Raw genomic sequence first — 248,800 nt, forward strand, 5'->3', positions numbered from 1 at the left:
GTGTGTGTGTTTGTGTTTGTGCAATTATACTGGTTTGTTGTGCATAGCCGACAATCAAACGTTGCTCCGTGTCTTTGCATGCACGCCGTCTGTGTGTGTGTGTGTGTGAGTGTGTGTGTGTGTGAGTGCAACGATATTGCCTGGCTGCTTCTTCTGTTCACGGCTATGTCATCACCTATTCGCCCTCCACCCCCTCCCCACGCAGCTGACAATCAACTTCGCTCTCCCGCTCTTACATGCATGTACATATATTTTGCACGCTCGCTCACTCATTCGCTTTGGTTATCTTCTGAGGCGCTCCGTTGCTATTGGCTTTGGTATTGAGTTACTTTTCTGGGCTAATCCCGAGACGAACGAAGACTTGCCTGTTTTTTGCCTGTCGCTGTGCACCTTTGTGTCAGGTGAGGGCCAGAAAACTTTCTAAGGTTTCGCCGGAGCCGTTTCAACTAATCATTGCACATTTTTCTTTAATAATTCTTAATCGAAGCTTCTGTATCTATCAAGATGTGCACACACACACACACACGCACACACAAAACAACTGTATGTGTGTGTGTGTGTGTCGCCAAGGGGCGGTTGCGGTAATTAAGCATGGATTATGTTGGCAACAGATTTGCCTGACGCTCAGCGCTGCCAGATCTATAAAGAAATTAATTCGTGACAAGAACAAAAACAAGTAACGGTTTGTTATTTAGCGTGTGCCGACTATTTAATACTCTTGTGTGTGCATATATACATATGTATGTGTGTTAATTGCAAATTGAAAAAAATTTAAATTAGATGTACAAGTAAAATGATTATATTTAATCTATCTATAGTATATTTAATTTAATTCATTTGAAATTTCTTTTATTGCGTTACAGATTTCATCACAAAGCTGTAGAGCTCTGTGCTAGGGTATAACAAGACGCCGGGACTCTTACATGTGCAGCTGTTCACAGGTAGGCACACACAAATACACACACACACACACACACACACACACACACACACACACGCACACGTACAAGCCCGATCCCCCACAGTGTGTTGTCAGCTGTTTTGCTGCTTATCAGCAACGCCGTGAGATGCGACGTGACAATAGAATTTACAACAACAACATTTGTATTAATGCTTCGATCAGACTTAAACAGATAAACACGATCCCCCAACTCGGAAGTTGATAGTTGCCCCCTGTTCGCCACTGCAAGAAAAAATTCATGAAAAAAAAAAAGAAACACAAGAAGCAAACAAAACTAAAGACGGACGCAGACAGGCAAAAACAACAACAACAACAGCAGCCAGCCGCAGCCGCAGTCGCAGCCACAGTCGCAGTCGCAGCCGCAGTCGCAGCAGCATCGACAGCGCTGTCAAAATTATTTAGCCAAAGAGCGTCAAAGAGCGCAGCAGAGTGTGAGAGAGCGAGAGAAATTAAGTGCAAGAGCGGCATAGTGCTTAGGCCGTGTCTTCGATGTGCTTAAGAGTCGGCGGCGTTGTCATAAATTTCAAATGCTATCAGCTGTTAAAAATGCATGTCTACATCTGCGGCTGCTGATGCTGCTGCTGGCTCTGTCGCCTCTGCCGGCTCTGCTGCTGCTGCGTCTAGCGCCAGCGTCTGCTGCAGCCTCATGTGCATGCGGGAAAGCCGCACACACGCACGCACACATTGACACACCACAGTTTTACTTGTGCGTGTGCTTATGCTAAGAGCACAAAGTGGGGGGTTGCTCTTGCGTTTGCTTTAGCCAGCGACGAAACCAATTAAAGTACAAGCGCATTTTTATTTTCCTTTGCTTGCTGCGTCGACAGCAACAGCGACGTCGGCGTCGGCGTCGACGCCAACGCAATCGTCACTTCTTATCGCACACTGAAATCATTAGAGTTTCTGTTGTTGTTGTTCTTGTTCTTGTTGTTGTTGTTGTTTTTTTTTTTTTGTCAGCGGTAGCCCAAACTTTAATTGGAAATCGTTTAAAGGTAAAGAGAGTTGCTTTGTACCTTAAAGTTTGGCATAGATATGCAACGGGGTTTCTCATGGACACATAGACATGTGTGTGTGTGTGTGTGTGTGTCCAATGCGAGAGACGCAAGTGCTCAACTACAGTTATCGAAGGCGTTACCAGCTCTATATCAAATACTTTAGCGATGCGTTCGCTTTGTAGAGGGGGTAGGGGGGCACACACACACACACACACACACACATAGACTGTGGCGTCGGGGGAAAAACCTAAAATGCCTGGGCACAAAAACAAATTGTCTGTTTCCATTCATTGGGGCAACTATAATTAGAAAACCATTTTCTCTGGCATTTCCCCCGAAGCGTGTGTGTGTGTGTGTGTGTGTGTGTGTGTGTTATCTGTTATGGACATTTAAAGAGCATTTCTTCAAATATTAAAAGTTAAATAAAGTAGATTGAGCTCAATTGTTAAAACGATTTGGTTCACATATAGATAGATAGACAATTCTATAGATCTATAATATATATCACGCACTACCTGCCCGATAATTGGTATTATATTTGTATTTGTATATGTATTTGTATATAGCAAATCGACGCTGTCAGCTGTGGGAAAGGGTATCTAAGCTTCGGTGTGCTCAGCTTTAAGTAGCTATCGATAACATAACCTAATAATTCGTAATTTCGCATTACAATAAAGTCACAACAAATATATATATAATTAAGTTTTACACGTTAGGTTACTATAAAAAAATATATTTCAATTTATTATTTTCACTTAACGGCTACTTTTGTTGAGTACATTCAGATTTGCTTCCCGAATATCAACTGATTTATCTAACTGTTGCGGTCGCTTAGCAAACTTCGCTTTGAGAGAGTTTGAGTCAAAATTGAGTGAAGTTTGAGCTGCGTCAGCAATTATGCGTGGGATAGTACTCTGATGGGAACATTGACAGTGGCGTGATATTTAGGGTGAATTGTTTATGTCTACCAAAGGGGGACAGTTTGATCTTGACCAATGTCGATGTTATCACCAGGCTCTTTGTTTACAATATTAGAAATGTTTATAATTGTGCTTATGCTTATGTGCTAAGTTATGTTAAAGGGTGGGTGCGACTATGGATATGTCACTCCCCCAACCATTAGAAAAGTGCCTGTCCTCAGGTGTTTAAGTTTGGATATAGTGTAACATTTTCTTCTTTTACAATTGGTATATCTCCTATTATTGTAGGTGTTTCTTCTACTTTGGGTTTTTTATATTTTATAATTAATTTCTTAGGTATGCTTTTGAACTTATATGTCAAATACAGTGTTAAACTTATTAATATGATTACAAATATGGTTATTGTAATTATCTGGAATACATTGTTAAATTTTGTATGTGCATTTATAATTTGTTTCGTTTGTACAAACGAAAGTGGTTCTAATTTTATAACATCATTGCTTACGTAAATGCTTTGAGTATAATCTAACATATTGTTTGAAATTGAAATTTCATTAATTTGCAATGAACAATTAAAGATTTTTATTATATTGTTTCCTTCTATTGTTATTTCGTTATTTATACAATTATGGTTTAATATAGTTTTTGGTAAATTCCAAGTTAAAATTATATTTGGTTCTATGTAGTTGATTTGAAAATTTTGCAAAATTTTAGTATAACTACATTCTGATGTTATTTGGTTTAAAATTCCTGTTAAACATTCATTATTAATTAATTTTTTTGTTTCTCTGCTATAAACTTTTTTATCTTGGGTAAAATATTTTTCATGAGCTATTTCTGTCAAAATATTATTATTTTCATCCGGGTATGGAATTATTTCGAATACCGGGCTTTTTATTATTTCTCGAGGAATATGGGATATTATCAGTATTTCGTTTGTATCTGATTTAAACCAAGTGGAAGTTTTTGTATTCAACAATTTCTCAGAATTAACATGCAACAAATAGTCATGTTTTAGTAATTTTGGGTTAAAAATTCCTAATCTTGTGAGCTGCATTCCCATCTCAATGTCTTCTATATATTCTGTAAAGTGTTGTAAGTTAAATATAAGGATATCTAATTTCTTTCCTTTTTGTTTCTCTTGATCTAGTTCGTTCATGATTTCTATTCCTTTGTTTATAGCTTCTATTATGTAATTTAATTCGTTAACCTGAACGCTGTTTTCTGCTAAGTTGCTTATTTTTTGTTCAATTTCTGCTTTGTCTTCTTGATCTAATGTTCCAAATAAGTATTTATATGCTGTTCCTACTATGTTAACTAAACCTCTTTTGCTGCGTTTGGCTATTTTTAAGCCGTTTATTTCTCTGTTTAATTTTTCTACTAGGTATTCGATTTGTATAAGGTTATTGAATTCTTTACTTTGTTCAATTAAATTGTTAAAAGTTTCTTCGGTTTTTGTTATATTAACCGTTAAACAGTGGAATTCGTAATCTGTCGGAATGTCTATGGTTCCTGTTTTAAATATGAGATATCCGTTATGGGCTTTGATAGGATTAATTTCAATACTCTGTGCATTTATATAGTTTACAGTTATTGATAGTAATATTATAATAATTAATTTAAGCTGGTGCTTGTATGTTTTGATCGCTGTCTGTTGTTGACCTGTAATTGTTATATTTGCTTTGATTAGTCTTCTTTTTCTTTTTGAATTTGGTTTTGTAATGTGTTATTTTCCTGCCTCTGTTAGTTTCCTCAAAATGTTTGTCGTCGATTTGTCTTAGTTCTCCTGTTTTCTTGAACGGGGTTGTCGTCTTTGATTTAACTAACGGTGAGTGTTTGTATCTAGTGTCAATTTCATAATTTGTTCGTTTTTTGTTGAGATTATTTATTAGTTTTTCTTTATTAGCTTGAGTGTCATACTCTGGTGTACCTGCATATATGAATATGTCCGCTGGTGTTCTGTTAGTCGTTTTGTGCTTTGTTTTATGATTGTACGTGTAGAGTATAGTTTCAAATTTTGTAAGTTTATTTTCGACGTCTGAGTCGCTGTTAATGATTCTTAGTTTTTCGTTAACTGTCTTATGAAATCGTTCTACGTCGGATATACCATTTTTACTAGTGGTTATATTAATATTTACTGCTTCTGATTTTAGCCATAATTGTAAAGCTGTGCACATAAAAGCTGAGTCTTTGTCTGCCTTTATTTCGATGGGTTTACCCATTTGGTTGAACACTTGTAATATAGCTCGTTTGGTTTCTAGCCAGTCTCTACTTTTTATTTCTATTAATGATGCAAATTTTGAATAGATATCAATGCAAGATAAAAATTGTTTATCTCCTACTATGTAAAAATCCATTACATATTTTTCTCGGATATTAGCGATTTCCGGAGTTATTTCGAAAGTTAATTTTGTATCTCTGTGTTCTGTTTTTGCGATGTTGCAAATCTCACATTCATTTATTAGATTTTGAATTAAATTTTGATAATCTGGGAAATAGTGGGTTTCTTTGAACCAATTGATAGTTTTTTCAATTCCTGGATGTAATAATTCTTTGTGCTTTTTTAATATTAATTCTTTGAATTCTGCATATGTTTGAAGGTCTATTAATTTTGTACTAGTTTTCATTGCCTTTGTTGAATTATTCGGACTTATTATTTCTAAGTAGGCTTCTTGAAAAATTGGAAAATCTGCTTCGTTGTGGAAGTATAGCACACTTTTCTTTGTGCATAAGTATTCTTTTATTAATTCTTTGGCATGCGTATTAGTCATGTCTTTGTACGTAATTTTTATGTTGGTTTTGTGAAAGTAATTCGTAACTTTTGTTTCGTTCTCGGTTCCTTTTTCAAATTCTATTTGTCGATTATAATAATTAAGTGGTCTTTCTGTGATTTGTAAATGGTTACTGTTGTCTTCTTGAGCACTATGTATTGTTGCTCTTGTGCTAATTGTATCTTCGCCTAAGAAGTTTTCGTTTAATTGAATTCTGGACAGAGCATCTGCCACATAATTTTCTTTTCCTGGGACGTATTTAATTTGGAAATCAAACTCATTTAGCTTGATCTTCCACCTTTGTAATTTCATGTTAGGTTCTTTCATATTATTTAACCAGACGAGTGGTCTGTGATCACTAAGGATTTGAAATTGTCGACCAAAGAGATAGGACCTAAAGTATTTAGTGGCCCAAACGATTGCTAATAATTCTTTTTCAATCGTTGAATAATTTAACTCATGCTCGTTGAGAGTTCTACTTGCATAGCATATAGGCTTATGCTCTTGCGAAAGGACGGCCCCTATTGCCATATTACTCGCGTCTGTAGTTAATGAAAATGGTTTTTCGAAGTTAGGGTATATTAAAATTGGGTCGGATGTTATGAGTACTTTTAGCTTTTCAAACGCTAGTTCGTAGTCTCTGTCTTTTATATTGATTTTTGCTCCTTTTTTTAATTTAAGTGTTAATGGTTTTACTATATTAGCGAAATTTGGTATAAATTTCCTATAGAAACCACATAATCCTAGAAATGATTTAATTTCTTTTGGGGTTTTTGGAATTGGGAATTTGACAATTGCTTGTATCTTGTTGGGATTTGGTTTTATACCCTCAGTTGTGATTATGTGACCGAGAAATTCAGTTTCTTTTCTCATAAACTCGCATTTATCCAACTGTAGTTTTAAGTTAGCTTCTCTAAGCTTCTTAAATACCTTTTGTAGCGACAAAATGTGTTCCTCCAATGAAGTGGAAAAAATAATAATGTCGTCTAAGTAGACCAGACAATCCTTAAAAATTAAATCTTCTAAGAGATTGTTCATACAACGTTGGAACGTTGCAGGTGCATTCTTAAGACCAAATGGCATGCGAGTGTACTCGTAATGGCCATGTTTAGTCGAAAATGCGGTCTTGGGTATTGAACCAGGATCCATTTGGATTTGGTGGAAGCCTTTGGCTAGATCAATGGTTGTGAAATATTGACATTTTCCAAGTTTGTCTAATATTTCATCCATGATCGGGATAGGGTATTTATCATTAATAGTTAGTTCATTGAGATTGCGGTAATCTATGACTAACCGGAACTTTTGCTTTCCAGATGCATCGTTTTTCTTTGGAACGATTATTACTGGTGAGCAGTAAGGGGATTTGGATTTACGTATGATATTTTGTTTTATCATATCGCTTATTTGTTTATTTACTTCCTCATCGTATATTTGAGGATATTTGTATGGACGCTTGTAAATTGGGTCCTCATGTTTTGTTAGAATTTTGTGTTTAATTGTACTAGTGAAAGTCAAATTGTCACCTTCATGGTACTGGATATCACGAAATTCATGTAAAACTTTTTTTATTTTTTCTTTTTCTTCTGAGTTTAGGTGCTCTAGCCTAAACTCATTGTTTTCTATTAATTCATTATTAATAGCGAAGTTAAATGGTCTGTCCTCTGTTGAGGGTGGATCAAGGCACTCTTGTGCGGTCATGTCCTCTTCGACCTCTTCGTCGTTATATCTAAAACAAAAGTTAAATTCTCCTAAGGTTACGGATCCTTGTGCATAGTCTATTTTTGCTTGACATGCCTCAAGGTATTCTCTCCCAATCAGAACATCATAATGCTCTGAGAAGTCGTGAATATAGAATTTTTGTTTGCTCGGACAAATTTTGCTTGCTCCTAATCGTATACTTTGTTTTAATTCAATAACACCATTTATGGTGTGAACCTTTAATGTTTCGTTGTAAACTGGAAAATTTAAGCGGTTTGTTTTCATTAGATTTATGGTTGAACCTGTGTCGATGACACATTTTAGAACTTCGTCATTCATAATCAATTTTATGAATGGATTTCTTCTGTTTGTTCCGAGGCTTGCTGATGAAAATTTTCGGATGTATCCATTTTCATCTGCCCACTGTTACTATCTCTTTGACGTTTAGTCGGAGGGTTTGGTGCATTCAAGCGTGAATGGGACTGATTTTGGTAGTTTAAGGGATTTTGGTATCTACCTTGACTTAATTTCTGTTGGAACTCGTGGTGAGCTTTCTGATTGTCTTCGGACTTATTATGCTGTTTATTTTGTGCGTGATAACTCTGATTCGTGTTGGAATAGCCACTTGAAATGGTGGTTGGGTTAGCATTTTGCTGATAATTTCCCATGTTCCTACGATTGTTATTTGGATTTCCCTGAACATTATTATTTTTAGGTTTTTCAGTAACACTATTTTCATATAATCCCTCTCTTTGAGCTACTTGCTTTAGTTTTTGTGTCGACGTAATGTCGTGTCTGGCTAACATCATGAAAAGCCTATCTGGTAATTTTTTTGTAATAACATCTTTGATTGTGTTATTCATAGCATTTGTATAAAGGGTTGTATTGCTAGGTATATTTTCTAGTGCTAACTTATTTAATATAACAAAAGATTTATTCTCGAGCTCCTCGATGAACTTACGGACGTTTCCTTGGTAATTCGTGTTGTATAAGCGTCGAAGGAGTTCTTCAAATGGTGTCTGCACTTTGTATTCTTCAATTAATGCGTTTCTCAGCTCCTGCCAAGTGTTGGCTGCTGTCCTTTGTGATATTCTCTGAGCATCTCCTGTGACTTGCAATTCGATGGCTCCGTATAAGATGCTATGTTGTCTAACATCTCGGGTTGGATACAGGTGTAGGATGTAATCTATCCTTTTAATGAAGGCGTTTAGTTGATCCGTTGATCCGTCAAAGCTTGGCACCTGTCTAAGTTGTGAAAGGGCCTGGTTGAGGTGTTGTTCTGATAATTCCATTGTCATCTTGGTGTAATACACTTTTTTTTGAATAGTTTTGAGTTTGTAGGTTTGAACTTTATTGTTCTTTGATTTTGCACTTTTATTTTAGGTTAAAGTTTGTGATGGATTATTGGTTAAATGTTTTTTTTTTTTTGTGTGTGTGTCTTAAAAAGACTCAGTAATAACGTATTGCAGGGATCAAACGATATGCAAAGCCAGTCGTTATTAACTGTAGTAGCTTTATTGCCCAAAGGGTCAATATTATTAAGCTACTAGTGACCCGAAGGTTCTTGTGCGGATACGTATTCGAGAAAATTTTTATTACACTCCGACAACACTTTCGGTCGCGATTGTGCGTTAGATCTGGGAATTAATTATCCTTTAGCGATCTTTAATTTTTCCCGACGTATCCTACCGGCTGCGCCAATTAAGTTTTACACGTTAGGTTACTATAAAAAAATATATTTCAATTTATTATTTTCACTTAACGGCTACTTTTGTTGAGTACATTCAGATTTGCTTCCCGAATATCAACTGATTTATCTAACTGTTGCGGTCGCTTAGCAAACTTCGCTTTGAGAGAGTTTGAGTCAAAATTGAGTGAAGTTTGAGCTGCGTCAGCAATTATGCGTGGGATAGTACTCTGATGGGAACATTGACAGTGGCGTGATATTTAGGGTGAATTGTTTATGTCTACCAAAGGGGGACAGTTTGATCTTGACCAATGTCGATGTTATCACCAGGCTCTTTGTTTACAATATTAGAAATGTTTATAATTGTGCTTATGCTTATGTGCTAAGTTATGTTAAAGGGTGGGTGCGACTATGGATATGTCACTATATATATATTCATGCACACACACACACACACACAGATGTGTGTATATGTTTATTCAAGGGTTTGTTATGCATGAATATCGCAAGCACTTAAACTAATTAAAGCCCTGATTGCCAAGGTAACGGTAACGGTAACGGTAACGGTAACGGTAACATTAACTGTATGTATGTAGGACTGTGGAACTGTAGTGGGCGAGCGGGCGAGCGGGCGGGCGGTGTGGAGTGGGGCAAGTGCTAGCAAAATGGGCGTAAATGGTTGTGAAAAGCCCTGTCAATGATTTTGCGGGCTGTCGGGCATTAAGAGCATCCACATCAATCCGTGTATCGACAACGGCGACAACAATGGCAAACACGCTAGAGAAACCAACCTTTGCTCGCTAGTCAGCCCCCCCCCCCTCTCTCTCTCTCTCTCTCTCTCTCTCTCTCTCTCTCTCTCGCTCTGCCAGGCATTGCCTTAGCAGCTTCCGGTTCGTTCACATTTCACATCTTTATTGCGCGCCACCCGTTGACAGGGGGTTAGGGGAAGGAGCATGAGTTGCGTAGCGTGTGGTTGGGTGGAGAGAAGGGAGGTAGGTCGCTGCTAAACGCGGGGTCGAGGGTTGTTTTTTGCGGCTAGTCTTTTCGACCAGACGCAGGACCTAAAGCCTGGCCGCTGCGTGCGTCTGTGTGTTTCTCTCTCTCTCTGTGTGTGTGTGTGTGTGTGTGTGTGTGTGTGTGTGTGTGCGTTGGAGTGTGAAGAATCAACACATACTTATTTAAAGTCGCCTTAATTACTCCCAATCCACTCAACATTCGCTCTCCCACTCTCCCTTTCTCCCTCCCCCTCTCGCTCTCTTTGTGACCGTCTTGAGCCTCTTTGTCATATCTTGGCTTAGGCCAGATCAATCTCTTTTGTTGGAACTGGTTCCGGTTCAGTGGTTCGCTCTCTCGCTCCTTGCAGCCTCATTGCAGGTGTGCGTGTGTAAGCAGGTAAAAAAGTACACAATAAAAATCGCAGCCACAATTGCATTCGGTTTTGATCTGGCCCGGGTTGAGCCTAGCAGCACATTGAGGTTAGGTTGTCCACAGTTGATTACCTAACCTCAAAATAGACCAGTTTAAAGGAGAGAAAAAAAAAAAACCAGCATGTTTTAATAATAATATTGCTAAAGCTGGGCTTTAATAAATGTGCAGAAAGATCTTGGTAAAATGACGTTTGAATTCCAATTTCCGCTAAGATTCTTCCATATAAGCTAAAGCCACAAAATTTACTAAGGATTTTTCAATATGATATGATATGTTATCAAATCTCTGACCCTCAAGCAAGTGCTATGTAAAGATTGGACCATAAGCACCGATGTAAATCAGGAGAGTATGTTAAGTAAGTTGAAGCTGAAGCTAGCATGTTTAGGGTATCTGCCAGTCGGGCATTAAACGAGCATGTTCTCTCCAGCAAAACAAAGAGCTGTAGAAGTAAGCTAGCATGTTTAGGGTGTCTGCTAGTCGGGCAATAGTCAAGAATATTTTTCCCAGGCAAAGGAAGAAAGTTTGAAGTAATCTAGCATGTTTAGGGTATCTGCCAGTCGGGCATTCGGCAAGTGAAATGCCATAAGCTAGCAGTTAATGGGCAACTTCTAGTCGGGCATTAATCAGGAATATTCACCCCAAGCAAAGCACAAGAAGTGTTGAAGATGTATAGGGTATCTGCTAGTCGGGCATTAGTCAAGAATATTCTCTCCAGGCAAAGGAGGAAAGTGTTGAAGTAAGCTAGCATGCTTAGGGTATCTGCCAGTCGGGCATGCTTACCACTTGTTTCTACCTGCTGCCTGGCATACCCCTTAACGGCTGTTCGCTGTCTACAGGGTATGTGCTGAGCAAATAGTTTTGTTGGCTCGCTTCGGTTTCTGGTTGCCTGCCACAGAGCAGCGCAGCGCAGTCGGGACTCCTTTTGTTGCTGCTGCTGCAGTTGTTGTTGTTGTTGTTGTTGTTGTTGTTGTTGTTGTTGTTGTTGTCGTAGCTTGTTGCCTTTTGTGTGCTGCCTGAGATATTGCCGCGCCCCGCCGCACGTCTGCTGCATTCGCAGAGCATTTTCGACGCCTTATTGTTTTGTACCTTCGCCCCGCAGCCCCGCCCAACCCAACATCTGGGCTATTCGGGGCGACATGGTGTTGGTGATGATGACGCTTCTCGCTCTTGTTGTTGTTGTTGTTGTTGTTGTGTGTTGTAGTTGTTGTTGTTGTGTGTTGTTTGCGCTTAGTTCATGATGATTTGTTCATTGTTGTGCTTCGGCTTTGGCTATGCCGCTGACTGACTGACTGACTGACTGGCAGACCCACTCACTGACTGACTCACTGACTGACTGACTAACTGACTGACTGACTGACTGACTGACTGACTGACGGCTGCCACCGTTGTCCTGTCTTTGTCAGCTTTGCATTCGAGCAGCATATCATATAAACTACGTCAATTCCCATTCCGCCGCCCACCAACTGCTCTCTGTGAAATTGTATTGTCTTCGGTTGCTGCTGCTGCATTGGTTCAATCAAATTCGGTCAATCAGTTCAAATATTGATTGAATTAACTCTTGGCATTTGCTTTTGTAATCGAGACAGGCCACCCAGTTAATAAACTGACCATGGAGCATGTGTGGGGCTGGCTGAAGTTGTTTAAGTTCCTCTGGCTGAACACTAAATACCCTTTTTTTGTCTGATTGACTGACTGATTGACTGATAAATTGATTGACTGACTGACAGTCAGTAGCTTGCTTAACTGTCAGACTGAATGATTGAATGCCGGCTGACTGACTAATTGATTGACTGTCAGGCTGATTGATTGCTCACTGGCTGATGATTGATTGGTTGAATTAGTTCAACAACCGTCCGTTTGATTGATTGGCTAAGTATCTGACCGATAAATTGATGGATTGAATGACTGACTGATTGACAGCCATATTGCTGATTGATTGCTTGGCTGACTGTTGAAATGACTGACTGCATATTTGATAGACTGTCAGTCTGAATGATTGAATGGCTGATTGAACGGCTATCTGACTAATTGATTATTTGATTGACTGACTGGTTGGCTGATTAACTAATTGATGTTTGATTGGTTGAATAATTTGAACGACTGACTGATTGATTGAATGGCCAAGTAACTGACGGACCGTTTGACTGAATAATTGGCAGACTGATTGAATGACTGATAGACTGCCATATTCACTGATTGATTGATTCGCTCACTTCTTGCATGACTTTTTTACTTGGATGATTGACTGATTGACTGACTGACTGATTGACTGACCAACTAATTGAAATTACTCAACAGAAAATTTCTTAGACATTTAATATCAAAAATGCAAACTATTATCGTCAAAGTATTATAAATAGAGCTCACCCTGAACTCCGTGCCCAACTGATGAGCTCGTCCATTTCATGGCAGCTGTGATATCATCAGCAGAAGAATCTAGGCGTTAATCATGTGACAAATCGACTAAGAGCTGCAGCATTTGATTTGTTTTTACTTCATTCCACGGTCATTCTTAAGCGTTTCTTCGCACACGCACACACGCACACCTATGCAAACGATACGGCTCGTTTGAATGGCAAACAGATTGATGTAATTATGAGCAGCCCTTAATGCTAGGTAAAACCCATATTTTTAATCACAAAAAAATAAAAACCGAAAAAAAATGAAAAAAATAAAAGAAAACGTCGCTGGGGTCCAACGGAAACATTACATATGTGTATGTGTGTAGCATATATATATATATATATGTGTGTGTGTGTGTGATGTGCTGTGCTGCGTTTTGCTTTGCCCCCTTCCCCCAACAACGAGCACAGCACAAAAAATATATTTAAGAAAAAAAAAGCGAGTTCGAGTTTTGAGTTGTTTTCCATTCGACTCGCTCGCTCTCGCTCTCGCACGCACGCACGCTGTCTCTGTCTCTGTCTCTCTGCGTGTCTCGCCCTCCCTCGTTCGCTCTTAATGCGCCCTGCTGCCCCTGTTGCCCTGGCCCCTTGTTGCTTGTCGCTGGCTCGTTTTTATCTTTTTGGTGAAACGAGTTCTTTAAACCTTAAACAGAATTCAAGACACGTCAAATTGATTTTCATCTATTTTATTTACACGAAAAAAACACACACACACACACACACACACAACAAAGCAGAGCAGAGCAGAGCAGAGCGGAGCAGAAAAGAAGCAAACTAAAGCGAATTACATGGAAGCAGCGGGTACAAAAATTCAGGCGACATTTCGTATAGCTACGGCTGTGTGTGTGTGTCGAGTGTGTGTGTGTGTGTGTGAGAGTTTCAGCTACATCCCTCGCAGAGCCAGGCATAAACGTGCTTACATTTATAGATACGACACACACACACACACACACACACACACACACACACACACACACAGCTAGTTTGCATATGTAATAACTGCAATTTGTGCCTGTGCTGGGATTTGATGCAGCGTTTGCTCACTTCTCGAATTCGAACGCCAACCCCTACCACCACCCCCCCCCCCCTCCGCTGTCTCCACCCCCGCCGAACGCTGCTCAAATCAATCAGCAGCACAATCAGTACTTTGTTTTTTTTTTTTTGTTGTTTCACTCTCTTTTTCTTTGTTTGAATGTGGTATTATTTTTTTTCCAAACCAAACAGATTACGAATGTTTTTATGGTCTTAACATATGTCACGAATGCGTCGAGCGATTATCATCAACTCCCTTGGGATATCCATTTTTATTAAAATATATGTTCGCGTTGCAGATAAATATACTCAATCAGATATCTACATACGGTTTGTTCTGTTTGATTGACTGATTGCATAACTGATTGATTGATTGAGTGATTGGCTGACTGATTAAGTGACTCACTATCTAATTGACTGATTGATTGATTATATAACTAATTGATTGACTGATTGAATGACTGACTCACTAACTGACTGACTGATTGATTCGGTTGATTGAATAACTGACTGATCAATTAACTAATTGATTGACTAACTGACATTCCAAATCGAAAGGGCTGCTTTTTTACTTAAGACAGGATTGACCGATTGATTGATTAAACGACTGATTGGCTAATTAACTGATTGAATGACTGACCACTAACTGACTGACTGATTGATTGACTGGTAATTAATTAGTCAATCTATTCATACGATAGTCTGTAAGTCAATCAATTAGTCCGTCCGCCAATCAATCAGTCCGTCAGTCAATCAAGCAGTCAGTCCGTTGATCAGTCAATCGACCATTTGATCAGTAAATCAGTAGTCAGCCAATCATATTGATATTCTGTTGGTCAATCAATAGAGCAGGTCGCCAAATACTCAGTCTGTCAGTCAGTCAATCAGTTAGTATGCCATCAATCAGTCAGTATACTCATTAATCAATCAGTGAGTAAGTCAATTAGTCGGTCAGACAATAAATAACTTAGTTCGTTTGTTAATCAATCAAGCGGCCAGTGAGCTATTTAGTCAGCTAATGCATCCGCCAGTCAAGTAGATGATTTGTAATTCAATCAGTCAATCAATCAGCCATTATGTCAGTCAATAAACCATCGAATCAGTGAGTCAGCCAATAAAACATTCAGTCAGCTAATCAGTCATTCAATCAATCAGAAAGTCTATCAATCAATCAGTCAACAAACCAATTAATCAGTTAATCAGTCCGCCAAACAATTAGATAGTCTGTAAGTCAATCAATCAAGCAGTCTGTCAGTCAATAAACTAGTCCATCATGTAATCAGTCCGCCAGTCAATCAGTCAGTCAATCAGATACTCTGTTGGTCAGTCAGTCAGTCAGTCTCATAGTCTCAATCTAAAGACTAAAGTCTTTTCTGCAGTTAATCAATCAGTCAGTGAGTAAGTCAGTCCGGCAGTCAATCAATCCGCAAGGATAAACAGTTATCATGATATTTACTTAATGCTGTGCAATTATTCCTGCCGGCTCCAAGCTCCAGGTTCCAGTTCCGGTTCCAGATCCAATTCCAAGCATGGTTCAGCACGGTGCATTGGCCTGTGTGTGCTTGTGTGTGTGTGTGTGTGTGTGTGTGTGTGTGTGCGAGGAACAACAGCAAAGGGCGGCAGGTGTGTGACGCTGTGTTTGCAGCTAAGTAAACGGCTTTGGTATTATGTGTGCGCTGCTTCTTCTGCCAGGCCAAGCTAGTGTGCGTGTGTGTGTGCGTGTGCCAGTGTGTGTGTGTGTGTTTTTTTTGTTTGCATTTCAACTGCAGCAGAAATGAAATGATGCCTTTATGCACCACGAGCTGCATATTCCATGCAGCATGCAGCATGCAGCATGCAGCATGGGGCATGCAGCATGTGGCATGCGGCATGCGGCAAGCAGCAAGCAGCAGCAAGCGGCAGCAACTCGACAAACAGCTCGCATCCAACATATTTGATAACGAACCTTTAATAACCGCCAAGAAGCTGGCGAGGACGCGTTACGTACCGAAACGGTGGCTGGCTGCGACGGGGGTAAGCCGCACAAGGCGCCCCTATATGAACAAGAGACACAGCCACGCACACACACACACACACACACATACAGGCACACACACGCGCACAGACGCGCAGGTTCAAAATTCGCAGAAGCCAGGCAGAGACGAAGCCCTAAACGTGGCCCTTGCCGGCCGATGGTGTCACAGATACTCTCTTCACTTGTGTGTGTGTGTGTGTATCTTGTGTACACACACACACACACAGACACACACACACGCAGACCAGTGCACACACAAGCAAGCAGACATTTTAGCTCTTGCTTTCATTGCGCCCGCTTAGCCAACAGCCCGTACATCAATTGGGCCCCTTTTTTTGCCACGCCCTGCCCAGACGCAATGAGCCAGCTGAAGAAGACGACGTTTGTATACCCTAACGTAGCACAGCAGCTGCACAGTTGCATGTGGCATAGAATCAGGGCTGCAACTGAACTGGTTCGTTCCGGAACTGAAACCCAATAAAAAGCCAAACCGCAACGAAACCAAGCAATATTTTTGGCAAAATGTGTTCAAACTAGTTTTGAACTTGTAAAACAAAAAAAAAAACTAGTTCACGAAGCGAAGTTAGAAGAAGAAAATATGATTATAATGCAGATATAGAAAAAATGGGAAAAAATCGTTTTGAAAATGAAACAAAATCGATGACAAAATGTCTATACCCCGGGCAAATGCAAAAATTTTCATACGCCGCAGGAAAGTAAATGAAGCCCCAAGAAGGAAAAGAAAAAATAAAAAAATAAAAATAAATAAAAGCAAACAGAAGGTAATACCTTGATGGGCAAGAGTCTCGCATCAGCATGAAGTAGCCAAAAATTTGAATGCCTCCAACAGCAGCTGTTCAGCTGTTGACCCCTGGCGAGGGAGCACGGAGCACTGGGCACGGGGCACGGAGCGTGGGATTGTGGCGCAACCGAATGTGAACTTTGCGGCTAGTTGACCCAATCTGCGGAGCCAATGCGCTCTCTCAAGGCTAACACGAACCGATAGACTGGAGGATAGAAGGCATATGCATATTAACAGGAATGTGGCTCAATGCAAGGCAGATACCTCAGATACACAAGCACGAAGCAAGATTTCAAGAGAGATGTGCTCAAAGATTGATTTTGCAAAAAAGTGGGGTGCGAAGATTTAAAAAAACTGAAAGACACAACCTTTTGGATACATTCAACTTTCTTAATATCGGATTGTTCCCATAGATGCCATATGATATGGTATATGGTCTGGGCAAAAGCAAAAGAAAGGATTTGTTATAGAACTAAAAAAGATACATTTTGCTGAATCGCTCGATTCGGATATATGTAAAGTTCACAAAAGTTCCACAACTGATTCCGGCTATATGTGCATATACTTAGAAATCCGTATAGAGAAACTTTTCGATGCAGTAACAAAAAGTTGTTAACGCTAGAAACTCTTTTTTTGCCCCATTATTCCAGCTATATAGCAGAGTAGTACGAATAGTTCAGTTACGATATATGTAAGACACGCAGGCGCTAGAAAGATTGTACAATTATGGATTTAGGACTTGAAGACAGACGGACACAGCTGCCTCTATATATATATATATAGGTACATGCCTTTACAGATCGTTAAATATATATAATAATTTAATTGGATTTATTGGTTTTTATATAGTTCTGCTTTGTGAACAAATCAAGTTGGAAACTACTTATTTCGATTTAAACTACAAATGTCTTTATGTATTATGTATATAATTGGCATGCTTTACATAGTTGGATATATATATATATGTGTGTGTGTGTGTGTGTGTGTGTGTGTATGGAGTGCTTATGCATACGAATCGGGCAACTTGGAGGCATCGGCATTATCGTAACAGCCCATATCGGCCTTGTACAATATGCAATTGATATGGTATTGGACCGTGTATTTGGTGTTCGAGCTGTATTTGCCAAACTTATCGCTCAGGTATTGCAGGAAGCTGGCATCGTTGGATGAGTGGTGCATGGAACAGCTGGGCGTTGCATTGTTCGAATTGTTGCCCGTTTGAGCGGCGGGCGTTGAATTAGTGCTCGGGCTGCCCATTGTGTTCGCCTGGGCAAAGTTGGTCATTATGAATGGATCCTCATCGTTGGGATTGTCCGGATAGATGAACGATTCGCTGGAATCGTTTAATGCCTCCGGCGAGTGTACCACCTCGCACAGCTCCTCCTTGCCAATGTCCACGCTCTCGAATTGGCCGTTGCCATTCAAACTGGACGTATCCTCCTCATAATCATTGCCGCATCCGGCCCCGATGGGCATCTGAAATGCCCAAAAGAAACAAGCATCAGCATGGAGCATAACATACAAAATAAACGAATGCAATTCGCTTGAAGAGCATCAGACCTCGGCTCCACAAAGGAAACGATAATTAGCATGAGCTAATATTCATTAGGTAAAGCTCTTGATTTTGGCTAATGCATTGCCCAATTGCCCAAAATATGACGAAAACAGAATCAAGTCTGCGGTTTGGTTAGGTTAAACATATAAACGAAATCTTAACCATATCGGACTACTATAACTTATACGCTTGCGACTAGCCTATCTGCAAGGGTATCTAATATTCGGTAGAGATTTTAGCGGCAATTAACTGTATATAGGATATATAAAGAGAGCAAACTGGAGTGTTAGAAAGCGGGCCGAGGACATGAAAGGTCAGATTGTTTCAGACGTTAATAGCTACAGAAAGAGTGAGTGAGAGCGAGAGAGAGCGAGAGAGAGAGAGAGAGCGAAAGAGAGGCAGCTTAGTTAACTGATCTGTGTGTATATTATTACCTGCTGTTGGCCAGGTTCGTCAAGTCTGAATGCCAATTTTTCCTTTTGGTTTTGTGAAACACAAACATATACATTATATAGTAATTAGATATGTATATATACATATACATATATATATATATATGGAAGATAAAGCATAGTGGGATATTAATAACACAGCTGCGGGCAGAGAGATACGTATGTGTGTGTGTGTGTGTGTATATCGTTAATTATACGATATAGAGTGATATAGATATCTTACCGATTTGATAAATAACTTATGCGGCTGCGTCTCGAATTTGAACATGGACGACAAGGGCCCAGTATCTGAACCGGATGATCGATTCGTATTGGCCGATCGACGGCGCTGCTTCTCTAGCATCACCTCGGCGTACGTGGCCGGGTGTTTGCGCTTGAGATGGCGCATCAGGTTCTCCGAGTGCCTGCCGGCCATATCGAATAAGCACACTTTGCATGTGCTTTTGCGGATTTCATCGTTGTATATGAAATGATTGTTGACTGGATTTTTATAACGCTTTAGCGACATATTCAACAGCTGCAACAATAATAACAACAACAACAACAACAATAACGTTGACGACGGGTACGGATACGGATTATATTTAATAATAACAACAGCGACAATTCCAAAATAATATTACATATATTGTTGAGATGGAAGAATGAACAACTAAAAAACCAAAAAAAAAAACAACAGCAAAGCGTGCGTCGTACTTGAGTATCGTTCGTTTACTGAACGAGAAACGTCGCACAGCTGAGAGCCAAACCAGAGCAGGAACCAATTTATGAACCGGTGCCAGGCCAGCGTAGTTAGTTGCCTCTCGCTTCCACTTGCACGGCCGTCGCAGCGCGCAATTCTGCAAAGAGCGCACTGAGTGCGGTTCAGAGCGAATGGTTCGTAGTGGAACACAAACACAAAACACACGTATACACACACACACACACACACACACATACATGCGCGCGCGCGCGCTAACACATACACACAGCAGAAACAGGCGCATTAGGTAAGCTCGCGCACACAGCAACTCAGAGACACACACACACACACACAAACACGCGCACAGCACGACGAGAGCATGCGACGCGCTGAACCGGTTTGAAACGGTTTGTGTTTTAATGTTGTACTTGCATTTGCTGTTATTGCTGCTGCCCGTGTTGTTGTTGTTGTTGCTGTTGTTGTTGTGCGCCTAAACACGTTGTGGAATCTGAGGGTCACTTATGTATGTTTCTTTCACAACGCTGTGGTTGTTGTTGTTCAGCCAGTCGCACTTATTAAAAAAAAAAAAAAGAAGAAGAAAACAACAACAACAAAAGCAAAATCAAAACAGCTGAAACTGTTGAAATCTAAGCAGCTTTTTGTGCGCCCATGAAACACTAAACAGCTGATGAAAAAGTATCGATATCCTGTTCCGTACGCAAACAAAAAAACAGATATTAACACAAATAGTTCACCAACCGATTGAACAATTAAACAAAATCACTGGAATAAGCTCAATTGTTTAATTCATTAAGCCGTTCAATTGAGTTATGCTAAATGGAACGACACAAATTCTATTGCGGTTCCCAGCCTGCTTGTGTGAGTAGTGTATATGTGTGAGTGTGTGCCTCTCTCTCTCTCTCATTCTCTCTCTGTCTGTCTCTCTGCGCTGTGTTCGTGTGTGTGTGTGTGTGTGTGTACGTACCATTGGATTGCATTGACTTTGACTCGTGCTGCTTGGCGCGGTGGCTGCAGTCGACGCATTGCTGCTTGCTGCGTCTTGATTAACGGGCATATTCGGATGGTAGCTCTCGTAATGCTCTCTTATGTTATCATATTGATATGCCATCATAGCGCCGCACATTAAGCAGCGGCAGTGTATGTTGTTTGGCAGCAATTCCACCAAGGTCTCAACGCTTCTGAGTGTCGGACATCCAATACGGGGTAGTTCTGGAACGAGTACGTAAAATTATAATATGTTAGGAAGTTTTTATTATCAAATAATGTGGCCTTGCAGGCACACATACATATATGTACATAGATAGTTATGTCAGGAGTTTGTACTAAGCACGCTCTTCGTATACCCTAAGTTAATTGGCTTAGAGTGAATGCGGGTATACCATACTATATTATATTTTATAGCTTTGTAGGGCAAAATATATACATATATTATTTATAAGCTTTGCTAAGGTCACAATTCTTCAAAGTCATAAGGCAAAGGTCAGCAAGGGTATCAAATCTTCGTTGTTGTTTTTACGATAGTCCAATACCGATACCGATATATATCGATTTGCTGACTTTGCTTGGATTAGGATAAGGAACTTAATATGATATGAATTAGGGATGAATTGTGGGTAGAGGGGATGGTGGTGGGGGGTTTAGGGGGAACGACTCACGATACGATTCGAACAGCCTGGGAGTATTATGCGCGATATTGCTGCTCATGCTCAATTGGCCCAGTTGGCCTTGGATGAGAACGCTGCTAATCAATTTGCCGGCAATTAACGCCTGGATGGGCTCCATTTTCCTCAGGCTGCCATCCCAGATATTATCGCTAGCTCGCAGCTGAAAGGGTTTCCGGCTTGTCTCATATGTTGCGGCCTGTTTATTTGCTGGATGCTGTTCAGGAATATACTTTATATATATTTGATCTATATAGCTTATAAGAATACTTACCGTACTCAGTTGGGGTGTCGTGGGCGGAAATTTCATGACAGAATCGAGAAAGGACATTGCTGAATATAATGGATTTGGTTTCTTGTCCTTGACAATCTGTCCGGTTCTGAATTCCTGCAGGTTTTTCAAATGCGTCTGCAGTAGAGCGCAAAAATCAAAGGATATATGAAAAGTTGTTGATTTTATATGATATATAGATATAGAAGATGATCAAAATGCATCCAAGTCTTTTTGGAATAAGAATTAACCTTTTGGACCCGATTATAGTAGGGCATAAAAAGAATGATCCATAATATTATATGGTATTTATTTATAAAGTCTTCCATTCAAATCTATTTTGGCTTTCAGATAGATTGCAAAAAATTGTTATAGCTGCCATACGATACGAATATATATATAGTGAAGATCCTAATTAGAAACTAGGAAAGCTGTCGATCACAAAACTCAGTTCTCGATTGTTCCAATAGCAGCTATATACAAGAAATTCTGGCATTTATAAATTCTCGGCCGATGATATAGTCTAGTATTTCGATCCGAACAATGCCAATTAAATCCACGAATACACGTATGCCGAATGGGATCAAAGACGTCTTTAGTTTATCCTACTCTAGGAATTGGCAATCGATATTTTGGGGCATTTATATATTGCTGGATAGTTGCAATGGATGCTTTGTACTCACTCTGTAGCTGGAACGTATGGAATGCCATTTTAGGATTGCCTCGCTTTTCGGTACATCGATGGCAGCCGAAACATTCTCCCAAGCATTTCGCGTTATGATGCGATCTTTGTAGAAACAATGATGCGGATTCCACAGGTTCTCGTTCTTTCGCACATTCTCGACGAGAGCCTGCACCACACGACTGTTCCAATCCACGATGCATTTGCGTACGCGATTTCTATTCAATTTCGTTACTTTTCCGTTCTGTTCCATTTTCACGTGCTCGACTGTTGTTGCGGAAACAATAGTATTTATTGTAGTTCAGAGTCCATTAACTATTCTTTACAGTTCTGTCGAATCTGTCGAAGGATTTCTTGTCCGTCAAAATGGCGGCTTGTTGGGGCGAACAAAGGAAATATGAAAATCTCGCAGCAAAGCCTTAAAGCTGACCTTATCCCTTGCACTCTAGATCAATGGGTATTATTTGTCAGACTTATCCGAACTCTATGGACTCACGAAAATCTTTCGCTGGCCGCAAAAAGTTTGGCCAAAAAGTTTTCTTTCTAAGTTCCAGTCACGGTCAGATATGTCACTTGCGAGTTTCAACGATATCGATAACCGATATCGATATGTGTCAAAATGTTTGACATTTTGGTATTTTATAGCGGTATTTTATTTGGTTTGACCCGTTGAATGCAATACTTGGCAATACTTGGATAACAGGGCGTATTTGGACACATTGCGAGGCAAAAGGCAACTACTTATACTCTGTTCACAGAGTTAAAAGGGCCATATGGGCGGGGAACGGAACATTTTTGCCGCTTACCGGTTTTTATATGTATAGATACATATCTATGACTACATATCTATATAATACAACCCCCTGATTCGTCTCATAACCACAATGCCTTTAGTTACAGTTGGAGAGACATTGCTTGTTGGCCTACAGCTTGAAGAGTCCACAGTTTTCGAGTCGACCAAGCTATCATCAAAAGGAACACTAATGTATATTCCTAAAATATGAATGGTTTGAAAGTCACTGCGTTACAGTTTAGAGTCAGGCAAGGAAATAGCAAAACAGCTTGAAATGTGCAGTTTTAAAGTAGCTCAATTACAGTTTTAGAGCTACCAAAGCTATCAGAGTAAATTTTAGGCAATCGAATTATTGTCGTATAGTTTTAGAGTCAGTGTAGGTAATAGGAAAACAGAGGCCATTTTGGACTCTCTCGAAATAGATCCAATATATACAGTTTTAAAGTAACTTTTTTTACAGTTTTAGAGTCAATCCAGATAAAAGCTAAAGATGCCTTAACTAAGCATAGTTTCATTGTAACTGGTTTGCATTTTAAGAGCTAGAAGTGCTTTTTATATCCTCTAATAAAATATAGTTTGAACGTGACTTTATTACAGTTTGAAAGTCATTTAAACAAATGTTCAAAGAGATCATGTAAGACCCGCTAAAAGTAACCCTCCAATAAACACAGTTTGAAAGCTATTGCGTTACAGTTTTCGACTCAGCCAGGCTGTCAACTAGACACAGTTTGAAAGCGACTGCAATACAGTTTTGGAGTCAGTCGGCTCAAGCCGATTGCAACTTTGCGACTTATTATTCATTCAATCTCAGTATTATTTATGGAATATGTGCCCCTTCTTTCCCCAGATATATGTCGAATGTGGACTTGCCCTTGTTGCTGGAAGCTTTCAAGTGCGTTAAATGCTTCCTCTTCTTGGCCTTGGGCAGGACAACTTCCGGATGGAGTCGCTCGTAATGCCGCTTAATATTGCTGCGGACCGCGCCGCTCAGCGTCTTGTCGCACAGAATGCAGCGACAATATTGTTTATTCGGAAGCATCTCCACCAATTTGTGGATCTCGATGCTGCATGGCCGGCCCATGTTAGACACAGTATCGAAACGCAACAATAGAATGCACTTAAATTAAATTAAAAATCAACAAAGAAACTCTGTCGAAAGGCAAATGCGTGTCAACGCGTCCAGCTTGACAATTAATTGGCGAATCTGTGTTGGAAAATGCTTCAAAGTGAAAGTGAATATTTTTTTATGTTTTTTTTTCAGTGTTGTGTAAAAGTGTTTTTTTTTTAATAAACATCGATTGAACGCCTCGATGAGGACGACTCAGTCATGTATCGAGAGTTAAATCGCGTTTTTAAAAACTGTCGAAAGGGCAAATGCGTGTCAACGCGTCCAGTTTGACAATTAATTGGCGAATCTGTGTTGGAAAATGCTTGAAAGTGAAAGTGAATATTTTTTTATGTTTTTTTTTTCAGTGTTGTGTAAAAGTGTTTTTTTTTTTTTAATAAACATCGATTGAACGCCTCGATGAAGGCGACTCAATCATGTATCGAAAGTTAAATCGCGTTTTTCTTAGCCAATTGAAATAATAAATTTCTATTTTAAACTATTTTGAAACGTGGAAAACATCGCTAAGAATATCAAGTAAGTACTAAAAATATTTATTTATTCGTATAGTTATATAAAACATTGACTGATTGATTGATCGACTGAAGATAGGATATTTATAGCGTCTCAATCAAGCTCAATAGAGCTTGATTCGCTAGATTGGAAAAATTGATATAGAAGCCATATGATATGAATCTATAGCGAAGCCTTTCGATTCATAAAGTCGCGGCTATATATATAAGAAATTCAGATACTTAGAAGTTTATTGCAGACAAAAGAGAGAGAGAGAGAGGGGGAGAGAGAGAGTTGGGGGGAGAGTGAGACAGAGAGAATATGTGTGCATAGTACATGCTTTATGTCCTTGGAGTTGTCTCTGACAATGGACACGTCCTGACAAAATTGCGAGAGCTGTTGCGAGGACGTGTCCCCCTTTCTCTCGGTATGAAAATAATGAATACCAGGAAATTGGAAATTCGCCTCAGCGCTCTAGCCCATATGTATATGTATGTCTGCATGTGTGTGTATATGTTGTGCACGACCACGCCCACAGCTTGCTTTAAAGTCAGACTCGAAGGCGTTTGTCAAGGGTTTTCTCACTCCTTTTCCAATGGGCGCGAGTTCGAGTTCGGTTGTGCGATTTTGTGTTTGTGCGACTTCTGTTGCTTCAGCTCCAGCGCCCACACATCTATACATACATATATACATATATATGTATGTGTGTGTATGTGTGTATGTAACCACCCCTGTGTGGCACACACAAACACACACACACACGCACACAAGCTAACATGGTCTAGTGCAAAATTTCTGCAGTATTTGGCTAATGTTCATCGGCCCGTTTCATCAATGTCACTTGCTTTGCTTGCCCCCTGCCACCTGCCCCGCCCACCGGCTGCTTGTGTCCCATTTGCCGCATGCCACATGCCGCTTGCCGCTTGCCGCTTGCCGCATGGCAAAAATGTAAACGCAAACTTCTCAACAGGCAGGGCAAACAACTTGGTGTTGTTTCGCACTCAACCGCCCTCAGCTCGGCCGCGATTTCCGTCTAAGCACAAAGACAGGCAGTCAGAGACACACACACACACACACACACACACACACACACACACGCACAGAGTCCTTTGCAGCAAGGAGGTCGCTTCAGTCGCCCCCTTTTTTCTTTGGTATATCGAAACGTTTCGGGGTGCGCTCTCTTATTACAGCCTGTAAATGCCCTGCCCAATGTGCGAGCATAGCTGCTCGATCATCTGGTTGGTGCGTCGGCAGTCTTTCATTGAATTTGCGCTTAAACCAGTTGGGAATTACAAGCACATAGCTTGAACCGTAGCTCTCTTTCTATAACGAAAGACAATTCTATATCGAAAACTTTACTCAAAACTAGTTGTTGAATTTATGCAAATACATATGTAGACCCCTTATTTTACATATCTGATAACTCGTTTGACTTTCCGTGAGTATTGCTTTTTTTCCGAGATTTTTTTTTAATTGAGAATTTTGAGATTATTTGAAATTATTGCAAGTTATTATTTATTATTTATTATTATTATTATCATTATCATTATCATTATCATTATTAACATTATCATTATCATTATCATTATCAAAATCATTATCATTATCATTATCATTATCTTTATCATTATCATTATCATTTTCATTATCGTTATCATTATTATCATTAGCATTATCATTATCATTATCATTATCATTATCATTATCATTATCATTATCATTATCATTATCATTATTATTATTATTATCATTATCATTATCATTATCATTATCATTATCATTATCATTATCATTATCATTATCATTATCATTATCATTATCATTATCATTATCATTATCATTATCATTATCATTATCATTATCATTATCATTATCATTATCATTATCATTATCATTATCATTATCATTATCATTATCATTATCATTATCATTATCATTATCATTATCATTATCATTATCATTATCATTATCATTATCATTATCATTATCATTATCATTATCATTATCATTATCATTATCATTATCATTATCATTATTATCATTATCATTATCTTTATCATTATCATTATCATTATCATTTTCATTATCGTTATCATTATTATCATTAGCATTATCATTATCATTATCATTATCATTACATTATCATTATCATTATCATTATCATCATCATTATCATTATTATCATTATCATTATCATTATTATTATTATTATTTACTAATTTACTAATTTACTTGATGTTCCGTTATATTTTTATATTTTCTATTTATTTTGATATTTTTCTCAGGGTTTTCCTTAATCCTATAAATATTTTATTATAGACAAATTATTCCTTTGTTTTTCCTTCCATATATAGAAAATAATTGTGTTTCATTTTAAAAGCTAAAAAAAAAGGCACAGCCTGAGCGCAGGAAAAACTCTAACCCTGTTGTATGGTGTAAATTCGAGCCTATTTGTGCACATTTTCGTGTACATTTAGAATGGCATATGCACTTCAAATAATAGTGTATTTAAGGCTTCGTTGTGCGGCTAACAATTTGCTTTGGCGTTCAACTTGATTTTATGGCTCTGTTGAGTGTCCGTCGCGACGCTTGAGTACAAAATCATTTGACTAAATTTGAATGGGATTGTCTAGAGAGAGAGCGAGTGAAAGAGAGAGAGAGAGTGGGGGGGAAGGGGTGAGACTGAGAGACGAAGCCTCAGCAGTAGGCCCTGCAAAGTTGATGTCAAAGCTGAATTTGGTTGATTCTCTTTTTGTTTTTTGGGTTCATTTCCATTTCTGAAAATTCTCAATGCCATTTGGAACTTCTTTTCTTTTCTTTTTTAATTAATAAAAACGCACATAAGTCTTAACTTAGTATACGATACAAATTGAATAAAATGCACTTAAATTCTTTGGTCTAAGCAAAAAAAAAAAAAAACAAAAGCCAACAAAAAAAAATAAAAAACTTGGGCGACACGCATCTCGAAGAGCTAAATTAACGGTACACGAAAATGGGTGTACGACAGTGGGTGCATCTGCTGATGAATGTGGGACGAGTCGGCATCACAACACACCTGATAACATATCGCCTGAAGAGCGCGCTGATCCGCACGATGCCCTGGCTGCAGGTAAGCGGCGACCCGTTCGCAGCCTCATGTTAAATCCTAACATGCACTGTAAACGAGCTAGCTTGTCACAGATCCAAAGGCCGCTGCAACAGCTGCCGCACAGCCGGCAAATCGGCGGACGACTGGGCAAACGGGCGCCCAACGCGGATCTCTGGCGCACACAGAAGCTGCGACGTTACGAGAAGCCGCTAACGAACCGGCACCGCACGGAGCAGCCCGACTGTTACATGAGCCCAGCCCAGACCACCCAACCGAATCAATCGACCCAGCCTCTCCAGCTGCTGCAGCAGCTGCAGCAAAGGCAGCATCAGCATCAGCAGCAGCAATCGCATGCCACAATCGCGATCAGAAATTCCTTGGCAATGAGAGCGCGCAAATCGGATCTGAAGCAGCCGTTGCAAGTGCGGGACGCGCTGGTCAGTCGCTGGGTTAACTACAGGCATCTCTCCTCCTCGAAGCGCTGAACGGGGCCGCCCTCTCTGTCTATATATATTGGTCTTTCATTGTATGTGCGTGCGTGTGTGTGTGTATGCGTGTGTGTGTGTATGCGTGTGTGTGTGTATGCGTGTGTGTGTGTGTGTATGTGTGCGTGCGTGTATGCGTGTGTGTGTGTGTGTGCAAATGGTGTCAATGGTCAATTCCCATGTGTAGCTGATTTTCAACATCATTAAAAATCATCCGAATTGTCGCTCGTGACATAATTTGCAGTCATCTGACCCCCATTCACTAATCCCACCCTCCCCGCTCCTCCCTCTCTCACTCTCACCCACACATCTTACAAAAAAGGTCAACGAAGCGAATTTAAGGAAGAAGAGAAACCCACCCATTGGCATTAATGTCAAATGCCCTTCTCTGCGCAAACTTATTTGTGGGCTCAAAAGGCCAAAGGACTCTAATGAGCCAGAGAGAGACAGCGACACACACAGAGCAAGAGCCAGAGAGAGAAAGGAAGAGATAGAGCAGGAGAGATAACATTTTAAATGTGTTTTTCACGGAAGCTATTAAATTTAATTTTCAATAGATCCCAAAGCCCAATACAAAAGGACATTAAGGCTAGGCATATGTGAGCTTATGCACTATACATATATACACACATACATACATACGTACATGAATACATACACACACATACATGAATACATACACACATACATATATCTATGTAGCACATAATACAATCAACAGTTCGTATACCCAACAAGCGCAAAGGCAGCATCTCCGACTCTATAGGATATATATTTATATATATATAATATATATTCCTGAGCAGGACCGAGTCGAGCTAGACGACTGGAAACTAGAAATGTTCACTCTGCCAGCTTACAATCTAAATATATGCCCTTCTAGAGGGTATCATAATTTGGTCATGAAATGAGACATCTTCGAGCCCATAATGTATATATATTCTAGATCCGCATCAGCAGCTGGGTTGACAAGGCCATCTGTCCGATATAGTCCGATATATTTCCATGCAAACTAATCACTCAGTTTTAAGGCTGTCCTCTGGCAAATATCGGAACAGCTCGGATCGAGCCACTATATCATATAGCTGGCATAGGAACGAAAAATATCTTAAGAAAACGCAACATTTATAAGTCTTGCTATGCTCCATAAAAGTGTGTTAATTCTTATCAAAATCGGCCCACTATATCATATAGTTTCCTAACTTTCCTAACTTATGTTTAAAATGATAAATCGATAAATATCGATATCTGAAAATGCAACTATTTTTTGCGTATCTCTTATCCAGTTATCGTTATCGACTCTGAGTCTCAACCTTATTTCGGAGTTATACGAGTTAGCTATACTTATATATAATTCTAGCTTTAGATTTTTGGACTGACAACAAATCAGATAAAAAAAAAAACTGATTGAGATTAATTGAGAAATGAGTTCGGGATAGAGATTTCATTGCAGCGCGGCTATAAATTGGATTTGTATTGCTCTCATAGTTGTATAGATTTTTATTAGTGCATAGCTTAAGTTAATACAATATACTTAGTATGTATGGGTGTGTGTGTGTGTGTGTGTGTGTGTGCGTGTGGTTGGTTGGGTGGGTGGGTGTTGGTTGGGCAACATCAGCTGGCATTGCCTAATGCATCTAAATATGATTATGTATATAATATATATATATATATATATATGGATGTAGTCCCTAATCGGGCGCACAATATTGACGTATCTCGGGATAGCCGCAGGCGCGCAGGCAGCATTCGTGTATGGGACCATTCTGCAGTGGCCTGTAGAAGGTGTCGTCGGCTGCAAAACGCTTGCTGCGCTTGCCAAAGCTTTGGGCTGAAACAATGAACAATAATATCAAATTAGTATGCAATTGTAGCTGGGCTAAGAACATTTCGTGCACTCACGATATAGCTGGCCCAGCGAAACGGTGCGACCCTGACAGATAAAGTTGATGGTCTCGGCCAGATCCTTGCTGCAGCGATGCTTGATCTCCAGATCCTCGGGCGTGAACGCGATCGGTGTGCCGGCCACCAGAGACAGACCGAATGCCAAACACACTACTGCGACCAGCAGTGGCAGGAAGGTTGAGCTTGGCAGCGAGCAAATCATCTGCAATGCACAAAACCAGAATCATTATTATAATACTTATAAAAATATTACATCTTTATTGAAATCGACAAAGAAATTGTTAATAAGTAACTAATATGAACATATTTAAATGCTAAAAGAAGAATTTAAGGAAGCCATTAGATTTGTCCCCAGGGCATCCCAATGTCTAATGTCTAATGTTATAATAACTATTAGGCTCATTATTTTCATTATAAATATTAAACGTATTGCATAATATACATTATTATTGCTATTAGCATTATTTTATTACTCATCATCATTATTATTATTTTTAAGTTTTTGCTATTATTATTATTATTATTGTTATTGTTATTAATATCGTTTTATTGATATAGTTGTTATGTTCATAATGATTATTGTTATTATTAATTAATTATAATTATAAAAATACTTATTATTTTTATTGGCTAATTTTCTTTCATTATCATTATCATATTTTATATATTATTCTTGTTATTTTGTTATTATTGTTATCATTATTTATTACTATCGTTCTTTTTTTATTATTATTATCGCATTACTATTACTCGTTTATTTGTGATTATTATTCATATTATTACAAATATAAATATTATTATATGTATTCTCATTTTTGCTTAAATTTAAAGTATATATTTCTCCTAAGCCCTGCGCAGAATGGATTTCTTTGCATTGTTTTGCATTTATTCGCCCATTTCATTAAATCAAGCCGAATACAGAGCTACGTAAACTTAACTTGGTGAATAGCATAAAAATATTCAACTATTTGAATGACTCCATTTTCTCAACATTTTAACAGGCCACACTTATAAAGCTAGAGCCGTGCACTGTATTTTGTATGTGCTTATAAAATCACTTAAAAATTCAAAAAAGATCGGACTCCAAGCGCCGAAGTTAGGTAAGAATGCATAGCCCTTGTTTTTGCGGAAATAAGGGCTAAAAAAGCAAAGCCTTGTGTTCGATTAAAGAAAGACATCTGAGATCCTTGTTACAGCAAGGATCCCTAGCTAGCCGGAGTAGAGTATGTGCCAGTCGGACTTTTTACAGGATAGGGCAATAAACTATAAACCGAACTGTTTGAAAAAGGACTCACAATGGGAAAAGCTCACTAAGTCGTAGCTGATTGAATGAAACAAATCGATTATAGCCGTGCTGTATTTTTTTTTTTTTTATATACCTTGAGCCAAATAATATCCTTGCTGCTTAGTCTAGGTTTTAGAGCCTAGAATATCCATTTGAAAGTGCCAAATAGGCTTGCTTCACTTGCTGTCTATATCTTATCTTAAATCGCAGTGTCTGATTGATTTCCATTTAAAGGCTTGTTGAATTGTAGCCCAAGTCCGAACATGAATACGAATACGAATACGACTAGTCATTGTGCCCTGCGTATCTCGACGAGACTGCGGCAACTCTGGGCCCGCAGCTCTTATCAATATCAAATATTATTGTGTTTTCCATATTCCATTCCTTTCACAGATTCTGTTTTTGTTTGCGTCGCGCGGCCCAGGAAATATTTACATAAACTTCAATGTTTAAAAATAAACCCGAGCTTGTTGTGCTTATCATTTGGAACATATGAATTTATTTAAATCGAAAAGAAAACAGAAATAATATAATAATAAAAAAATAAATAAATAAAAATACGTAAAAAACTCGAAAGAATATTGAAAAAAAAAAATTGTTATTGTTTTTACTTTTTTATTTATTGTTCTTTAAAACAATGCCCCATTCGAAGTGTCAGCACCCAAAAAAAAAAAAGCACTCGAGCATAATCTCTATTATAAAAACAAGATCTTGCGACTATAGTATATATATATATATATACATAATAAATGAGCATGTGCCTTATGTACACGCTATGTGCCTCAATGTTGTTTTGCTCTATGCATATATACATATAGTATATATATATATTGTTCGGTCACGAGTGGCATCTGATGGGAACCAAAGTTTCGATTCGTAGTACCATGAGGGCAAGGTTGTGTTGAAAGTCAAAACTAGTTTAACAGATAAAGCCATACGAAAACTGTTGAGTTTGCGGCTTTATCAATTTTCGAGTGGTTAATTGATCGGCTAATCAGGCCCATTTTTCACTTTTCGCCTTTAACTGTATCCTTAACTCCTCTACTGTACAATATGGACCAATCTTCTTATTGGAATGCAATTGGCATTCAACTTGTTACGATTTTCCAATTGGCGTTGCATTTATTTCTCGCTCAGACTTCGTGTGCAATTCATGTAGCATACTTTTTGAAACAATTAACTAACAATTAAATATTTATAATTCGTATTAGATTGAATTGTGAGAAGCGAATTTCAAGTGTTGAAGGGTTCGGTTCGTAAGCCTAGGTTTTTCACATCCTTCACGGCTTTTGTAGCAATCAAAAGTGTTGGAAAATATCTCAAAATAGTCTCTCTTTCATTCTTTTAAAACAATTTAGTGTTGGAAAATATCTCTAAATCAATTCATTCTTCACTAACAGTAATTAAAAGTGTTGAAAAATATTGCAAATGTATTCTTTCTTGCAATCTTTAAAAAACTGTTGGAAAATATATCAAATGTATTCTTCCTTGGAGTCTTTATAACAATTGAAAGTGTTGAAAAACGTATTCTTCCTTTGCTTGCCTTAAAGCTAAAACAAGTGTTGGAAAATATCTGAAACGTATTCTTCCCTTATGGCAATCAACAGTGTAAGAAAGTATTTCAAATGTATATAACAATTTAAGCCAAGGAAGTGTTGCAAAATATCTGAAATGTATACTTTTGCTTGCCGTATACCAATAAAAGTGTTGGAAAATAGCTCAATTGAAGTCTTTTTAGCATTTTACATAAGAATAAGAAACGAATGTCCAAATTAGTTACTGCCTGTACTTATTCTATTTCTAGTTGTTTAATAATTATACTTCATTATACTTAATTATACTTACTTTGGCATGCTAAGCTTTGTTGATTGTTGTTTGAATCTCACTTCCGTTTGGGCTTTTCGGGCTGGGGGCGGGGTGTTGGGGGACGAGACGCAACTGCTCCAAATTCAGCGGGGTTATCGTGTCCTTTTGTTAAAGCACGATTCTTGATTTGCGCGATTTTGTTATTGGGTTTTATTTTGTTTTTGTTGCTTTTGTTATATGTTTTGCTTGTTTGTTTTTTTTTTCTGTTTTTCTGTTTTTAACTTATCACTTGCTTAAGGAACTTTCTTTTTGTTGTCGTTCTTTTGCAATCACACAGTTTCGAAAATCACAATCAATTGCCACGAAAAAAAAAATATATTAAATAACATGTGTGTATAGATACGCAAAAAAAAAAATAAATGTTACAATAATAATAATAACAGGATTGTGCAGGATAAGTTTACGTGCACAAAAAAAAAAAATCAAAAAAAAAATATAATAATAATTAAAAAAAAATGTATATAAAGTTTATAATAAAAAGTCGACAGTAATAATAATAATATAATGTTAAATGCAATTATATGTGCTTAGCTAATTGGCATCGATGCTGAATTATCGATATTAAGAGAGTCTGGGCTAATTTGCGGGCGGTGTCTTTGGAGTATGTTTTTTGAACAGTTTGATGGTAACGCGCGCTGTTTTGCGATTTTGTTGCATTTCGTGGTTCGTTTCGTTGCTGTTATTGTTGCTGTTATTGTTGCTGTTATTGTTGCTGTTGCTGTTATTGTTGCTGTTGTCGCTGGTTCTGGTTCTGGTTGCGGTTCTTGTTGTTGGGGTCCTGAAAACCACCAATCGAGAACTGTTAAAAGCGGTCGAGCGCACGACCCAACGATGCGTTTGGCTTGGATTTGGAACGCGCTTTGATGAGCAGGCTCAGCGCGTTGATCAAACGACTCTTTGCCCAGACGTGCGCGACTCTCTCGACTTCTCGCTCTCTCCCTCTCTCTCTCTCTCTCTCTATATATATATATATATAAAACTTGCTTGTTTCGCTCTCTGGCTTCACACACACGAACGCAGCTGCAATTGCGCTCCTGCGCTGGCTGCTGCTGCTGTTGTTGTTGTTGTTGTTGTTGTTGTTGTTGTTGGGGGCTTTCGCTGACTAAGCTTAACTTCGTGCTGTTGCCCTTGCAGCCTTTTTTCTGCTGCTTCTTCTTGTTTTTATTTTGCTTTTGTTGTTGTTGTTGTAAGCCTGCTCGCCTGGCGTCTCAGCTCGATTCGATCCCCCGTCCACCCACGCCTGCGCGTCTGTGTATTGTGCTGTGTGTCTCGCTATCGGCAAATATCAAATAAACAATCAGCTGCTTCGTCAAGCTGCACAGTTATTACGAAATTGTAACCTCTCGTCACACACACACACACACACACACACACGCACGCACTTGCTCTCGCACTTGCGGCGCGCTCGCTTGCTCTCTCGTTCTCTCTCTCCCTCTCTCCTGTTGTTTGACCGCTCTCTGGCGCACTGGGTGTGCGATGAGCTTAGTTAGTCAGTTGCTGGCTGCGTTTGCCTGTTGATTTGTTTGCCAGTGTTTGTGGCTGACGCAGAGAATTGAATGTGAATTGTATTTTTAGCGACCAGTGTTCTATAATTAGACGCAGACTCCCGACTCAGACTGTGGCTGTGACTGCGGCCTGCGGCCTGCTGTGGCTGTGGCTGTTTGCGTCTGATGTGCGTCTTGTTGTTATCTCATTTTATACGAAACACAACAATACACACGCACGCATACGCACACGCACAGGCACACACACACGCATACACATGCACTTACACTCAAGGCACTTGTAAGAATTGTTTGTTTGTTTGTTTGTTTGTTTTGTTGCTTTATTGAGTTGGTTTGTCGCTTGTAGCCTGATTGTTTCCTCCCTCGCTGTGGCTTCTCTTTCTATTCTTCTGTTTCTGTTTGTTTATTTGACAACCCTGTCGCTTCCTGCGTGCCTTCGTCTAGTGATTCACACAAAATTCGATTGGTTTTTGATTGCGAATCGATTTCGGTTCCCTTTTTATAGTGTTGATCAATTCGTGTATTTTTTTTTTTTTTTTTAAATTGCACAGTTGCATTTACACTTAAAGCTATTAGCAGCGGCAGTTCAGCGTTTGTTGCTTTTATTTCTATTATTATTATTATTATTGATATTATTATATGTACATATATAATTTGTTTTTAAGGCATTCGTTGCTTATTGTTTCACAGCCAAATTGAAAAAGAATTCTTTGTGTGCTGCAAGCGCCTCACGAAGCCTCGCCTTGCCTCGCCACAGCAGCCGAGTAACCGTTGCTGAAATGATATTCATCAATTATACTTACATACATACATGCATGCATGCATGCATACATACATGCGCATGCATGCAAACGCACATGCATACATATATATGCATGTACTTATACATAATTCGCCTTACTCTGCCCCAACTGTGCTTTGCACTCTTTCCGCACACTGGTTTCAAGCCTGCGAAAGCTGTCTTTAAAGAAACACCAAGTACAGTTATTTATTTCAAGATAAAAACGTTTTCAAACAAATACAAAATTATGTTATACACTCTATTTGCCATAGATATGTGCAGGTATTAATCGTTTATCTTTTATTGAATAAGTTTGATTTTGTGCTCGAGTTAGGCTCGGATTAATGTTGGGTTCAATTTCCAGGTTTCATAGTATGAGTAAATAGGTTATGATGTAGTTTAATATCAAGAAGATAGGAAATAGCACACATAATTATAATATATGTACATATGTATAAAACTTTTCCTATTGTTCAATTACAACATATATACATACATATGTACATAAGGATATGTATGTATCTGCCCTTATACGTTTATTTATTTTCTTTTCTAATACTATCCTGTTTAAAGAACTATACACGTGTCTGCACCCTCCCCCTCCTACCATTCAGACAGCTTTTGGCCACCCTCGAAAAGTATTGTCCATGACACATAGAAATCAACAGCGAGGGGTCACTGTTGCCACATACAACACGAGTGTATGTGTGCGTGTGTGTGTGTGTGTGTGTGTGTGTGTGCTGTATTCAGCATTAATAACAATAACAATGACAATATTAATATTATTTGCTGTTGAACAAAGTACACACACACATGCACGCACGCACATGCACACACACACACACACACACGCACGCACACTTGGACATTGCAAGTGCATTTTGTGTGCGTTATCGGTTTGAGTAAACGACGAACAACAATGCAAACAAAAAGAACAACTAGAGTGAATCCATCAGCGAGTGACAGTAGCATAAACAGCATCCACCTATCTCCCTCTCCCTCTCTCACGCTTGAGCCGCGACAGCGGCCTGTTTGGGGTCGGCTGGCAGCCAACATTTGTTAACCTGTGCACTCTCATTGATATTGTTATTGTTGCTGTTGCTGTTGCTGTTGCTGTTACTGTTGCCGTTCTGGGAATTCTAGTTGGCAAACCAGTTGAGCAAATGCCTTGCCGATGATCAGCTGATAAGTGCGGCAGCCAGAGCAGGAGGCAAGATGCCAGCCAGGCTGTGTTCGTACAGATGATGCTCAATCGGCACTGTTATCGAGCCATCGACTGCTTATGTATGTGCACACACACTTATAGACATGTATGCATGTTATTTATGCCAAGCAATTGTGAAGAATTGCAAGTTTTCGTTTTTATGTACATACATACATGCATACATATATTTTTTTTTTGTGGTTTAAATTGGCATGGGACAGGCAGATAAGGCTTATGAGCGAACTTTGCTATTGTTTATGACGATGGATTTTTGTTTTTGTTTTATTTTTTTTGTTGTATAATTAAAGCGGGTTTTCCCCGCAATGTGGCAACACTGCAGCACTAACAGAAAGAGAGAGAGTAGTTAAAGCTGGCTAATAACAGCGTTAAGGCGTTTTTTTTTTGGCTGCGTATTACTTGGGTCCTTGGCTTGTTGCGAAGCATCTATTACGCACATGAGCAATACATGTGCATGTGTGTGTGCGTGCGCGCGTGTTAGTATGTGTGTGTGTGTGTGTGTGTGTCATATGTGAGTGCTGCTTTGATAACGGTAACGCGCTCTCTGATAAGGCATGTTGTTGATGTTTTGGTTGCTTCGCCTGCTGCTGCTGCTGCTGCGGCTGTTGTTGTTGTTGTTTGTTGCAGCCAGCCGTGAACGAAGAACGGAAACCCGCGACAACGACAACGACAACGGCAACGACGACTGCAGCCTGTGGGCGTAACGCCAGTGAAAACGTAAACAACGCCAACGTGAATTCAACGTGATCTAGTTTCCATTAAAAATAACAGCGCGCGCCCAATCGTAGACCCCCCCTATTTTTAGCACAATCTAACGGAGACACAAAGCTAGCGCCGCTGAGCAGCAGCGGAGAGGGAGCGAGAGAGCGAGAGAGCGAGAGAGCAATAACGGGCCAGCTAATGAGCAATGTGCATGTGCTCTCCGTTCTGAGGCAGATTTTCAAGTCAGCTTTGTTTTTTTTTTTTTTTTATTATTTTTTAATATAAATATGTATATATAGATTTTTTTTTTTTTTTTTGGTTTTTGTTTTTGTTTTGATAAGCGGAGGGTTGGGTCCCGGGTCTGGAGCAGGGCGGGCGGGCGGTTGGGGTTGTGTGTTTTACTGGCGACAGCGTTTTGTACGCAACACGGTTCAAAGTCTAGACGATGAGCAAGACTCAGCACATTTCACAAGAGAGATTCGCATGGATACCGTTACACTCAATGGGAATTCGATAATCGAACGAATCAGGCTAAGAAATCAATATGGGGAAATTGTTGAATGTCAGAATAGCCATGCTGAAGCATAAAATACTGGGAATTTGTGTGTCAATAACTTTCAAAAACGTTTATGGTACTGCAAGCCAAGGATTGGGCTAAAAATAGTGGGTACATTTTTAGTACACTAAAAATTGTGCGTTTACAGGGTTGTAAACTTAAAAATTATTCAATTTAAGCTTTAGCCTCATAGAATGTTAAATATTGTAAAATACTGGGAATTGCGATCTAAAAATTGGAGTAGCCATTTAATATGCTCTAAATACTGATCTAAAAATGAGAGATTTGACTGCATGTACCAAATACTCGCATAAGCAAAGTGTCGAGTTTCTAAAATGCTTACATGGAAATTTATGTGATCTAAAATGCTGATCTAAAAGCACAAATATTTAAGTATATATGAAACTTGTCTAGCTATGAAAATTTCAGAAAATGCATTAATTTTAACATAATTTGTATGTGTGCTAAAATGTTGATCTAAACTTGGGCATGTTTGAGTTTAGTTGGGAACTTAACTTGTGGAATTTATAAAGGTTCACGTATCTAAAATTCTGATTTAAATTTGTGAGTGTAAATGTGACGCATTAGCTCACATCTCAAGGGAATTACTTAGGTGATCTAAAATGTACTAAATGTTGAGCTAAACAATATCAAAGTAGGCCAAGAAAAATTGAAAAAAATAACCTAAGAAAGAGACCGATGCGTAGAATGTCTTGTGGAACTCCTGGGACAAACTTGTTTTCCTTTCACCAGTGCCCGGCGCATGTAGGCGCACATGGGAGTTATCGAATCTCTGGGACAGGGACAGAGACAGAGACAGGGAGAGTACGGGAGAGAGAGAGAGAGAGAGAGAGAGATGCGATAAGGCTTGTGGGCGGCTACCCCAGCTAGGGAGATAGACGGAATTGGAATCTATGCGTGCTGATGATGATGATGATGATGAAGATGATGACGGATCGGCCAGAGGCGGCCCAGCGTGCAAATATTGTTTACTTGTGCTAAAATTGGATCTTCATTGATTGACATGCGCGACAAGTGGGCGCCAGTGCAACACTGCGACTCAGACGCAGATTATTGACCCAGAAGCGAGAAGCGGCGGACGGGGCTGGCGGGCGGTGCGATACCAGGCCTAGACGAGAGTCCATTCCAGACGCTCGCAGTGCCAACAACAACAACTAAAACAACTAAAACAACTACAACAAATGTAAACAAATAACAAACAGCGCGGCAAAATTCACATCAAATATGTGAACTTTGCATTTTCCGCTTAAAATCGATTTATTTATAATATTTCCAAATATTCTCAGCCGAATCAGCTGCAGGAAACCTGAGCACCACTCGTACCACCCCCCCCAAAAAGCCCAGGCCCAAGGTTAAATACATGCGCGCGCACACACACACACACACACACCCACCCACATAAACATACAAACATATAGTATATGCCATTTGCAATCCTTTGCCCAGTTCCCAGGCGAAACACTTCCCGGAATTGTTTTCAACATGGCTGCATTATACTCGGAACTCAGCTAAAGTTCAAATTTGTTGTTTTTTTGAGAAACCCCCTCAAAAATTTGGTTATGCAACTTGAAGAGACGAATCGATAAATGAAGCAAGTAAAAGGCCCAAGTCGGGAGCTCCTGACCAGGGAATACCCTGAATAGAAGTAAAATAAAAACGGGATCCCTTAAGAGGAATCAAATCCGCAACAGACCTTACAAATGTTGGCCTAAGAGATTTGCTTAAGAAGTCGAATTTCGATAACGATTCTTATCGATTGATTGGCAATGGGGGAAGTTATCGATTATCGAAAACAAATTATATTTTACTGTCTTTAGCAGTAAAAAATAAAATAAATAAAAAAACCAAGACCCATTAAAGGGAATCAAACCCGAAACAGACCTCACAAATGTTGGCCTAAGAGATTTGCCCAAGAAGTCGAATTTCGATAACGATTCTTATCGATTAATTGGCAACAGAGAAAACTATCGATTATCGAAAACAAATTATTATATTGTGTAAAAAAATACAAAAAACTTATTGGAAAAAAAAAAATTATTGAAAGAAAAAACCAATTGTAAACACGAAAATAATTGTAAATTTTGACTCGAACATCAAAATCGTTCGAAAGTTTTGGAGTTTTCAGTTGCATAAACTGCCTTGCACTTGGGGTTATCTTGAAAAGTGGCCTGCTCCGAATTGGTTTTGGTTTTGTTTTGGCCCAGTTTCAAATACATTCCCAACCAGGAGACTGTAGCTTCAGTAGGCAAAGCCTAAGCTATCTTTGGCATGAGGCATTAGGTTTTCATACAGCACAGCCAGTCTGGAAGGGACTTTGGTGAATTTGTTAAATCAATTTCTGAGAGAAAGATAAACATTATATCTCCAATTCCCAACCAACTAAATAGCTTAAAGTGCGCCCCGCAAGTTAGAAGAGAATTTTTCGTGCAACAGGTGAGCCAATCGGATGGCAGCTTCCAGCTGTGGCAGACTACACAAATATGCTGCACAGTTCCCCCCTCCCCCCCACCTCTAGGACATAGGTATGCCGATGCCAGAGCTGCCGCCCCTGTTTATCGATCTCGACGACGACGGCGAGGAGGAGCTGGGGCCAATGTATGACATCGATGCCGACTTTCTCAACGATGCCCTGGTGGTCACCCTGACCGAAGAGGAGATACCATTCGATCTCTATGATGAGCTGCTGCCCGACAATGAGCATCTCATCGAGAACGATCTAACCTATATATATGTTACCATATACTATCTGATATAACTAGTTCGAATGGCTCAAGTAAATATGATATGATCATATCATATGCATACATATTCGATGCGTTCGTTCAGTTTTTGTTGCATATGTTCCATTCTCGACTCGGACCAGGGCTGCAAACAGTTATTGCAACGAACCAGTTCGCATGCGGCATTCCAATCAATCACGAACCGAACCTTAAGGTAAACCAGTTGACGAACCAAGCCGTGAACTGTTCTTATTGAAATGTTTTCAGCGCTGATTTTGTTTGCGTGTCTGCAGCCCTGGTTCGAGCCAGTGGTTCGTCTCTGGACTTTCTGAACTGCGCCTTGCGGTTTATCCCTTATTTCGTTGTAATTCAAAACAATTAAGCTCTGCCTTTTACATATTTACATTATTAGCGATAATCAGGGCTGCAGAAATAGGCTCAAATGCTTCCTGGATAACCATTTCTCGTTGGAGTTAGCTCGCCGGAATTTCTCAAGCGCGTATTCTGATCCCCTCGCCGCACTTTCTCTCTCGCTCTTTCTCTCACTAACAGACACGGCCGATATCAGAGAGTATGTGGTATATATGGCATACAGGGTATAAGTGGTATATAGGGTACATAGGGTATATATGGTATATAGGGTATATAGAGTATATAGGGTATAAATGGTATATAGAGTATATAGAGTACATAGGGTATAAATGGAGTATAGGGTAAATATGGCATATCGGATATATAGGGTATATAGAGTAAATAGTGTATATATGGTATATAGGGTATGTAGGATATACAGGGTATATGTTCTTGTCTGCCTCGTCTCTCTGTGCATTCGTCCAATTGATCTATCTCAAGAACTGGAGACTTAACATTGGGAATGCAGCTCAGGTTATCGATAACTCCTGCTCTGTTTCCCGACTATCGATTAAAATCGATTGAATAGATAATGCAAATGTGTAGGATATCTCACAGTCGGACCCTGCCGTGCGTACGTGTTATTATTTAAATTTAAATCAGAGCAAAATTACAGCAAAAAATAAAAAAAAGCAGCAAAGAAAAAGACAATGCGAAATAATCGCGGGTGTCAATAAACTGGCGACGACCGTTTGACCTGTGCCAACGACAACAACAACAACAACAACAACAACAACAAGGACAACGTTGTTCGACCTTAAACCAAAAATGCCGCCAAAGGCCATAGACATACATTCGGCTGCTTTTAGGGGGGGGGGGGGTGTTTTGCTTGCTTTGGAGCAGGGGAGTGGGGGGGGGGGGGGGGGGGGGGTCGTTGGCGACGGCTAACAGAGGTCACGGTCAGGATGCGAAAGCCCCTTCGGGCAGCTGCCAATGAACTGCAGGCGCACAGTGGGAAGGCCTCAACAGCAACATTTTTGTCTAGATTTTGCATACACTCAGCGAAAAACCAAGCAACTTTGGCCGAGTTTGCGACATGCCAGGCTTAAAAGTTGTGCATCAAATAAATTTTAGAATGCACTTATTTAGGAACTTATCATTTCTCGAATAGATCTCGCCTATTCAAGCTCAAAAGTCTATAAATTTCGGCACTTTTAAACGAGCACATTGAACGGTTTTTTGCTCTGAGTGTATTCAAGAATTATCTATCTCATGTGCAAAATCTTAGCAATGTATCGGATCACTAATCACTGTAAGACTCAGTCTCAAGTTTCAAGCTTAACGGGGCCGAGCAACGCCTGGTAATAGCTGCCAAGCACACAAATGTACATTGATCGCTGCTCGATGAAAACTGAGCGAAATTGGGTTTGTCATGAGCCGAAAATAGGCATTTTTGTCGCATGAATCGCCCTTTCTGATAACATATATATATTTTTTTTTCGTTTGTTTTTCGAACTTTTGCGAATATATATATGTATATATGGAGAATATTGAGATCAGTAGACATTTTTCATAGTTTGTTTATTTATATTGATTTTGCATGGCTTCAAGTTACTCAAATTATTATTCGCACCTTTGGAACCGAAACGAATCAATTTGCGAGCTGTTTCTAGAATTTCCACAGTTTGTACAAATTCAAAGAAGAAAACCCTAAGGTTAACTTGATTTGCTTGAAATGTACGCAAAGCAAGCTCACAAATTATTATATATGCCCAGATAAATATCTATATATATATATATAGCATCATCACGTAGCATCAATTTATGATAATAACAAAATAAATATTTATTTGAGCCAGCGACCTCTAGCCAACTGGTTCAAGCCGCAGACACCTAAGCCAGGCAGGCCGCACTCAGATTGCAGACAAGTTTTTTTTTTGTGTGGTATCCGCCCCCTCCGAGCCCCCTCTCGTGCTCACTTGCCAATCAAAAGCTAGCTGCAGCGAATTTCTAACTGCAGTGTCTAGCCTCGCTCTTCAATCAGTCAATCAATCAGTCAATCAGTCGCATATGTAGACGTGGCTTTTGGCGCCCGAAATGTTCGCATCGTACCACTGTGCGCGCCTCAAGGTCAACGTTTGGCCAATCAAAAACAGAAGAAGAAGAACTGCATGGAACGGAACAGCGCTTAAGTTAGGTTAGGTTCGTGTCGCAAATGCAGCGCAAGCAGAAATAAAAAATAAAAAAAAACGGGATTTTGGGTGCACATAACTGTGAATTAGGCGCTTGAACTGTGGAGGCCGTCGCACTCGCCGGGCGGCCGCGACCTTGGCCGGCAGTTTGCCACGCAACGGGACATTGCACCCCCAAAAGAAATTATAAGAAAAATTCAATTAAATATAATAATAATAATACTAAGAATTATGAGAAAGGAAAAAAGCGAGAGAGAGAGGGAGAGGGAGCGGGAGAGGGAGAGGGAGAGGGAGAGAGCTTGAGCTTAGAGACGCGGCTCGTGCGTGTCTCTGTTGGTCTGGCTGGCAGGCTGGCGGGCTGTGTCAGGCTGTGACCTTTGAACCTAATCTAGAGATTCAGTTGTGCATTGCTCATGAATTGGCTGTGGCAATCAACATCTGTAATCGGCACACGGCAATCACTTGGGCGGCGCGTGGAGCCAGCTGTAAACAAACAACAACTTCTTCCATACATATACACCCCTATATATACATATATACATACATATATATATATATATATGTGTGTGTGTGTGTGTGTGTGTGTGTGTGTGTGTGTGTGTGTGCTCACACATACTATATAGGCTATAGTATTTAGATTAGGAATACAATTAACCGCATTTCTATCATAAGTTGTAATCAATTAATCATTGACAAAAATATATACAAATAAATACTATATATGTAAACAGATGCAGCATATGCAGCTGACCTTTAGTATATTAGTATATTAGCTGCAATTATTACAAATAGTTGCAATAACAATATCAATTAATTTTAATTAATTCGCTTATTTCATTTCGTAATAAACATAAACAAACTTGTTGCTCACTTCAAAGCGAATGTAGAACGCGCTTATATATTCCATTTAATCAGCATATATGTGCCACCTTATCTGGCATACAAGACTTTAGTAATTTTTGCTATTACATATATCTTCGAAATATATATCACTGCAGTCAGCCTGATATCGGTAAAAGGCAACAATTTGAATTTGGCGCTATAGCTTGTGGCACGACACCTGTCGGCTAGTTTGCGTACTAACTGAACGCTGTTAGCTGTGTGCAGTGTCTGTTAACATAACAGCTGTTACACAAAACTATCGATGCTATTGCGATTAATTGAACATCGATATGTGTGGCTAACAGCAACAGCAAAAAGGCACCATCTATACATACATCCATACATGCATACATATGTACATATATATAACTAAAGCCGGCATGTATACGCAGAGCTGATTGTAATAAGAAACATGTAAGTTAGCTGCAGCAACTAAATGCGACATAAAAAATTAAATAAATAAAGCAATGCACATGTAATTCATTTATATACAGACAGATAAGTACATTTCAAATGCCACTTTGACTTGCGAATATGCCAAAAAGCCGCCTTATCAACGACGTGCTAATGAGTGCACTAACCAAAATAAAACAAGAAAACAATAAGAATAGGCGAAACGAAATTAAACACATAACAGCACTTAGTCAATGTTAATTAAAAATGGCAGCCAGATCGACGAGCAGCTTTAGATAAACCTACATACATGCATGCATACATACACATGTATGCACGCATGTGTGCATGTATGTAAATAGTTTGCTTCCTCTGTTAATGTTCCAGTTAATGTGGCGCTGCGATTGTACAGTAATTGTATCAAGATAATACAGTGAAAGCACTCTTAAGCGAATATCCAATTTTGCCCTGTTCCTGTTAACTTGATCACGTGTCGCTTATTGATGCGCTTTGTGGCAAGGTTTGAGCACAGGTACAGGTAACTAAGGCAGTTGTTGTTTTTACTGTAACAGCTTTTCAAAATTCACTTTTTATTATGTTCATGTTCAGACATTTCGCTTAGCGCGTTGGCCTTAGCTCAAATCTGTATGGCTTCAAATTTGGCTGCTACAGTGAACTCTGGTTAATGGCGACATGCACTTCGCGGCCAAAGCACTTGACGGCCATACACCTGGGCAATTGTTGTGCTCGGTTGATTGTTGCCAATTGCTGTGCTCCAAACCGGTAATGCCAAAGGAGTGTATACAGGTGGAGGGGGGGGGGGGGGGTGTTTGCATGGAGACCGGCGACAAGGTCAAACCGTTTCGTTGCTCAAACATAACTTGGCCATTTTGACCATGCCCAAACGCCCCTCACATATGCATGCGTGCGTGCGTGCGTGCGTTCGTGTGTGTGTGTGTGTGTGTGTGTGTGTGGCAGCGCAGTCCATACACATGCAAACGGTTGACGGCGACGCGTCGCTTACTATCGAAGTTGTTATTCATATTTGTATTATTTTTTTTGTTTGTGCCGCATACTCGATTCGCAGCTCACGGACGACGGACGTGTTCTCTAAACCGTGAAGAATCGTCTGTGCCGAGAGACGTTATTCAGCGCAAGCCAGCCGCAGCGTCAACGTTTTTATACCTGTTGCATTTTTGTCTGTTGCGCCGGGTTTGTTGTTGTTGTTGTTTTTTATTTTGTTTTTGTTTTGGTTTCTCCATTGTGAATCACAGACAAGAACTCGCAGTGAGCGAGCACAAGTGTTGAACAGCGCGAGAGAGAGAGAGAGAGAGAGAGAGTGCGCGCGAGTGCGATAGAGTAAAAGCTTATGGCGTAATCCAACACACAGACACAATGCTGGGGAATGCACATAACTGAACTATCAGACACTTAAGAAAAGCAACGACTTGTGCATGCCCTGCACTAAAAAACTAAACAAATATAATTAAATTAAATATAATTCATAATTGATCATTGATTAATTACGTGTTTGAAAAGTGATAATATATTTGATTTCAAGAAAATAATGTTTACATTTGCTACATCAATATCGTCATTTACCTAAAACACATTCAATAGTTGGTGTTTTTTTTTTAATTGTAGGTTGAAATTAAATTGTCGTTTAGCTTGCACTCTGTGCAAACAAATTCCACACGCTAGGTAAGTTAGCATATTTTAATAAAACACATTCTATAAATTCTAATTGAAAAATAAAACGATTTTATTTTATTTTTTTTACAGACTAGCTAAATCGCATAATATCAGGCAACTGCCGGACGTAATATTTAGACGGAAATACTCAAATTATCAACAAATACACACAATGGGTTCTACGCTCTGCAAGGAATACAAAACAACTGGCAAGGTAACGCCCAATCCGGACCAGAACTCAGGTAATAGCCGATCAACTTATTTGAAAGAAACCTCAGCTTAAGCTTTATCTATGCTTAGGTCTTATCATTTTCAATTCCATATCTAATCATGTTCATTTTGCCAACAAAAAAAAAAAGCTTTCTTTAAGATTCTTGTAATGTTGTCAAGATTATTTTTGATAGAAAGCTTATAGAGGATTCGATGTACAGCGAAATTTTGAAAACGGGAATGGAATGGAATGGAATTCCAGATATTATTCTTATTATCTGATTGTATTTTTGGCGTCTTGTTCAAAAATATCGATTCGTACTGCGATTTCGATCATTGTGGAAAGCTTTTCATCAGCATAAGAAAGTTGCGAAAAAGTGAACATGGATATCTCTCACCATGTTTCTATCTCAATTAGGTTCGTTTACCTTTCTAATTGCCTTTGCCAGCACAAGACACGCAATAAATTTCTATTTTCGTATTGGTTTTTCAATCGCAAATCAATAATTATGTATTTATTTATTTATGCATGTGTCCGATACAAGTTCGATAATTGCGCGCATTTAACAGTTAAATTGTGTTTAAGAGCCAGCGAAAGAGTGCCAGCCATGGAGAAAGAGAGTGGGCGAGCGTGTCAGTGTCAGTGTGTGTGTGTGTGTGTGTGTGTGTGTGTGTGAGAGCGAGTGAGAGGGAGGGCGAGCAGTCGCCTTTCTTCGGCGTTCGCCTTGCGACTTTTCGCACGCGTTTTTGCTCGTTTTCAGTTTACACTCTGAACTTAACTGGAACGGCGGCGTTTTTGTTTAACCTTTTTTTTTTTTATTTGCAATTTGAAAGACAACACAGTTATTCAACGTACATTCAAATATTTTACATTTCAAACGGATTAGTTCTTTTGGGTAAACGAGGCTAAGCCAAAAAGAAAAAAAATACACGTTTCTTGCTTTGGTTGGGTTTTTCTTCTTCTTTCATTTATTACAATTATTCACGTGTGTGTGTGTGTGTGTGTGTGTGTGTGACAAGGCTAACCGGTTCGTTTTTGTGCGTGTGTGTGTGTGTGTGTGTGTTTGCGTGCATTTTAAATAGTCGCAATTCATGCCGAATTCACAAATTTACACTAATTAGACAGCACACCGGTTTTTGTCTTCTTCTTTTACTGCATCTAATTGTATGTTTTTTTTTTTGTTTTGAGAGATTGTTCAGACCTTTTGAGTCATCAACTTGTATTTTACATTTAACGCAACAAGCTGAAACTTGTGACGTCACGCTATGCTGGCTGTGTCGCATATTCTTATTAGACCAACATTATCTCATGACAAAGCACAACACTGTATCACACATTCTTATTAGACCATTATTTTATCAGCAAAGGCGTATAAGAGTTTTGTATTGAAACTTGTGAAATCATTCTATGCTGAATCAGCAGCTCTTTTATTAAATCCTTATGATCCCACTGAAAAGGGTATACGACTTGAAGCTTGTGACGTCACGCTAAGCGGAGTTTGTCGGCCATTCCTATTAGACCAATATTATCTCACGGCAAAGGGCGTAAACTGCGTATAAGAGTTTTGTATTGAAACCCTGATATATATATATATATATGTTCTTGATCGAAGCGAGGAGCTGAGTTGATTTAGTCGTGCCCATCTTTGCGAATGCTTCGATATCGAAGATATCCAGATACGACAAATGTATGTTAGTTCTCTCGTATAGTCTCGCAAATAATATTGGATCGAAAAGTAAATCAACTATGAAATGTTCTATGAATACTCCATATGGAAAGGGAGGGGCGTCAGTTTGAGATCAGGGTATCTAACCGTTGGGCATTGCCTGTCTGATGGAATATTTTGTATGTTCGTTTAACGTCTCATTCACAGTCATTTATTTAAACATTGATAGATGTAATCTTTTTTGATAGACCCTGCTCTACTTATTATTTTATTATAAGCCCAATCGCGCAGTCCGAATGACGCAGCGAATTTGTCGCTTGGTTTCCGTCAAGACGTATCGATTTTCTTGTGACCAAAACATTTGGTTCGAAACTCATCAAAAATGCACAAAGATACCCAAACAGTCTGATTAATAAAAGCCAAAGAGTAACTAAATATATATATGTGTATATATAGCTTCGATCAGCCTTGAAAACAATCTGGACATGACGTTGCCATTTCCAACAGCATGTCCAACTTGTATCTAACAATGATAATTGCGTTTGTTGCCTTTTTTTATACCCTGAACCCATTAAAAATGGGTATAAGGGTATATTGTATTTGTGCGAAATCCAAATGTATGTAACGTAAGGCAGAAGGAAGCATCTCCGACCCCATAAAGTATATATATTCTTGATCAGCATCAATAGCCGAGTCGATCTAGCCATGTACGTCTGTCCGTCCGTCCGTATGTATGAACTCAAGGATCTCAGAACCTATAAGAGCTAGAGAAATGTAGGTGCTCCTAGTTACCGCGCAGATCGAGTTTATTTCCGATAATCGATAACTTACTCCGTTTCCAAGCAATCGATAAAAATCGATATCGATATTCTGTTTTTTTTGAGCAATTTTGGTAAATAATAAGAGCTAGAGTCACCAAACTTGACATATAGCTTCTAAAATAGAATATATATATATGCATTTGATGTTGAAGGAAGAGGGTTCAGGGTATCCCCTAGTCGGGAGCTCCCGACTACAAACTCTTACTTGTTTTTGTTATCATCTTATCAGTAGTGAATGTTGTTTGAGGCACTTGAAAAATTTGCAAATCATGTTGTTAATCATCGGGTTTATTAAAAAATCAATTAAAATCATAAACGTTTGTTTGTTGATTTAATCAAAATTTACGTCTGGATTGCTCGAGCTCATATCTGGTAATAAACAACGTTGTAGCTCGAATACTCTGAAAGGTATTTTCCAAAAGATTAACACATGATTCTCGGACCAGACGATATTCCAGATTCCAAATAGGTTTTGTTTCAGCTTTGAATCGCGCCTAGCTTAAGTTTCGTTAGCATCGGTTCATTTAATCTATTTAGTAGATAAGAAACTGGCTCGGAACTAGTTCAATTTTTGTAGGAACTAGTAAAGTGAGTTATACTTACACGTTCTTCGATCGAATGTCAATTGTCCTGTTCATCGGATCTGAAACGGATTCATATTTCTGGGCGATCAGTTCTCGGCTAACAAGTTCTTTCTCTGTGCTCCGCAGCGGGAATCAGAATAGCCTTGAGGCTTTCTTAGTGCATTTTGCCAGCTCGAATAGAAGCTGGTTCAAACCCGTTTTTCACTCAGCTAACCAATTAACTGGTTCCGAACTAGTTCGCCGCTGGTTCAACTGAGTCGAACTCAACAAAAGCTCACAGAGCAAAGATCTTTCTTTTTCGACTTTCTGAACACAACAACTAGTTCCGAATTGTCTAAAAAACGGTTCAAAAGTAGTTCCAAATAGTTTTATTAACAAAAAAAAAACGAAAGTTAAAAAAAAAGCTGTATTAATTAGGTTTCTAATTTGAGTTAAATAACTAGAACTTGTCGTTCGGCTTGGCGGCGAGCCGCTCCAGGCGCTTGATGGCATCGTCCAGGAATTGGCGCTGCAGCTGAAGCTGGGGCAGCAGCTCCTCGGCGCTCAGCAGCTGGATATTCTTGCCGGCGCCTTGGTCCGGCCAGTGCCCGCCACGCCGGAAGCTGGACGAGACCAGGCTTGTAGTTGGCGTTGTGCTGCTGCCGCCGGGTCGCAGCATGGCCAGCAGACGTTTAATGAGCGAGGGTGAGCTATGATCCGGCGGCTGGGCAATGCCGGCGCCGGGCAGCTCGGGCATGGCCAGCAAGGGTGTCAGGAAATAGGAGCCGGCGCTAACCGGAGTCTTGGGCGTGCTATTGATCACATCGCGTTGCAACTCCAGCGGCTGTTTGGCAGTTCCGGTGCTGCTTCCGTTGCTGTTCGGCTGCAGTGCATCCAGCTGCTGCTTCAGCTCGTCCAGTTTGTGCTGCAGAAACTGAAAGTCAGCGGCCAAATTGAGCGCCAATTGCTGTGCATCCTGCTGCACCTTGTTGCCCGACCTCAGCGCCTCCAGCGTCTCGATCTGCTGCTCTATCTCCTGCTGGCGCCGCTGCAGCTCCTCCAGCAGCAGCGGTGTCTCCGGCGTGAATGCTTCCATATAGATCCGACCCAGTTCCGCCTGCAGCAGCTGCTTATGCACACGCAGCGCGCTCAGCTTCAGCTCCAGCTGCTGCGAACTGCCAGATCCAGCTCCAGCTGCAGCTGATATTTCGGATGCCACCTGGACGCCCAACAGGGCGACACCTGAGCAGAGCAGCAGCGCAACTTGTTCTGGACGCCAGCACAACATCTTGTCAACTGACAGCTGGAGATGAACTGATGAACTGGGCCTCAACTGGGGGGCAACAGTGCTGCCAATTTGGCTATTTACAAGCCAGATTTGGCTTGCTTACGGCTCTAATTTGCAGCTGCCGGGATTCAAAGCAAAAGCGTTGGAATACTCTACTCCATGTGGAATATATCGTAAACTCGGTTAATCTGGTCATGTTCCTCGCGACTTGCGAAGCCCTGAAAATTGTATACAGTTCGGACTCTGGAACCAGTTGAACCAGTCGACTCAGCAAGCTAGTTCAGCTGTTTTTTAACACTGGATTTAGCTAGGTTTTCCGTTAAAGTTGACAGCCGGCAACACTGTTGGGCTGCTTTCTCGGCCAGCGCAGCAGGCGGGGCACACACACTTTCTATTCTGGACTTGAATTTTAAGATCGTCATTTAACGGGAAAACTCAATTCAAATTTTATGTGCTTGACTAGCGACAAACAACATCAACTTGTTAACCAACACACATACACACTCTCCCTCTCCCTCTCTCTCTCAGTGTCTGTCTGTCTTCGTCTCATTGCATCTCTTGCTCTCTTTCTCTCTGTCTGTCGCCATCAACCGGCTCAAACGTTGATCTGTTGCAGGTGCCGTCGGTTCCTATCAGTCGAAGTGCGATAACAAAACAATGTCGACCAACGTGACAGATCCAGATGCGGAGTACACGGAGCCCGTGGCCGTGTGCAAGGCGAACGAAATCCAGGAGAACGAAATGAAGCAGCTGGAGTTCAATGAGGACACCAAAGTGCTGCTGGTGAAGCAGAACGGGCGGCTCCATGCACTGGGCAACAGGTGCACCCATTACGGTGCACCGATGCATACGGGCGGATTGGGCGTCGGACGTGTACGTTGTCCGTGGCATGGTGCCTGCTTCAACATAGAGACGGGCGATATTGAGGACTTTCCGGGCCTGGACTCGCTGCCCTGCTACAAGGTGGACGTTAGCGCCGAGGGCGAGGTTATGGTGCGCATGAAGCGCAGCGATCTGGAGAAGTCGTCACGACTGAAGGATATGGTCAAGCGGCAGCCGCAGGACGAGCGCTGTTTTATTGTTGTCGGCGGCGGGCCGTCGGGCGCCGTCTGTGCGGAGACACTGCGCCAGGAGGGCTATACGGGTCGCCTGATCCTGGTGTGCCGTGAGCCCTATTTGCCGTACGACCGCGTCAAGGTCTCCAAAGCGCTGAGCATCGGCATCGAGAGCCTGCTATTCCGTGACGAGCAATTCTACAAGGAACACGACATTGAAGTCTGGCTGGGCGTCAGCGCCGAGAAGCTGGTGACCGCCCAAAAGGAGCTGCACTGCTCCAACGGCTACGTGGTCAAGTACGACAAGATCTATATAGCCACCGGCTGCTCGGCCTACAAGCCGCCCATTCCGGGCGCCGATTTGGCGAATGTGAAAACCATACGCGAATACGATGATGCGCGGGCCATACTCGATCTGGTCACGCCCCAGTCGAATGTCGTCTGTCTGGGCTCCAGTTTTATAGCACTGGAGGCGGCGGCATTTCTGGTCACGAAAGTGGCCAGCGTTACGGTTGTGGGCCGCGAGAATGTGCCGCTGAAGGCCGCCTTTGGCGAGGAGATCGGCGGACGCATTCTGAAGCTGTACGAGGACAACAATGTCAACATGTTAATGGGTAGCGGCATTACGCAGATCATTGCCGATGACGATGGCAAGCTGGTCGAGGTGATGCTGCTCGATGAGACGACAATACCCTGTGATTTGCTCATCATGGGCACCGGCTCCAAGCTGAACACCGATTTTCTGGCCAATTCGGGCGTGCGACTCAACAAGAACGGTTCGGTCGATGTTACCGACTTTCTGGAGACCAATGTGCCCGATGTCTATGTGGGCGGCGATATAGCCAATGCCCATATCTACGGACTGGCCCAGTCGCGCGTCAACATCGGACACTATCAGCTGGCGCAGTACCATGGACGGATTGCGGCGATCAATATGTGCGGCAGCATCAAAAGGTCAGAGGCGGTGCCGTTCTTCTTTACCCAAATCTTTGGCAAGGGCTTTCGCTATGCGGGCCATGGCAGCTACAAGGAGATCATCATCGATGGCAGTCTCGAGGATCTGCAGTTTATTGCATATTTTGTTAATCATGCCGATACCGTTACGGCTGTCGCATCATGCGGCCGGGATCCGATTGTTGCCCAATTCGCGGAGCTAATCTCGCAGGGCAAGTGCCTGGGACGCAATCAAATAGAGAACGAGGCCGATCGCCAGGCGTGGACCGCAATGCTCAAACAGCCGCTGCCCAAAATACGCTAATTCGACAATTTGATCACAAAAAGTCGGCACATATGGTCCGATCGGCCGATTCCATGCCAGTTATTATTTAGCAACACGAGATTCATTCTTATATATATATCTATGTATAGTATTATGTGCGTGAACCGCTCGAAAAAAAAAAACTAATTGTTAAATTTGTTAAATCGTGCAAGTTTTATATGGATTATGCGCAGCTATATCTAACTATATCTATTTCTATATATGCCTGCAATTTGCTCGGTTTCAAAATTATTTCATGATCGTCTGTTCCCCGTATTCTTGCACCTAGGCAAAAACAGTTTTGTACAATAAATAAATATGTTATCTACGATATACGATTGTCATTTTGCTTAGATTGAGCTCAGGTTTTTCCATTTGCACGTCAACGATTGAGTATCCTTCTAGAAAGAGTGTGCATATCATTAGTTTTCGATCGACTCCAGACGAGGCAGGGACAGAGTTCGATCTGGAACATTTTTTAAGATTTGGTTGGCTGGCGTAGACAGATATTTTAAATCAATGAAATATTCGTAGACACTTTGGAGCGCTCTCAAAATTCCAAATTCCGAGCACACATTCGTTTCCATCAGGCAGATGCACGTTGCACAGATCTAGAGGAGCAACGGCATGGAGAACAATGGGCAGTCGATGTCGAGTGCCGTGGAATGCATGATGCATAGCTGGCTCGACGCCTGGCGTTCCCTCAACGGGGACTGTCTTCTGATAACGACAACCGCGTGGAGATTCAAGAATTTGGTGTGTAAATCGCACCGAGATTGAGATGCGAACGGCTTTTGAGTTAATCCAGTGTCAGATCTTTTTAGCTGCCAAGCAAATCTATTGCTATGAAATGATATTGCAGGAGCGAAAGATTGTGAATGATAGTTTCATCAAGTGCATCACAACTGCCGAGGAGATCTCCAGCAAGCGGCGCACAAGGCAGTCCAGGCTGAGCAATGAGAACCAGCGAATGCTCCGGCAATTGCTTTGCCTAAAGGGCGAGCTCTCCGAACGGCAGAAGGCCCTGGTCAAGACCAAGCTGGAGTTGCACTGTCTCCGTCAAAGGCTACGCCAGCAGGCGTTCAGGACAAGTCGCATGGCCTCGCGGCTGGAGGAAAATAAATTGTTGACCGAAAAGCTGTTGGAACGCAACGTCAAGTTGAACGAGCGGGTAATTATTGAGCTGTATTCTTACCTTACTGATTGACTGACTGACTGATTGACTAACTGACTGCTGAGCAGTGCAGAGCACAGTCCGTGTTTGCTGCAATTCACGCGTTTCAGTGATTTCATCAAATCCACATCAAATTACATTTAATGAATTCCCATTTTGAATGGAACTTGCTGTCAGCGAAAGTTTGGTCCGTTCGGCTTCAAGCTTTAAATATATATAAATATATTAATCATTTCCGGCGAAGCTTGGCCCGGATAGACCCGGGCAATACTACTCTAGTATACCTTATAGGAAAGCTAATCGTGTATTTGAATAGACCAGGGAATTGTTGGAACTGTACAGAACGCGTGCGCTTATGTTTGTCTATAAGCTAATTGGCATGACGCAGGAGCTGCTTGCCACCAAAACCAGGTCCAAGGCATTCGCAGATGCCAGCGCGCATCTGAAGAGGTAAAGCATGAGACCAAGCCCAAGCAAAGGCAAACATAATAATTTAACAGCCATTGTTATGCTAAACAGTAAAAACAAAAAGCTGCAATTGCGCCAAAGAATGCTTATCAACAAATACACTACGCTTGTCGCTCAAGCCACAGCCCCGAAGGATGCACAGGATGCCAATTATGGACTGGTTCACATGGCGCTCCATTATATGGCCTGCCTGTGGGAGTGCGTCTCGAGCCTGGGTCAGTGTCCAAAGCTGGAGGGACCAAATCGCCGTTTTCAGTGGGCTCTTTCCTTAATATAAACAACGAGTACTTTTACAATTCAACCTTATTGTCAATTGAATGCATTAAAAGCAATTTTAACAGCCTGCGATTAATTGATTAATTGAATTTGGCAGGGCTGCACAGCTAGCTAAAGGCCAGGGCTGTACAGCAGCTAGTTGCCGGCATTGCAACAGGGTTGCAGCTATCGATATGTGTATCGATGTCGCGAACGCGATGTTTCGATTTGCATTTATTATTATTATTGTTGTTTGTTTTTGTTGTTGTTGTTTTTTTTTTTTTTGGTGGTGCTGCCGATGAATCGTCGATAGTTTTGCGGAAAATTTTTTTACACACCAGCAGCAGCCAGCGCACACACACACACACACACACACACACACAGAGACACACACACAAAAACGCCCAATAAATTACAGTTGCAGGCAGCGCACACATAAAAAGTTTTATAACAAAAAGCAAAGAAAACGCATACAAAATAGATATAAACCGGGTCAGCAGACAACGGCCAACGTTAAAAGAGTACAAGCTAACGAAAACATTCCAATAAAAGAAGAACAAATTAAATCAAATACCAGAGTTACAGCCAGAGCTGCCTGCCTGCGCCAAGTGTAACCAAAGTGTAAAAAAAAAAAAAAAACACCCGATACCGAAAACATTTTTATCAATTATGAATTTCTTGGGCTTTGGCCAATCAGCCGAAATAGATATTGTATTCGATGGTGCCGAGAATAAAAAGACCGCCGAGGTCAAGGGCGAGGATGGCAAAGTGGAGAAGATGCTGCTCTTCTACGATGGCGAAACAGTATCCGGCAAGGTAAACCCTAGCTCTAGCTTTAGCTGAACGCGTTTTGCGGTGCATGGAGCAAGGAGACGCGCAGCGGCGGCAGCACTTCCGCTCTGCTGCCGCCCACCGAGCAGCAGTTATCAGCAGCAGCAGCAGCAGCAGCGGCAGCGGCAGCAGCAGCGGCCCGTATAAACAAGCGCATAAATATTGCACAAAGTTGTTGATTATTTGAGTTTTGTGGTGACAAACTATGTTTTATCTTGTAGGTAAATGTGACGCTTAAGAAGCCCGGCAGCAAACTGGAGCATCAGGGCATTAAGATTGAGTTCATTGGACAAATTGAATTGTTCTATGATCGGGGCAATCATCATGAATTCAAGTGCCTGGCCAAGGCGTTGGCCCGTCCCGGCGATCTCATACAGAACAATAGCTATCCCTTCGATTTTCCAAATGTGGAGAAACAGTTTGAGGTATATGCCGGTTCCAATGTACGTTTGCGTTACTTTCTCCGCGCGACAATTGTGCGACGGATAAGCGATATCACGCGCGAGGTGGACATTGCTGTGCATACGCTCTGCAGTTATCCGGAAATGAATAATCCAATCAAAATGGAGGTGGGCATCGAGGATTGCCTGCACATCGAGTTCGAGTACAACAAAAGCAAATATCATCTCAAGGATACAATAATTGGCAAAATATATTTTCTGCTTGTACGCATTAAGATTAAGCATATGGAGATTGCGATAATTAAGCGCGAATCCACCGGCACCGGACCGAACATTTTCAATGAGAACGAAACGATTGCCAAATACGAGATAATGGACGGTGCGCCCGTCAAGGGCGAAAGCATACCCATACGCGTATTCCTTGCCGGCTACAATCTGACGCCGACAATGCGGGACATTAATAAGAAGTTCTCGGTCAAGTATTTTCTCAATCTGGTGCTGATGGACACCGAGGATCGCCGCTATTTTAAACAGCAGGAGATAACGCTGTGGCGCAAAGCGGATATACCACGCTACCATGTTGCCCAGCAGCAGCATCAGCAGCAGCAGCAGCAGCAGCAGCAACAACAGCATCAGCAGCAGTCGCATCATCAGCATCACCAGCACGTGCCGCTGCACGCACCGCCGCATTTGGTGAGCGGTCCGGCAGCCCCGACCGTTGCCCATTCGCTGATTAGCAGCAGCACGGACAGCGAAGGCGCTGCCATTGGCGTCGGCGCCCAAGCCGAATCCAAAATGGGCCTGTTCACGCGCGAGAGCCCCAATCAGGAGTTTAGCCAACAGCAGCTGGACTCGCCGCTGCCCAATTCACCGATGACGCCTGGCAACGAAAGCAATGCAATTGTGGCCGCCGCCGCCGCCGCCGCCGCGGCCGCCGTAGCTGCCGGCAGTGAACGTGAGCGTGGCATGGGCGATGGCGCTGCCGCGGCAACGACAAGCGCCTCACCAGTGGCCATGCTGTCGAACACGCCGCCGCCGCTGCTGCAGCTGCCGCCGACCAGCGAGGAGCAGCCGGAGATGTTGCAATCACCGGCGCATGCCGCCGGCGATGGCAACATGGAATTCGATTTAAACGATGATGACGATGAGCGGGCACAGCTTGTGCCCGACGATGAGCTAACGGACGTGGCGTTGCCAACGCCACCAGCACCCGCAGCCGTGCCCGTGCCCGCACCCACGCCCGTCTCCACAGCCGCCAAAAAGGTGAACGCTGCGCCACTGAGCGCGGATTGAGTGGCAGCCACGATTCTGTTAACGATTGCGAATATGTTTATGTTTATGATTTCCACAACAACTCAATGGCTGGCGATAGCTGGGTCAACTATTAACGTATATCCAAAACGTATACACGAAAAATATGCATATATATATACACACACACACACACATACACACGCATATATATATATATATATGTGTGTATATCTATTTTTTTAGAAATTAATTTGAAATTGTTAAAGAAAAATGTTTTATTGAAGTTATGCGCGCAACTTGATCCACTTGCACACACACACACACACACGCACACCCTTTCGGCAAAAATAATATTCAATATGTACACAGACGCTATTAATACCCTCTCTCTCTCTCTCTCTCTGCCTCTCTCTGTCTCTATCCATGCTCTTAGCTCTAGTAACTTGTATTCAAAAACAAAAATCATTGCATAAGGCAAACGAATGTTATAAATTTTTGTAAGCCAGACCACGCCCACTTTGCAAAGGAAACGCCCAACTAAAAGCAATATAAGAACTCATTCCCATTTGGAAAATTTGATTTTTCAATTAGCAACAAACAACAAACAGAGAATACAAAACAAATGCTTTTTAAAAGTAAATTCAAATTGAACAATTCAAATCAATACAAAAAACCGATGCGTAAGCATAACTAAGTTAAATATAAAGTTTAGAGAATATATATACATATATGTATAAATATATAAATCGAAGCACGCCTAGAAAACATGTTACATGCATCCGCATATATATAAATCTATATATATATATATGTATGGGCACGATATATGCTTGCATATGTACATAACATATTTCATATTAATATATGCATATATATATATATATATATCTTTATATATATATATATATACATGTATATTATAAATTACAATTTATGAAATTAATAAAAACGAGACAGAAAACCGAATCTTGTATGAACCGAAGCAATCAAAACACGCATAGAGCAATAATATTCCGAGCAGTTTACAATTCTAAATGCTTTAATTTAATTAATGAAAGGCATGAAAACGAGCGAGAGGCCTTGTCAAGCTAGCTTTAAGAGAGACACGACTAATCCGTATCCGTCTAGAGAGAGGGAGATATGGAGCAGATGCCACATGGAGCCGCTTTCAAGTAGAGTTGGCCAATACAAGCTTCTTCGGAGCACCGAATAGTTAACACCCTTACTGGCTTAAAGCATATGTTAGGCTCATAGAGATCATGTAGAGTTTGATTAAAATAATTGACAAAAACAAAAAACCAACCAACTAGTTTTTCATATAAAAACTTTCAATTTTAGCTTCGCCTTTTGATGATGTTAGCCTATTATTGTTGACAAGTTTTTGTCCACACTCTAATCGATCGATTGCTTCAATTTTAACCAGACGTTATAGTGTGATCCGATGCAGGGGATTGTTCCTATCTGGCCGCCTTTGAGAATCTGCAAATGCCTTCGATTACAGAGAGTTTAAGATTTATTCAATAGCTTGCAGAACATGTGTGTTTTGAAATGAATTAAACTTAGTTACTTATTAGTTAGTCCCAGGCCTCCTTCACTCGCAAATGCTGCAGTCGCTCTTCGATGGTCACGTGGGGCTTCATCTTGCTGCGGGTCTGCTCATCCGTCCATTTGGCCACCAGCTTGTCGCGTTTCTGCAGCTCCTTGGCGTGTCCCGACGATTGCTCCTGTTACAGGGGAAGGCTTTATGTTTTTATGAATGACCAACAACAGCTAAATGTCTATGTATACCAGCGTGAGATATGGATGCCTCAGCAGAAACATGATGTGCTCCTGGCGCTCGTATTCGCGGGTCAGCGTGTCCATGGCACGTTTGCTCACCGGCTTGACGAGACGCCGCTTGCCGCGGAATATGTGGCCGGGCACGGTTTTCTTGAACAAATTGATTAAAGTCAGCTGCATTTTGTGCCTGCCTAACTATTTTTTTTTTTTTTGTTAATGCACGTTCAATGTTATTGCACAAGTCGTTGCGGCAGCTGAGGGGTGTTATCGTTATCGCTGCGGCCATTTGTAGGCATATACATGTATCGATATATCGGAGCGCCCTGCTCTAGCAAATGAATCGATAGTTTTGCACTCAATTCCCAGGCATATTTTGAAAAAAAAAAAGTTAACATACTAAAAAGATGATTTGTATTTTGTTGGGCACAAATTTACAGACTGCAAATCATATAAAACAAATGCGCAGCTTAGGCACTATTTTCGGACAGGGGAAAGGGACTGGCATGCATCACATTGCCCTGATGCAATGCACCCTCAACAAAATGCAAAATCTCGAATCCCACCTCGACCATAATCAAAATAATTATCATCCATTCGAGCCGTATGTGATGGGCATCGTTCAAATTGTGGGACACCAGTTCGGCCAGCTCGACGCAATGGTTGATCTTCTCGTTCATCACCTTGGTGCGACGCGATATGCTAAAATAGGAGCACACCTGCAGATAGAGACCCTCCAGCTCCTCGCGATCCCAGTAAAAGTCCGGTGCATCCAGCAGATCCGAGGACAGATTAATGGAATGCCGCAGGGCAAACAGTTCGCCTGTTTTGCGCAGCATGGAGGCGCGCGAGATGCGCAATCGCCGACCCCGCTTCAGATCCTCCGTCAAGTACTCCATGGAGTCAATATAGCGATCCAGTGTCGCCTCCCAGATGCCCAGCTTGATCGACTGCGCAATCGCATTGGAGAATGTGTATTTGTACAGGAAATTATCGCTATCCGGCGTCAGATAGAACTTGCCGTTCTGAAAGAAGGCGCGCGATGACACATTCAAATCACTTGACTCCGCCACCAGATCGCCCTCGACATCGACGGCCGTCGATGCGATATACGTGTAGGGCATCACCTCGCTCTCGCCATGGACCAGGGTGCTCACGTACGATTCACGCTCAAAGCTGCGCAAGAAGTTGAGCACATTGTTCGTCTCGATGTCGTTGCAATTCCAAAAGACAACGGAGCCCTCGCGAAAGAAGAATATCTCGCGCGGCCGGGAACCGGTCTGATATTTGGCGGTGACAAAGAGCACATTCTGCTCCACGCCCAGATTGTCCGTGGAGAAGAAACGTTTCGTTTCGTATAGATTCTGTTGCTTGAGCGCCGCATGCAGCTCCTCCAGATTGTACTCATCGGCCGTTGTGTAGCCACGTGTATTGAGAAAACCCAAGGCGGACAGCTCATCGATAGCCAGACGCTTCTTGCGCAATGCACGCGTTCGTCCGGGCGAGAGTCCCGTCTCGAGCGGCTCGTCCACCTGCGGCAGGGTCTTGACACCGCCGGCCTTGATTGTTGTTCCCGTCGCCGTTCCAGCTGCTTCGGTTTTGTCCTTTGGCGCCGTTATGCTTCCGGCCAGGGATCTGCTGAACTTTGGCAGCCATCTCGTTTGCTTATGCCACCAGGCACGCTGCAGCTGTGTGTGCAGTTTGCATGTGTGTGTTCGGGGCAGGAGGCTTAGGTTGCGTACGAGTGCCGTTTGCACGGCAAAATGTGCCCTGTTCATAACGCTGGCAATTGCTCTTGTTTTCTTTTCTCGTAATTTTCAAAAAGAACACTTCCAATTGCCATAACACTTGGCACGATATTTGTCCAACTATCGGATATCGACAGTGGAGCCGGCAGTTCAGCGAGCTGGTTCGCGAATGAACTTTGGCTTTGGCTCATCGAGCCGCAATGATGTTAACAATTGAATGCGTTTTCGTGTGTATTTGTGTGCGCTTATTCTATTTGAATATATCGAGAATTTTGCATTGTTTCTAAAATGACTTTCACTTTAACTACTGCTCGGTATTAATAATCATTTTTAGGCATATTTTAAATCAGCTGTCAAATTCAACGTCACGTTCCGTTCAAACGGTTCAATGCGGTATTTAAAAAATATCAATAATTTAACGATATCAAAAAATCGAAAGGCAAAACAAAATAACAAAAATACCGATTACACAAAATTGATCTATCGATAAGTGCAGCAACAACAAACCAATACGTATGGCTGTTGTTGTCTGTGGCGGCAACGCATCAAATCAAGATGGAGAACGCTTTATTTTCCAACATCAAAAAGCTATACGACCACGGCCTATACGAATGCGTTATACCATCGGTAAGTTGAAGCGTGCTCAGCTCTGGCCAGCACAAATTTCACACACTCTGCTGGCAAGTCGCAGCAATAGGAAAAACTTCGCGCCGAGCTGGGGGCATGCAAATCCTTAATTGAAACACACACACACGCACGCATACACCCACGCACTCACACACTTGCAATTTGCAGGCCAGCCTGTTGTGCACACTGCTGCAAAATGATCGAAATGTGGCCACACTCGAAATGGAATACCAGGCAATGCTCTATCTAAGCAATGCCAATTATAAACAGCACAATTATCGCACCGCCTGCAATCAACTGGAGGCAGTTGTCCTGCAGCGCAAATCGATGCTGCGCTTTAAGAGCAGCTATCTGACGGCCATCGAGAGCTCCTATCCGCAGTTTCAGGATGCCGAGCTGCGCTACAAGATCGCCATCTGTTACCAGGAGCTGGGCGAATACAACATGGCCATGAGCACACTGCAGGCGGTTAAGACGCGAACACCGCGCCTGAACATGTTGCTGGCCCGGCTAATGCATCATCATGGTCGCGGCGTTAGCAAGAAGGAGATTGCGCTCGCCTTCAAGGATGTGCTGCGCGAGTGTCCCATGTCGCTGACATCCATCGAGGCGCTCATCGAGCTGGGCATCGATGGCAGCGAGGTGCATTCCATGGTCGTAAATGGTGCGTATTTCCCGAAAGATCTCTTACAACTGAACCAGCTCCGAGTGGGTGGGGGGGGGGGGGGGGGGGAATACTGAAAGGATATTTCCTCATTTTGGAGGGGGAAAAAAAACACTTTTTTTCAAATTCACCCAAAAGCTCCAGGATTTTATTGAATTCTAAACAGAATTTTTCTTTTTGTTTAAAAAACCATTCGTGAATCCGTTTCGTGGTTCCAATAATGGTTCCTTATTAAACCCGAACCTTATTCTAATCTGAACCAGTTCCGGCAGTCGTAAGCGGAAGAGGGAGGGGGGGGGGGGGAATCCCCTAAAAAAAAAAAGATTGGTTTGGTTTAAGATTTGGTTCAAATTGAATTACTTGGTACTCAGGGCTCGAACCGCCAAAGCTGCAAACCTGCTTGCAGTCTCCATGAAAATTTATAACCCTCTAGAACATGCTCGGAACGATATTGAACTATATTTACAAACAACGACAATTGTTGTTGGGTTCAGAGCGTGAACCGAACTATCGATACTTCTTTTGGGGTTCACGATTAACGATCCGAACCTAGGTCGAGGCAGAGAATCGGTTCAAAGCGTGAACCGAACTATCGATACTTTTGGGTTCCCGAACCGCAGCTTAAGGCAAAGAGTTGTTTCAAGGCGTGGACCGAACTATCGATACTTCTTTTGGGGTTCACGATTAACGATCCGAACCTAGGTCGAGGCAGAGAATTGGTTCAAAGCGTGAACCGAACTATCGATACTTGTTTTGGGGTTCACGGATTGCAGATTAAGAAACAGAATCGGTTCAAAGCGTGATCCGAACTATCGATACTTTTGGGTTCCCGAACCGCAGCTTAAGGCAAAGAGTTGTTTCAAAGCGTGAACCCAACTATCGATACTTCCTTTGGGGTTCACGATTAACGATCCGAGCTATCGATACTTTTTGTGGATAGATCAGTATCACGAAACGAACCAAGAGGCAAGGCGCTGGCTCGAACCTTGAATCGAACCAGCGACTGGGGAAACAGCTGGTTCGAACTGTTAATTTCTGGTTAAAGTGAAATTTGAGTGCTTTGCCCTGAACTGGATACAAAACTCCATCCACAGCCGCCGCGCTGCCGAAGAACATCGAATGGCTGAGCAGCTGGATCAAGGGGCATGCCCAGATGTACGGCTGCAAGCATCGGGAGGCGGCGCAGACATTTCAACAGCTAAACGATACAACATCGTTCCGCCAGAACGAGCATCTGCTGACAAAGATTGGCCAGTGCATGTACTATTACGGCAATTTTGTGCGGGCGGAACAGTATCTGGCCATGGCCACAATGCTCAATCCGCACAATCTGGACGCCCTCTGCCCGCTGGCCGTGGTCTACGAGTTCAACAAGAAGAAGCTCGAGCAGGGCAAACTGATTGCGCCGCTCGAGATACGCACCACCGGGGAGTTCAGCTCATCGCATTGGTTCCTGCACGCCCAGCTCTCCTATATGAATTCCAAATACGATCGCTCCCTGATCTTTACGGAGCGTGCTCTGGCCATGGATGCGCGCAACATTGAGGCGCTGCTGCTGCGCGGCCGTCTGTTCGGCGGCTTGGGTCGCCACAAGGATGCGATCGATGTGTTCCGCAGCGCCCGCTGCCTGGCCCCATACAGATTCGAGGTGTACAAGGGTCTGGTCGCGTGCTTTATACGCCTAAAATGGCTTAAGGAGGCGCAGACCATGTGCGCATTGGCCGTTCGATATTTCCGGACATCGCCGCGCAGCTATACCATGTTCGGCGGCACATTGTTCCATCTGGCCAATCCGACGGCCAAGAAGAGCGCACGCAAATTTGTCGAAAAGGCGCTGCAAATCGATGAGCACTATGCGCCCGGCATTGCACTGATGGCCAGCATCTATCAGGATGAGGGTGACACCCAGGAGGCAATTGTTTTACTGCGCAAACAGGTCGCCAGTCATCCGCATCCCAAGCTGTTTGCCATGCTGGCCGAGTTGCTCAGCGTCGACAAGGATCTGGATGCGGCACTTCATTATTACACGTTGGCGCTCAGGTGATTTCTCTCTCCCTCTCTCTCTCTCTCTCTCGCTCTCGCTCTCGCTCTCGCTCTAACTGGATGCATATGGGCTACTTTTGCAGATTGGATCCAACATTTCAGCGCGCCTTGGATGGCATCAATTCGCTGACCAAGGCGGCCCGCACTGGCAAGCCCAGCGACAAGGCCAGCGAGTCGGCGAGCAGCTCCAGCGTCGCCGCCGGCGATGCCAGCAATGCGGCCAGCATGTCCAGGCCCTGTACGACGCCCAATCATGAATGGCTGCTGGACTGCGATGAGGCATCCACCGAGGCGCTGGAGCTGTCCTCGCCGGCTGGGCCGCCGGAGGATGTTGAATCGGATACGTTCTCGGAGCCCTTCTGGCAGGATGTTGACGGCGAGCTGACCAACTAATTTGGCCAAGTGAAGCTTCCGCTAGCCGCCAAGCCAACCCAGACCCCACCCCCCCCTCCCGCCACCCTTCACAACCAATTTATTATGTTGAATCTCTTGCGTTGCATTCCCAATTAGCCATATCTCATGTAAATTCCAAACACATGTTTTTTGTTTTTATTTTATTTTTTTTCTTTGTTTTTGTATTTAAGCGCCAAACCAAATTCTCATTATCATGAAATGTATTTATTGTTTTTGTTTTTAATTTATTTTCACTCAGCATAGATCTGAGCGGTCCATCCACCTAAATATCTCAAGACATACACGAAAGTCTGCCAGATTTCATAATTTAAGCTAAATATATTGTATGTATGTTTTAACTATGAAGTTCCAAGTGTTAAATTAAATGCAAAACTATTCTAAAACTTATTTTATTTTTTTTTTTTACTGTGCGTATTTTTTGTCTTATTTTTTATGTGTTTTCCCATTTGTTTGAACAACTGGGTGGGTTTTTCTTTGCGTGTATTTGTGTTTGTTGTTTTTGAGCACGGGCCGTTAGCTTATAGCTGTGTTTTGTCAGCTCTGTTATTAAGCCCCAGTGGCCTAATGGATAAGGCATCGGCCTCCTAAGCCGGGGATTGTGGGTTCGAGTCCCATCTGGGGTAAAGTGAATTCAATATTTTGTTAATTTTTTACTATTTCATATTATTATCATTATTTGATCCAAAAACTAGTTACATTTGCTTAACTAGTTAATTGAACCAACTCTTTAAGAATTTATAATTTGTTTTTGTCTTTATCAAGGCTTATTTACAGTCTGTTAAGTGTGGAGCCGTTCTGTTAACTCGTCTGCTGTACGGCACGGCACATATGACTATTGTGTGCAGATCAGCTGTTCGCTGCATTAGTGTGACCAGTTTGTTGCAGTTTTTTTTTTCTTTTTGGTATTTCTGTATTATGTGCCGCCTGGTCGCATATGGCACGCGCTCGCGCGCCAAAACATCAGTTGTTTATCAATCGCGCGCATTGTTGCATGTGCGTGTCCGTTAAGCGCAAAGTTGCCGACGAGCTCTTCTGTTAGTTTTTTCTTATTTTTTTTTTTTCTGTTCTTGTTGATTATTTTTTGTTGTTGTTGTTGTGCTGGTGCGCGATAATAAATAGTTGAAACATTCAAAACAAACAATAACAGTCTAACTCAAAACCAACAAATTAAACGAACTGTGTCAAATTCCTTGTGCTTTATGCAAATTGAAATACAACAATTTGCACGCTGCGAATTCTAAAAAAAAAAAAACAAAAAAAAAATCGCCACTCAAGACATTGGCACACAACCGTTTTGCATAAAGTCCTAATACAAGTTACGCGTGTGATTTATTTGCTTTTCAATTTTTTTTTTGTTTATTCAAATATTTGCAAAACATTTGCATTCGAATCAATTGACATTAAGAGCTGCGAACCAGCGATATAAAAAAGGTACGTTTAACTGTAAATTCTATGCGTTTCTTTCATTTGCGAAGATGGCAGCGGACACTTTCAAAATGGCAAGGCGTTACCGTTATATGCTTTTTGCTCGCTTTATCTGCCCACAATGGCAAAGAGAGCGTCCAATGTGCCGTTACACATGTTTCGTGTTTGATTTGATTGCAGCGAAACTGAAGAAGACGAATTTTTTGCTTGCCCTTTGTTCTTGTTGTTCTTGCTGTTGTTGTTGTAGCCCACTCGATAAGCAACATCTGCGCAAAAGTCGAACTGAAAACGAAAGCCAAATACACGATGCTGCCAAACAAAAAACTAAAACAAAACAGTTATTTTTTTGAAAAAAAAAAAAATAAAAAAAAATAATTTCTTCTACTTGGTTGACATGTTGATAAAAAGCGAGCATATTAGTTCGCTGCGTCCACTTGTTACCCGAATCGGTCTCGTGTAGAGCTTTTGCTGCGACTTCTCACAGCTAGACCCTATCGAATTTTCAGCTCAAGTTTAATAATCGTGTGTGCAGAGTATTGGGCCAGTCGGTTACAGCCGTCTGTCATGTTCTTCGGCTTCTTGTTGCGGCCCCAAAAGATACAACGGCCTTTGTTTGCCTATCTGTAGGTCACTTGCCGAACCATATCTGAAGTGCCCGAGCCCGGATTTATCGGTTAGTTGGGTTATCTATTGGGTTATCTATTTAGCTCGGCAACAGAGCTCCGGCTTTTACACGCACTTCTTGATTGGAAGAGATTTCGCTTGACGTAACCAAAAAAAAAAAAAAAAATAATAATAATAAAAAAAAGAAGAAGAAGCTGATAATGTTCGCATAAAAAGCTATTAGAATAATCAATTTTCAATCAATTTCAGATTTATTTCAAGCAATTTATTTGTGCAATTTTTTATAGCTCATTGTTAAAGTTAAATTTGCGACTTTTGCAACACTGTAAAGCTTAACCTTAGCTGTCCGCTTAAGCGAGTGTGCACTGTAATTTCCTCAACTCTTGCAGCTGGAAATCTTTGTTTTTCTTTTTGTTCAACAGTTTTGCTTAACCCCGTCCGATAATTCCCAGAACGTCAAAACCCGGTTGACACAGTTTTGTAAATTTGCTTAAACGCAAATAATTGGAAATTCAGTTTTTTTGTTAATCTCAACGAAAAATTTGGCAGGAAATGCAGCAGAGCCCATTATTATAGAGTTGAACATATTTACATGCATATGCATGTAATATATATATACAAAAATGCATCTCGGACAGCTGTGCCTGATTAAAAAATGTTCTAACGGTACACGCAGCTAATTAAAAAACGGCAATCAGCAAATGACACAAGCAGCAACAAAAACAACAAAACCAATCAAAGCAAAACAAAAAGCAAACGATGACAGGATGCATTTGCATAAGCGCAAGCGAGATAGCAAAACGATTGGCGAACAGCAAGAGGAATAATAACAAAAAATAAACGGTTTAATTTGCCCGGCACCGCGGGTGGGTGTGCTTGTGTGCGTGTGCGTGTGTGCGTGTGTGCGTGTGTGTGTGTCAACAAACATTTGACAGCTGTTTACGCCTGTTGGACGCCGCCGTCGCAATCCGTGAGAGAGCCAAGGACTGTTGCGAGAGCCCAAAGATTGCGGCTGAGCGAGCGCGCGAGAGAATTTACCAATGTCTTTGTCGTAACTGTAACTGTGGTAATTCTGCTAAAATTTCCTTTTCGAACGGAACGAATGCAACTGATAAGCCAAGGGCCGCACACACACACACACACACTATTACAGTCATCAAAGGCTGATAAATACACACAAATAAAAACACAGACACTTGGCTGAATCGCAGCTTGAGCTCGGTTACTTTCAGCTCTCTGGCTGCCATATGTTTTGCTCTGTTTGGAACGCATGCGCCCTGTTCCCATCCCTGCCACTTCCCCCTTTCCACAACCCATGTTCCATTACCATTCCCCCTTTCCGCTATTTTCCAAACAACAACACACAGATAGCATTTTATGGATTACATTAATATTTGACAAGAGGCACAAAGTCCAAGGCACAGTGGTTGCTAGACGTTAAAAAAATGAAGCTCAGCTAAACAAAGCTTAAAGTTGTTGAATATGTGCATATGTAGGTCACAATATTTCCCAGAGTAGCCACATGATACAGTTAGTCGATATTTAGAAGGAGAAGGAGAAGATAAGTTGATATGACTGGCTTATATACGCTTTATATTATTATTATATCAAAAGTTTGTACGAAGACGCATTTTATCGGCCAACCATTTTTGAGCTGCATTCAGGCAACACTCGACCCACTGTGCTTGGTCAAACTATTCGGGCATAGTGCTTGTTCTTGTCGTTGGCTGCTTGAAATTGGTGGTTTCAAGTGCGGCAGGACTTGCGTAGAAGCTGAAGCTCTCACGAGTCGCCAGTCGCGAGCAGCGAGCAGCACTGCCGGCACGAAGCGCCGCCCGAAGTCGGGCACGATCCAACCCTTGCGGCTGTGCCAAAGTCATCTGGAGTTGGCGTCGCAGTCGCTGTCGCTGTCGCTGTCGCAGTTACTATTTGTCCTGGGCCGCCTTTTGACGTCGTCGCTGGCAATTGCCGCAGTTTTCGCGATTTGTCTGCGGCCTTGCACGGACGTCGCTTGCGTTAACGTCAGCGTCAGCGTCAGCGTCGCGTCGTGGCCGACGTTGCCGTTTCTTTTGCTCTTTCTGCTTGTTGTTATTACGGTTTTTTCTTCTTCTTCTTCTGTGTGTGATTTTTGTTATTTTTTTTTTTTTTATTGTACGTTATATATACATATATATATATATATTTTTTATTAGTTAAGCGAAACGAACAAAATGTAGCACATTTACCGTTATAATAACGTGCTTCCTTGTCGTTGAACGTCTGTTTTCGTTTGTTTGTGTGCGTTTTCATCTGTTTGCGCGATTTTTCGGCGTTTGCGTCGCGTGCAGCAAAAGTAAGCGCAGAATTTAACGTAATTTTCGTCGATAGTTTTTGCAGCTGTTGTTGTTGTCGCTGCTGCTGCTGCTGCTGTTGTTGTTGTTGTTGTTGTTGTTGTTGTTGTTGTAGGGTGGCAACCATCGATTTGCGTGTCGTGCAGTCAAACAAATCAAATGGAAAACGCGATTGTGCATTAAACAATTCGATTGTCTATGGTTTTTGGGTGCAAAAATTATTATTATTATATTGGCCCATTATCCATTTGCCTGGCCACCCAATAACTGTCAGACCCCCCCCCCCCCCCCCCCCCTCTCTCTCTCTCTCTCTCTCTGTGTGTGTGTGTGTGTGCTTGCTGCGGAATGCACCGCATTTAGCTGCATGGGCAATGGGCTGCTAAACCCACTTACTTATGCATCTATTACAGATGTAGTTGCATACACACACACACACACACACACACACACACACACACACACAGTTTGCTGCAAAAGTCTGGACCTCTGTTAAATAAACAAGAATTAAATATAATGCAAAAAAATAGAAATTATAAAAAAATTAAAATTAAGTATATGTAATCTTGGTTTATTTTATTATAATTTTTATTATAACATTATATATAATTTTGTTTATATTTTTCAATATATATGGCTTTGCATTCCGGTTGTCATCTGTCCAATATATGGATATATATGAAATATATTCCCATGGGAAAACTTAAGACAAAGTTTTATTAAACTTGCAAAAAATAATTCATATTTCTGGTAGTCAACTTTAAAGATGGAATTCGTATTGTGAATATTTCCTTGCATTCCTTTACATGATAGAATTATATATAGCATATTATTCTAATAATATTATTCTTTTTTCTCTGTATATCGATGCATAATTACTTTCATGAAGGCGAGTGAATTCACCGGAAAGCGTGAAATCGATTTTCAATGAATTTGCTGCAGAGTTTTCACAACTTGACATTTTGTTAGAATCGCGTCTAGTGTTCAACAACGTGAAAATGTAGATTCCAAGCCTTACAGATATGGGTTCAATCAGTCAATCAGTCAGTCAATCACTTATATACCAAATTAATTCATCTAGATAAACAGCTGACATATATAAAATAATGTATAGATAAATTAAACTGGTTTAACTAAAATGCAGCTCTTAGCCTCAATCAAATGCTTGGCTTAAGTCATGGCATATGCCATCTTTGGGTGTACGCATACTTTCCAACACAACTGTGTGTCCATAAAAATATATATTAAATATGCATATATGTCACAAATAATCAGTATGACTGTGTACATATGTAAATGAATTGTTCTTTTCCATAGCACACATTACATATACATATGTATATACAAACACAATATGCAGTTGGCTCTGATAAGGCCCGAACATCAACTATATGGAGCAAATAAACTATATGGAAAAACGACGACGCTTGTTAAGTATCTGAAGAGTATGCATGTTTATTTATCTGAACGTTTTGTCGAGTTCTTTCCATGACAAATGTTTTCCTCAAAGACTTTCAGCTCTTTGCTGTGACAAGGTAACATGTCTGGGATGGATGTTGGGTGTAAACTTCTATGAGTCATATTCGTGGCAACAAATAGTGGGTGGTCGGTCGGGCGATTGAGTCATGTCAGCTATTCGGGCGGCGACCTTGATGACCGCATGCGCAGGCATTTCAAGTCAACACTCACACCTTGGACGGGCGGCGGGCAAATCGAGGACCAAGCCAAAGGTCATGTATGTATTAAGCCTGTGTCAGCCTTCGAGGCTGACCTTGCCCCTGGCCATGCCTGTTACCTGCTGTTGAGCTCGTCTTGTCATCAATAGACACATTTAACACACCTTTTTCCTAGAAAGCGAACTGCCAGTTGAGGTTAGGTTCACTCTTGGGATTGTTCAGTGAATGAATCTTGGAACAATGCCCAAGGTCCAAACACTCTGCTAAACACAAGAAAACAGAAGGTGTCACGATTTGGTCAGTTATGTGTAATTAAGGCTGGGTTTGGCCCAAGGATCGTTCGGTTTAAGGTAGCTGAATGAATTCTGAAAGCAATTGCAGGTGTTGGAAAATGTTTTAAATTTTGCAGAATTCTAGCTTTTAATTCCAGTAAGTAACAGTTTTGAGGTTATGTGCGAAACAATTGGAATTGAGGTTAGGTTTAGCACGTGCATCTCCATGAAGTAATTGATCCATTGAACAAATGAGGTTATGTTACAGAAGGCAAAAGGTCTTCAAGTTGTTAGACTTTTATTCCAGAGAGTTGTCATTCTTGGGCAAGCTTCCGAATTGGGATTAGGTTCAGTTATGGCCATGGAAAAAGGAAATTGTGCAATTGAGGTTAGATTTTTATTGAAAATTCTCTTTCCACTTGGAACAAAGATAGATCGTTCATCATCAAAAGATGCATTAGTTTGAGTATAATAAAAATCAAAGTTCAGCTCTAGGGACAAACATGCTTAATTCCTGGCAGTGTAGGACCTAACTTAAAGTGTGACCAGCGCAACTTTGTGTTCTGTTAAGTTGATTCCCCTTTTTTTTTTTGAATGGGTTTGCCAGTTGTTGTTGTGATTTTCTGCGCGTGTTTGCTGTGCTTTTTGCCATTTCCGCTTGTCAAACATTTGTCGGCTTTTAGCTTATTACCAACTTTGTGTGTGTGTGTGTGTGTGTGTGTGCGTGTGTGTGTGTTGTGATTGCGAGACAAGCCTACACGGCGCTAGCTAGTTGTATTGGTTGGACTCGCACTCGCATCTGTTCGCCTGTCCGTCTGTCCGTCTCTATGAGTATTCGCACGTTATGTCTACCAATCTGCCGTCTCTCTCTCTCTCTCTCTCTCTCTCTCACTCTGACAGTCTGTCTCTTTCTGTCCACACGGCGTTTTCATAATGACTCGCACTCGTAGTTTTTCGCGCATTTCATCGCATATTTACGTAGGCCATTCGAACCAAGTGTTAACGCCTTTATTTATTGACTTATTTGTTTAGAGTATATCGTGTGTGTGTGTGTGCGTGTGTGTGCGTGTGTAACGCTCAATGACATTAAGCAAATAAAACTCCATTTACCGTTTTCCATTTACATTTCTGATGATGTCACACAATACCTTTGCATACTTCAACATTTCAATAGTACAAAAACTATCTATATTCAAATATTCCATATTTACTTATTTTCATCTTTTGTTTACCTTCAGACGGGCTCTTCTACAAAAACAATAACGTTCTTCAGACGCACAACATCAGTTCGGTAAGTCCAAAGCTATTCGAAGTTAAGATCAAAGAGGCTGCTCGGTTTGAGGTTAGGTTCATTCCAGGCAACTATTTCCATGAGATGAAACGCAGAAAGAACATAATAACATAAAAGCAAGTATATAGAATAGAAAAGGAGTTTGATTAGATTGATGAAATTACCCGGCATTGCCCGGCTCAAATATATATTTCTTACAATTTCTATGAAAACAAAAAACTATTTCTTTAAGAACAAAGTTTTCAATAGAATAAACATAAAAAAATATGATATTACACGACAAAATAGCCTCTACCAGGTTAGAAGGAGTTCGTATTTATTTCAGATATATGCATTTATTTGCAACATCTTTATATTAAGTCATGTTTCTGGCCATATTACATTAAGATTTCTTTATATTATTCACAAGGGAGCTTTACAACTTTGATGTACATAGGTTTTGCGACACTGTGATCAATTAAATTCTTCTTATTATCGTCTACTATTCATTTATATCTACATACATTTGGCGTTAGAATGTTTTCACTTTCCGGTTTAGCCGGTTATGTGACGTAATTTCGAGTACAAAGTAAAATGTTATGCGTAATGCTTGCAATTACCCATTGACAATACTTTTGCCCCAAATGAACCATTCACAACTAGCTTATCGAGCTATACGTGACGCCCTCTCGCTGCCCCAAAGAACCCCGAATGCACACACACACACACACACGCACACACACGCACACACACACACATGCCTTAAGCATATTTATATAGCAGACGCCTCCGAGCTAATCATGCTTTCCGCAAAAGTCGATCTGAATCATAAGGCGTCCGATATCCGTGCGTTGGTTAAAAGAAATGCGAATATCAAAATTGAAATACAAAATGTTTCGTCATTTTTCGCATCGAGCAGATGTGCGACACTCACAATTAGCTATATATATATATATGCATATATGTATATATATATTTATATAGGCATATCGTGTCGTAGGTCAAGAATTCGAAACGCTTTATGGGCTGCTTGCCAAATACAAAAAAAAAATAAAATAAAAATACAAATTAATGAAATACAAAAAATATGACGCACAGTTTGTCGCTTAATTTTGATTGCATTTTCGTTGATTGGGTTTTCGGTTACACTTTTTCTTTTTATCGTAATGCTCTGCCAGAGGGTATGCCAGCTTATCAATGTTATATGTAACACATATGTGCTCTTTTTAAGCATAACTCGCAGATTATAAGAGCCAGTTACAACTAAGTGGGTGTGCAGAAAGATTCCAGAATATTTCCCCCCTAGATAGCCCTGGAACTGGAAGAGACTCATCTTAAAGAAGCAGCCCTGCGCTTTGGTATTCACACATATTTTTATGTCATATTTAGGCCCTGAAATTTTCATTGAGATCGGACTAGCAATAACGAAGTTCATCAAGGAACTAAAAGTTCGTTTAGTTATAGGCTGTGCCTGGGCTCAGAGCATCGCGTAGTCGTGCACTACCAGCTCGAGCACTTTTACTTCTTTCACTTAATTTTATTTGATTTTTGGTTTTCGGTTTCGTTTTTCAATCGGTTTGGATTACGTTTTTGTTTTCCATGCACATTCCCAGCCGCTTATCATATCGCCCCGATAGTCATTCAAACGAGCTAGCACCAAAAACGAAAAATATATATATATAAAAAATAAAAAAAAACTAAAGACAAATTGGTCAAACGTGGTACAAATTAATTCATAGATAGAAACTGACGCTAAAGGTGAGCAGCGAACAATGAACGACGTTCCCAAACGATCCCAAGCTGGATCCAATCGATCGATCCAATCGAGCCGCGCGATTGCCCAATCGGCCGGGAAACGATTTGTTGTCGTTTGTCATTAATCGTCCGGCGATGTATTTCTGGCCATATTTCAATATTTATTAATATCTATTGCACGATTCGACAGCCCGACGTCAGCTTCGACATGTTGTCCATTTATTCGATTGTCGATCCAAAAGTGCCCGTGTGTGTGTGCCCGTGTGTGTGCCTGTGTGTGTGCCTGTGTGTGGGTCAAGTGTTTGCCCAAGGGTAGAAACAGGGTTTGAATGATCCATGACTTACAGATTTTCCAATTTGACAAAATAAAAAACCGTTTCTACTATTTCCATTGAAGTTGAGTTCTTGGTTCTATGTATTTGCTTAGAGCAGCTCCCAGGATAATAAAGGAAAGAGAGAGAGAAGGGTAGAGCGAGAGAAGATCTTGATTTATTCCATAAGAAGAACTGAAAGAAACTGATCTTCGTTAACAGCTAGTTATAGAAAACATCAATTGACTTAGTGGACGAAGAGTTTTAGAAATAGTTAGACAATATCGTTGAGGATCGGTTGATCACACGAAGCCTCATGATATTGATTGCTTAATCTTGATCACTTAAGAGAATAATACAGAAGTAAACGAAAAGAGAGTGGATCTTTAGCAGATCTTTTTCTGTTCCTTATTCAATATTTCTGTGTCTGTTATGAGAATGGACTCTAAGAGTTGTGCATTATTTACATCGATCACTTCTTTTCTCTTCTATAACTACAAATATCTGTCTATAGAAAGATCAGTTGACCCATTGGGGAAAGAAATTCAGCTAAAGTTATACAAAGAAAGAGGATTCCTTGAACCTTGAACAGTAATTGAAAAATAAGCTGATCTTTAACAGATCTGTTCATATTTCTGCTTGTTAGTACGATCGCTTCATCTGCTGCAGAAGGACTGTGTCTCTTATGAGAATGGACTCTTAAAGCTGTGCATTATTTACAGATCACTGTATTCGTCTTCTCATATAACGCTTTGTTGTATCGATCACTTGATCTGCTGTGGCAGGCGTTACTTGGAGCCTGAGGTTGGAGTCAGCGATCGTTGAGGGTGGATGAGGAGTTTAGGCGGTTCCTTTTTATTGGTTCAGTTGCTCATTATCAGGGCTGGCAGCTGGCACTTAATGTGTTGGCACGTATCTTTTCTTTTATTTCTTTGTTGGTTGGTGCGATCGGGGGCAATGTCAGTCGCCGTCTGTCTCCAACTTCGGCGGCGATGCGATCATTCGCCGGATTCCCAGCACATTGTAAATTTAGTTGCCCATCGCTGGGTCGTGTGTGTGGAGGGGGAGGGGCGTGTGTTGTGGTCATAAACCCGCATTGTTGTTGCCATTTTATTTGTTTATTAATTGCTCAGCCGCGATCACAACGTTGATCTCACAGATCGGAGATCGCATGCTGCCCGTGCAGCTTGATGGATGCTCATAATATGTGGGCTGTGGGTGAAATAAAATCATTTGAAGCCGCTGCCATTCCACAGACAATGGCCATATGACAATGTAATGCCAAAAGTTTCACTTCAGAGTGAAACGGCAGCTGTCTTTTTTTTTTTTTTATACATTTTTTTATTTTGTTTGTTTTTTTTTTTGAGATCGAATCCATGTTCGAGTTGATCTTGTTGCAAGTGTTGCTTTGAGTCTGGCACAAATGCGATTCGGACTTTGCTTTAACTAAATTTGTATAATCTTTTAATTGTATGATCTGGCCTAGGCCTTAACGTTTAATTGACTGCGCTTGCCAGAGATCGTAGCGATCGCAAATCTCAGATCTGTCTTTAACTCTTCTGCTGATCTACTGACTAATCTTGTCTCTTCAGTAATCTACATACTGATCTTGCAAGAGATCTAGGTCTGACCTAGGCTCAAACTTCTTTAGTGATCTACTGACGAATCTTAGAAGGGATCTCAAAGCTGGCTCAGGTTCTGATTTTTTCAGCGATCTTGTCGGAGATCCTGGCCATCTCATAGCTGACTTCAGCGATCTGCTTACTGATTTTGCTAGAGATCTTCCACGTCTCAGATCTAGCTCTTAATTCTATGGTGTCTACTGACTGATCTTGCTGAAGCTCTTTATTGTCTCAAATATGTGATCCACTGAGTGATCTCTGATGACATCTGGCGATCTGCTAGCTGATCTGACCAACTCTCTTGCTGTTCCCATTAGGCTAATCTCTCGAAAATTGAGCCACTTGCTCAACGTTCGAGTACCTGCGGCTGCCGCAATTATCGAATTAACACTGTGCGGCTCATTTAAGCCGCTCGATGGGTGGGCGGGGCGGCGGTTAGGCGATTAAATGCCGTGCCACGATTGTCGCCTATTAACAAAATCAACTCAGATGCGGGCGGCTGGCGGCTCTAATCAAAAGCATATTTATGAGATATGAGAAACACACTCACACTCACACACACTCAGAGATTAGTTTATGTGTGTGTGAGTGTGTTCCTATTACAAACTCGTTACTGGGTCAGGGGTACGAAACGACGGCGGCGTTCACTTAAATTTCATTACATTTAATAACGTTTAGTCATCAACGGATTGTTTTATACCCTGTTCCCCATTGTATATGTATGAAAGCGGGTATGATGAATTTAAATATTAGAGGCAGCCAACTCCTATTCCAAATAAGTAATATATGTGTAAATTCTTGTGCTTGACAGATATCCGTTGGACTATATAATATTGTAACTAGTATTACGTATGCGATTTTGAGTGTTTTAAGGGCTAGAGATGCCAGAATTGGTAGATCAGATTTTTTGTCAAAGTTATCGTCAAATAAACTAAATCGTTAAATATCGATATTTACTCAATCGTTAAATGTTGATATTTACGCAATCGATAAATGTCGGAAGTCCACTTAATCGATAAATATTGAAATTCCCTCAATCGATAAATATTGAAATTCAGTAAACCTTTTTTGGCATAAATGCATGATAGCACTTTTGTGTTGATCACATTTGTGTTGAATTGTTGCTTAGCTAAATCGATATGTATCGACTTTCAGCTTAATAAGGGTAAAGCAATAACTTCTTAATTCGATAAATATCGATTTTTTGCAACTGCCTTTTGAGCATATCTTCTGGCTAAAGTTCTTAAATTTTATATGACCCTCTTTTATGTACAGACTGAATACCAATGCGACAAAAGGGAGAAAGGTTATTTATGAAAACATTTCCTTAATGGAAGCTTGCTTTTGTATTAACAATATACTGAATGCAGGGTCTTCTCAGGTCGAGCACCCTAGTTGTTCTCTTTGGCTGGGTGGTTGCACTCTGTGAATTGTTGTAAACCCTATTGAACGTTAAGAAACCCACAAACCAAATGTCACATATTTGAGCTGACGAATGACTGATGCATAAACGACTGTGTGGAATGACTTAAGACTTGAGAGAAGAAACAAAAATACTGAATGCCAAATCGCTGCGCAAAAATTGTGCAAAAGATAATGAATTATGATGTGGACCGGACAGACAACACGACCCAAGCCGTACTGAATCGAACCGAACCGAACCGGACGAACCTGATGTACAAAAGGTGAAGACAAATTAGGTAGCTTACATCATGCATTTGGCCAAGAGCTAGTATGAGCTTTGAATCCGACCAAAAAAAAAAAAAAAAAAAAAACATAACAAAAACGAAAACAAACAACAGCAGGCCCAGAGGCCTGCAATTAAGAATTTTGGAAGTGTTTTTTTGCGGGTGGGCGATCGGTTTGGGGTTTCACTTAAGCAAAAACAAAAAACAGAAAACAAAAACCAACTATTTAGCCTCAAGTCAGTTGCTCATTAAGCTCTTCGGATCTACAGCGAAGAAAAACTGAACTGAACAGAAGTGGAGTCAATAGAGAACAAACAAGACTGCTCAGGTCGGGTATGTCCGACCTGAAGTTACCCTGACAAGCATGACAGCTTCTCTCGCTCACGGTCTCTCTTCTAACTCTCAGGACCTCTCTCTGTGATTCTCATAAATAGAAAGATGGAAAGAAACATTTGTCAGCCGTGTTTAATTTGGTGTATTTGGGCCATATAATTGTCGATCCGTGCTACAGGTCTCAAAAGCGATATTTATCGATAGACTATGAAAAATGTTTAAATATCAAATCTTCCGAGATTTGCAGACAGACAACTAGAAATGGCTAACAACGACTCGTTCGTTGAGACTGTTCAAGACTATACTATGTACATGTACATATATATACTTATATATAAACACACACATATATATATATATTTATATATATATATACATATATATGTACGTGTACCAAATGGCGTCAAATTTGTGTCTTGGCCGCGTTATGATACCCTACATACCCTTGTTCATGGTAAGAAAACAAAACTTGTCAAAAGTCTCGCAAGCGACGCACGCCGGAACCCAGTCACATTGAAAGACAGCAGCAACAACAACAACAACAACAACAACAACAACAATAGAAACTTTGAAATCGTAAACGTTAACTAAGAATCATTATGTCAATGTCATCTCGTGCTGTTGCTGTTGTTGTTGTTGTTGTTGTTAGTTTGCCAAGTTTGTGATGCGGGTCTTTTGGTTGTCTCTCGCTCTAACTCTAAGCCCCCCTCTCACTGCCTCCCTCTCACTCCCTCCCTCTCTACCTCTCTCTCTCTCTCTCTCTCTCACTGACTCGCCTGGGTGTATTTATCTAATTTGTTGTGTGTTGTCTGAATTACCTCATATTTTTTTAATGGCCAACACACAAACGCCTCAAACGCCGCGCTGCACTTCACACTTGGCACAACACATTGTGTGTGTGTGTGTGTGAGTGTCTGTGAGTGTGTTTGTTGTGCTTGCTTCACTTCAAAGCCAACTTCCATTCTATTCTTGGAGATTTTGCAATCTAAAGTTTCATTCAGCTTATTGTTGTGCCTCGGCACGACATGTGTGTATGTGCCTGTGTGTGTGCGTGTGTGTATTGTCTGTGTGTGCTCATTTTTCATAGTTTTGCCAATTTTCCGGCATCTTGTGAATGTCAAGTGCAGCCCTGACTGACAACAACAACAACAACAACCACGCTGACCAACAACATGAGATCTTGTTCGCAAGTCAAGAGCACTTGAGTTTTCTATAGGCTCATTTCTTAGGGTTTTTTTTTTTTTTTTTGCTTTTGTTGTTCTTCGTCTTCGTCTTCTTCTTCTTGTTCTTCTTCTGTGGGCTCACAAGACCCCAGAGATAGATGTCTATGGCATTCCGGCCAATCCATCAAAAGCCATTTGAATCGATGCCGCCCAACACCTTTGCTGGATAAGTGTTTAACATAAGCTAAATGGGTTTCAATGCTCTCAAGGATTTTTGTTTAAGTCTCAATTGATGATCCTTTGGATGTATATATACCCTGTGACCATTGAGCGTTAAGGGTATATTGTTTTTATATATATGTATGTATGTATGCGAAGGAGGATGTGCGATTGAGTGTGACGACAGTTCAGCGTTGAGCTTAGGGTATCTGCTAGTCGTACACACCCGGCTGTCGGCTTGTTCCATCATATTCGATTTTAAGATGTGGCTTGTTTTGTGTGTGGTTTTTATGCTTCCAAAGCGACAGCCTGGCGGACTGACATCCGAACTTGGGTGCGTGTTCGTCGTCGCCTTCGTGTATTTCATTTTATTATTTTATTTTTGATTTTGTTGCTGTTTTCATGTTGGGGCCATAAAAGTGAAGCGTGCGGCTGCCAACTAACTGGCTAACGTGTGCCACGCCCACTTAGCCCAGTTTTATGGGCAGTTTAATGTGCTTTTGGGCGTCTTTAACACGGAAGCTACATTTAAATGCCATGTACTATGGGCATGAAACCTGAATCTTTGCGTCATAATTTAAGTAGAAACAATTCAGTTTTGAATACATTAAATAAAATGTTTTTTTTTTTTCAACTTGGTGGTAACACTGCCTAAATGGCAGCACTTGAAACTCTGCTGATTGGGCAAAGAAATTTCCGAATGTGCTGAAAATTCTCCTGAAATATCTGTTGAATTCGAATTCGAATTCGAATTTTGCCCACAGTTCCGTGGCACTCGGTTAATTGAGCCAAAGCTGTCGTTCATTTGCATATGCACGATTTGTAGATAGAGCATTTCATTTATGCATTTATGGGTCTCTTTTTTTATTGGAATGGGAAGGGCTTCAAATTGGATTTGCATATGGGGCATATCGATACAGCTAACTGATTTTTTTGCCGCACTTTCCAATTTACAAATCGTTGCCGAATATCGGACATCAAATATCAACAGAAAAAAGTCTTAACGATCTTTTTTATTAACATTTATTTTATTTGCTTTTAATGGTTGTCGCCCAGCCAAAAAATAAGGCTTCTTGTATTATAATTAATGAACACCTTAAAGCTTAGCCTCTTTTGAAAGACTTTTATTTTGAACACAACAGTTTTTGGGTTTGGTTTCTCTTTAGGCAATTGGGTTTGATCAGGATTCATTTACAGTAAAACATCAATTGGAACTCTTGCTTAGCCCGCCTTAACCTGTAACCTAACCGAACTGAGCCAGGCTCGATATGAAAACTAATGCGAAACATAATGAACCAAGGTTCAAGACTACGCGGGTTCATGAATCGAATCTAAATGAACCAGTGCGAAAAGGATTATGCGAATGATTTAATATGAGTTCTAAAAAGTTTCGATTAATAAGCTCATCAATTTCTCAATTGTCTCCCATAAATAGCTACAGCTGTTTAAGCTGTTTAACATATGTTAACTAGAGCCGCGCTTCTGTTAAGGATTTGCTGTTAAAATGCATGCAGATAACAGAGGTGTTTAGAGATAATAGATTAACTAACTAAATGAAGACAATTATATTTGGGCATAACATAAATCATATTTTAGTGGAGCATATGTTAGAGTTAGAGCTGGTTGCGGGTAATCTTGTTTCGGCCTTATGTCGCAGTACGTGGTAAGTAGAATAGATAGATGGGTGCTTATATCCAATACCTAATCTTATCAATCAGGCCACAAGGCAAACAACAATTGGTATTTGAACCAAATGTAAACAGTAAAACGAGGCAAATGTTCATGGCCTTTCCTTATCTTATATTATGTACTTGGTAAGCCAGACCATGCTTCGCCCTCTCTCTTCCTGCCTCTCTCTCTCTCAGTATGTGTCTACGTGCATTTGCCCATATGGTTACATCCAAGTGCGACGTGTGGTAGATCACAACCGCACAAAAGAAAAGCATTGTGAAAATGTTGGGGAATACGCTTAAGCCATTTGTCTGTGGCCTGTTTATTGAGTCCCTCCCCAACTGTCCACTTTTCCGGCGCACTCCATAAACGTCTGCGCCGTGAAGACAATAAATATCAGAGAAACAAGTATCTATATTGGCTCTGTCTAGGTATTTTAGCTTACCCAATCTATTTGTTCTGTTTACCGTCCCACTTGGCCTATGTCTAAAATCTAAAAAGTTGTCTGATCTCTAACTAAATTGTCAGGTCGTTTTTATAATCTTGTCAAGGGTAGCATGATTTTCTAATCAATTATGTAACGCATAGAGGAAGACAACACCTATCCCATAAAGTATATATTTATATTCTTGATTATAATCAAACGGAACTATCCAGATCGAAGCACTATATCTTATGACTGTCATGTGCATGGATCGAAAATTGTGTTTTCTTTTTCCAAATATCTTGACCAGAATTTACACTGACAAGTTCTTCAATATCTACCTACTATATTATATAGTTCAAGTGGAAGAGTCTCGCTTGAAAATAAAGCTTCCTCTCATCTTTCATATTATTTCTTCATCAATCTCCCAACCACTTATATCAAGAAGCTACTAAGCTATTTGTCTTAAGGGGTATTTTGTGCTCGGCATGTCTTAGACAGTCGCTCTTGCTGGTTTTTTATTATGTTTACACTAATCGTGATATGGGGGAATTGGTTGGGGGAGGTTTGGATGCTGCTTAAACCGTTGAAAGCAGTTTTTTTTCTCTCTTTTTTTTTTATTTTAGCAATTAGCACGCTTTCAGCACATACCACAAGTACACGATTTGGGCCAAGGTTAGTGGCCCAGCCCAAAGCGAATCCACACCCAGACCCAGCAGCATCTGCATCTATCGATTGTGTTGGGTGTGCGAGTGTGCCAGAGTCTGTGTGTGTGTGTGTATTTAAGGGCGTGATTCTTGGACTATTTGTAAACAGACTCCACTTGAGGCATCTGTCGATTCTTCGCCTCGCGATCATCAATCGTCAATCGTCACACGACTTCGTTCGAGGCACTTCCATTATGGGCTAGGCCAATGCATATGCAGTAATTGAGTGCTGCGATCAGCGTGATCAGCTGGAGAGCAGTCGCTAAAAAAGAGCTGTAAAAATAAACTAGGCTAAGAAGCCCCTCTGCTAGCACAGTGGTAGGGGGGGCATATGGTGTGGAATGGATGCAAGTTGGATCGTTAAATGTGATCGGTCTGAACTAGGACAACGATCGTGGCTAGACCATGCAATATTAAAGCTAATAAGGTAGATCAGGATCGATCACTGATCACTCACAATGCTAATGCGCGAGCTCATGCAACGATCAGCTGTGATTTTGCATTTCGTTAGAGCTCAACTGATCGCTGTGACTAGACACTTTTCTTTATAACACCAGACATAGCTAATGGATATACACAGTGTCATAAGCTGATTGAAAGATCCGTTAATATGATCACTAAGTAGTTGATTGGCTGAGATCACGATCAGTTATTATGATCAAATAGTATGTAAGAAAGCCAAGTCTGAAAGGTCTTTGAACTGATTTAACGTGCACTTGCTGATCGATAACTAACGAACTATTTATCGATCAATGAACTAGGTAATATTTACCTTAAGACAACAATTCCATTTGCAATTCTGTTTCAATTGTTGAGCATTTGACTCAATCGTTGACCATCAGTTTAATTGTCGGTCCTTCTAGCCTCTCGAGCTTATTCAAAGTCGAAAATCGATAAAAATCGAATGCATTGCCCCTATGTATCGTAGGGCTAAGGATGGAAGGGATTAGGCCTAGATAATCTTGCTTCACAGCTTTAAGGCGCATTTACTGAAGATTTACCTAAGCTAAAGTCGAATGCAAGCACAATCTCTTCTTGGCTCCCCTTGGAGCTCCCCTCCTTTGTGCAGCTTCCTCCGTGGAGAAGGAGGAGGCGTGTTTATTGTGGCTCAATGGGAAATTGCATTTGTTTTGGCTCGCAACGAACCCCTAATTGAGGAAGTTATGTGGCTAGAGGGATGTCAATTGCAGAATGGGACCTCACGACTGCCTTTCACCTTGCCTCTTCCCCCTCTCTCCCTCTCTCCCTCTTAATCTCTCCCTGTCCGTTCCTTTGGAATTTATAGCTACCCCTAAATTCTGCCCTTCCCCCAAAGAATCCTATGTGAATTGCAATTCAAAGCACGCATTTACTTTGCGTGTGCATACCTTATATATAGAGTTGAAGTATCTGCAGCTGTAGCTGCCCCCCTCACCCTCTCTCACCATCGTGCCCCACCCTTGTTGCTTTCATCTTTTGTATGCTGCGATTCCGCTGCTTCTTTCACTTTCCTTCAGCTCAGTTCGTTGCGACGCAATATGGAATGGAATGGTAGGGCTAGATTATGGTATGCTATGCCATGGATACGGCATGGTATAGTCTGGTATGGTATGCTCGGGTCGGGTCTGGTCTGGTCTGGTCTGGTCTGGTCTGCCTGGCCTGCCTGGCCTGGTATGATATGGTTCCGTTCTTTTCTGTTCTCGGTTATTCTCTGTTTTGCTGTGACGTTAATTAGAACGATGCAACATGCGTGGCTGCTGCTGTGGATCGCTTGCGGGGGCATTCACCAATGGGTTGGACAGCACGGAGTGCCGGGAGGGAGACGCTGACTGCATACTGGGGAGTGCGCCATGCCCGACTGTTGGATTAACAGCACACGTGTCCGCATCGCAGCGCTTATTTATTACCTTTCAGCACCGCCAAAAAATAGAAGAAGAACAAGCACAAAATTCCTTGCTTTAATTTTTATGATTTTTCACAAAACGAAAAGGGAAAACAAGAGTGCTCCAGTTGGAGGGTAAACGGCTGTGAGATACCCTCTATACCAAATACACAAGACTTTGGCTAGCGCCAAGCATAGGTGGGAAATAGATAAATATAATCTACTTGAGTTTTAAGGTAACCCTAATGCTTCCGTAGCTTCTATCAACTCTGAGATATGCTTAAAAAGTCGAGGCAACAAATCCATATTTATCGAAAAATAAGTAAGTATTTATTTATAAATACTAGTCTCTACCTTCTAACTTCTCTGACATCGATATATATCGACCTAAGAAAAAAGTGGACATTTATCGATATGTTATCAATTTGCACGAGCTTTAGCACAATGTTCATGGATAAGATGGGGCTACTTGATGTAAGATATACGATATATATATATCGATTTGATCAAATGTATTAGATATTGCAAGAGAAACCTTTGAGCAATTATTAAGAATTCCAAACAGAGATATGTATTCCACATATTCGGTTTTGTTCAGTTCCAATGGGAACAGGGATATACGGAAAAATATGTTTCTAGTGAAGCGGCGACGTCTACTTTGGCCATTCCATGGGAATTCTTCAGAGCTTTGCTGGCAAAACTTTGTTAAAAGGTGACATTTTTATGGCCAACCCCAGCGGCAGGGCGGAAAATGTGAAATCACTTTGCTGGAAAATTTATTTCCCATTCGATATTGCGCCGGCTATGCAGTTTATTGGTTCTCACTGCTCTGCGCTCCGCACGTGCCCCCACACCACAGATAACACAACCCAAGGCGACCCAAGCCAAGCCGACAGCCCGACCAAATCCAACCCGGACCCATTGAAGTGCTCGGCCATCTGTGTAGTCTAGTGTCCCATTGCAATCGCTGTCGCCGTCGTAATTCCAATTTCAATTCCAATTGCGATTGCATTTATTTCATTTATGCCACTTGCCACACAGTTGCCAATGCCTCGGATTGGGGTAGCTCACTTTAATATACTGGCATGAATTCCCTCTCGTCGTAATACCCATATATTACACATTATTCCATTTGCCGGATATTGCCATTTAGGCTACACTAGCTCTGAGCTTGCTCTCAATTCTTGAAGAGTTACAACTTGGGGCTAAGCTCAGGCTTACATTTCTTGTCTTCAGCTTGTTTTACCTATTATCAACAGCACAATCATCATCATTAGCATTAACATTAACATTAACATCGACATTAACATTAACATTATCATTATTATTTCGCTTTGACATTGATTGATTGTGTCTCTCGGTCCATGATCTACTTATTAGCTTATAGGTTGTTCAAAATTTCCATAATCTTCGAATTGTTGAATTGTTTTTATGTAAGTGGAAGTGCATGCTGCTTTTTAGAAAATATTAAGTATATAGAGGATCGTGTAATATATGCCAATTACTATTTAGATATATCCCTTCAATTCCTTTAGCCTAAGAAGTCATTCGTTATGGCATAGGCTTGCGCTATGGTAGGCATAAGCTTTGGTATAATCCCAGACTATTTCGTCAAGATCAGACCATAAGCACCGAAGTTATTCAGGAGCGCATTTCTTATAGTGTGGAGCTAAAAACAGAGGTTTTCTCTGCCAGAAGAGACCTCGTACGGCAGCTCATGCTGGGCTCGGGCACTTCCGATTTGATCCCCCCTGACGGGTTGGGTACGGGTTCTGGGCTGCCCCCCTTCCTCTAACTCTCGCTGAGGTCTTCTGGTTGATTGAATGCGAGGTTCTAGGCTCAAGCAGTCATTGGACGTCATTTCGATTTCAAGCTGATGTCCAAATGATTATTTAAGCATCTGCAACTGAATAAGGCATTCAGCTTCCCCCTCCATGCACTCCACACACTCAGTCTCTGTCAACAGCTTGTTACCGTTAGACAGAAAACTAAAATTGACTTGTCAAGGCATCAGGCAACAGTCCAGACGCCGATACAGATACAGATACAGATACAGATGCCCAGACGCCCATTTCCATGTCTGTCGTATCTGCAACTCAGCATCTACACATGTGTGAGTGCCTGTGTGTGTGTGTGTGTGTGTATATGCGTGTGTGGCCGAGTCGATGGCCCTGAATGCAAAGTGGCATTTGGCTTAAATCATTTGAAAAGTTTAATTTAGTGACTAAAACTTGTCGTGGTGCGTTTTTTATTTGTTATTTATTTTTCTTGTTGCTTTGCATTAATTAACGACAATAACAGCAAGAGTTCACAAAGGGAATGTCTAGCAGATACCCTGTACACGTTCTCGACTGCACTGCGTAAGAGGACTTAGTATAGGAAAATTATTCGAATGAAATATACCTGATCTGCTGACAGTATACCAATATTAATATCTCTAGCTCTTATAATCTTTGAGCTCGGAAATCGATAAGTATCGATAAGTATCGATTTGGTCAAAACAAAAACTCATAGAGAATCTGTTAGAAATACTAATAGACGGAAAGTAGATACAAGATGTTGACTCTCAGGCATATATAACACGTGTCTGCAACTCGATATTTATTGATTTAAGTTGCGATAGATCGAATCGATATTGATCGATTTTAGTAAAATGCTGGCATTGATCGATATTTAAATTGAACTTGATCTCTGTTGATTTGTAAGTTATGAGAAATTGTCAAAGCAAAAGAAGCTGTGAATCGATATTTATCGATTGTGGTAAAATTTGAGTGATAATTTGATCGTAAAAATTGTATAAAGAAGGCACAAATTTTTCAAATTTCAAATTTTATATCTTTAATTCTCGGGTAAACCAGTCTGTAAATCGATACTTATCGATTTTGGTAATATGCTAGGATCGATCGATAATTTTATCGTAAAAAATCGTTATAGAACGCAAATACCACCGCTTGATATCTGGTCAAGCTGTGAGATATTGTCTCTGATTTCTTCGCATTGCAACAAATACATTTGCATGACTTCATTATACCCTGTTAACCACAATCAATATGGATGCAGGGTATAGCTACACGAGCGAGTGGACAATCTGGTCGATCGGTAATGGCTGTTGCTGGTTTATACCTAATGTGGGATATATATATATGTATATATATATCTATATATGTGTGCAATGCTCATGTGTGTAGATTTGTTTAATTATGGTGACATATGTTGAGTGCGCCCGCCCTCGCTCCCGCCCCCGGCCGACCCCAGGCGGCACGCCTGCTGCTGTTGTATCTGTGAGTTTCGTTTAGTATCTGCTCGCATGTGGCATGTGGCATGTTGCATGTGTGCCAGTGGCAGCCTCATTAGTTGCAGCAACTAGCCAACTATGCGTCTGGCCATAAGATACACAATTTAGATACACGCAAAACAAACGTGCGGCGGTGGCGGCTTGGCTTTTGCGCATGCGCAGCTCAAGAACAACAACAACGACAACAACCAAAACAACAACAACAACAACAACAATTGCCGCCAATGTCGCAGTTGCAACTAAAACAAATCGGTAGCCAAATGCCTTTGACAAATGCCGACGACAACGCCCCCGTTCGCTGTCACGCCCCCAGACTCGGATTCGTTTCAAGTTGCAAAAGCAAAACTTAAAGTGCATTAAGCACATACACACACAGACACACACACACACACACACGCACACACGCTGCACACACTCATTTATGTTGTTATCAATATAATATGCAAGTATTTTATTTACTTTTTGCGTTCGCGCATAAAATTTGCATAAATAATTTCACACAGCGCAAATAACAACAAAGTGTCTGCTGAATAGTTGATGGGCGTGGTGGATGGAGGAAGGAGGGGGTGGGGGGGGGGGGGGGTAGTGGTGTGCTTTAATAGAGAGGGGGAAGCTTCATAGATCATGAGGATCCGGCTATGGAAAGTGCATTAAATGTCTTCATTTCTTGCTGTTCAAAATATATGGAAAATGGGAAAAAGAAATGCGAGAGAGAGGGCGGAAAAAATAGGAGGAGGGAGTAAGAGAAAGAGAGATAGAAGGAAAGAGAGAAAAAAGGGGGAGAAAAAGAGAGTGAGAAAGAGAGAGAGAGAAAGCTGAAGTATGGGGGAGATGGGTAGAGAGGAAGATTGAGTGACAGAAGAGAGAGAGAGCGAGAGAAAGAAAAGATAGAAAGACATAGAGAAACTGGCACTTCTAAGCCTTAAGCCGGTAAGGACATAAAGCCTTCGGCATGTAACCATTGAACGATATAATTTAAGGCGTAAACTATATTTCATCGTATGCCACAATCGTTATCGATCGATAGGTTTATCGCTTAGTTTGGCATTTCCGCAACGTCTTTTCAAACCAATTCGCATGCACAACGCGCCGCTCCAGAGTTGTTTGCCATATTTGCCAACGCCCCAAGTCCAGCGTCCACTGCATTATATATCACACACACACACACATATATATATATATATATATATATATATATATATATATATATTATCATATTGTTCCGTCATATTTTACCGACAATTGCCGCGGCGATCGGCCTAATGACAGGCGAGGTGACAGGCAGACGCTGCCAGGCGCCAATTGCATTAAATTGTTCGCATTGCAGCAGCTGCTTGAAAGGGTGAAGGGCGGCGGGTGGTAGGAAGGGAAAGGATGGACAGAAGGTTGTGATCGGGGGGGATCGGAGGGGTTGCTGGTGTTAATACGAGCAGCCGGGTGCCCCCAGCGAGGCGATTAATTGCCGGGAACTGCGCATAGATAAATATTAATGGAAACGACGATGACTATTCCACCCCACCGAGTGGCACACACACACACATACACACACACACACATACACACACACAATGTAACGAATTGGCCAAACGAATTGCGCATGCGATAAATTACAAAGGAATTTGCCATGCCCAACGTGCCGAAAATGAGGCGTAACGAGGCGCTAAGTCAAGTTGATTTTTTAGGAATATATATGTATATATATAGTTATAGCTGGTGTATACTCTGCCAGAGGGCATTCCAATTTCGTCTTCAAACGTGTGACGCACAGGAGAAGACAAAGCCATAAATTATATATGTATATATATATTCTCGATCAGCATCGAGCGTCGAGTCAAGCCATGCCGTGTCCCTTTATCCAAACTCTCAGCTTTAAAGTTCTATTCGTTCATAAAAGAAAATATATATCAATTGTTTTATCGATCGTAATCGGAATTCGATAGGAATTTTCCCTGTTTTATGTTCTTTTAACAGTTTCCTGAGTGCAAAGCATTTTATAATTCTAGAGAACTTCCGTTTTGTAAACTACCTTTTTATATCCTGAACCCATTGAAAACGGGTAAAAAGAGTAGAATATATTTGTGCAAGGGTATGTAAGAGGTAAATGGAAGAGGTAATGGAATAAAGAGGTAAATGGAATAAAGTCTATATATTCTTGATCAGCATCGCACTCGGAACCATCAAGCGATAGCGACTGGTCACTTTGAATGTATGTTCTTCTAGTGCCCGCGAGTTACGAGTTTATTTCCGATAATCGATAATTTGGCCCGTTCGAAAGTTATCGATAAAACTCGATAGAGAAATCGGGTTCGCTTAGGTTTAAAGAGTCAATTTTGGCATTTATCTCGAATGGTTAAAACAGATCAATTATCTTTTTTTTATGACTAGGGATAAGCCGCTTTAGTAGAAGAAGAGGGTTCAGGGTATGCCCCTTAGCTTGTTAATTAATTGCCAAGTGATTTTATTATGCCAAATGCTATTTGGTTTCATATAGACATTTCCTTGAACATATATACCGAACTTATTTTTTTAGATTCTCTTCAATACACAAGCATATCTATATCATATTGATGGCAACTCATTTATGACATCCAAACGTGGATGTTCGAGCCCGATTGCCCAAAGTCAAACCAAATGAACTTTCTATGCGTGCAACATTATCGGAAAGCCTTCAACATGATTTGATTGCCAGTTCCATGTCGGCCAAACTATCCAATATTTTTCTTTGGTTAAATGGCGTTGACCAACACTTGATGGCCTGCTGGCTTTTCATGTTTCTTGCGTTTTGCGTTTACGAATTTGATTTCAAATTCGAATTCGAATTGAATGTGGATGTGCATGTGAATTTGGGTTTTTGTTTTCGTTTTCCACACAAGTTCATTATAATGCTGTTGGCATGTTTATTATGTTGATTATGTTTTATGTGGTGCTCTCGTGGGACTAGCTCGCTTTTGACATTATTTTTTCCCATACCCTGCACCCATTGAAAATGGTTTAAGGAAGGGCATGATAGCTGACGGCTCTGTCGACTTCTTTAGAAATTGGGGACTTGAAATTTGGAGCATAGATTCCGGCATATCATATGCAGCTTTAACGGGTTTTATAGTATCGCAGTTATCAATTTCTATAGATACTAACTCGAAGACTTTAATGTCTAGATACATGAAACTTGGTATGAAGGCTCCTGCATAACATATTCATAACAGAATTCAATCACTTCTGGGAATATCTCACCTTGTTCTTCCCAGAATTGAAAAATTTGAGCATAGAATAAGTAGCGCAAGCCTAGGCACAGGGTATCTACCGGTCGGACCAGCTCACTTTTACGCGCATTTTATTGACCACCCCAGAAACCCAAATCAAATGAAGTGCGTGCGCATGGACTTAAGTTTCGGCCTGACTTTGGCTCTGACTTTGGCGCTGACTTTGGGTCTGGGTCTGGGTAATCGTCAACCGAAGCGTCAACTAGGCGCTGTCTAGGCTATTTGCGCGCTTGGCCTGGTCATTGGTCATTTGACATGCCATTGGCTTGGCATTCACACTGTTTGATTGCCCGATCATTATCCCAAATGATGTTATGTGGACTGGGCTAATGATTGAAGATGATGTCGCTGGCCGTTTTGCTCGACTCGTTGCTGTCCTCCAATTCTTGGCACGATCTTGAAACTCGATCGGTTGGCCCTTTTTTCTATTTTTTTTTTCTATTATTTTTTTTGTTCGTATAATTGCCCACAAGAGCCATAAATTAATTACTAAAACGGTTTTCCCTTCTCCCCCTCCGCAGCGGGCCTCTTTAAACAACTGCCCAGAAAATCGAAAGTTAATTTTTATTTAATTTACGATCAGTTGAGTGCACACCACTTGCCCCACTGCGTGTGTGTCCCCTAAGGTCGATCGGTTCGAGATACGAGATCTCAGTGCAAGCCCTGGCTCCCTCTCTCTCTCTGTCTCTGTCTGTCTGTCTCTGTCTATATTTGTGCCTCGAACGCTTTGTTTATTTTGCTTGCCAAATTGAAAGGCTACTAACAAGAAAATACGAGCACACAAATTAATTGTTCTAAAGCGACACAAACATATCAAACGTCTCCAGACATTGAAGACCTTCAACGTTCGCTGTTTTCCAAGGTTTATTGTCTGTGGGAACATGTTGCCACAAATTATAGAAATTAAGCTTAATCAGCGAAGAGCCGCAACTATTTCCTGTCAAGTGCGGATCGCATTTGAGGGCTGATGCTGTCTTCCTTGAAAAGCCGATCGTAGCTTGATCCAACTAAAAAACTAACTTATGCGCATAATTAACATCTTTCTCGTTGTTAGAGTTGACTTTACTCACAGTCCGATCATCAGATTTTGTCTTAGAATTCTTTGTGAAATAACAGAATGCATTTCACCCCAAGTTTCTGATTAGCGATCAATTTGAACTGTTTAAGACATTCGGTCTATGTTGTCTCTGCCGTCTCTTACAAGCATCGATCGGTTCCATCTGCAGCAGACTTTCGCTCGAAACCTTAACTCGTTGCGAATTTTAAAGCGTCAAGCGACAAACATTAACGAACTGAACAGAATCGTTTAACCCACTTTCGACAGGCAACTTTTTATAGCCTGAAACCATGGGAAACAATGCAAATATAACATGCATAAGTAGATGAATAATACTCTCTCCCAAAATTGGTGGGCTCATTTTGGAAGCAAGGCCTCGCTCTTTGGTTTGTGCACAAATTTGGATGTCAGACTCAAGTCCTGATAAGGATCATAAGAATTGGACAATAAGCACCGAAGTTTTTCAAGAACCCATTTCAAAATCCAGCTGAAGCATAAATCGTGATACAGTTGAATATTTATGAAATGGAATTATGTGTGGATGTTGCTTCTTATAATTATACAGTATTATGCAAGCGATCTATAAAGGATCTATAAAGTGCGATCGTTAGATTTCGTTTGCTGATGAGCTTCATCTATTACCTCAATACCTAATTACCCAATTTATCATCTTTCCGCAAGTGTTGAGCTGTCTCTCATCCATTAGCTGTTCCTCGGCTGTTTCTGCATGTGTCGATCATTGTCTGGAAATTTGTGTGTGTGTGAAAGATCAAATCGTTTTCAATTAGGCCAAGAGGTCGAACTGTGGTTTCTCATAGGGTAATCAGAGGCTAATCAGCCGAACCATATATTTACTATATAGCTGCTATATATATGTTTGTGTTTCTCAAGATATCTTAGCCAATTAAACATCGAACTTCTAAATAGTATAATGCAAAACTTATCTCTTTCCCAATATATTCGCACTTCTCTTCAGCTAGTTCTCTTTAAGGGTATTCAATTGTCGGCGTGTGTATTCGTTCTCCTTCTATTTTACCTGCCAGGGGAGTGGGGCACGGGCTGGGGAGTAGAGCATCTAAAAGCGGCAGCAGCCAAACAAACAATCACATCAACAACAACAACAACAACAACAACAACGACAACAACAATATTAGTGCGCGTAATGATGATGATCAATGAAACTAATAAACAACAACAACAACAATCGACAACCGACAGCAGCAACAACAGCAACAACAACAACAACGCCAACACTCATGCCGGAAATTGTAGAACGTGTTTATGCCACATTTTCAAGTTGTTGAGCCACGCACAGACAATGCGTCAGAGCGTCGGCCCGAGACATGCGTGCCAAACAGATACAGATACAAATGTATCTATAAATGCAGATATATATATATGAATATATATACATATATGCCTGTATATATATATATAGATGCACAGCTACAGATGCATCTATAAAATCCCACTGCGGATGCAGTTTGCACAGTAGCCAACAACAACAACAGCAACAGCAACAACAGCAACAACAACAGCGACGATAAGAACAACAACAACAACATGCAACCTTTTGAGTAACAATATGCATGCCACAAAGAGGCATGCAACGCGTTGGGCGTTAAGGAAATTTCTGATAGTCGCCGTTGCGTTGGCATTTCGAATGCCCTACACGAGGCGAGAGAGTGAGAGAGACCGTGCGAGGGAGAGAGAAAGGAAGAGTGTGTGTAATCGCAAATTGTGTACTACGATAAACGATAAACGTTTGCAAATGCGCCTTTTTCAGCACGTGCCCATCTGCATTGGCATGCTAAAAGATACAAAGATACAAATTGTATCTTTGTATCTGCGATTGCGCTTCGCACAGCTAACTTGTTAAGCCCGAACCCATTAAAATTCACCAAAGAGAGGGTATCACCACGAGCCGTCGATCAAGAGACGAGAAATTCCAAAGCTAGGGAAGAAGAAGATAATATCGACCAATATATCCTGCTATTTACATAATATCGATAAATATCGATTTTGAGACTTGTTGCAAGATTCAGATATATCAAAACTGTTCTCCTTCAGCATAGAATGCTTAAGATAACATCACTTTTCGTATGCCTTCATAGTTAGAGCATTAGTTAGAGCAAACATCCAAGCATAACTAATATCTAGAAGGAAGAGGAAGCACAGCTGCTAAACAAATGTTTTTTTTTTTTAAGTTTTTGTTGTATAGAAGTAGACTTAAAAAGGGTATCTTTTAGTCAGAGCACACTTACTTGTTGTTGACGCTGTTATTTGGATCCTCCAACGTGCGAAACGCACACACACACACACGCACACACACACACTCGTTTCGCTCACGCATTGACGCGCACGCTGAGCTCCATTCATAAATTCTTCATTCAGATTTGGTTGGTTCGCTCGTTCAGTCTGCAGATCACGTGCGTGCTATCAACTTGGCCAAGCAGTGGGCAGCTGGGGGAAGCCAACTAACCGGGTGCGATGGGGCTTATGTTGGCTAAGCGAGGAGGGCGGGGGGCAGCGACTGGCCAGGGGGTATACCTAACGAAACGTGTGCGCCCAACCACGTTGGGCAGTTGACTGACCCGTTTCGCTGCCAACTGTTAATGCACTTATTCAGATATTTACGACTCTAAAAGCGCACACAAATATACCTCTTCATGTATATATATATATTTATGTGCATATATATATCACGAGTTGTCAAACACAGGGCATGGTCGCCCCCATCTGCAGAGACAAGTCGTGCCGCACTTTGAGCTGCATTCGAATTAGTTTTCCGGTTGATATCCATGCATCAATTGGATTGATCGTCTTACGCGTGCGTGCTGCATATTAAATATCCAGTATAATCCTACATATATATCTAAATATATATATATATATTACAGTTAAAAATAATTGAATTTCTTTTTTATTTGCAGGTGTGTTTTTTATGCGTCGCGCGGCAGGCGAAGCAGAAGAGGCGACATGCGCAACAAGTGCAACTGCCAATGCAACCAGTTACAATGTAAGCAACAATTCGATAATCAATTACAATTAGTTTCTCTATTTATCGATTTTGTATCAACAAGCTATCGATTTCTTATCGATAACTACAAGAATTTTTAATTAGTTCGCATTACCTCCGAACGCGTCGTTGGCAAACGAACAATTTCAATTATTCTGCTACGATTTAAAAGTATTCTATCAAAATTTTCATCATTCAATTACTTTGCAGCTGTTTGCTATAATTTATCGATAACTATTTCGATTACTAGCAAAGCACATTGATTTTAACAATAGTTTTTGCCTGGGGTGTAAATTTAGGTCATCGACAACTACGCATATCTTAACTAATTTTCTATAAACGCCATCGAGGGAAGCTTGAATTCTCAATTTTAGCTTATTCAATAATTCAAGACAAATTTTCACTAAACCTATCAATTAGCGGCACATTTATCGACTTGTCAACATTATTGTTTTTTCGACGTGTTGAAATTGTTCTTCATTTTCACATTTTCTGGTGTTTGTTATTTAAATGTGGCGTTAGGTAGGGCATATATTGAGAAAGTTTTATAAAAATAGCGTCCAATATGTAAAGCCAAGAAAGGCTATAAAACAACGTTTGCACAACCAAATTTTAAAATCGATACAAAAATTAATAGATATCGATTATTAGTGCATGTATCGATATCCCACATGGATTATTTTACATGTGGGCTATTTATTCTACATGTGGGCTGTGCTATCGATTAATAGACATTTTTCGACTAAAATTTCGATTATAGATACGTTACCTAGAGTATAGCTTTGGGAATGTCGCTTGCAAGCCTGGACGAACTTTAAAATCTGATATTAAACCCAGAGCCATACTTGATAAGTTCATATAAACTATTGCTAACTTATCGACATACTGCACATAAATTATCGATAACTTATCAATATAATTACTGCGAAAATTTCATGTTTGCTAATTAATTAGTAGAGCAGAAATAGTTTAAATTCTTTTGCTGAGCTATGAGTTTGACTTTGAACCTTTGAGGCGCCACCATGGCCTGTCTCTGACGCAGCTTAGACTTAGCTTGGATAGCAAGTTGAGAGCTGACCTCGTTATACTTCTCTCTAGCGTCCGTTCGTCTGTCTGTTTGCCTCATTGTCTGTCGCTGCAATCAGGCCGTAAATGGTTAATTAACAACAACGCATAACTCTCACCTGACGCAGCGCTCAGCCGAGCGGTTGCACCATGTCTAATGCAACCAAATGCCAATTATGTCCATGTCCAAGTCCAGACCCGCATCTCGGATCTCAAGCTCGAACTCACTCTGTTGCCATCTCTGTCTGTCCTTCCACTTCTACTTCTACTTCTCTTTCCGTCTCTATTTGCTACTATTGTTACACTTCTTGCTCTCTCAGTTAGTTCTTGACTAAAGTGTTATTGTTCTTGTTATTTGATATCAGGCAATTGTGTCACAGCTCTGGATCTGGTTCCAATGGCCACTGTCAGCATGTCCAATGCCATTTCTCATTGATGTATCTGTATCTGTATTTGTATCTGTATCTGTATCTGTATCTGTATCTGTATCTGTATCTGTATCTGTATCTGTATCTGTATCTGTATCTGTATCTGTATCTGTATCTGTATCTGTATCTGTATCTGTATCTGTATCTGTATCTGTATCTGTATCTGTATCTGTATCTGTATCTGTATCTGTATCTGTATCTGTATCTGTATCTGTATCTGTATCTGTATCTGTATCTGTATCTGTATCTGTATCTGTATCTGTATCTGTATCTGTATCTGTATCTGTATCTGTATCTGTATCTGTATCTGTATCTGTATCTGTATCTGTATCTGTATCTGTATCTGTATCTGTATCTGTATCTGTATCTGTATCTGTATCTGTATCTGTATCTGTATCTGTATCTGTATCTGTATCTGTATCTGTATCTGTATCTGTATCTGTATCTGTATCTGTATCTGTATCTGTATCTGTATCTGTATCTGTATCTGTATCTGTATCTGTATCTGTATCTGTATTTGTATCTGCATCTGTGTATTTTAATGAATCTGCATTTATCTTTATGTGCACTTACATCTTCTACTACAGCTGTAACTCTGCGCAGCTAATCTTATCAAGCTTTTGGTTAGATCTGAACAGAGACTGTCTTACAGCTGATTTTTCAACTTGTGCATCTTTAGATTGTCAGGCACTTGACTCTGCATGTGGCAAATTTGCTCATGAAGAAACTGTTACGCTTCGTGTGCATCCCATATGGCCATACGTATGGAATAGAGATTTTTTATGCTATGCCATTCCCAGTGCTGTAATACTAGCCCATATATCATGTTCTGCTGCGCTCTAAAAATCCATTTTATTTTTTACTAGAACTACACGAAGGTAACCAAAAGGGTCGTGGAAAAAATAGTAAATGAAGGAGTTATGTGAGAACTATTTAAAAATTTCTAAACTCTTTGTTAAGCTGCAAAGTATTTTTTATATAAAAAGCAAACAATAATCGGGTAGAAGAATCTTGAATGCCCAGATACCAAAAATGCCTTAGGTGTGTGTGTGTGTGTTTGGCATTTCATAAAGCGCATAAATCTTTGCATATAAATTAAAGGTCGTATCAAATTGGGTTCTGCATAAGTTGAAAGCTGTAAAAGGATTCCTGGAAACGTGTCTCGGTCGTTCGTTCCTCGTTGTTGGGGTGTCGCTCATAATCCTGGCCCGATAAAGTGCCACAAGCCGAGGCGACGCAACGGCATTAAGCCTGATTAGGTTCGCGCGGACACCAAAAGGCCAAAAGGCAACAGCAGCAAGCAAGCACATCGAAGATTAAATACCCTCTTGAGACGAACTTGCTGATATGTGAGGAGAATAGTAAAGCTCGCGATTGCTCAGTCTGTTTCATATCGATCGATTCTTTCCGTAATCCGATCGTTTCCAGGCAGCAAAGTTGCATTAAGACTCATGACACAATGAAAATGCCCGCGGCTAGGGTATTATAGTACAAAAGTCTTAAGCTGAAAGAAAGGCAACAACACAAGAGTTGAAGAGCATCGGCAACGGCAAAAGCCAAACGAGGCAACGGCCAAAGAAAACAAAAGTAAACCTGTACAAGTTCAAGGTCAAGTGCGGGTCTGCCGCACACAGCTGCAGATACACCGAAGAGGCACAGGCACAGATACAGATACAATGTTTGAGATGCGCAGCTGCGTTGCCGGACAGCGTTCAAGCTAACAACTTGAGCTCAGAACGGCAACAGCAACAACACAAAAGGCCACTCTTGAGTTTGCCGCCTTGAAGCGGCGTCTTGAGCCCAGTCGAGCCGAGCAGAGCCGAGACGCTGCGCTCGTTTATCTTTGGCCAAGTCCCGCACTTACACGTTTCGCTTATGCTTAATGAAAGCCACTCCAAGAAGTTAGAAACAGCTACAACAACAAGAACAGCATTTACAATAACATTAACAACTCCTACAAAAAGCTACATTTGTTTTTAATACCCTGCCCCAATTTAGAGTAGTGTATTTTGGTTCTATGGAAATGTATGCAACAGGGAGAAAAACGCATCTTCGACCGCATAAAGACACCTTCATTTTGCTAGCTAAAAAATCGATATAAAGTACTATCTCTTACGCAGAACGAGCTTACGCGTAACTCGAAGTCTATTTAAGCTTATTTTAGATTAGAAATATTTCAATTTGCTAGTCGCCAACTAGAGGGTATCTTCTAGTCCGGCACTGCCGCCTTAAGCAGTCTTACTTGGCCGCAGCAAGTCTTGCCAGGCAGCTGGCTACCACCCAAGCAGCCAGTCGATTATTTATCGCGCGGATAACGCGAACGACAGTTACAGATACTCGAAACAGACGCAGCTACAGATACAGCTACAGCTACAGCTAAGGCAAGAGATACAGCTACACTCGAAAATAAACGTGTGCCCCAAAAACAAAATCAAAAACAAAAACAAAACCTCTGCACCCTGCTTTATCCATTTGCTTGTTATTCTCACAACTCATTACGCAAAGAAGAAATATTTTAAACTAAATATTAATAAATAAGAGAAGGAACTTGGAAATTGAACCACACGCCAACAGGCTACACTGCGCAAAATTCCAGATTTGTTTCCCAAAACAAATTTCACTCTCTCCCTCTGTTACTATCTTTTAACTATCCTCTCTCTCATGTTGCTGTCAATGTGCCTGTCAGGTTGTCAGCTTGTCAGCTCGTCGGGAATATTTGTAAGCTATGTGGCAACGCCGCTTTGTTATGCTGCTTCCTTTATGCCAGGTGGCAGCTCCCTCGACATTGTAGCTGTTTCTGAACTGTCTGCTTAATTTTGATGGGAAGCAATTCGAGTTTGACAGCATGTTAAATTATTGGATTGATACAAAGTAAATAAATATAAAATTAAAGCTTTCAAATACCAGAAACACAAGCAAAAAAATTCAAAAAAATGTCACGTTTAAATGAAAATCACACTTAAACATCTCAAATTAGGCTTAAAGCCTATAATTTTTCTCCATAATTTAAGATCTTTGAGTTTTCTGTTTCAGCTCACAGTCAGATTGAGGTAAGGGCATACAAAAGTGGGCTTAAACATTGTGAAAATAAAAAGCAAATATAAACAAGTAAGGAGCTACCGAACATCAAAAGTCAGTCGCATTAACATTGTGGCTTTAATTCGCAGGCAATACAAATTGGTTTATTTACTTGATTTATAGCGGGGAGCTGACGATAGCTACAAAATGAAAGATACTTAATATACATATATATTCTATTCTAGAAGCTTCATGTCAAGTTTGGCGACTATAGCTTTTGTAACTCACGAGATTTGCTCTAAGAACACGTATTCGATATCGATTATTATCGTTTACTTGGAAACGGGACAAGTTATCGATTACCGATCGACTAGATCGACTTGGCTGATCAAGAATATGCATATGCTAACTTTATGGGGCTGGAAATGGTTCCTTCCGCACAAATACATAATGCCCGCTTTACCCATTTTTGCTGGATACAGGGTATTAAAACAAGCCAGCAAAAAAAAAAAAAAAAAAAACGGCGGCAGTTTTTATGTCTCAGCGCAGCGCAATTCTCAGATCTGTTGTCTCAGTTCGCAGTTGGCAGTTCTCAGAGATCTTTTTTTGAGGCAACCCACACTCAACGGGCAGCGGCTGCGACTGCGCAAATGAGTTGACTTCGAGTTCGAGTTCGAATGCGACTGCGAGTGCGAGTTCGGCTTTGGTTTTTGGGTTCGACTTTGAGTTTGGACTTCGACTCCGACATCGAGTTGCCATTTGGCATTCACAGCCTTTGTAGCTTGTGTCTGTCAGTCTGTCTTGCTGTCTCTGTGTGTGTGTCTTTGTTGTTGTTGTTGTTGTTGTTGTCATTTAAAGTCTAATCAAAACATTTGAAGTTACTTAAGAAACCTACGCAGCTTAAGTTGCGTTTCTTGTTTCGAATTCTTAACTTGTCGCTGTCTGCTGTTGTTGTTGTGCACACACACACACACATACACACACACATGTGTGTACGTGTGCTGCTTTGTGCGACATTTCTCAAACATTTGCTGTTGTTCTTCTCAAGTTTCGTGTTGCCCAACCAAGTCTTTATTTATAAAATAAAAACAACAACAGCAAATCGAGCGAACAAACGTCGAAGGTTAAAATCAGTTTTGGGCACAGTTCGAGGCATAATTTACGGTGTGAAGCATGCAACACGCTGTGACTCAATCTGCCTCGTCTCCCCGTCTCCCCGTCGCCCCCCTCCCCCTCTCCTTTACTCTATGTCTGTGCCCAATGGCTGTCTTAGCCAAGGTCGTCGTCCTTTTAGTCAGTTGGCACCAGACAAAAGCGGCGCCAACTAATTTGGACAATGGCCAATGTCTGCCCGGAAAGTAGTTTGTTCCAGGGCTGGCAAGTTCAATAAATTTTGTCACTGGTTCCATTCAACGTTGGCACCGGTTCACTGGCTTTAGCTGCGGTTCCTGGTTTTCGGCATTGCTGTTTAATTTCTTGTTCACCTAAAAGAAATGGTTGGTGCTGGGAGACACTCAACATATTTGAAGAGCAATTCGTTTCAGTTCGAATATGCATTCAATTGTTCTTTTGCAACTGATTCGTTCAATTTCATAATTTTATGGAAATTCCGGCCGCGAACCGATTCGATTCGAATCGGGTTTTGCAGCCTCGGTGCGTACTGATCCTTTGTCTGAGGCGGCGCCGTCGCGTGGGCGACGACCCTATTGATTTTCCCTGCTGGTCGCGGCACAGTGCATTTACTCTAAAAATCAAGTGACGACATTTATGGCAACACTGAAAGCTCATTATGAACACCATGATGATGATGATGGCAAAGATGATGATGACGTTGGCGATGACAATGTCATTGCTGCGCATATGGAAATGCAGCACGGACAAAGGCGCGCAGAGAAACTAAGCCGACAAAAAGAAAACATGTAAAAGCGTACAGGACGCAGACAAACATTACTGCTAAATACCCTGTAAATGGTTGGAACCAACATGTAAATGTTGATGAGCTTTTTATTTGAAAAAAATGTGAGCTGAATCCATAATTCACTATAGATCTACTTCTATAAAATGCTATATATCAAATATATAAATATATATGTATATAGTCATGTGATATGCCTGTGACATAGCTGTGCCATAATTGAGCATGACTCTTGCTTAAGCTTACCATTACAGGGTATTTAAAATGAGCAACAGCCGCAGCGCAGTGCGAACGCATCCATCACGGGGCTTTACACATGCCAGACTGTGTGTGTTCATGTTGTGGCTAGGGTACGGGAAGTGTGTGCCAAGGGGGGGGGTGGAGGGGGTAGTAGGTGCGGGCTATTAGGGGCGACATAGGGTGTTGAGCTGTTGCATTGAAGTGCCTGTTGGGCTGTTGGCTCAATGGATAAATGGATAGATAATAACTTGTGAAAATAACTCTTGCACTTGAGGACGGCGCTTGTTGTTGTTGTTGTTGCATTGATTCCCGCACTCGAAATGCCACTCATGCTGCACACAGAGAGAGAGAGAGAGAGAGAGAGAGAGAGTGAGACAGTGAGAGAGAGGGAGAGGCCCAGGCACAGTTGCTGTCAAAATTATGTACCCTGTGTGTGTCATCTGCAACACGTCTCCACATCTCTGCTCCTTCAGTCGAACGTTCAAACGTTGCATGCAGCAAAGAAAATAAAAGACAAAACATCTCGACACTGAAATCTGAAAACTGACAGATGCGAAGTGCAACAAACGTTTCAAATTCGTGCCACATGCGCCGCATGGCAAATGTCTTTGTTTGCATTCAAGATTTGATGTCAATGCCCAAATTGAATTCGTTGCGATTAAATCGCCAGCAAGTGCCATGCAAATTGCTAGCTGCCAATTGATACCGACATATCGATAACGATAGCAGCAATCGGCAATCGGCAATCGGTGCGAAACTGGAACTGGAATTGGAGCGCTGCGGAGCTCTTTTGGCTAGATCAAGTTCACACGAGCTAACACCCGCAATGCGCGCACACACACACATGCATATTAATTGCTATTGTGCAATAACAAGAGCGTATGTCTGTGTGTGTGTGTATGACCCAATAACAACAACAACAAGTCGGAATTACGCTTGCAACAAGCTGTCTCATCTATCAAACGGCAATTGTTAATTGAAAGCGTCAACAATTATTTTGAGCCTTGTTGTTGTTGTCGTCGTCTTGTCGCTTTGTTGTGATACGACGTTACAATTTTTCAACCAAAAACCAGTGTTCGAAAGTGCCTTTTGTTGTTGTTGTTGTTGTAGTCGTTGTCGCACTTTTGGCTGTCATTTGGCAATTCACACTTAGCGGCATGTTGAAGCACCTATCCAGAGATGCAGAGACAGCCACTCGAACATGCACACCACCAATTTCGTAAAGCTATCAGCGAGTCGAGTGATAATGAAAAATTGTTCAATAAAGCATTACAAACAACACTGAAAACACAACAAACTAAGAGAAACTATCATAAATTGAAACGCAAAAAATGCTGAGAAATTGAATTGGAATCCTAACAAATCCATTAACGCAATTGTTTTGATAGCGTTTATTCGATTCGTTTGCAATCAAATAAAATGCTTTTCAATTAAATAATATTCTACAACAATTTTTTACTAAATTGTTACGCATTTAACAAACCAAATATGAAGAAAGTCTTTAAGAAGATTTGAATAATCTTCAGTTAAAGTAACTAAATGCCGGATTTCGGGGTATACAGAGGAATAAAAATCATATAGTTCTATCTGCAAGAGATCGTTAACATATAAGCATATCCAGCCGATCAGTCTGCAATGAAAATTTGAAATTAAGGGCTAACGGCCTTATCTCCTCAACTCCAATCAAGAATATTTCCTATATATATAAAAGAAACAATCTGCTATTCGTATAATGCTGAGAACGCTTCCAAGTTAGAACGTATTTTGTAAAACTCTTTGCAACTAAACTTAAAGAAAAGAAGGTTGTTACGATATACAGCCGAAATCGGTGAGAAAATAAAATGGTGTCTTCTTAAGGATTGTTTTTATAGCGAAATAAAGAAATAACAAACTCTGATAAACATAAGGCACAGCAATTACATGAGGACAAGATCGACAACCAATTGAATAAACATGTTGTATATCGATAAGATGATAAGCTTCACAGCGCAATGTTATCGAAGTATCGATAACCTTAACGATGATATCCCATGCTATCGATATCACTCCCGATGATATTTCATGCTATCGGAAAGGATATCGATAACTGAAACAAAAAGGAATTAAGTTAAATGCTTTATATTTTATAGATCTGACAAACATGTTTCTGTTCTATCTGGCATATCAGAAGCTAATGCCAAACTATATGACAACTAAACTAACTAAGAAGGGGAAAAACAAAGCCCAAAAGAAAGTTGTTTTTTATTGGGTAACACGCGTTTCGGTTCTTATGTGGACAATCCACATGAAGAGCTGCGAGCTGGCGCGACAAATATACGAATTGCGAAAGCCAAAAGACAAATTCAAATTGCAATTCGCCAAATTTGCGAAAAATTCAATTACCAGTCGAGTTTTGTTTTTGTTTTTTTGTTTACGGATAACTGGCGATTGGCCTTATAAGCATGCGATTGCGATTGGCGATTGGGGATTGGGGTCTGGTGCATCCTATGCACAATTTGGATTTTTAATTAAATTCACTTTCAAAAATACCGCTAATCATTTAAAGAGTCGAAAATTTGAATTTGCGGGGCCGGAGAAAGAGTCGAACAAAGCGAAATACATGCAAATCAATAATAATATGCGCAAATTTGCATATTTTTAGTTTGAATCTCTCAATGGGGGGGCGTGGCACACGCAACCATTGATCGCCGCGATCAATCAATGTTTATATACTTACATACTATTCACCCATTCATTCACTCATTCAGCTGATCGATCTGGCCAAATTTACGCAACCCCAGCGAAAATATCAAAATATCAAAAGACGAATAGTTACCACCCAATTCCAAGACCCCGGGGCGCATTGCTTTGCTACAATTTCCAATCAAAAGTTGCACAAATACCCAAAAGAAGAAATAACCAAGCTATCAAACTGTTATTAGTCGCCCCATCAATACCACTAATTAGCCAAAATTTCAGACGGGCAAATGTCTGTGTGTGTGTGTGTGTGTGTGTTAATATCACGTAGCGTATTGAAACAAATCTGCGAATTATGCAAGAGCTAAGACAAGTCCAACAAAATCGACTTCTGAATCAATCAATCTTGTTATTTATGCAGAACATTTCCGGTTTTACGGGAAACAATTGAAAATGGATAAAAAAACATATTTACATATATATATTCCAGATCAGCATCGTCCACAGTGCTTATCATATTTGCCTCGATTTTATTTTCAAAAGATCGATAAATATCGTTTTTAAATCCTTATTTTTTCCAAGCATGAACATTAAGACATAAATTTGTAAATGTTTATGTACGTGAAACGTGTTCTTCTTCTTCTTTTTCGATTTTAGTTTCAACATATCGATAAATATCGATATATGCCATATGCAGAACGTGTTTAACATGTTCTGTTCGATGCCATTTTTAATAATCGAAAAATATCGATTTTAAGACTTTGGTTTATTATATCCTACGACGAGCGTGCTTCGTGTTTCGATTTCATTTTGAAAATATCGATAAATATCGATTTTGAGTGATTGCTTTTTGAGTTTAACTCTAAAATTATAGGAGCTGCAGCAGATGAAGATGAGATAATTTCAATTTTTTGATACCTCCCCCCAATTGCCTTTAAAATGGGAAAACTCATTATTCTCAAAGGTAGAGCTTTTGACATTAAAACCCTAAACAATTTTATAAAGATTGGATAAAGGCAGCTAGAATGCTCTTAAAGACAGCTGAACGCTAGGTCAGGGTATCTCCGGGTCGAGCACGCCCAACTGAATTCATTTTTGCCTAACCGAACCGAAAGGCGAGTCTGTATTTTGCTGTTAGGGCATTTAGAATTCGTTGCGTTCACAATTAAGCATATATAGCTTTCCTTTGCCGTCCGTATTAAGTTTTGCTTGTTTTTAATGCGCCAAAGTGGCGAGCTGTGAGTTAAGTAAAGTGGGTAAAGCTAAAGCTTAATTAAGACCACGTCGTCGTCGTCGTCGTCGCCGTTGTCGAATCGTTGAATTGCCCGAGAGGTTACATAAATGGCAAATAGCGAAAAATAAAACCAGAAAAGAGTATAAAAACCGAAACCGAAACGCGATTGCATATGCGATTGTTTTTCTTTTATTTTCTTTAATTTAATTTTGTTTCTCTTGGCTAAGTCGCACAAAAAAAAAAGGTTTTCAATAAAATTGTACGAATTGTGTATTTGGCGAGAAAGTTGCGCTTAAGATTCAGAAGTCTTAATCGCTTAAAGAAACCCTGGGACTTCTGTGGCATAAGAAAGAGGTATAAAATATAAGAACCAAGTCACAAGACATCATATTGAAATAAAATATACTACAGGCGTATTAGAGACAGATGTATTAACGTATGCGTTCGAAGGGAGAAGGCAAGAAAATATAATGAGGCATGTTTAATATTTGGGATAAGCTAAAAAGGCATAAAATATAGAGAATGGGACATAAAGTCAAGCAAAGTCCTTTAAGCTAAAAGGCACGATGGCAAACGGCAAAAAGGTATAAAGTATAATATAGATAAGCTTTAAAAAAATTGCAAAATAGATTATCTATACGTTAGGTATAAAATCTTAGGCATAAAAGTCGAGATAGATAATGTATGAATTAGGCATACGACGGCAGAGATTATCAAATTAATAGAGCTTAATCTAATCTAATATGATCAAGTAATAATTAAACTTGATTATAAGGTACGGTTAGCCGAAGAGGCGCCATCATGGTGTTCACTGTGGTCGTCATGCCCAATGCCCACGAATTGGATTCTGCGACAACAGCAAGGTCAGCGGCATGATTGAATTCGCATGCTTCGTGCCGCTTGCAACAGCTTATGCAACGGCAATGGCTACGGCAATGGCAACGGCAATTTGATAAATAGATAAGCGATAAGTTTTATGGTTGGAATAGCCTTCGGTTAATTCGGGATTTGCCATTGCCCGGCCAGACAACATTTGGCCGCAGCCAGACCAGACCAGACCAGACCAGTTGCGGTTGCATTAATCTTCGCCTGCCACAAAGCTGTTGCAGCTCATGAAGTTCACAGTTCAATTGAGCTTACCGCTAATTAGCTGCGGTAAGTGTTTGCCGGCCGAGGGGGGGCGGGGAGCACGCTGAGATGAGCTTAGGTGCTGGCAGGTATATCCCAGGTGTGACCATTGGCCATTGTTGTTGCCGCTGGCAATGCGATTAAGATGGGCGCCCAGCAGCAATGCATATATATATATATACGTTTTTATACCCTGCAGTCAGAAGGGCATGCTAATTGGCTGCACTTACTCCCTCATATTGTATATATAGTTGTTGCCTGTGCTTCTTCTCATAACTTCATGCCTTCGATAAATATCGCTTTATGAAACTTGTTTCTTCAAGTATAGTGTCTAAGTGTCTAGGGCATCTTCAAGTCGTGCACACCCGACTCGCGCTGTCTTGTATTATAGTTGTTGCTTTTGCAGAGGCTTTTAAGTAACCGACCGCCGCGAGTCACTTTTATGTTTTATTTATTGATTTTATTTGTATAATTTGTTGTTGTTGTTGCTGCTGCCCCTGCTGCTGCTGCTTCTGCTGCCCCTGCCCCTGCTGCTTCTGCTGCTGCTGCTGCTGCTGCTGCTATTGTGGTTTTGTGTCCCATAATTATGTCAGCTGCAGTTCCATAGTCATAAATTTGCGCAGCTCGTTTCAGTGTACATTCATTCATTTCCACCGGCAAAGCGAGGGCAGCGGGGGCTGCGGCTGCAACATCATGCTGCTTGTTGCATGTGGCAAGCAGCAGCAGCAGCAGCAGCGGGGAGCAGCGGGAAGCAGCAGCGACTTGTGACAATCCATTAAGAGCAAATATGCATTTGGAATGCAGATTTAATGGGAAATGCACATATTGAAATTTATGATACCAGTTGTGTACGCTGTGTGTGTGTGTGTGTGTGTGTGTGTGTGTGTGTGTATGTTGTTTTTTTCTTATATCTTAATCAGATTCCTGAACGTGCACTTCATTTGTAACGTTCGGTTTTAATGCCGGCATGTTCCGGTTTTCACTTTCAGCAAGAATTCTATTCGCCTTGTTTCGCTCGTTCGCTCAATTCATTCATTTATTCACGTTTTCGCTGCCGTCTGCTAAATATGCTTTCAATTATCGTCATTTGTTATTTATTTTAATATCGTTTTTCTTATCAATTTCGGTCGTTAATATAAGTTATAAGCGAATAATGGATTGGAACACTCGCTAACCAGCGATTATTATTTTGTTCTAAGAGGTCTTCCATACATTTCTGCTTTATCCGAATACAATTTCGATTTTTACCTATTTCCTGCAAATATATAACGGGAATGCTGGAATAGAATGCTCATGACTTGTCACTTTGGTCTTTTTGTCCTGGCTTCCAATACTGCTTATACTTCTGTATGATATTCGATATGTACTGATTCCTTAGTTGCTCGCAATTGGAATGTTGGAATGAAACACATGTTCATATTTTTGGCTGAAAAATAAGAAGTTTTTCTTTAATGAAAAGTTTGTTTCAATTCAACTGTTTTCCCAGAAAAAAAACCCAAACAATGGCACGCTGAAAAGAAACCATTCGCTACATTCTTAAATCATAATTATTTTAAATTAAATCTTAAATAAAGTAAGACTTCTTTGAGTTCTTTATATATGCGTTAACGCTTTGCACTATAACCTACAAAAAGATTTGCTGAGGCAACGCGGAAATGAAACACTAACTAGCTAGAATATATATTGCTTAGAATTGTAAAAAAAAATTTTAACAACATTTTATCTTAACTATCTTTGCAGAAATTACACAGATATAACGAGTGAAAGCTATAATAAAGAGCAGGGAGAAAGGGAGAGAGAGGAGGGTAGAAAAAGAGAGAGAGAGAGAGCTAGTAACTGTACTCTCTCCACTAAACGAACGATACAATGCAAGGCTCTCTGGTGTTAGCCGAACCCTAAGCGAAGAGCGTGTGAAATCCATGCACGATAACTAGTTAAATTTAATAGCTTCCCCCTCCTCAAGCCATTACGATTAACGCCACAGAGCAGCGATAAATTTCGAATAGAACGAGTTTACAATCAAGCGATAAACTTAAACGACAGATCTTTGGGCGCCATGGCAATGCTCGAGGCGCGGCCTTATAGGCCATTCAAGTCCAGTGAAGAGTATCTGGAGGCCATGAAGGAGGATCTCGCTGAATGGCTAAGCACACTCTATCCGGAGCTGAGCATCAATGCAGAGAACTTTATGGATCGTCTGGATACGGGCGTTGCGCTCTGCAAGGTAAGTTTTAAATTTAACAAGCGCTTTAACATGCACTTTAACTTTTATATGAGCCTCGAATGCTCTTAGTTTCAATTCACAATTGCAATTGTTGGGCAACAAGAATATTAACTAAATTAATAGAGTTGCCATCATTCTGAATAATTTTGACATTTACCTGAGATTTTGACTGAACAAAAGCCAAAAAGCCATTGCATATTGAATTGCTTGCCAGCTAACATGAAATTTAACAGACAGATGAGAAAACTAGCATGCGAGCATTTGATTAGCCCCCCTCTCCATAGGGTGTACGCGAGTGGTAAGCAATCTTTTTATGGGCGGCAGCTGTTTTGACTGTTCGACTGACGCATAAATAAAGCCAAATGTGAAAAAAGCTCTGGCACACATTTCAGGCAGATGATGCAGAGTTTGGTTTTGGACTGCAGCTCCCAGGTCCCAGTCTGGGCTCGTAAAACTAAATTCACACATGCCTCTGATTAGTGGGCGCAGCAGCTGCAACTGCATTTGCATCTGCATCTGCGACTATTGATGTTTGTTTGGTTAGGTGCTAAAGGCACTGACGCTGCACGGATGCATTTTGGCTGCTGCTTTTATGACCAGCCAGTCAGTCAGTCAGTCAATCAGCTAGGTGTTAAAAACGCTTGTGAGTCACAGACTTACAGGTGAATTTGGGCAGTAGCTTTTCTGAGCAGGCGGTAACTCAATCAGTCACTTAGCCAGTTAGTCGGGAAGTACGTCAGTCAATCAATCAGTCAATCAGTAAGGTGTTTAAGGCGCTACTGTTTCACGGACTCTCGGATGTATTTAAGCTACTTCCTTTCTGTCCAGACAGTCTGTCATTTAGTAAATCAGTCAGTCAATCAATCGGTCAGTCAATAAGTCAGGCAATAAGTCAGCCAGTATGGCAATCAATCAATCAGTCAATCTATTAGGTGTTAAAGGCGCTGATGAAGTACGGACGTTTCGGACGTTTGCCTTCTGTTAATCAGTCAATCAGTCAGTGAGTCAGCCAGTCAATCAGTTAAAGGCGCTGGTTATTCATGCATTTGTGCTGCTCCTTTTCTGGCCAGGCATTCGGCCAGGCAGCAAGTCAGTCAATCAGTCAATCAGTCAGTCAGTGGGCCGCTTTTAAAGGCTGTATTTATGGCATGATGCATGCATGCACCAGTGCACTACCGCGGCACGCTATCTACAGCCCATCCGGCTTTCAGCTCATTGTGGAGCATGTCTTGGTAGTGAGAGGAGAAGGAGCTCGGGTGGGATTAGTTGGCCCAGTGTTACATCCTGACAACCCCGACCAAAACACTTTCGTCATGCATTTGTCTTAGCCTCTGGTGGGCAGGTCAAAGCTCCTTACTAGCCCACACACCATTAGCTCCCAGCTGCAACTGGAACTTGAATGGGGTTACCTCCGTTCGTTGTGCCTGAATGTGGCACGGCCAAAGGCCCATCCACCTGGATATGCTTGCCGCTTGCCACAAATGCAAATGTGTTTTGTAAGCGCTTAAAATGTTGCACTCTCCGTTTCCAGCCTGTGAAGTGGCCATAGCCAAGTTTCTGTTACAGTTGCTCCACTTCGGCTTGTTTTAGAGGCTGGCCATTCAACCTCATCCTTAGCAGAAGCAACTGTATTTGCTTTTCCATTACCAAACCATTAACGAGCATCCACTACTTGAAATAATAAAAGCCGTCCTTTGAAGTCTTAAACTTTGACAGAGCTGAATGAACTAAACAGTTACCCTCAAATTTATCCTCAGGATAACTTCTACAGTGAGTCATCATTTATTTAGGCCAACAATACGTTCACTTAGTTGACTTGAAAATTAAAAATAAAGACGACATAAAGATGCCTTTAAGAATTATAAGATAGTTTGTCAAATTATATGACATGGATTAAGATAAATCTCGATTATAATGCTTAAAACTTTGTTTGTTTTCTCTCAAATATAAAATGATAACAGTTGCTGCTTAAGTTCATGTTAAATGTCTACTTGTAAATATACGATATTGATGGGTTTCAATTTTAATATTTGATCTATTAAATGCCTAAGATCCAATGTCCAAATCAAAAAAAAAAAAATGCCTAGAAAATGATAAAAAAAAAATTCTGCTGGTAAAGTTCATGTTAAATAACTGCCAGCACATTTAGCTCTGTTAGGCTTTGTCTAAGCTGCAGAGTGTCAAACAAAAAATGTATATTTTTTGTATAACTTTTTCTTACAAATATAAGTATATATGGCTTTGCATTTGATTCTCTGTAATGTCGGCCTGAGAATTATCTAACTATGCCAGATTTTAGAGATTGGTTTAATTTGTAGAAATTGCTGTATATTTTAAACAATTGTTGTGCAATTCCTTGGTAATGGGGGGAAGCACTTCAGATCTGGCTTGGCCTGCCCTCTCCCACTCTCTCTCTCTCTCTCTCCTCCCATTTTCTGTCTGCCTCTCTTGCCTATATCTTCTTGACTGCAGCAAATTCCATTATGCCACTTTTAATTACCGATGCGTTGCCGTTGCCTGTTTTGGTTTTGGTTTCGGTTTCGGTTACGTGGCGCATGCCATAAACCTCTGCCCATTGCGACTGTGTGTGTGTGTGCCTGTGTGTGTGTGTGTGCGGTTTGTGCCATTGCCATGCTTGTTGTGATTATGGGCGCTGAGTGGCGCTGCCCGCGGCTACTGGCGCCAGCGTCTGTGCAGCACCGACAACGTCACGCTGGAGGCCAATAGCCAAGACCTCAACGCGTAGACAATTTGTCTTGACTGGGTTGTCGTCGTTGTTGCTGTTGTTGTTGTTGTTGCTGTTGTTGCTGTTGTTCTTGTTATTGTTGCTGTTGCCTGTCGGACCAACTGAATGCAGCACAAAGCTGCGCTAAGGCTAAATATTCCTGCGGCAGAGCGACTCGTATCGGGAACGTTGCATCTTGTGGGCTCTCCCGCTGTGTGCGACTGTTGCGGCTGTTGCATTGTTGCCGGCTATTCCTGTAGGTAACAAGTGAGTGTGCTCTAGTCATGTGTGATCGACCGGCAGATACCCTGTAAGCAGCACGCACATCTGAGTATCCTCTGCTTGTCCGGCCCCACCATAAGAACGATTCTTCTAGTTCGAAATTCAACACATGTTTATCGTGTGTTGGATTTGTCGATTCTTATCGATTAAACGCTATTTATCGATAAAGGCACCATTTTGGGATATAACGGTAATTTGATAGCAAAGCTGTTTAATAGAAGCTTTATAGTAAAATTTCGTTGTGTTGTATTCACTATCCGATAATATTACATCGATATCTATCGGATAGCTATTAATCGATTTGTTTGGCGCGTTGCATTTAACTTGTGAAAAGAAAACAAATAGAATATTAATATCTATCGATTTAGGTGTAATTTTAAAGTTTTTATCAATTGTTGAGTATAAAAAAAATTGTTTAATGGTACAAAATATGGCGTCTGAAGCAATAATAAGCTTTGGGATACGCCCCAATAACCTTGTTTTAAACCCGATATTTATCGATAGATCAAAATATAACTTGTTTGTTCAGCGTATGATACATATATGTATATCCATTTTTAGGCACAGGGTATCAACACACACACACACAGAAGCACACACAGCTAGAACTCTACAAATATTTTCACCTAGAGCCTGGTCAGAAATGTGCTTGTTTTTTTTTTTTTGGTTCTGCTCCCCTTTTTGTTGCTTTTTGGGATTATATCAGCTGCATATGGTGATGGATATGCGCGAAGCATATAATCATAAAGTCGCTTTGATCTTCGGACGGGTCTGTCTTTAAATACACAAAATGAACTAAACTGAACTGAACTGAACTGAACTGAACTGCATGGCATAACTATATATTTATTTATCCAGTCAGAGGCGTAGCATTTCGATTTTGCATCCCGGGCGGGGTTGGCCGGAGTGTGGGACTGCTGCCGGAAATGTCATAAGCATAAATTTAATTTTTGATAATTGTGTGTGTCGCGAAGCGTTAATGGAACTTTAATTGAAACTCACGAAGCGGCGTGGCAGTTGCAGCAGCAGCAGCAGCAGCAGCAGCAACAGACGCAGATACATTTGTATCTTTGTATCTTATGGATGCGCGCTTTAGTTGAATGAAAAAAAAAATAAGGCAACGGGCATGTCTTCATCGCAAACAACCAAGGCGTGCGCGTGTGTATTAATTATGCTCCTATATATGTATATATAAACATATATTTATGCATTATATATATATATATTTATTTATCTGTATCTGCCACTCTTCGGGTGTTCTGTACATTGCCAATTAGCGTACTCAGGTCGTTAGCGGCAATCATTAGCGAATTGTCTAACGATCCACGTGCAAAAGATACATAGATACATTTGTATCTGGCTAATTAATGACCAGATATTATTATGTGCCACAGCTGTGCTGCAATTAACGCACTAACTAACTACACAAACTCGCAGATACAAATCTATCTAGCCACAAAGATCACAGCGATTATCATCCACGGTGCTGAGAAATTCCTCAAAATGCGGAAGATTAAATACGCTCGCAGACCTTTTTCAACTATAATTATTATGTCATACAGCAAGCAAAACTTCATAAGTTTTGTTCTTAAGATATACATCTAATAATATACTGCTAAATATACTAATAATAATATGCTCAGCTTAGCCCGGGTCAAGTTTTTTCCTACAAATTTTAAACATTACTTTTGCGCTCAATTTCCGTTACCATCGAATATTTGCATAGAAATTTCAGAATTAGATATTTTTACCCAATAGGACTGGATTTTGCGAAACGAAATGACAAAGTCTTTGAAAATAGTTTTAAATCCGATCGCATGGTAAATAAAACGGTTTCTTTAAAGCGTTTTCCGCTTATATTTCACACTTGCTGGTGGAACCTTCAAAATCAAATTCCATGTTATTTTGAATATATATTTAAAAACCTACGGGTAAATTCGGCAACTGCCACCCGCTCCGTGCTCGCACAGAAAGGATGGATTCGGCTTTAAATGAGTTTTTACAAAGATGAGTTTAAAGTCAATCGGAGTAGGAAAAACTAGCACACGAGCAATCCATCAATTTTCCACACTTGCAGGTGAAATTTCCAGAAATCCTGTGTTAACCGGCACCTAGTTAACAAAAGGTGAACCTACTGCAAGAGCTTGAGCCTTTCACTCAACAATTAGTCAAATCGAACTGCAAGTGTATCTTAAGTTCGTTTTGGCAGAATATGTATTTATTTTTTCTTTAGTGTTTTTTTTTTTTTTTTAAGTGCCATAGTTTATCTTCCATTTAATTGTTTATTTTTGTTTTGGGGCCTGCTGTCAACGATTTCTCGAGTCAACTAATTGAATTTGATAAAGCCGACGAGTGCTTTTAATTGGCCAAACACTCGCACTGCCAATTATCGCCGATAGGAGCCTATGCACCCGCCCCTGCCCCAGCCCCAGCCCCATACCTGTCCCAACCTCTTTTCGATCGGTACGTACTGAATGCATTGCTTACCCAGCTCCAATTTGCCTAAAAAAGCTACTGCCCGGGGCTCAATTAAATGGTCGTTGTGATTATGGCAAGTGCCCCGCCAGAAACGAATACGCACACAAATCTATAGTATGGGGAAGCAGGGAAAATGTATTCAAGAAAAATCAAGAAATTGTCTTCCAATTATGCTTAAGTGTGTCCAAATCTTTTAATGAATTGCCATTGAAGAAAAAAAAAAACAACGGTATTTTCCACGAATTGCCGTTGTGCGTGAGCGATAGTCGCCGCTTATCGATAACGTTCAATCAGCCTTATGGCTGACGTTTTACAACACTGCACAATATATTTAGTTCATGTTTGGCCAAGACACAGTGCAAGATTTGTATAATAAACCAAAAAATTGCCGCTGTAACATAAATAAAAATAAAAACAAATAGCATTTCGACATTGATATTAACTGAGAATTCTTCTTTATCAGTCGCAGCTGGTTCGTGACTCGCTGGGCCCCAAAACACTTCGTGAGCCCATTCAATTTTATAGTCAAACTTGGGTCGTTGCCTCCTCAATTGAGGCCCGCTGCCGCCTGCTCATTTATTGGCTACCTCCATGCATACCAAGTGGCAAAAAGTTATTGGGAAATTTTGCAGATACATACATAAATGCCGCTGAGCGTCGACACGGACGTGGCACAATGCAATTCCAGTTGATCGTTGATCCTAACCATACGTATGCATACGTATGGATATGATCCCACCTTAGCTTACAACATGCAAATAATAGATTTACAACATGGTTAAAGTTGCCTTTTTATCAGTTTTCGAAGATACTCAGATCACAAATCAAATCCATAAAGGGGTTTTGGCAAGTTCCACTCGCATGTGAGAATACTTTCACGCTTTTCGCAATATCCACGTGGAAAACCGACATCCAAAACTTGGATGTTCGAATTCTTGGGTTCTAATTCTTGGGTCAGGAATGATTTTATAATGAAGTATGCATGAAGTCGACGCTTATTTGTATTTCTCAGTACCATAGCTTAAATAATTTACTAAAACAACTTTTAAAATGACATATAATAATATGTAGCCCATAAATTATGTCATATTTATATTATGCTATTTGCTTGCCAAGCTAGGAATTTGAAGGACATGTTTAGCTGAATGTTTGTTGACTTGTACATTCCGAATGTTGATTTATTCAATTTGATATATCTTGCGATCAGCTTGTAACTACAATTCGCAGTTTTGTTAAATCTATCAAGATATGCGCTTAGTTATGTTCATAATTTTTTCACTGCTGGCACTCCTTTTCCTACCGTCGGACACATATGGGTCAGTCTTGCCTTATGACAACTGTCAGCCCGCAATGTTGATTTAGTTATTGCCAAAAGCAAATCGAAATGAATCAAATTCATTAGTGCCAATTTATTGTTTGGCATTTTCGGCCAAGAGATCAAATATCTATCTGCATCTGTGGGCTCCAATCTGCAAGTGTGTGTCCAGTTGACCAACTGTTGGCCACTTGGCCACGGGCCTGCAGCTGAGCTCCATTTGGGTCCGTTGGTCAGCTAGGGGCAACGGGCAGGGAAGCAGGCGTCGGCCGAGGCGTGCCTAATCCGATTTTGACTTTATTAACGGTGCAATTTGTACGACACTGTGCCGCAGCAGCAACAGCAACAACAACAATAACAACAGACGCCAGTTATTTTTTATGGCTATGCCACCCTATAAATATGCTTGCCCAGGCGAGTACACAAGCTTTTGAATACACTGAAAATAGGGTAAAAGCATCCTTGTGTATGTGTTATTAAATTAATTAATGCTCGACAATTTCTTAGTCACCTTAGTTTCCCCACCATGAATACAGTTAGCAGTTTGTTTAGTTTTGCGTTTTATCCGCCTGGCAAAGTGCTTTGCAAACACATCTCTGCTTCGTTTTGTAGCGCACTATGTAATACCCGGAATACATAAGAAACCGATTAGCTTAATATATTATTCCAATCAAGCTGATTGTAGACACACTTTATACATTCCTTCTGTTAACTATTGCTGCAGTTTATTTAGCTTTGCGATTTATTCGACTGACAAAGTGCATTGCATTGCCATTGCTTATGAACCTAGAGGAAAGTAACTGATTAGTTTGATATATTGATTTAATCTAGCTGATACCTGATACTTGATACTTAGTTTATGCATTCCTTTTGTTAGCTCACCCATCCTTTGGTGCAGTTTGTTCAGCTCAGCGATTAATCCGCCTGGCAAAGTGCATTGCAATGCAATTTTATTATTTATTGCTGTCAATGCAACAATAACAACAACAGCAACAAAAACAACTTGCCTCGCAAATTGTATGCTAATCGCTCGACCCAGAGCAGCGGGCGGCCCAACTCGATTGGCCAGTTGGCAGTTGTTGCGGCGCAGCTGGCCGTGTGTCCAGAGAGCGCCAGATCTGTGCATGGCAAGGCACTGAGCTCGGTGGCCTGGTGGCCCGGTGCCAGGTCGGTTACTTTATGATTGTTTTCCGTTGTCTGATTTATGGAGTGTTGCTGACTAATTTGAACTCTGGCGTGTTAAAGTTCTTGTAAGTGGCCGCCACTGTGCGCGCCACAATTGAAAATTCGCCTTTGTTCAGCGCTGGCCATTGTTATTGAACTGGCCGCGTTTTGCGGCATGTGCCACAGCTAAGATCAAGATCGTTTCAGGCAAGTTGTCAATATCTATGCATATGCACATGCATGTTTATAAATACTTTTAACCCCCCAACCCCTAGACGCACACAAATGTCTCCATTAACGGTCATTCGTCTTAGGGATTGCGCTCTCTATATTTGTCGCAAGTCCAAAATAGAAACCACATGGGCTGCGCAGGCCGAGGGCCGGGTGCTAGGGTGGGCAAAGGTTAAAGAGCATTTGCTGCTGCTACCAATTGCTTCTTTTAAAAGGGGTCCAATGCGTTTTTGCATGTGCATGTTATGAGCAGAGGGCGGCGTCTCCGACTCCTTTAAGTATGTTTATCAAGTCCGCCTATTTCTGCTTCTCTCTCGGTTGCTACAAGAGATAAAGACTTGAAATTGGCATTATGTATAACGCATATTGGTAAGCCCTCACATTTCTTATTATGATGATAATTGGTATGCCTCGAAAACTTCATAAAGATCGGACCATAAGCACCGAGGTAGTGTGAGGCTAAGCGAGGCAGAAGCTCGGCAATGGTTGCTGGGTATCTGCCAGTCGGGCACTCCCAACAGCTTACTTGTTATTGCTGCCACTGCTCATGCGTCACGTTGCAGTTGCAGTTGCAGTTGTCGTGCCGTCTCAATGGCGACAATCATGTGGCGGCCGCCCCACAAAAAAGGAAGTCCAAATCGTTGCGAGTCGCCTACGAAACGCGCCAATTGTTGTTGCCGATGATTCATTTTTTTTATATTTATTTTGTGTTTTTGTTTTGTTTTTTTTTTTTTTTTTTTAGGCCAATTAACGTGCAAGTGCAAGCCAAGTTTTGCGTCTATTATGTGACAATTATGCTTCTTTAGCCTTATTTGCAAATTTAATCACACAATGCGCAGCGCAGCGCGCTTTGTTTTGGTTTTCATGATTGCGCTCAGCAGGGGGTCACATTGTTGCCAGTGTGTGCACGCTTTGCGACAGTTACATGCCAATTTGAGTCGGCTCTTTGTGTGCGTGCGTGCGTGTGCGTGTAATTCCGGCAAATTACGCTAGACAGGGTCACAGTAGTTGTAATGCCGGCCAGTGTGTGCACACATTAAGCAGCTTTCACTAGCAAAAAAATGCATGCAATTTATGTACAAGGCGGGTGTTTGTATTGTTGCTATGTGTGCGTAGCTGTAAGTGTGTGTGTGTGTGTGTGTGTGAGCGATGAGTATGCACAGTTTTTGCCTTTGAAATTCCGCAAATAGCCTTTCCAACCGACTCCGCAACAGGCCCGACTTCAAAGCAAGGCCGGCGCACATTTCCCACGCATTTGGATGCGTCTCGTTGATGGACTGCCGCCGTTTTGGACTGCGATTGCGACGCCTGCACGTAGCCGGGCGATGTCACCAACTTAAAGCGAAAAAAACAAAAAAAAAAAAAAAAAAAACAACATTGAAAACGCGTCCAAGTCCAAAGCGGCGACCTTTTGTGTGTAGCTGGGGCCAATATCAGTCACAATAAACAACAGTTTTGCATGGCATAAATATTGTGAATTGAAAAGCCAAATATGAAAAGCGCGCACTGTTTAATCTAAGCCAGCGCGAATTTGTATATGTGTGTGTGTGTGTGTGTGTGTGTGGGTTGCAATTGTCGTGTCAACGTTTACAAAAGAGTTCGCGTCACGTTTGTTTAATAAAATTAATATTTACATATGCTCGTATTTACCTGGCATTCATTGAAATGCTTTTGCGCTCTGTGCCCAAAACTGGACAAATAGCCAAATAGACATGGCCTGGCAATTGGCACGACTCTCTGCCCTCAACCCACCCCACGCCATCCCTCCCCCGCACAGAGATTGCCAGATCGCACAAAGATTATATGCCAGACGCACATTTAGCTGTCGCCAGTGTTTACCTATTTGGGAGCGTTTTGTCATATTTCTGCTAAAGTTGCCAATTATTTTAACATACTGTTTAAGTTAATTGCATTTGCTCAAATTGTTGCTTATTAGTCAGTCGGGCTGTCATAATTTACCAGGAAGTATATCATCCAACTGGTAAATGCATGTTTAGTGTGTATATGCCCACAAATATAGCAGTACACAGATGATTAAAAAAATATATTTAGCACAAATCTAACAGCAGGCCAGCTAACATGCACTTTACCAGGCACATGCTAAAACCTGCTGCTAATATGTTAATTTGTAACAGGAAGCATGCAGCAAATCAAGTTAATTGTCAACGGAATTGGAGCTACCGTTCATGGTTTATAGACCAGACCGTTTGTTAGCGTTTATGGTCTCATCCGTTTCATGCCATTTCGTTTCGTTCCCAAGGCGCGCATTCTTGTTTCGTTTTCGTTTTCGGTTTATTTGCTGTTTGTTAGTTTTGGGCATTTGCGGCCACATTTGTAACTGTCTCGAGGGGGGAGGCGAGTCGTTCGGTGCGCGCTCTCACTGCCGCGGCCCATAGTCTGTCCATCTAATTTTGGGCCGAGTCTAAATTCAAGTTTATAACTAAATATGCGCCAGGCAGGTCCATTGGACGGCATTGATGGAGGGCGGGGTAGGGTGTCGCTCTGGAAGCCAACCGACACGGGCCGATTGGCCTCGATTGCGTTTACGTTTGCGTTTGCCACATTTTTTAACAACTTCACCCACATTCAAAATTCGTTTTGGCTTTTCAGAAAGAAGAGGAAAAAAAAAAACGAAAAACAAAAAACCAGTTCAGTTTGGTTTAGTTTAGTTTTGTTTTGGCAGCGGCTTTGTCTTGTTAACCATGTGTATAGCAAAGTATAGCATAGTATATATAGTATATATAATATAGATAGATCTATTTGGCCAAGTTGCCAGCGAGCTGCTTAAAGTTACGTCTATCCAGAAGCTACAAGCTATTAAGTTATATGTTATATGTTCTGCACAAGCCAATTATTCAAATTTGAACGACATTGGCAAGAATGTCTAGCTATGGATTAAATACCTGGACACATGGCTTAAGGCTTAACAAATATTTCACGATAATTTCAGAAGAAAATGGAAAACTTGCCCATACAATAACTCACTTTTCCAACGATTCTTTCAGTGGCGTTCAGCGAAATATTGATCGGACAGCGAAATATTGATCAAGAATATATGTAGTTTATATTTATTGACAAATTCATGCTTAATCTAAGAAAACACACACAAAATTTCATAGATTTAATGCTCTATTTGAGTACTTTCCATTCTTCCGGAGTTCCGGCTGTTCTTTTTTCTTCTGCCTCAGTTCCTTGAAATATGACTTTCACTTTACGAACTCACAAACATTTCTACTGCATAATAAATTCTTAACGATCTGCTCCTACTTCCCCCTTCGAATGCTGCAGACATTCGTTGAATCGTTGTAATTCCTGATCTGTGACAAATTGTGTCTTAGATCTTTGATCTGGCTGTGGCTCTGGCTGCAGTCAGTTCCCACAAGCTGCCACCTCGTATCAATTACCAATTGCATATCTGCAGTTATATTAGCTATGCCCACACACACACACACATACATATATATATATATATATATGTGTGTGTAGACTATCGATCAGTGATCTCATCTCATCGATCTTTTGGCCATGGTCGTTTCCCACACCTGAGCGAGCCGAGCGGACGGACGACAGACGGACAGACGGACGGGGCCAACAAACTTTTGGCAAACAAAACGCCTTCTATGGCATTATGGAAATACCGTTAACGTTTGGCCGAATAAAAAAAAAAAAAAAAAAACAAAAAGAGGAGATGAAAGGAACGAGAGAAGAAAAAGAAAAAAAAACAGCCCAATCAAATTCATAAGTTTCTATGGCCAAGATCAAAAGCGGGGCCCCCGAGCAGGTGACCGACGTAACCAATACACAGATCTTTAGCAGCAACTGTTGCTGCTGCTGTTGTTGTTGCTGCTGCTGCTGCTGTTGTTGTTGTTGTTGCAACAATCATTTGGCAGCGATCTATCATTGCCAACTGGCCAAAAGAGAGACACAGCTAGTTAGCTACGAGGAAGTTGTTGTCCATGAGAACCTTGAACTCCCAAGAAAGAAATCGTAAAAGAGCGCTCGCCAATGTCCGAACAGAAGATACCCTAAGCCAAGCTGCCAGCATTAAATAATTTTACTTTTAAATATAAGTTTGTTTCCATTTAATGCCGAATCGGGAGAAGGTATCCAAAAAGTGAAATATTCTTAAGCTGTACGCGAGAATCTACAAGACAAATTTGGTCCATCTTCGATATTTATCGATAACATTGACTTTGAGGAAGATATCGATAACAAGCTCTCTCTCTCTCTCTCTCTCTCTCTTTGCATAAGGCAATTTTTTTTAGCTTTGTTTTCAAGACATGATCAAGAATATATATGCTTTATGTGCTTGAATTGGCTTGGCTGACATCCGCCTCTCCCCCTCCCCACAAACAGTTTCAATGAATTACAGGGTATCTTAAACAGACAATAACAAATAAACACAGTTGTTGTTGTTGTTGCTGTTGCTGTCGACACGGCCTTTGAAATATGATTTTGAATGGAACAGCGTGGACAGTTTTTTTCTTTTCTTAATTTTGTGATTTTGATTGAGTTGAAAACAGCAAAAAGAAAAAAAAACAAAAGCCAAAAAAAAAAAAAACGAGACAAACCTCGTGCCTTGCTGGCCGTGCTGGGTGTTAGAGCTGCGGCCAATGGCGGCTATCTGAATAAAATCGGTGGCAAGTCCACTTCACTCCATTAGACTCAGCTCTTTGAGCCGCCGCCCTCCCCCCTCTCCCGCTGCGCCGCCCATTCCACAGCCGCCCTGCCTGCCGACCAGCTCAAAGACAGCCAACACAATGCGAAAAAAGTTTTTTTTTTTTTTTTGACAGCAAATCCGCTTAGGCGTCGGCCAAGTCAGCGGCCCACACGCACACACACACACACATGTGATTAGTATGTGTGTGGGTGTGTGTAGTCGCTTATGCCTTGCAGCCGCATGTGGCATGTGCAGGGTATGCTGATACCCTACACAAGGGCTATACTTTGATCTTGTCAACAAACATGTAACGCTCTTTAACAAGAAGCCAAGTTTATTCATCTGGCTGAAAGCTCTTGCTATATGTATATATATCTGAATAAATATGTGTATATCAGTCAGCTAGATCGGGACAGCATGGTATATAGCTGTCAATCGGAAGAATTGCCTTCAAGTTGGGTGTTTGCTTAAGCACAATTCTATGTTGTTCCTCAACATTTGCACTAAGTATTCTCTAGATTGTGACAGTATATATTATAGTCACCACAATATATTGAAAAAAGTTGGATTCTTTAATCTATATAATCTCAATTACGAGTTTGGGTATATTTTAAAGCATTCACAGTGTTAACTTTTTGGAACAATTGGTCCAATTAGTAAGGCCTGTTTGTAGAAATACAAAACACATGTGCCTATTTTATATTGTTTACTCTCGTAAGATCTTGTGTACCATATATACACACACTATACTATATATACATGCTGTACTGTATATATATATATCTATATCTATGTGTTGTTGCATAGTTAAAGTCCTTCGTGCTTGGAGCCTAGGGTATCTCTGCTGCGTTTTTTTATATATTTAATATAAATCTCATTGTTTGTATATCTTTTTTTTTTGTTTTGCTGCTGCTGTTTGTGTTTTTTTTTTTTGCAGTTTGCAATGTCATTTTGTATTTCTTTTTTTGCAGTTCGCTTTAATTTTGTTTGATTTAATTTTGGGTTTTTTTCGCGGAAGCAAAAAGCTGTTACGGGCATTACGGCTACAAATACCTATTCATATATACAATTTATATATATTATATATATACATTTTCGCTTATGCGCCAGACTTTGCTTTGCAATCGCCTTTTACCTAATGTTATTAACGTCATATTGACACACATTCGGCTCGGGCAGAAGCAGAGAAATAAAGTGCAAAAATCTAAGCTAATTACGTGACAGATACCCACGCCCCCTCCCACCGGCCCGCAGTGTATGTGGCATATGCCACAAGCTGCTCGGCGCGTGTTGCAACATCTTTTGAGCTTCCATAACGGCTTTCGCTCTCTTTCATTTAGTTTTCTTTTTCTTTTATTTTTTTTTACCTGCGCACACACATCGGCCGCATGTCACGTACTTGCGCTTTGTTGCATGCAACTTGCAGCTGCAGCATCGACTTGGCCCACATTGCGTCCACTTGCGGCAGCTCAGCCAGTGTTGGCAAAGTCACGTTAATATGCACATCGACACCTGACACCCGCGCCCAACCCCGCCAACCCCCCACCAGCACACCCAGCCCACGGGGCCTCTGACCCATGCCAAGTGCCACGACTTTACTTCAACTTTAAACCAAGGCAAAAATAAAAATATTGCCAAGAAAAGCCAAAGCTGCATTTCGAGAACAAATTTTTCCCTATTGGAGACAAGAGACGAGATAAAAGAGTTCAATTTGATGCGGTTCGCATGATATGCGGGGAGGGGATTAGTGCAACTCGAAAATGTCGAGTCAGGCAAGAAAACATTTCACTTTTCAAACTATATATCTTACAGAGCTAGATGGTATAGTAATATAGCATCTAGTAGTATCTTGGTATTTAGTTTTCTATTTAGGATTTAGTATCTAGCATCTGGTATTTAGTATATAGTATCTAGTATCTTGTGTCTAGTATTTAGTATCTAGCGATGATTCGAACTGGTATCTAGTATATTGTTTACTATAGCATATACTTATACCATATACTATATACTATATACTATATACTATATACTATATACTATATACTATATACTATATACTATATACTATATACTATAAACTATAAACTATATACTATATACTATATACTATATACTATATACTATATACTTTGAGACTTTGGGTGTCTTTCGTTTCGAGTGGGGCCTGTAAGCTAAAAATGTATTAGCTAGTCTTAACAATTTTATGGAAATACATTTTAATTAAAGCTTACGGATCTGTGAGAGTTCTTAAGGTGATATATACAATGAATAAGATAAATCTACAGCAAAGCGGTTGTATGAAGCATCAGGATTCGGTTGAATTAAATAATATATTATTTATATATTTATATATGTAAAAATCTATAATGCTTTGAAAATTAATTATATATTTGAATTAAAAGTTATATACAAAGTGATACATACAATAAATAAATAATAATAAAATAATGCATAAATAAATACATAAATATATAACATTATTATAAAGCTAAATTAAATTATAAATATTTAAACAATTATTTAACAGGCGAGTGTTGAAAATGTATTTAAAAAAAAATATATTTTAACTAAACTGGCAAAAAGTTGGATAATCGCCAAACAAAAAGGGAGATTGTCTGGATGAAATATAAAAAACATAATAATATATAATTAATTTAATATTAATATATATATATATATGTATATATATATGCATGCCGATAAATGCATAAAAGAGGTTTACTTTGAGCTCATTTTTGGCAGCGTTACGTCTTAACTTATTTACATGAGTCCGAGAATTTGGCCTTGGATTCGGATTTTAGTCCGGAGGGGCCAGTACTTAATGGCTAATTTCCGAGTCGGACTGATCTTCCATAACATCGCAGACCTCATTCAGTTCGGGCTGATTGTGAAGCCTCGTGGAATGACGCACCGAAGCTTGGTCTTTATCTTCTTCTTCGTAGTCGCCGACGTCATCATTTTCCGCTGTCTCTTCCTTAAGCGACTTGGCCTGCAGCTCTGCCTGTTGCTCCATCCCATGCAGCTCCTTCTCGATTATGTCCATGCTCATATGTCCGCTTTGTTGGAGCGTTGATGGAGTCTGTGGGCAAAGAAGCGTCAGCCAAAACTGGCCAATATGCTTCAGCTGCTATACATACTCACCACTTGGTCGCTCACATTGGCTGAGACAATGCCCGAGTCGGCAGGTAATGGCTGCTCCGACCTATTGCTGGAGTCCGCCGCTGCTGGACGCTGCGGCCGCTCGTCCAGGCGAGTGCTCTCCAGGAAACTGAGTCCAGTCGGCGACCTTGGCAGCGTCTGATCCAAGCGCGAGCTATCTAAAAAACCAGATTCATTAAAATCAATGTCCTGCGTTTGGTTCGTGGCGGCAAGCTGCAGAGCCTCCGGCTCATCTGGCTGCACATTCTTATCATCGCAGTCCGTGGTCGAGACCTCCAAGTCCATGTCCGAGGAGCCGTCCGGCACAGTTGCATCAAGTGCCTCAGCAATCGTCGACAGCTTTTCGCGTATACCAGCTAACTCCTCGTGCAATCTATGCGCCTCCCTGCTGGTGCACGGCTCCTCCAGACGCCCGTGTATCGTCAACATGCGTATCCGTAGCTGATGCTGGGCCACGCGCAGGTCGGCCTTGACCTTAGTCATGCTAGTGAGGGTGCTGGCCAAGGTCATATTATTGGGCACATCATCATGGGGTGTGTGGGGACTTGGGTGAGTCGGTGGCTCCTCGCAGCGACGCTTCTCGGGCATAGCGGAGTTGTGATCGATGGGCTTGAAGTCGAATGGCGAATCTGTTGCTGCCGCGATGTTCGACGACAGGCGACGCTTGATGACCTTGCGACCGAGCTCGTCCGACACTGCTACGGATACCGATGGGGACCGCTGATCCGGACGTGTGCTGCCAAAGAAGCCAGCCCCGTTTCTGGTCAGTCTGCGCTCCATGGCAGTTGCCTTATCACGGCTTATGTTGCGTAACATGTTGTCCAGTGCGTCGTTTAGTAGCGATCTAGAGCGGCTGGACGTCAAGGCTGCGGGCTCCACATCCATGTCGGAAGACGACTCCTCTGAATCTGGCTGAATATTGATAAGTTCCCGCCGAATCTGGATCATCTCGAGGCGCAGCCTGTTCGCTGCCTCGCTGCTGCACGGCTCCTCGAGGTTCCGCTGTAGTTTCAGCAAGCGCGCCTCCAGGTAGCTTTGCATGTCCATTAGCGACGTGCTCCCATGGATCTGCGCTGCCTGGGCATTGGCCTCGGCTTGAACCTGAAACTTGGTGCGTGGCAAAACCGGCAGCAACTGCTGCACCCGGGCATCGTTGGTGTTGTAGGAGAACAGCTTCGGATCCCTGACGCCGGCGTGGGGAATAATGCTGAACGCTGCTCCTTGAGGTTCGCTCTTCACATTGGGATTGAACGGCGAGTCCGGATCTTCGTCTGCGCCATCCTCTTTGGTCGGCAAGGCATTGCCGCTTAGCTCCTCGGCAATCGATTCGTCTGCGGATGAGTCGGAGGACGTCGGCGTTGCCCTAATCGGTTTACTTCTTGGAATATCAAGAAACCGAGCTGAACTGTCCGATGATTCAGCCTTCTTATCACAATCGTCCGTTGGTTCAGACTTCACTTTAACCGGTTCGACCGCTGACTTAGCCTTGAGGATGCGGCTCACGAAGGCGTGTTGCCAGGCCTCCAACTTGCTGACAGAGCTCTCGTCGGCGATATTCCATTGCTCCACCTTAATGGCCCTGCTGGTCCGCCCGCCCAGCTCGTCCGACTCGGAAGACATATCCGAGATGTTCATGTTATTAATGGGCCGTTCGAACATTATCGACTCTGCCATGTCCGAGTCCTCGTCCAGCTCGTTGTTCCTGGCCGACTGCAGATGGCGGAACGCTACGGCGCTGCTCTCGACGTCGTCTATGATCGCGAGCATGTTGCGCCGACTGGAGAACTGCCTGGACCGAAAGGGAATGTCCGGCATCAGTGTGTTCGACGTGGAATCCATATGGTAGGTGAACAGCTTATAGTTGCCCTTGAAGTCAACAGCATTCGGATCTGAAGCATCCACCAGCTGTATGCCCCGCCACAAGGGATGCATTGCATAATCCGTATTATTTACGGGCGGTTCACAGACTGGCTTATATTGCATATGCTTGCGGCTGAAGCGCTCCTCGTCGCACATTACCGTAAATGGTTTTGGTTTCATCACATAATTGAATGGAGAATTCGCTGGATGACTGTCCCTTTTCTCGTGTCCACGACGTCCTCGCGCCGATGGCCGACTTTCGGCCAGATCTTCCTTTTCTGGAAGCAAACGCCCGGCTAGGTCACGTTTGCTGCAGACCCTGGCGCAATGTGTTAGGAAAACGGTCGCATTCACATGCACCGTGCGGGAGAGCACATGGGCGGCCGGCAGCTGGATGCAATGGCGCATAAAGAAGTCCATATATTGGCCAATCGAAAGCTGCGGCTGACGCACGATGCCCTCCCCGTCCTGTGAGGCCGCAACGATGGCAGCTAGCAAAGCGGCCATGGTCGGATTTGTGTAGAAGGCGCGAATCGCTCGGGCTGCACGGGACAGCGTCTGAGCCTCGACCAACTGATTGTTATTCTCCTCATTGGCACTAGCCTTGAATGGATTCATATTGAGGCAGCGGCTACCTTTGACAAATTATTAACATACAAATTGCAATGAATTTCCAATGGAAGGTTCAAAAAGCTAAGAACATTCTCGCACTTACTTTTGAGAACGATTCGAGCTTGTGAATGGTATTAATTCAAATTGGAAGGATTCTTTTTGCCGGTTACGATGTGAGCTTGCGAAGGGTTTTAATTCAAAAGGAAGGATATGGCTGCCGGCTATGACGTTGTCAAAAAGTTCCAGGGCACATCCGGTGCGCATCAAATTGTGCGTTGCCCAACACTGTTTTCATCTGGCTTTCGAGAGCCTGCCATAACAGCAATTGGCACTTGCATATGCCTTGGCTCGGCTTAATACTGATCGGCATCTTGTAATCGACATATCTTTTGCCGTTCGCTCTATGAAATTACTGATCTAAAATGTTGCAGTGGAGATTCTATGAAATTACTGATCTAAAATGTTGCAGTGGAGATTCTGGTCAACACACTCGGCGGAAGCTGTCCGCCCACATTGTGGCGCACAGCCCGGAAATCCTCGCTAGCATTCGAGTATTGTTCCATTTTGAGTGCAGATGATGAACTCATCTCTAGCAAGAGCAAAACTGTATATCAAATGTCAACGTTGTTCAACACTTAACTGTCGAAAACTTTGCCTCATTTGCTAGCCAGTCTGCTTGTGAACTTTACACAACTATGCGGCACTTGCGACGATAACACAATCCGGAATCTGGATTCTGAACGGTTTGTTGCATGCGCCTTCAAGAGTTTCTCAACACTTATATCGATAGGTGCAATAATCAGGCTCGGCTCATTTCTACTAAGCGCATAGGTCCATAATAAATACCGCCATTGCTTAACACTATTCAGTCGATGGAAAGCCTTGGCAAGTGCATACTTTATATCTATCCTTTATACTTTATTAAATTAACGCAACAAAAGTAGTCATACTGTTGGTTAGCTGTCTGGATTGTTGCCCAGCACTAATATCGATTGGTACTCATATCTCGTGAGCATGGCTCTGCAGGTGCATCGCACCTTAGAAATTTGCCCAACACTAAAATCTAGCCTCGAAAGGTCAAGGCTTCCTCCGCTTGAGGCCTGAACAGGAGTGGAACCGAGCAGCGCAGCTTCATTGAATGCATAGCTGCATATCGAGTGCCATCGTTGTTCAACACTGGCTTAATCAAAACAAATCACAGAAACTTTGGCACGTGCCGCGCAGCATGAGAGATTGTGTGATGTCATAATAACAATTTCGAAAGTGAAAATCTGATGCAGCTTAGTGGAGGCAACTGCAACAGCAACAACAAGTGAAGCCGCAACGAGGCGCGTTTAACGTCAAGGCACATGCACCACACACAGCTTCGAATTCGATTTGAATTTGAATTATGGTCTCGGTTCTAGCCGAAGCTGCGATGCGCTACCAAACAGCCAAAGACTGACTCAACTCAATATTGTATTATTGTCTAGAGGCAATAAAATGTTAAATGTGATTTGGCGTGCACAAGGCCGAATGCCCAACCGTGGGTAGCGCAGCGCGAAGATGCAGACCTATTTAACGCCTCGGGCCAAAAATGCATCGTGGGCGTCTTCTGTCTGTGTCTGGCTCGAGTTTTGCCTGTGATAACAGCTGCTGTCTGCTGGAGCCGACACGACTTCTTAATGCCCTACAATCATATCAGTGATACCACCTGGTCGAAATATTGAATGTTAAGTGCTGCCCATTTATTTCGTTTATTTTCCAGAAGTGCCAACTTTTGCCGGCAACAAACGATATGTATTCACATTTATAAGTATATACATATATAATTGCTCATGCGCGATGCATTCCATTTAATGACAATAGGCAAATTGCTATAATGCCACGCCCACCTGCAGTATTTATCATCAGACGTCAGCAGCCAGCGATGATGCCCTTGTTTGGGTTTAGGGTATACGTACGAAACGGTGAAACAATAAACACCAAATAAAGCACTTTGAATGCAGTTTGTGGAGATAGCCATAAAAAATAATAAAGAAGAAAACAAAAATAAATAATAAATAATAAGCGACACGAGAGAGGGAAATATTGAAATTGTTTAAATATTAAATTATTACAAAAATGTGCATAAATGAATATGGAATGATCTATGCAAATGCAAATGGAAATGGAAATGGAAATGCATGACACGTCGTTCCCATTTGTTGCATGTTGTTGCCTTTCGTCGTGCCAAGCAGCGCCTTCAAATCGAACGGCTCGGATCGGATCGGATCGGATCGCATAACATTAAATAAGCGACGCGCGCCAATCTTGATGACATAACCTCAAAAAGCGACGTCAGCTTTTTTTGCTAACGGACCGCATGCGGGGGCGTACAACGACAAGTGTGACAGTGTTGAAAAACAGCTTGATCTTCAGGCCTGTAACTGGATTAAAAGTGTTTACAAATGGATAAATATCACGATTGAGAGAAGCTTATAGGTCGTTGAAATTATCGATCGCAATTCAAGGTTTGATTTCAAAGTTTCACTACTTAACTAGACCAAGAACTTGTGTTCTACCAATAAATTATTGAATAACAAAGATATATAATTATACATTGGAAGAAAACAAGTTCTTGAAATGGAAATCAGAATTAAAAATTTGTACATTTATAGTCAAATGTAATCATAAAACCGACCGACCTCTCGATCTATATATATACACACTCTTGATCTGTAATATAAAGAGTTCAAATGTTTGTCTCCTCCTTGCTGTACTTGACAGATAAGAAATAAGCAGTTACGATATTTAGTCTGCCTTAGCCATATATAACATATAGAAACAACTGAAGTTTTCTGTTTTCCTTGGATAGAGTTTTCCATTTCACAGATTATATGTACTTTTATAGAAATTTCTATATACATATATTCGTAGTCACGGCTTCGCAACAAGTTTTTGCTCTCTGATTCTGTGACATCTCAAATGTTACACAGATAGTCACCCATTATTTGCTTATAATTCACAACTAGTTATAGCGCAGAGTTGCTGTCATAAGCTTACATTGATCCACACTTATAATGTGCAACTATGTGAGGAAACAATTGATGTTCTTAGTTCATATACCGGCAGATTGTGCATGTAGAAGATCGAGTAACTTTCAATCAAGCACACCCTTTTAATTCTCAACTAGTTATAGGCCATTCCCAACTAGTTGCAGTCTGCCACATACTGGCAGATTGCATATTTGAAAGATGGGATTACTTTCAATCGGGCACACCTATTATTCCCTTATAATTCCCAACTAGTTGTGGCTCGATGATCCTGTCAAGCAGAATCGCAGTGATCTACATTGTAGCTGAGTGGCAAATATGTAAAGTATGTGTGCCACATATTCAGCTAGGCCCGCCCATTCACAAATTATGTGCTGGCCAAATGACTGATGAGTGACGAGTGTTTGCAATTTGAAAAGTGAGCTGTGCCCCAAAGTGAGTCTTTCTGAGATCTTTCTTCTCTTTGGCGGGCAGTTGTAGGGGGTTGGGGATAGGGGTTGGGCTGCGTGTTAATTAATTATGCATAACATTGCTGCGGCGCCATCATTCGGCTGATGCCAGCTCCTGTGCCCTGGCCTGGTTGCAGTTTGTGGCCCAACGCTCAGCTCGCTGCAATCAGTCCAACTGACGCGTAGACCCTGCTCTGGCCGTGGGGAGGAGGGGCGTGGCTGTTGGTGGAAGGGGATGGAGAGGAGGGGGGGGGGGGGAAGAGCTGGTGCAGCTGCCCCGTTGGCGATCTGTTCAGTTGCCGTCAGCCTAAAAATGCCGCGCTAAATTCTTGTGACTCTTTAAAAATAAACTTTTTCTAGATATTTGTCGCGCTTTAAAATAAGCCAAAATATTTTTGACTTTCACTTGCGATGCGTCTCGGCGCGATTGTTGTTGTTGTTGTCGCCTTTGTGTCTAATTTATTGTTGTTGCGCTCTTTAATTTGTTTTCAGCACGCAAATTATGTGCGGCAAGCGGCAGAGGACTATTTGGCCCGGCGACAGGCGCGCAACAAATCAATGACACGCTCAATGACTTCCGGATTGGCCGGACCGATACTCGCCCTGGGCAATGTGCATTATCTGCCCGCGGCCAAGAGCGGCACCTTCTTTGCCCGCGACAATGTCTCCAATTTTATAACCTGGTGCAGGTGAGTCTTAACCCAACTAGAACATACAAATCACAGCTGGTTCTACATAGCTGCACATCTTTCGCATAGCTAGCTATAATCCCCAAATAAGCACATTTCAGATTAAAATTCTCTTAAATACTCTCATTTGTCATTTTGCAGAAAGAGCCTTAAAATCATCGAGTGCCTATTGTTCGAAACGGACGATCTGATCATGCGCAAGAATGAGAAGCATGTGATCCTCTGCCTGCTGGAGGTAGCCAGGCGTGGCGCCAAGTTTGGTAAGTGCAACAGCACGATGTTATCGATCAGCCTAACTGATCGATATGTTTGCAAATTTATTGATAGGCATGCTGGCCCCGATGCTGGTACAAATGGAGCGACAAATTGATCGCGAAATCGCGGCCGATAACAAGGCGAACGGCGTCGGCTGCGGCACACAGACAAACAACGGCTGCTCGGAGAGCGGCACCCAAACGGAGACGCCGCCGATCGGCTCAGAGTGTGCCGCCATCGAGACGGATCTCTATGACAGCGACACCGAGAACGAGGACGAGCACGACAAGGATCCGATGCTTATGTACGGACCACAGCCCCAGATCATAACGAACGATCTGAAGAGTCTCGACGAAATGGTAAGTAAGTGGGGCATGCCCCAAGCCACGGCTCAAGCCATGGCTCAGGCCAAAGCCTGCCCAGCTCTCGGCCCTAATTGCGATTGCTGTTGATGTCATTTTCCAGCTGATTTTTCCTGCTGCTGCTGCCTTTCTTTAGGTTTTCTTGACGTGGCGCTGTGTTTTCTCTTTTATTTATTTTTGTTTCGTTTTTTTTTTTTCTTTGTGGCAGCGGACCTCACGACTTTTTGTTATTGTTGTCGTTGTTGGTTGTTGTAGCTACTTTTCTCATGTCCATTTTTAGCCACGGCTAAGTTTTCCAGTTTCAAACTTGGGCAAAACAAATCAAAAGCAAACAACAACAACAACAAGTCGAGTCGAGTCGAAAAACAAATGCAATGGATAATTGCTTAGACGATTTTGTGTCGACTTTTGCCTAAAAACGGATATGTATTATCTATCCAAAAATAATCTACTTGCATTAAGTCGTGATCTTTGTTCGCCAAAAGCCATGCATGAGCTTCAACTGTTCAATTTGTTTCTTAATATTATTGGTGAGTGAGATCTCGAGCATGTTTATCGAATTGAAATGTTTAAACAATTATTGCGCCAATCAACAAAGCTATCGATTACTTTGGAGATATATAAATTATATTTACTTTATGTGTCCAAAGAAACCTGTTCTAATAGTCGAAATTAATCGATTGTGAGGAAAGTTAAGAGTTATCGGAAAATATTGATTGCTCACGGGTTGAGCCATAGAAAAATATATCGTTAGATAGATCAATTCATGTTTCCAAAGAATCCAGTTCTAATAATCGTAATTTATTAATTGAAGGGAAAGCTAAACAAACGAATGACAAAAAGCCCTTATAATAATAATCGAAATTGATCGATAATTGGGTAAACAGTCTATCGAATACTTTCAAACATTTCAAATTTGTCTTAGATCAGTTAAGTATGTTTCCTATGCGCCAATCACTAAAATCTTCTATTAACGAAGCCATTTTAGTGCACTTATCGATATTGGCGCGCCTATCGATTAATCGATGTATCGTTAGCGCTGGCAAACATGTCAAGTATTTGGCAAACAATGATGCTGATTGGCAATTGGCAACGCTTATGTCACGGGCCCTCAACATATTGTTAATTAATTTGACAAGATGTTCGAGGCGTTCCATTCCCGCCCGTTCCGTTCCGTTCGGACTCGCATCGTTTTCCGCTGGCGCCAGATGTGCCAACAACAATTACAGCAATCGCAATTGTCAATGGTAATTGCAAGTGTGACTGCGAGCAACATGCGGCGACAGCAATATGCAGCAGCAGCAACATACAACATAGAGCGGACAGTGGACAGCGAGCGCCCAAGGATTGAGGAGCAGTTAGCCAGGCAAATCGGAAAACTAATGAAAAGCCATGCAAGCATTTCCTCACGCCGCCAGCAACATTGACTACGAAGCGCGGCTTACGATAGACAGCTGCTCGATGGATGGATGGATGGATGGATAAATCGTTGCGCATTTATTGGACGCAACATGGACATGAACGTGCCATGGCGCTTTGCTTGCTAACACGCAGCGCCACATGCTGCCCAAAACATTGTCAGGCAACAGCAGAAAAAACCACAACGCCAACAAAGCGGCCCGGCGGGCGGACCAAGTCGCCGAGTCGCCGAGTCGCCTGGTCGGATAACTCAGTCAGCCAATCAATTTGTTTGCAGCAGCAGCAGCGGCAGCCAAATCAGCAAATAGCCTCAACAACTTGTCGAAAATCAAATGATGTGCCACCACGGCAGCAGTCACAGCTACAGCTACAGCTACAGCAGCAGCTACAGCAGCAGCAACTGTTGCAAACCACGCCACGAATCATTTGTCGCTGCCGTTTGGCACGTCCGCGTCGTCAACATTGTTGTTGTTGCTGTTGCGATTGCTGTTGCTGTTGTTGCAGTGCTTGTGCCTCCTCTTGTTGTTGCCATTGATGCCGAGGTGGCTGTTGTTGTTGCTGTTGCGATTGATCCTGCTGTGGCAATTGTTGTTACTGTTGCTGTGGTGGTTTTTGCTGTTGTTGTTGCTGTTGCTGCTGTTGTCGTTGCTGTTGCTGTTGCGATTGATGCTGCTCAGGCAATTGTTGTTGCTGTTGTTTTTACTATTGCTGTTGCTGCTGCTGTTGCTGTGCTTGTGCCTCCTCTTGTTGTTGCTGTTGCGATTGATGCTGCTCAGCCAATTGTTGTTGCTGTTGTTGTTACTATAGCTGTTGCTGTTGCTGTTGTTGTTGTTGCTGTGACTATTGTTGTAGCTGTTGTTGCTACTGTTGTTGTTGCTGTTGCTGCTGCTTGTGCTTGCAATTTATGGCCCAGACCAGGATCACAGCGCCGTCTAATCTTGCATGCGTCACAGTCACGCCGTTTCCCCTTCCACTCACCCCTCTTCCCAGGTTGCCCGTTCGTTGTCGTTTGCAAATCTGCGCACCACTGCCAGATCATTTTGCTGGCTTATCGCCATGTTAGATTTATTGTGATGTCGTCTTGCCACAAGCTACGCCCACCCCTCGCCATTCCCCCCTGTCCAGACCCCTGTCCAGCGAGGACGGATTGCAGCTGTGGCACAGTTCCCACTTGGCCACGAATGCAACTCGACAAACTGCGCCAGCTTCAGGCTGGCTAACTAACTAGCGAAGTTCAAAGGTGCAAATGCGTTTTGGCTGTTGCGCCTTCCCCCTCTCATCTATCTCTCCCCCCCACCTACCTCTCGCTGTTGCCTGGAAGCGAGCAGCCCAGCAAAAAGGCCCGTCAAAGGCAGCGACACAGTAGCCAAGCAACGCCGTCCGACTCCCTACAGACACGATTCAAAGCGAGCCAGTTGCTCTGCTCTGGGGCCTGACTGCAGCTCTGGGCTTTGTCTCTCTCTGTGTTTGGGCCTGGGTCTGGTCTGGGCCGCGGAGTTGTTGTCTTTGGCTCGTTTTGGTTGTTCCGCTCATTTGTTTGATCATTTGTTCGGACAATGGCAGCGCGTGAATTTATGCAGTGGAAAGCGAATTGCGATGCCGCCGCGCGGATTCCGATTCCAAAATAGTCGTTGGCTTCTTGACTTGAACTTATGCAATGGCCTGCGGGGTCAGCCTTTGGCTGCCCGCCCTCTGAACACACACACACACACAACCATAAAAAAATATACATGCATGCAACATTTGACACAAATTTTGGTATATTTGCAGGTCAGAGATTTGGTGGAGAAATGTACATGCCCCTCGCAGTTTCCCATGGTGCGCGTCTCCGAGGGCAAATATCGCATTGGCGACACCAAAGTGCTCATCTTTGTGCGGGTAAGTCAAATCTGCTGGGTAAACGGTTAACTTAACTTCCGGCCAAGCGGCTGGCAAAGCCTTAGTTTGAGAATACGGCTAAAATAGTAGCCAAACGTATCGGTTAACATTTCAGACTCAAATCTTGGCTAAACTTTCGGACAACTTTTGAATTTTCCAATCTAATATTTCGTCAAAACCTACGGCTTAACTTCCAGTTAAACTTGCTGATAACTTGCAGCTAAATTTACGAAACTAAATGTTAATCAACTAAACACCAAAATAATGCATCATATAGTGTCTTCTTCGGACATCTTGTTCCCATATCCGCGTTCAAGTAACCAATCGAATCATATATTCCATTCCTCTGCAGATACTACGATCGCATGTGATGGTGCGCGTGGGCGGCGGCTGGGACACGCTCTCCCATTACCTGGACAAGCATGATCCTTGCCGGTGCCGTGCCCAGCATCGCAGCTCGATCCAGGCACGTCTGATGACCCGCAACACAGGCAATTCCGGCAACGGCATTGAGCTGCACAAGGCGCATGTGATATACGAACGGTAAGTGAATCGAACTGTTTCATCTTCCGTCTCCGATGGACGGGGGAGCAGGTTAAACGCCAGCTAAACAGCACTTTGCTCCACTTCCACTACGCCTGCCGCGCCACTCCGCCTGCAATTGAAAACGCAGCCCATTATGTGCCATGCATTAAGTTGTTATCGCCCCGCTAATTGCATGCATAAAGCCGGATAATGATGGTGTCTCCAATCGCCAGCGCTTTACACGCACCAACAAAATAGACAGACAGTCCGTCTCATGGACAGCGGCACAGAATCAAGCCAGCTGAGACGGAGGCGGAGTGCGCCATTAAGGAACTCCATTAGGCAAGCTCGCACGAATAGCTGTAGAGGCGGAGTGGTAGGGGCTAGGTGTTGGCATGGTCTAGTTGTTGATACTTGTAAAATGCATTCATTTCATATTCATGAGTCTCCACAAGGCAAACTTGTGCTTATCAGCCTCTACTCGACTCAAAATTCCTTATTCGCGCTCTTAGCTCGCATCTCAGAGTCCTTGAGATACATCTAAAACACTTGTTTAGATACAGTCTTGCCTTCGTAGTTTAATTTTCTTTTTTTCCCAGCAATATAATATCTTTCAATAGCTGTTTGCATGGGCGCGTGCATTCAACTTTGTGTTTTATGAATTTTAGTTTAACTCATGCAATGCTCTGGCACAGCCAACTTAACAAGGCTATTGATAAGCTTAACAGCTGTTAATTCTGAGCGCGGCCAACTTAACATGCTTACAGGGACAAATATCGAACAAGAAAAGCATTTAGAAATATGTTTAAGTATGTTTATTTTCCTTCAATTAACTACATTCGTACTCGACTTAATCTCTTAGCTCACTCGTAAAATGTTTTAATACAACTTTAATGGTCAAAGACTACAATACACTCTCAAGAGATAAGAGGTTTTTTTTCGATCGAGGTTGTTTCCGATAATCGATAACTTACTCCGTTTCCAAGCAATCGATAAAAATCGATATCGATATGCTGTTTTTTGGGCAATTTTGGTAAATAATAAGAGCTGGAGTCCCCAAACTTGACATATAGCTTCTAAAATAGAATATATATATGCATTTGATGTTGAAAGAAGAGGGTTCAGGGTATCCCCTAGTCGAGAGCTCCCAACTAGAAGCTCCTACTGGTTTTAAGTGACCTCCTGCATTTGGATTCAGTTCGAAATCCGCTTGCTTTCCATATGCTGATGCCCAAATCGAATTCTTGCAGCTCACCACCCGCAGCACGGCGTGTTCTGTCAGCAGCCGGAGCGGGTTCCGGTTCCGGTTCCAGTTCCGGAGCAGTGTCGCCAGCCGCTGGAACAGTCGTCAGCAGCACACACAACGCCAGCTTGTCGCCCAGCGCAGCCGCTGCTGCAGCCGCTGTCAAGCATCGCAGTCGCAGTCCAACGCCGCAGCGCAAATTCTTGAACCAGATCAATGGCAGCGCGGAGCCCCTGCCCGGCTCGCCGCGCCCGGCCAGGCGCTCGATGTCGCCCAGCCAGCGACGGCTGAACGATGTGCGCAAGCAACAGAGCTCGCTGGACTCCTATAAGACGCTGCCCGTCCTGGCCAGCGCTGAGAGCAATCTGGAGGAGATGAACGGCAGCAGCGGCAGCGGCGTTGCCACATCGGCAGCCGCATCGACAGGCACGGTTGCCGGACAGCCGGAGCAGAGCAGCAAATTTGAGAATATCAGCGACAATGGTAGCGAGATCAGCGACGAGGGCTACCGCAGCCTGGGCGTCATCCAATCGAATGCACAGAAGCGCGAGTCCCTGCACAGTCAGGCCTCCATGGAGGACGCTGAAACGAATGGTAGGCGGGGATGCCGTCCGTCTTGGGCTCAGCTCCAGGCTCACAGATTCTTATTTTGTACTTTGTTTTTGCAGCGCGTCTCGATCAAACGTCCAGCGACTCGCAGATCTCACCCACAGATGAGCCCGAGGCGGAGCCGGAGACGGAGGCGGAGATCAAGTGCAATGCCGTGGCCGAGGAGGAGCCGGAGTATACGCTCTGCGAGCTAGATGGGCCACAGTCGCTGCCCGCTGTGCTGGCCCTGCCCAAGCAGCCCAAGGCCGTCTACGAGGGGCATGGCCACAAGTTCGAGCAGTCCGGCGTTTACATAACGGACGATGAGATTACGGTGACCAGCTCGCCGCTACCAGAGCCGGACAACAAGACGGCGTGTCAGTTGGTGGCTCCGTCGCCCATTTTGGGCAGCAAGATACCGCGTTCCCCGCTGGCGCAACGACGCCGCCGGCGCAGCATCGACAATAGCACCTGCGGCAGCAATGCCGGCGGCAGTCTTCAGGATCTAAGCACGCGTTCCACGGCGCTTGGCTTCAATCGTAAGCAGCCCGTCTATCGTTCGGTGCGCCGCCCGCCACAGGCTCAGACGCAGGCGGCACGGCCGAAGGCCTCGCAGCTGCCACTGGTGCGTGATGTGACCAACACCTGGAGCGGACGCAGCGCTGCCACGCCCAACGGCGCCAACGGCAAGAAGCGGCCCACGATCAGTGCGGAGACATTTGCGCCACCGGCGCCAGCAGCAGGCACAGGCCCATCCGTATCGGCATCAGCATCAGCATCGACATCGCCATCGCCTTCGCCGTTCGAGCGCGGCATCAAGACGCGCTCCTCACAGATACTTTACGATAGCAATGGGCGGCGGGTGCGCGGCGGCTGCAGCAGCTCGCTGACCACGTCGCCGGTAAAGAATCACGCCTCCTCGCCGCTAGCTCAGCAGCTGCTCGAGGCGGCCAGCAGCGCCAAGAACGATGCACAGATTCTCGAGAAGATGAAGACCCTGCTCTCACGCTACGCAGCCGGCAATCAGCAGCAGCAGCAGCGGCCGGGCAAGAAGACGCCCGTCTACGAGGACTTCACCACGGCGTGGGTGCACAGCAATGGCAATCTGGAGCGGTCCGAGAGCTGCTCGCCGCCGGCAAAGGCGCGATCCAAGCGCAGCTCGGCCGCCTCCTCCTGTGGCAGCAACAATTCGCGTGATATGACGGCAGCTGGTGCGGCGGCAGGTGGAGCGGTTGTGTCGCCACGACGGGAGCGCGGCATGTCCAAGATTCCAGCGCCAGTGCGTCATCATACGGAGCTCTATTAACGGCACGCGCGGACGCCTAGCGTCCGGCCCAGGGGCATGCCCAAGACAAGACCACAGTCGACGGCCAATATATAGCTACATCCATATGGGATGTGTGGCTGAATCGGTTTGATGGGCTCCATACAAATGGGCGCTTGGACCTTAGGTAAATGTTAGGCAAAAGCTCGAATTGTCCGTCTGTCTGGTTTGGGGGCGTGTCCGGCCAAATTGAAGCGAACGGAACCGTTCCAAAAGACCTCAATACACACATATATGCAATTGAAACATACTCGTCTATACGAAACGTTAATCAATAATAATGATAATAATAATAAGATGAAGAAGAAGTAAAAACTGTAACTGCCTCATTAGATACCCAGTTTCAGCTGATCCGTGCACCAGACGCCAATCGCCAATCGCCAATCATGGCACATTTCATTTCGCAAGAGCAGCAGAATATTCCAAGTCTAGGCACTTTTTAACCCAATTTCTACTCGTCACTGTCACTCGTTGCTTCACATGGGCCCGCATTCGTTACTCGTTAGTTGTCAACGAAAGATTGTTCTTGCATTTCGAAACTGTTTCAAGAACAACTAACTCCCAACTCGTTAACACTCGCCCGTTTATCGAGTATCCCTCTCGTTACATTTGATCGGTTTGCGGAAATATGATCCACGCGGAAATATGTCGTTTGTAGAATGACGAAGATATGTCGTGCGAACTTATGTCGTTGCTCCGCTATCTTATGCGCTGCTGCCATTCGTTACTCGTTACTTTTTATCAAGCGTTTATTTTTGCGTTTAGCAACAAAACTAATCCCCAACTCAATACTTTCACTCGCTAGCTTAGCGAATATCTTACTCGCTACTGGTTACTTTTTATCGATCGAGTGCTTGACATTTGCTCCGAGTACAGCTAATAAGTTGCATCTTACTCGCTGCTATTCACTCGTTACTTTCATCGAGCAATTGGTCTGGACTGCGCGCCATGTGATTGGCAGAGAGAACCAACCATTTACAATCCAAATTGAGACTTTCAACTACAATTTTAACGTTTCTTCGACTTACTACTCTACTACTTTTTTTTTTGTTTTTTGAATAGGATATTGAAATAAGTGAACGATTTTTGGCATATAACATTTGAATGGATACTTATGCATTGCTCTCGTGATAGATCTTAGAAGAAAACCACATAGAAAGCGCATAATTTTCTAGAAGTTTTACGATTAGTGTACACACACACACACACACATACACACACACACACACACACACACATAGAGGGAGACACAGGAATATTTTGTATATAGGCTAAAAAGGAATAAAAGTGAAAATACGCCTAATTAGTTGGGTTTTTCAAAAAATATAAATAGTATATGACATGACATGTGTGTGCGCGAGTGTGTGTGTGCTTGTGTGTGTGTGCTTAATTTTTTTTCCAGCATAGTCTTAAAAAGAAAAAGGAAGATTTATTTTTATATGCAAGCAAACGCCATCAATGTGAAAACATAAAATAAAGGTAAGAGGGAAAGCTTTTAACAAAAACTCAATTTTACACATAACACGAGATGCGATACGATGATGATGATAATGAGATGGAAATACAAATAGATAAAAAATATATGCAACTATATATATTCATATAAAGAAATGTAGTTAGGATTGTTTGAGCAAGCCAAACAGAGCGAAAGAATAAGAAATCAACTAAACGAATTTTGGTGCTTTACCAAAGCCAATTTCAATATACTACCCCCAACCCCCTACTGAACCCCTCTTACACAAGGATCCAACTATATCTATAAAGTTAAGAGCCATAATCTGAACAGCGGTCACAAATGTTCGAATGTTAAGTAATTCGTCTAATTGATTAATTAATACTCCATATATAACCCATAAATACACATATTGAAGCCCCAAAACTTATTAACTATATATATATATATATATATATATATATATATATATGTATATACATATATATATATATATATATATATATATTAGATACTAGCTGAAGTGTTTACCCAGACATCATTTAATACAATATATTAGCCTAATTTTCTGCACCCGCTGCATAACGAAATATATATATTAACTATATATACATATATTCGACTTAATTAAAGTGTGTTTTTTTTTTTGCTTATTTGTTTTTTGCTTATAATAATAGCAAAGTTAACATACTTAGTACGCCGTACCTTTAAAAAGCAGTATGCATATAAGTACTATACATATAAATAGATCCCTTGTTTATGGATACGTTCAAATCGGCCTTAATATCCAAACTATGTTTATTGTAATATATGATTTCAAGTTGGGTTTCTGTTCAGTTTCGTAACGTTAACCAAATGTATATCGAACGCAGGGCAACAGCATATTTAAATGCCCCATGTAAAACATATGTGTATTCTCTGCTATATCTGTGGGCCTTAGCTCCTAACTAAGTATATAAACAAAAAACAAAAAAGAAGAACAGAAGAAAAGAAGCAATTTGTAGATCAAATCGAAACAATAACACTTGAACATCATTTCAGCAAAATGACAATTTAATTGTTTGCAACACACGCACATAAGAATTAAATAAAACAATAATAAGTATATGTTAAAATATACGAAAAACAAAAAGTATCTGACAGATACAGCTCGTTTGATGCGTATCTGTTGCTGTGTTGACTAACTGGCAATTTATTCTTAATTCTCAATCTGTATTTCGTCGTTTTTTTTTTCTTTTTTTTTCGTATGGAAAACTGATATAATGCAAACATATAAAATGTATTTTAAATACAATTAATTATTATTAAATCATTTAAAGCAAACTAACTATTACAAATGGAATAGATTACAAGAATTATGCAAACCACAACAACAATATATTGATTTTAATCACAAGAATTTAATAAATAAATAAATATTATAAACTTTAAAACCCAAAAAAAAAAACACACACATTTCGGCTTATTCTATTTGCAGCTCATAATCAATAGGAATATACAGAATGTCGCGAATATCAAAAGAAAGATATTCGCATCTCATTACGAAAACTGCTACAGCAAAGCCAACTGGGCTTCAACATCATAGATATAATCTCTTCACATCAGATCTCACTCGTTACCTGTTACGAGATACTTGATGAATAGCCAAGTGTAAATATCAGGTATCTTTCATTTTATAGATTAGTATTATCGATTGGCATTAAGAAAATGAAAATCCATCACGTTTTTTTCCAAAATCGGGGTCAGTTCGAAAATTAAAACTTTTTTCATGATTTTTTTTTTAAATATCTCGATTAAATATCGTCTGATTTCAAAATGTTATACCTTTTTTAATTTGTACGGATCCCTACTATCAATTGGCAATCAAACAAATTAAAATTCAGTGGGTTAAAAAAGTTGTGGACAAAAAATCGATTCATTTTTAACGACAACCCTTTTTTATGATTTTTTGGAATATCTCATCCAAATAATGTCTGATTTTGAAATTTTATACCATTTTGGACTCGTAAGGATCAGTACTATCGATTGGCATTAAGAAAATGAAAATCCAAATTTTGACCCAAATCGACCAAAAAGCAAGGGGTTACATCACGTTTTTTTCCAAAATCGGGGTCAGTTCGAAAATTAAAACTTTTTTCATGATTTTTTTTAATATCTCGAGTAAATATCGTCTGATTTCAAAATGTTATACCTTTTTTAATTCGTACGGATCCCTACTATCAATTGGCAATCAAACAAATTAAAATACAGTGGGTAAAAAAAGTTGTGGACAAAAAATCAACTCGTTTTTAACGACAACCGTTTTTTATGATTTTTTGGAATATCTTCTCCAAATAATGTCAGATTTTGAAATTTTATACCATTTTGGACTCGTAAGGATCAGTACTATCGAGTGGCATTAAGAAAATGAAAATCCAAATTTTGACCCAAATCGACCAAATAGCAAGGGGTTACATCACGTTTTTTTCCAAAATCGGGGTCAGTTCGAAAATCAAAACTTTTTTCATGATTTTTTTTGAATATCTCGAGTAAATATCGTTTGATTTCAAAATGTTATACCTTTTTTAATTTGTACGGATCCCTACTATCAATTGGCAATCAAACAAATTAAAATTCAGTGGGTTAAAAAAAGTTGTGGACAAAAAACCGATTCAAATCGATTTCAAAATCTGACATTATTTGGAGAAGATATTCCAAAAAATCATAAAAAAGAGTTGTCGTTAAAAACGAGTTGATTTTTTGTCCACAACTTTTTTTAACCCACTGAATTTTAATTTGTTTGATTGCCAATTGATAGTAGGGATCCGTACGAATTAAAAAAGGTATAACATTTTGAAATTAGACGATATTTACTCGAGATATTCAAAAAAAATCATGAAGAAAGTTTTGATTTTCGAACTGACCCCGATTTTGGAAAAAAACGTGATGTAACCCCTTGCTTTTTGGTCGATTTGGGTCAAAATTTGGATTTTCATTTTCTTAATGCCAATCGATAGTACTGATCCTTACGAGTCCCAAATGGTATAAAATTTCAAAATCTGACATTATTTGGAGAAGATATTCCAAAAAATCATAAAAAACGGTTGTCGTTAAAAACGAGTTGATTTTTTGTCCACAACTTTTTTTAACCCACTGAATTTTAATTTGTTTAATTGCCAATTGATAGTATGTATCCGTACAAATTAAAAAAGGTATAACATTTTGAAATCAGATGATATTTACTCGAGATATTCAAAAAAAATCATGAAAAAAGTTTTGATTTTCGAACTGACCCCGATTTTGGAAAAAAACGTGATGTAACCCCTTGCTTTTTGGTCGATTTGGGTCAAAATTTGGATTTTCATTTTCTTAATGCCACTCGATAGTACTGATCCTTACGAGTCCAAAATGGTATTAAATTTCAAAATCTGACATTATTTGGAGAAGATATTCCAAAAAATCATAAAAAACGGTTGTCGTAAAAACGAATCCATTTTTTGTCCACAACTTTTTTTAACCCACTGAATTTTACTTTGTTTGATTGCCAATTGATAGTAGGGATCCGTACAAATTAAAAAAGGTATAACATTTTGAAATCAAACGATATTTACTCGAGATATTCAAAAAAAATCATGAAAAAAGTTTTGATTTTCGAACTGACCCCGATTTTGGAAAAAAACGTGATGTAACCCCTTGCTATTTGGTCGATTTGGGTCAAAATTTGGATTTTCATTTTCTTAATGCCAATCGATAGTACTGATCCTTACGAGTCCAAAATGGTATAAAATTTCAAAATCTGACATTATTTGGAGAAGATATTCCAAAAAATCATTAAAGAGGGTTGACGTTAAAAACGAATCGGTTTTTTGTCCACAACTTTTTTTAACCCACTGAATTTTAATTTGTTTGATTGCCAATTGATAGTAGGGATCCGTACAAATTAAAAAAGGTATAACATTTTGAAATCAAACGATATTTACTCGAGATATTCAAAAAAAATCATGAAAAAAGTTTTGATTTTCGAACTGACCCCGATTTTGGAAAAAAACGTGATGTAACCCCTTGCTATTTGGTCGATTTGGGTCAAAATTTGGATTTTCATTTTCTTAATGCCAATCGATAGTACTGATCCTTACGAGTCCAAAATGGTATAAAATTTCAAAATCTGACATTATTTGGAGAAGATATTCCAAAAAATCATAAAAAACGGTTGTCGTTAAAAACGAGTTGATTTTTTGTCCACAACTTTTTTTACCCACTGTATTTTAATTTGTTTGATTGCCAATTGATAGTAGGGATCCGCACAAATTAAAAAGGGTATAATATTTTGAAATCAGACGATATTTACTCGAGATATTCAAAAAAAATCATGAAAAAAGTTTTGATTTTCAAACTGACCCCGATTTTGGAAAAAAACGTGATGTAACCCCTTGCTTTTTGGTCGATTTGGGTCAAAATTTGGATTTTCATTTTCTTAATGCCAATCGATAGTACTGATCCTGACGTTCCAAAACGACATAACTCCGCGCGGAGTTATGACGTTCCAAAACGACTTAACTCCGCGCGGAGATATGACGTTCCAAAACGACATAACTCCGCGCGGAGATATGACGTTCCAAAACGACATAACTCCGCGCGGACATATGACGTTCCTAAACGACATAACTCCGCGCGGAGATATGACGTTCCAAAACGACATAACTCCGCGCGGAGATATGACGTTCCAAAACGACATAACTCCGCGCGGACATATGACGTTCCTAAACGACATAACTCCGCGCGGAGAACCCCTTGCCATTTTGTCGGTTTGGGTCAAAGTTTTGGATTTCCTTTTTTTGATGCCAATCGATAGAACTGATCCTTACGAGTCTAAAATGGTATTAAATTGCAATATCGGACTTTATTAGACGGAAATATTCAAAAAAATCATCTATAAGATTGCATTTGCGAACGAGTCAGTTTTTTCTCAACAAAATTTTTCAACCCATCGATGATTAATTTGTTTGAATGCCAATTGATGGTAGGGATCCGAACGCATTCAAAAAGGTATAACATTTTTGTACGGATACATACTATCAATTGGCAATTAAACAAATTAAAATTCAGTGGGTTAAAAAAAGTTGTGGACAAAAAATCAACTCGTTTTTAACGACAACCGTTTTTTATGATTTTTTGGAATATCTTCTCCAAATAATGTCAGATTTTGAAATTTTATACCATTTTGGACTCGTAAGGATCAGTACTATCGATTGGCATTAAGAAAATGAAAATCCAAATTTTGACCCAAATCGACCAAAAAGCAAGGGGTTACATCACGTTTTTTTCCAAAATCGGGGTCAGTTCGAAAATCAAAACTTTCTTCATGATTTTTTTTGAATATCTCGAGTAAATATCGTCTGATTTCAAAATGTTATACCTTTTTTAATTCGTACGGATCCCTACTATCAATTGGCAATTAAACAAATTAAAATTCAGTGGGTTAAAAAAAGTTGTGGACAAAAAATCAACTCGTTTTTAACGACAACCGTTTTTTATGATTTTTTGGAATATCTTCTCCAAATAATGTCAGATTTTGAAATTTTATACCATTTGGGACTCGTAAGGATCAGTACTATCGATTGGCATTAAGAAAATGAAAATCCAAATTTTGACCCAAATCGACCAAAAAGCAAGGGGTTACATCACGTTTTTTTCCAAAATCGGGGTCAGTTCGAAAATCAAAACTTTCTTCATGATTTTTTTTGAATATCTCGAGTAAATATCGTCTAATTTCAAAATGTTATACCTTTTTTAATTCGTACGGATCCCTACTATCAATTGGCAATCAAACAAATTAAAATTCAGTGGGTTAAAAAAAGTTGTGGACAAAAAATCAACTCGTTTTTAACGACAACTCTTTTTTATGATTTTTTGGAATATCTTCTCCAAATAATGTCAGATTTTGAAATTTTATACCATTTTGGACTCGTAAGGATCAGTTCTATCGATTGGCATGAAGAAAATGATATGACGTTCCAAAACGACATAACTCCGCGCGGAGTTATGACGTTCCAAAACGACTTAACTCCGCGCGGAGATATGACGTTCCAAAACGACATAACTCCGCGCGGAGATATGACGTTCCAAAACGACATAACTCCGCGCGGACATATGACGTTCCTAAACGACATAACTCCGCGCGGAGATATGACGTTCCAAAACGACATAACTCCGCGCGGAGATATGACGTTCCAAAACGACATAACTCCGCGCGGACATATGACGTTCCTAAACGACATAACTCCGCGCGGAGAACCCCTTGCCATTTTGTCGGTTTGGGTCAAAGTTTTGGATTTCCTTTTTTTGATGCCAATCGATTGAACTGATCCTTACGAGTCTAAAATGGTATTAAATTGCAATATCGGACTTTATTAGACGGAAATATTCAAAAAAATCATCTATAAGATTGCATTTGCGAACGAGTCAGTTTTTCTCAACAAAATTTTTCAACCCATCGATGATTAATTTGTTTGAATGCCAATTGATGGTAGGGATCCGAACGCATTCAAAAAGGTATAACATTTTTGTACGGATACATACTATCAATTGGCAATTAAACAAATTAAAATTCAGTGGGTTAAAAAAAGTTGTGGACAAAAAATCAACTCGTTTTTAACGACAACCGTTTTTTATGATTTTTTGGAATATCTTCTCCAAATAATGTCAGATTTTGAAATTTTATACCATTTTGGACTCGTAAGGATCAGTACTGTCGATTGGCATTAAGAAAATGAAAATCCAAATTTTGACCCAAATCGACCAAAAAGCAAGGGGTTACATCACGTTTTTTTCCAAAATCGGGGTCAGTTCGAAAATCAAAACTTTCTTCATGATTTTTTTTGAATATCTCGAGTAAATATCGTCTGATTTCAAAATGTTATACCTTTTTTAATTCGTACGGATCCCTACTATCAATTGGCAATCAAACAAATTAAAATTCAGTGGGTTAAAAAAAGTTGTGGACAAAAAATCAACTCGTTTTTAACGACAACCGTTTTTTATGATTTTTTGGAATATCTTCTCCAAATAATGTCAGATTTTGAAATTTTATACCATTTTCGACTCGTAAGGATCAGTACTATCGATTGGCATTAAGAAAATGAAAATCCAAATTTTGACCCAAATCGACCAAAAAGCAAGGGGTTACATCACGTTTTTTTCCAAAATCGGGGTCAGTTCGAAAATCAAAACTTTCTTCATGATTTTTTTTTAATATCTCGAGTAAATATAGTCTAATTTCAAAATGTTATACCTTTTTTAATTCGTACGGATCCCTACTATCAATTGGCAATCAAACAAATTAAAATTCAGTGGGTTAAAAAAAGTTGTGGACAAAAAATCAACTCGTTTTTAACGACAACTCTTTTTTATGATTTTTTGGAATATCTTCTCCAAATAATGTCAGATTTTGAAATTTTATACCATTTTGGACTCGTAAGGATCAGTTCTATCGATTGGCATGAAGAAAATGATATGACGTTCCAAAACGACATAACTCCGCGCGGAGTTATGACGTTCCAAAACGACTTAACTCCGCGCGGAGATATGACGTTCCAAAACGACATAACTCCGCGCGGAGATATGACGTTCCAAAACGACATAACTCCGCGCGGACATATGACGTTCCTAAACGACATAACTCCGCGCGGAGATATGACGTTCCAAAACGACATAACTCCGCGCGGAGATATGACGTTCCAAAACGACATAACTCCGCGCGGACATATGACGTTCCTAAACGACATAACTCCGCGCGGAGAACCCCTTGCCATTTTGTCGGTTTGGGTCAAAGTTTTGGATTTCCTTTTTTTGATGCCAATCGATTGAACTGATCCTTACGAGTCTAAAATGGTATTAAATTGCAATATCGGACTTTATTAGACGGAAATATTCAAAAAAATCATCTATAAGATTGCATTTGCGAACGAGTCAGTTTTTCTCAACAAAATTTTTCAACCCATCGATGATTAATTTGTTTGAATGCCAATTGATGGTAGGGATCCGAACGCATTCAAAAAGGTATAACATTTTTGTACGGATACATACTATCAATTGGCAATTAAACAAATTAAAATTCAGTGGGTTAAAAAAAGTTGTGGACAAAAAATCAACTCGTTTTTAACGACAACCGTTTTTTATGATTTTTTGGAATATCTTCTCCAAATAATGTCAGATTTTGAAATTTTATACCATTTTGGACTCGTAAGGATCAGTACTATCGATTGGCATTAAGAAAATGAAAATCCAAATTTTGACCCAAATCGACCAAAAAGCAAGGGGTTACATCACGTTTTTTTCCAAAATCGGGGTCAGTTCGAAAATCAACACTTTTTTCATGATCTTTTTTGAATATCTCGAGTAAATATCGTCTGATTTCAAAATGTTATACATTTTTTAATTCGTACGGATCCCTACTATCAATTGGCAATCAAACAAATTAAAATTCAGTGGGTCAAAAAAAGTTGTGGACAAAAAATCGATTCGTTTTTAACGTCAACCCTCTTTAATGATTTTTTTGGAATATCTTCTCCAAATAATGTCAGATTTTGAAATTTTATACCATTTTGGTCTCGTAAGGATCAGTACTATCGATTGGCATTAAGAAAATGAAAATCCAAATTTTGACCCAAATCGACCAAAAAGCAAGGGGTTACATCACGTTTTTTTCCAAAATCGGGGTCAGTTCGAAAATCAAAACTTTTTTCATGATTTTTTTTTGAATATCTCGAGTAAATATCATCTGATTTCAAAATGTTCTACCTTTTTTAATTTGTACGGATACATACTATCAATTGGCAATTAAACAAATTAAAATTCAGTGGGTTAAAAAAAGTTGTGGACAAAAAATCAACTCGTTTTTAACGACAACCGTTTTTTATGATTTTTTGGAATATCTTCTCCAAATAATGTCAGATTTTGAAATTTTATACCATTTTGGACTCGTAAGGATCAGTTCTATCGATTGGCATGAAGAAAACGATATGACGTTCCAAAACGACATAACTCCACGCGGAGTTATGACGTTCCAAAACGACTTAACTCCGCGCGGAGATATGACGTTCCAAAACGACATAACTCCGCGCGGAGATATGACGTTCCAAAACGACATAACTCCGCGCGGAGATATGACGTTCCAAAACGACATAACTCCGCGCGGACATATGACGTTCCTAAACGACATAACTCCGCGCGGAGAACCCCTTGCCATTTTGTCGGTTTGGGTCAAAGTTTTGGATTTCCTTTTTTTGATGCCAATCGATAGAACTGATCCTTACGAGTCTAAAATGGTATTAAATTGCATAATCGGACATTATTTGACGGATATATTCCAAAATAATCATCAAAAAGATTGCATTTGCGAGCGAGTCAGTTTTTTGTCAACAAAATTTTTCAACCCATCGTTCGCATTCAAAAAGGCATAACATTTTAAAATCAGACATTATTTACCCAAAATATTCAGCAAAAATCATCGAAAAAGTTTCGGTTTTCGCACCGACCCCGATTTTGAAAAAAAACGTGAAGATTTGTAAGGTCATATCATATCCGCGGGGAGTTATGTCGTTTTGGAACGTCATATCTCCCGCGCGGAAAAGTCATCGAAAAAGTTTCGATTTTCGCATCGACCTCGATTAAAAAAAAAAAAACATTTTGTCGATTTGGGTCAAAATTTTGGATTTCCTTTTTTTGATGCCAATCGATAGAACTGATCCTTACGAGTCTAAAATGGTATTAAATTGCAATATCGGACTTTATTAGACGGAAATATTCAAAAAAATCATCTATAAGATTGCATTTGCGAACGAGTCAGTTTTTTGTCAACAAAATTTTTCAACCCATCGATGATTAATTTGTTTGAATGCCAATTGATGGTAGGGATCCGAACGCATTCAAAAAGGTATAACATTTTTGTACGGATACATACTATCAATTGGCAATTAAACAAATTAAAATTCAGTGGGTTAAAAAAAGTTGTGGACAAAAAATCAACTCGTTTTTAACGACAACCGTTTTTTATGATTTTTTGGAATATCTTCTCCAAATAATGTCAGATTTTGAAATTTTATACCATTTTCGACTCGTAAGGATCAGTACTATCGATTGGCATTAAGAAAATGAAAATCCAAATTTTGACCCAAATCGACCAAATAGCAAGGGGTTACATCACGTTTTTTTCCAAAATCGGGGTCAGTTCGAAAATCAAAACTTTTTCGATGATTTTTCCGCGCGGGAGATATGACGTTCCAAAACGACAAACTCCGCGCGGGAGATATGACGTTCCAAAACGACTTAACTCCGCGCGGGAGATATGACGTTCCAAAACGACATAACTCCGCGCGGAGTTATGACGTTCCAAAACGACTTAACTCCGCGCGGACATATGACGTTCCTAAACGACATAACTCCGCGCGGAGAACCCCTTGCCATTTTGTCGGTTTGGGTCAAAGTTTTGGATTTCCTTTTTTTGATGCCAATCGATAGAACTGATCCTTACGAGTCTAAAATGGTATTAAATTGCATAATCGGACATTATTTGACGGATATATTCCAAAATAATCATCAAAAAGATTGCATTTGCGAGCGAGTCAGTTTTTTGTCAACAAAATTTTTCAACCCATCGTTCGCATTCAAAAAGGCATAACATTTTAAAATCAGACATTATTTACCCGAGATATTAAGCAAAAATCATCGAAAAAGTTTCGGTTTTAGCACCGACCCCGATTTTGAAAAAATTCGTGAAGATTTGGAAGGTCATATCATATCCGCGGGGAGTTATGTCGTTTTGGAACGTCATATCTCCCGCGCGGAAAAGTCATCGAAAAAGTTTCGATTTTCGCACCGACCTCGATTTTGAAAAAAAAAAAACGTGATGTAACCCCTTGCCATTTTGTCGGTTTGGATCAAAATTTTGGATTTCCTTTTTTTGATGCCAATCGATAGCGTCGGTGTGAAAATCGAAACTTTTTCGATGATTTTTCCGCGCGGGAGATATGACGTTCCAAAACGACATAGCTCCGCGCGGGAGATATGACGTTCCAAAACGACATAACTCCGCGCGGGAGATATGACGTTCCAAAACGACATAACTCCGCGCGTAGTTATGACGTTCCAAAACGACTTAACTCCGCGCGGAGATATGACGTTCCAAAACCACATAACTCCGCGCGGGAGATATGACGTACCAAAACGACATAACTCCGCGCGGGAGATATGACGTTCCAAAACGACATAACTCCGCGCGGAGTTATGACGTTCCAAAACGACTTAACTCCGCGCGGAGATATGACGTTCCAAAACGACATAACTCCGCGCGGAGATATGACGTTCCAAAACGACATAACTCCGCGCGGAGATATGACGTTCCAAAACGACATAACTCCGCGCGGGAGATATGACGTTCCTAAACGACATAACTCCGCGCGGAGAACCCCTTGCCATTTTGTCGGTTTGGGTCAAAGTTTTGGATTTCCTTTTTTTGATGCCAATCGATAGAACTGATCCTTACGAGTCTAAAATGGTATTAAATTGCATAATCGGACATTATTTGACGGATATATTCCAAAAAATCATCAAAAAGATTGCATTTGCGAACGAGTCAGTTTTTTGTCAACAAAATTTTTCAACCCATCGTTCGCATTCAAAAAGGCATAACATTTTAAAATCAGACATTATTTACCCGAGATATTAAGCAAAAATCATCGAAAAAGTTTCGATTTTCGCACCGACCTCGATTTTGAAAAAAAAAAAACGTGATGTAACCCCTTGCCATTTTGTCGGTTTGGATCAAAATTTTGGATTTCCTTTTTTTGATGCCAATCGATAGCGTCGGTGTGAAAATCGAAACTTTTTCGATGATTTTTCCGCGCGGGAGATATGACGTTCCAAAACGACATAACTCCCCGCGGATATGATATGACCTTCCAAATCTTCACGATTTTTTTCAAAATCGGGGTCGGTGCGAAAATCGAAACTTTTTCGATGATTTTTCCGCGCGGGAGATATGACGTTCAAAAACGACATAACTCCGCGCGGAGTTATGACGTTCCAAAACGACTTAACTCCGCGCGGAGATATGACGTTCCAAAACCACATAACTCCGCGCGGGAGATATGACGTTCCAAAACGACATAGCTCCGCGCGGGAGATATGACGTTCCAAAACGACATAGCTCCGCGCGGAGATATGACGTTCCAAAACGACATAACTCCGCGCGGAGATATGACCTTTCAAATCATCACGATTTTTCTCAAAATCGTTGTCGGTGCGAAAATCGAAACTTTTTCGATGATTTTTGCTTAATATCTCGGGTAAATAATGTCTGATTTTAAAATGTTATGCCTTTTTTGAATGCGTACGGATTCCTACCATCAATTGGCATTCAAACAAATTAATCATCGATGGGTTGAAAAATTTTGTTGACAAAAAACCGATTCGTTCGTAAATTTAACCTTTTTGATGATTTTTTGGAATATTTCCGTCAAATAATGTCCGATTTTGCAATTTTATACCATTTTTGACTCGTAAGGATCAATTCTATCGATTGGCATCAAAAAAAGGAAATCCAAAACTTTGACCCAAACCGACAAAATGGCAAGGGGTTCTCCGCGCGGAGTTATGTCGTTTAGGAACGTCATATCTCCCGCGCGGAGTTAAGTCGTTTTGGAACGTCATAACTCCGCGCGGAGCTATGTCGTTTTGGAACGTCATATCTCCCGCGCGGAGTTATGTCGTTTTGGAACGTCATATCTCCGCGCGGAGTTATGTCGTTTTGGAACGTCATATCTCCGCGCGGAGTTATGTCGTTTTGGAACGTCATATCTCCGCGCGGAGTTAAGTCGTTTTGGAACGTCATAACTCCGCGCGGAGCTATGTCGTTTTGGAACGTCATATCTCCCGCGCGGAGCTATGTCGTTTTGGAACGTCATATCTCCCGCGCGGAGTTATGTGGTTTTGGAACGTCATATCTCCGCGCGGAGTTAAGTCGTTTTGGAACGTCATAACTCCGCGCGGAGTTATGTCGTTTTTGAACGTCATATCTCCCGCGCGGAGTTATGTCGTTTTGGAACGTCATATCTCCGCGCGGAGTTAAGTCGTTTTGGAACGTCATAACTCCGCGCGGAGTTATGTCGTTTTGGAACGTCATATCTCCCGCGCGGAGTTAGGTCGTTTTGGAACGTCATATCTCCCGCGCGGAGATATGTCGTTTTGGAACGTCATATCTCCCGCGCGGAAAAATCATCGAAAAAGTTTCGATTTTCGCAACGACCTCGATTTTGAAAAAAAAAAAAAACGTGATGTAACCCCTTGCCATTTTTTCGGTTTGGGTCAAAATTTTGGATTTCCTTTTTTTGATGCCAATCGATAGCGTCGGTGTGAAAATCGAAACTTTTTCGATGATTTTTCCGCGCGGCAGATATGACGTTCCAAAACGACATAACTCCGCGCGGGAGATATGACGTTCCAAAACAACATAACTCCGCGCGGAGATATGACGTTCCAAAACGACATAACTCCTCGCGGAGATATGACGTTCCAAAACGACATAACTCCGCGCGGAGATATGACCTTCCAAATCATCACGATATTTTTCAAAATCGTGGTCGGTGCGAAAGTCGAAACTTTTTCGATGATTTTTCCGCGCGGGAGATATGACGTTCCAAAACGACAAACTCCGCGCGGAGATATGACGTTCCAAAACGACATAACTCCGCGCGGAGATATGACGTTCCAAAACGACATAACTCCGCGCGGAGATATGACGTTCCAAAACGACATAACTCCGCGCGGAGATATGACCTTTCAAATCATCACGATTTTTCTCAAAATCGTTGTCGGTGCGAAAATCGAAACTTTTTCGATGATTTTTGCTTAATATCTCGGGTAAATAATGTCTGATTTTAAAATGTTATGCCTTTTTTGAATGCGTACGGATTCCTACCATCAATTGGCATTCAAACAAATTAATCATCGATGGGTTGAAAAATTTTGTTGACAAAAAACCGATTCGTTCGTAAATTTAACCTTTTTGATGATTTTTTGGAATATTTCCGTCAAATAATGTCCGATTTTGCAATTTTATACCATTTTTGACTCGTAAGGATCAATTCTATCGATTGGCATCAAAAAAAGGAAATCCAAAACTTTGACCCAAACCGACAAAATGGCAAGGGGTTCGCCGCGCGGAGTTATGTCGTTTAGGAACGTCATATCTCCCGCGCGGAGTTATGTCGTTTTGGAACGTCATAACTCCGCGCGGAGTTATGTCGTTTTGGAACGTCATATCTCCCGCGCGGAGTTATGTCGTTTTGGAACGTCATATCTCCCGCGCGGAGCTATGTGGTTTTGGAACGTCATATCTGCCGCGCGGAAAAATCATCGAAAAAGTTTCGATTTAAAAAAAAAAAACATTTTGTCGATTTGGGTAGAAATTTTGGATATCGTTTTTTTGATGCCGATCGATAGAACTGATCCTTACGAGTCAAAAATGGTATAAAATTGCAAAATCGGACATTATTTGACGGAAATATTCCAAAAAATCATCAAAAAGGTTAAATTTACGAACGAATCGGTTTTTTGTCAACAAAATTTTTCAACCCATCGATGATTAATTTGTTTGAATGCCAATTGATGGTAGGAATCCGTACGCATTCAAAAAAGGCATAACATTTTAAAATCAGACATTATTTACCCGAGATATTAAGCAAAAATCATCGAAAAAGTTTCGATTTTCGCACCGACAACGATTTTGAGAAAAATCGTGATGATTTGAAAGGTCATATCTCCGCGCGGAGTTATGTCGTTTTGGAACGTCATATCTCCGCGCGGAGTTATGTCGTTTAGGAACGTCATATGTCCGCGCGGAGTTATGTCGTTTTGGAACGTCATATCTCCGCTCGGAGTTATGTCGTTTTGGAACGTCATATCTCCGCGCGGAGTTAAGTCGTTTTGGAACGTCATATCTCCCGCGCGGAAAAGTCATCGAAAAAGTTTCGATTTTCGCATCGACCTCGATTAAAAAAAAAAAAACATTTTGTCGATTTGGGTCAAAATTTTGGATTTCCTTTTTTTGATGCCAATCGATAGAACTGATCCTTACGAGTCTAAAATGGTATTAAATTGCAATATCGGACTTTATTAGACGGAAATATTCAAAAAAATCATCTATAAGATTGCATTTGCGAACGAGTCAGTTTTTTGTCAACAAAATTTTTCAACCCATCGATGATTAATTTGTTTGAATGCCAATTGATGGTAGGGATCCGAACGCATTCAAAAAGGTATAACATTTTTGTACGGATACATACTATCAATTGGCAATTAAACAAATTAAAATTCAGTGGGTTAAAAAAAGTTGTGGACAAAAAATCAACTCGTTTTTAACGACAACCGTTTTTTATGATTTTTTGGAATATCTTCTCCAAATAATGTCAGATTTTGAAATTTTATACCATTTTGGACTCGTAAGGATCAGTACTATCGATTGGCATTAAGAAAATGAAAATCCAAATTTTGACCCAAATCGACCAAAAAGCAAGAGGTTACATCACGTTTTTTTCCAAAATCGGGGTCAGTTCGAAAATCAAAACTTTGTTAATGATTTTTTTTTAATATCTCAAGTAAATATCGTCTGATTTCAAAATGTTATATCTTTTTTAATTTGTACGGATCCCTACTATCAATTGGCAATCAAACAAATTAAAATTCAGTGGGTTAAAAAAAGTTGTGGACAAAAAATCAACTCGTTTTTAACGACAACCGTTTTTTATGATTTTTTGGAATATCTTCTCCAAATAATGTCAGATTTTGAAATTTTATACCATTTTGGACTCGTAAGGATCAGTACTATCGATTGGCATTAAGAAAATGAAAATCCAAATTTTGACCCAAATCGACCAAAAAGCAAGTGGTTACATCACGTTTTTTTCCAAAATCGGGGTCAGTTCGAAAATCAACACTTTTTTCATGATCTTTTTTGAATATCTCGAGTAAATATCGTCTGATTTCAAAATGTTATACATTTTTTAATTCGTACGGATCCCTACTATCAATTGGCAATCAAACAAATTAAAATTCAGTGGGTTAAAAACAGTTGTGGACAAAAAATCAACTCGTTTTTAACGACAACCGTTTTTTATGATTTTTTGGAATATCTTCTCCAAATAATGTCAGATTTTGAAATTTTATACCATTTTCGACTCGTAAGGATCAGTACTATCGATTGGCATTAAGAAAATGAAAATCCAAATTTTGACCCAAATCGACCAAATAGCAAGGGGTTACATCACTTTTTTTTTCCAAAATCGGGGTCAGTTCGAAAATCAAAACTTTGTTAATGATTTTTTTTTAATATCTCAAGTAAATATCGTCTGATTTCAAAATGTTATACATTTTTTAATTCGTACGGATCCCTACTATCAATTGGCAATCAAACAAATTAAAATTCAGTGGGTCAAAAAAAGTTGTGGACAAAAAATCGATTCGTTTTTAACGTCAACCCTCTTTAATGATTTTTTGGAATATCTTCTCCAAATAATGTCAGATTTTGAAAATTTATACTATTTTGGTCTCGTAAGGATCAGTACTATCGATTGGCATTAAGAAAATGAAAATCCAAATTTTGACCCAAATCGACCAAAAAGCAAGGGGTTACATCACGTTTTTTTCCAAAATCGGGGTCAGTTCGAAAATCAACACTTTTTTCATGATCTTTTTTGAATATCTCGAGTAAATATCGTCTGATTTCAAAATGTTATACATTTTTTAATTCGTACGGATCCCTACTATCAATTGGCAATCAAACAAATTAAAATTCAGTGGGTCAAAAAAAGTTGTGGACAAAAAATCGATTCGTTTTTAACGTCAACCCTCTTTAATGATTTTTTGGAATATCTTCTCCAAATAATGTCAGATTTTGAAAATTTATACTATTTTGGTCTCGTAAGGATCAGTACTATCGATTGGCATTAAGAAAATGAAAATCCAAATTTTGACCCAAATCGACCAAAAAGCAAGGGGTTACATCACGTTTTTTTCCAAAATCGGGGTCAGTTCGAAAATCAAAACTTTTTTCATGATTTTTTTTGAATATCTCGAGTAAATATCGTCTGATTTCAAAATGTTATATCTTTTTTAATTTGTACGGATCCCTACTATCAATTGGCAATCAAACAAATTAAAATTCAATGGGTTAAAAAAAGTTGTGGACAAAAAATCAACTCGTTTTTAACGACAACCGTTTTTTATGATTTTTTGGAATATCTTCTCCAAATAATGTCAGATTTTGAAATTTTTTACCATTTTGGACTCGTAAGGATCAGTACTATCGATTGGCATTAAGAAAATGAAAATCCAAATTTTGACCCAAATCGACCAAATAGCAAGGGGTTACATCACTTTTTTTTTCCAAAATCGGGGTCAGTTCGAAAATCAAAACTTTGTTAATGATTTTTTTTTAATATCTCAAGTAAATATCGTCTGATTTCAAAATGTTATATCTTTTTTAATTTGTACGGATCCCTACTATCAATTGGCAATCAAACAAATTAAAATTCAGTGGGTCAAAAAAAGTTGTGGAGAAAAAATCGATTCGTTTTTAACGTCAACCCTCTTTAATGATTTTTTGGAATATCTTCTCCAAATAATGTCAGATTTTGAAATTTTTTACCATTTTGGACTCGTAAGGATCAGTACTATCGATTGGCATTAAGAAAATGAAAATCCAAATTTTGACCCAAATCGACCAAAAAGCAAGGGGTTACATCACGTTTTTTTCCAAAATCGGGGTCAGTTCGAAAATCAAAACTTTTTTCATGATCTTTTTTGAATATCTCGAGCAAATACCGTCTGATGTCAAAATGTTATACCTTTTTTAATTCGTTCGGATCCCTACTATCAATTGGCAATCAAACAAATTAAAATTCAGTGGGTTAAAAAAAGTTGTGGACAAAAAATCAACTCGTTTTTAACGACAACCGTTTTTTATGATTTTTTGGAATATCTTCTCCAAATAATGTCAGATTTTGAAATTTTATACCATTTTGGACTCGTAAGGATCAGTACTATCGATTGGCATTAAGAAAATGAAAATCCAAATTTTGACCCAAATCGACCAAAAAGCAAGGGGTTACATCACGTTTTTTTCCAAAATCGGGGTCAGTTCGAAAATCAAAACTTTTTTCATGATCTTTTTTGAATATCTCGAGTAAATATCGTCTGATTTCAAAATTTTATACCTTTTTTAATTCGTACGGATACCTACTATCAATTGACAATCAAACAAATTAAAATTCAATGGGTTAAAAAAAGTTGTGGACCAAAAAACGATTCGTTTCTAAAGTCAACCCTTTTTTATGATTTTTTGCAACATTTTGTCCAAATAATGTCCGATTTTGAAAAAAGGTATACCATCACGTTTTTCGTCAAAATCGGGGTTGGTTCGATCTGATCTAATCTTTCAACAAGAATATCATATTTATTTGAATCACAAGAATTGAATAAGTAAATAAAATATATAAATCATAAAAACAAACAAAAACACATGCATTTCGTCATATTCTATTTGCAGCTCATAATCTAAGGAATTTTCCTGCATGTCTCGACTGCAAATCGAGCGAAGCGAATTAGTTGGAAAGTCTGACAGAGACATATTGCCTTAATTATAGAAATGGAGTCAATTATAGAGGACGCTGCGGAGCAAACCCGTTATGCCCGACTGAGACGTTTCACGTAAAACAAGTGCGCGTCGTGCTCACCTGTTGCCAAACTAAATTAACGCACGCATCTGTAACTAATTGGGAATAATCTGAATTTTTCGCTCAACGATATTTAAATATGCGTTATGGAGTGCCATAGCAGTTATCTTTCGTTAGGCCACAAATTATATATGTATACCACATGGCTGCATTTTAATCGATAAGCGAATGCATCACTGATTGACTGACAGAGAAAACAGATAATTTGCTTGCTCATCTTTATTTATTTCGAATATCTTAATGCACTGTACTGCACTCTGTTCATACATGAGAAGCTTAGGCATGTGTATGGAGTATCAAATATATATTTTATATAATGTATTTCGTTGTTGGACTCATTTAAAACTAACTAATAATTATAAATCACCGAGATTGCCGAGACCGCCAACCTCCGATCCAAAGCGTGCCTTATCCTGGCTCTCGGTCCAGGCTTTCGCAATCATTTGCTTTGTTTTTGAATCGCCGCTGTTGTACATTTTCTTCATGATGTTGACCAAGGCACCCTCGGGATTCTCGCTCTCTTTGGCCAGCTCGTTGTCCTGCTTCTGCTTTAGTCGCTTCTGTATGGACGTCAGCACGTCCCAGCTCTGGCCCTCCTCGACCTTTTTCAGATATATCGCCACCATGTCCGTTTTCAGCTTGCGGTAACTCTTCTCAATGTCAATGGCATAAAGCAGGTTGTTGACGGTCAGACCAAAGTCCTTGCCATTGAGATCACTCACGTGCAGCTGCAAGGAGTGATCCGTGTACTTAACGGTAACCGCCTCCTCGGCGCAGTTCTGTACGCCGGCCAGCGTTATGAATAGTTTGACAAATTTGGAGCTCTGATCCCAGCCGTAATCCGTCAGCTCATGCAGATATCTGTAATGCATGAGAATATTAAATTAAATTTCCAAAATCTGAACATACATATGTATGTATGTGCAGCGAGAACTTACCGCTTGGAATCTGCGCCAGCTTGCCGCTCAGCCGCCAGTCGCGCCTTTATCTCCAAATTGATTATTTCGCGCTCCGCCTCGGCTTTGGCCTGGGTTAGCGCGCCTTTAACACGCGCACTTTTCGCGTGCTCCAGCAATGCGACGCACTCGGCAACATCGGCCTTTAGCTGTATTGTGATAAGCACGTGTTCAAATTACATACATATATATAGGTTTGTGAATGCATGTCACTGACACTCACCTGTTCGAGGGACATTTTGCTAGAGTTAGTACAAAATTACAGTTTGTCAGAAATAAGTGCAAGTGATTCGTAGAAATTTCGAGCAATAGTGACGCCGGCTTATGGATGTGTCGTCTAAATATATCGATAGCTGATAACTTAAAGTTGGCGCTGGTATCGATATTGGCCAAAAATACTGGAAAAGAGCTGGCATCGCTTTACCAATTGAATGAGCGGAACCAGTTAGTTTTCCTTATTGTTGGCAATGCTGCTCGTAACGGTGCTATTCCAATTTTGCAATCCTGGACGACATTTAATGTGCGAAAATTGTGTCTTGAAAAATGAGTTTGCAGGATGAAAGCTTTCCCGCCGACGATCTGTTCGATAAGCTAAACGCGACAGCGGCCAGCCAAGGCACAAGTCTTAGCTATCAGCGACAATATGCACTAGATCTCGATGACCCCGATAACCTCGAACGGCATCCGTCGCCATTTTTGAACAGCGACTGCTCGGAGAAGACCTGCGCCAGTGATCCGGTTGGCCTGGAACACGATCATAACCAGCCCAAGCACGGTGAGTAAGAGATCGCACTCACCACAGCCACTTAATTTGACTTGGTTTGGATGGTTTGCCAGAAAATGCGGCGAGCAGTAAAGGCCACCACGCCGACAGGCACATACAGCTGGGAAGTGGACGCAGCAGCAAAGCGGTTTCCTATCAGGATATCCATTCGGCGTATACGAAACGTCGCTACAAGCATGTCACCAGCAAAGTGAGCAAATATATAGCGGACATTAACGACCAGGAGAAGCAGCGTCGCACTACGGCGGGCACATTTCAACGGCATCGTTCCATGCCAGAATCGCTGACACCACGTGGCGGTGCCGAGGATCAGCAGAAGCTGGATGAGTCGCTGACAAACAGCAGCGGCACGGACCAGCATATGCGCGACGAAAGCTACGAGCGGCTCATCAACGAAAAGGAAAGCCTGCAGTGGCAAAACAAAATGCTGGAGAAGCAGCTCTACGAACGAATCGACGCCAACATACTCTTAAGAAACAACTTTGAGCTTATACGCACCGAGCTAACCGACTGCAAGGACAAGCTGAAGCGTCAAACTGCCTTGGTCGTTAATGGTGCTGGACATGCATTTGGTGCTGGTGGCCATTCGGTTCGCTTCCAGAACTATTGCCACGCCTTGCATAATGTGCGCGTGACAAAGGCCACACAAACTGATCTGCCAGTGATTACGGGGCACATGTCCAATCTGTCCGATCTATCCGATATGCCCGCTATAGCGGCCAATGCAACGCCGCATCCCAATGCGAATCTACATGATCTAACGTACGATAGCAGCGCGGGCTCCATTGAAATACCGCTGCTTAGCGTGCCGCCCGCGATACGCCAGCCAAAGCTGACCAAATCTTTGAAGAAGAGCGACCATATAAAGCCGCTCTCCCTGAACTTTAGCAACGATAGCGCCGATGTGGATACCCATGGACATGCAGGTAGTTACAGCTTTTTAATGGCCATACATCAGGCGGAGATAATTAATGTAGTTGACTTTTCAATTACAGCTGGCGAGGACGTTAATGGCAACTTGCAGGCGACTAGCTCCAACCGCGCGACTACTAACAACTCGGGCAGCAGTCATCCCAGCAGCAACGATTCGGCCATTGACATTGAGGGTCACGAGCTGCGTTCACCGCAACCGAAGTTCGGACATCAGGCCATCAATTTTGCGCCCATGCTAAATTGGAGCCAGCGCGAGGGCATCATTTGCTTTGAGAAAACGAGCAATCGAGTGATGGAGCTGGTGCCTTTGAATACACACGAGCCAGACAATGGCAATACCAATACCAATAACAGCAGCTCAAGCATCAGCCAGTTTAGTATGCAGCAGTACAGAACCTATGCACATATTGGCCAAAGAAAGAGATCCCTTGCTGCCCGCATGCTGCGTCTGTTTGGGCCCTGTGCACGTTGTGATGATCCCAATCAGATGGATGCCAGCAATGCCACATATACAGTGGGCATTCCGCTGTTGCCCAACGATTCCACGCGTTCGCATAATTTACGTTGATTTGCATTTGAATTTTTTTTTTTCTTTTTTTGTTCTCATTATTTATATTGTATTTATTTAGTGTTTACACGCTGGCGTTTTCAATGGTTCGCGAACGAACGTTTCTATTTTTAACCATATCCAATAATTGCATTATTGTATTTTTATGTTTTAGTCCATATTTGTAAGTATGTATGCCATGTATTCAACTATTTGCGATGTCTCTCATGTCGATTTGTTTTTTATAGTCGTAGTTTAGTCTCAACTTATTATAAAGTGTATCTCGATTCTAATTGTATTGCATATTCAAATTGTCGCGCACACTTAAACGATTAATTATCGATAGGTAATGGTGCGGTCAAGCGATATGCCAGCGTTAACAACACTGAAATCAGCTGCTCGCCGTTTATCGCTGTTGAATTGTCAAATAATTGTAATGGCCTGTCAGGCGTAGAGTAAGCAACTTGCTCTATGGTCGCATTTAATTTAATAAAAACGGAAAGTTCGAGAGGCAAGTGAACAAGTCCCGCTGATATTCGCCAAAAATCGTGCGTCTTTCGCTCTACACAGGCGAGTGACAGCGGGAGCGGCAGATGCAGCAGCAGCAATACCAGAGACGAAGACGGAGACGGAGCCAAGCGAACAGAATCGGAAGCGAGTAAAAAAAAAAGTAAGCGGCTCGAATTTTGGCATTGCTGTTTGAAGCAAAACGTAGCGGCCTGTGTGCCAGTAATATTACAGCGCTCAACAGTTTCGTTTGGATGAAATAATAACAAAAAAAAAATATATACAAAATTTTATCAGCTAAATTCAACCGATCAAATATATTCGCAAGTTTCGGCCAAATTTTCCATGTATTTATAGAATCAAAATAGCCATTCCACCCAGAAGCAAGAGAGCGGTAATACAAAAAACGAAATTTAAAAAGAAACGGCTAGCGCAATAAAAAAAAAAAAACAAGAATTAAAAAAAAGTACCGTGCGTGATTTTTAAAGTGTGGCCAAATTACTCGAACTTCATACTCTGCCCATAAGCCAGCTCAGGCAGATGCTGCTCCTGATTAAACCAACAACAACCACAACGCCTGAACAATGGAAAAGCGCATTAAATCTGGCAACGGCCGCTGCGACAATAACACGGTCGTGGCGGCTGCACCAGCTACCAAAATCAATGTGAGCAACAACAAACCGCAGCAGCTGCCCACGAATACAACAACAACAACAACAATAGCCGCTGATGGCAACTCTAGTTCCAAGTTGACAGCCGCGTTTCGGAATATCAGAGTCAATGTGCAGCCCAGCAGAGGCATGCACTCCTGGCCGCGTCAGGACGAGCAGACGGTTCAGGCAACAACTGCAGCGATTTCAGCTGCACGCGCCCGCGTAGAGGCAGCAACAGCAGCAGCGGCAGCAAACGCAACAACAGCAGCAACAACAACGATAATAATAAACAACAAACAGAACAACAATGTTATGAAGCTGCAGAAGCATCCATCCTCAGTGTTGGCAATCGCCGAACAATATGCAACGATTGCGGCCAGTTACAGGACGAAGCCACGCAACAAAAGTGACGGTACGGCAACCATCTTGATTTTTGATTTGTGTGCGTCTCTTTGTATTTCCATGGCAGCACTGAATATAGTATGCGTAGCTGTATGTGTGTGTGTCATTTCAAATCTATTTTTATGCACAACTCGTGCTTGCTTAGTCTGTAAGCGAGTGAAAGAGAGAGTGTGTGAGAGAGAGAGAGAGAGTGCTGCCAGATTTGATTAAATTGCCTTTTTTGTAATGCACATTAATAATTGACAATTGCCCAACTTGCAGAGGCCATCAACGATCTGCTGCTGCGCATACCGGACATTGCACAAATATTCGATGTACAGAGCCGCATCGGTAACGGTACATTCAGCACTGTGCTGCTGGCGACGCTCAAGCGGGAGGCACAGCTGCCGGACAGCATGCGTCGCAAGTTTGCGATCAAACATCATATACCCACCAGCCATCCCGATCGCATTATGAAGGAGCTGCAGTGCATGACAGATATGGGGTATGTCGAATAACAGAATTCGTAAGCTAATTCGAATGCCAAGCAAAACGTTAATAATTCCTCAATGTGTGTCGGCCTGTGCCGCATTTCCAATGAGAGCGTCACGAACGACGTCAGCCGCTCGCAGCAGACGTATCTTGTCATACGTATCTTACATACGTCATTGCAATTTATTTAAAGTTGCCTTTGTCATCGATTGCTCCGACGTTTATTGCACTTTCACACACCATTCACGTGCCACCTACTTCTTCTTCTTCTTAGTTACACCATCGCGGCTCTCACTCGCTCTCATGTGCGAAATGCTGCTCATGTAATATTTGTTTACAAATCATGCAAATACATTTCATAGGCGCACACTTACATGCATAGATTAGTCTGCGCTCATCTGCAGACGTAAATACACTTATATGTGTGAATGTATGTACGTACACACACACACACAACACACACACATACACACACTCATAAAGATTGTTTCTTAAGAGCTTTGCCATTTGCGCAAAGTGGGCAATTTGGTCTTGACGCATTTTGCATATCCTTCCACCGCCTTCCAATAAGTATCGATTACACAATTTTGCGTTTGCGTATTATCGATAATCTCGTGCTGCTTAGCGAGATTAGATAAGCAATACATACATAATATGTTATTTATACTTATACATGTGTGTGTGTGTGTGCATATCACACTGTGCGATGACGTAGAAAAGCAAAAAAAAAACCGTTCAATTCCGCTTTGAACTACCTTGGGCAAGGTTATCGCCAAAATGTGCCTAAATGGCAGCCAGCTTAAGTTCCGTTAGGGTTCTTGCATTATTTATGGCTTGCGAGAGAGCGAGAGAGCGATGAGCGATGACTGCGTGGGCCGCCTGGGTGGGGGGCTAGCCAGACAACCGGCCGGCCGGTCGGTCGGTCGTTCAGACACCGACTGGACTGATGCCCCCCCTCTCTCTCTCTCTCTCTCACTCTCTCTCTCTCTTTCTCGCGTGTATCTGCGCCTGCACATGTATATCTATCCCTATTCGTTCAATTTGCGCAAATTCCGTTGCCCAATTGCGTCACAGCGCTGATAATTGTGATTGGAAGACGCGGGATTGGGTCGTGCGCAATGCCCGGCGAATTATCATCGCTGTGACGTCGGTAGACCGGGCAACCCGACCGACCAACCGACCGGCCATCAACGTGGGCGACCTCTGCACAGCTTGAAATATGGAAGATGGCCGTCTCCAAACCGGGCGACCCAATGAGCTCATCTCGAGTTCCTCTTTTCGCTGTTGTGTATATTTATCATTAGTAAATGCGCGCAGCACCGATTTATAAAGCTGTTAATATTATTAATAATGAGATTCTCACATTAGCAACAAAATTAAACGAAGATGCGTGTTCATTCTCTTAACCCTTATTGTGCTCTATTGGCCATATTTTGCACGCTTTTTCCATGCATGGCTTGAATTTAGTAGTGCGAAGATCTACAGCCTTGCAGACAGACTATTTTTTTTAGCCTTAACATAGTTTTTTTTGTTTATGTAGTGAAAAAGTCTAGGTCCAAAAAGTCTAGGGGTTCAATTCGTAAACCTGCTTTTTTTTTGTATAACTCTTCTTCCTCTTCTTATCACTTCTCTGCTCTTTCATTTTGCAGGGGCACCGACAACGTTGTGGGCATCCATTGCTGTTTGCGCTGCGAGGCGTCGGCGGCATTCGTGATGCCCTATATGCCGCACGATCGTTTCCATGATTTCTATACCAAGATGGAGGTGCCGGAGATCCGTTTGTATATGCGTAACCTGCTGCTGGCCCTGCGGCATGTCCACAAGTTCAACATAATTCATCGCGATGTGAAGCCCAGCAACTTTCTGTACAATCGACGGCAGGGCCAGTTTCTGCTCGTGGACTTTGGCCTGGCGCAGCATGTGAATCTAAGCGGCGGCCCAACCAGCGTAACTGCCTCCCAGCAACAGCAACAGCAGCAGCAGCAGCTGGCGACCAGCAACAGCAAGCGACCACGCGACGCCTCTGGGCAGCAGCAGCAGCAGCTGGCGGCATCAGCAGCAGCAGCAACTGCATCGGAGGCGGCACTTGGCGGCGCGGTCAAGCGGATGCGGCTCAACGATGATAGCAATGCCAGCAACTGGAACAAGATGCCGCTCAAGCCGGTCAACGAGATTGCGCAGAGCGCCAAGTGCGATATCAAACAGAGTCTCACCGAGATCGCGCCCGACACACAGCAACAGCCGGCGCCGCCGCCGGGATCGGGACAGGCACAGCCACAGTCCGTGCAGCCGGCGGAGTCGAGCGTGGCGACCAGCAGCAGCAAGTACAACACGAATCGCATCGCTGGCGGCGGTGGCGGTGGTGGTGGCAATGCGAAGTGCTATTGCTTTGCGAATCCGTCCGTTTGCATCAATTGCCTTATGAAGAAGGAGGTGCATGCTTCGCGAGCGGGCACGCCCGGCTATAGGCCGCCCGAGGTGCTGCTCAAGTATGCGGATCAGACAACCGCCGTGGATATATGGGCAGCGGGCGTCATCTTCTTGTCGATACTGTCCTCCGTCTATCCGTTCTTTAAGGCGCCCAACGACTTTGTCGCACTGGCCGAGATCGTAACCATATTTGGTGATCGCGCCATACGCAAAACGGCCCTGGCCCTGGAGCGCATGGTGACGCTTAGCCAGCGCTCGAAGCCGCTCAATTTGCGCAAGCTGTGCCTGCGCTTCCGGCATCGTCTCATCTTTAGTGACCAGCAGATGGTGCGCAAGCACGAATCACCCGACGGCCGGATCGATGTGTGCAAGAACTGTGATCAATATTTCTTTAATTGCCTCTGCGAGGAGAGCCCCTATGTGACCGAGCCGCTCGATCCGTACGAATGTTTTCCGGCCAGCGCCTACGATCTGCTCAGCCGCCTGCTCGAGATCAATCCGCATAAGCGCATCACCGCCGAACAGGCGCTCAATCATCCGTTCTTCACCGAGCAGGCGCCAGCTCCGGCTGTGCCCGCTGCCGTTGCCGCCAAACTGCGCACCGAGGCGCCCAAGCAAATGACGCGCAGGCGCGCCACCAAAGCGGCAGCGGCAGCGGGAGCGGGAGCGGGAGCTGCAACTGAACCTGGAGCGGGAGTGGGAGCCAGAGCGGCAGCTGCTTCACCAGCCGCTGGGCAGGCGCAACAAACTCTAAACAAACTGTGAAAACTAGTCGAAAACCCTTTGATAACCTCTAGAGCTTAGGATATATATACATATATATATACATACATTTTTTTTTTGCCAGTGTCGAGCATAGTATATATGTATTTACAAACACACACACACACAAAAACACACAATCGTGCCTGTACATACATACGCACTTCCTTAATACACACAACAGCACACACACACACACACACACACACACACACTGCCCAGTTATCATCCTAGTTCCATGCATATCTTTACGGAGAATTACGCGAGAGGATCACAAAGTAAAGGGACATATAAAACTCAAAAATTGCCGCTCCCGGACGCAAATACTTAAAAAAATAAAACCAAAAAAAAAAAAAAGAAATATAGAAAACCGACACAAAAAAAAAAGTAACAAACACACAAAGATCATATACCTCAGCATTGTTTTGAGCGCTCGTTCTTATACTCAAAGTCTAAATCAAATCCGTTTGGTTTTCGGATAACCCATTTTATGTACACCAAAAAAAAAAAAATACATACATACATTAAATTTATACACATATTTATACAACAACAAAAAAATACATTTAAATATAAAAATAATGTTTTTTTTTTTTTTTTTTTGTAATTATACCAAATAAACATTGAGAATAAATGCAGATAACTTGACAACCAAATAGTATAAAACTAAATAGATCTAGTACTTAAAAAAAAAACACGGCAGCAAGTTCTGTTGTTTGTTATACAAAATAAAAATGTATATGTTATATAGTTCGAATAAGTTTAAGTCTATGTACAGATTTATATGTGTATATATGTATATCTATATCTATATATATATACCTATATACAATATGCATAAGCGACTCATGTGTGCGTCGAGTTAACTGATTCGTATCTATATACAAAATAATATATTTATACCATTCAATTTGAATGAACAATTGTTTGTGTGGTTTTATGCTTGGGCAAGGAAAGTATTTACGTGAGGATAGTGCACAGGTAAAGGCTTATCAGGTGAAATTAAATATGGTTGGGTCAAAGGGAATATGAACCAACTAAACTAATCATATAGTAGTAGTCCGGATGCCTATAAAACTGCTCTGACTTAATTTGAGATATATAATAAAAGATCGTAATTGGAAAGTCGTATCGTTGTCAAGGCTCCAGATGCACTCGACGAAGAATTATTAATGCGACTATCAAGAGTTAATATATATTGTCAGATCAGATCATAAATATAGCCCGGCACTATTTGCACATATAAAGGCAATACAGGATATTTGATTAATGTAACATTCGTATATATATTTTACATTCGTGTGCAATGTACGATTTACATAGGTGTTCACGACTGCGCAAGCTATTACAATGAACTTTTTAGATTTGGAAAGGTTTACATATATAGAAAAAAAAAAAATATATATATATATATATATATTGGCTTAACGAGCTAAAGAAAATCTGCATCGCATTTCAATTCAGGTCGCCATTTTCTTAGGTTTCTTTCGTGTCTGCTTTGCGGATGTTGTGGGCGCATCCTCGTCCATGGGCTTGTCCTCTTCGGGCTTCTCCTCAACTTTGATGCGCTTGCCAGCCTTGACCTCATCTTTGCTTGGCTGCGTCTCGATGACGCGCTTCTTGGGCATCTGGAAGCTGCCACGGCCAGCCGCACGCTCCGACTCCTCGATGCTGTATGGCTCCATTTCGAGCGCCTTTAGACGCCGTTTGTGCACCTTGGTGCGAAAGTGCGCCTGCATCGATCTGTCGTCGATGAAGTACTTGGCACAGTGCACGCAGTAGAACTGCGCGAAGCCCGGCTTATCCAGGTCCACGTTCTGGTTTATTAGCTCGCCGCTGCGTGTGCGCAGATCGTCATCGATTTGGTCGAGATCCCTGCGACGATTGCGTACACGCCAGCGACGCTGCAGGTGCGTGTCGCCATAGTGCATCTTTTTGCGCTTTTGTACCATACCCATCTTGAGGCTTTCTTTTTGAAATGAAATTGACAACAAGAAGAAAAAAAAACAAGCTGTCTCGGCTGCACGTGGTATTTGTTTTGACCACTTTTCTGGGGCGTGCAGCAACTGATGTCTGAGCGGCACTTCCAATATGCTTAGGCATAAGAGTTACAGTTAGAACAAGAATTAAGCAGCAATATTCAATTATTTACACACCTTGTAGCACCTTTATAAACAACGTTTCCTTTCGTTTCGTTATTTACTGCGCATAAATAGTTATTTAACTAAATCTGTTGGGTGCACACTGTAGCGGCTAATGGGTGAGCGGTGGTGTGTACACACTGTATACAAAACATAAAACATCTGTGTAAATACAACACAGCTGTTTTAAATATTTAATGCTTTTGCTTTTGCCATTGCTATGATATAATATTGTGCTATATTTGTAAATAAATTTCAAAATTTTGGGATTTCGGTCATAACGCGATTTTCGTTAAACACTGTATTTGCGAAACGCGCATTTCCGCTATCGATAAGTAGAAATTCGTACAAAAATCGATAACAAAACAATCGGCTTGTCGAAAAGCTCAGCAATCGTTGTCAACGATGGTGCCATGAAGGAGGTGGTATTTTAATCGTGCGAACAAGTTGTCTGCGGGCGGACGTGCGCATTTTGGTTGTATTTTTTTTAATATCAGTACGGAAAAAACAAGTAAATAAAGCATTTTTTTTTTTTTTTTTTTCAAATAAACAATAAGCCGATTATAGTCCGATAATGCAACAAAGTTGTGCATAAGCCAGCGAAGCACACACAGTTAAATGAAAGTGTATTTGATATGTGATTAAATAACGTTGACAGTGCGGTTTTTCTATAAATTGTATTTTTTCCTTTATCTTATTATGTTGAGTGTTAAGCGAACAGAGTGCAGTAAACATTGGCATTATTGTTATGCTCATGATTAGACCACCTGCAAACAATTGCCGTTGTCGCCGCCGTCGTCGTTGTTGTTGTCGTGAACGTTGCTTTTGATTGTTCAATTATGCCGTTATGAACAGCTGTTCTGATTGTGCATCTCTCTGAGGTTGCAAGCACGGCATGCGAAAACGCAACTACAATAAATATGACTTGCCGGGTCCCTGTGTGCGTGTGTGTGTGTGTGTGTGTGTGTAGGCATATTTAAACAGTGATTACACTCCCAAAAAATAAAAAAATTAAAAAGAAAAACCTGTATCGCTTATTTATTACCGATTTCTGTTTCAGCTTTGCACATTCCCTCGAGTTATTTTTTATATACCGGCTTATTCTTGTTCGTATTTGTATTCGCAATTGCTGGCGCAGCAGACAACCATAGTGCAGTAAGTAGAATTACTTATATATATCCATATGTATACACAATAACACAATGTAATTGTTGCAGTAGTTGCTTTTAATACCACACTTATCAATAAATAAAAGAACGTGCGAGGCCCGTTTATCAGTGGGCGCTGTTGCCTCGCTCGTTAATCAGTCGATTCGCTATTTAACAGTTATTCGCATCCACACGGACAGACACGCATAACGTGCACACTTACAGTCGTCACGTGCGTCTGTATGTGTGTTGATATTTAAATCTCTTTTGCTTTGTGATCAATTGTCTCGCAACTCGAATGTAGCGCGCACTGTGACGTAACAGGCACACACACACACACACACACACACACACACACACACAATCACACAAAAGCTTGCCTCTGTAGCACATCTCCCTCCCCCCGCCGCGCACCGTAGCCAAGCCTTTTTGTCAATGCAAATGAACGCACTCCCAAATATGCACCAATCACAGTCTCCCACTGGTCAGCTGTCATAGAGTTGCTCTCTTGATTTACTCTCTTCTGCTCTCGCTCTCGCTGGCTCAGTGTTGCCCAAACAAGTTTCCACATGAAAAACGATTACAATTGCAAGTGTTTGCATAGCGATGCATAATGGATCGAATGTCTTCTGCGTTAAGTTTAAATGCGATTTCTACGCGAAGCTGAAACTTACAGCAGCAGGAGATTTATTAAAGTATGATAGATTCAATAAATAGCCATGAATGCAAATCTTGAATTATGCATGTATGCATGCAAATGTCTATCGATCTAGTTTCCTTTTATGATAACAAATAGCATGTCATATTAATGAAAGTTGTGAGCATAATCAAGGGATATACATTTATATTTCCACTGTCCATAAATATCAGTGCGACAAGCACTCAGAGTTGCTAATGGGAGCTGCTAATGTACCCAGCTGAAAACGAAAGTCTTTGCTCGAGAAAGAGACACACTGAAATAAGGGAGAGAAAAAACACGGTTATATTTTGTATTTTTTCTTCTTCTTCTTCTTTGTATTGCAAAAGCCCGTTACCATTTACCGTTTAGCGTTTAGCTGATCTTTGATTCGTCACGGGGATTGTTGCGCAATTCGAATGGCAAATTTACCAGTTAGTTGCTTAAAGTAACAATTCGAAACGAAAATAAGTTATAAGTTATGTTATGTCTGTAGTTTGAGTCGAGTTTTGTAATTTTAGCTAATGCCGTTGATTTATATCTATATGTGTTTTGGATTACAATACAGTCCCTTTAAATAATAAATGTCTGTTTTGTTTGGCTGGGAAAGATGCCCGAAGGACTATGCATAACGGCAAACACATGTGGAGTAACATTGAGGGCGTGGCAAATGCCAAAGCCAGTATTAAGCCAAAAATCCTGAATCCCTTCCCATAAAGAGAGTGTGCTGGGCGAGGAGGAGAGGAGCATCAAATCAAGACTCTTGTATCACACGATCCAAAATAGAAAAAGGAAAGAAAAATCATTTACAACTTTTTATCTATTGGTATGTTAATAATGAATCTAGCATCGACTTCTAGACAAATCCTTCAGTTATTATAGATCGATTTATCGTAAAAAGAAAAAGAAGAACAAGAGGTTCTAGTCGGGAGCTCCCGACTAGGGGATACCCTGAACCCTCTTCTTCCAACATCAAATGCATGTATATATTCTATTTTAGTAGCAATATGTCAAGTTTGGGGACTCTAGCTCTTATTATTTACCAAAATTGCCCAAAAAAACAGAATATCGATATCGATTTTTATCGATTGCTTGTAACGGAGTAAGTTATCGATTATCGGAAACAAACTCGATCTGCGCAGGCACAAGGAGCACTTACATCTAAAATTTCTATAGCTATAATCTATAGCTCTTATCTGTTCTGAGATCCTTGCGTTCATACATACATAGCTAAATATATATGCATATATATTTTACAAAATAGTTTATAGCGAATGAGCTTTTGTAATTGATAGATTCTATATACGATATATAGCTAGAATTGTCTGCTAGATTGTTGCTTTTTTTGCAGTTCCATCTATCTGTATCTATGTATTTGGACGTAAGATTCATTTTGAATATTATAAATAAAAAATGCATTCAAGTAGCTTCATCGAAAGGTTCAACTCAGAGTTTTAAGTAGAGACTACTTGAAGGCGAGCCCAAAACAATTGCGGCCAAGCAACCTGTTGGGCCAGTCAAAGAGACTCGGCCAGCTTCAAGGTGAACGTCTATTTGGCACTCAAATCGGTTCGGAAACAGATATATACATATATATATAGAGAGAGAGGGGGGGATAGAGAGGCAGAGAATTGATCATATAGCTGCATCGTTGGAGAATGGGGCTGGTATTCATTGAGGGCTGAGCTTATCTTTGGCATTCTTTCACATTGTTTTCTTTCTAATTTTTATTTATTGCGGTTGGGTTTTTTTTTTATATGTGCCGAGCTACGCTTAAAGCTCTTGCGATTCGGAACTCGTTTTATTTCACTTAGTTTTTTATTATTTCTGATCCATAGCCCGGATACGTTGAGTCTCGTGACTCAGGTGAGGCAGGTTTAGTTTGGTTTAGTTTTTCCAACATTTGCCAATTGCCAAAGCGAGCCGAGATATTTCATCTATTGTTGAAACCGGCTTTTCGACTGAAAAAAAACGGGCTGCGCCGCGGAGAGAGAGAGAGGGGGGGGGGGGGAGAGGGGTACCTGGCGAAAAACGTGAGCCACAGGCATTTCCCCAAAGCGAACATTACGAAAGGTATTCCACAAAACAGTCAAGCGAATGTAGATTAAATACAGAGAACATATAAAAAACTTATCTGCGATCGTAAAAAACAAGTATAACCAGAGAAAGAGAGAGAGAGAGCGAGAGGGAGAGCGAGCGAGAGAGAGATAATAGCTCGCAGCGATTCTAGATGTGTGACGTTTAAATATATTCATCTATATATAAATATATAGTATATAGTATTTGATATAAAGCGCGTATGGTAATTCCCCATAAATCGCGTTGCGAACGAATTACCATAAATGTGCGACCTTTGGAATGCCTATGCTTAAGTACAGTGAAGGCTCGCCTGAGCGAACGCAACCATAAAGAGAGAGAGAGAGAAAAGAGTGCTGTGCGGCCTGGCTGCCTTGTGCACATACATTAACGCATGCTGTGCTACTTTTTACCAACGCCCCGGGCTCTATGTAACGCTTCGGTGCTTATGATCCGATCTATTTGCGATTTTTAGGACTCGTCTTTCGCTTTTGTAGGAACTGAGAGCATGTATCCAAAAATTGTATACATATCAAATAGCTCTTTCTATTTCTAGTTTCTAAAGTTAGCATAGATTTATCAATGTTAAAGAACGGATAAGAGATTTTGATAAGCCTTGCTGTTCGTTAAGCTGGCCATTCACTGTATGTACTCCCTTGTCTGCATATGGCACCCTCTTTTCACATTGTGCCTGATATTGTCGTGCACATTGCGCTAATTGCGCTTGTAGCTTGGCGCTATCAAAAAACAAACCACAGACAAACCGAACACCCTAATGCACCTTATCATATATTTGTATTTTGCTGCCTTTCTGATATGCGATATCTGAGTGTGTGTGTATCTGTGTGTGTGTGTGTGTATGCGGTCACAAATGGCACAACAAGTGTCGTGCCTCAATCTGAAATTCGGCTCATTGCAGTTGGGCCCCCCGGCCTTGAAATAAAGCAGGCGGCAGGAGGCGTCTGCCACGCCTCGAAAGCGGCATTTGCGGTAAGCCGAAGCCAAATTGTTGTTGATAAAGTCGGATATGAATATATACACTATAAATAGCTAGGCGGGACAGTTGAACACGCTGTATTCCAAAAAAGACCGAAAGGGAAAGTAAATTGTGTTTACCCAAATAAATATTGTTGCTGTTATCGATAACATATCGAGCTTGGGTACGTGATGAATCGTTTGCTGCGCAGCAAATATCTAGAGATATTATTTGAAAAGCATTCGGTAAAAGTTCACATGTGAAAAGAAGTTTTTGATATGCAATTGCGGACAAATTGCTTAATTAATATATTGCTATGTGTTATCGATAAACAGCAGAACATGGCCATGTGGTTTATCGTATGTTGCAACATGAATATCGACAGATTATTTATATACCATTAAGATATGGTACAAATGTTGTTAAACTGCAATTGAGTTAAACAAAGAAAGAAACTGTTGCTGTTATCGATAACTAGCAAGAGACCATTGCTGTTATCGATAACTATAAATCGATAACAGTCAGAGTTAGTGTGCGTGATTTATCGCTATCAAGTTAACTTTTCTAGGGTATTTCGCGGCCAATAACTATTGAGCGCTTGTACAAGCGATTATCGATTAAATATAAGTTTCAATTGAAGCTGGATGCTTTCTCCACGCTCCACGCTCCACGCTGGATGCTTTATACGCACGCCGAGTTATGCTGAATATATTTCAATTAATTCGTATGAACGCCGCACAGGAATGCATGACCTTTGTGTGCGTGGAGCAATGGGCAACTGGGCGGGGCGTGGCGAGGCGTAGTAGTGGGTCATTTGGGTACTTTCTAAGCTCAATCGGATTGAGCTGCTGCTGCTGTTGCTGGCGGGTGAAAGGTGCCGCGCCATTTGATTGCGGGAAGTGAATGAATTACTTTCTAGTTGGACAGCGGGAGACCGAAACATTGCCGGATTTGTAATTGTTATACCCCGTTAACAATTGCCACCAACGAGTCCATGAGGCATATCAAAGTTCTTGAGTCGAATCTGCAGCCCATCGTCAAATGCTGTAGATCTCTTAACGTTCCCCGATAAATCGATAAATATCGATTTTGCAAACTTGGCATAACTGGAAGTCGATCTGAGCTGGAGCTATCCAACTTGTTAGTTAGCTTCTTGTAGAGCATACCTAGAAGATCTGGAATATATTGCAGCTGTATGCAAAATTGATTAGAGTTACTTCAAGGGTATCTGGCAGTCGAGCACTTGCTATAAGTTTTGACTACATCTCATGTTTTTGACTTTCAACTTTCACCGCAGATATTAACACGGCCCTAGATATATATCAGCTGGCGAAATGGACGCACACGCACATCACAGCGCACCCAATGTTGGTGAGTAGCCCTTGGTCCCAAGAGATGCCAAGTGACAGAACGTAGCCTCGATTGCCCAAACAGAACTGATTGACCATTCCATGCACGGACACGATCACGCGAACATGCATCACGATCACGAGCACATGGGCCTGGACGCGACCACGCTGAGTCCGCCGCTGGCGACGCCGCACGGGGATCTGGCCATGGGCATGCATGCTGGCCATCATCATGGCGGCGGCGGTGGCGGCGGCACAGGCACCGGCATGGAGCACATGATGTCGATGGCGGTAAGTGGCCAGCATGTGAAACTGTTTGGCCATTTGCTAATAATGCACCCCCCCCATCCCAGTTCCATTTTGGCTACAATGAGACAATCCTGTTCTCGTGGTGGCACATCGAGACGGTTGCCGGCCTGATCGGCTCCATGATAGCCATCTTTCTGCTGGCGCTGCTCTACGAGGGCCTCAAATACTATCGCGAGTATCTGTTCTGGAAGACGTACAATCTGCTCGAGTATCGGCCGGTGACGGGACCGCAACGCAATCCGGAGGCGCCGCGTCTGCCCACGCCCGCCGCCCATGCCGCACCATCGCCCGTGCAGTGAGTATTGCGGCTTTTAGTTTTTTATTGTTTCCTCTCAAGTTTCAGTTCGATGTTTGAGTGCCTGTGTGCCACTGTGCCTGTGTACCACTGTGCCGTTTGATTTATGCTCTGTATATATTAATTCTAATGCTTACTCTTATATCATATATATCTCTCTCTCTCTCTCTCTCTTATCTCTCCGTCTCTTTCTCTCGTTGCCGTTTACCGTTATTATATGCGTCTCTTGTGTGTATCATACGCTTTTCGCCTGCGCGCCCATCATCTGCGCCATGTAAATTATGCTCATCATCTTATGAAAATATCCACAACAATAATGTACAAAATCCAACAACGATATAAACTAATAACAATAACTATTAATTCTATTTAAATCAAATTATTAATGATTACTTGAAAAAACAACAACAACGAAACCAACGCAACCAACAAATCGACGCTTACAATTTAATAACGATAACGATAACAATTTGATATTGATTTCCCTTCCAACTGTATTCGTACACACGCACGCACGCACGCACACGGACGTACTCGAACTCGTACACGCAACCGTTAACCGTTACCGTTAATTGTGAACACGCCCCCAAAAACCGCATCGTACGTATGTATGTGTGCATATGCATGCGCCCAGATACGTTGGCGAAGTTGTGCACAAACAACCGTAAGTATCCCAAGCCACGCCCCCCCCCCCCCCTGAAAATGTAGTCATAAATGAAAACGTTTCCATTTACATATTTAACTATAATATCGGATTACCTTTATCGTCTATATAGTATATATATCGGTTGCACATCTAATTAACGATCTATCTTAAGTGTATCCGTTTTTTTTTTGTTTTCTTCATTTTTTTTTTATGGTCCGTTTAAAACAAACTCGCGTCTGATTAGCCGGATGAGAAATCGCAACTTGATACCCTTGATACGAGCACTTGATACCCAGATATCATCAGTCCAATTAACAATTAGTGACTAAGTCAATTTGCACTAATGCGTAACGCAATTCCAATTCGCACACTAATCTTGTAGCTAGATTGTGCACCTCAAAAGTAGTTGTAGCCTTTTAGACTAAATGGAACATGTAATCTTACATAATCGAACATAACCACACTTTTGGCTGCAGTTATATTGTTTTTGTGCAGCCCTGGGCTTGGCAATTTTCTTCTTCTAGATAGTTTGCTTGCTAGAAATACAGTAAAAAGTCTCTTGATAAACAATTTCTTGAAACTCGAAAAAAAAACGTACATTATCTTGAATTCTACATATTTTAATTTACTAATATTCGCAATATTCGTAAATCTTAGCCATATATCAAATGTATTTACTGTGTAGACAGCGTTCACTGTAAATAAAAGTATTTATGTATTCAATTTTTCGTAGAGCAGCTCGTTTACGTAGTTTTATTCCGCATTTATCGATAGGCAATTATCGATAACTTGCTCAAGTGTGAACTTGTTTCGATTAAAAGCAAATAAACTAGAACTCGTAGATTCCTCCAAACGTAAGTAGTTTTTGTTCGCATTTATCGATAGACAGTTATCGATAACTTTTGTAAGTGTTAACTCGTTTCGATTAAAAGCAAATAACCTAGAAACTAGTAGATCCTTCCAAGCTCCAAAAATTGTTGTACATTTTGTTTCTGTTAATTTATGTTTATGTTTCTGTTTTTGTTTATGTTACCCCAATAACACATACTTTTTTCTTGTCGTGGGGGCTAAAATCGGGCTGGCTTGATATCGAAACTGATCGAATGTTAAATGCGTTTATGTGCCACACAGACCGACAATGCTGTCCATCAATCATCTGTACCAGACGCTGCTGCACGTGCTCCAGGTGACGCTCTCCTTCCTGCTAATGCTGATCTTCATGACATACAATGTGTGGCTCTGCATGATGGTGGTGCTGGGCGCCGGCGTTGGATACTTTCTCTTCTGCTGGAAGAAATCGGTAATTGTCGATGTCACCGAGCACTGTCACTAGCAGCCGCCCATCTGCCCAACCGGGGAGGCGATCCACTCCCACTCTAGCCGGCTGTGTCTCACCCACGACGGAATGTCGCCATGATCAGCCGGCGCCCGCCCGACCCTGCAGTCGCAATTCCTGCTGCAAGCTGAATGCCCCATTTTCTCGAAATGCCCAACCCCCAAACCCTCCCCCCCCACACACACACACACACAAACACACCCACACACTCACACATTTTTAGGTATTAACATATATGTTTATCCGTGCAACGCGCATTTGCCAGCACTCAAATTTTTATAACTGTGAAATTTTTTCAAGAAATCTAAGCGACAAGAAAATACTGCATACAAACAACAACAACAACAAACCAGTTGCTACGGGCACACTTTTTTTTTTGCACACAACAAACGAAACTTTGAGGTTAAGTGAAAAGTGCAGCGAACAAAAGACGAGCAAATTCTTAAAAATTGCCCAGCAAAATAATAATTGTAAAAATTGTAAAAAGCAAACAAAACAAACAAAAAATGAGTAAACTGTTAGTTAGCCAAAATTTATCTCAATTGCTCAATTGCCGATTGGAGCGTCCGGGTTTGAACCACTTTTTTTTTTCTTTTGTTTGGTTTCACTCTACATTTGTTTTCTTGAAATATTTATCTATATATTATGCCCATAATTATACCTATACCTATGCTTATATTTTACACAAAAATCTGTTAAAAAATTCATTTTTTTTTTTTTACATAAATATATATTATTATTATGTATTTTATTTGCTTAAAAGTCAAACAAAATGTTTCGTATTTGCCGCCCCCCTCAAACATTATGAATTTATTGATGGCTCTGGCGACCTTTCCATATTTCAATATTTATTTGTTGGCTGGCTCGAGGTCCGTGTTTGTTAAAACAAACAATGAAAAACAATTTTATTCAATTCTCTTCCGATATATTTCGGTTGCACATCGGCAAACCGTCTTCAGGGCACTAACACCAAGATACAAAAAACAATTAACAATTATAATACAATAAATTAAACATTATTTCGAACATTTTACATACATTATTTTACACGTCTGCGCTTTTTGACGTGGAGATTGTTACTGAGGTTGTTTGACTGTTTAAGAGGTGTCTGTACAAGTGAGCGCAATTTTCTGTGTCTGTCTTGTAGTTTAGTCGTTTGTAGGTTGGTGTGTTAATTATGTGTAGCATTTCCAATGTGTGTCGCTTGTTATAGTGTTGTTCTTGTTGTAAGATTGTTGTTTCATCAAAATTTGGTGTGTGGTTGCTTCTTATACAATGGGTCATAAGTGCTGTTTTCTGTATATTATTTTGATGTCTTAGTTTGAAGTCCGATTTATGTTGACTAATCCTTGTTTTTAGCTTCGATTTTGTTGTACCTATGTAGACACTATTGCACTTGTTGTTGTTATCCCCGCCACATGGTATTTGGTAAACGACGTTGCTTTTTTCGATCATCGGGATTTTCGACTTTATCTTGTTGAAGAATTTTTGTAATGTATTCGTCGGTTTGTGTGCTACTTTTATATCTTGTTTGTTATAACAGTCTGAGTTTGTGAGGCGTTCTGATAGTCGTGGTACATATATTAGTGATTTGTATATTTTAGCAGGTTCTGTTGGCTTTTTTCTTTCGATTTGTCGTCTTTTTAATAATGTTTTGATTATATTTGGGGGGAAGTCATTTTTGGTCAAAAGTTCTTTGATTTCATGTTCAATTTCTTTGTGGTATATTGTGTCCGATATTTTCATCATTCTATTCATACAGCCTAGTGCTGTATTGATTATCATACTCTTTGGGTGGTTTGAATTGAAGTTGAGTATTCGTCCGGAGGCTATGGGTTTCCTATACCACTTTATTTTGAGTGTGTTGTCCATTCTGCTTACAATAGAGTCTAAAAATGGTAATTTCCCGTCCTTTTCTAATTCCATTGTAAATTTTATCTGTTTGTGGAAGGAATTCAATTCTTTTAGAATATTTTCCACGTCTATTTTGTTCGTTATGGCAAAAAGGTCATCTACATATTTGGTCAAGAGTCTTGGTTTTATTTTTAATTTATCTGTAATCTTGTCCAACAGTTCCTCCATTAATATATCTGCGATTACTGGGGAAGCCGGTGATCCCATTGGCATTCCCTTAAGTTGTGTGTATATTTTGTCTTCGTATTTGAAATATCTGTTTTCCTGTATGCAAAATCTAACTATGTCCATAAATAGTTGTTTCGGTATATTCGTGTGCTCTTCTAATTTGGTCCATTTTTGTCTTATTGTGTCAAGTGCTAATTCTATTGGTATGCTGGGAAATAAGGATACTACGTCAAAAGATACTAATGTTTCCTCTTCTCTAATCTGGGAGTTGTTGACTCTGTCTTTAAAATCTACCGCGTTCTTGATGTTGTACCTAGAGTCCATTGTCAGATTTTTTAATATTTGTATTATATATTTGCACAGCCCGTAAGATGGAGATCCTATGGAAGAACATATTGGTCTCAGTGGAGTTCCTTCCTTGTGTATTTTTGGTAGTCCATATATCCTCGGAGGTACCGCTGTTGTTGTAGTCATCTTATTTCTTTCGTCCTTTGAAATAAGACCCATCTTGAATAATTGTGCTACGAAGGTGTTATTCTTTGTCTGTAGTCTTGATGTCGGATCCAGTCTCAATGTTCTATACGCGCATAAGTCGTCTAAAATATTTGTCATTTTATTTTTATATTCATCCTCATCCATTGCTACGGTTTTGTTGCCCTTATCCGACGATAGAATTTTAATATTTATATTTTCTTTCAGTAATTTTCGTGTCTGTTCCACTGTGTCCAGTATTGCTCGATCCCTACTGTTTTGGTTGTTCTTGGTTTTATGCTCTTTGACTAACAAAGAGAATTTTGTGCGCGCCGACTCTTGTGTTTCCTTTTCTTTTATTGTTTGCACTAGCTCCTCACCGTCTGCGATGTATTTCAAGAGAGGAAAATCTCTCTTGCTGATTGGGAGAGCGAACTTCGGCCCTTTTGCGAGTAACGCTACGACGTTTGGCGGGAATTCTATTTTTGTTTTGTTTACAAACCACTCTCTTTGCGTGTTGTTATCCGCTAAGGCTAGGTTCCGTTGATCTCGTAACTTATCGTGTTTCGTTTCTTGTCTTTTCTTGAGTGTTGTTGTTATTTTGTTTTCTATATTTCTCTCGCTCTCAAAAAACGCTTTTGCGTCATCTGTGGTCATCAGTTGTTCTATGTTTGTTTTTGCTTTTTCCATATGTTTTGTTTGTTCTTGTAATAGGTTGTGTTTGTGTTTTATAAGTAAGTTTAATATTTTGGTATGGTAAAAATGTGTGTGTCTAGTCAATGTTCTTGTTATGTCAGGGTGGGTTTTATTGTCAGTGGTCAGTATGGTCAAATGCTGTGTCAAGTTTTTGATGAAGTTAGGTATTAAATTTGATTTTCTACATTTTAACAAAAATTTTAAACTAGATTTAAGTTTAGTTAATTTTACCAGTGTTAGTTGGAATTTATTAATTGTTCTTTTCGAATCCTTGTATTTAGTTTTTATTTTTGCGTAGCTCATGTTGGTTGCTGTGCATACGGCGTGCCTTCCGTTGATATTTATTGATGGCTCTGGCGACCTTTCCATATTTCAATATTTATTTGTTGGCTGGCTCGAGGTCCGTGTTTGTTAAAACAAACAATGAAAAACAATTTTATTCAATTCTCTTCCGATATATTTCGGTTGCACATCGGCAAACCGTCTTCAGGGCACTAACACCAAGATACAAAAAACAATTAACAATTATAATACAATAAATTAAACATTATTTCGAACATTTTACATACATTATTTTACACGTCTGCGCTTTTTGACGTGGAGATTGTTACTGAGGTTGTTTGACTGTTTAAGAGGTGTCTGTACAAGTGAGCGCAATTTTCTGTGTCTGTCTTGTAGTTTAGTCGTTTGTAGGTTGGTGTGTTAATTATGTGTAGCATTTCCAATGTGTGTCGCTTGTTATAGTGTTGTTCTTGTTGTAAGATTGTTGTTTCATCAAAATTTGGTGTGTGGTTGCTTCTTATACAATGGGTCATAAGTGCTGTTTTCTGTATATTATTTTGATGTCTTAGTTTGAAGTCCGATTTATGTTGACTAATCCTTGTTTTTAGCTTCGATTTTGTTGTACCTATGTAGACACTATTGCACTTGTTGTTGTTATCCCCGCCACATGGTATTTGGTAAACGACGTTGCTTTTTTCGATCATCGGGATTTTCGACTTTATCTTGTTGAAGAATTTTTGTAATGTATTCGTCGGTTTGTGTGCTACTTTTATATCTTGTTTGTTATAACAGTCTGAGTTTGTGAGGCGTTCTGATAGTCGTGGTACATATATTAGTGATTTGTATATTTTAGCAGGTTCTGTTGGCTTTTTTCTTTCGATTTGTCGTCTTTTTAATAATGTTTTGATTATATTTGGGGGGAAGTCATTTTTGGTCAAAAGTTCTTTGATTTCATGTTCAATTTCTTTGTGGTATATTGTGTCCGATATTTTCATCATTCTATTCATACAGCCTAGTGCTGTATTGATTATCATACTCTTTGGGTGGTTTGAATTGAAGTTGAGTATTCGTCCGGAGGCTATGGGTTTCCTATACCACTTTATTTTGAGTGTGTTGTCCATTCTGCTTACAATAGAGTCTAAAAATGGTAATTTCCCGTCCTTTTCTAATTCCATTGTAAATTTTATCTGTTTGTGGAAGGAATTCAATTCTTTTAGACAAATATTTTAGACGACTTATGCGCGTATAGAACATTGAGACTGGATCCGACATCAAGACTACAGACAAAGAATAACACCTTCGTAGCACAATTATTCAAGATGGGTCTTATTTCAAAGGACGAAAGAAATAAGATGACTACAACAACAGCGGTACCTCCGAGGATATATGGACTACCAAAAATACACAAGGAAGGAACTCCACTGAGACCAATATGTTCTTCCATAGGATCTCCATCTTACGGGCTGTGCAAATATATAATACAAATATTAAAAAATCTGACAATGGACTCTAGGTACAACATCAAGAACGCGGTAGATTTTAAAGACAGAGTCAACAACTCCCAGATTAGAGAAGAGGAAACATTAGTATCTTTTGACGTAGTATCCTTATTTCCCAGCATACCAATAGAATTAGCACTTGACACAATAAGACAAAAATGGACCAAATTAGAAGAGCACACGAATATACCGAAACAACTATTTATGGACATAGTTAGATTTTGCATACAGGAAAACAGATATTTCAAATACGAAGACAAAATATACACACAACTTAAGGGAATGCCAATGGGATCACCGGCTTCCCCAGTAATCGCAGATATATTAATGGAGGAACTGTTGGACAAGATTACAGATAAATTAAAAATAAAACCAAGACTCTTGACCAAATATGTAGATGACCTTTTTGCCATAACGAACAAAATAGACGTGGAAAATATTCTAAAAGAATTGAATTCCTTCCACAAACAGATAAAATTTACAATGGAATTAGAAAAGGACGGGAAATTACCATTTTTAGACTCTATTGTAAGCAGAATGGACAACACACTCAAAATAAAGTGGTATAGGAAACCCATAGCCTCCGGACGAATACTCAACTTCAATTCAAACCACCCAAAGAGTATGATAATCAATACAGCACTAGGCTGTATGAATAGAATGATGAAAATATCGGACACAATATACCACAAAGAAATTGAACATGAAATCAAAGAACTTTTGACCAAAAATGACTTCCCCCCAAATATAATCAAAACATTATTAAAAAGACGACAAATCGAAAGAAAAAAGCCAACAGAACCTGCTAAAATATACAAATCACTAATATATGTACCACGACTATCAGAACGCCTCACAAACTCAGACTGTTATAACAAACAAGATATAAAAGTAGCACACAAACCGACGAATACATTACAAAAATTCTTCAACAAGATAAAGTCGAAAATCCCGATGATCGAAAAAAGCAACGTCGTTTACCAAATACCATGTGGCGGGGATAACAACAACAAGTGCAATAGTGTCTACATAGGTACAACAAAATCGAAGCTAAAAACAAGGATTAGTCAACATAAATCGGACTTCAAACTAAGACATCAAAATAATATACAGAAAACAGCACTTATGACCCATTGTATAAGAAGCAACCACACACCAAATTTTGATGAAACAACAATCTTACAACAAGAACAACACTATAACAAGCGACACACATTGGAAATGCTACACATAATTAACACACCAACCTACAAACGACTAAACTACAAGACAGACACAGAAAATTGCGCTCACTTGTACAGACACCTCTTAAACAGTCAAACAACCTCAGTAACAATCTCCACGTCAAAAAGCGCAGACGTGTAAAATAATGTATGTAAAATGTTCGAAATAATGTTTAATTTATTGTATTATAATTGTTAATTGTTTTTTGTATCTTGGTGTTAGTGCCCTGAAGACGGTTTGCCGATGTGCAACCGAAATATATCGGAAGAGAATTGAATAAAATTGTTTTTCATTGTTTGTTTTAACAAACACGGACCTCGAGCCAGCCAACAAATAAATATTGAAATATGGAAAGGTCGCCAGAGCCATCAATAAATATCAACGGAAGGCACGCCGTATGCACAGCAACCAACATGAGCTACGCAAAAATAAAAACTAAATACAAGGATTCGAAAAGAACAATTAATAAATTCCAACTAACACTGGTAAAATTAACTAAACTTAAATCTAGTTTAAAATTTTTGTTAAAATGTAGAAAATCAAATTTAATACCTAACTTCATCAAAAACTTGACACAGCATTTGACCATACTGACCACTGACAATAAAACCCACCCTGACATAACAAGAACATTGACTAGACACACACATTTTTACCATACCAAAATATTAAACTTACTTATAAAACACAAACACAACCTATTACAAGAACAAACAAAACATATGGAAAAAGCAAAAACAAACATAGAACAACTGATGACCACAGATGACGCAAAAGCGTTTTTTGAGAGCGAGAGAAATATAGAAAACAAAATAACAACAACACTCAAGAAAAGACAAGAAACGAAACACGATAAGTTACGAGATCAACGGAACCTAGCCTTAGCGGATAACAACACGCAAAGAGAGTGGTTTGTAAACAAAACAAAAATAGAATTCCCGCCAAACGTCGTAGCGTTACTCGCAAAAGGGCCGAAGTTCGCTCTCCCAATCAGCAAGAGAGATTTTCCTCTCTTGAAATACATCGCAGACGGTGAGGAGCTAGTGCAAACAATAAAAGAAAAGGAAACACAAGAGTCGGCGCGCACAAAATTCTCTTTGTTAGTCAAAGAGCATAAAACCAAGAACAACCAAAACAGTAGGGATCGAGCAATACTGGACACAGTGGAACAGACACGAAAATTACTGAAAGAAAATATAAATATTAAAATTCTATCGTCGGATAAGGGCAACAAAACCGTAGCAATGGATGAGGATGAATATAAAAATAAAATGACAAATATTTTAGACGACTTATGCGCGTATAGAACATTGAGACTGGATCCGACATCAAGACTACAGACAAAGAATAACACCTTCGTAGCACAATTATTCAAGATGGGTCTTATTTCAAAGGACGAAAGAAATAAGATGACTACAACAACAGCGGTACCTCCGAGGATATATGGACTACCAAAAATACACAAGGAAGGAACTCCACTGAGACCAATATGTTCTTCCATAGGATCTCCATCTTACGGGCTGTGCAAATATATAATACAAATATTAAAAAATCTGACAATGGACTCTAGGTACAACATCAAGAACGCGGTAGATTTTAAAGACAGAGTCAACAACTCCCAGATTAGAGAAGAGGAAACATTAGTATCTTTTGACGTAGTATCCTTATTTCCCAGCATACCAATAGAATTAGCACTTGACACAATAAGACAAAAATGGACCAAATTAGAAGAGCACACGAATATACCGAAACAACTATTTATGGACATAGTTAGATTTTGCATACAGGAAAACAGATATTTCAAATACGAAGACAAAATATACACACAACTTAAGGGAATGCCAATGGGATCACCGGCTTCCCCAGTAATCGCAGATATATTAATGGAGGAACTGTTGGACAAGATTACAGATAAATTAAAAATAAAACCAAGACTCTTGACCAAATATGTAGATGACCTTTTTGCCATAACGAACAAAATAGACGTGGAAAATATTCTAAAAGAATTGAATTCCTTCCACAAACAGATAAAATTTACAATGGAATTAGAAAAGGACGGGAAATTACCATTTTTAGACTCTATTGTAAGCAGAATGGACAACACACTCAAAATAAAGTGGTATAGGAAACCCATAGCCTCCGGACGAATACTCAACTTCAATTCAAACCACCCAAAGAGTATGATAATCAATACAGCACTAGGCTGTATGAATAGAATGATGAAAATATCGGACACAATATACCACAAAGAAATTGAACATGAAATCAAAGAACTTTTGACCAAAAATGACTTCCCCCCAAATATAATCAAAACATTATTAAAAAGACGACAAATCGAAAGAAAAAAGCCAACAGAACCTGCTAAAATATACAAATCACTAATATATGTACCACGACTATCAGAACGCCTCACAAACTCAGACTGTTATAACAAACAAGATATAAAAGTAGCACACAAACCGACGAATACATTACAAAAATTCTTCAACAAGATAAAGTCGAAAATCCCGATGATCGAAAAAAGCAACGTCGTTTACCAAATACCATGTGGCGGGGATAACAACAACAAGTGCAATAGTGTCTACATAGGTACAACAAAATCGAAGCTAAAAACAAGGATTAGTCAACATAAATCGGACTTCAAACTAAGACATCAAAATAATATACAGAAAACAGCACTTATGACCCATTGTATAAGAAGCAACCACACACCAAATTTTGATGAAACAACAATCTTACAACAAGAACAACACTATAACAAGCGACACACATTGGAAATGCTACACATAATTAACACACCAACCTACAAACGACTAAACTACAAGACAGACACAGAAAATTGCGCTCACTTGTACAGACACCTCTTAAACAGTCAAACAACCTCAGTAACAATCTCCACGTCAAAAAGCGCAGACGTGTAAAATAATGTATGTAAAATGTTCGAAATAATGTTTAATTTATTGTATTATAATTGTTAATTGTTTTTTGTATCTTGGTGTTAGTGCCCTGAAGACGGTTTGCCGATGTGCAACCGAAATATATCGGAAGAGAATTGAATAAAATTGTTTTTCATTGTTTGTTTTAACAAACACGGACCTCGAGCCAGCCAACAAATAAATATTATGAATTTATGTTGTTAGATGATGAGAATTCCGTTAAAATATGATATTGATAAATCACCAAATTGATATACATACATACATACATATGTATATATATATATACATATATATATACCGCTGTGCATATAGATTGCTGTAGATATTAATTATAAATGCAAATACATACAATAAATGGCAAAAACAAAATTATAATACGTATGCATAACTTATCTATACAAACAAATCAAATATATTACAATAAATATACACAATTGCTAAAAAAAAATAAAAGAAAGTTTTTTTTTTATAGAAAATACTGAAAAATACTTTTTCAGACATAAAACAAACAAAAAAAGGAGGGGCGCTATATATTTCAGATGAAGCTCTTGATATTGGTTTTAATATCTCGAAAAAAGTTCTTCGGCATGCCAACGATTGGATACCCTTCCTTTTCGTAAATGCTGAGCTTGATCTAAATATACCGAAAGACAGAACATGTTGCCATATAAGATCCTAATGTTACAAGACGTCCAATGGCAGATAGGGTTTTGTATATAAAGAGGGGAGGATAAGCAAAAAAGTTTTCTAAACAAGAACTTAATTTTGGACCAATCCTTTCTATGGCAGCTATATGATATAGTTTATCGGTATATAAATTGAGTATATAGGCGTACAGTGAAGCTAATAAATGCCGACTTAAGTCAAGATATCTTGAAAAATCTTGAAATATCCAAGAGCAGCTAAATGATATATGGATCCGATCCGGCTGGTTTCTGTAACAGAAAGACGTTGCGACGTAATATAAGGACAGCTCAATAAATGAAAGACTATTTTCTGTAGAAAGTAGCAGGAAGACAGGAAGGCATTATCAACTCAGCTGTTGATTCTGATCTAGAGTCGGATAAGTCATCTTCATATTCCAGGACAAAATTTCAATACCATCTTTCCTTGAAGTTGTAGAGTATAAAGAAAACTAGACGAAAAATAGATGTGCTCAGATTTTGAATGTTTCAATAGGTATTCCGAAACAAGATGAGGAACTAATCCGATATCGCCATATTTCCGTATACCTCTTCCCAGTCAACTAAGGGAACAAGACGCAGAGATAAGTTAAGATCATGAGACTTGGTATATCGAAATGGATTTGACTAAATGCAATAAAATATATCTTTTTTTTTTAGGCGACTGCAAAACCGATTTGTCGATAGCTTTGAAGTGAATATCTAGTTTTATCTAGAACAATTTGGATTATTACGAAAGTAGTTTCTTTAAGTTAAATGCGATTTTTCAGCTCCAAACTCTCGCATTGAAGAAAAACAACAGAGTTTAGAATTGCGCAATCTGTAGCAATTTTTTTTTTCTTTTATTATTGTTTTTTTTTTCTTGCATTTCGTTTTTGATATTGCATTTTTTTTATTATGTTTTTTTTTTTGTTTGTTTCTTCTCATTTGCTTTGATGAAAAATTATTGCAAGTCGCGTATTTGAATGTTATTATCATTAATTGCAATCGATATTAATTGTAGATATGATTTATGCGTTTAATAATTAAAAACTCGCTTTTCTATTAAATGACTACATTTTGTTTTAGTTTTTTTTTTGTTTTTTTTTTTTCAGTTTCTTTACTTTTTTTCTCTTGTTTTTGAAATGTATTTATTAGTTTTTTCGTTCGATATTCAAACATTCATGTATGCGAATTAAATGAAATTAAAATATATATATATGTATATTATTATTATTATTATTAATATTGTTTGTTTTTTTTTTTCTCTTTTCTAAATACATAACGAAAGGCGACGCATTATCCTTCACAAACAATCCGAAAAAAAAAAAACAAAACAAAAAAAAAAAACGCTCTCACATTAAATATACGAATCAACAGTACCGGAAATTTTCTCTACATATCTATATACATATATCCATATATATACATAGATATACATATATGTAGTAAGCATACATATATCGATATATGTAAATACGCATTATATCAATTATTATTGCCAATGGTTTGTGAAAGATACAACGAGGCCAATTAAATCAAATATCTAACAATTGTTTGGGTTGTGTGTGTGTAGGCGTGTGTGTGTGTGTGTGTGTGTGTGAAACAGAAAAGAAAAGGTCGGAAGTAGGTAGTTTAATATATATATATATATGTATATATATATATACGTATAGCTATTTATACATATATATATATAGGGAGAGAGAGAAAGAGACAGTTAGATAGAAAGAGAGAGATAAAAGGAGACAAATTGAAATTCACCTCGGTATCTCATGCTTATTACAGTTAACATGAGTGGAAGATATAGTGAACCCGTCACTCGATACTCGATACTCGTTACTCGCTACTCGCTGCTCGTTACTCGCTGCTCGTTGACTGGCACTCGGCGGCTTTCGTCTGTCTTGAAGAAACATAACTGGGTGTTGTGGGCATAGAAGTTACCTGGGAGTAGGCTCTTCGCTGGCACGCATATATATATATATATATGTAGATTCGTTCATTCGTTCCCAAAAAAAACCAGTTGACGAGAGAAATTCGTCGCTCTCAATTGACGCATTCGTTCGATCCTGCAATATGTGAAGAAAACGGCATTAGTATACAACATGACGTTTATATATTTTACTCTTTTTTTTTTTTTGGTTGTTGTTTTCATTTATTAATATTATTAAATAATACGCCCAGTGGCCTGCACATAAGAGGTATTTACGAGCTAAAAGTTCGAGTGTGAACTTTTAGAAAAAAAAATCTGTTTTTCATTTTGTTTTTTTCTTTTTTTTTTTGGGGTACATGTATGAGAGTATAATAATAATATTTAAGGTAGTTACGATAGACGCGAATGTCGTAAGTAAATAGTTTACACACAAAGAAAAAAAAATAAACAATGGGCATATTTTGGTTAATGCTTACGACTAAAACATATTTTTATTTTTTTTTGTAGTATAAAAGCAATTATTAGGTTGAACCCACCAATAAAAAGCAAATTTTAACAGAGAGTGGTTTGTGGTGTGTGTGTGTAAGTGTGTGTGTGTGTGTGTGTGTGTGTGTGTGTGTGTGTGTGTAGGGGCTAGGGATGTGGGGTAGGGATAGGGTATGTTGCTATTTAACCATTTGGATAGAAACTTTTCGACCTGAGCTGCTTGAATTCTACAGTTTTCTTAGGCGATTTTTGTGTGTAGTATTTAGTATTTAAATGCTGTTGTTTTTGTTCTTGTGTTCTTTTTTTTAAATCAAAATTTACCTGTTTATATGTTAGGGGGAGGGGCAAGACTCGTAGTAGGGACTTGGGGACAGGATCACGCTGCCTGCTCTCGCCTATCTACAGATCGTGTGTGCTCTACTTGGATATACATAGTTTATATACTAGTATATGTATATATATATATGAGAGTAAATGCTTTAAAAGAAATTAACAATTTGATATTGTTTTGTTTTGTTTTTTTAGATTTTAGTTCAATTGCAATTACCTCGATAGTCGGATCGTCTAACGTTTCGATAACGATAAATTCCAAGCTCGAATTCGAGCTCGAATCAAATATCGATCACAGCTTCAATCATCGCGTTGCTTATATATCGTGATATACGGAGTTTATATACATATTTATATTCTATTTGATTCTATCGCATTTCGTTTCACTTAATTAATTTTATGTACATTGTTTAATTGTACAACAACAATAAACATGACAAAAAATTTCGGCATAGCCGAAGCCTTTATGCCCTTGCCAAATATATTGGTATATCGTAAAATGTCAAATAATATATATTTTTATTTAAATTTTAACTAAAACTGGATTCAAAAATTACTTTAATTAGTTTTCATTTTGTATTTAACTCCAATTACAGACACGGACAATTAACTACGTTATAAATTGTTCATATTTTGGAAAAGGCATGAATATTAATTAAAGTAAATGTACCTGACGTATTTACGAGTCTCGGAAAGCCGTTAACCGGGGAACTGTTCGTGTGTTGTTCGTGTCAGCGAGCCTTCGGTTCTGTTTAATGTATTTGTTGTTGTTGTTGTTGTTGTTATATTAACACCTCCTACTATATAGACTACAGGAGAGATTCATTGATAGACAAAGTGAGAGAGAGAGAGAGAGAGAGAGAGAGAGAAAGTAGGTGTGTGTTTCTTTGTGTGTGGGTGTATTTGTGTGGGTGTGTGTGTGTGTGAGGTGGAGAGAGAGAGAGAGAGAGCGAGAGGATTACGTACCTCTGAGCGAATTAACCGTTAACAATTCAAGCTTAATGCAACCCTGACCCTGATGGGTGGCAATGAATTAAAACGCTGTGTTTGGATCGGGGATCCCTGGTTCGCTGTACCGCGAACTGCGAACCACAAAGCACATGCCATTCCCATGCAAACGCGATCTGTGTGGGTGTTTCATTATATATCATAATATAGTATATGCATATACTTAGAGTTTGTATTTTATTTATTTTTTTTTTTGAGGTTAGTTTTTTTTTTTTTTTTTTTTTTGTCGAGTTGTAAATACCTGGTACAATCAATTTGAACGTATCTCCAATAACAAGTACAACAAGGATACTCTCATTCCCAGCGTTCTGTGATGTTTATCTTACATATTTTTTTTTTTTTTGTAGGTGTAGGTTGTGTGTAGGTGTGGGTGTGTGTGTGTGTGTGTGTGTGTCTTGTAAGTTAATGCTGTTGCCCGTTAACCGATTGTCGAATGCTTAAAAATGCAACTAACCTGCTTCCAATTGTTTCATACATTTGCCATCGATCAGCGCAAATGGAACTACCCCCAGGACTAGAAATATTTTTTGGTTTGTTCCGCATATTCCGCATTCATCTGACATATGTATTTATCCATCTGTCCCGTCTGTCTGGCTATCGACGACATACACTTTACACATACACATACACATATGCAAATACATATTCGCATGTTAGCTACAATCAAGACGACAAGTGCAACAAGAGACTCTTGGGGTTTTGCCTGTTCCGGTGCAGTTAACAAATTTATTTCTCCAATACCAAATAACGAATGAGGGATTGCTTTGATTGGCGAAACATGAATCGAAACTATTCAAGTTGGAACAATTGGAATTGGAACACTTCTCATATTCAAGACAAGTTTAATGTAAATCTTAATTGGTGCAGTGACAATGTGTTTCATTCTAACACTCCTTAGGCGATCGACTAATTCTGCGATGTTTAAACAATTTTTTGACTTTGTGTTAAATGCAGACAACTTCAGACATTCCGACATACCATTTGTTTCATTCCAGCATTCCTTTTGCGAACACGCACACGGACAAATTCTGTGACATATCTATGTACATGTGTTTCAATTCATCGTTCCTTCGCGTATCAGGCAGCGGACAACTTCTTACATTCCAACATATCATTTGTTTCATTCCAGCATTCCCCTATCCAGTATTTGTTATCGAATGGCATCGAATTTGCGAGTGAAGGTTGAATTGAAAGTGAAACACGATTTACAATACACGCACACACCTGAATATATAAATCCGTAACACACCAAAACAGGCGAGTCTTGTGCAAACATAACTTTTTCATCTAAATAACTATGTGTGTGCGCGTGTGTGTGTGTGTGTGTGCGTGTGCGAGTGTGTGTGTGCGTAGGCGTGTATTTATGATGTGAATTTGGAAGGTTTTCTTTTTTGACATATATAGTTTTTAAGGGGTATTGTTTTTTTTTTTTTGTAGCCATAGGATTAGACAGAACTTGTGCCTGTCTCTGTACAATTGAGATTACATAGAGCATGAATACTCTTCTTTTTTTTTTTTTTTTTTTTTTTTTTTTTGTTGTTGTTGGACTACGTGTACGAGTAGGGATTATGAATATAAATTTTATATATGGTTGAACTCACCTCTAGTCCCATTATATTTGGTAGGTTCGCACGTGTCACACACATGCGCGCCTTTTAGACTGTCTGATCTTAATTTTTTTTTTTTTTTTATACAGATTATTGAAATGTGTTATTATTATTTGGAGTACCTCGATGCTGCATGGAGTGGGGCGGGGGCAGCGCGTTATTGGGCTTGGCACAAAGCCAAAGAGAGAGTTGCGTGTGGCGCATCTTCAGCTAACTTGCATTTTCGATTAGTTACAATTGTTTGTTATGGTTTTTCTTAATTTGTTGATGTTGTTGTTGCTGTTCTTGTTGTTGTTGTTGTTGTTGTTGCTGCTGCTGCTTTTGTTGTTGCTGTTGTTCTTTATCAAGTTGTTGTTGTTTTAATAGCTTATGCTCTTTGCTGTTCTCATTGTTGTTGGTCGTAGTTGCTGCTGCTGTCCGTCCGTATTTGGTATCCTCCTAGTAGCGACTGCGACTGCGACTGCGACAATGCCGCTCTCGACTATCGTGGCGGTAATGATTGTGGCGACTGCGACTGCTGCCGCTGCTGCTGTGACTGCCGCTGCGCGAATACGAATGACCGTGATGCGATTTGTGGTGATCTGTACAAGAGACGGAACATTAGACAGGCAGTTAAATGCAAAGTCGGATGACTCAAAGTCGAACTGGCTCCGACTTTGGGCCGTGCGCAAACTTACGATGCCGCCGGTCCGATGATTGGCGATTGGGCGGATAGTCTCGACTGCGTTCCCGATAGTCACGCTGATCGCTGCACGAATTCGAGCACGATGAATGTATTGAAAAGAGAAGAAGAATATGTTAATGTTGTAATTCATATGCTAAGCTATTCATTCAAATATATATATATATATATGCACATCGTTTCCAAGTCGAGAGTGATCGCTGGACTTATATATATGTACATGTATATATATGTATATTTATACAACTAGGCTCTAAAAATTTCCAAGTAATCGGACAGTAAAGATCAAAGGCAAACGAGAATGAATCTCTCGCAGTTTCTGAAGCTATTTCGACATTTGTTGATGCATTTGTAAATGATAATCAGGCTGAATGAATTCAGTCGGATCAGAATTGTTTGCCTTACCGCCTATTGTCGTAGGTGTTGTGAAAGCGTTGGACACGATCATCGCGACGCCTTCGCTCCTCCTCCTCGTGCTCCTTTTGGCGTCGCTCGTTGATTTCGGTAACGGCATTGCGCAGCTTGGAATAGCCCAAATGCTGTTTGCCCATTAAATGATCCTCGATGCGCTGCTGTGCATCGCCAACAATAAGAAAGGCGCCGCATATTTCGCAGACCTTCATTTGCTTTTCGGGTAGCACTTCGTGCGACCAATTGGCCGCCGTTTTGGTATCTGTCTTCGTGTCCGACTTGCTGTCCTCGGACGCATTATTGATGCCAGCTGCTGTTGGCGATGCGCCGCCGCTAGTTGCTGCAGGTGCAGGTGCGCCTGCTACGGGCACTTCGATCGGTTCATTCGATTCGGTGCCGTCGCTGGCGATGGCATCGCCAATGCTGCCGGCTATATTGGGACTGGCCAGTGGCTGATCGTTGCTTGATATTTCGCCGGCGTTTGTTCCAAGCGTGGGCGTCGGCGTGGGCGTAGTCGATTGCGAAGGCGGCGCCGCACGAAGCTTATGATAGTTTTTGACTTGGGCCTCATACTGCTGCTGCACCGATTCCTTCTCCTCCTTCAGTTCTTCGCAGAGAGCCATCAGATCCTGGGCCTGATCAACATCGCCACGTATGCCCGCCTCCTCGGCCTCGGCGAGCAGCTTATTGATGCGCGCTGTCAGATTGCTCATGTGCTCCTGATGTTTGGCCGCATGCGACATTGTCCCAGACGGATTATCTCGCTGCATCAGCTGCAAGCGCTGTTTGCCCTTCTGTATCTTTCGATCCACATCGTGCAGCATCACATTGCAAAAGCGCAGAAACTCATCCTCCGTATGGCGCTTGCGCTGCGACGGTCGCGCCTCCTCGTACAGGTGTTTCGCCTCGTCATCGTGAATACGCGTGCAAGGACCAAGATCAGCTCGTGTATTGATAAACAGATCGTGCGGACAAAATTTCACATTGTAGAATTGACAAAACTGTGCAAAAGAAAACACATATAATATGTCGTTTATCTTTATAATAAGAACGAAAACTTGGCGGCGCAGGGCTCCATTCAAAATTCTTTCGGCTCAAAATATATGCAGTCCAGGGCTACACACGCGACACTTGTATGTTTTCAGTATAAATAAATAATATAAATAACAAGTCTGACTCTCTACCCCAACGGCAAGCTTTAGGCAGGGTTGTTGGTTCGAACCGTGAACCGTTTTTTGGTTTGGGTTTGTAGCCCTCGATTTGATTTGCAAAAAAAAAATAATTTACTTATAGCCTTAAATTAATGTGATTTTCGAGAGGGTATACAATTTTTAAATAGAATCCTTTTCGTTAGAAAAGTAGACAAAGCTCACCGCTAGGTCATTAAAAAATCTCAATGGCAAGCACTGGCTCAAAAAGGAAACAAAAGATTATTATTAGAGTGCAAGTACGTGCTTGGAAAAATCAGATAGTTGAGCAGAATGCTCTGTGAATTGGTCAAGAATTCAGTTGTAGCACAACAGAATAAAAACAAAGTTGCGTTGCCTGCAACTATTTGAAGATTGTGCGACAACTTTTTGCTTGTACTGTGCTTTGCCGGCAAGACTAGAGAAATGCAAATAAAATGGCCATAAAGTTATTCATTGCGAGCACTGCCAAGAAACGCGATTATATCACACAGAGCACATTTATGGCAGCCAGTTGGTGCTCAAGCTGGGACTTACCTCTGGATCCTCCCAGTTGACCGCTTGTCCAGCCTCCGAAGGATGCAAATTTCGATTGCGGCCCATTAGCTCATCGAGCATTTGTCGGGCAGCGTCCACCATTTTGGCTGTATGTGTGGTGCGCGCGATGTGCTTGCTTGTTTATGTGTGTGTGTGTGTGTGGGTGGATTGATGGCTGGCCCCAAGTCAATTGACAGTCGCAGCTGCTGTGCAAACGTAGTTGAGGTTATTCTGCCCTGTTAGCGCGCGTTCAGCAAATGTGTTCCATCCAGTCGGTCTAATTTAATATAATTCTTTAATGAAATTTCGGAATCAATAATTTCCTTGTCGCACTCAGCTCACACGCGTTAGCGATGGTAACTTACATAGAAACGCGATATCGATATGACAATGCGATAGTGTTGACAGCGTTGCCAGACTGCTACCGTCTGGCAATATTTTTGGCGCGCATTTATCGCTACATTTTTATAAATGTAATTTCACGTCAAGGCGAATATAAAACAAATAAAATATACATTTTACGAATATTAACATGCGTGCTACATTCATATACAAGTGCAAATAGCCCCTCGTGAATAATGTACCGATAGTCGCTCAACAATCGATAACTCACATGCCGCTACTGTCACTGCGAATTGTCAAAAAAGGCGCGAAAATTGGCACAAAAAAACACGCAACGGCGGCTAAGTAAATAGCATCAGTCAACACAACTTATTTTTGCGCGCTTACATTGTTTATTTGTTGGTTACGATTTGAACGAGATGGATGTTGCTGATGCACAAATCGGACAGCTGCGCGTCAAGGACGAGGTGGGCATACGCACCCAGAAGCTGTTCCAAGATTTTCTCGAGGAATTCAAAGAGGATGGCGAAATTAAGTATACACGTCCGGCAGCCAATCTAGAGTCGCCCGATCGCTGCACGCTAGAAGTTAGCTTCGAGGATGTGGAGAAATACGATCAGAATCTGGCGACGGCCATCATCGAGGAATACTATCATGTATATCCGTTTTTGTGCCAATCTGTCTCCAACTATGTGAAGGATCGCATTGGCTTGAAGACCAACAAGGATTGCTACGTTGCCTTTACGGAGGTGCCGACACGGCATAAAGTACGCGATCTGACCACCTCAAAGATTGGCACACTCATACGGATCTCTGGCCAGGTGGTGCGCACACATCCTGTCCATCCGGAGCTCGTGTCAGGAACATTCATGTGCCTCGATTGCCAGACGGAAATACGCAACGTTGAGCAGCAGTTTAAGTTCACCAATCCGACCATATGCCGGAATCCCGTATGCGCGAATCGTCGTCGCTTCATGTTGGACGTGGAGAAGTCGCTGTTCCTTGATTTCCAGAAGATACGCATACAGGAGACGCAGGCGGAGCTGCCGCGCGGCTGCATACCACGCGCCGTCGAGATAATATTGCGCTCCGAGCTGGTGGAAACGGTCCAGGCTGGCGATCGTTATGATTTCACGGGCACACTCATCGTGGTGCCGGACGTGAGCGTGCTGAGCATGCCGGGCACCAGGGCCGAAATGGGCTCCCGCCACAAGCCCGGCGAGGGCTCTGACGGCGTCACCGGCCTCAAGGCCCTCGGCGTCCGTGAGCTCAACTATCGGATGGCATTTCTGGCGTGCAGCGTACAGGCGACCACCGCCCGGTTCGGCGGCACTGATCTGCCCATGTCCGAGGTGACCGCCGAGGATATGAAGAAGCAGATGACCGATGCCGAATGGCAGAAAATCTATGAAATGTCCAAAGATCGTAATCTATACCAGAACCTGATCAGCAGCCTATTCCCCTCCATCTATGGCAACGATGAGGTGAAGCGCGGCATACTCCTGCAGCTGTTCGGCGGCGTGGCCAAGACAACAATGGAGAAGACCTCGCTGCGTGGCGATGTCAATGTGTGCATTGTCGGTGATCCGAGCACGGCCAAATCGCAGTTCCTCAAACAGGTCTCGGACTTCTCGCCGCGCGCCATTTACACCTCGGGCAAGGCCTCTTCGGCGGCCGGCCTGACCGCAGCCGTCGTCCGTGACGAGGAGAGCTTCGATTTTGTGATCGAGGCCGGCGCCCTGATGCTGGCGGACAACGGCATCTGCTGCATTGACGAGTTCGACAAGATGGATCTGCGCGATCAGGTGGCCATACACGAGGCCATGGAGCAGCAGACCATATCCATTGCTCGCGCCGGCGTCCGGGCCACTCTAAATGCACGCACCTCGATACTGGCCGCCGCCAATCCCATCAACGGACGCTACGATCGCTCCAAGAGTCTGCAGCAGAATATACAGCTGTCGGCGCCAATAATGTCCCGCTTTGATCTATTCTTCATCTTGGTGGATGAATGCAACGAGGTGGTCGACTATGCGATCGCCCGCAAGATCGTTGATCTACACTCGAACATTGAGGACTCCGTGGAGCGTGCGTATACGCGCGAGGAGGTGCTGCGCTATGTGACCTTTGCACGCCAGTTTAAGCCCATCATCGGCACAGAGGCTGGCAAAATGCTGGTGGAGAACTATGGCCATTTGCGGCAGCGCGACACGGGCTCGTCGGGACGCAGCACCTGGCGCATTACGGTGCGCCAGCTGGAGTCCATGATACGGCTGAGCGAGGCCATGGCCAAGCTGGAGTGCTCGAATCGTGTACAGGAGCGTCATGTCAAGGAGGCCTTCCGTTTGCTCAACAAATCAATTATACGGGTCGAACAGCCGGACATCCATCTGGATGATGACGATCATCTCGATGCGGACGATGGCATCGAGCATGACATCGATATGGAGAACAATGGTGCGGCTGCCAATGTGGATGGCGATGCCACCGCCGCCGCTGCATTGGATACATCCGGCCACGCCATGCAGAAGAAGAAGTTCACGTTATCATTTGAGGATTACAAGAATCTGTCGACAATGCTGGTGCTGCACATGCGCGGCGAGGAGGCGCGCTGCGAGGTCGAGGGCACCGATACGGGCATGAAGCGCAGCGATGTTGTTACCTGGTATCTGGAGCAGGTTGCCGAACAAATTGAATCCGAGGACGAGCTGATATCCCGCAAGAACCTCATCGAGAAGCTGATCGATCGTCTGATCTATCATGACCAGGTCATAATACCGCTGAAGACCTCCAATCTGAAGCCGTTCGCCAAGAGTCCCAAGGCCTCAGCTGTTGACGATGAGCTGGAAAACGATCCGCTTCTTGTCGTGCATCCCAATTACATAGTGGAGTAATCTTTGTCGTCTTTGTCTCTACGCTCATTTTTGCATTTCATTTCAGTTTAAGTTTGTGCGATTTTTTTTTTCCTACCAATTTTTAGGTTAGGTTTCATCTAGTTAATAAGCATATCGTAGATCTTAACTTATATTTAAGAATTAATTTTAGTTTTTAAATTATTCTGAAAATTAATTCAATTTCTTATATTTGAATATACTCTTCAGCTTTTTTATGCGATTAAAAGTAATTTTAAAAGATATTTTCAATGTTGAGGTTATGTTGTCAAAAATGAACAGATGTTCTTCAAAAACAGAATTTTTTTTTAAATAAAGCAACAGATAAAAACGAAATTTGGATTTTTGCAATGCATGGAAGGTCATAATATCAAATTTTAAAAACATTGGGGGAAAAAAATGTAACTAAGAATTGAACAATTCATCAAATCAGAGAAAAAACCGGTTCACCCAATGAAGCATTGGTTCAGGCCATGAACCAAAGCTTCACGACACTGTTTTTTTTGTTCGATTTGCAACACTGATTCTGAGTTGGTAGCAAGTAATTTGCAAGTCAATTTAATTTAGTTTTTCCTTTAATGGTACATATGCGCTGGTAAATTGCCCAATCAAGCATTGAGCGGAGCAAAACAGAAAGAAAGAAAAAAGTGTACAAACAATCCCAACTGGCGGTCCCTAACGCTCGAAGGTGTAGTGCTTGACGCCATCGGCGGGATACTGCTTGGCGGCCACTGGACGATACATTTTCTTGTCCTCGAGCCAATAGTAGAGCGCCAAGCAGCCGGTCATGACGCCCAAAAAGCACGTGAAGTAGTAGGCGCCGCTGTAGCGTGGAACATCCGGCTGTGAGTAGCGATCCTCGCTGTACAGATCGTGATCCGCTGATATCTGAAAGAGAGCAAAGAGCAGAGCAGAGCATTCAAATCTGTGCTTGGCATGCCTTAATTGTGACGCTTACGGGCTCGTTGAAGTTGCGCTTGTGTTCGGGATAGTCATAGGGATAATAATTATCCTTGTTCTCTATGCCAAGGCCACCGCCAACTTTGGGATAGTCGCCAAAGCCCAGACCGTTATCTGCGTATGGCTTGTACTCCTCGGGCAGTAGATAGTATTTCTTGGCAGCGGCCTCGCGTTCCTTGTCGGTTTTTGGATATGGACCGGGCTTGTAGTCCTTGTTCCAGCCGGCAACTGTAAATGGACAAATGCAAATTGTTTGAAACATCTCAAAAGTTACGTAAACAAAACAGAAACAGCAACAAAATCCACTTACGATTGCGGACAATGTGAGCCTGCAGAGCAGGATTGACGGCGTTCAGCTTCTTGGCCAGGCACAGAGATTTCATTAACGCTGACATTGTGTGGACGATGTTGTTAACTTCTTTTCAATTTACAATTTATTCACAACACTTCCAGCTCTCGCCTGGCAGCAATTCGGCAGGCAGCAGTCACAGCTGTTGCTTAGAGATGAGCGTTAGTGCTTGCGATATGTGTACAAACAGCTTTAACGATGGCCAGTCACGCAATATTTATATATTACCTTAGAATATATGAAATACTAATTTTCAAAAGAACATAAAATATCCATGCTTAAATTGGTTTTTGAAATAAAATAATATAAATTTACGAAAGGTGCGCAGCTCTATCAAATAGCTCAGTACGATGAATGCATCTATCGATATACAATTCCAAACATAATCATCGCCTATCGCACTTATTGTTTTTGTTGTGCTGCCTGCCTGGTCCCGCTAGTTGAGAGCGAGTGAAATATACGCGGCTTTATTTCTGTTTGCAATTGCTGTATTTAACTTGTTGTATATATTAAAAAGATGGTGCTACCGCTTTTGCAGCGCTCCACGCTTCGTGGCGTTCAACAGCTGACCAAGCCATGGGCGAGCGCAGCGTGCAGTCTTCGCATGGTAAGGAGATTTATCGTGTAATGTACGCTTATGTAATTTGCATTTCTATTCTGGCCCGCATTGCCGCTTTTGGCCAGCTTTTAAAGACAACATGCAAAGTTCATGAGCTGCAATCGGCAATAATCCTCTCTAAACGCACTCACACACATACCATATGCATATGTACCCATGCACTGCAGATACTTCCAATTGGCACCATTGCTGTGGCCATTGCCGGCATTTCATAATCAAGCATACCAAGCAAATATGGGGTGGTTATATGTGACGGATTCTGAAAATAGTTAAACCGTGCTAAAGAAGTGGCCCTTTCAGTTTGGTGACACGCCCACAATCGAAATGATTCCAACTAAAACGGCAAATACTTCAACAAGTTGTGCACTATTCCAATAAGAGGCATACATTTGCTTAGCGGAGCGTATCCACCACGGATCCAATTAGGCAATATGGCGATACAGAGAGATGTTCAAATCAAATTAGACTCATCCTTTTGCTTGGAATTGCGCCAATTTTACAATTGATTAAATGGATTTTCTGTGATTTTAAATTTATGTATTTGGCCAGAAAAAAGTGCAGTAATTTTTTGAAATTTTTGTATTACAATAATCTCTCGACAAAAAGCACTTCCGGTATTGATCGATCGTCGTTGTATGTAAATTTATATAGTCCTGCTTCAAAAATTCACATCCAGATTTAAAAAACAAAATACTATTAGAAATTAAAGTATTCAATTTACCTGATAATAATAATCGGTACATGTTAATTTCACATTAGCTGGCGTAAAATAGGTGGAAAATTAAATAGAAATTCAAATAAGAACTTTTGAATGGGTCAAACTATATAATATTTATCGTATCCAAATCTAAATCTGTAGGATATCCCTTGTGCATAGCTACCATAAGCGCTTTCTAGCAATGATTTTGTACAGGGTATTCGAGGTCGTCAACACACGAGCTTACCCTACACTCATGTAATATGTGTACATACATTATTTTGATTTCTCTACAAACGTATATATTTATATACATATATTCTTTTGTACCGATTTCACTGAGTTTGCGCAAAAACCGGCCCAGGTCAGCAAATATACACATACACACACACACACACACGGACATGAACACAATCATATTGGCAATTATTCAGGTTTTTTGACAATGCAAACCGGTTAATTAGATCTGACTGATGTTCTAATTGGAAGTTGGAAAAGGATTGTCGCACCGCCGTGTGAAATGTATTTAACCTTTCATTCACGCCGATTGGCAACCACTAACTACCGTTGCTCGTTAGTTGGGCGCATGCTGTGCTCTAATCTCTCCCACACGAACTGTTGTTGTTGTTGTTGTTGTTTTTTATTTTACTCGGTTGTCTTTAATTTAGCACTTGCTCGTGGCTTGTTTACATACAGCGGCATATAAAATGTAAAAGACTCGCGCACACACACATGTGCACAGATTAACGCGCGCACACACACACACACGCACACGCACACAAAGGCAGACTTTGCGCAGCCGAGAAGCAGAAAGCGCGCCCCGTGGGTCGCGAGTCTTGAGTTCGGCATTCCGGCACTTCGTATGCCCTGCAGGCGCAACAGCAATTGGTCAAAAATATGAAAGCTGCGAATATTTTGAATAAATTGTTACAAATGCGAAAAAGCAGCTAAAATACAATTTCTTGGAATGTGACAGGGTTGTCTGCAACCCTTTCTGAACCGGTTCGCTCAAGGAATTTCAATTTTGTTCCCACAGTGAACCGAATCAGTAGCTCAAAGAGCAGCAAAAACGGTTTGTTTACAATTATCTGTTGGATATTTTTGAAAAAATCACTAAACAAACTATATATTCGAGTCATCGGTGTCAAAATAAAGATTCATTTCAACCAATTCGATATCGATAAGTTGGATCGAAATGAAAGTCTGAAACGGGCCCAAATTCGATTTCGAAAAGCCAAATCGAAATAAAAGTCTGAAACAAAGCCCAATTTGATTTCGAAAAGCCAAATCAGAATTGAACTCAGGCGCGAATGTAGGGCGTCCGAGGGTCGGGCCGACGCCACCAACCAACATGCCGTACTTGTTGAGCCAGCTCTTGCGTCGGCATTTAGCTGTATTTTATGGCCCCGGCTCGCTCGACTTATCTGATTCGCCCGCCATTCACCCAACGGAGCCGCTGGCAATCGCAATCGAAATCATTTTCATAACGAGATTCTCAGTCAAACAGAATGGTCAGCATCAGTCACATAATATGAGTATATATATATAGATAATTTCATGTATGAAGGAGAGTCCTTTGTTATCGTTGACAGGCATCGCAGGACTTTCGCGTGGAGAGCGACACCTTTGGCGAACTGAAGGTGCCCGCCGACAAATACTATGGCGCCCAGACGATGCGCTCCCAGATTAACTTTCCCATTGGCGGTGCCACCGAACGCATGCCGGTAAGCATGATGAGCTGCCTGCCAATCATTGATCCTTATAGGAATCGATTGTTTTCGTATTGCAGAAACCGGTTGTCCAGGCCATGGGCATCCTGAAGAAGGCCGCCGCCGAGGTTAACAAAGAGTTTGGGCTCGACCAGAAGGTGAGCGAGGCCATCTCGAAGGCCGCCGACGATGTCATCTCCGGCAAGCTGTACGACGACCATTTCCCACTAGTCATCTGGCAGACTGGCTCCGGCACCCAGAGCAACATGAATGTGAACGAGGTATAAACCTGGGCCTGACCCTAACCAAGTCTCCAGTCTGTTTCATATGTTGTACTCATTGCGTTCCCTTGGGCAGGTCATCAGCAATCGTGCCATTGAGCTGATGGGCGGCAAGCTGGGCTCCAAGACGCCAGTGCATCCCAACGATCATGTGAACAAGTCGCAGAGCTCCAACGATACCTTCCCAACGGCCATACACATCTCGGTCGCACTGGAGCTGAACAACAATCTGAAGCCGGCGATCAAGACGCTGCACGATGCGCTCGCCGCCAAATCGAATGAGTTCAAGGACATCATCAAAATTGGCCGCACCCACACGATGGACGCGGTGCCATTGACACTCGGCCAGGAATTCGGCGGCTATGCCCAGCAGCTGGCCTACGCCCTGGAGCGCATCGATGCCTGCCTGCCACGCGTCTACGAGCTGGCGCTGGGCGGCACAGCCGTCGGCACCGGCCTCAATACGCGCAAAGGCTTCGCCGAGAAGTGCGCCGCCAAGATAGCCCAGCTGACGGGGCTGCCCTTCGTGACGGCGCCCAACAAATTCGAAGCTCTGGCCGCACGCGACGCCATGGTCGAGGTGCACGGCGTGCTGAACACCATTGCCGTCAGCCTGATGAAGATTGCCAACGATATACGCTTTTTGGGCTCGGGACCGCGCTGCGGTCTTGGTGAGCTCTCACTGCCAGAGAACGAGCCGGGCAGCTCCATAATGCCCGGCAAGGTGAATCCCACACAGTGCGAATCCCTCACAATGCTTTCCGCCCAGGTCATGGGTAACCAGGTCGCTGTCACAATCGGCGGCGCCAACGGACACTTCGAGCTGAACGTCTTCAAGCCATTGATTGTGTCCAATGTGCTGCGCTCCATACGCCTGCTCTGTAAGTACTCTCTTGCCACACTCTCGCAATCTCTCTTTCAACTGTTTGATTTGTCGATTTGCAGCCGATGGCAGCCGCACCTTTACGGCAAACTGCGTGAATGGCATTCAGGCCAACAAGGAGCGCATTGCCAAGATCATGAATGAGTCCCTGATGTTGGTCACCGCACTGAATCCGCACATTGGCTACGACAAGGCGGCCAAGATAGCCAAGACGGCGCACAAGAACGGCACCACGCTCAAGGAGGAGGCCATCAATCTGGGCTATTTGACGGAGCAGCAGTTCAACGATTGGGTGCGTCCCGAACAGATGCTGGGCCCCAAATAGACGCGCAACAACCGTTTGGGTAACAAGTCGGCCCTGCCTAAACCGTCTGGCTATCCAGTCTAGCTGATAACTATGTATCAAATTTGTTGTTCAGTTGAAAATAGCTGCCACAATAAAAAGCAACTCTTTGGAAATTAACTTTTCGTTCGAATCTCAAAATACGCGACAAAATTCGTTATTCTATTTTGTAGCAATAGGAATAAGCACTTGGTGAAGATGCTATGCACCCAGCAACCGTTAATGTTCCAGCCGTGCCAGATCCTGGCCAGCTTTCGGCGTGTCGGCACCTCGCTGTTGCTTCAGTGCAAAAAGGCGAACGGCGTGAGTGTTCCCATCGTACAGCACATAGCTGCCAGTTTTGATCCTACCCTTTGCAGGATGACAAATTTCGCGTGGAACGGGACACATTTGGCGAGCTTCAGGTGCCGTCCGACAAGTTGTACGGTGCGCAGACCATGCGCTCGGTTCTCAATTTTCCCATTGGCAGCATTGGCGAACGCATGCCGGTAACTATCCATCGGTGGCATGCTGTGACCTAACCGTATCCCAATCCCAATCCCAATCACAATTTCCGCAGAAACCCGTCATTCAGGCCATGGGCATACTGAAGAAGGCCTGTGCGGATGTTAACAAGGATTTTGGCATGGATGCCACGATAGCAGATGCCGTTTCCACTGCCTGTGATGAGGTCATTTCGGGCAAATATTATACCGAAGGTCACTTCCCGCTGGTCATCTGGCAGACGGGCTCCGGCACACAGACGAACATGAACGCCAACGAGGTCATCAGCAATGCGGCCATCAAGGCAATGGGCGGCGAACTGGGCTCCAAGAAGCCGGTGCATCCCAACGATCATGTGAACAAGTCGCAGAGCTCCAACGATACCTTTCCGGCAGCCATACACATCTCGGTCGGCCTGGAGCTGAACAATCGCCTGCTGCCCGCCATTTCGCAGCTGCGGGACGCTCTCGTCTGCAAATCGCTGGACTTCAAGGACATCATCAAAATCGGTCGCACCCATTTGATGGACGCAGTGCCCATGACACTCGGCCAGGAGTTCAGCGGCTATGCACAGCAGTTGTCCAATGCCATCGCACGCATCCAATCCTGCCTGCCGCACGTCTACGAGCTGGCCCTGGGCGGCACAGCCGTCGGCACCGGCCTCAACGCGCCAAAGGGCTTTGCCGAGAAGGTGTCGGCCCGCATCGCGGAGCTAACGTCCCTGCCGTTTGTGACGGCACCCAATTTCTTTGAAGCACTCGCTGCGCGCGACACCATGGTCGAGGTACACGGCGCGCTGAACACCATTGCCGTCAGCCTGATGAAGATTGCCAACGATATACGTTTTTTGGGCTCGGGACCGCGCTGCGGTCTCGGTGAACTCAAGTTGCCAGAGAACGAGCCGGGCAGCTCCATAATGCCCGGCAAGGTGAATCCCACACAGTGCGAATCTCTAACCATGATTTGTGCACAGGTCATGGGCAACCATGTGGCCGTGACAGTGGGCGGCGCCAATGGACACTTCGAGCTGAACGTGTTCAAGCCACTGATTGTTTCCAATGTGCTGCGATCCATACGCCTGCTCGGTGAGTAGTCAGCCAAATTGTAGGGCATCTGCAGTTGCATACACTCAAACCACGTATCCATTTGCAGCGGATGGCAGCGTCAACTTTAGCAAGAACTGTGTGAAGGGCATTGAGCCCAATAGTGAGCGTATTTCCAAGATCATGAATGAGTCCCTGATGTTGGTCACCGCACTGAATCCGCACATTGGCTATGACAAGGCGGCCAAGATAGCGAAGACGGCGCATGAGAATGGCACCACGCTCAAGGAGGAGGCCATCAAGGCTGGCGTTACCGAGGAGCAATTCAAGGAGTGGGTCGATCCCAAGAAGATGTTGGGTCCCAAATAAATGTGTCGATCACCTTGTGTACTTTCAAATCGACGATTTGAATAAACCTCATAAAGTTGCATCAGTGAAAGGCCTATCGATATATTTTAGTAACCTTACGATTAGCAAACAATCGATTAGTATCGATGTTAGTGCATGTTGCAGCTCTGCGCAACAAACTGACAGCTGTTTGTGTTTGTGAATTTCTCATTGTTTTTATTGTATAAATTGACGCAAAATCAAAGTCTGGTGCTAAAACAAATTACATTTCTGGCTCATTTCTGCTTTATTATTTAAAATTACGTTTTGCGAGCGGTTTTTGAGTGCTTAAAGTTGCAACTGTATGTGGTAGATGTGATTATCTAATTTCCTACCACAAACCCAACCGCAAAGAATCAACCATTAATAATATCGATGTATAACAAATTGTTAACAACGAAACGTACATGAAGTGAAAAAAAAAATCACACACGCACGAACAGTTTCACACACACACACACACACGCACACACTTAGTGGCAGCCGGAAAATCAATCAACGAGGCGAGTTAAATTTAAAAAATTATCAGTCCCTGACCATAGAACAAAATCGAAACTTCCATACACATTGTAAAAAAAATATTGAGAACAAGTTTGAAGACATTTTAATTTCGAAACCATTACCATATTGACTGTGTAGTTATGTGCATACGTATATATTTATAAATAAATATCAAAAATAAAAAAAACAAAAAACAACAGCAGTGACGACGGCTATTTCTACGACGCAATACCAAACAATCGTCAGTCGAGGCAGCCAACAATCGATATATCGATAGCCGACGATCACAACTGAAGCGCATGACAAAAGGTGGCGCCGCAGTCATAAACAGCGACAAGGACAACGAAAACGCAACGAAAGCGTAGGCTAGACAAAACAAAAAGGTAAGCGAATTGCAAATATGGCAAACAACTGGACTAAATCTCTCGCTCTCTCTCTCTTTCACTCCCTAGGCTTTTCGCTCCGTTACTGTTTATCGGTGCGGCTGTTGTTGGTCCGGGTTACAACAACAAATAAGCCCGAACTGCAGTTGGTAAAATGTCTGTAAGACTGTTGACCGTGCGACTAGTTAAACATGGTCGCTACGTTCTACGAAGCTATTGGAATCGTGAAATACACTCCAACATTTTGGAACAAAGCCATTTAAAGACACGAAGCAAGCGAGGCTTTCCCCTAACATCCGTCAATGTTCTGCGGGTGAGTGGATGCCCCTTAATTATGCTACGCATCACATTTGCCGTTTGTTAACTGTAAACAGCATACTGAGCACAAGTGCAAAAGAAATGGCCTAATTTACACCAGCAAGAGCGAGACAGCAATAGACCTGTTGCGCTCACGCACGCAAGTGCGAGTGAGTGACGAGATCTGGTTATCCTGAAATATCGAGTGTATTTAATTGTTGCAAATAAGCAGTTTTTCTATGTTTGATAGACTTTTTTTTTCAAGTACATAGAAACCAGAAGTCACGCAAAAATGAAACTTTGTAATCTTGTATAGAGAAATGTTGAAGGACTCACCCAAATTAGGCTATGGAAATCATAATCTAAAGTCTTATTTTGCATTTGAGCGATTTAGTCAGTCAATCAACCAATCAAACTGGATAAAAAGTTATACATTTAGAAATAAAGGAACAAAGGGAAAATAGCCTAGCCTAGCCTAACCTAATCAGTCAATCAGTCAGTCAGTCAGTCAATCAATCAGTTGAATGATATCAGATAAAGACGGTACATTCATAAATAGATTTGCTAACTAAAATCGTCGCAGTAAAAATTGACTGTGATTGAACCTGATTGAAGCTTGTGATGGAAAGGGTTATCAACTTGAGGTCTAGTTCAAGTTTACACTTTCATCTCAAAGGAAATCCAGCCCAGCTCTTAGGTTTTGGGCTATGCGTTAACATCAATCAGGCAGTCAGTCAATCGGTCCGTCAATCAGTCACTCAATCAGTTGAATAAGATCCGAAAAAGAGGACACATCTTTAAATAGATTTGCCAATCATTGCAATAAAAATACAAATGACTGTGATTGAGCATGATTGAGACTTGTGATTGAAAGGGTCAAGTATTTGAGGGCAAGTGTCATCGTAGCACAAATTGAATATGTCCATTAAAAACAGATCGGTTTATTATTTTGCAGAACACAGCCGCACCACAGCCGGCGGCTAATGTGTTGCCACGTTGCTGCCCGGCGTCGGCGGCGGCCAGCCCAGCGAACGGCGGACTCTTTCGGTTTGGACAGCATGCGCGCAAGCTGTTCATCGATAACATCTTGAGCCGTGTGACGACCAACTATTCGGAGGAGCTGCGTCAGCGTGCCACACGCAAGCTATTCTATGGCGATTCGGCGCCGTTTTTTGCACTAATCGGCGTCAGCTTGGCAACCGGATCGGGTGTGCTGAGCAAAGAGGACGAGCTGGAGGGCGTGTGCTGGGAGATACGCGAGGCGGCCAGTCGCCTGCAGGCGGCCTGGAACCATGACGAGATATCCGAAACGTTGACCAGCAATTTCAATATTGATCAACTGGAGGTGGGTCCGCCCATTGCCAAGGGCTGTGCGGCCGTTGTTTATGCGGCCAATTTCAAGGAGAATACCGCAACAGCACAAACACAAAGCACGCCCAGCGCCGCGAATACAGCACGTCCGAATGCGGCTGGCAACAAAGGCTCTACATGGAATCATCATGAGCTAATGTCACCGCTGCAAAATATGTCACGTTTTGTGCACAATTTTGGCGGCTCCGTTGACAACATCTACAGCTACAGTCAGCCAACGGCTGCCGCCGCCTTTGTCGATGGACTGGCAACAACTGGCGGCCCAACGGGGCAGCCCAAGGAGGAGCTTCGAACGGCAACCAGCGACTACACGCAGCAGCAACAGCAGCAGCAGGAGCAGCAGCAGCGGGAGCAGGAGCTGAATGCGACCGCATGTAGCTCCATTGAACGTTATCCACTTGCTTTAAAAATGATGTTCAACTATGATATACAGAGCAATGCGTTGTCCATATTGCGCGCCATGTACAAGGAGACGGTGCCGGCGCGTCAGCGACGGATGAATGCCAGCGCCGAGGAATGGGAACGCCTGCTGCAGCATCAGACATTGACGCTGCCGCCCCATCCGAATGTTGTCTGTATGTTTGGCTTCTTTTGTGATGAGGTGCGCAATTTTACCGATGGACATCTGCTCTATCCGATCGCTCAGCCGCAGCGCATCAATCCGCAGGGCTATGGCCGTAATATGTCGCTATATTTGCTAATGAAACGTTACGATTATAGTCTGCGCGGCCTGCTGGATACCAATGAGCTGAGCTCCCGCACCAAAATCCTGCTATTGGCCCAAATGCTCGAGGCGGTCACACATCTCAGTCGGCACGGTGTCGCGCATCGTGATCTTAAATCGGACAATGTGCTCATTGAACTGCAGCCGAATGATCAGTCGCCGCTGCTGGTGTTATCCGATTTCGGTTGCTGTCTGGCGGACAAGGTGCATGGCCTGCGTCTGCCGTATGCCGCCAATGATATTGATAAGGGCGGCAATGCGGCCTTAATGGCGCCAGAGATCTTTAATACACAGCCCGGTCCGTTTGCCGTGCTCAACTATAGCAAAGCGGATCTGTGGGCGTGCGGTGCATTGGCCTACGAGATCTTTGGCCAACCGAATCCCTTCTATTCGGCCAGCGGCGGCATGGCGCGCGCCCAGGGCGAGCTCACCTATTCGTTGAGAAACTGCGATTATCGGCACGAGCAGCTGCCGCCACTGTGCGATACATGTCCGCCGCTGTTGCAGCAGCTCATCTACAATATACTTAATCCGAATCCATCGAAGCGTGTCAGTCCCGATATTGCGGCAAATGTGCTGCAGCTCTTCCTTTGGGCGCCATCCAAATGGCTCAAGGCTGGCGGCATGCCCAACAGTCCCGAGGTGAGAGCCACAACAACAACAGCAATAAGAATATGATCTAATCTCTATAAATGTTAACTGCTTACAGATCCTGCAGTGGCTTCTCTCGCTGACCACCAAGATCATGTGCGAGGGCCGTCCACAGCCGGGCGGCAATGCCAGCAGCTGCCAGCCGTCGGGCGGACGGCATGCCTATGTTGAGTATTTGCTCATCTGCAGCTTCCTGGTGAGGGCGCGCCTCCGTCGCATCCGAGGCGCCTTGAATTGGATACAGAATGTGGTCGCCGCGTAGACCGACCATGCAAATGTTACGAGTGGACAGTTCTGGAGGGGGGCGTTTGGGCGTTGTTAACATCTTGTTATTCTGAGAGATAAAAGAAAAAAAAAAAAATGAAAATAGATTAAAGCGTGTGATAACTAAAATATATAGTATATATATCAACATATATATAACATATATATATATATATATATATATATTGTGTATATATATACATACATATTTTATAAAAATTACAAAATTAGCCGCATACTAAAAAACACAATGCATTTTTCATTTTTTGAACATTTATGAGGTGCTTGAACTATATAAACTTTTATTTGAGAAAAGTCTCATAATATGAATAATAACATTTTATATATCTTAGTGTGAGCGAAATTGAGTATCGACTCGTTTATGATTTTATATTGATTGATTAAATTCTGGATTCGTTCAGCTCTGGACTCTACCAGGCGATAGATAATGGAACAAATATATTGATTAATATGTGCATAAATAAATATTACGTGTATATATATATATATATATATGTATGTATATGTGTATATATTGACTATTTAAATGATGGTAGATCGGAGGCGCATCCCTTTGATAGGGCAGCATGTCGGCGTGCCGAATGCTCCAAAAAGTTTGCCTGATCTCCAAACTGAGATCCGCAGATATACATGTGTGCTCTGTCAGCTACAAAGGCAGATCTTACAGCTACTTATTTATAGGAACAATAAATCGTACATTACGTATTGATATCATATTTGAAATTTATACTAATATAATTGAGCTGTGTAACAGATTGTATATCTGGTTATTATGTGCGATTACGGATTTGAGAGCATATTTGAGCATTCTACGTGCATGTGTATAATTGAAATAAATGTGCATATTGTAGATTAGTTCAATGTGGCTGCGGTTATCATTTCCTGGACGACAGCCAGCAGGCCAATAACATCCTGGGTACTGTTTAAATAGGCATTGAGTGTATTGAAGTCCAGAATCTGCGCAGTGCACTCAACAAGGTACCATTGGAAATCCAGCTCTTTGACGGTAACGCTGCGTCCTTCGCCAAAATCGAACGTATAGAGTATATTCTGCTCTGCATCTTGATCCACCAACAGTTGGCAGCCAAATTGTTCGAATTTCTCCTTCAGTTCCGGCAACACGGCCAAAATATTTTTACCCTCTTCTAAAGCCGTAAACAATAAAATGCGAACGGTAAAACAGAAAACAGAAAACTAATATAAATAATAATGTGACGCACCGATTTCCTTAAACTCAGCCTGCAGCTTGCTTTGCTCAGCATGTATATACTCCAGGCCCAGGACCAGCTCGGACAGTTTGCCTTTGTATTCGTAGACAGTTTCGCTTGTGGTAAAATCAGATTTCCATTTGTCGATGGCGCCGCCAATCTCCTGCAGATAGTCGGACGTTTCGGTTATCAATTGCTGCATCTCATGCAGATCATTGGCAATTTGTGCCAATTTATTAGTCATGATTGCCATTTTTTTTTCTTTCACACACGAACGAATCCTGAAGGTGAAGTTCTTCCTTTTGTTCTTTTTTTTTGGAAACGCGCTACGTTCGATGACGACAGCACAGCGCAACTGGCCGATAAATTTCGATGCATGCGCGCACACGATACACACCACCAAAAGTTATCGATTTAGTATTTTTTTTTTTTTGAATACCTTCTGCGTTTGGACAAAACGGTATATAATTAAGGAATGCAAATGCAACGGCACATGCAACGTATTTTTTTTTGTTCAAAAAAGCATTTTCAACATTGCTGAAAAAGGCTGAAATGCAACTATATGCCATATGCAGTTGGAAGGGGGAGGGGGGGGGGGAAATAAATATTCGCGATGAGAGACAAACGAGGGGTGGTGCGGGGGGAATTTCAAATTTTGTGCTGTTGATATATTGTCCTCGACTGTCATTCACGTTGACATTTGAAGCAGACTGTCATTCGCTCTTTGTTGCCTGATGACATTCTCGCAGACCTGTCACCAATCATGTCATGGAAGATCCGTCAACGAAAGTCCAGCTGACAGCAGGACTTCAGTAGCATATCTGACAACTACCATAAAATATGTGCATCAAATCAAATATTTATATAAATATGTTTAGAGTAAGTGCAACTACCCGGCTTGAGATGCGAAACAAATCCAATTCACGTGAGTTACAAATGCTTATATATAGTTACATAGTATATAATATAATTGGGAAAGCATAGAGAAAATGTTATTTCCGTGAACAAGAATTTTGTTTGATTGGGTCAAAGACAACGTAGCTGACAAGTCATGCAGTGTGTCCTGCAGGACACCCAGCATGACAGGTCACCAAGAGGATCACACCTCGAATTTGGTGTCCACACTGCTGACGCACAGCTTGTGATCATAGAAGGAGCAGGTGGCCATGTGCAGCCTCTGGCCATGATCCAGCTGATCGATGCTTGGCGCCCAATCGGCGCCATAGCAAATGCTCGAGTGCTCCTCATAGGCGCCCAGCAGGCTGAGCGCCGAATCTCTCAGTTCCAGTACGCTAAAGTTTTTGTACATGCACGCGGCCAGGATCAGATCGCTGCGCCGCGGATGCGGCTTGAGCCGCCAAATGCCGCCGTTCAGATTCAGTTCGGCGAGACTGCGCTTCATGGCGCGCGTATCGAACAGACGCAACAGCTCGTCATAGCTGCCGGTGAGCAGCTGGTGCTCCCGCTCCGGATGGCTGAGCAGGCAGGTGACGCCGGCGCCATGCGCCCTATTTGTCCAGATGCGCTCCGGCTGCTCCGAGCTGCCGCTGCGCAAATCGTAGGCGTGCAACAGGCAGTCATCGCCGCCGCTATAGATGCGCTGCGGCGTCCAGCGATCGTAGGCACACGTCCATGCCTCAAAGCCGTGCGCCTGCCAGGCGCACAGCTGGCTCAGCTGAGCCTGCGCCGTGTACTGCAGCTGATGGACTTGGCCCAGCGAGTCGGAGACGAGCAGCTGCAGGCCAGCGCCGTCGGCAGCACGCCGCCAGTCGAGAGCCAGCGCCAGCGCTGGCTGCGTATTCCCCGCCAGCGTCAGTTGGGCGCGCTGCTGCAGTTGCTGCTTCGCGTGCAGCTCGTAGATCTCCAGCTGGCCCAAGGCGTTGACTGTGGCCAGCTGCGGTCCGGTGTCGTCGCACCAGGCGGGCAGCCATTTCATGTCCAATATGGCAGCCGTGTCGATGCACTGCAGCCGTTCCAGCGCGCCCGTCTGCCTTGCGAACGCATACAAATAGATGCGACCCTTGCGCGACGAGTTCTGCTCGCCCTCCATCAGCTGATATGTGCCGCAGGCAAAGTAATCCGCATGCTGTTCATCCTGGGTGCACCATTCGATCGCATCCGCCGAGTACTCGGTGTCCACGCTGTGCAGCGTCTTGAACAGCATGGTTGCAATGAGAACAGCAACAAAAAATCCCACAAAAAGAGACGACTTTGCTCGCTCTGGTCACACAGTGTTCAACAGTTAGTTATCGATTGGCAGAATGTTCTCTTAATGCGCTCTTATTAGATTTATTTTGTTTTTGCTACTTTTAAAAAATTAATACGTACTTTCTACTTAGTGCTCGTTTTTTTTTCGTTTTTTTTTTGTTTTTTTTTTGTTATGGGCTACAAATTGTTATTATGAATTATTTAGGCTTAGTTGTTCATTTTAGTTTTTCCGTTTTCTTTTCTTGTTTGGTTGCTTAATACATTACATAAAAAATGGTTAAGCGGTCAATTGTTGACGGACCGTTACACTTTCAAAAATTCAAAAAAGTTACAATTTCTATAACCTATTTTAGATGCGCAAATACATGTTCATACATATTTTTTTTTCTCATCTCTTTTGTGTTCTTTTGTTGTTGTATTTTTCTTCTTCTTCTCCTAGCTGAAAACTTAATGCATGCGCGTGTATGTGTATATATATGTATGTGTCTGTGTTGCTTGCATTGTGTCGGTGCGTTTTGTTACGTTTCGTTTCTTACACTGTTCCGTTAGTTTTCTTGAAATTTTGTTGCTTTTGTTTTTGTTTTTGTTTTTGGTTGGCCATCATCGTACATGATGGATATGATGGCTTGCTTGCTTTATACATATTCAGCTGTATGTACAATATGTTATTGCACTCTCTCTCTCTCTCTCTCTCTCTCTCTCTCTGTTTTTAATAGCTATTGCACTATCCTTAAAGTACGCATACAAGTTTAAACAGTTATGTTCATTTAAATCGAGAAAAAAAAAAAAAAACATTATAAGACAAATGTAAACACAAATACAATACACACACATATATATATGTGCATACATATAAATATATAGCAGTTGCATATTTGTATATAATTAGTTGTATATGTATATATATTATATGTATATATACATATTTTTAGTTTAGCAATTAAAAATAGAACGCGCGCGCCTTAAGGATATCATTATTTCTTTTCGTTTTTCTCTATGCATTCTCGCGCTCTTCGCTCGCTCTCGCTCTCGCTCTCTTCTGCTCTCACTTTGTACAAAACGCGTTCAATACACAGAAATATTCTATATATGTATATGCTACAAGAAATGTGGATGTGGATGTGTGTGTGAATGACAGGGGGTGGGGTGGGGGTGTGGGTGGTGACAATATGTGTTGTTGACCAGACGAGATTTTTTTTTGTGTTTTTTTTTTTTTCGTTGCCATCCAACAATTTTCTGCACGCTGCAGCGCGCGTTCAGCGCCAACAATAGCCCCAAGCACAGCCAGATAGATATGCATATGTGTCCATATATCTATATATATATATATGTGTATGTGTGTGTGTGTGTGTGTGTGTGTATAGAGCGATATCTATATATGCATAGATATGGAGACATATATGCATGTAGTCTAGCTATTTGTGGGCCCACCGTGGCGCTTTCGCGATACTCATTTGGTTTTCATAACAATTATCGGTTCGAGTATCTTAAGCATATCATTATTCTCGGGTGCGCCGCTGCCGCTGCCCGCGTTAGCGCCGGCCGCGGCAGAGGCCTGCAGCTTGCTGTAGCCCTGCTGATGCTGCCCGAGGCTGACCAATCGCTGCTGCTGCTGCTGCTGCTGTTGCTGCTGTTGATTGATGACAATTGTGTCGTGATGCGGCTGCTGCTGCTGCTGCTGCTGAAGGGTGCCCGCCATTTGGTGTAGCTCGTGCTGCTGCTGCTGCAGCTGCTGCTGCAGATGGAGGGCGGCGAGCTGCTGATCGTTGGATCCGTCGCCGTCTAGCTGTGAATCTGTTTTAACAACAAAGCTGTCGTTGCCGCTGCCGCCGCCGACGACAACGCCGCCGCCGCCGCCGCCGCCGCCGCCGCCGTCCGTGTCATTGTCGTAGAGCTGTTCGGTTGTCTCCTCCTCATCCTCCTCCTCGGTTTTGGCATGGAACTCGGCGCTGGCGCTGCTGCTTGTGCGCGGCGTATGGCTGCGCATGCGTCGCAGTCGTGCATATTCGGCCTGCTTGGAGAGGCGTTCCTTGCGCTCCTCCGTGTTCTCGGTGGCACGGATTTGGGCGCGTTTGAGACGCGCCCGTTCGCTCAGCTTTTGCAGTCGGACCGTCCGCTGCTCGGGCGATTCATTGGCCCGCACCGCACGCTGATGTGCCGCCATTTTGTCCAATCTAATGCGCTTCTCCTCCTCCGTTTCGTATTTGTTGGCGCCGCTGCGGCGCGGCGTTGTTAGCGGCGACGGCGGCACAACGCCATCGCCATCGGCCGTGGAATGTGCATGTATGTTGTGACCATGCTCAAGCGACTGGCCGCGTCCGCCGCGTCGCTGGCCCATGCCGCTGCCCGCCAGCATTTGGTTGAGCTCCTGTTCGAGCAGCGTGTTCGCCTTCAAATGCTCCTCGTTGGCGCTCAATAGGCTAATCTTGCGCGGACGACCACGTCCCATTTTCGGAAACTCCTGCAACAGCTGCTGCTGCTGCTGCTGCTGTTGTTGCTGCTGCTGTTGCTGCTGCTGTTGTTGCTGTTGCGGCTGCGGCGCCGCCTGCTCCAATCCGACTGTGAGCGTGGCATTGCCGCCCGCCGATGTCGTCAGTATATTGTACTGGCCGGATGCAGTTGGGCTGCTGCCGCCGCTGGCGTTCGCAAAGTGTACGGGCGTGAATGGCGGCGGCACCGTATTCGGTCCGATGCCCAGCTGGAAGCCATTGTGATACATGGGATAGTAGGCGGTTGTGGCGCTGCCCGTCACTCCGTTGGCGGTGCCGCTGGCGCCCGTAACGGTAACTGTGCCCGCGCTGCTCGTACCGCTGCTATTGGCCGTGCCCGGGAACGTGGCCAAGTATGGCAGCTGATTGTAGAGCTGCTGTGTGGTTGTTGTTGTTGCCGCCGCACCGGCACCGCCTCCAGCCGTTGCCTGTCCCGCCTTTAGTAACTTCTGCTGCTGTTGCTCCGCGGCGGCCACAATCACCTTGGCCTCGTTCTGGGCCAGAGTAACAGACCCGCTGTTATCGTTCGCCTCGCCGGACTGTCAAAGTGTTAAATGAAAAAAAAACAAAAAAAAAAAAAAAGAGGTAGAAAGCAAAACAACAATGTGAGGTTATGTCCGCTGCGGCAGTTGAGGTTATGTTCAGCGAGTGCGCTCCAGTCGGGCGTAGCCGACCAGCAGATATCCTAGCTGTCATTTATACAGCCTCGCCAGCTTCTCCTTCTCTATCGATCTATAAGATTTTAAGTTTAAAAATATTGTTTTCTTACGTTTAAAGTGAAGCTCTTAAAACTCCGTCATATGCCCCATCGATATTTATCGATTTCGTAAAAGAACGAGCTAAGCTAACGATTCTTTCGATTAATCTAAAAATCTTCCCCTTTCCATTGAACGAAATAAAACTTTCTGTTTACAAATATTTGCTGTTTTTTTGCTTGTCTTTCTAAAAACTAAAATACCCTGTATCTGCGCATGCTCTAGGGTAGCCTAGCTTCGCCGGAATATCGATACTTATCGATTTCGTAAAAAAAAACGTTACGTTTATTTCGATTTAACTCAATGTGCACGCGCTCCTTCAGTACAGAGAGAGAGAGAGAGAGTGTGGGCCTTTTGCCTATAACATATACATTATATATAATATCCCCCCCTTCTTGTTTTTTACCCATTTTCTAAGAGTTCGGGGTACTCAATCGACATAAAAAAAAACAATTTGCTTCTTTCTATGTGCGAGGCCTTATTAAGTTGGCTGCGCCAGCTTTAAATAAAAAATAATGTCGCACATGTCAATACCCTACACGTTTTTATATTGTAAAATCTATCTAGTTCTTGAGAAATATGAGAATAGGGATTCGGACGTCTAGTACTAAACTTCAGTTAATTCATAATATTTTGTTATTTCTTTTGACTGAATAATTCGAAATAATTAAAAATGTAATTAAATTAATTAATTAAATTAAAATAAGAGCTATATGTATTCCTCATATATGAATAAGCTCAAAAATGGGAAAACTTAAAACAAACTAAAAGCGACTTTTTTTTTGTAAAACCAAATTTTGAGTTTTTTTTTTTTTTTTGGCAACATTTTTATTAAACTTGAAACAAACAAAGAAATTTGAAAGCTCATTGAAAAAGTTGATCAAGTATTTCGGACAGCAGCTAAAGAATTACCCTAGCAATTTTTGTTGTTCACGCAAGCGGGCTTTCACTGTAGCTACAGATCTTTAAGAAAACTTGAAACAAGGGAACGAAACGAAATGAAATGGAACAAAAAGGAAAAGGAATAAAGCTTTGGCTTGAGCGTGGCTTCTTCTTCTGCTGTAGACTTCTACTCTGGCTCTCTCTCTTTCTCTCTCACATTCTTCTTTTCACTCTTACACAAAACGAAGGGCAGGGAACAAAACGAAATGGAACAATAAAGTCAAGAGAAAGAGGGGCAAAAACTATGGCAAAAACTTGGCATCTACTGCTTCTTTAGACTTCTATTCTGGCTGTCTCTCTCTCTTTCTCTCTTTCACTCTCAGATGAAACGCAGGGGAACAAAACGAAATGGAACAATAAAGTCAAGGGAAAGAGGGGCAAACATTTTGGCCTGAGCTTGGCTTCTGCTGCGTCTCTGGACTTCTACTCTGGCTGTCTCTCTCTTTCTCGCTCTCTCTCTCTCTTTCACTCTCAGATGAAACGCAGGGGAACAAAAGGAAATGGAACAATAAATTCAAGGGAAAGAGGGCAAAAACTTTGGCCTTAGCTTGGCTTCTGCTTCTTCTTCCTCTTCAGACTTCTACTCTGGCTGTCTCTCTCTTTCTCGCTTTCTCGCTCTCTCCCTCTCTCTTTCACTCTCAGATGAAACGCAGGGAAACAAAAGGAAATGGAACAATAAAGTCAAGGGAAAGAGGTGCAAAAACTTGGCTTCTGCTGCTTCTCTACACTTCTATTCTGGCTGTCTCCCCCCCCCCCCTCTCCCACCCTCTCTCTCTCGCTCTCTTCGTCTCGTGTGTGATTTGGCTGTTTAACGCGGCCGCACCTGGCTCTGCCTACGGCTGCATACGCACCTGTAGTTCCACCATATTCGCATACTTCTGCTTGTACAACTCGAGCTGATTGGCAATGTTAAAGTGCGGAACATGGGCCTGCAGCAATTTACCGGCTTTGCCCGGCTCCTCGCCGTAGATCTGTTGCACGAATATGCTGCCCGCCTCGGCAACGCCGCTGCCGCCGGCAACTCCATCGATCAGCTGCTGGGCGCCCAGCGAATACCGCGGCTGCTGCTGTTGCTGCAATTGCTGCTGCTGCTGCTGCTGCTGCTGTTGCGGCTCCTGCTTCAGCTGCATGGTGGGACGCAGCGTGCCGGGCGTGATGAACATGTTCTGGCCCATATACTCGATGGCCTGATGCTGTTGATAGGCGGACGCTGGTGCTGCTGTCACCAGATGCTGTTGCTCCTCGCCGGCGGCAATTGTTGCTCCTGTTGCCGCAGCAGCTGCTGCTGCTGCTGCTGCTGTTGTGTTGTTGCTGCTGTTGTTGTTGCTGCTGTTGCTGCTGTTGGCAGCCGCTGAGTTGACGTTTGCCTGATTTAAATTAATATTATGCTCATTATTACAATTGGCTGTGCCAGCTACGTTCGCAGCGGCGGCGGCGGCGGCAGCAGCTGCTGTTGCCACGGCAAGCACCTGCTGCTGCTGCTGCTGCTGCTGCTGTTGTTGTTGTTGCTGTTGTTGTTGTTGTTGTTGCTGCTGCTGCTGCTGTTGCTGCTGCTGCGCGGTCAGTGTGTTTGAATTGGTCGAATTAGTCGATGAAGACGACGACGAATTCTGCGGCACGCCTGCATGCACTTGCACCTGCACCTGCACCTGTTTGTATATCTTTTTCTTTTCTCTGACCTTTTTCGCATAGTCGTTCAGCTTTCTCAGTCTTTCCTTGCGCTCCTCCACGGACTCGCTGGCGATGCGCTGGCGCGCACGCGCCGCCATCTCGGCCAGTCGTATCTTTCGCTGATCGGCCGTCTCGCTGGCCCGATACATGCGCATCCGTTCCGCCAGCTTGGCCAGACGCTTCGCCCGCTGCTCGGGTGACTCCATTGCGCGCCGCAGACGCTGGCGCGCCGCATTGCGGACCAGACGCATCGCACGCTCCAGATCGGATTCGTTTTGACGTCGCTGTCGATTTGCTTCCGCGTTGCGCAACAAACGCTTTCGGTACTCGTCTTCGCTTTCACGCTGTCGCCTCTCCCGCATCCTTTCAGCATTGCGGGCCAAACGGCGTTGACGTGCCTCCGGACTCTCGTTCCACCTTTGCTGGTGCTGATGATGTTGCTGTTGCTGCTGCTGCTGTTGTTGCTGCTGTTGTTGTTGCTGCTGTGTGTTGGCTGATACGTTGCTAACGCTGGAGGCGGGTCCCAGCGGCGTGGGCGGTGGCTGTTGCTTTAAGGAGAGCGGCTGTGTGTAAGCGGGCAATGTTATTTGCAATTGTTGCTGATGAAATTGTTGCTGTTGTAGATGATGTTGCTGCTGTTGCTGCTGTGGCTGATGCTGCTGTTGCTGAAACTGCTGCTGCTGTTGCTGCTGCTGTTGCAGTTGCAACTGTTGCTGCTGATGTGTCGACAATGGTACCAACAGCGCTGACGGATGCTCGATAAGTAGGCGCGCATTGGGACCATTTATTGCCAGCACATGTGTTGCGTATTGCTGTTGCTGTTGTTGCTGCTGCTGCTGCTGTTGCTGTTGCTGCTGATGTTGGTGATGGTCAAGTGTTGGCTCTATCTTTATCCCATTGGGATCTGGTTCCATTATTTTGCAAAGCCTGAACAACAATCGAAATTGTCGTCAAATTGTTGTTGCTGCTGCTGCTGCTTGATCGATTCTTGTTGTTGTTGTTGTTGTTGTTGTTGTCAACAAACAGCGATACGCGTATCTCCGTCCTGTTGATGATATCGATAACTTTTGTTGTTGCTGTTGCTGTTGCTGCTCGGTCGACAATAACGTTGGCGTTTTGATCGCCGCATTTAACAGCCGTTCTCGTTTTGCTTGCGTTTGCGTTGTTTTGCGTTTTTGTTTTGTTTTGTTTTGTTTGCTGCTTCGCAATTCGGTTCGTTGTTATATAAAGAAATTGCGCTCAATTATCGTTATCGTTAATCGCTATCGCTCTGCACGTACATGCATACATGCATATATGTTTCACGCGCGCGTGTGTGTGTGTGTGTGTCTCTCCCTCTTCTTTTTTTTTTTTTTTTTTTTTTGTTTTGTGCGTTTTCGTTTTAACAACTTTTGGCTGCTGCTGCTGCTTCTCTCTCTCTCTCTCTCTCTCTCTCTGTCTCACACACACACTCTCAAGCTGTCGCTCTCGCAATCGGTGTGACTGTTGGTTGCCGTTTCGGTTTCTGTTTTGCGCATCACCTTTTTTTTTTTTTGTCCTCTTTTCCTCTTTCGCTTGTCAATCAATTTGCAATATGCTTCTAAATGTCGATCGCTGCCTCAGCTATTTCTCCGGGCTGCCCAGCTCTTGCTCTTCTCGCGCCGCCTGCACATGCAAATGCAATAATAATAATAATAATAATAATAATAATGAATAGTCAGATAAGGGAATGAATAGAATAGGAACTAAATATTCATACGGCTGGCAACAACAAATGGCATTCAAAACGTACGGTTTGTGTCTCAGCTAAACGAAATTGCGCACCTTTCACCAGACTCAGCGCAAATGTTGCTTTGCGCGTTTTTTTTTTAAATGTTAATTGTGCAAAAATGTGCCGTTGCGTGTTTGCTTTATTTTCGTTTTAAATCGGTTTACTCTTTTCTATTTTCTTCTTTCGTTTCTTTTCTTTTCTCTCTTTTTGGTGGCTACTTTTGGTGCGTGCGCACGTTTCTTCTTCTTGCTTGATAGTAAATGACAATTGGCGCCGCCACCGCTGCCGCTGTGCCGTTCCAATGCTTCCAGTGCCTTCCAATCGATTTTTCACATGATTATATGTACACACACACACACGCACACTGAATGCCTGGCTGGCTCGCACACACACACACACACACGGAGCTAAAGCAAACGGCGGCCTCTATATATACAGACGCACACGTATGTCTGTCTGTATTTGTATATGTATGTAGCACACACATACATACATACAATGTCTTTTATAAATATTTTGAAGCGTTCTAGCCACAATTGTTGCATCAGTTACAGTTTATTTATTTGCCTAACACTTTGCCGCCTCAACTTGTCGGCATTTGTGAAACGCAGCACATACGCACACACACACACTCACACACACACACACACACACATACATTTGAGTTAAATGTGTTCACCGTATGCATATTATCATATATGCGCACATATACACGCATGCATATACATATACAACAATATTTAGTTTCCCATATTTCGGCATTTGATTTCACAATTGTTCAATTTTTGTTATATCGTTTGCGTTTTGGTATGCTGCTCAATTGTTTTGTGAAATGCGGTTTGTTATCGTTCGTATGTTACCAAAAAAAAAAAAAAAACGCGCTAAATTTTCCGGCAAGCAAAATGCTCGGCCGTTTTCTGTACCAACGCACACAACAACACGTTAAAAAATAAATACAACTGGAATATTGGAAACTGGTTGTGTAGGTGTGTGTATGTATACATGTAGCATCAGCAGCGATAAGCGCGACTGCTCACGTCCGATAACTATCGGCCAATACAATTTGCGCGCAATTCCGATAGGCAACGGTGAATCGCACCGATAATTGGCGCGCAAATTCAAATTCAATCACAACAACATCGATTCACAATAACAAATCGCCAAAAATGCCGTGCATAATTCATTGAAAATGCATATTTCATTTAAAAATTGTGAATGCAACTTTATTCAAGTATTCATTTTGTTTTTCGTTTGCTTCTTGTGTTGGTTTTTGCTTTTGTTTTTTTTTTCTCTCATGTTTAAGTGTGTTGTTGTTGTTGTTGTTGTTGTTGGTTTTTAGTGTACATAGAATATTACAATTACATAAAATGTATTTCATATAATTTTACATCAAAACAATTTTGCGTGTAAGGCGGTAGGGAGGGGGGGCGGGGCGGCTCGTTAAAAGAGTAAGAAGAATAAGAAAAAAAAAAAACAATTTGAAATTTCGACTAGAACTTAAGTGGTACGTTTAATATATAATTTATATATATATATAGATATATATTTACTTTTTGCATTTTCATTTTATTTAATTGTTTTTTTTTTTATTTTTTGTTTAAGTTTTTGTTAATTTGCTCAGTTGTAAATTTTTAGAGGGTGCGTTCATTTTTTTTGTTGTTGATTTTTTTAGATATTTTTTTTGCTTTTCGTTTATTCGCAAAAGTATTGGGCGCTGTGCAGTATGGTGAAGGGAGAGAGGGGCGGGGCGGGGGGCGGGGCTGCGCTTGGAGGCGTTCAATGTTGCTATAACAATATGCCATGTACATGTATGTATGCATGTGTGTATATAGATGTGTGTGTGCATGTGTGTGTGTGTGTGTGTGTAGACATACTCGTGTGTGAATTGCTGCTATTCATGTGAGGGCAGCACACGCACACGCGCGCGCACACACACATACATGACCCCCCCCCCCCCCGTCCCGCCGACCCCTTTGTATACAGGGGTGTTGCTTGTTTTGGACCAAGGGTTAAAAATGCGTTTGAAATTTGTTTTAAATTGTCTTTTTCTAAATTTTGTTGCCAAAAATAAAACGTGACCAGGCAGCGCAGCTTGCAAATTTGACCGAAAGATGTCGCACCTGTTGCAGCGGCAAATAAAAGCAAAGACAAAGGCAAAGGCAAAAGCAAAACAAACGAAAAAAAGAAAAATGCTTATTGGAAGTGGGCAATACAGTTAGAAGACGATATTGGCTGCAAAATTCTTTGCACTGAGTCACCCTGTATGCGGCGCACATATATGCACACGTGTGGGCGTGTGGGCGTGGGCATGGCCGTGTGTGTGCGTGTGTGTGTGTGTGCATATGGGGTTGAAGTTAATTTTTTGCTTTTTGGGGTTTCTCGCGCTGTGCTGCTGCTGCTGCTTCTTCTTCTTGCGCCACATGTGTGTATCTCGTGTGTGAGTGCGCGCGCGTGTATGTGTGCATGTGTGTGTGTGCGTGTGCGTGTGAGGCGTGCATACATTTACACATGACTGCGCGCGCGTGTATGTGTGTGTGTGTGTGTATCTATATATTATTCTGCGTGTTGTATATATATATATATATATAACTACATATATATATATTTATATATTGTAAGAATATAATGCATGCATTATAAAAATACTTTTTTTTTTTTTTTTTTTTTTTTTGTTTGTGTTTTCTTTTTGTTTTTCTTTTACTTCATCTTTGTTAATGTTAACTTAAAAAAAAAATTCTCGACACTTTTTTTTCTTCTGTTAGCTACCAAAAAAAAAAAAAAGTGCCTCCTTTTATCCATATTATTATTATTATTATTATTATTATTGTTGTTATTGTTGTTATTGTTGTTGTTGTTTATGTTTTATCATTTTACTCTTTGTTATTATTTGCTTTACTTATTTGTTGTTGTTGCTGTTTTCTTTACATATTTCTATGCAAATGTTATATGTTGCTTCTTTTGTTTTATGTATACAATATATATTATTTATAGCTGTATTTTTTTTTTGTTTTTTGTTTTTTTTTGTTATCTTTTAATTTCCTTCTCTTTCACACACATATGCTGCTTCTTCTACTGGCCATGCTGCTGCTGCTGCTTCTTCTTCTTCTTCTATGGCTTTCTTCTTGCGGTGCTGTGTATGCTTCCAGTTTTCTGATTAGATATCATCTGATTAGATTCCGTGTGTTGTATTGTTATGGGCGTGTGTGTCAGTGTATTGTATTGGTCTGTACCTTTGTTGTTACTGTGTGTGTGTGTGTGTGTGTGTGTGTGTGTGAGTGTGTGTGGATGCACTTTACTTGCTGAAGCCCGCTTCAGAAGCTTCCAATTGCGCTCTGATTGGATTCGGCTCAAGGCGTGCACATGTAAATGGCCTGTCGTCCGTCTGTCTGTCTATCCGTGCGTGTGTATGGGTGTTGTCTGATTGGATTCCGCCTGCTGCTGCTGCTGCTGCTGGTGCTGCTGCTGCTCCTTAGTAACCCTTGAGGCGATCCTCGAGCGGCGGCTTGATCACCTTGGGAGCACTCGCCCGCGAGACGCGCATCCGCTCGGCCGCCTTGGCCAGTCGCTTTTTGCGCTCATCGTTCGATTCGCTGGCGCGTCGCAGTCGCTGGCGGGCGGCGTTCTTCATCAGTCTTAGGGTTCTTTGTACTTCGTTTTCGTTTTGGCGTCGGACGCGGTTCGCCTCGGCGTTTTTGGCCAGCCGCAGACGATACTCGGCCTCCGATTCTTTGCTGCGCTTATCTCGCATTCTCGCCGCGTTCCGTTCCAGACGTCGTTCCCGTGCCTCGACAGATTCGTTGCTGCGCCGACGCGCCGCCTTCTGTGCCCGCGACGATTGATGACCGAGGGCGACGCCGGTGACAACGATGCCGGTGGATAAATGTTGGTGCAGGGGATGCGGCGCCTGTGGATGTTGTTGTTGCTGTTGTTGTTGCTGTTGTTGCTGCTGTTGTTGCTGCTGTTGTTGTGTATGCTGCGGATGTTGCGTATGCTGTTGTTGTTGTTGCTGCTGCTGCTGCGGATGTTGTTGCGGATGTGGCTGGAAGCTGTTCTCACTGTTGCTGCTTGCGTTGGCGTTGGCGTTAGCGTTACTGTTGTTGTTGTTGTTGTTGCTGTTGCTGTTGTTGCTAGCACTGTTATTGTTGTTGCTGTTACTGGCACTGTTATTGTTATTGCTGCTGTTGCTGTTACTACTAACGGCGGCAGCGGCTGCAGCAGCGACTGCAGCAGCGGCACCTGTACTCGCACTGGCCGCAGCAGCGGCGGCAACTGTTGTCGTATAACTGTTATACTCTATGAGGCCCCTGTTGCTCGGATAGAGATGGTGCATGGGATTCTCATAGTTGAGATATTCCGGTTTGATGAAGAACGGATCGCGGGCGGTTAGCGGCGCCGTTGGCGAATTAAGAAAATATAAACGGCTATGATGATCTGTGGTTATGCTACCTCCGCCGCCACCCACACCCGCGGACATCGAGGGTGTTTTTCTGTGTATCGCTGGGTCGCGATTTATGCGAAAATGGCGCCTAACGTTTGCTTCTTGTTGTTTTTGTTCTTCTTCTTCTTCGTCTTCGTCTTCTGCTGCTCTCTCTCTCTCTCTTTCTCTCTCACTCTCTCTAGTTCGTTTGCTTCGCTTTATTAATTTTATTCTTTTTACTTTTTTGCTTTCGTTTTTTCGTTTTTATATTTTTTGCGTAATTTTTCGCGCAATTTGCCGCGTTGTTTGCAAAACACAACACACACAATTTAACTGACCAAAAAAATGTGGCGAGTAAACAACAAAAGCGACATATAACTAATCAATATGGAAAAAAAACTTCCAAATTCTGATTGGAAGCCATTTCCACGATATACACGTACACGCACATACAGCAACACGCATGCACCAATATTTCGCATGGAAGCGCTGTTTGCTCATTTTGGCACTGTTATGCTCAGTGACTTCCAGTTGGTCGGTCTGTTCGTGCTATCTATCGGTGAGGGAGGTGGGGAGGGGGCGTCATTCCAATTGTCAAAAACTAGCCGGCATGGTTGCTGTGCACTCATTTTCCATTCAGCGTTGCATTTTTTGCGCATCGATAAGAAATTTTTACAAATTATTTGATTCAAATCAAGTTTATACTAAATGTGTGGGTGCATTTAGTGCTACATAATTGTTTTTTTTTTTTTTTATTTAGCCATTTGTTGCGTGCTTTTATGAAATATGCACAATAACATGTGCACATTTACCCATTTCATTACAAGGCGTACAAGGTGTTTGCGTCATATGCAAAAACACTTATGTTTTTTTTTTTATTTGTGCCTAGTTAATAAATTGGCTCAAGCATAAGACACTCAATAAGAACTGTTAAAAAAAAAACAATTGGTATCATGTTATCGTATAATTTCAGCCATGCTCTGTTATCGATACATTGATTTTTCCATGTTGACAGCACCAACTGAGTTTAAAACACAAATAACAGCAGCATAGTGTAACAGCGCGTTAACATTAAGAGCTTGCTGCTCTGTAATCTGATAAGGTAGCGCCAAGAGCTAAACACTGATCTGACGTCATAAGCTATTAGTATTTGTTTTACATATATCAGATTGGCAATAAACACGCGTATATTAAAATCACTGCATATTTAAGTCGTTTGGTTACATACGTATATAACTAATTAATGAAGACTCGCAAATTGTTAGCTAAAATCGCGAATTTTATTTCGCGTTTAAGTGAGCGTGACGTCATAACTTACACAGGTTACACGCTCTCAGAGCGCGCTCACAATGTGCCGAATGCAACAGCTGACCTTGTACATTGCATTTGTCATGTGCTGATGTTTTTTGTGTTGGTTTCTATTTTTTTTTTTGTTTTTTCTACGCTTTTTGTTTTGTCTTGTCAGATCATTGCGGTGAGCGGACGTCTTGTGTTTTGCGCAGCGCTGCGTCGCAGTTTGCGTAAATTGACTCAACATAACTGTAACAGCAACAGCGCATTTTTGAATTGTGTTTACCGTTTTGTCAATGAGAATTGTGCAAATGAATTAATTTGATACAAAAGCTTGTGCATGTTATTTTTTTTTTATTTAAATAAAATCAATTGTGTATGGTTTTTTTTTTTTTTACTGTTGTTCTATTACTTGTTGTCAGTCACTGACAAAATACATGAATTTGATGTGAAATACGGCAAGGTGCAGGTGCAAAAAAATACAAATACAAATACAAATACAAATCCAAATAAAAGAACAAATTCAAATTGCAAACGCAACGAAATTTATGTAAGCACCAACAAGAAAAACGGCACATAGCATAAAAAAAAAAAAAAACGTACATTAACAATAAAAAGTATCTTTAAACATTCCAAATTGATTCTCTGCTTGTGCAAAAAAAAAAAAAAACTAATAAGTAAAAAGAAACGGAGAAGCAACAACAATAACAACAACAACAACAATAACAACGGCAGCAACAACAACAACAACAAGAAGAAGAAACCCATAGGCACGGCAAAGCCGAAGAAGAAGAAGCAGCAGCAGCAGCAGCAAATAAATAGCAATTTCGACTAAATAAAGGTATGTATGTATTTAATATATGCGCGCGTGTGTGTGTGTATGTGTGTGTAACGTTTACTTAACATACAAACAGTATATTGAGCTATAGATATGAATGTGCGCATCTGTGTGTGTGTGTGTGTGTTCATATTTCGTTATTAGTTTAACTCTTCAATTTATTATTGTTATTATTACTGCTGTTGCTCGCATGTGTGTGTGTGCGCGCGCGTGTTTGTGTGTGTGTGTGTGTGTGTGCTGTTGCCTCGTATTTGCTTCTTTTTTTTGTGTTGTCTCTTTCGCTAGTTCTTATTGTTGTTTGCCATTAACTATGCTCACTTGAGCCGAGCCACTGGAATAGTTACGTTAAATCAGTGCGTGTGTGTGTGTGTGTGTGTGTGTGTGTGTGTGTGCGTGTGTTGGCAAGCAGCGTAGATTACGTTGATAATGCTCAAGAAAATGCCAAGAGAACTTTTTGTTGTTCATGTATTTGCTTATTGTTCTTGGCACGCACACACACATACACACACACACACAGAGTAGATGTATATGGATATTATGCATAGATTAATCTACAAGCACATGCATGAATTGAAATTAAAATAAAATTGTATAATTGTTATAAATTCTCATTTGCAGTTGAGCTATGTACATACATTATGTAGTATAACAGTTGTGCATATATGTATGTATGTGTTTACATATAACAGTTTGTTTTTTTATTTATTCCATTTCTGTTTCATATCTTGTTTCAGCTCAATGACCTCGCATTCGCATGCTTCTTCTAGCTAACTAACTTTCTTACATTGCGCCATTTTGTCACGTCTTCGAATCTAACGTTAACTCACACACACACTCACACAGGCAATTTGACATTTAAGCCAGGCACATGCATCGATTAATATAATCGATTAATCAGGCGCAGCTGTCAACTAATGCAAGCAGTGCTGGAATCTGCCTGTCTAGGTGCATGTGTGTGTGTGTGCATCGATCCAATTGGATTCCGTTTAGTTCTTGGGCGCATGTACTGTCCGCCCAATTGCAAATCCAGTTGGACCGATAAGAGCAAAGCGCTTTAAAAGGCGCATTTCAACATTTTTTAATGATCCTTTGCCCTGCCTTTGTCTGGCTGCCGCAGCAGCAGCAGCAGCAGAAAAAACATCGCTTGGCATTTTACGACACATGCAAAACTTGCTATTTAACATAACCATATCCATTTCCATCCTCTGAGTCACACACACACACTCACACACACACACACACGCATACATATATGTACATGTGTAACTATGTGCGATTGGCAGAGTATCATTAAATGCAGATCTCTATAAAAGCATAAAAAACACATTGTTGCTGCTGCTGCAGTTGTTGTTGTTGTTGTTGTTGTGGTTATTGCGTTCGTTTCATCGATGCAAGCAAAGCGAAACCAAAACCGAACCAAGCCAACAACAACTGTCTACATGCATACAATCACACACATGTACACACATGCACACATGCACACATGCACATGCACACATGCAAGCAGCAATCCATAATAATCTTCCCGTAATTTATAGTCCAAGACAATTTATGTAATTTACAAATACCAAAAACGAAAGAGACACCAAGTGACGGAATGTAGACGAATGAGCGAGCGAAGCGAACGTTGAGAGCGAATGCAACTGCAACTAACGATAATAACAATAACTGAACAAAATATATGTACATACACATATATTTATATATATATATATATATATATATATATATATGTTATATATGCAACAACAACGACAGCGTACTAAATAAACAATTCAACAAATTTGATCCGAGGCGAACACACACACACACACACACACACACACACACACACACACTCACTCACACAAAACATCGTCGACTGGCACACGCACATCAAAATGCATATGAAGAAAGAAAAAAAAAAATAATAATTTGTGTAAGAAAACGTATAAAACAACAACAGTAAGTGCAGCGCTGCAGCAGAGCTGCAAAAACGGTAGAGAGAGCGGCGGGCGGGCGGGCGGACGGCGTTCAAACAAACGGCGACGTCGACGTCGACGGCGACGCGTATACAGAAAATGTCGTTCGTTTTTGTTTTTGCTTCTCAAGTTTTGTGAACGCATAAAATAACAAGTAGACGAAGGAGAAGCAGTAGCAGAAGAAGAAGAAGGAGGAGCCTTTCAATGCGGCACATCGAAGCTTAAATACACTAACAGATTCTTATATAAGTTCGATTCAAACAGCATCCACAGAAATAACTTAGTATGAGGAGCAACTGGTATATAATTATTAAATAGTTACTATGTTTAAGTGCATTCATAATTAATACACCTTTTTGCATGAGCACAAACACAAAAAAAAAATCACAGATAAGGTCTAGGGAACTTCCTTGTCAGGCTTATCAATGTGCATGTCAAAGTAATTGTACACACTCATAGTCTAGAGTATAGCAAAGCTTGTAATGAAAAAAAAAAAAAATAAAAACTATAGAAAAATTATAAAACTTGCACACATGCACGCGCAACGACGCTCACACACACACACACACACTCACACATCTCACGCTCATTCACTCACTCACACACTCGCACACAAACGCGCATTGAATGCGGTAATTGCATTTATTTCACGTGCATACGCTCCGCTCTGCGCTCTCTTCCCAAGTCCGTCTCTCTTTTAAGTTGCGCTCTGCGTATGCTCCCACCCAAAACCCCAAACTCGCTCGCTCTCTCGCTCGCTCGCTCGCTCTTTTCAACTAAGAACGAAATGCAGAAAAATCAACTTTGTGCAGAAAATGTTTTCTATGTTATTGACTTTCTATGTTTTCTATGCGGCTTGAATGCTTGCTTCTTCTTCTTCTTCTACTTGTTGTTGTTGTTGTTGTTGTTGCTTGTGTGTAGGTAAGGGCATTCCAAATGCGACTTTTTAGTTTGGCGCAACTTCTTTTCGCTTGCGGTTTAACTTTGCCTTGCATTGCATTAATGATGTTGAAAATGATCATTATGGATGATGCTGATGATGTTGATGAGGCTGAGAACTGGGTGGAGAATCACACAAAGGCAAACACACACAGACACACGCACAGCCATAAATACCTGCATAGCACATACATACATACATAGACAAGCATAGGTGAGAGGACTTGCTGGTTTGGCATCATTTATGTCGCTGCACCCCTCCTTACCCCCCTCACCAACCATTTACCACGCCAGCCTTGCATAAACTTGTCTATGTGGCCGCCGCTGCTGCTGCGCTTCATTCTGTTCCCAGTTCTCTGTTCCCAGTTCCCAGTTCTGAGTTGTCGCTGTGTGTGCGCTTATCTTTACTGCCGTTGCCGTTGCCGTTGCCTTTGCCATTGCCAAGTTTTTGTCTAGTTTTGGATTTTCTGGTCTTCTCGTGTATTTTTTTTTTTTTCGTATTTTCTTTCTTAACTTTTGAGTTTGTCTTGCTCTGACGCCTTGCGTCTCCTGCTCCTTCTTCATACTCTACCTTCGTTTGTGAGCACGCCCACCGCCCACACGCATATTCAGTTGCTGTTTGACTATTTATGCCCAGTCTTGAGTCGGCGCTGAATGGGGTATATTGGTTTTTGCATGGGCTATCTGAATATTAATTGAACTGGCTTCTAACGGTTATTTGGGATTATGTTCTAATTGGCGTAGCCTTCCATTATTTATCCATGTGGCTTATGCATGCTCGGTGTAGCTGGTTGCACTAAAACAGGGTATTTGCCAGTTGGGCAAACTCACTAATCGTGTACGTTTTTTTTTTCTTTTTGTCTCTGTTCTGCTGCTTGTGTTGCTTCTTCTTCTGCTTTAACTTAGTGCGCCTTGCATCTTACGTGGGTTGCTGTCGTTACTAACATCATCATCATCATGATCATCATCATGATCATCATCATCATCTTCATAATCATTATTATAATCGGATTTATCATAAACGTCATTATCGGCAGTTGTTATTTTTAGCTTTGCCTTAGCAGCGCATTCTTGTCCCTGACATAAGTACATGGATATGATTTTAATAACATGCATATGTATGTGCATGCATGCATGCATACATGCATACAAAAATATGTACATGCAAACATGTACATGTATGCGCACATCTACAGCTAAGTGCAGCTCCCGCTATCTCTCTCTCTCTCTCTCTCTCTATCTCTCTCGCTCCCTCCCCCTTTGTCTGCCTAATCCACTGGCTTAATTTGTATTTGTCTTATATCCATTTTCGGATTACTGTGAAATTCTCAATTTGTTTTTATTTTTTTTTTTTTTTAATTTTATGTTTCTTCTCTTGCGAAACACAAAACGTAACTGTTTTTTTTTTTTTTTTTTTTTTTTTTTGTTATTTGGTTACGCGGAAAATGTTTACACAATTTGGTACAAGATTGAATATCATTCGATTTATGCATGCATATATATATATATATATATATATCTTTTTATCATATGCACAAGTTTTTCATGTCTTTCAGCTGCAGATGCCAGACTTCATAATCGTATACCCTATCAAAGGGTATTGTTATTTTTTTATTGATTCGATGTAAGCACCTTTTTTTGTACAAATTAGTTTGTAAATCTTTCGATCTAAACCTAGAAATTGTGATGAGTCCTAGACAGGAACAAAAAGTCGCAATAAAAATGGGTTGCTAAAGGGTATTTGATCGTCGACATCAGCCGCTTCCCGTCAATGTCTTTTATTTAGCCAACTACAATGCTGCATATTGGGGCCTTACAGACTTGGGACCACACCTAACTATAACGCGTCTCAATCTTCAGTTGGAGCTTGTCTTTCCGATATGCGTATGTGCATATATGTGTGCACATACATGCACACAGACAAGTTGTAGGTGTTGAATTTCCACTTGCCTCTCTCGCACTTTATCTCTGTGCACACACACAGATATCTGACCCGACTGTATCTTCGTATCTTCATCTGGCTATCATATAATAAACATGCATACATACATATATGCATGCATGTACCATATGTGTATGTATGTGTATTTGTACTCGTATGTATGTATGTATGTGTGCACTTCTTCCGGACCCATTGTTATGGCAAGTACATGTAAATTGTTGTTCACGTTGTGCTCATTGTCGTGAGCTCGTAATTACCACGCACGGCTCCAAATCGAAATGCTCTAATATCTTACAAGTGCCACGCCCAAGCGCATGCGTACGCCCACATGCATCGCAAATCTTGTTTTTTATCTATCAAATTGAAACTGCGAAAACCAATTGACTAAAAAGATAAACTTATATTAATAAAAGATCTAGATCTTTGTACTTTGTACAAATATTCGCAGATGAACTAAAATTCTTCGAGCAATAATAAAGTGTATTTACAATGGAACTTGAGATTGTACAATCTAAAAAGTTTTGTAGTTTTCCACTTGCCTCATGATTATTATAATTGTCTTTCTAATTAGTAAGATTATCCAAACCCTTGTAGCTGTAAATATTTGCTTGACTCGTTATGGAAAAATGAACCAGCTCATAATTGAATTAGAATCAGAAATATACAGAATACAAATTTAATGAAACCCATTCAAAAGTTAAATAAAAAAAATATCAACAAATAAATATATGTATGTAAGTATAGTAGAGTAAAATGTCAATTTAATGGAAATTTTCGGTTTACAAAATTTCCAGATCATGTTCTCTATGAAGAACTATTTTTCGCTTCAAAAATGTCATTCGAAACGTGCGTTTCGAACTAGTTCCAGTTAACTTAAATTGATGCAATTATAAAATAAAAGTGGAAAATTCCAAAAAATTAACTGAGACCGGGCAACGCCGGGTAATGCCAGCCTTTTAAACTATATATTCAATTTATTCATTTCTGTGTGACCATATTTCCCCCTAGTTTTATTTTTTTTTTATTTTTTAATACTCTCTCAAAGAGCTTAAAAAGAGCAAAAAAGAAAAAAAAAATTGTAGCAATTATATAAAAGAGTTTTCTATGAAAGAAATTTCTGCAGAATTCTATGCAAAGTTTTAATTGGAAGCTAAGCGTATGCAATGCAATGTACATGTGTGTGTGTGTGTGTGTGTGTGTGACTCGTTTCTGCTTTTGGCATTCTTCTTCTTACATTTGCGCAACTTTATTGCACTCAATTTTTGCGCATTTTATGGTTACAGGGTAGAAGAAGAAGCAGCTGCCGCAGCAGCAGAAGAAACGCGCTGTATCTTTCAATAGATACTTTCTAAGTCAACGACAGCGTTTAGAATTTATCTAGTGCGCACACACACACACACACACGCGCGCGCACACGCGAACGTATTTGTGTGCAGATCTATCAGTGCGCCAACTTCGTCTTCGTTCTTTGCGATGTGTGTTCCTCAAGTCTTCGGCGCTGTTTTTCGCTCTCTGCCGCGCTCGCTCTCTAGCTGTGCATGTGTGCGTGTGTGTGTGTGTGTGTGTGTGCGCTTGCTGTCCGCAAATATGTTCATACAAATATTAAATTGTACATACCAGCATACACCGCCGTACCCCTCCCCTCCCCCCATCCCTTGCGCACCATCCTTTTGAGTCTTAGCAGCCACTCACCGTCCGTGCGTTGTATAAATTTTCTGTGGAACTGTACAATAGCTAAATAAAAAAAAAAAAAAAAAGAAAAACAAAGTTAAAGCACAACAACGACCAACGACGACGATACAAGAGTTAAGTATTAAATGTACGTGCGCTGCACACACACATACAGTTAGTGTGAGAGTGAGAGAGAGAGAGGCGTGAGATGCATGTGTATTGTAGTTATGTATGGCTAGTAAGTGTAAGTAGCGTGTATTTGTATTTCGTCGTCTTTTTGTTGCTGTTGTTGTTGTGGTTTTTTTTTTCTTTAATAGTTGTCCGTTGAGCACTTTGGCTGCGACTTGGACTACGACTTTAGCACGCTGAAATAACTAAAGCAACAGCCAACAGGAACAGCAGCAGCAACAACAGAAAATAGCAGCAGCAACAACAACAACAACAACAACAACAACGGCATTAAGAGACAAATGTTGAGTTTCTTGACTTTTCTGCCTTTACTATTTAGTGTTGAAGTTCGGCTCTCTTTGGTTGTATGTTTGTGTTTGTTTTTGTTTTTTTTTTTTTGCTCTTAGTTTGTGCAAGCCGGCAGTAGCTGTTGCTCTCGTACTCGCACTCTTACTCCATTATCCATGCTCATGCATTTTATACGTTTGTTATAAACTGTAATATTTCCTCATATGTAAACCGCGAGCGACGTTAACATTAACGTGTACGTTGACGTTGACGTCGACGCCGACGTCGACTTCGACGTTAACGTTGTATTCATTACTGTTGCTGTTTTTCTTTACTATGGTTTCAATTTTATTTAATTTTATTTTAAACTCTAAACAAAAGACTCCAAGTGAGCTGCAGACTCGACTTGGACACACACACACACACACACACACACAACACAATGAATGCTAATGGCTGGAAGAAGGGGCGAAAAAAAAAATCAAGAAAAAATGGTTATAGGTGGTAGGGGGGGGGGCGGCAGTTGAACGAGGGGGTTAACGATTGAACGTACCATATGCGGGCAGGGCATAAAAACATACACACACATATGCACACATAGTTATGAATGCGATTGTGTGTGTGTGTGTATGTGTGTGTGTCTTTATAAATTATACAGATATTCCATACATGTACATAGTTATGTTTGTAAGTATACTAACGTGTATATTGCTGTAGTTATATTCAGACAAGAAAAAAAAAAAATGCGACATGGAGACGGGAATTGTACGTACAAGTACTCGGTCGTACAAATATGTATTGCAAATTGGTTGGGTTTTCAGTTCCAGTTTCCAGGTCGTTGCTGGTGTCTCTAACTACGACTGTGTGTGCGTGTGTGTGTGTGTGTAAGAGAGAGAGAGAGATAAAGAGACGCTGTAAGCGTTTGCGTAGTTATTGCATGTTCTTATTTCTTGTTTCTATTTGCGCGACTGACTGCAGTTTTTCTAGATCTTATGATTTCCTTCTTCTCATCGCGATCCCATCCAAATTTGAGTTTGCCATTTTGTTGCTGTTGTTGTTGTTGCTGTTGTTGCTGTTGCGCTTGATTTCCATCATTTGAATAGTACAAGAAGCGTTGTCGTTATTTGAGCTGAATCTGGAACTGGTTCAGGAATTTCACATTCCTCGCACTATTTGAAAACGACGCATTGCCGTTTCAGTGTTGATCAGTTCGCACATTTTTGATTAGGTGTTGCAAGTGTAGCGCATATGCATATAAGTATTTAATATTCTGTCATTTTTTAGTACATTAAAGCCAACTCTCAAATTAGTGCAACTTTCATTTGCAGCCCATTAAAAAAGGAGCAGCAATTTGCAAGCAAAGAAAAGCAGCGGCATTGAGTTGCTTCTAATTTGTAGCTTATTGAAAAATAATACCAATTTGCAAGAAAATGCAGTCGCGATGCGTTGCGTTGCGTTGCGATGCTCTTAACATAAGACGTTTCTATACATACATACATACAGATGCATTTGCATATATACACACATATATATATATATGTATGTATATGTACATATGCATTTGTATGTGTGTATATTTTTCTTTTTATAATAAGCGCTTGAAGTGCAGCTTAGGATTTTATCTCTTGTTTTCTTTGCTGTTGAGACTTATTTTCTTGTTGCGTATGTGTGTGTGTGTGTGGGTGCGGGGGTGTGTTCAACTTCAACTGATTCCTGTTCTGCTCGGCTCACTCCTCAGTTGGATAAAAAGTTGTACTCGAAGTTAATATGCAGATGTTTGTCTTTACTTTAGGATGCAAAAAGCCCTTTTGCCATTTTTGCTTAGTTTTATGCGCAATAGCAAACGCTTGGCCCCTTGCCTCCTGCCCAATCTTGCATTGCACTAACTTGCACGGCTCCCTTCGGCCGTCCTTGCTTACCCTTTTAAGTGCGCACACACACACACACACACACACATGCTTAAAGAGCAAGCGAGAGCGAGAGAGCGCGCGATAAAACTAGAGAGCGCGCGTGAGAGAACATGAATTTATCGTTGTAGTTTCTGTGGCGGTTAACCTCACCTCACCTCGGCTTGCACACACCCCTCCCCTGGCCCTACCACGGCCCAGCCACTACCCATCCCCATCGAGCCCCTTGCCTGCCTTTAGTAGCAGTCATCCGGCTCATAGAGTTTATTTTATTATTTCGTTTCGTTACGATTTTTGCTATTATTTATTTGTTCGCTTCCCACTGTCTGTGTGTGTGTGTCTGTGTGTGAGTGTGTGTGTGTGTGTTTTTAAGTTTTGTTATTTTTTTTTTTTTTAGTTTTGACTTGTTTTCTTTTGTGTAATTTTATTTTCGTTTGTATCAAGTTCGTATGTATGTGTGTGTGTGTGTGTGTGTGTGTATGGCAACGACAGTAAGAATTGTATTACCGTTGTTGTTGTTGTTGTTGTTTTTGGAATCTACACAATAATAAAAATGCTCGAGTCTCATATATAGATTGGGTTGCTTGAAGGTGACAAAGCGTTGGTAAAGGGAAGGGTGGCGGGGGGGTAGCTTGTTTGCCTGTCGTCTCTGTATTTGTATGTGTGTGTGTGTGTTTATTGTGTGCGTGTTTTTATTTTCTTGAATTTCAATTTTTTCCCTCTCTTGTTTCTTAGTTTTATTTATTTAGTTTTCGTCTACGTTTGTTTTTTTTGTTTGTTTGTATGTATTTTTATATTTCTCCGACTCTCGCATTATTAATAAATAGTTTCTCGTTCTCTGTATTCCATTTCAGTATCCAAATCGCCGCCACTTCAATCGCGTCAACGTTTTCCGTCTTTTCCCGTGACGCAAAAAACAAAAAAAAAAAAAAAAACAAAAAACAAAAAACAGAAGAAGAAAATACAAACAAAAGTCAAAAAATAAAATACAAACATTTGGCCACACGCTGCACGGCGCACAGCGTTGCCACTTGTTGATTTTGTTTGTTTTTGTTATTGGTTTTGTTTTTGTTTCTGCATTGCTTTGTTTTTATTTTTTGTTGCGGGTGTCCGCTTTGAAGTCCAATGCCGCCGCAACGGGAACGCGGATAAATAACGGCAGTGCGACGCTAGAGAGGAGAAGATCTGGCATGCAGCTGGCTGGCTGGCCGGCTGGCTGCTCACACGCCTCCTCCTCTAACTCCGATTCCAGCTCCAGTTCCAGCTCCAGCTCCAGCTCCAGCTTCAGCTCCAGTTCCGATTCCAATACCAATTCCAATTCAAATTCCACACATAACTATACGTATCACGACGGGGGCAACAGCTTCTATTACAATTCCTATCGCATATCCTGATCTCCAGCAAATTCAACATGGACGCCGAGATATGCAATCCGCAATTATGCCGCATTTGCATCACATCGCACACAAACTCTATGCAAATGATATCCATATTTGGCGAGGATTCGCTTTGGCAAAAGATCACCACATTGGCGGATGTTAAGGTAAGAGAAACAAGAACAAACCGACTTTTGGGGGCACTTGGTATTTGACTAGACGACTTTAGGGTGTTCCAATCAGACGCACCGATTGCCAACTAGAATATGTTCAGGCTGCGAATCGAACCGGCGTCCTTAAGTTCTGTTCGTGTAGCTAATTTAACATAGACATGAATCTACGCTTAAATTAGAACCTTGCGGTTAAATTTTAAATGAAATAATTGGAATTTTGGCTCGTTTCACTTGCGTCACAATTCAAATAACAAAACAGTGCGCCAATTGGCAGCGTCCGACTAGTAGATACCGTGTACATCGTAGCTTAAATATACAAACACATATTTAGAGAAAGGCAAAGAAAATAACTAGAATATTCCCCGGCCTTGCCCGGTGGCACATATCAAATAAATGCTCTCCTAGATCTTAGAAAATGAATTTAATCGAATGGCAAATAAAAATGCTTTCTGTTGCGGGTGAAATTCCCCAAGCTCTTCAAATCGGACAAAATTGAAAACCACAAAAAAAAAAAAAAAGGGTTTAAATCTACGAAAAATGTGAAACACGTCTCAAATGATTTTGATCGCCATTTCCACCAAGAATGAATGCATTTTTCGAACAAAAATCTTAGAAAATTAGATTGGCAGTTCTTTTAAGATATCTACATATCTATCAAGTCATATCATAGTATTTGCTCTACGTGTGCTCAGTATCTACTGGGTTTATATTCCAATTGGAATGCCGTGCAAGCTGATTAGAATTTCAGAGAGATAAAAGTAACTTTTGAGAGTCGTTCAAGATAAAAGATTGAAATTTAAATTATGTTTTAAATGCTGACTTCATGAAATGTTCTTTATATTCGCATGCTCTCTAAAACTATCTTCATTTGCTTTATTTTTAAAATATGCCATCATGATATCTCATTGTTTAACTTTTGACAATCTTTTTGCGTTTACGCGTGATTTAAGACTTTTTGTAAAGATAAACTTTGGCAACCAGATTTAAACAATGCTGTTTAGAATCTTCAGAATCTATTAAAAGTTTTTGTTTGCTGCAAAAATCAATAAAATAAAGAAACTCCAAGAGAACAAAACATTTGGAATTCTATGTTAAAGCGTTTCCATCTGGCTAACATGCCAATTGGAATGAACTAGTTGAATCGTTGAAATGAACTTGTTGAAATGCTCAACTAAATAGAATAGATCCTGCATGAACCAGTTCAGTTCACGACTTTAAAATAAGCTTGAGCCTGGAATTTCCAACACCCCCAATTCAGCTGCTGGTACATGCGTACATGCATACATGCGTACATGCATGCGTACATGCATACGCGAAGGCGTTTCTCTGTAAAGTGATATGTATATGTATGCATGCATGTATGTGTGCGTGTGTGTGTGTCCCGTATATATGTATGTACTGGCACTGATATATTAACATATTTCATAGAATAGCCGTAATTCACAACATTTTTATCTCTTTCACAGTAACTGACATGAAATGAAATGAAGAAAAAAACGTTTCGTTTGCTTTTGTTTGTTTGTTTTTGTTTTTGTTCGTAATTCTTTTTTTTTTCTGTTTGTTTTAGTTGAGTTCAGCTCGTTTAGTTTTTAAGTATTATACCGTTTTTTTTTTCTTCTTTAGCCGGCGTATCATATACATGCATACATACATACATAACTTGGTTTTGTCTGTGCGTGTTTTTTTTTTATTTTTTTTTTATTTTAAATTGGAATTTCTTCTGTTTCTTGTTGCTTGTATTTAGTTTTCTTTCGTTTGCTGCTTTTGTTAAATAATTTACCGTTTGAATTGCTGCTTATACATACACACATGCATACATGCATACATGCATGCATATCTATATTTTTCTTCTTCTTTTGTTTGACGTCTCGCACACACACACACACAAGCACAACTAAGTATATGTATGTAAATGTATAATTCATGTTTGGTTTAATTCCATAAATTTTTCTTTTACAATTTTGTGCTGCCGCTGCCTCTGCTGCTGCCTCTGCTGCTGCTTCTGCTTCTTCTCGCATCTGCGCTCTCTTCACACAAACTGTTCTCTCTGTTTGTCTATCGCTGTCTCGCTCGCGCCGCTCTTGCGCTCGCTCTCGGCATGCGGCGGCATTCATTCAGTTAGTCGTTGTCGGCTTAGACGTTCGTTGGCCCCCTATCTGCCGCCCGCCCAATGGGGCGGGACGCAGGTGGCGATTAGTGTTGCCAATTCAGCCATTTTCTAGCTGTATTCGACAGTTTTAGCTATTTTAAAAAATTTATTTTGCTATTGTTGGCAGCTCACTTTTTTTTAAAGCTATTTTATAGCTTATTTTTGCAAGCTATTCAGCTAGTTTTTGTTTTTGTTTTTGTTTATTTTTTGATTGGGCAACACTGCGACGTCAACTCTTGCCCAACTCTTCGCACCGCGCCCCGCGTCTTCGTCGTCAACTTCGTTTGCGGCTGCGAGCGCTGCTTTGAATTTATTCCATGCCATTCCATTCCATTCATGTATTTTTTTCATATACATATTATAATTTATTTATTTTTTTTTTTAATATTTTTTGGTTTTTTGTTTTTTTGATTTTTTCCTGAATGTGAAATGTTTTTCTGGTTTTCTGCTATTTCTCAGTTTATTTTTTTTTAACATCTTTTCACATACATTTCGATTGCTGCTTTGGATTAATTTTTCTTTCATTATGCTTTCCTGCTTCTTCTTTTCTAATCATATTTATTATGGCTTTTTTTTTACATATATTTTTTTTTATCGTGTTTATGGGGCAAAACTCGTTGAGGAAACACGAGATCGCAGCAGATCGCGTTTATTAAACTTTAAATACACACACACACACACACGCGCGCACATACATACATACACACATACATGCTTACATGTGTATGCATATGTATGTGTATGTGTATACACCTGAGTACGCTCTATGTTTGTGTATTTATTTTTGTAGCTCTGCTAATTCTTGTGTAAATAAAACAGTTTTTCCATATCAAGGTTTCTGTATAATGAACATGATTATAACTACATACATGCATGCTTACATACATGCATGCATGCTTACATACATGCATACATGCATACATACATGCATGCATATATATCTATGCATATGTATGTGTGTCCGTGTGTATTATTACTATTTTGTTCATTTAATACAAAAATCCCAAAACCAAATGAAAATACGCAACAGATGAAAAAAAAACCTGTCGAGACGTTTTCTGTGCCTTCTATTTTTTTATAGTTTTTATGCATAGCTGAGATTTGGTTCGTCGACCCGCAAATCAAATTCGAAAGAAAAAAACCTTGTAAACTTTACTTTTTACCAGAAAAGCTAGAAAACAAGGTTTTTAACTGTGCTTGAGGTTCTTTCTTCTACGCTCCGGTTCATAAATGAACCAGTTCGCGCGCCAATTAGTTTGTTTGCTGGTTCAAAATGCGAGCGACAATTCTGATTGGAATTGCCAAAGGGATTCTAAGTAAAAAAATAATTGAATATAGCTTTATAGGCTAACAATATATGAACTTAAATTAAGCTGAACTAAACGAATTATCGTTGAATAACTTTCAATTTACCTGTGCAGATCGCCAAGAATGACACATTGCCGCAACAGGTGTGCGTAAACTGTGCCAAGACGGCCATCTCGGCGTGTTTGTTCAAGAAGAAGTGCGAGGATGCGGACAACTTTTATCGCCAGCAGCTGCTGATCAAGAAGATCGAGGGGCATACGGGCGAGCTGAACGTCGAGACGGTGCTCGACCAGCCGGCGCCGGATCCACCGCCAGCCGCCGAATGCCTCCTAACAGCTGCCGGTCTTCCGGCGAGAAGCGGCAGCAGCAGCAGCGCCAGCGGCAGCGGCAGTGGCAGCGCCAGCAGCAGCGGCGGCGGCAGCAGCAGCAGCAGCAGCGGCGGCAGCAGCTCAGACGACGACGAGGAGGAGGACAATGCGAATGGCGTAACCGAACCGGATCCGGATCCGAATGGCAATGTTAACGACAGCGATGCAGTCGAGGCACGGCCCCAGAATGGGCACGTCAACAGCAATGGCCATCAGCAGATCACAGAGCAGCGGCGGGAGGAGCAGCAGCCGAAGCAGCCGAAACAGGAGGCCGATGCACTGCAGCAAGTTGACGAGCCACAAAGTCTGGCGCTTGAACTCCAGCAACAGCAACAGCAACAGCTGCAGCAGCAGCAGCAGCAGCAACAGTTGCAGCAGTTGCAGCAGGAGCCGCACGAGGATGGCGAAATGCCGGAGCACATGCCGTTCAATTCGATACGCCTGATGCAGGAGTATATGCAGCAGCGCATGAACAAGTTTCCCAATGGCAATGGGCATGTGTTGGGTGCCGGCGGTCACAACGATGTGGATGATGACAATGACGATGATGACGACGAGGACGAGGACATGACATTGCCATTGATACCAGAAATTGAGCTGATAACACCCTCGGATCCGGACCCGGAACCGTCCGGCGGCATGATGCCCGGCAGCGATACAGATGCACCCGCCGGTCTGGCCAATGGTGCTGTCGCCGGCGCTGTCCATGGTTCAGCCGGCATCGGCGTCGGAGTCGGTGGCTTCCAGTGTCCGCACTGTTACCTAATCTTCGAGATGAAGCAGATACTCAAGGCGCACATGCAGAGCGTGCACGGCGCACCCGGACCCGTCTACGAGTGCACCAATTGCCGCAAGACCTACTTCTACAAGCGTTTCCTCGAGAAGCACATCCGACGTGGTCGTTGCGTCAAGAAGCGACGCAATCAGACGTAAGTTGCCCAACTGCCCCACCATTATGCTCCGTCCAGCATTTGCCTAATCCTATTTACCAATTGACTCGTTCACAGCCGGCCGATGCAGTGCTCCGATTGCCATGTCCTCTTCCCCACCGGCCATCATCTGGGATGGCACAAGCGCACCGGCTGCCCATCCAAGGCGGCCAAAATGTAAGTACCCATCGGGCTGGCAGCGGGAACAATGATAGGAAGCACTCGTGCAATTCAGTTCAACTTTAGATGGGCTCTCCTTGAGCTTTCAGAGATCTCTGCAGTTCCAACGCCCCACCTACTGCCCCCCCAATGTACTTATCCATCGACTGGCTGAACACTTTTAAGTAATCTATATAACGGTATATATATTATAGCTGAACAAATAGATCAAAACGACATATTTTGCTGAGTTTGAACCAGCGATTTCTCGCCTGTTCTTTAACATTTTAGCCAAAATAAGGCGTCGATTCAAATTTCAGCTTCTTAGATCTTAAGCTTTGGGCCTTTTAGTAAGTCAGTTAAGCAAATGTAAAAATTAAAAAAAATGTGATTGAGTTTGAACCAGCGTTCTCTCGCTCCTACTCTACCCTTTGACCCATTAAAAAGTGAGTTTTGTTCAATGCGTTCATCTCCTCCTTTCAGTTAAATCAGTTGAACAAATACAGAAAAAAGTGAATTATGTTGCTGAGTTTGAACCAGCGTTCTCTCGCTCCTACTCTACCCTACGACCCAAAAAGGAAGCTGAACTGAAAATTTACAGCTTCCTATATGCTAGGCCATGGGCTATGTGTTGATCATCTATCGATTAGACAGTTAGACAAATAATAAAACAAAACAAACAATTGTTATTGAGTTTGAACCAGCGACTGCTCGCTACTACCCTAACTTTCGTGCGCAAAGTAAGCTACAACTGCTACGCATTAAACAAAATAACAGTTAGTCAGTGAAACAAATGAAAACAAATTAAAAGTTGGCTAAGTTTGAACCAGCGACTTCTCGCTTGTAACGCTAACATTCGTTCGCAAAGGAAGCTTCAGCTGCTACGTTTCAACCCGTATGATATGCTTTTCGTTAGTCAGTTAAACAGTTATCAGAATAGGCAATTGTCTCCGAGTTTGAACCAGCGACTTCTCGTTTGTAACGCTAACTTGTGTTCGCAAAGGAAGCTTCAGCTGCTACGTTTCATTCCGTGCGAGAAGCTTTCATTTAGTCAGTTAAATAGACAATTGTTATCGAGTTTGAACCAGCAACTTCTCGCTGGTTCTCTACTATATCATATGTAATATCTTTATCTAAGTATATCTACTTTAACTCTCTCCTCTTTTGTGTACACTTTTGCAGGCCCTTGCAGCAGCTCTTCAAGCAGAATATTGTGCAGTTCAACAACTTTCCGAAGCGCGTGGTGCCGCGCAAGCCGCCGCCGCCGCCGCCGGACAATGCTGCACTGCATCTGAACAATCGCAAGTAGGTGGCAATTTGTTGTGTGTGAAGAGGAAATTGACTGATTCGATTTGTTTTAACTGGAATTTGTTTTTGTTTTCTTATAGGCTGGGCCTGACGAACAAGCGCAAGGGACGCACTCGCATCAAGCTGGACGCCAAGAAGATCGCCCTGGCCAAGCAGCTGATCTTGCGCGAGGCAACCACCACAGTGATTGCCAATGAGCTTAACATCTCGCGCACCTTCGCCTGGCGTTTGCGCAAGAGTCTCGTGAACGGTGTCAGCCTGCACGAGCGCGTCGTCGATCAGGCTCTCGAGGAGCACCAGCACCAGCAGCAGCACCAACAGCAGCAGCAACAGCTCCAGCATCAACAGCAACAGCTGCAGCTGCAACAGCAGCAGCAGCAGCTGGAGCTGGAGCAGCACGAACGCCAGCTGCTGGAAGAGCAGGAGCGCCAGCAGCAGCAGCAGCAGCAGCTAACGTTGCCATATGGCCATCTGGGCCTGGGCCTCATCAAGGAGGAGCAAATGGACAGCGACGATGAGCAGCACGCGCCGCTCACCATTCTTGACCAGCTTGAGCCCGACGACATCAATGGCCAGATCGAGTGCGAACACGATCGGGATCGGGATCGCGAGCTCGATGGCGATGCCGATACCGATGCTGATGGCTTGGTCGAGGGCGAGGGCGAGGGCGTGGGCGTGGGCGAGAATGATGGCATTGGCGATATTGGCGCCGAGGAAACGGCCGGCTATGCTGGCGACGATGATGTCTGCGGCCTGCTGCACAACGGCTACGATATGCGCGCCCAGCTGGAGGAGCATAGCCCCCTGGCCGAGTGCGCCGATATGGACCATGAGCTGCACTCCAAGCGCGCCATTTCCCTATCACCGACACCCATGTTGCCGGCACGCGCCGATGTCGAAGCCTATCAGCGACTCCTGGCCGAAACGCATCGCTTTCCGCACATTGTCAATGCCCAGCAGCTGCAGCTCCAGCAACAGCAGCAACAGCAGCAGCAGCAGCAGCAACAGCAACAGCAACAGCAGAAGGTCGCCCACAATGGAACGCTGCCCATGTTGACGCGCTATCCGCCCGCCGTTGTGGCGGCCAAGTAAGTAGAGCCGAGCTCGTTGAGCTGGTCAGGCTAGGCTGTAAGCTGGTTGATTGATTGGATACTTCATGTTCTCTTGAGGATGACAGCATTTCCGAGGCAGAAGGAAGCTCAAACGAGTCCATCATGTTGGAGCTGGACGACGAGCTAATGTCGTTGTTCATCCGTTTGTCCGTTTGTCAAGAGACCAATTATCTATGCTTGATGATTTTATCCTATTCAATTCGATAACTTCTTGACACTATCGATAAATATCGATTTGGAGGCAGAGTTTATTAAGCATAGCTTGGCATTTATAAGCACCCATATGCGGCAAACCTGAAATTTAGGTTCTTTTCATTTCGATAACTTATTCACAATATCGATAAATATCGATTTGAAGATATTGTTTAAAATTGCAAGAGTCAGCTTTAGCTGCATTCAAACCTGATACAGATGAGGCATTTGGACGTTTTCGGTCATTGTCCAAATAAAAGCTTAAGTGTGTACACACTTTTTCTATTTTATATTCCTTAAAATCTTAATGATCGGACTCTATACTCCGAAGTTAATCATGAACTTTAATTGAATTCTTGGAGTTTTCGTGACTCCTCTCTCTCTCTCGCTCTCTCTCTCTCTATCGCTCTCTCTCTGTTGTCCTTCTCTTTCTATTGCATGTCAGAAAAATATGCAATTAATTTAATGCATTTCTTTGCCATTTTTTCAGTCATGCTTTGCCCGTCAACTTGTCCCTGCGCTCGCTGCCGCCCATCAACAGCAATGAGAGGTTTGTGCTCTCTCTCTCTCTCTCTCTCTCGCTCGCTCGCTCTATCTAATGTTGTTGTCTCTCTTTAAGCAATGGCAGCTCTGGCAGCAACCCGCATCATCATCATCAACAGCCGCAGCCGCAGCCACCGCCGCCGCAGCAGCAGCAGCAACAGCAGCCGCTAACGCAGATCCATCAGCCTGGCAAGAAGCCACGCAAGCCGAACGTCTTCATTGATGATGAGAAATATGCCATGGCCAAGCTGTTGGTCGCACAGAATGCGTCCACCATGGAGATAGCGCGTGCCCTAAATGTCTCCCAGATGACGGCCTGGAAGGTGCGCGATGCCATACTGAAGGGCGTGCCGCTCTCGTATCGCAACAAGCGCGCCGAGGGGCGTGACGAGGCGGCCGTCCAGGCTGCCAAGGAGCAGCAGCAACAGCAACAACAGCAACAACAGCAGCAACAGCAGCAACAACAGGAGCAACAGCAACAGCAGCAACGCCATCAACAGGAGCTGCAGCGTCAGCAGCAGCTGCAAATGGAGCTGATCAAACAGCAGCAGCAAAAGCAACAGCAACAGCAGCGACAGCAGCAGGAATTGCTGCTGCAACAGCAACAACAACAGCAGCAGCAGCAACAGCAACAGCAGCAGCAACTGCGTCAGACACCAGCGGACACATCACATTATCAGCAGCAGCAGCAGCAGCAGACGCCGCCATTGAATGGTGGGAAAATGTTGCATCCGCGTCGCCGCTTGAAGGCCGCCGAGCGTGAGATGCGCGACAAGGAGATCACACGCGAAATACTCGAGCTGATCAAGGAGGACAGCAATATACAGTACTGGAAGGTGTCCGCACGCCTGGCCGAGAAGGGCATCAATATATCGCCGTCGTCCGTCTGCCAGAAGCTCAAGTCGATGGGCATACATCGGCGCTGGAAGCCCGGCGACAAGCCGCCCATGCTGGCCATCAGTCAGTTCAAGGCGGCAACCGTTGCCGCTGCCGCCGCGGCGGCCACATTGGCGGCGAATGGCGCCAGCTTTGGTCTGCCGAATGGCGTCAATGTCGGCGTCGGCGTTGGCTCGATGGTCGACGATGTCTACGAGCAGCAGCAGTTCGATATGGGCGGTCCACATTTTCTTAGTGCCTTTA

General features: G+C 41.4%; 30 protein-coding genes, 2 long non-coding RNA genes and 1 other non-coding gene across 56 annotated transcripts in view; 17 read left to right on the forward strand and 16 right to left on the reverse strand.

Moving 5' to 3' along the window:
* Positions 1-17,524: 17,524 nt before the first annotated feature.
* On the reverse strand, positions 17,525-24,066 carry LOC6633509 (uncharacterized). Of its 5 annotated transcripts, XM_032440157.2 has the most exons (7): positions 23,698-24,066; positions 22,036-22,301; positions 21,356-21,490; positions 21,076-21,298; positions 20,385-20,629; positions 19,341-19,570; positions 19,155-19,234 (listed from the first exon to the last, which is right to left on the reverse strand). In XM_032440157.2, exons 1-6 carry the CDS (start codon positions 23,906-23,908, stop codon positions 19,370-19,372), a joined length of 1,281 nt encoding a protein of 426 aa, XP_032296048.2. In that variant the 5' UTR covers positions 23,909-24,066; the 3' UTR covers positions 19,155-19,234; positions 19,341-19,369. The 5 variants fall into 5 exon arrangements, with proteins under 5 accessions (XP_032296046.2, XP_015025451.1, XP_002057227.2 ...); XM_032440155.2 differs by lacking the exons at positions 19,155-19,234; positions 19,341-19,570 and adding an exon at positions 17,525-18,186 and having other exon boundaries at positions 23,698-24,051; XM_032440156.2 differs by having other exon boundaries at positions 19,224-19,570.
* LOC138911098 (uncharacterized) lies at positions 19,804-20,553 on the forward strand. Its single transcript, XR_011416409.1, has 2 exons — positions 19,804-20,278; positions 20,435-20,553. It is a non-coding gene; the product is annotated as an uncharacterized lncRNA (long non-coding RNA).
* Positions 24,067-27,219: 3,153 nt separating the features above from the next.
* Positions 27,220-28,576, forward strand: LOC6633512 (uncharacterized). Its single transcript, XM_002057194.4, has 2 exons — positions 27,220-27,554; positions 27,626-28,576. Exons 1-2 carry the CDS (start codon positions 27,438-27,440, stop codon positions 28,016-28,018), a joined length of 510 nt encoding a protein of 169 aa, XP_002057230.1. The 5' UTR covers positions 27,220-27,437; the 3' UTR covers positions 28,019-28,576.
* A 924-nt stretch (positions 28,577-29,500) lies between these two features.
* On the reverse strand, positions 29,501-33,406 carry Ilp6 (Insulin-like peptide 6). The gene is made up of 3 exons (XM_002057195.4): positions 33,054-33,406; positions 29,921-30,125; positions 29,501-29,849 (listed from the first exon to the last, which is right to left on the reverse strand). The coding sequence occupies exons 2-3, from the start codon at positions 30,123-30,125 to the stop codon at positions 29,710-29,712; spliced, it is 345 nt and encodes a 114-aa protein (XP_002057231.2). The 5' UTR covers positions 33,054-33,406; the 3' UTR covers positions 29,501-29,709.
* A 10,919-nt stretch (positions 33,407-44,325) lies between these two features.
* On the forward strand, positions 44,326-53,286 carry LOC6633514 (apoptosis-inducing factor 3). 3 transcript variants are annotated; one of them, XM_015170199.3, is made up of 4 exons: positions 44,326-44,420; positions 46,044-46,100; positions 46,182-46,333; positions 51,257-53,286. In XM_015170199.3, coding segments are annotated over exons 1-4 (1,908 nt in total). In that variant the 5' UTR covers positions 44,326-44,418; the 3' UTR covers positions 52,954-53,286. The 3 variants fall into 3 exon arrangements, with proteins under 3 accessions (XP_015025685.1, XP_002057232.1, XP_015025683.1); XM_002057196.4 differs by lacking the exons at positions 44,326-44,420; positions 46,044-46,100 and having other exon boundaries at positions 46,199-46,333; XM_015170197.3 differs by lacking the exons at positions 44,326-44,420; positions 46,044-46,100; positions 46,182-46,333 and adding an exon at positions 47,060-47,197.
* pigs (pickled eggs) lies at positions 46,250-140,650 on the forward strand. Of its 3 annotated transcripts, none has more exons than XM_070208205.1 (11): positions 46,250-46,333; positions 72,171-72,223; positions 94,502-94,587; positions 108,032-108,515; positions 130,957-131,153; positions 131,295-131,413; positions 131,481-131,767; positions 134,960-135,067; positions 135,420-135,610; positions 136,843-137,429; positions 137,504-140,650. In XM_070208205.1, the coding sequence occupies exons 4-11, from the start codon at positions 108,348-108,350 to the stop codon at positions 138,727-138,729; spliced, it is 2,883 nt and encodes a 960-aa protein (XP_070064306.1). In that variant the 5' UTR covers positions 46,250-46,333; positions 72,171-72,223; positions 94,502-94,587; positions 108,032-108,347; the 3' UTR covers positions 138,730-140,650. The 3 variants fall into 3 exon arrangements, with proteins under 3 accessions (XP_070064306.1, XP_015025688.1, XP_002057240.1); XM_015170202.3 differs by lacking the exon at positions 46,250-46,333 and adding an exon at positions 65,577-66,039; XM_002057204.4 differs by lacking the exon at positions 46,250-46,333 and adding an exon at positions 68,854-68,989.
* On the reverse strand, positions 49,782-50,888 carry LOC138911093 (uncharacterized). Its single transcript, XM_070208275.1, has one exon. It carries the CDS (start codon positions 50,638-50,640, stop codon positions 49,813-49,815), a length of 828 nt encoding a protein of 275 aa, XP_070064376.1. The 5' UTR covers positions 50,641-50,888; the 3' UTR covers positions 49,782-49,812.
* LOC6633516 (uncharacterized) lies at positions 53,412-54,940 on the forward strand. Of its 3 annotated transcripts, none has more exons than XM_002057198.4 (4): positions 53,412-53,709; positions 53,768-54,124; positions 54,444-54,577; positions 54,647-54,940. In XM_002057198.4, exons 1-4 carry the CDS (start codon positions 53,581-53,583, stop codon positions 54,870-54,872), a joined length of 846 nt encoding a protein of 281 aa, XP_002057234.2. In that variant the 5' UTR covers positions 53,412-53,580; the 3' UTR covers positions 54,873-54,940. The 3 variants fall into 3 exon arrangements, with proteins under 3 accessions (XP_002057234.2, XP_070064375.1, XP_070064370.1); XM_070208274.1 differs by having other exon boundaries at positions 54,628-54,739; XM_070208269.1 differs by having other exon boundaries at positions 53,583-53,709; positions 53,778-54,124.
* On the forward strand, positions 55,202-58,292 carry Vps26 (vacuolar protein sorting 26). Its single transcript, XM_002057199.4, has 2 exons — positions 55,202-55,666; positions 55,903-58,292. The coding sequence occupies exons 1-2, from the start codon at positions 55,520-55,522 to the stop codon at positions 57,373-57,375; spliced, it is 1,620 nt and encodes a 539-aa protein (XP_002057235.1). The 5' UTR covers positions 55,202-55,519; the 3' UTR covers positions 57,376-58,292.
* LOC6633538 (large ribosomal subunit protein mL63) lies at positions 57,931-59,378 on the reverse strand. Of its 3 annotated transcripts, none has more exons than XM_032439592.2 (3): positions 59,125-59,378; positions 58,904-59,060; positions 57,931-58,815 (listed from the first exon to the last, which is right to left on the reverse strand). In XM_032439592.2, the coding sequence occupies exons 1-2, from the start codon at positions 59,293-59,295 to the stop codon at positions 58,911-58,913; spliced, it is 321 nt and encodes a 106-aa protein (XP_032295483.1). In that variant the 5' UTR covers positions 59,296-59,378; the 3' UTR covers positions 57,931-58,815; positions 58,904-58,910. The 3 variants fall into 3 exon arrangements, with proteins under 3 accessions (XP_032295483.1, XP_032295482.1, XP_002057236.1); XM_032439591.2 differs by having other exon boundaries at positions 57,931-58,825; XM_002057200.4 differs by lacking the exon at positions 57,931-58,815 and having other exon boundaries at positions 58,832-59,060; positions 59,125-59,377.
* LOC6633539 (required for meiotic nuclear division protein 1 homolog) lies at positions 59,510-61,165 on the reverse strand. The gene has a single exon (XM_002057201.4). It carries the CDS (start codon positions 60,888-60,890, stop codon positions 59,583-59,585), a length of 1,308 nt encoding a protein of 435 aa, XP_002057237.1. The 5' UTR covers positions 60,891-61,165; the 3' UTR covers positions 59,510-59,582.
* On the forward strand, positions 61,327-64,995 carry APC7 (anaphase-promoting complex subunit 7). Its single transcript, XM_002057202.4, has 4 exons — positions 61,327-61,487; positions 61,656-62,151; positions 63,246-64,191; positions 64,278-64,995. The coding sequence occupies exons 1-4, from the start codon at positions 61,416-61,418 to the stop codon at positions 64,585-64,587; spliced, it is 1,824 nt and encodes a 607-aa protein (XP_002057238.1). The 5' UTR covers positions 61,327-61,415; the 3' UTR covers positions 64,588-64,995.
* On the forward strand, positions 65,159-65,231 carry TRNAR-CCU (transfer RNA arginine (anticodon CCU)). The gene has a single exon. It is a non-coding gene; the product is annotated as a tRNA-Arg (tRNA).
* On the reverse strand, positions 115,067-118,040 carry LOC116652025 (uncharacterized). 2 transcript variants are annotated; one of them, XR_011416407.1, is made up of 4 exons: positions 117,092-118,040; positions 116,007-117,031; positions 115,827-115,931; positions 115,067-115,754 (listed from the first exon to the last, which is right to left on the reverse strand). It is a non-coding gene; the product is annotated as an uncharacterized lncRNA (long non-coding RNA). The 2 variants fall into 2 exon arrangements; XR_004305030.2 differs by having other exon boundaries at positions 115,827-117,031.
* Positions 124,014-127,256, reverse strand: LOC116652024 (uncharacterized). Of its 2 annotated transcripts, XM_032439677.2 has the most exons (3): positions 127,105-127,256; positions 124,512-127,024; positions 124,015-124,449 (listed from the first exon to the last, which is right to left on the reverse strand). In XM_032439677.2, exons 2-3 carry the CDS (start codon positions 127,005-127,007, stop codon positions 124,189-124,191), a joined length of 2,757 nt encoding a protein of 918 aa, XP_032295568.1. In that variant the 5' UTR covers positions 127,008-127,024; positions 127,105-127,256; the 3' UTR covers positions 124,015-124,188. The 2 variants fall into 2 exon arrangements, with proteins under 2 accessions (XP_032295569.1, XP_032295568.1); XM_032439678.2 differs by lacking the exon at positions 127,105-127,256 and having other exon boundaries at positions 124,014-124,449; positions 124,512-127,055.
* An 18,604-nt stretch (positions 140,651-159,254) lies between the features above and the next one.
* On the reverse strand, positions 159,255-160,293 carry LOC6633546 (calcyclin-binding protein). The gene is made up of 3 exons (XM_002057207.4): positions 160,147-160,293; positions 159,906-160,072; positions 159,255-159,828 (listed from the first exon to the last, which is right to left on the reverse strand). Exons 1-3 carry the CDS (start codon positions 160,159-160,161, stop codon positions 159,324-159,326), a joined length of 687 nt encoding a protein of 228 aa, XP_002057243.1. The 5' UTR covers positions 160,162-160,293; the 3' UTR covers positions 159,255-159,323.
* Positions 160,294-160,385: 92 nt separating this feature from the next.
* On the forward strand, positions 160,386-162,480 carry swa (swallow). Of its 2 annotated transcripts, none has more exons than XM_070208239.1 (3): positions 160,386-160,698; positions 160,761-161,633; positions 161,685-162,480. In XM_070208239.1, the coding sequence occupies exons 1-3, from the start codon at positions 160,467-160,469 to the stop codon at positions 162,206-162,208; spliced, it is 1,629 nt and encodes a 542-aa protein (XP_070064340.1). In that variant the 5' UTR covers positions 160,386-160,466; the 3' UTR covers positions 162,209-162,480. The 2 variants fall into 2 exon arrangements, with proteins under 2 accessions (XP_070064340.1, XP_002057244.1); XM_002057208.3 differs by having other exon boundaries at positions 160,388-160,698; positions 161,703-162,480.
* Positions 162,481-162,628: 148 nt separating this feature from the next.
* Positions 162,629-168,328, forward strand: Cdc7 (Cdc7 kinase). Of its 2 annotated transcripts, XM_032440327.2 has the most exons (4): positions 162,629-162,857; positions 163,052-163,759; positions 164,011-164,233; positions 165,870-168,328. In XM_032440327.2, exons 2-4 carry the CDS (start codon positions 163,279-163,281, stop codon positions 167,413-167,415), a joined length of 2,250 nt encoding a protein of 749 aa, XP_032296218.1. In that variant the 5' UTR covers positions 162,629-162,857; positions 163,052-163,278; the 3' UTR covers positions 167,416-168,328. The 2 variants fall into 2 exon arrangements, with proteins under 2 accessions (XP_032296218.1, XP_002057245.1); XM_002057209.4 differs by having other exon boundaries at positions 162,629-163,759.
* A 345-nt stretch (positions 168,329-168,673) lies between these two features.
* On the reverse strand, positions 168,674-169,721 carry LOC6633549 (zinc finger protein 593 homolog). Its single transcript, XM_002057210.4, has 2 exons — positions 169,569-169,721; positions 168,674-169,506 (listed from the first exon to the last, which is right to left on the reverse strand). The coding sequence occupies exon 2, from the start codon at positions 169,368-169,370 to the stop codon at positions 168,873-168,875; it is 498 nt and encodes a 165-aa protein (XP_002057246.1). The 5' UTR covers positions 169,371-169,506; positions 169,569-169,721; the 3' UTR covers positions 168,674-168,872.
* A 195-nt stretch (positions 169,722-169,916) lies between these two features.
* Positions 169,917-179,066, forward strand: Ctr1A (Copper transporter 1A). Of its 5 annotated transcripts, none has more exons than XM_032440323.2 (7): positions 169,917-170,064; positions 170,614-170,708; positions 175,727-175,800; positions 175,846-176,069; positions 176,132-176,382; positions 177,017-177,046; positions 178,160-179,066. In XM_032440323.2, exons 3-7 carry the CDS (start codon positions 175,764-175,766, stop codon positions 178,359-178,361), a joined length of 744 nt encoding a protein of 247 aa, XP_032296214.1. In that variant the 5' UTR covers positions 169,917-170,064; positions 170,614-170,708; positions 175,727-175,763; the 3' UTR covers positions 178,362-179,066. The 5 variants fall into 5 exon arrangements, with proteins under 5 accessions (XP_032296214.1, XP_015025693.1, XP_032296217.1 ...); XM_015170207.3 differs by having other exon boundaries at positions 169,918-170,064; positions 175,864-176,069; positions 178,160-179,063; XM_032440324.2 differs by having other exon boundaries at positions 169,965-170,049.
* On the reverse strand, positions 178,750-182,899 carry LOC138911080 (uncharacterized). The gene is made up of 2 exons (XM_070208219.1): positions 182,183-182,899; positions 178,750-182,107 (listed from the first exon to the last, which is right to left on the reverse strand). The coding sequence occupies exon 2, from the start codon at positions 181,980-181,982 to the stop codon at positions 179,409-179,411; it is 2,574 nt and encodes an 857-aa protein (XP_070064320.1). The 5' UTR covers positions 181,983-182,107; positions 182,183-182,899; the 3' UTR covers positions 178,750-179,408.
* Positions 182,900-183,318: 419 nt separating this feature from the next.
* On the forward strand, positions 183,319-187,992 carry LOC138911079 (uncharacterized). Its single transcript, XM_070208207.1, has 2 exons — positions 183,319-184,765; positions 184,841-187,992. The coding sequence occupies exon 2, from the start codon at positions 184,966-184,968 to the stop codon at positions 187,537-187,539; it is 2,574 nt and encodes an 857-aa protein (XP_070064308.1). The 5' UTR covers positions 183,319-184,765; positions 184,841-184,965; the 3' UTR covers positions 187,540-187,992.
* A 5,649-nt stretch (positions 187,993-193,641) lies between these two features.
* Positions 193,642-196,766, reverse strand: LOC6633551 (luc7-like protein 3). Its single transcript, XM_032440054.2, has 4 exons — positions 196,401-196,766; positions 194,671-195,677; positions 194,261-194,331; positions 193,642-194,164 (listed from the first exon to the last, which is right to left on the reverse strand). The coding sequence occupies exons 1-4, from the start codon at positions 196,500-196,502 to the stop codon at positions 194,022-194,024; spliced, it is 1,323 nt and encodes a 440-aa protein (XP_032295945.1). The 5' UTR covers positions 196,503-196,766; the 3' UTR covers positions 193,642-194,021.
* A 272-nt stretch (positions 196,767-197,038) lies between these two features.
* On the forward strand, positions 197,039-199,878 carry Mcm6 (minichromosome maintenance 6). Its single transcript, XM_002057213.4, has one exon. It carries the CDS (start codon positions 197,162-197,164, stop codon positions 199,634-199,636), a length of 2,475 nt encoding a protein of 824 aa, XP_002057249.1. The 5' UTR covers positions 197,039-197,161; the 3' UTR covers positions 199,637-199,878.
* A 312-nt stretch (positions 199,879-200,190) lies between these two features.
* Positions 200,191-201,096, reverse strand: ND-ASHI (NADH:ubiquinone oxidoreductase subunit ASHI). Its single transcript, XM_002057214.3, has 3 exons — positions 200,904-201,096; positions 200,592-200,821; positions 200,191-200,521 (listed from the first exon to the last, which is right to left on the reverse strand). The coding sequence occupies exons 1-3, from the start codon at positions 200,986-200,988 to the stop codon at positions 200,309-200,311; spliced, it is 528 nt and encodes a 175-aa protein (XP_002057250.1). The 5' UTR covers positions 200,989-201,096; the 3' UTR covers positions 200,191-200,308.
* Positions 201,097-201,358: 262 nt separating this feature from the next.
* Fum1 (Fumarase 1) lies at positions 201,359-205,594 on the forward strand. Of its 2 annotated transcripts, none has more exons than XM_002057215.4 (5): positions 201,359-201,549; positions 203,851-203,982; positions 204,048-204,248; positions 204,325-205,129; positions 205,194-205,594. In XM_002057215.4, exons 1-5 carry the CDS (start codon positions 201,460-201,462, stop codon positions 205,454-205,456), a joined length of 1,491 nt encoding a protein of 496 aa, XP_002057251.1. In that variant the 5' UTR covers positions 201,359-201,459; the 3' UTR covers positions 205,457-205,594. The 2 variants fall into 2 exon arrangements, with proteins under 2 accessions (XP_002057251.1, XP_015025694.1); XM_015170208.3 differs by lacking the exon at positions 201,359-201,549 and adding an exon at positions 203,633-203,769.
* A 48-nt stretch (positions 205,595-205,642) lies between these two features.
* Positions 205,643-207,439, forward strand: LOC6633555 (probable fumarate hydratase, mitochondrial). The gene is made up of 4 exons (XM_002057216.3): positions 205,643-205,777; positions 205,834-205,962; positions 206,034-207,042; positions 207,110-207,439. The coding sequence occupies exons 1-4, from the start codon at positions 205,673-205,675 to the stop codon at positions 207,367-207,369; spliced, it is 1,503 nt and encodes a 500-aa protein (XP_002057252.1). The 5' UTR covers positions 205,643-205,672; the 3' UTR covers positions 207,370-207,439.
* A 145-nt stretch (positions 207,440-207,584) lies between these two features.
* Pink1 (PTEN-induced putative kinase 1) lies at positions 207,585-211,722 on the forward strand. Of its 2 annotated transcripts, XM_070208228.1 has the most exons (5): positions 207,585-207,890; positions 208,089-208,271; positions 208,341-208,584; positions 209,524-211,305; positions 211,373-211,722. In XM_070208228.1, the coding sequence occupies exons 3-5, from the start codon at positions 208,426-208,428 to the stop codon at positions 211,574-211,576; spliced, it is 2,145 nt and encodes a 714-aa protein (XP_070064329.1). In that variant the 5' UTR covers positions 207,585-207,890; positions 208,089-208,271; positions 208,341-208,425; the 3' UTR covers positions 211,577-211,722. The 2 variants fall into 2 exon arrangements, with proteins under 2 accessions (XP_070064329.1, XP_032295944.1); XM_032440053.2 differs by having other exon boundaries at positions 207,585-208,271.
* Positions 211,723-212,310: 588 nt separating this feature from the next.
* Positions 212,311-213,163, reverse strand: LOC6633557 (uncharacterized). The gene is made up of 2 exons (XM_002057218.4): positions 212,820-213,163; positions 212,311-212,744 (listed from the first exon to the last, which is right to left on the reverse strand). The coding sequence occupies exons 1-2, from the start codon at positions 213,058-213,060 to the stop codon at positions 212,452-212,454; spliced, it is 534 nt and encodes a 177-aa protein (XP_002057254.1). The 5' UTR covers positions 213,061-213,163; the 3' UTR covers positions 212,311-212,451.
* Positions 213,164-213,646: 483 nt separating this feature from the next.
* On the reverse strand, positions 213,647-215,703 carry LOC6633558 (diphthine methyltransferase). Its single transcript, XM_002057219.4, has 2 exons — positions 215,136-215,703; positions 213,647-215,075 (listed from the first exon to the last, which is right to left on the reverse strand). Exon 2 carries the CDS (start codon positions 214,969-214,971, stop codon positions 213,907-213,909), a length of 1,065 nt encoding a protein of 354 aa, XP_002057255.1. The 5' UTR covers positions 214,972-215,075; positions 215,136-215,703; the 3' UTR covers positions 213,647-213,906.
* Positions 215,704-216,189: 486 nt separating this feature from the next.
* LOC6633559 (probable serine/threonine-protein kinase yakA) lies at positions 216,190-222,066 on the reverse strand. Of its 2 annotated transcripts, XM_032440052.2 has the most exons (3): positions 220,881-222,066; positions 220,053-220,568; positions 216,190-218,043 (listed from the first exon to the last, which is right to left on the reverse strand). In XM_032440052.2, exons 1-3 carry the CDS (start codon positions 221,784-221,786, stop codon positions 216,466-216,468), a joined length of 3,000 nt encoding a protein of 999 aa, XP_032295943.1. In that variant the 5' UTR covers positions 221,787-222,066; the 3' UTR covers positions 216,190-216,465. The 2 variants fall into 2 exon arrangements, with proteins under 2 accessions (XP_032295943.1, XP_032295942.1); XM_032440051.2 differs by having other exon boundaries at positions 220,053-222,066.
* Positions 222,067-222,210: 144 nt separating this feature from the next.
* LOC26531836 (GATA zinc finger domain-containing protein 10) lies at positions 222,211-227,483 on the reverse strand. Its single transcript, XM_070208267.1, has 2 exons — positions 223,281-227,483; positions 222,211-222,516 (listed from the first exon to the last, which is right to left on the reverse strand). The coding sequence occupies exon 1, from the start codon at positions 227,094-227,096 to the stop codon at positions 226,092-226,094; it is 1,005 nt and encodes a 334-aa protein (XP_070064368.1). The 5' UTR covers positions 227,097-227,483; the 3' UTR covers positions 222,211-222,516; positions 223,281-226,091.
* A 1,001-nt stretch (positions 227,484-228,484) lies between these two features.
* The window catches only part of LOC6633582 (uncharacterized), a 24,063-nt gene continuing 3,747 nt past the window's right edge, over positions 228,485-248,800 (forward strand). The window contains exons 1-8 of the mRNA XM_032440049.2: positions 228,485-229,170; positions 238,898-239,586; positions 243,163-244,346; positions 244,425-244,523; positions 245,688-245,810; positions 245,894-246,901; positions 247,608-247,667; positions 247,737-248,800. The exon at positions 247,737-248,800 is cut by the window's right edge and continues 3,747 nt beyond it. Of these exons, the coding sequence (XP_032295940.1) occupies positions 239,455-239,586; positions 243,163-244,346; positions 244,425-244,523; positions 245,688-245,810; positions 245,894-246,901; positions 247,608-247,667; positions 247,737-248,800 (3,670 nt within the window). The 5' untranslated portion in view covers positions 228,485-229,170; positions 238,898-239,454. The remainder of the gene's footprint in view (positions 229,171-238,897; positions 239,587-243,162; positions 244,347-244,424; positions 244,524-245,687; positions 245,811-245,893; positions 246,902-247,607; positions 247,668-247,736) is intronic.

This window comes from Drosophila virilis, chromosome X (genome assembly GCF_030788295.1).
Source record: "Drosophila virilis strain 15010-1051.87 chromosome X, Dvir_AGI_RSII-ME, whole genome shotgun sequence".
Classification (NCBI taxonomy): Eukaryota; Metazoa; Arthropoda; class Insecta; order Diptera; family Drosophilidae; genus Drosophila; species Drosophila virilis.

Coding starts and splice junctions, on each gene's coding strand:
- LOC6633514 (XM_015170199.3), top strand. Junction 46,101..46,181: donor AAACAAATTCCACACGCTAG/GTAAGTTAGCAT, acceptor TTTTTTTTACAG/ACTAGCTAAATCGCATAATA. Junction 46,334..51,256: donor CAATCCGGACCAGAACTCAG/GTAATAGCCGAT, acceptor GATCTGTTGCAG/GTGCCGTCGGTTCCTATCAG.
- Fum1 (XM_002057215.4), top strand. CDS start 201,460: ATGGTGCTACCGCTTTTGCAGCGCTCCACGCTTCGTGGCGTTCAACAG. Junction 201,550..203,850: donor CAGCGTGCAGTCTTCGCATG/GTAAGGAGATTT, acceptor TATCGTTGACAG/GCATCGCAGGACTTTCGCGT. Junction 205,130..205,193: donor GCGCTCCATACGCCTGCTCT/GTAAGTACTCTC, acceptor GTCGATTTGCAG/CCGATGGCAGCCGCACCTTT.
- LOC116652024 (XM_032439678.2), bottom strand. CDS start 127,007: ATGAATCCATTCAAGGCTAGTGCCAATGAGGAGAATAACAATCAGTTG. Junction 124,450..124,511: donor CCAATGTGAGCGACCAAGTG/GTGAGTATGTAT, acceptor CTTTGCCCACAG/ACTCCATCAACGCTCCAACA.
- LOC6633516 (XM_002057198.4), top strand. CDS start 53,581: ATGGAGAACAATGGGCAGTCGATGTCGAGTGCCGTGGAATGCATGATG. Junction 54,125..54,443: donor ACGTCAAGTTGAACGAGCGG/GTAATTATTGAG, acceptor GTATTTGAATAG/ACCAGGGAATTGTTGGAACT. Junction 54,578..54,646: donor GCCAGCGCGCATCTGAAGAG/GTAAAGCATGAG, acceptor TATGCTAAACAG/TAAAAACAAAAAGCTGCAAT.
- LOC6633512 (XM_002057194.4), top strand. CDS start 27,438: ATGGGTGTACGACAGTGGGTGCATCTGCTGATGAATGTGGGACGAGTC. Junction 27,555..27,625: donor GCACGATGCCCTGGCTGCAG/GTAAGCGGCGAC, acceptor AGCTTGTCACAG/ATCCAAAGGCCGCTGCAACA.
- ND-ASHI (XM_002057214.3), bottom strand. CDS start 200,988: ATGTCAGCGTTAATGAAATCTCTGTGCCTGGCCAAGAAGCTGAACGCC. Junction 200,822..200,903: donor GGCTCACATTGTCCGCAATC/GTAAGTGGATTT, acceptor GTCCATTTACAG/TTGCCGGCTGGAACAAGGAC. Junction 200,522..200,591: donor AGCGCAACTTCAACGAGCCC/GTAAGCGTCACA, acceptor GCTCTCTTTCAG/ATATCAGCGGATCACGATCT.
- LOC138911080 (XM_070208219.1), bottom strand. CDS start 181,982: ATGGAAAGGTCGCCAGAGCCATCAATAAATATCAACGGAAGGCACGCC.
- APC7 (XM_002057202.4), top strand. CDS start 61,416: ATGGAGAACGCTTTATTTTCCAACATCAAAAAGCTATACGACCACGGC. Junction 61,488..61,655: donor ACGAATGCGTTATACCATCG/GTAAGTTGAAGC, acceptor TGCAATTTGCAG/GCCAGCCTGTTGTGCACACT. Junction 64,192..64,277: donor TATTACACGTTGGCGCTCAG/GTGATTTCTCTC, acceptor CTACTTTTGCAG/ATTGGATCCAACATTTCAGC.
- swa (XM_070208239.1), top strand. CDS start 160,467: ATGAGTTTGCAGGATGAAAGCTTTCCCGCCGACGATCTGTTCGATAAG. Junction 160,699..160,760: donor TCATAACCAGCCCAAGCACG/GTGAGTAAGAGA, acceptor ATGGTTTGCCAG/AAAATGCGGCGAGCAGTAAA. Junction 161,634..161,684: donor GGATACCCATGGACATGCAG/GTAGTTACAGCT, acceptor TAATTAATGTAG/TTGACTTTTCAATTACAGCT.
- LOC138911079 (XM_070208207.1), top strand. CDS start 184,966: ATGGAAAGGTCGCCAGAGCCATCAATAAATATCAACGGAAGGCACGCC.
- pigs (XM_070208205.1), top strand. CDS start 108,348: ATGGCAATGCTCGAGGCGCGGCCTTATAGGCCATTCAAGTCCAGTGAA. Junction 108,516..130,956: donor CGGGCGTTGCGCTCTGCAAG/GTAAGTTTTAAA, acceptor ATTTGTTTTCAG/CACGCAAATTATGTGCGGCA. Junction 135,611..136,842: donor GCGCATGTGATATACGAACG/GTAAGTGAATCG, acceptor GAATTCTTGCAG/CTCACCACCCGCAGCACGGC.
- Vps26 (XM_002057199.4), top strand. CDS start 55,520: ATGAATTTCTTGGGCTTTGGCCAATCAGCCGAAATAGATATTGTATTC. Junction 55,667..55,902: donor GCGAAACAGTATCCGGCAAG/GTAAACCCTAGC, acceptor TTTATCTTGTAG/GTAAATGTGACGCTTAAGAA.
- LOC138911093 (XM_070208275.1), bottom strand. CDS start 50,640: ATGTTGTGCTGGCGTCCAGAACAAGTTGCGCTGCTGCTCTGCTCAGGT.
- LOC6633557 (XM_002057218.4), bottom strand. CDS start 213,060: ATGGCAATCATGACTAATAAATTGGCACAAATTGCCAATGATCTGCAT. Junction 212,745..212,819: donor GGCTGAGTTTAAGGAAATCG/GTGCGTCACATT, acceptor TTACGGCTTTAG/AAGAGGGTAAAAATATTTTG.
- LOC6633509 (XM_032440155.2), bottom strand. CDS start 23,908: ATGGGCCGGCCATGCAGCATCGAGATCCACAAATTGGTGGAGATGCTT. Junction 21,491..22,035: donor CCATACGTTCCAGCTACAGA/GTGAGTACAAAG, acceptor GCTCTACTGCAG/ACGCATTTGAAAAACCTGCA. Junction 21,299..21,355: donor CGACACCCCAACTGAGTACG/GTAAGTATTCTT, acceptor ATTCCTGAACAG/CATCCAGCAAATAAACAGGC.
- LOC6633546 (XM_002057207.4), bottom strand. Junction 159,829..159,905: donor GCTGGCGCAGATTCCAAGCG/GTAAGTTCTCGC, acceptor CATGCATTACAG/ATATCTGCATGAGCTGACGG.
- LOC6633555 (XM_002057216.3), top strand. CDS start 205,673: ATGCTATGCACCCAGCAACCGTTAATGTTCCAGCCGTGCCAGATCCTG. Junction 205,778..205,833: donor AGTGCAAAAAGGCGAACGGC/GTGAGTGTTCCC, acceptor TACCCTTTGCAG/GATGACAAATTTCGCGTGGA. Junction 207,043..207,109: donor GCGATCCATACGCCTGCTCG/GTGAGTAGTCAG, acceptor ATCCATTTGCAG/CGGATGGCAGCGTCAACTTT.
- LOC6633538 (XM_032439592.2), bottom strand. CDS start 59,295: ATGCAGCTGACTTTAATCAATTTGTTCAAGAAAACCGTGCCCGGCCAC. Junction 59,061..59,124: donor GGCATCCATATCTCACGCTG/GTATACATAGAC, acceptor CCCCTGTAACAG/GAGCAATCGTCGGGACACGC.
- LOC6633559 (XM_032440051.2), bottom strand. CDS start 221,786: ATGGAACCAGATCCCAATGGGATAAAGATAGAGCCAACACTTGACCAT. Junction 218,044..220,052: donor CGAATATGGTGGAACTACAG/GTGCGTATGCAG, acceptor ACACTTTGACAG/TCCGGCGAGGCGAACGATAA.
- Pink1 (XM_032440053.2), top strand. CDS start 208,426: ATGTCTGTAAGACTGTTGACCGTGCGACTAGTTAAACATGGTCGCTAC. Junction 208,585..209,523: donor CATCCGTCAATGTTCTGCGG/GTGAGTGGATGC, acceptor ATTATTTTGCAG/AACACAGCCGCACCACAGCC. Junction 211,306..211,372: donor GCATGCCCAACAGTCCCGAG/GTGAGAGCCACA, acceptor AACTGCTTACAG/ATCCTGCAGTGGCTTCTCTC.
- Mcm6 (XM_002057213.4), top strand. CDS start 197,162: ATGGATGTTGCTGATGCACAAATCGGACAGCTGCGCGTCAAGGACGAG.
- LOC6633558 (XM_002057219.4), bottom strand. CDS start 214,971: ATGCTGTTCAAGACGCTGCACAGCGTGGACACCGAGTACTCGGCGGAT.
- LOC6633549 (XM_002057210.4), bottom strand. CDS start 169,370: ATGGGTATGGTACAAAAGCGCAAAAAGATGCACTATGGCGACACGCAC.
- LOC26531836 (XM_070208267.1), bottom strand. CDS start 227,096: ATGTCCGCGGGTGTGGGTGGCGGCGGAGGTAGCATAACCACAGATCAT.
- LOC6633539 (XM_002057201.4), bottom strand. CDS start 60,890: ATGAACAGGGCACATTTTGCCGTGCAAACGGCACTCGTACGCAACCTA.
- Cdc7 (XM_002057209.4), top strand. CDS start 163,279: ATGGAAAAGCGCATTAAATCTGGCAACGGCCGCTGCGACAATAACACG. Junction 163,760..164,010: donor GCCACGCAACAAAAGTGACG/GTACGGCAACCA, acceptor CCCAACTTGCAG/AGGCCATCAACGATCTGCTG. Junction 164,234..165,869: donor CAGTGCATGACAGATATGGG/GTATGTCGAATA, acceptor TTCATTTTGCAG/GGGCACCGACAACGTTGTGG.
- Ilp6 (XM_002057195.4), bottom strand. CDS start 30,125: ATGATTTGCTCGCTGCCAAGCTCAACCTTCCTGCCACTGCTGGTCGCA. Junction 29,850..29,920: donor TTCGCTGGGCCAGCTATATC/GTGAGTGCACGA, acceptor TCATTGTTTCAG/CCCAAAGCTTTGGCAAGCGC.
- LOC6633551 (XM_032440054.2), bottom strand. CDS start 196,502: ATGGTGGACGCTGCCCGACAAATGCTCGATGAGCTAATGGGCCGCAAT. Junction 194,332..194,670: donor AACACCTACGACAATAGGCG/GTAAGGCAAACA, acceptor GAATTCGTGCAG/CGATCAGCGTGACTATCGGG. Junction 194,165..194,260: donor ATCATCGGACCGGCGGCATC/GTAAGTTTGCGC, acceptor TCTCTTGTACAG/ATCACCACAAATCGCATCAC.
- Ctr1A (XM_032440323.2), top strand. CDS start 175,764: ATGGACGCACACGCACATCACAGCGCACCCAATGTTG. Junction 175,801..175,845: donor TCACAGCGCACCCAATGTTG/GTGAGTAGCCCT, acceptor GACAGAACGTAG/CCTCGATTGCCCAAACAGAA. Junction 177,047..178,159: donor GAAGTTGTGCACAAACAACC/GTAAGTATCCCA, acceptor TGTGCCACACAG/ACCGACAATGCTGTCCATCA.